The sequence below is a fragment of the Chiloscyllium punctatum genome, chromosome 12 (assembly GCF_047496795.1).
Source record: "Chiloscyllium punctatum isolate Juve2018m chromosome 12, sChiPun1.3, whole genome shotgun sequence".
Lineage (NCBI taxonomy): Eukaryota > Metazoa > Chordata > Chondrichthyes > Orectolobiformes > Hemiscylliidae > Chiloscyllium > Chiloscyllium punctatum.
The window spans coordinates 31,487,938-31,776,295 of record NC_092750.1 but is presented as its reverse complement, the minus strand read 5'-3'; the positions used below and the strand labels follow the sequence as shown (position 1 = coordinate 31,776,295).

General features: G+C 40.0%; 3 protein-coding genes and 1 long non-coding RNA gene across 10 annotated transcripts; 2 read left to right on the top strand and 2 right to left on the bottom strand.

Annotated features, from left to right (window-relative positions):
* The first annotated feature begins 53,467 nt into the window (after nucleotides 1–53,467).
* On the top strand, nucleotides 53,468–77,530 carry LOC140483755 (uncharacterized). Its single transcript, XM_072582277.1, has 4 exons — nucleotides 53,468–53,980; nucleotides 66,729–66,876; nucleotides 69,093–69,254; nucleotides 76,476–77,530. The coding sequence occupies exons 1-4, from the start codon at nucleotides 53,896–53,898 to the stop codon at nucleotides 76,699–76,701; spliced, it is 621 nt and encodes a 206-aa protein (XP_072438378.1). The 5' UTR covers nucleotides 53,468–53,895; the 3' UTR covers nucleotides 76,702–77,530.
* A 7,707-nt stretch (nucleotides 77,531–85,237) lies between these two features.
* Nucleotides 85,238–167,860, top strand: card19 (caspase recruitment domain family, member 19). 7 transcript variants are annotated; one of them, XM_072582270.1, is made up of 9 exons: nucleotides 85,238–85,532; nucleotides 102,930–103,002; nucleotides 131,650–131,786; nucleotides 135,875–136,028; nucleotides 141,035–141,103; nucleotides 142,537–142,608; nucleotides 146,490–146,562; nucleotides 166,785–166,824; nucleotides 167,665–167,860. In XM_072582270.1, the coding sequence occupies exons 2-9, from the start codon at nucleotides 102,936–102,938 to the stop codon at nucleotides 167,755–167,757; spliced, it is 705 nt and encodes a 234-aa protein (XP_072438371.1). In that variant the 5' UTR covers nucleotides 85,238–85,532; nucleotides 102,930–102,935; the 3' UTR covers nucleotides 167,758–167,860. The 7 variants fall into 7 exon arrangements, with proteins under 7 accessions (XP_072438371.1, XP_072438372.1, XP_072438376.1 ...); XM_072582275.1 differs by lacking the exon at nucleotides 85,238–85,532 and adding an exon at nucleotides 127,116–127,233 and having other exon boundaries at nucleotides 102,984–103,002; nucleotides 167,665–167,857; XM_072582273.1 differs by lacking the exons at nucleotides 85,238–85,532; nucleotides 102,930–103,002 and adding exons at nucleotides 119,415–119,502; nucleotides 127,113–127,233 and having other exon boundaries at nucleotides 167,665–167,857.
* A 7,791-nt stretch (nucleotides 167,861–175,651) lies between these two features.
* On the bottom strand, nucleotides 175,652–216,878 carry LOC140483753 (uncharacterized). Its single transcript, XR_011962031.1, has 3 exons — nucleotides 212,260–216,878; nucleotides 187,199–187,279; nucleotides 175,652–176,235 (listed from the first exon to the last, which is right to left on the bottom strand). It is a non-coding gene; the product is annotated as an uncharacterized lncRNA (long non-coding RNA).
* A 1,843-nt stretch (nucleotides 216,879–218,721) lies between these two features.
* Nucleotides 218,722–275,551, bottom strand: ninj1 (ninjurin 1). Its single transcript, XM_072582269.1, has 4 exons — nucleotides 275,336–275,551; nucleotides 234,628–234,853; nucleotides 230,552–230,728; nucleotides 218,722–221,208 (listed from the first exon to the last, which is right to left on the bottom strand). Exons 1-3 carry the CDS (start codon nucleotides 275,402–275,404, stop codon nucleotides 230,568–230,570), a joined length of 456 nt encoding a protein of 151 aa, XP_072438370.1. The 5' UTR covers nucleotides 275,405–275,551; the 3' UTR covers nucleotides 218,722–221,208; nucleotides 230,552–230,567.
* Between the last annotated feature and the right edge of the window lie 12,807 nt (nucleotides 275,552–288,358).

The window sequence follows — 288,358 nt, the reverse complement described above, 5'->3', positions numbered from 1 at the left end:
CTGGTATTTTCATATGCTTTACTTCATTTTTAAAAATCATGATTGTGAATTTTCTTTGGTACTTCATAAGGGAGATAAAAATTGAATTTCTATATACTTCCAGTCTGAATTAAGCTTTACCAATATTCTGCTCATTCATTGTGTTTCAGGACTTACTGTTTAAATTGAAAACAATCTGATTAAAGCAAAAGATGGTTTACTTTCATACCTTCAGATGATGAGGAATGTCTCTCCACAACTATGTTTTAATTTAACGGCAGTTTTGATTCATCTTTTCTCAAGTAGGTCTATAGGGAGCTTGAAACTTCACATCATGGTCCAGATTTTGCATTAAAAAAGATTACACTGGATCAAAATAACCTGCCTTCATTGCATCCAAGTATTTGACAGTCATGCATGGCTAGAAAAAAGCAATCTAATCATTTCATGACTCCTGATGTGAAGTGACACAAATTGCAACTTTGCATGATACATTTAGATGAACTGATCAATTGGAAATCCAGTATACCATTTGCTTGACAAAGGAGGGTATTCAATATATCATCTCTATCAAGGGGATGTTCAGTGGTACCATTCCCAAATCATCTTTAGGAGGTGGTGATGGTCTTTTTCTTGAACTACTGCAGTTCTTGTGCTAAAGGTTTTAGGTAGGGTAATAATTAAGAAACTAATGTTGAAGTAAGAATGTTATGGTTCTTGGATAAAGATGTTCTGATAACGTTTTTACTTTAGTTCTGATTAGTTGCAATAACTTCAAGCCATGCAGCTGCTGCCAAAGTAATCTTGAAGAGTAACTGCAGGGTATCCTGTACATGGTGTATACTGCTGACATATTGTAGGCGTACCTATTAAATGGACTACTTTCTGAGTGCTGTAGCTGCACCCATTCCATCAAGTGGTGAATAGTGTGTGACATTCCTCATATATGAATGCTTATGGAAATCTCCCTGACTCACTGGAGAAATCTCTGTGTAGCTGGATACACATTTCAGATCTAAAAGTTGAATACTTGACAATGTATCCAAAGCTTGATTGAATTCAAGACAATGGCCAGTTAATAATAGATAATTACAAAATAGGCGTTGTGACAAATAAATATTTCACTTACACTTTCACTATAGAGTATACAAAAACAATACCAATATTACCTGGTTGAAGGAAGAGATTAACTTGATGGAATTATCTGCACTAGGGGAGCAGTACTAAGCAAACTGATGGAGCTACAGGTTGCTAAGTCCCTGGCTGCCGATGGACTTTGTCTTCAAGTCTTAAAGGAGGTGAATGATGAGGCAGCAGGTACGTTTGTATTAACTTTACAAAACTTGTTAGAGTCTGGAAATAATCAAATACATCTCTATTGAACAAGGGAGGAAGGCAGATAACTGGAAACTATAGGACAGTTAGCTTAATGTCTGTCATGTAGAAGGTGTTAAAATTAATCAATAAGCAGGTTATAATTGATCAATTGAAAAAAATCAAGGTAATTGGATTGAGTCAATGTAGTTTTTGAAAAGTCAATTTATATTTAACCAATTTATTAGAACTCTTTAAAGGAGTAACATCTGCTATGGATAAAGAGAGCCTCTTGATTCATTTGGAATTCCAGAAGGCTTTGACAAGATTTCACAAAAAAGGTTATTGCACAAAGTGGGAGCTCTTGGTATTGGGGTTAAATATTAGTGTAGGTAGAGGATTGAGAGCTGACAGAAAACAGAGTATATATAAAGGTGACTTTTTTGATTGGCAGTATGTAATGAGTGGGGTCCTGCAGGAATATGTGCTCTGGCCTCAATTTTCTTCACAATCTGCACCAATTATTTATATGAGAGGGTCAAAAGCAAAGTGACTTAATTTGCAGATGATGCAAAGATATACAGGAAATAATGGTGTGGAGCTGACACAACGAGAATTGATTATAGGTAGGTTGAATGAGTGGGCAACAGTTTGGCAGACGGAGCATGATGTGGGGAAAATGTGAGGTTCATTTTGACAGGAAGAATAAAGAAGCAGAGTGCTATTTAAATGGTGAACAACTATAGCATTCCAAGATGCAGATAGACACAGGTTCCCTAGAGTATAAGTCACAAAAATTCAAACATAGATATAGCCACATAAAATTGGAGAGGTAGAAGGCCATTCAGCTGATTGACCCTGTTCCGTTATTCAATACTATCACGGTGATCGTTCAACTTAGTGCCCTGATCCTGCTTCCTCTCCATGCACTTTGATTCCTTTGGCCTTAAGAACTATATCTAACTCTTTCTTGAAAACATTCAATGTTTTGGCTTCAACCCCTTTCTGTGGTAGAGAATATTCACCACTCTCAGTCCAGAGCTTTCTCCTCATTTTAGTCATAAATGGCTTATCCCTTATCCTTAAACTGTGACTTCTAGTTCTGGACTCTCAGTCATCGGAAACATCCTTTCTGTATCTGACCTGCCTACTAAGGGTAGGTCTAGCAAGTAGTCTCTGAGGGTTGTGTGCCATTGCAGCTCTCTGCCTCAAAAGGTGGTTGAAATGGGGTCTTGAACATTCTTAAGATGGGAGATGGATAGATTCTTGATAGGTAATGGAATCAAACATTATCGGGGATAGTTGGGTGGAACACAAATAGACCATGATCTTATTGAATGGGGGAGTGGGCTTGAAAGACCAAATGGGCTATTTCTGCTTGTGGTTTATAAGAATGTAGTTTGGTTGTGCAGGATTGCGTACGGAAAAAGTTAGGGACAGGGCCAGCTAATTTATCAAACTGATCACATTTTGTAAAGGTACAATTTATGGCAGATATAGGCTTAGATTTATATAACACCTTCATGAACACAGGACATCCCAAATCACTTTACAGAGAGGAAAATGTAGCCCATTTCAATACAGCAAGCTCCCACTCACAACAACATGATAATGACCAGAAAATCTGTGTTTGTGATGTTTTAGAAATAAATACAGACTGGAATGTTAGGGATATCACTTCTGTTCCTCTTCGACATAATGCTGGAGGATCCTCCATCTGAAAAGATAGACGCGACTTCAGTTGAAAATCTCTCCTGAAAATTACACTTTTAAATGTGTAGCACTACCTTGGCACTTTGCCATAACTGGAACATTGATTCTTGCCTTTATGTCCTGAAATCAGACTTGAAACGCATGACCTTCTGGCTGAAATGAACATGCTACAACTGTGCCATGACTGACTCGTAATAAAGCTCCTTGTGTTTATCACACTTCCCCAGTTGAGAATAGAATCTCCAGGGGAAGGATTAAAGAAAACCTTCAGACTGATTTAAAGAGAAGAAAATCTCTGGGTAATACTTCTCCAAATACGATCTCCAAAGGTGATCAAAATATCCAGAAGTGTTCAGTGGTCAGGGGACTCAGCCTCCAAAGTCCCATTCAGAAATTGCCCAGCTCCTTTTTACACCTTTCTAATAAATTTCTATTTACAGCACAGTCCAACAATCTATTTCAAGCTAGTTTAATGTTTATGTAACTTGTACACATGCACATTAATCTTTCCTAACCTAATTTTTTTAAATTGGAAGGGGTGATTTATGAATTTTAAATAAGTACTTGCAAACTTTCAAAAAGTTTGCAAGTAGCACCTTTAAAATTGAATGGGCAAATTTAAAAATATATATTGCCAAGACTTTTATCTTCTGAGCAGCAAGAGTTTGACACAATTCGTTGCCAAGGTGGCTGATCTGTTAAATAGTAGCTTGCAGTTATTCTATACAGTTGATTCCAGTAAATTTGGATTTAACTTGTAGCCTATGATGCACAATATCTTTTTTATAGATATTTTTATTAGAAATTTAACATTTTTACAAGTTTACAAAAATAAACAAAACTCTCAAATACAAACATTGATATACAATTAAATCAAATATACAATAGCCAAAATTTAACAAAAGAAAAAAAACCGAAAAAGAAAAAAAACTCAACTTTCTACTAATCTAACCTACAACTAACCAGAGTGTATATTTAAGTCTCTTACATGCTCAGAATGTGTTAACATCAAATGTAATAAAACCTGTATTCGTGCGGGATTCCTCTCCTAAGGGGCCCCGAACCAGCCAGGATTGTAATCTCAATTAAACAAAAGCCCTTGTTAGGATAGCCGAAATATCTGTATTTATGTAATTCAAGAAGGGCTGCCTTATTTTATAAAATAATTCGGTCTTTCGGTGCACCATATTTGTAAGGAAGTCAAGGGGAATACATTCCATAATTAATCTGTGCCAATTTGAAAGTCCAGGGGGCCCTCAGCCACCCAGTTCACCAAAATATTTTTCCTTGCACAGAAAGAGAGAATAGAAAATAATCTCTTCCTGTGCATATCCAGGGAGGGAAAGTTCGAAAAGCCCAAAGGGAGAAATACAGGGTCCACTCTAATTTCTGTTCCTAACATTTCTGTCAGGGTACTTGCTACTTTAGTCCAATATCTACGAATCTTATGACAGGTCCATAGGCAATGTACAAGAGTGCCCACCTCTATTTACATTTGGGACACATTGGAGATGCTCCTGCCTTAAACTTTGCCAATCGATCTGGTGCCATATGGGCCCTGTGAAGTATCTTCAGCTGGATAGCCTGGGTTCTGTTACAGATAGTAATTCTTCTAGCATTTTCCCAAATATCATTCCACGTTTCTAGAGAGATTTCTAGTCCCAAATCCTGATTCCATGTTTTAAGCAGATTGTCCATATCTCCCGATACTTCATCATGTAGTAAATGATAAATAGTGCTGACGGAAGATACCCCCATTGGTCGTAGTATTCTACATTCTCTATCTGATTTATAAAGACTATCTAATAACGTAGTCTTCTTCTGTATATAATCTCGAATTTGGAAGTATCAATAGAGGTCTCCATTAGGTAATCTGAATTTCTGACGCAGCTGTTCAAAAGACATCAGGATCCATCTTTAAATAGGTCCCCTAGACATGAGATACCCCTGGATCTCCAGAGTTTAAAAGTGGCATCTGTAAACCCCGGTTGGAATCCCCATGCTCCCACTATCGGCGCATAGGGGGATGTTTTATGTGAATTACCCTCATTTTGCCGCATTATATTCCAAGCCTTAATTGTGTTTAGTATTATAGGGTTTTTACAGTGATCTGTAATGATTTTCCTCTTGTCTGAAAATAAAAGGTTAATAAGTGGGTATTTTACTTGAGAAGCCTTGATGTCCAACCAGATTGATTGTGGATCAAACAAGACCCAATCAGCTATGTAACTTAATAGGGAACTTAACTGATATTTCCTAAAATCTGGGAAATCCAATCCTCCCCTTACCTGTGGAAGCTGTAGCTTCTTCAGCTTAATGAGGGGCCATCTATGATTCCAGATAAAGGAACCCAACCAGCCACATAATTTACGTAGAGCCATCCTCGGCAGCATCACCGGAAGCATTCTCATAGGGTATAGGAGACGGGGCAGGACATCCATTTTAATTAGTGCTATTCTACCCAGCCCGGAAATTGGAAGGTCTCCCCATCGCTGGAGGCCCTGCCTTATCCTTTCCAGTAAATGCACAAAATTAGCCTTATACATCTGACCAAATACTGGAGTAATAAAAATACCTAAATATAAGAAGCCCTCCAGGGACCACCGAAAGGGAAAAAGGGATCCGTCCACTAAGTGGGGTGTCATAGCAAGGCCACCCATTGGCATCGCCTCCGATTTTGAAAAATTAATTTTATAGCCTGAGAATGCACTAAATGTATTAATAACTTGGATTAGACGAGGTACAGACATCAGAGGATTACTGAGGAATAAAAGAACATCATCTGCATACAGGGTAATTTTATGTTTACCTGTACCAATCCTCTGGGCAGTTATATTAGGATCAGCCTGTATAGCTTCTGCTAGTGGCTCAAGTATTAGCGTAAATAACAATGGCGAGAGAGGACATCCCTGACGGCAGCCCCTACCCACACTGAAGCTATCCGAACCTAATCCATTGGTAACCACAACTGCTTTGGGATCACTATACAATGTTGAGGCCCATTTGGTAAACACCATTCCAACGCCAAACCTTTCCAATGTGTAAAACAAATATGACCATTCAACCCTATCAAATGCCTTTTCCGCGTCTAATGAAACTACGACTGCTGGTATCTTTCCCTGATGACAGGCTTGAATCATATTCAAAACCCTTCTAATGTTATTGGATGATCTACGGCCCTTAATAAACCCCATCTGATCCTCCTTTATAATATGTGGTAGTACCCTTTCTAGTCTCAGTGCTAACGTTTTAGAAAGGATTTTAAAATCTACACTTAGCAAGGATATTGGTCTGTATGACATGCAATCTTCTGGATCCTTCCCTTTTTTAAGGATAAGAGAGATATTTGCCTCTTTCAGCGAAGACGGGAGACAGCCCTGGCTATATGCATAGTTATACATGTCCATAAGTGGACCAGCCAATATTTCTGTAAATTCTTTATAGAATTCAGCTTGAAAACCATCTGGGCCCGGTGCCTTACCGCTCTGAAGTTACCTGATTGCATCAAGTATTTCTTGGACTGTTAGAGGAGCATTTAGGACTGATACCTGTTCCGGAGTTAGGCCCGGAAAGGTCAATTTTTTAAAAAATGACTGCATCCTCCTAGTCCGACCTTCACAATCCTGCGATTTATATAACTCAGAATAAAATTCTCTAAAGATCGCATTAATCTTTTTATGATCATGAGTCAAAATACCCGTACTTTCCTTGATAGATGTAATAGTCTGAGGGGCCTTTTTTTCTTTGCAAGAAATGCTAAATATCTACCCGGTTTGTCGCCATATTCATATAACCTTTGTTTTGCAAATAATATTTCCCTCTTAGCCGTTTGAGTAAGCGTAGTGTTTAGAGCTGTCCTAAGAGCCGTAATCCTTTGCAATTTGATAATAGAAGGTCTATCAGCGTATGCTGTTTCAGCTGCTTTTAAGCGAGCAGAAGCTGTTGTTCTCCCTTCAATTTTTTCTGGGTCACTGAATAGGAAATGATCAAACCTCGCGTGTAAGCTTTGATGGTCTCCCACATCATTGATGGGTTGCTAGCCGTACCTGAATTAATTTCTAAAAAAGTTTTAAGTTCGTGAAAGAAGTATTTTACAAATTTACCATCTTTCATTAGGAAGGGGTCCATACGCCAATGCCGAGGGGATGTCCCATTGTTCCTCGCCTTAGTTTCCATATATACAGCAGCGTGGTCAGAAATTGCTTTACTAACTATTTTACAGGATGATATGGAATTTTAAAAAATCGAGGGGGCAAAAACATATCAATTCTGGTATGGCATTTATGTGGATTGGACATCTCCATACATCTACTAATCCTAATTCTTTGTTCAGATCCACCAATTGGCTAGATCTGGGAGATACTTCTGCAGTACTCTTGGGAATCCTATCTATTTCCGGATCCATAATACAATTAAAGTCTCCCCCTATAATTGTATGACGGGCACCAAAAGCCATCAATTTTGAAAAAGCTTCCGTTATAAATTTAAAAGGGTGTGCCGGGGGGGCAGTACAAATTTAAAATCCCATATTCCTCTCCATTTATGAGGGCTTTGATCAAAATATATCGTCCAGATTCATCTTTTATCTGATTTAGGATTTTGAAAGGGAAATTCTTCCGAACAAGAATAACAACTCCCCTACTTTTTGAGCTAAAAGAAGAAAAAAAGGCCTGATCAAATCCACCCTGTCGTAATTTCAAGTGTCCTTTATCTGACAGTTGTGTCTCCTGCAGGAGAGCTATATCGACTCTTTCTTTCTTAAGATTTGATAATATTTTCTTCCTTTTGACTGACTGGCGAATTACTCCCCTTGACATTCCAGGTGCACCACTTAACCGACTGATCAACCATAATCATCTGGGCAAATCTGAGACCCCTGGGGAGGGTAAACCCTAGCTAGAACATCCCAAGCATAGAGCATATAAAATTTACAAAAATAAAGGCTCTCTAATACAGTCACAACAGTATAATAAAAAACTATTTCTAAATTTAAAAATATAAAACATACCTAAGTGAAGATTTTCCCCCTTGTTCCCAGGGGATGTCACTTCCTCTCCAAAAGTCCATCGTATCCTCTCCAAACCAATGCCCCACCTTTGACCCAATAAAATGAGGAGAATTCAGATATAATACAAAGCTAGAGTTAACAGTGAGCATCCTACCTCCGCCCACATCAACACCTGGATATATTTGGTAATGTTAATACCATATATAAATATATAACTATAAAATTACAACCTCAACAAATAATAATTAAATATAATAATACAAAATAACAGGGGAGAAACAACCCCGCTCCTAAAGACAGAGGTAAAATAGAATAAGGTAACCACCTCCCCCCACAACATTGACCAAACCCCCCAGCTTATTTATATATACATATATATATATATTATACACACACATATATATAAAATATATATATATACACATACACATACCCACATATATACATAAAATAATAAAAGAAAACAACCCCACCCCCACCCCCTCTCCCCACCCCCATAATAATAATATTAAACAGTAAGGTAAGAAAAAAGAAGAAAAAAGGGGAGATATAGACCAAAGTGGGGGGGAAAGGCAAACCAACATCCATTATCTCTTACAGTTTATCTAAGAGAGTCCAAGAATTCCTTAGCCTTTTCTGGTGATCCAAAGTTATACACAGATCCTTCATGGTTAAAGCGTAGTGTCGCTGGGTAGCGTAAGGAGTACTGAATATTTAAGTCCCTTAAACGCTTCTTCGCCTCGTCGAATGCCTTCCTCTTTCGGACCAGAGCTGGGGAAAAGTCCTGGAATAACATGATCTTGGATCCTTTGTAGATCATAGCTTGGGGGTCTTTTCCAAGATTTCTAGAAGCTTCTAGGAGTATCTGCCTCTCCCTATAGCTCTGCAGCAGGAACAGGACCGGGCGAGGCGCTGGTTCGAGCCGGGCCCGCGTATTGCGACCTGGTAGGCCTATTCCACCCTTACCTGGCCTGATCCATTTCCAGATCTAAAAGCTGTGGTAGCCACTGCTCAAGGAACGCTGTAAGCTGGCCTTCCTCTTCCCGTTCGGGAAGGCCCAGCAAACGAATATTTTTTCGACGACCTCGATTAGCGAGGTCGTCAACGTAATTCTCTAAGGTCCGGACTCGCTGTTCGAGAGTCCGGACCTGATCCACGGCCGATTGCGCTGTAGTTTCGAAGGTCGCGGCCTTTAACTCCGCCCCTCCGACTCGGCGCTCCCTTTCCTGGATGTCTCGGTCATGCTTCTGCAGCGCGGCCGAGAGTGAGTCCCATCGATTTCGGGACTCCTCGATAAAGGGGTCGATCTATGTGTCCAGTTTGGAGATCATCTCCACAAGGCTTGTTCCTGTAGGTAAGTCCCCTGGGGCGGCTGTGGACACCTCTGCTTCAGCTGAAGAGGGAGAGGGTGGGGGAGGGGGTCCTGCTTGCTGAGAGCTACCGGCTCCCTTCCCTTTGGTCATTTTTACTAAATATTAGACTATTTAAATGTAATACTAAGCAACTAATTAAATTTAACAGCTATTATGAATGATTTGGTGAGTGTGGTGGGGGTGGGTGACCCACTTTACCCAAGTCTTGGGAAGAGCACTATAGACTTAGACTTTCTGAGTCGCCGCCATCTTGGATCCCCCAATGCACAATATCTAATGGAGTAGCTAACACCCCAGAAACATTCTGATTTTTGTTAATGCTCGGCATTCCATCTATGCCAGGTGTGTACTTTTCTCATAAAGACACAGAGTTAACATAAGCTCAAGATAAGAAATTTTGTCGTACAATTTGAATTTTAGGCAGTCTCAAGAGTGTGGTGCTGGAAAAGCACAGCAGGTCAGGCAGCATCCAACGAGCAGGAGAATTTATGTTTTGGGCATAAGCCTTTCATCAGGAATGAGACTTGTGGGCCGGAGGCTGAGAGATAAATGGGAGGGGGGTGGGGCTGGGGTGGAGATAGCTGAGAATGCAATAGTAGATGAAGGTGAAGAAGAAGGTGATAGGTCGGAGAGGAGGGTGGAGCAGATAGATGGGAAAGGTGATGGACAGGTCAGGAGGGCAATACCGAGTTGGAGGCTTGGGACTGGGATAATGTGGGGGGAGGGGAGATAGGGAAACAGTTGAAATCCACATTGATCCAGTGTGGTTGCAGGGTCCTAAGGCAGAATATGAGGTGTTCTTTCTCCAGGCTGTTGAATTCCTCATTGATCTTGTGTGGTTGCAGGGTCCTAAAGCAGAATAAATTTTAGGCATTCATTTTTCAATCTGCTTTAGTATATGTTTAAATTGGCTAAATCTATAATTCAATTTAGACTTCCAAAAGATAGATGGTGAATTCTATGTATGAGTAATAACTAATGAGGAGAAAACTATAGGGCTATGGGGAATAGAACTAATGGATAATTTTTTTAAAAGGCACTAGGCCAAGTGGCCACCTTCTGTTGTGTAACCAACCTTAGGTCTATGGCTTTTAGAGAAGGCTAACATAGTTCAAGATGAACCTGTACAGTTGAATAACCAATATTAGTTTATTGCACTTGTACACAGCTAATCAGGATGACTTGATAAAATAAATCTTCTTATAATGGAAAAATTAGGGTACTCTTATGTTGTCATGAAACAAAACAATGTTTTGAAAAGAATGTGTATTATGTATCATTTTATATCTGTACCCAATCAGTCAAGGGTTTCGTAGATATAGGTGATGCTTGTGGGGATAAGTAAAAACAATGACTGCAGATGCTGGAAACCAGATTCTGGATTAGTGGTGCTTGAAGAGCACAGCAGTTCAGGCAGCATCCAAGGAGCTAATCCAGAATCTGGTTTCCAGCATCTGCAGACATTGTTTTTACCTCGTTGATTTTAACCCTACTGCGAATCCTCTGCCTTGAAGAAGTTTTCCTCCTCTCTCTACAAGAATCTCAGGGAGTCCCTCTCCCACTGCAACTCCCAGGTCATTTCCTCTGCCCTGAAGCTCTTCAACCATGTTGTGAAACAAACTTGCTACCACAGCCACATTTACCTCCCTGACCTATCACGTTCATCTCCTCCCCCACTCACCCATTGTACTCTATGCTACTTTCTCCCCACCCCCACCCTCCTCTAGCTTATCTCTCCATGCTTCAGGCTCACTGCATTTATTCCTGATGAAGGGCTTTTGCCTGAAACATCGATTTCAAAGCTCCTTGGATGCTGCCTGAACTGCTGTGCTCCTCCAGCACCACTAATCCAGAATTGTGGGGATAAGTAGCCAGCGAATGTCTTGCCAAATGACCTAATTCTTGGATGAGAGCATTCTGATTAATGAAACTCTACAAAAGGCTCAGTGTTAAATTTTGCCAAAAAATAACATACAATATGTATAGTCAACAGTAAGGCCACGAGAAGTGGAAACTTCACAATGTATTAGCTTCTACAACCCCTTATGTTCAGGCCTAGATGACAAGACAGCAATCTCCATTGGCGAGGAGAAGAAAAGGAGATTGAAATACAAAAAAAAGAACTGGGTTGAAGGTATGTATACAAATTACAGAATGGGAGAAGCTGAAAACAAAACCCCTCTTAATAATGAAATGACAAGTGTTCTCTTCTTAAGCAGCAATTTAGGATTAAAGATCAACTCCTTCTACTGCAATTTGCTGGGTTCTGAGGTGATTGCTAAATCCAGTGTGTAATCTATGGACACGGCCACGTGTGGGGCAAGTAGCACTTGGAGGGTCAGATGGTTGAGTGTTAAGAGGTTTCTGTACACTCTCCAATGTCCTCGTTGTGAATTGAAAATGTGATTTGCGTAATAATGATTGAGTGTATAACTTTCTGCTCAACTATATATTAGGCTGCAAACCACAAATCAGATTTGTCAGGATATGAAGAAAAATAAAGATAAAATGCAATAGAATTCACTAGATTAGAGAACCTGTAGCAAAACAATAACACCCAGAATTCTTCAGCTACTTTCTGCAATAATTTATCAACCAGTTCCTCTATGGAAGGACAAGGTTACACAGAGCCTATTTTGATGCTCTTGTAACTTGCATTCATGACCCTGGTTGTCTGTAACCCATCTGATTCAAATAGTGTATCCAGATTGGTAGAATCTAATCCATTTGTACATTTAAAACTTTCAAACACTCTCAATGTTTATCTTTTTGTGAACAAAAAGACCAACTTCTCTCCAAGTCTAAAGTGTGCAATAGTTTGCAAAGTAGTTTACAGCACAATTAAGTGAACAATATTTTTGATCTGAGACCACAAAGCGGAAAAGATGAGAGCAAGATAAGAAGGCTTCAATTGAGCTTTGAAGCAAGTTGCTCTTCTCTCTGTAGAATAAACTCAAAAGGCGTTGCCACTTAAACTTGATCATTTGGTTTCAGTTCCTAGCAAACAATGTGGAACTAGAAAAGGTTATCAGCTCATCAACCTCAGGATGATTGGAATGGAATTTCCCCTCTTCCTCCCATCTCCTGCTGCCTTTGTCCTCAGGCAGCTTTATGCAGGTGTCATTAATAATGTGAGGTTGAAACTCCTCACTACTCCACCACAGGAAAGTTATAGTGGGACTGTTACTGTTACAGCTGAAATGAGGCATGGTAAATAAAGAAGAGCTCCTCCCCTCCTCCCAAAAAAAAAGGGCAGGCACTCTATAGATTTTAAAAAATACATTTTTAAAAAATGGTCTGATATCACTACAGAGAATTTCCCACCACACCCACAACTTGAGTTCACCTTCAACTTAGATCTGGCAGGCAAGAAGGTACTCTTTTTAAACATGGAGATGGAAGGAAACCCCAAATCTTGAAAGGTTGTGAGCATAAACTTCATTTTCTCTTTGGTTCCACCTCTAACCTGTAGATAGCAGCAGAATATTGTGGTCATGATGGGTATGTGATTAAAGGATGATATTTGGGTGTCATGGGGGATGTTTCCTCTATGCACGATGCATAAGTCACCAGAGGGGTGTATCTGCTTGAGGCTGAATAGTGCAGATTGAAGATTGAAAGGATCTTCTGAGTTTTCAGAAAAACCTTTTGAAGTGCTTCCTTTAGTTACCATCTTGAGATTAAGTGGATTAGGGAAGGTTTTTAATCCTGGAAAACAATATGATCTGTGTTGAAGAAAGGATTGAACAGTATTTTTTACCGCAGTTTATTCCATAACTAATTGAAATCAAAATACTTTAACTATAGGATAATCTATAAAATAACTTCAAGTGGAAATAGTGCAGCCTGCTTCGGTGGTGTTCAAATTTAATTACTGTCAAACTAAAAATAAATAATCTGCAGAACCCATAAAACTGTAATGTGCCAGAGTAAAACTAGGACATGAAGAGTATCTGGAGATTCCAGTGCATCTGTAGTTTATTTATAGAGAAGCTATGAAACTGCTGCCCTGAAACTTCTCGGCAATGATTGAAAACCTAACATTTCTCAAAACCCCGCAGCAAGTCGAAGTTATCAGTTTTATCACAATGTTGATAGAATGTGCGGTTTATTTCTGATGACTACTACGTCAGTGGCATCCTTCCTGACTCAACTAAAACTAAACTTCATTCTGCTACTGCAATGCAATCCTGCACAGGATCTTTTGGGAATTTCAGGTATGAATGGTCTGGAATAAACAAAGAACTGTGGATGCTGAAAATGTGATTCAAAAATGGGAAATTGCTGGAGAAACTCTGCAGAATTCCTTCACTGACTCTGGGTCAAAATCTGGAACTCCCTCCCTAACTGCATTGTGGGTTGACCTATACCACAAATACTGCAGTAGTTCAAGAAGTAGATCACACCCACCTTCTCAAGGGCAAGTAGGTATTGGGAAGAATTGTTGGACTAGCCAACAAAGCTCACAAATGAATTTTAAAAATCTGAGACATAACATCCCTACTTTTGGTCTTCAATTCTTCTTGTGATAAAGGATAACACTCAACCAGCTTTTTTAATGATGTAAAAACAATAACTGCAGATGCTGGAAACCAGATTCTGGATTAGTGGTGCTGGAAGAGCACAGCAGTTCAGGCAGCATCCGAGGAGCTTCGAAATCGACGTTTCGGGCAAAAGCCAAACCTGCACACTAATGTACTCATGTGACTCATGTACTGGAACATCTGGATCCCTCTGCATTTTGGAATTCTCCAATTAGATAATACTTTGCTCTTTCATTCTTCCTTTCAAAGTGAAACTGAATGACTGACTTCTATTGGCATTTGTAAGAGTAAGAGATAGCTTTTAATTGGAATAGAGAAGATTCTGAGAGGTTTTGGCAAGGTATATATGAATGGGATGTTTCTTCTGGTGGAAGAATCCAGAACCGGGAGGGCCGCTGTTTAAAAATAAGCAATTGTCCATTTAAGGTAGAATTTAAGGATTTTTTTTTCTTGAGGAATGAGAGTCCTTGGAACTCTCTTCTGCAAAAGGCAGTGTTTGAATATTTTAAGGTAAAGGTAGATAGATTTTTTAAAAGAAAGTTGGTTGAAAGGTTATCTTGAGTAGGCAGGAATGTGGAGAATAAAATTCCTGATGAAGGGCTTATGCCTGAAACAACGATTCTCTTGCTCCTCAGATGCTGCCTGACCTGCTGTGCTTTTCCAGCACCACACTCTCGACTCTGATCTCCAGGATCTGCAGTCCTCACTTCTCCCAGGAATGTGGATAACATCAGGTCAGCCATGATCATACTGCACAGTGGAAGAGGCTCAAAGGGCCAAATGGCTTGCTCATGCTACTGATTTGTATGTTCATATATAGACCCAGCTTTAAGCAAGGCACCAGAAATGATATTGGTGCACATAGCACTATCTAGTCTGCACATTTCTCCTGACTAAGATGTCAGAGCTTTTATCAAAACTAAATTGTCTTCAACTGTAATCTCATGACCACAGTTACCACAATTACCACCAAGCCAGGAGGTTGGTTGAATGAAGAGTGCTTAAGGGTAGGCCAGGAGCAACACCAGATGTACCTAAAAATGAGGTATCAACCTATTGAAGTTATAACACAAGACTACTTGCTTGCCAAACAACACAAACATGTATTAGACAAGGCTCAGCAATCCCACAGCAAATGGATCAAATCCAGGCTTTTCAGTCCTGCCACATCCAGCTATGAGTGGTGGTGAACAATTCAACAGCTCACTGGAGGTGGAGGAGATTCCACAAATATTCCCAGCCTCAATGTTGGGAAGCCCAGCATGTCATACAAACAATATGGCTGAAGCTATTTGCAAGCACCTTCAGTCAGAAGTGCTGAATGGATGATCCATCGCAACCTCCTTCTAAGGTCTGCTAACATCGCAGATGACAACTTTGAACCAATTTGATTCACTCCACTTGATATCAAGGAAGGAGGAAAGTACTGATTATTCCAAGATCTATGAGGCCTGACAACAAGTTCAAGGTGTGGGGTTGGGGGAGATAGGGAGAAGTACAAAAGAGATGTGTGAGGCAAGTTTTTCACACAAATAGTGGTGAGTGCCTGGAACACGCTGCCTGAGGAGGTGGTAGAAGCAGACACATTCAAGAAACACCTGGGCGAATATATGAATAGGAAGGGAATTAAGGGATAGGAATCCTATAAGTGAAGACAGTTTAATGTGGAAAGAAAAAAATGCATTGCTGCAGACTTGGAGGGCTAAAGGGTCTGTTCCTGCACTGTATTGTTCTTTGCTTGTTGAAGATGTGCTTCAGAACTTGCCCTTCCCCTACCCAAACTGGTCCAGTACATCTATCACAGACCTAGGCATTTTACGGCCCGCGGGCCATATCTGGCTCTTTGGTCGTTCCTGTCCGGCCTGCCTGAGGTCAATCTTAAATTAGAACATAAATGAAAAGGTATTTACGCCATGCACGCAATACAACTGTGTTGCTATTATTTTGAACAGGATGCTTTTTTTATTTGCATATGGACGCACATGCGCATGTATGTGTATAACTTCAATAGCTGCGTGAACAGCTCAAAGTAATGCTGCTGCCTAGCCCTCAAAATGTCAGCTCACGCCAAGACAAGTCATGTCATATCCCGCAAAATTGCCAGAAACAGTAAACTGTTTTCTGATGGAGGGTTTATTAAGGAGTGCTTGTTGGACTCTGCAGAACAGAGAAAATGCCCAGAGAAAAAGGAGGCTTTTGAGAATGTGCCCCTCTCCCAGCGCACTGTAACGAGAAGGATTGGGGATATCGCAAGAAAGCTGGAACTTCAGCTGCAGCACAGAGCGGTCAACTTTGACTTTTTTTCCTTGGCTTTGGATGAGAGCTGCGACATGCGTGACACAGCCCAGCTACTCATCTTCGTACGTGGGATAACTACGGACTTTAAAGTCACGGAGGAGCTGGCAGCCATGCAGTCAATGAAAGGAACAACAACTGGTAATGATTTGTTCACGGAGGTAAATGCATGTTTGGACACATTGGGACTAAAATTGGACAAGCTGGCAGGTGTGACAACGGATGGTTGTCCAAATCTAACGGGAAAAAATGTTAAACTCTTAAAGAGAATACAGGATAAAGTGACAGAAATTGACCCTGAACAGAAATTGGTATTTTTGCATTGTGTTATACATCAGGAAGTGTAGTGTAAGTCAGTGTTAAAAATTAACCATGTGGTTGATGTTGTAACTAAAATAGTTAACTTCATCAGGCAGTTTGTTGCACTTTTGGAGGAAAATGAGACTGAACATCGTGACATAGGCTACTACACAGCTGTGAGGTGGCTCAGCTTGGGCAAAATGCTGAAAAGTGTATGGGACCTGAGAGAAGAGATTCAAGATTTCTGTGTGAAGAAAGGGAATGGCATTCCACAGCTTTCAGATGCAGACTGGATTGCAGACCTTGGTTTTGCTGTGGATGTGACTGCACTTATGAATGAACTAAATGTGAAACTGCAGTGCAAGGGCATTTTTGTGCATGAAATGTACAACTTGGTGAAGGCTTTTATGAGCAAGTTGCAGCTTCTTTCAAGCCAAATGGAGGACAACATTCTCACCCACTTGCCAACACGGAAGGAAGCTGAACCTTCAGCTGATCACCTCCACAGGTTACTCACCTATGTTAGAAGCACTGCATGGCGAATTTTCAAGGTGATTTCAAGACCTTAAAATGGTTGAGAATGAAATGCACATGATTTTTCCCCATTTCCATGCAATGTGGAGAATGTACTTAGTGATGTTCAGCTTGAACTCATTGACCTGCAGTCTGACACACTTCTGGCAGAGTACTTTAGGTCAGTCTCACTGCTTGATTTTTACTCTTCCCTCACAGAGGAGAACTTTCTACACATGAGGAGGCATGCTCAGAAGATTCTAGTCCTCTTTGGATCTACCTATATATGCGAACAGACATTCTCAGTGATGAAGTTCAACATATCCAAATCCCGATCCTCTATCACTGATGATCACCTCTCAGCTGTCCTTCGCATATCCACCTCAGACATTCAACCAGATTTCAGTCACTTGTTCAAGCCCAAAACACACTGGATTTTTCTCACTGAACAAGTAAATGAACTGAAAAACATCAAAAGCACTTATTGTTTTTTGTATAGAGTTGTTTGTTGTTTATAATACTGAACAATAATGAAACAACTTTTCATTATTGGTTTGTGAGATTAACATGTTAAAAATAAAATGAAATACTGAAATTATTGTTTTTACTGTTTATTTCTTCTATATTTGACCTCCTCCACAATTTCATATCTTTATTGTAACAGAATATCCTTATTCTTTTGATTATAAGTTTCAGTGCAAAACTATATAATTTAGTACTTTTTACATTGGGAGAAAATTAATACTGAGCAGAATTATGTTCAACTTATTGCTGGTTCGGCCCTCCAACACAACTTAGGTTTCTCAGGTGGAAGAATTAATTGCCCACCTCTAATCTATCATGATGATGTCTATCCAACAATGTGGAAAACATTGCTTTAAATCAATCACTGAATTTATGGAGGAATTTAACAAGCATATGAAGAAAAGAAACATTTCAAAACTTTGGGAGAAAGCAAGGAAAAGTAAATGGAAAAGATAGCTCAAATATGCATCTATCACAGGTAAAAACATTATGAGGTAAATGATCTCTTTCAGTACTGAAGTGTGAATGATTTGTGACCTTTGTCAATTTTCAAAATTGCTGATGAGTTTTGTACCTTCATTGCTTCTGAAGTGCAGTGGCCCAATGCAGTTGATGATTTTTCGGCATCTTTCAGAATCAGGAGTAGGCACCTATTACAAGAATTCACTCAGATAAATTGAGATAAATATTTTGTGACAATAAAATGTTTGTTTCCTATATAAACATCAATACATTAAAAATATTTAGATGAGAGTGAGGAAACGCACTCAAAAGAATCACAGAAGAATAGAGCCCACTAGGAAGCCATTTGGCCCATCCATTCCTGTGTCAGGTATTTGAAAGAGCTATCTAGTGAGACCCATTCTCGTGGTCTTGCCCTATACTATTGCAAATCATCATAACATAAGCAACAATTTATTTCACGTGTCCCCTTTAGCTCTTCTGATGATTACCTTAAATCTGTGACCACTGGTTACCAACTGTGCTGTCACTGAAAATAGTTTCTCCTTACGCACGCCATCAAAATCTGACAACCACCTGATGAAGGACCGGTGCTCCAAAAGCTAGTGCTTCCAATTAAACCTGTTGGACTATAACCTGGTGTTATGTGATTTTTAACCTTGTCCATCAAAATAATTCACGATTTCGAACACCTCTGAAAAATCATGCGTAAACCTTCCCTGCCCCAATGAGAACAATCACATTTTCACTCATTTTATTGATAAAATAAAGTTTTTTATTCCTGATTTATTTCAGAATCTCCTCTGCACACTCCCTAAAGCTTTGACATTACTTCCAGATTTAGTGCCCAGAAATTTTTTTAAAAATTCATTCCTCAGGATATGGGTATCTCTGGCTGAGCCAGTGTTTATTAGCCATCGCCACTTGTCTTTGGGAAGGTGATGGGATACTGTCTTCTGGAACTGCTGCGTTATCGGCACACCCATGGTAATATTAGGGTAGGCATTCCAAGATTTTGATCCAGCAACAGTGAAGGGACAGCAATCTAATTCCAAGTTAAGATGTTGATGCCAATCTTAGAACACCCAGCCTAACAGCACTATACTATTCTCAACTGGATTCTCTCTTGCTGGAGAAAGTTATTGCCTTGCAATTGTGTGGCACAAATGTTACATGCTATTTACCTGCCTATGTCCGAAGGCTGCTCAGGTCTTGTTGCATTTGGACACAGATTGTTTCAGTATCTGAAGAATGATGAATGGTACCAAATATTATGCAATCATTAGTGAATATCCCTTCTTCTGACCTTATGATGGAGGGAAGATCATTAATGAAATAGTTGAAGGTGATTGCTCTAGGACACAATGCTGAGGAACACCTGCAGTGATGTCTTGTGTCTGAGATGATTGGCCTCCAACACCTATTACCATCTTATTTATGCTAGATTTGACTCCACCTAGCAATAGATTTTATCCTGATTTCCAGTTTTATTCAGCGTGTGATGTCAGACTTGACCAAATGGTCTTTAATGCCAAGGGCAGTCAGTCTCACCTTACTTTTGGAGTTGGGCTCTCTTGCCTAGGTTTCAACTAAGACTATAATGAGGAGCTGAGTGGCCCTGGTGAAACTCAAACTGAGTATCCATGATTAGGTTATTATTGAGTAAGTGCTGCTTAATAGCACTGTTGATGACACCTGCCATCACTTTACTGATGAGCATAAGTACATTGATGGGTGGGAAGTGGTCAAGTTGCATTTGTCATGCTGCTTTAGGATAGGACATACTTCCATTTTAAGTACTGTAATACTTTCCATTCTCGAATAAACCTCAAATGAAGTAAATTAATCTCCATTTACACTTTTGGTACAATTCTGAATTTATGCATTTTAGAAAAGATATTCTCTGATCAATGGAAATAATTCTGCATACTTTACAGTATCAAAGCTTTTTGACAATTTGAATACCTCTTAAACCATCCTGTAGTGAATAAAGTCCTAGTTTTAAATCAATTTTTGAATTTATAGGTTCTGCATAAATAGTGACGTAGCAGAGAAAGCAGCTGCCCACTGAATTACACTCCGGTTTGGTTTCCTGAATTTTGAAAGAAAGATTTCCAAAAAGGAGGAAAGAATCTATGTCACAATACAATACCTGCCAGAAAATGAGATTTTCCCAGTCATCCATTACATTAACCATTCAGCTGATTAGCTTATGAATAATTGACAGAATGACCTCTGGAAAGGGCCCACGTTATGTGACAGTTCTCAGTGGATATAATCAGTACGGTAATGATGAGTAGACATCCATGAATCACTTACATAAGTAGTTACCTTGTTAGATTTTATTGGTGCTTGAAATATTTACAGTGAAGTAACAGGATGCAAGTCTCCTCTGCAACTTTCATACAGCATACCTATCATCCATGGTTCAACTTCTGACCATGAGCATGAGCCATGCAAAAATAGCTTTCAAATGAATGAAAAACAATATAAGACATAAATGACTAATCAGTTACAGATTTCACATACCTTTTTTGAGATGTGCAATTTAATTTGGTTATGCTGTAATTTTGCATAAGAGCTTTATTAAATAGGTGAGTGTGAATATAAATACTATATAAATAAATAAAAGCAACTCTTCAGTTTTCCTGTGGTATTTCTCAAGCCAAAAAAAGTTTCTGAAATAAAATAAACACTGAAGCTGGAATTACTTACTTTTAATTTTTATGTAAGAGCATACAGAGTGAAAAGGAAAAAGAAGACTTTTATATTGCTTTAATCATGATTTGAAGACTTTCTAAAATTCCTTCCAGCCAAAATGTTTTATTCAAGTGTACTCCTGCTGTGCTGTAGCAAACATGGCAATCAATATGCACAAAATGAAGTCCCACAAGTAGCAATGAAATGGTCAGTATTTTAGTAGTTTGTTGCAGTGTAAAAATTGCCTTACGTTACAGGAGAACACTCCTGCTGTTCTTCGAAATAATTGCTTTATGTCCATCTGTTTTATGTCTATGAAATGCATGTAGTGTCCAACCATGCAGTCACAATCTTGACCATGCCACTGGTCATTGCAGAAAATGGATTTTCTCTGAACTTGAACTGCAAGTATTCACTATCACTGCTCTTATATGCAATGCTGCTTTTCTTGATTGAGGTGGTGCTGGGAGGAAAGCTGTCAGTAATCATACAGCATTCACAGTCTCCTACCATACTTGCATGACATGACTTGCACGCCATTCATTGGGTAAGGTTCCTATGGCCGAGATCCACATAGAGATGTGTCCTGGCCCTCCTTGCTAATACCCTCCATGTCCCACTGTATGCAGGAACTAAAAATGACAATGCTGCTCCTTTAACAAGGTTATGTTGTCCCTAGTTTTTTTTTCAGAGAGGTTGTAAAAGACAGACTCCGAAAAGTCTAAGCTGAAGTGTTTTAAGGCAAATTTGATGATAGCTAACAGATATTGCCTCAAGCAAAAGGCTTTTAAGTTTAAAAGAAAACACTTGCACAATGAAAGGGGAGTGGCCAGTTCCCCCAGCTCAGCTTTTCTCTGGTTTGGTTTGATTTTAGCACAGTCGAGTTGAAAAGGCTGGTGGAGCCAAAGAAGCAGGTCCATGCTGATCTCTCTCTGACCTCTCTCTTGTAAGACTCTGTGTTTGATTTTACCTTCTGTGACAAAGATTGTTCATGGGGATTGTTGCAAGTATTTGGAAGCATCATTAAGTTGGGACGATTTGTTGCGTTTTTGGATAGGTTAAGTTTTTCTGTATTCTGTTCTCTTTTGCTTGTGTTTCTGTCGGTAATCTTGTAAAATAAATTTTGTTTTGTTTAAAACTAATCAGTTCCATCACTCCCAGAATATCCATGTTATATCTACTTAAAATAACTAGCAAAGTTAGGGTCTGGGCCACTTTCTTGAAATGTTTTGAGGAGGTCTGGCCTGGTCCATAACAGATTGGGGGCTTTTTGTGAAATTTGTTCTGTAGTTTTGATTTGGGATTGAGGTTGTTGGACTCAACAGCAGCAAGTGGTAGGTGTTAGTGTCTTTTGTTCCAGGTGTTGATTTTGGTTGGTTGAAACAGAGCTTGAGATAGCAATGGCTCTTTCAGTCACCAAGAGTTTTCTGGGGTGGAAGAAGTGACTTTGGGCTTTTGCAAAAGACGATTAAGGCCAAGCTGCTGGAATTAGCAGACAAGCTGGGGTTGGACCTGCCTCCTTCTGTGAGGAAAGCTGAGACAATTACAGGAATAGCTTAGCATTTAAATTTGCTCAAAAACCATCAGAATCTTTAGAGCTGGCTAACATTCAAATGAAAATGAAGCAGCTTGAGTTAGAGGCGAAAAAAAACAAGGAATTACAATTAAAAACAGAGAGAGAGAGAAAGAGAGAGAAGAGAGAAAAAGGGAGAGAGAAAGAGGGAGAGAGAGGAAAGGAAGAAGGAGAGGGAGTTCAAATGTCATAAATTGGCACTTAGACAGGAAAGTCAGTTTAAAAGGATGGAGATGAAGGCTGAAGGTAAGCTTAGTGAGGAAAAGGGTAAGGATGAGCAAATCCATGGCAGTCAAATGAGAAGGATATGGTAGCCTTTTTCATCTCATTTGAAAAGGTGGTTAAACCAATGTGGTGGCCAGTTATAATGCGGGTTTTGTTGATCCAAACAAAACTTGTAGGTGGAGCATCACTATCTGAGGAGGTATCTGGAGCATATGAGGAGGTGAAGAAAGCCATCTTAAGTACATATGAGCATGATCCAGATGTTAGCACTGAAGCGCCACAGCACCAGGGACCCGGGTTCAATTCCCGCCTCAGGTGATTGTCTGTGTGGAGTTTGCACATTCTCCCCGTGTCTGTATGGTTTTCCTCTGGTTTCCTCCCACAATCCAAAGATGTGCAGGTCAGGTGAAGTGGTCATGCTAAATTGCCCATAATGTTAAGTGCATTAGACAATAGACAATAGACAATAGACAATAGACAATAGATGCAGGAGTAGGCCATTCTGCCCTTCGAGCCTGCACCGCCATTCAATATGATCATGGCTGATCATTCCTAATCAGTATCCTGTTCCAGCCTTATCTCCATACCCCTTGACTCCACTATCTTTAAGAGCTCTATCCAATTCTTTCTTAAATGAATCCAGAGACTGGGCCTCCACTGCCCTCTGGGGCAGAGCATTCCACACAGCCACCACTCTCTGGGTGAAGTAGTTTCTCCTCATCTCTGTCCTAAATGGTCTACCCCGTATTTTTAAGTTGTGTCCTCTGGTTCGGCACTCCCCCATCAACGGAAATATGTTCCCTCCTGCCAGAGTGTCCAGTCCTTTCATAAGCCTATACGTTTCAATCAGATCCCCTCTCAGTCTTCTAAACTCAAGGGTATACAAGCCCAGTCGCTTCAGTCTTTCCGTGTAAGGCAATCCTGCCATTCCAGGAATTGACCTCGTGAACCTACGCTGCACTCCCTCAATAGCCAGAATGTCTTTCCTCAAATTTGGAGACCAGAACTGTACACAGTACTCCAGGTGTGGTCTCACCAGGGCCCTGTACAGCTGCAGAAGCACCTCTTTGCTTCTATACTCAATCCCTCTTGTTATGAAGGCCAGCATGCTATTAGCCTTCTTCACTACCTGCTGTACCTGCATGCTTGCAGGTACAGCAGGACAAGAACACCCAGATCTCTCTGAACAGCCCCTTTACCTAATTTGATACCATTGAGGTAGTAATCTGCCTTCCTGTTCTTGCCACCAAAGTGGATAACCAGACATTTATCCACATTAAACTGCATCTGCCATGCATCTGCCCACTCACCTAACTTGTCCAGGTCACCCTGTAATCCCCTAACATCCTCATCACATTTCACCCTACCACCTAGCTTTGTGTCATCAGCAAATTTGCTAATGTTATTGCTGATACCATCTTCTATATCATTTACATATATTGTAAAAATCTGCGGTCCCAGCACGGATCCCTGCGGTACCCCACTGGTCACTGCCTGCCATTTCAAAATGGAGCCGTTAATCACTACCCTTTGTTTCCTATTAGCCAACCAATTCTCTATCCAATCTAGTACTTTGCCCCCAATCCCGTGCGCCCTAATTTTACTCACTAACCTCTTGTGTGGGACTTTATCAAAAGCTTTCTGAAAGTCCAGGTACAGTACATCCACTGGATCTCCCTCGTCCATCTTCCAAGTTACATCCTCAAAAAATTCAAGAAGATTAGTCAAGCATGATTTCCCCTTCATAAATCCATGCTGACTCTGTCCTATCCTGTTACTATTATCCAGATTTGCCGTAATTTCATCCTTTATAATAGACTCCAGGATCTTTCCCACCACTGAGGTCAGACTAACTGGTCTATAATTTCCTGCTTTCTCCCGCCCACCCTTCTTAAAAAGTGGCACAACATTAGCCGCCCTCCAATCCTCAGGAACCAACCCCGATTCTATTGAACTCTGGAAAATAATCACCAGCGCATCCACGATTTCCCGAGCCACCTCCTTCAGTACCCTGGGATGCAGGCCATCAGGTCCCGGAGACTTATCAACCTTCAGACCTAACAGTCTCTCCAACACCAAATCCTGGCAAATAGAAATTCCCTTAAGTTCAGGTCCTTCAGCCACTGTTACCTCAGGGAGATTGCTTGTGTCTTCCCCAGTGAACACAGATCTGAAGTACCCATTTAATTCCTTTGCCATTTCTTCGTTCCCAGTAATATATTCCCCTGCTTCTGTCTTCAAGGGCCCAATTTTTGTCCTAACCATTTTTTTGCCTTGGACATACCTAAAAAAGCTTTTACTATCCTCCTTTATATTCTTGGCCAGTTTACCTTCGTACCTCATTTTTTCTCTGCGTATTTCCTTCTTAGTAATCCTCTGTTGTTCTTTAAAAGCTTCCCAGTCCTCCGTTTTCCCGCTTATCTTTGCTAAGTTATACTTTTTCTCTTTTAACCTTATATGTTTCTTTACTTCCCTTGTCAGCCACGGCCGCCCATGTCTCCTCCTGGGATCTTTCTTCCTTTTAGGAATGAACTGATCCTGCATCTTCTGCATTATACACAGAAATATCCGCCATTGTTCCTCCATTAGTAGCCATTAGTCAGGGGTAAATATATGGTAGGGGAATGGGCTACTCTTCGGAGGTCAGTGTGGACTTGTTGGGCTAAAGGGCCTGTTTCCATGCTATAGGGAATCTAATCTAATCTAATCTAAACTAAATGTTTCAGGAATCTAAGAAGGGACCTTGATTAAACCTACCGTGAGTTTGAAAGAATCAAACAAAGTAATTTTGATAGGTTGATAAGAGCATTAAAAATAGAGCAAACCTATAATACTCTTAGAGAGATGATTATTTTGGAAGAGTTGAAAAATTTACTACCTGAGGTAGTGAGAACTCATGTGGAAGAGGAAAGAGTTAAAATGGCAAGATTAGCACCTGAAATGGCCAATGATTTTGAGTTGGTCCATAAATCAAAGTTTAGCTTCCAAAATTAATTTCAATCTGTGAGGGATAGAAATTGGGGAAAAGAGAAATCCTCATGTGGGAAGGCAAAGGTAGATCTCAGTGGAGATTATAAGGATGATTTACCACAGGGTAAAAAGGAAACCTTTGAAAAGGAAAGAGAAGTTAAAAAGCTCTGGTGTTTTCACAACGATAAAGTAGGTAACATGAAATCACAATGTTGGTGGGTTAGGAAAAGCACTGGGAGCCAGATGTAGGAAAACAGGATAAGCCAGTGAATTTTGTCGGAATGGTAGTGGGAAACACAGTGGAGGTTAGAAAGGTGCACCAGAATGTACAATCTGGTCAGGTGTTGGTTAAGGAGGAAGTGAAAGATCTTCTTAAACCATATACTTGTGAAGGTAAAGTTTACTGGCATAGGCCAGGAGCAGCAGATAAAGAGGTTACAATATGGAGAGATACAGGATCCTCCCATTGTGAGATGTTGAAAGATGAGGAGATATGTACTTCTGAAGGACTATTGCCAGAAAAGGAACTGGTAATGGGAATTCACGGTGAGATAAGAAGCACTTAATTATGGAAAGTGAGATTAGAGTCTTCAGTGAAGAGTGGAGAAGCCATGGTAGGAGCACTAGACAAACTCTCAGCTCCAGGAATACAACTTGTCTTTGCTAATGGAATAGCTGGTTCATAGGTAGGAGTGCTGCCTACTGTGGTTGAAAAGCCAGTGAAAACTCAGGCAACTGAACTGTTGCAGGACACATATTCTGGGATTTATCCTGACTGTATGATAATGAGGTCACAAAGTTGCCAGTTGAAACAGGAGATATCAAAGAGTATAGTTAAGGGAGTTGAAGTGGAAATAGCAGAGACCTTGTTTGATCGGATAGTTAACTCGAACCACTGAGAGATAGATGACACAGCAGATATCTTTAGCTCAGATAAATTAACTGGGTTACAGCAGAAAGATGAAAATTTAAAGTACAGCAGTGCCCCCCACCCCACATGCCCATGGGGGATACATTCCAAGACCTACCACGGAAGCCTGAAACCTCAGATAGAAGCAAACTCATTCATTTAAATGAAAAAATTTACCTTCCCAGCAGCTCCCAGGTCCCTGGTTCTGGAATGTTCCCTTTAATATGCTGCAGTAAACCCATAGGTAACTGGAACCACAGAAAACGATTCCACGGATATGGCGATTACCAAAAGACACACACACATAAAAAGAATCTGAATGTATCCCTGAATGTTTTAATCATAAAACTGATGTCTTAATGATGAAATGGAGACCATCACATATTCAGGCAGATGGGAAATGGGCAGAGGTTCATCAAATTGCCTTGCCAGTGGGTTATTGAAAGGAGGTGTTGAGAGTGGCACACAAGGTACCTCTAGGAGTCATTTAGGAGTGAGAAAAACTCAAGCTAAAATACAAAAACATTTTTACCGGCCTGGACTCCACAAGAATGTAGTTGAATTTTGCCAGGCATGTCATAAATGTCAGATAATTGTAAAATCACAGGCGGTAATAAAACCCACACCTTTAATACTTATTCTGGCATTTGAGGAACCTTTTACAAGAGTCTTAATTGATTGCGTAGGACCCCTACTGAAAACAAAAAGTGGGAATCAGTATTTATTAACTAGATTTCCAGAGGTAGTTCCATTTTGCAATATCACAGCTAAGAGAATTGTAGAGGAGTTACTCAAAGTTTTCACCAGATACAGACTACCCACAGAGATACAATCAGATCAAGGGTCAAACTTCACATCAAAGTTATTCAAAGAGGTTATGGACAGCTTAGGTATTAAACAATTCAAATTTACTGTGTATCATCCAGAATCACTGGGAGTGCTCAAAAGGTGGCTTCAGACATTAAAAATCACACAACACCAGGTTATAGTCCGACAGGTTTAATCGAAAGCACACTAGCTTTCGGAGCATCGCTCCTTCATCAGGTGGTAGTGGAGGGCTCAATCCTAACACAGAATTTATAGTAAAAATTTACAGTGTGATTATTGCTATAAATTCTGTGTGTTAGGATTGAGCCCTCCACTATCACCTGATGAAGGAGCGATGCTCCGAAAGCTAGTGTGCTTTCGATTAAACCTGTCGGACTATAACATGGTGTTGTGTGATTTTTAACTTTGTACACCCCAGTCCAAATCAGACATTAAAGACCATGTTGAGGGCTTATAGTCAGGACTATCCAGATGATTGGGATAAGGGAATTCTGTTTGTGCTTTTTGCAATCAGAGATGCACCAAATGAATTGACCATATTCAGCCCATTTGAATTAGCTTTTGGGCATGAAGTGAGAGGACCACTAAAATTGATTATGGAGAAATTGATAAGTCAGAACTCGGGGAGTACATAATTAGACTATGTGTCAAGTTTTCAGGAACGATTAAATAGAATGGGTGAGTTGGCTAGACAGCATATAAAAGTATCACTGCATACAATGAAACAGGAAGCAGATGAGAAATCAAAAATTAGCAATTTTGCTATCGGAGATAAGGTATTAGTGTTACTTCCAGTGATAGGTGAACCTTTAAAAGCAAGGTTTAGTGGACATTATCAAATTAAAGGAGATTGAGTGAGGTGAACTACTTGATAAGGACTCCCAGACAGAAAGCAATCTCACAGAGTATGTCATGTGAGTATGCTCGAAGGGAAGGAAAGGAAAGGAAAGCCAAAGGAGACTGTTCTTGTTACAACACAGAGGGACGAACTAAGTTCACAGGATTCTGAATTGGACATTCCTCAAATTTAATTACACAATGAGGATCTTCCAGAGGAAAATCAAAATGACCTAAAAGATTCATTACTATCAAATGAGGAGATAAATGGAAATAAACTGGGAAGTACAAACCTAATTATGCATGATATAGATATAGAATTAAGCAACAACCTTATAGGCATAACACTGTAAAGTTGACACAGGTTCAAAAGCAGATTGAATGCACGCTCCAAGACAACATAATCGAAGTGAGTTACAGTAACTGGAGCTCACCAAAAGTAATAGTGCCAAAACGAGATGGTATTTATCAATTACATGTGGATTATTGCAAAGTCAATGCAGTTACAAAGACTGACATATATCCGAGTCAGTGTTTGGAAGATTGTGTTGAGAAGGTGGGACAAGCAACTTATATTTCTAAGTTGGACTTGCTCAAAGGATGCTGTCTGGTGTCTGAACTTTGTCAGAAAGAGCAAAGGCAATTTTGACTTTCGTAACGCTGAATGGACTGTATCAGTTTAAAGTCATGCCATTTAGTATGAAAAATGCGCCAGCCAATATTTTAGAGACTTACCTATAAGGTCATTGTCTGATTACCCAAATTTGTCATATATATATAGATGACCTGCTGATTTTTAGTCACACATGGAAGGAACATTTGCAACGCTTATCGGATGTGTTTGATCGACACCAGAAGGAAGGCTTGGTGACTAACCTGGCTAAAGGTGAATGTGCCAAAACCCAAGTCACCTTCCTGGGCCATGTTACTGGACATGGACAAATGGCCTCACGGGATGCAAAAAAAAAGGTAACTGGGGAGTTTCTCATACCATTGATAAAAAGAGCAGTAATGCGGTTCCTGGAACGGATTTTATCAAAACTGAACCAGATTTTAGCAGTGTGGCTGTTCCACTCATTGAACTGCTAAAGAAAGGCAAGAGGTTTCAGTGGACAGTGGGCTGTCAGAAGATATTTGACAGCCTGAAAGCTGTGTTAACTATTGTCCCAGTATTAGCCACGCCTAATTACACAAAGCCATTCAAGGTGGCTATCGATGCAAGTGATGTGGGTGTCAGTCCTGTGCCCTTGCAGAAAGACAATGAGAAAATAGAAAGACCAATTGGGTATTTCCCGAGGAAATTGAACATTCATCAGCAGAAATATTTGACAGATGAGTAGGAGACTTTGAACTTGGTGTAGGTGTTACAACACTTAAATGTTTATGTTACCAGTAACATATCTGAGACAATCATATACAATATTCATAACCCATTGCAGTTTGTGGAGAAATTTAAGGACAAAAATGCCAGACTGTTTAGATGGAGCTTGTTGTTACAGCCATTTAATTTGAAAATTGTGCATGTGGCAGGATGAGGAAATGGGTTTCTTGATGCATCGTTGAGACTTGAATGAGAAACTGAGGTGATTGATGGCAGGAGTCAAAGACTGAAACAGAATGTAGTTGTGTATTTTTGCATGTTTATAGTCAATGGAATGTGTATATATATTGTAGAGTACTAGCAATTTAGGATTAAGGGGTTTTAAATTGAAGCCATCTTTGGATATTGATGGTTCATTGTTTTTTAAGGGGTGAGGTGTGACAATGCTGCTCCTTTAACAAGGTTACATTGTGCTTTTTTTTCAGACTCTGAAAAGTCTAAGTTGAAGGGTTTTAGGGTCAATTTGAGTACAGCTAACAGATACTGCCTCAAGCAAAAGGCTTTTAAGTTAAAAAGAAAGCACTTGTACAATGAAAGGGGAGTGGCCGGTTCTCCCAGCTCAGGCTTTTCTCTGGTTTGGTTTGGTTTTAGCACAGTAGAGTTAAAAAGGCTGCTGCTACCCCAAAGAAGCAGGTCCATGCTGATCTCTCTCTGACCTCTTTCCTGTAAGACCCTGTGTTGATTTTTACATCAAACATAGAACATTACAAAGCAGTACAGGCCCTTCGGCCCTCACTGATCTGTGGAACCAATCTGAAGCCTATCTTTCTTGTGCTATTCCATTTTCATCCATGTGTTTATCCAATGATCATTTAAATGCCCTTAAAGTTTACCTTTTGTGCCACAGGGTGTTTCTCGGGAGTGTTGCAAGTATTTGGAACAGCAATATTAAGTTGGGGTGATCTGTTGGGTTTTTGTAGAGGTTAAGTTATTCTATATTTTGTTTTCTTTTATTTGTGTTTAATTCCGTAATCTTGTAAATAAATTCTGTTTTGTTTAAAAGTAAGTGAGTTGGCCAGCTGCATCACTCCTGGAATACCTATGTTACACCTGCTTAAAACAACTAGCAAAGTTAGGGTCTGGGACACTTTCTTGAAATGTTTTGAGAAGGCCTGGCCTGATCCATAACATAACCTATCATTTGTGAGTGATGAAAATGCTGACTGCTCACCTGACTAAGAATCTGTTCTGATCTCTGCTGGCTTTCCCTAATTAACTGAGATTTTTCAAGGTGATCAGTTACCCTATCATTGATTATAGACTTCAATAATTTCCTCACCACAGATGTTAGGTTGACTGGTCTGTAATTCCTTGATTTCCCTCTGTCACCTTTCTTAAAGTGTGGAATGACATGAACAATTTTGCAATCCAGAGGTACAACTCCTAATCCAGGGAACTCTGAAAGTTTATGGTTAGGGCAATATGCTTTCCCACCTCTGTTTACACACATGGATGGAAACCATCAGCTCATGGGCACTCCTTTGTGAGAGATTGCAGAATTTTGAGATTTGGGTGATCTTGTGCACTAATTGCGAGCCTTTGTAATCAGGCACAGTAGGTAATTAAACAAGCTAATATAATGTTATAGTTTATTGTGAGGGGAAACAAATATGAAAGTAGGAATTGCTGAAACCATACCTGGTGAACTGTGTACAGTATTGTTCACCTTACCAAAGAAAAGATGTAAGTGCATTGGAAGAAGTTCAAAATTGGTTAGCTCAGCAGTATTTCAAAAGGGAAGGTTATCAAATGAGGAAAGGTTAGACAGGTATGACTTGTGTATGATAGAGTACAGAAGAATAGGAGATGACATGGTCAAAACATATAATGTCTTGAGGGGTCTTGACCAGGCGCATATTGGAAGGATTTTTATTTCTTGTGTCACAATCCAGAACTAGAGGTCACTGTTTCAAAATCAGGGCTCACCAATTTTAGACAGAAATGAGAGAAACATTTTTTCTCATCTGGTTGAGTCTTTTGAACTCGTTTTGTCATAAGTCCACGGAAGCAAAGTCCTGAGTATGTTTAAGGCAGCGGTAGATAATTATTGAGGTAAAAACAATAACTGCAGATGCTGGAAACCAGATTCTGGACTAGTGGTGCTGGAAGAGCACAGCAGTTCAGGCAGCATCCAACGAGCAGCGAAATCGACGTTTCGGGCAAAAGCCCTTCATCAGGAATAAAGGCAGTGAGCCTGAAGCGTGGAGAGATAAGCTAGAGGAGAGTGGGGGTGGGGAGAGAGTAGCATAGAGTACAATGGGTGAGTGGGGGAGGAGATGAAGGTGATAGGTCAGGGAAGGGAGGGTAGAGTGGATAGGTGGAAAAGGAGCTAGGCAGGTTGGACAAGTCCGGACAAGTCATGGGGACAGTTACTGAGCTGGAAGTTTGAAACTAGGATGAGGTGGGGGAAGGGGAAATGAGGAAGCTGTTGAAGTCCACATTGATGCCCTGGGGTTGAAGTGTTCCGAGGCGGAAGATGAGGCGTTCTTCCTCCAGGCGTCTGGTGGTGAGGGAGCGGCAGTGAAGGAGGCCCAGGACCACCATGTCCTCGGCAGAGTGGGAGGGGGAGTTGAAATGTTGGGCCACGGGGCGGTTTGATTGATTGTTGCGGGTGTCTTGGAGATGTTCCCTAAAGCGCTCTGCTAGGAGGCGCCCAGTCTCCCCAATGTAGAGGAGACCACATCGGGAGCAACGGATACAATAAATGATATTAGTGGATATGCAGGTGAAACTTTGATGGATGTGGAAGGCTCCTTTAGGGCCTTCGATAGAGGGGTCCTCGGAAGGTGGGCGGGAGTCCTGATTGTGAAAGTAAGCTCGCAGGCGGAGGCGACGGAAGAAGTGTTCGATGTCACGCCGTGTATTAAATTCATTGATGCATGGACAGAGGGGGATGAAGGTGAGTCCTTTGCTGAGGACTGATCGTTCGTCCTCAGTGATTGGGAGGTCTGGAGGGATGGTGAAAACTCGGCAGGGCTGGGAGCTGGGATCTGGTGTGGGTGTGGAGCTGGGAGTGGGGTCAGAGCCAGTACCTGGAGTGGATGTGATGGTGGGGGGGATGGGGGTGGAGGCATGAGCAGGGGTAGTGTTCCCCTCGAGATTCTGGGGGGTGGGGATAGTGACAGTGGGGTCTGTGGGGGGCGTGTCAGCAGAATGCAGGTGAGTGGTGCTGGTGGGGGCGGAAGTGGTGGTGATCATGGCAGTAGGGATGGCAGAAGTCACTGAGCGTGTGGCATCAGCGATGATGCGAGGGCCGGAAGTGGCTGTGGGAGTGGCCATGATGGGGGTGGAAGTGACATCATCACTCAGCTGGGGGTGGTAGCTGCGTCAGCGGCATGGCTAATGGCGTATCCGAGGCCAGGGGAATCTTCTGGAATGTTTGAGGAGCGCTGGTTATGGTGGTGGGTGGATAAAAGTTTGTTGTACTTACAGTTTTTGATGTTTGAGATGGAATTGAAATACTGTTTATTGAGAGTATGAATTCTCCTGAGGATGTAGTACAGAGTGGGTCCTTTGCAATTCTGAGAGACTGTGGCCCTCAGCTGGGGCAGGGCTAACTGTAGAGAGGTTAAGTAATTATTGATGAGCAAGTAAGTACAAGACCATTGAGATTAAGGAGGAACATGCAGTAATCAGAACAGCCATGATGTTGTTGAATTGTAGAGCAGACTCAAGAGGCTGTGTGTGACTTATTCTTGCTCCTAATGTTGTATGTAAAAGTTATGGCAAGTAGTTATTTGTGGTAACTCTAAAGGAAAGCACTGAGTATTGAGTTGTCTATTGAATTTATTAGTGTTAGCTATTTTCTGAAACTACCAGTGACATGGGGGAGAAGATGGCCTAATGATATTATCATTAGAATGTTAATCCAGAGATCCACATAATGTTCTGGGGACCTCACCAAGGCAGATGGTTGAATTTGAATTCAATAAAATTCTGGAATAAAGGTCTGATAATGACCATGATAACATTGTCAATTGTTGGAAAAGCCCATTTGATTCACTAATGCCCTTTAGGGAAGGAAACTCCATCCTTACCTGGTGTCAACCTGATCCTTATCTGGTTACTCCAGACCTACAGCAATGTGGTTGACTCTTAACTGCCCTCTGGGCAATTAGGGATGGGCAATAAATGCTGGCCTAAGCCCTCATCCTGCGAATGATTAAAACTATTGGACTTGCTTAGTGTATACGTGGCAAATGATGTGTAGGTGCCAATATTGGACTGGGATGGGCAAGGTCAGAAGACACACGACACCAGATTATAGTCCAACAGATTTATTTAAAATCACAAGCTTTTTGAGCGCTGCTTTTTCATCAGGTGAAGCTTGTGATTTCAAATAAACCTGTTGGACTATAACCTGGAATCATGAGACTTCTGACCTTATACATGGTACACAAAAGGGGCCCAATGATCCATCATAAAATCCAATTTCAATACAAGCTTCAGTTAGACAAATGACTCTGTTTTTTCTCTGTTCATGATGTTTAGTTCTCCTTGAATCTCCTCCATTAGTTATAGTTTAAATCAAGGCAACCTAACAAGTGCTGAGCAGACAGCTATTGTGGCCATACATCTGTTTCCACTGATTGGGACTTGCAGTATAATTTTATTGCTCAGTAATCTACACTTTTGTAACTGCATTCATTGTGTTTCCCAACAACCTTTTGTGATTGATGCTGAGCAAAAGATCAATGAATGATTGTCTCATTGTCATGAACCTATACTCTACAGCTAAAAACAATTACAATTGACCAGTCATGTTCAAGTGTGCAGTTGACATAATTAGAAATTTAATGCATTGGTGCATTGACAGTATGAATAATGTTCAGGGAATTTCCATTGGATCTTAGAATTGGTTATATTGTTGCATCAAAGATTTATTGAAGCTTTGCTGCAACAACTATGTGCAGTTCTGGTGTCCCTGCAATAGGAATGATGTTGTCAAACTTGAAAGGGTTCAGAAAAGATTTACGAGAATGCTGCCAGGGTTGGAGGGTTTGAGCTATAGGGAGAGGCTGAATAGGCTGGGGCTATTTTCTCTCAAGCATTGGAGGCTGATGGGTGACCTTATAGAGGTTTTTATAATCATGAGGGATGTGGATAGGGTAAATAGACAAAGTCTTTTCCATGGGGTGGGAGTGTCAAAAACTAGAGGCCATAAGTTTAAGGTGATAAGGGAAAGATTTAAAAGGGACATAAAGGGCAACCTTTTCATGCAAAGGGTGTGCATGTATGGAACAAGCTGCCAGAGGAAGTGGTGGAGGCTGGTACATTTACAACATTTAAAAGGCATCTGGATGTGTATATATAGGATAATTGGGAAGGGTTTAGAGAGATATGGGCCAAATGCTGGCAAATGGGACTAGATTCATCTAAGATATTTGGTCAGAATGGATAGTTGGACCAAAGGGTCTGTGCTGTACATCTCTATGACTTTATAACTATACTCATTTTGCAGAATTTTGCATACATGTTATCATTGAACTCTTCCTATCTTAAACAATGGTATTAAAGCAAACCCGATGTTTTCATTTTAAACAGGTATTCATTCACATAGGACAGTCCATTCAATTAAGAAGCATACAGCTTTCCTCTTCGTCATGAGATTTATCAGCAATAAGTACAATTTTACTGCAAATGGTAAGAATATTTACTCTTTATAAGTTAGCATTAACCCAGAAAAGGCCATCAAATTTTATTTCATTAATCTTGTGAAAACTTTTAATTTATTCATCTTCTTCTGAACTAAGTAACCTTTATTTACACCAAACTGTGCAAGATTGAAAAAAAATTATCCTTATTATAAACCATTAGGCACATTAGAGATTATATTGTGGAAATAAGCACCACAAGGGAAAGTATGCTGAAGTGCTGTGGAAAGGCTTGTAAATCAACTTAAACACAACGGAAATTATTTTGAATTGGGCCAGATTAGATGAGCCTCTCAAATGTAGAAAATGTATGATAATAGGCCAGATTTTGCATTAATAGGCCAATGAATGACACCTGCCATTAGTTAGATTTATCTCTTTGCTCTTCACCTCATAGTTCATTATAGTGCATTAATAAAGACAGGGTATCAGGGACCTGAGTGTATAAATTGAGCACCAGTGTGAGCTAAGGATTGGAAAATAAACACAAGAGCTGAGATGGAGTGTGATTAAAGGGGATGAATTCAAAGTCAGGTCTGATACAGAAAGAAAAACAGAAAGAAAGAAAAATTAAATTAACATACAAAGTATGAAAAATGTAATCTTTTAAAATCAGCTTGAAAAGTTTAAACATAACAAAATAAAATATTTAATTTGTAAGAGTTACTTTCAGAACCAGTCAGGTTGATTGCCAATCATTGACACTGCTTGTTAAAAAGATATTTATGCTAGTATAACAAGATCTGATTTGATCACGATTTTAATAAATTTAGGGGGTCCCTTTAAGGTGAAGAAGGGGAGGCTCAGGGCAAGATGTCACTATTGCAAAGAAATAGGTGTAGCAGTACAGCTTAGATACCAATCTTTAGATATTCACATTGAACAGTGCATCTGGCCCTCACCTAAGACTGCTGCACCACTTTCCCATATAAATATTAGTGATTGCAGTCAGACCTGCTTAAATGTTGACAATTTCTGGCCCATTATGTTTAAATTGCTCCAAGTGTAGATAACTGCATAAGTTCAATGTTTAGCCACTAGATTCAAAAACTAAATGGCAGGGTGTTTTAACATCTGGATCACAATGTCAAGAGCAGGCTGTCCAAACATTTGGCTGGTACAACAAGCACTGTGTCCACTTTTGTCGTGCAAAATCGGACAGTTCAGCCAATGCTCAATTTAAGGAAAATAATTTTATGAAATGTTGCATTCATTTCCGGCTGTGTTTTTTAAAATTGTGATTATTGTGCAAGAAGCTGGTACTGCACGTGATACCACCCATGCGCCTTTGACATCCATAACTTTTTTCATCACAGTTTCTCACTTTATATTATCAGAAAGTCACTGACATATTGAAGCATGGTTTCCATTGTTTTTCAATGACCAAACAAACTAATTTTGAAGAGGTAACAAGTTTTGAGAATGCTGAAGGAGCTTTTCTCATATTTCAGGTAAGGGGATAGAATCAGTCACCAAAATCACTATCTTTTCTTTTGTGGTTGCTCCCTTATCTTCATGCAATTCTTAAATACCTATTCTTCCTTTTGAATGCATTTGCCACCTGAGTTAGCGCTGCAATTAAAATAGCCATTGTTAGATTCTGGGCAAAATAGGAGGGAAGCTGAAATAACAGCACAAAGGCCAGAATTCTGTCACCAAATCACTCTTTATTTAAATGTGTACAGTACTCTGGATGTGACCAGCCAGTTTGGAGTCAGTCCTTGAAATCAGGAGACTGTCTGAGTGTCCTGTTCATATCTGTCAGCCAGGGCTCCCTGATTGGCCCAGATTAACAATCCCAATCAAGGATCTTACAGTAAATAAGATCCGCCTGGTTCCCATCACTATAGAAGCCTTTTCAGCAATTTTCGTCACTTATCCATCAACATTCTTGTTGCGTGACTGAGATAAACATTGGATTCCGATAAATGAGTATTATATTGTAAAGTGTTACATTACACAGTTGAATTGTATAGCTACTTTGGTAACCATTGTATAACAATTAGTGTTTTTTAAAATTTAATCAATAATGAGCATTTTGTATTTTCGATATATATGAATTACAAATAACATTTAGAAAATACATTACTCACTGAATTGTGGTAACAAGAAAGTTCAAAAATCATTAAATGTCACTTTAGCCTGCACATTTTACAGGCAATGTACAACCTCTTTTTTCTTGCCTCTTGATGTAAAATATCTTGTTAATTCTCTGTGAGCTTAATGAATCAATATGCTTCAGAGAATTACACCAAATCTAACCTTGTCAATCAGCCATACATTGGAATAGCACAATTATCACATTAAAATCCAGATCATCACATTTGAATTTATCTGGTTAGAACATACAAATCTCTCACAATATCAGCAAAATCTCTCACACATGTCACCTGGCTGCTTGGTTTGCTGCCACAGACAGATTTGGCAATGTTATATAAAGTATTCTCTACATTACGGATGAATACTGTGAATAGCAGGGAACTCAGAAACAGGGGCAAGACAAAGCAGATGTGCAATGTTTGAAGCAAATGTCAAAATGCTAGAAACATTCCGAAGGTCAGGCAGTATCTGCAGAAAGAAAAAAATGTAATATTTGATTATGTGACATTATCTGCAAAATTCGATACAGTACGCATTTAACTTATGAGCCTTTTACAGGTTTGTTTTGTCTCTGTCGATAATAAAATTGTTAAATCCGATTACCTAATTTTTAACAGTTAATTAATGAGCCATATTTTGCTGTAGCAGAGCTTCGATCAGTGTTTTCCATGAACTAAACTTGTCCTTGCAAACTCTGAGCTCAAAAAGCCTTTGATTTCTACCAATTAGATGGAGGAGCTGATATTGGGGTGATATTTGGGTTGACAGTGTACACTGATGGGCAACACAATTTTCTGAAGGATTCTATGAGGGAAAACCGATTTAGAATACCCTGGCCAATTAAGGGTGGCAGGCAGAAAATAATGGCACAAGTTCACATGCTGCACCATTTATAAAGACACATATAAGAACTCAAGAAATTGGAGTAGGAGGAGGCACTTAACCATTTAAGCCTGCTTCAGCATTCAATGAGATCATTGTGGCAAATCCACAAACATCCATTCCATCCACTATTAACATTAATTAGCAACAGCATGCACAATCTACAAGATTCATTGCAGAAATTTGCCAAAGATTCTTTGACAACATCTTCCAAACTGTTTCCACCTAGAAGGACAAGGGCAGCAGATATGTGGGCATACCACCTGCAAGTTCCCCTTCCAGTCACTCACCATTCTTTACTGTCACTGGGTCAAAATCCTGAAATTCCCTCTTTAAGGGCATCGTGGCTCTACTTTCAGCATGTGCACTTCAGCAGTTCAAAAAGACAGCTCACCACCATCTTTTGAAGGGATGGTCAATAAACACTGACCAGCCAGAAATCCTTATGACCCATGAGTGAATTAAAAAAAAACTCTTCCCAATATTGATTTGAAATGGTATAGCATAGAACCGAAGGGAAACACAATTTAACTGTATAAATGATACATTAACTTCTCCACAAACTGTCTCCTCTCAAGAACCTTGTCTTGCCTTCAGTAACTGCTGGGGCAATATTTCTCATCAACAGCACTTCACTTTGGTCCCGATCATCTGTCTTAAAACATGAAAGTCACTTCTTCCACACTCAGCCTGTGGACAGCTTCACAGTATGGCCTCTAGTTCTCTTCCCAAATCAACTATCACTTACTTTGAGTAAGTATGATTGTGAGCCTCAGTGAATGCCACGCAATGTTGGTAAAATTGGAAGGAAGTAGGAAAATACTTGATGAATAACTGTTTTAATCACCTATGTCATCCCTATTGATCTATCCAACTGCCCATATTTAGTGGGATAATGTTGAGAAGCCCACTTTACTAGTCACCCCACATTCAGATTCCAACATCATGAGTTTGGTAAAATTCTGATCAACATTGATGCAAGTGCAAACTGATTACAATTACAACTGATTGCAAAGAGAAGCCCATTCTGGATTAGTGGTGCTGGAAGAGCACAGCAGTTCAGGCAGTTGGTAGGGTGGAAGGTGAGCACCAGGGGCGTTCTGTCCTTGTTACGGTTGGAGGGGTGGGGTCTGAGGGCGGAGGTGCGGGATGTAGACGAGATGCGTTGGAGGGCATCTTTAACCACGTGGGAAGGGAAATTGCGGTCTCTAAAGAAGGAGGCCATCTGGTGTGTTCTGTGGTGGACTCCCCTGGTGCTCATCTTCCACCCTACCAACCTTCGCATAAACCAAATCATCCACCGACATTTCCACCACCTCCAAACAGACCCCTCTACCAGGGATATATTTCCCTCCCCACCCCTTTCCTTTTCCGCAAAGACCGTTCCCTCCACGACTACCTGGTCAGGTCCATGCCCCCAAACAACCCACTCTCCAATCCTGGCACTTTCCCCTGCCACTGCAGGAACTGTAAAACCTGCGCCCACACCTCCTCCCTCACCTCTATCCAAGGCCCTAAAGGAGCCTTCCACATCCATCAAAGTTTTACCTGCACATCCACGAATATCATTTATTGTATCCGTTGCTCCTGATGTGGTCTCCTCTACATTGGGGAGACTGGGCGCCTCCTAGCAGAGCGCTTTAGGGAACATCTCCAAGACACCCGCAACAATCAATCAAACCGCCCCGTGGCCCAACATTTCAACTCCCCCTCCCACTCTGCCGAGGACATGGAGGTCCTGGGCCTCCTTCACCGCCGCTCCCTCACCACCAGACGCCTGGAGGAAGAATGCCTCATCTTCCGCCTCGGAACACTTCAACCCCAGGGCATCAATGTGGACTTCAACAGTTTCCTCATTTGCCCTTCCCCCACCTCACCCTAGTTCTAAACTTCCAGCTCAGTAACTGTCCCCTTGACTTGTCCGGACATGTCCTACCTGCCTATCTTCTTTTCCACCTATCCACTCCACCCTCTCCTCTTTGACCTATCACCTTCATCCCCTCCCCCACTCACCCATTGTACTCTATGCTACTTTCTCCCCACCCCCACCCTCCTCTAGCTTATCTCTCCATGCTTCAGGCTCACTGCCTTTATTCCTGATGAAGGGCTTTTGCCTGAAGCGTCGATTTCAAAGCTACTTGGATGCTGCCTGAACTGCTGTGCTCTTCCAGCACCACTAATCCAGAATCTGGTTTCCAGCATCTGCAGTCATTGTTTTTACCAAAGAGAAGCCCATAACTAACAAGATTTCAGAGGTGGGAAATAAACACAAGAAAAGAACGAGGAACAAGTTGAATCAAAGGGGGTGAATTAAATGTCAAATTAGGTACAGAAAGGGAAATGGGGGAAAGAGGTTGAGATAAGAGGCTGAAAATACAGATTACAAAGCAAAAAGAAGCATTGTTGAGTTTAAAATCTGACATTTTAAAGAAGTTGACTAATAACTTTTCAAAACCTACAGATTGAAGTTGACTAATTACTAACCTGAAATATCTGTGGTGAGTTTAGTTTATACCTACTCCTGAACGCCACGACTTAACGACATTCAATGCAAGCCTATGCCCAGGCAGATACCGAAATGCCAGTTTTTCAATTAAGCTAATTGAACAGTGGCACAACTCAAGCAGAAACATTTGGATATTAATATTCTGCCACACCTGAGGTTGTTGTAACACTTAAACTAAAATAACACCAAGGACCGTTTTTCTGACCAAATTTGTTTCAGGAAATTTTCAGAGATTTCCCTCTGAAACTAGTGTTTCTTTACAATGACATGCTTTGACAGACATTGCAAGAACTTCTCAACATTCTCTTTCATATTGTTACACTTCCACAGATTAAGATTCAAGAAAAATGCGAGTAATATTGAGATATATATGAATTGCTTTAACTGTCATAAGTGTTAATAAATAATTCTTTCAATGCGGCTTGCAGTTGTACTTCATCATGTTTGACCCTAAAATCTTATGCATTATTCAGTACGTTTCATTAGCACTATTGTATTGTATGGCAGTAACATTTTTTTTCTGCTGAATTCATCATCAAGATTGATGCAGAAATAATTCCACACTGTTTGTCTTGTTCCTTTCAAATCTGGCAGTGTGGGAGGATCTGCAATAGTGAAGTCAATGGAGACATCAGTAACCATTCTTTTTGTGTTTGACAGCTTTTGTCAGCGACACAAGGATGCAAGGTTAATGTGAAGTATTTTGCAGTAAGTGAACAGAAGAAATTGCAGTAAATTGAAGAGAAACAAGCTGAATAATCTTTATAAATATAGAACTATGCCATTGCATGAGAGAAACTTTCCATAGATACAAATTTATTGCACTATAGCTTCTACTATACCACACTGAATGGAGTATTTTCAATTTGCAAAGAATGTCAAAAGATCTCAAGTAATATACAATTGAAAATTCAATTCTCCAAATCAACGAGAGATTTTTTGGTGGGTGCTCCTCTGCTGGTAAATGTTACTAATGTTGTTTGAACCATTAGAAATAACCTACCTTGAGAGTGCAAAATTTATTTTGATGGCAGAGTGGTTGCTAACTTGTAACTACTGTTCATTGTTTATTTATTCATGGACCCATTGTTACTCAGAACTGTATTGACCTTTCGCTATGATAAAAGCTATAAATATTCTGCAATTTTAAAGATCAGACGTAATTGATTCATCCAATGCAACAAATGTAGCAATTTGTGTTTCTAATATAAATTTTAAAATATTTTTTCAATGCAGACTTTAGCAAATTCTTAACAATAATTGGAGGAACTGCTATTGGACTGGAGTGGACAAAGTTAAGAATCGCACAATACCAGGTTATAGTCCACCAGATTTATTTAGAGGCATTAGCTTTCAAAGTGCTTTTGAACCACCTCATGAAGAAGCAACACTTTGAAAGCTAGTCCCTCCAAATAAACCTGTTGGACTATAACCTGGTGTCATGTGATTTTTAACTTCATAACAAGAAGTGTGTTTTTTTTCCAATTATATTTTGATTTTCTTAAGTAAATAAAAATGTGAAGTAGATTAAAAACCGAAAGAACTGCAGATGCTATAAATCAGAGACAAAAATAGAAATTGCTGGAAAAACTTGGCATCCGTGGAGAGAAATCAGAGCTGGCCTTTCGGGTCAAGTGAACCCAGTTCTGAGGAAGGGTCACTTGACCTGAAACATTAACTTTGATTTCTCTCTATTGATGCTGCCAGACCTACTGAGCTTTTCCAACAATTTATATTTTTGTCTGTGAAGTAGATTAATCTGGAGAGCAAGAGAAAATGGTTAAAAACCCACATACTGACACAATTGGGTGATGACTTAGCAGCCTTTTGTTAAAAAACATGCAATGGGAAGACAACATCAAATTTATGTTTTGGGAATGGACTTTCATTTTGTCTGAAGTTCAACAAACAAGTCTGATTGTTTATTATATTAGGATTCATTTTGAGGGCTGTTAATTAAATAGTGAAACAATCTAACCTAAATTTGCAAGATAACTGGTGAGAATATATTTAGGATACTGTGAGTTTAGGTAATTGTATATACATTTGAGCCTTACTGTGAAAGGAACTTTGATTGCAGAGGTGATTTCAAAGGATAATTAAGAATCAGTCATATTGCTGAGCGTCCAGGTTAGGCTCTGGATGGACAGCAGATTTCCTTCCCTGAAGGACATTAATGAAACAGATGGGTTCCTAAGGTAATTTGCATGGTCACCATTATTGAGTATCATGATATCATGATGGATCAGAATCCTGAAATACTTACAGAGATACTGAATCTTTTATTCCAACATCTGTTCTTTTTTTTAAAGAGGACTGCTAAAGCCAAAAGATGATGGCAGATGTAAATTTCGTGATTGCCTGTCAGAATCCTAAATGGACTCATGGAACAGCATCACATTGGGCACCATTGTTGGGATTGTGAATGGTGAGGAGGATGTAAAGAGCATCTCGGATGGTTACAAGAAGGTGAGTGAGTGAGCAATTATAGATACAGTATATCATAGATAAGTGTGAAGCTGTCTAGTTTGGTAGGAAAAACAGAATGGCAGAGTCATTAAATGAATATGGATTGGGAAATGTTGATATATAAAGGGACCTGTGTGTCCTTGTGCACCAGTTACTGACAGTAAGCATGCAAGTGGAGGTAGGAATGCAAATGGTATGTTGCCTTCATTGCAGGATGGTTGAATACAGGAACAAGAAATTTTACTGCAGCTGTATACTGGCTAGGTGGAATCATACCTGGAGTGTTGTGTGCTCTTGTGTCTCTTTAAGTAAGAAAAGATATACTTGCCATGGAGGTAGTGCCATAAGTGTTTACCAGACTGACTTCTGGGATGGCAGGTTTACCGTATAGGGAGACATTGGGTCAACTAGGCCTGTATTTACTGGAGTTTAGAAATATGAGAAGGGATCTCACTGAAGCATATAAATATTTTACAGGATTAGACAGACTGGATGCAGCGATGCTGTTTGTTAAAGTGAGGGGGCTCCAGAACAAGGGGGTTATGGTCTCAGGATATGCAATAGGCTATTCCAGACTGGGACAAGGAGAAAGTTCTTCACTCAGAGGGTAGTAAAGCCATGGAATTCTTTACCACAGTAGACTGTGAAGGTCAAGTCACTGAATATATTTAAGAAAGATATACATTTGTGGATGCTAAAGGTGTCGAGGTCGGGGTGGCGGTGGTGGTATGTGGAGAGAGCAGGAGTACATGTTGATATAGAGGATCAGCCATGATAACGTTCAATGTGGAGTGGGCTCAATGGGCCAAATGGTCTATCCTTGTATCTACTTCCTTTGTTTCTATGTCACATTAGAGAGTCAGGGAAACTTCAAACAGAAAGAATAAAAAAGAAGAGATAATGAGAGGCTGACTACCCACCCTCTCTCAGCTGGAAACCATCTCCTGTAAATATATTTATATTTTACTTTTTGAGGAACACACAACAAAAAGAATAAAGACCAAATGCAGCTGCTGGCCCGTGTGTATTAGTGACCTAGCATGCCAGTGTGTGGACTAGTGTGCTATGAAGATCACAGTTTTGCAGTAGTGATTAAATACAGTAAAATAGGAAGAGACACTCTTGCTCTGAGGGCTGCTAGCCAGTTGCCATTGGAAACAACCAGGACAATAGAATTTCAATCAATTTACAAAACAAGAATCTCAAAACTGACTGCTCAACTACCAACATCAGTACTATTGGTACCATCCAAGATAATCACTGCAATGTTCTACTAATGAATCTTCACAAAAGACTCAAAATCTGATCCGTATATCTAGGTCTAGCATTCATCTATTTTGGGACTTGCGTCTTAATCCTAATCTGTGTGTATGAGTGTTGCAATATTATTTCTTCTCACAGTTAATAACTAATGAACTCACTTTTTTGTAATTCAAGAATCCTTGGTTAATTTAGCTCCGTTTAAAACAAACATTAATGTGAGTGTGGGAGAAAGATATCCACAAGGGAAGGGATCCATTTTAAACTACCCTAATCATGACCAACCGAGGAGATGGGTGAATAAAGAAGGGGAGCCATTTCAGTGCTCCTCACTCAGACGCTTAACGATTTGAAACTTCCTATCTGAAACAATAAAACATTGGGGAACTTTGCCTGAGACTAACAGTTTAGTCCATCTTATTCTTTTTTTAAATTATTCTCTCATCTATGGTTATAGTCTGCTTTCTGGGCCAGAGTTTATTGCCCATCCACAATTTGTAACTTCATGCCCAGTCAACTGCTCACTTAACCATTACCGTTGAGACAGGAGATTAATACTGGTTCAAGGAGGAGTGCATGCCAGGAACAGCACCAGGACAATGCCTAAAAATCAGGCTCCAAGTGATCCTAATAATGATGAAGTTACAGCACCAGACTGCATGAATGCAATGCAGTAGACATGCGTAGAGCTGAGCAATCCTACAACCACCTAGTCAGACCAAAGCTCTGCAGTCTTTCTGCATCCAGTCCTAAATGATGGACTACCAAACAATGCAGACACATTTGTAACCATCATCAGCCAAACATGCCAAATGAATGATCCATCCTGGCCTGCTCCTGAGTTCTCCCACATTACAGATCCTATACTCAGCCGATTCAATCTCACTTGATATTAGGAAATAGCTGCAGACACTGCATTCAGCAAAGGGTTTCATCCCTGACAATGTTCAGGCAGCAGTGCTGAAGATTTGTACTCCAGAATGAGCTATAACCCCAAGCAAGCTATTCTGGTAATTTAACATGCTGACATCTACCTTACAATGGGGAAAATTGCCTATCTATGTTGTGTCCAGAAAATGGTCAAATTCACCACAGTATGAATTACCAATCATCAAAATGATTGGTGAATGAAACAAAATAAACTTGACCATACTATCATCAGCTCTTACTCAGCATTAAGCTGTTCACCAATGCCCAGTTTGGGTTTTATTAGGATCATTTGATGGCAAAGCTTACACAGGCAAACGTGAAAGACCATACCGTAGTAGTGTCCTTACCTCTGTATCAGGAGACCCATATTCAATTCCAGAGATGTGTTTTAGCATCTTTGGTCGGGTTAATTTAAAATATCTACAGTTGAGAGTGTGGTGCTGGAAATGCACTGCAGGTCAGGCAGCATCCGAGGAGCAGGAGAGTTGACGTTTTGGGCAAAAAGCCCTTCATCTGGAACCTATCTACAGTCAAGCATGGGCCAAAGAGTTGCAGGTGCTTGATAGGCGGTCAATGAAGTAAACTACTTTGACCTGGATGATGTTGAGATTCCTGAATGTTGTTGGAGCTAAACTCACCCAGATAAATGGAAAGCATTACGTCAAAGGGCTGACTTATACCTTTTGATGGTGCATAGGCATTTGGAGAGTCAGGAGGTGAGTTATTTTCCCAAAAGTCCCAGCTACTGATCTGCTCATGTAATCACAGTGTTTACATGTTTGTTTCAGTTTAGTTTCTGGTCAATGGATGTTGATGGTGGGAGATTGTGAAGATAATGCCATTGAAAATTAAGGAAAGTTAGTTAGATTCTCTCTCTTGATGGAGATCATCATTGTCTAGTGCTTCTGCGGTATCCATGTTACTTGCTACCAATCAGCCTAAGACTTAATGTTGTCCACATCTTGCTATACATGGCCACAAACATCTGCAGTACCTGAATCCCTAGAGAGCAGAAAGAGGCCATTCAGCTTAATGAGTCTGCACCAACCCTCTAAAGAGTATTCTACCCACACGCACCCATCTTAGTCCACTAACCCTGTATTTAACATGGCTAACCCACCTCAACTGCAAATCCCTGGACAGTACGGGACAATTTGGCATGGCCAATCCATCAAACCTGATGTCTTTAGAATCATGTATGGTCTGAACATTGTGCAATCATCAATGAATAACTTCAGTTCTGATCTATGATGCATGGAAGATCATTAATGAATCAATGTTAGAGGGTTAAGCCAAGCATACTAGCTTGAGGAGCTCTTGCAATGAAGTCATGGAATGAGATAATTGGCTCCCATTGTGCTAAGCATGATTCCAACCAGCAAAGAGTTTTCCCTGAGTTCCTATTGACTTCAATCTTGCTCAGAATCTTTCATGCCACATTCAGCCAAATAATGCGGTGATGACAAAGGCAGCCACATTCATCTCAACTGACAAATTCAGTCATTTGATCCACATTTGGATCAAGGCTGTGATATGGAACTGAAACTACGTATTATTGAGCAGATTATTATTTCTTAAGTATGACTTGATAGCACACTTGTGATATTTTGCATCACTTTGATCTTGAGGCTGTGCCCCTGCTCTTAGTCTCTTCTGCTAGTGGAAACATCATCCCTACATCAACTCTATCCAGGCCTCATTAGCCTGTAAATTTCAAACAGATCCCCCTTATTCTTCTAAACTTCATTGAGTACAGATGCAGGGTTCCTGAACTGCAGACCATTGAATGTAGACCATTGAAGCAGTAATTGGCTGGATTGTATTTTCCTGCTTTTTGTGGACAGGACATACCTGGACCATTTACCATACTGCTGGATAAATGCCAGTGTGATAGGTGTATTAAGACAGCCTGGCTAAGGACATGGCTAGCACTGGAGCACAAGTCTTCAGGGCTTGTCTCCCTTAACCCCTCTAGTTTTCAGAACTTCCTGTTTACCAGCTGAGTTTTTCCAGCGATTTCTGCTTTTGTTTCTGATTTACAGCATCTGCAGTTTTTTCAATTTTTACAAGTCATCAAGTTATCTTCATCTGTCACTTAATACAACATGGAATTTATCAAATTGGCTGAAGATTGACATCTATGATCCTGGGGGACCTCAGAAGAGGCTGAGATACATCATTCACTAATACTTCTAGCTGCAAATGCTTAGTCTTATCTTTCGCACTGACATGCTATGTTGCCCCTTCATTCATGACCTCCACCACCACACATGCATAGTGTTAGCAATCCACAAAATGTAGTGTAACAGCTAAGAGCAGAGAAAACAAGAGTAGAGATGTACTGCTGAGGTTGTATAAGGCTTTGAATATTGTGAGCAGTTTTGAGCACTGTGTCGAAGGAAAGAATTGCTGGAGAGGATCTAGAGGAGGTTGACAAGAATGAACCTGAGGATGAAGGTCTTGTCATTTCAGGAGCAGTTCAGGAACCCTGCATCTGTACTCAATGAAGTTTAGAAGGATAAGGGGGATCTGTTTGAAATTTACAGGCTACTGAGGCCTGGATAGAGTTGATGTAGGGATGATGTTTTCACTAGTAGAAGAGACTAAGAGCAGGGGCACAGCCTCAAGATCAAGGGATGACCATTTAGAACTGAGATAAGGGGGAATTTCTTCAACCAAAGTGTAGCAATTCTGTGGAATTCTTTGCCACAGAGGGGTGTGGAGGCCAAGTCATTGATTATACTTAAGACTGAGTTTCTTGATTAGTACGGTGTTCAAGGTTTAAGGAGAGAAGGCAGGAGAATGAGAAATGTATTAGCCACAACCGAATGGCTGAGCAGATTGGGTGGGCTGAATGGTCTAGTTTGTTTCCTACACCTTACCGTCTTATGGTCTAACTCACCAAGCATCTTCTGACTGCACCTTCCAAACTAGGCACCTCAACCACCTCAAAGGTTAAAGGCAGAAAATACATGGAATGCCACCACCTACAGGTGTCCCTCCAAGGCACACAGTATCCTGTATTGGAAATGATAATGCCAACCCTTTACTGTGAGGTCAAAAACCTGGTACTTGCCTCCTCACTGTGCTGTTCAAGAATGCAACTCACCACTAGCAATTTAGGGTGTGTGATAGATGCTTTGCTCAGATCTCATGAACAAATAACAAAGAAAATGTGTTTTACATAAAGTGTAATCTTGATCCTGAATTTTGATGTGATATTTGGTGCATGACTTTCATTTGTATATAAATTTTCAGCCAATACTATGCTATCACTGTTGTACTCACACAACAGCAGCCTGCTTTTCTTCACAAAGAACATTAGAGTTATATTTGTGTTTGAAATCTTGTAACTATCCAGCATGGAAGCTGTCTGCTGATTTTAAAATGATCCTGTTGTCGGTATTCAGTGTTTTTATCTGGGGATCTATATGTGCAATTGTTTGATCTTTCTGACCTGCTGCAGCATTTGACTCAAACAGAGGAACTGGAAGCCATTGTGTAGCTCGTACCACTGAATCGAGTGGTTGTGGTAATAGTAAAAATAGCTGCACAGGAAGGGACAATGATGCTTAGCTCCTGTGGGATGTAGGATCTTCAAGTGACAGATGTTAACTCAGACAAACACCATTTATGTAAAACTAACACAATTAACTTGAGCTCAGAACTTGAGATGGAGTTGGACAGAATCTGAAACTTTTAGGGAACAAGTTTCGAGTCTGGAGATATTAATAAGAATAAGAAATCATTAATCACTGTTCTAGGATATTTTCATCATTCGCATATTGATTGGGAGACAGATGAATTAAACTCTATAATAAACTGAATCCTAAAATTTGTGCGGGGCTCTCTGCTCAAGCAATATGTTTGCTGAATAATCAGTGATGTTGCTAAATTTAGCTATTATTGATGTGAATATATAATGTTACTAATTTCAAAGTAAGTGATCACATTGAGTGTAGTAATTTGAATACATGTAAAGCCTAAATAGAAAAGGGAAGATTTAGTAAAACTAAAACAAGGCATTGTACTGGAGTAGATTTCAGAAGGCTAGGAGGGTGATTTATTAAAGAGCTAGGGAGCTCAGGAAGTCCAAAGTCAGCAACAGCATTGAAATCAATCGACATGGGTAATCCTAATAATCTGGGCTTTCCATATTGCAGATTGTCTGGTTGATCACATCTGCTTTATGTAAATGTAGGCAATGGTGTAAAGTGGTTTAAGAAGGTAGTGGTTCATCAACACCTTCTTGAGGGCACTCGAGGATGGGTAATATATGCTGGCCTAGCCAGTGATACCCATATCCCATCGAAGAATTAAAAATTCAAGCAAAAAGGACAAGCGTATCTTTTAAGGGAAGATTGCCTTCATGGATTTGCCTACATCTAACATTGAATGTATTTGGCTTTTCTCTGCTTCAAAAGTTTCAGATTCCTCCCTGGAAGTTTGATTTTGCGGAGGTGACTAATCACTGTAGCATTATCCTTGTGGATCAGATGGTACTCACAAGAAGTGATTGAGAAAGAGTTTAGGCAGCACGGTGGCTCAGTAGTTAGCACTGCTGCCTCACCGCTCCAGGGACTCTGGTTCAATTCCCACCTCGGGCAACTATCTGTATGGAGTTTGCACATTCTCCCTGTGTCTGCGTGGGTTTCCTCCGGGTGCTCCGGTTTCCTCCCACAGTCCAAAGGTGTGCAGGTTAGGTGAATTGGCCATGCTAAATTGCCTGTAGTGTTAGGTGCAGGGGTAAAATGTAGGGGAATGGGTCTGGATGGGTTGCTGTTCAGAGGGTCGGTGTGAACTTGTTGGGCCAAAAGGCTCGTTTCCACACTGTAGGGAATCTAATCTAAAACATGGAGTTGACAAGATTACCAAATCCTTTGAGCAGGATAACGAACCTCTTTATGAACCATAATGAGTTGCACTGTCTTACATAGTTAATTCATAATTCATATTTGTTGGCGGATTTAAGTTTGGAAGATAGTGATAAAAACTATTTATTTCAAAGCTTATTGAAAAACCTGGAATGGTTTCTTTGAAAGAATTTGTTAAACATTCATTATGGAAATTGGAGATTTTTCTTAACAAAGCTTCCTAAAAATTACTTGACTGGTAATAACTGCTTGCTTTGCTGTCAATCCCTGCTTGAGCTGTTTGAACAGTGATTGGCTTGGAAAGAATGCTTTGGTGTCCACAATTAGCTGGAAGACAAAAATTCCTCTAGGACTGGCTGTTCGGCTGATCTCTCCCATTTCAGAAAAAGAGTTCTCAGTTCAAAATGAAAACTATTTGTTTTTCTGAATGAGTGATTGTAGAAACTTCTCCAAGTTGTAGATCCTGAGCAATCTACAACTGCAAGACTTTGGAGACAAGTGTGGGTGTGTGATTCATGACTTGACTACACATGCCAGGACATCATAATGATAGACTTTGGAACATGCTAAACTTTGCCTTCAAGGATAGCCATTAGCCAAAATGTTTATTTCAGAAAGTCAATTTCTGCTGATGTCGGTTTGTTTTTTCTCTTTTCCTGAAGAATGTGTGTGTTTGTTTGTGATTTGAAGATACTTAGAAGATAAGCAATTACTCTTTGAGATTACTGTGCAAATTAACCACTTTTGCATCTTCACTGAGAACTGTAAGTTTTGGTTTTCATAATTTTCCGCTACTTGCTTTTGTTAAGAAACTTAGCTAATAGATCTTTTATATTTAAAACTTTAAACAGATAAGCTATTTTGGTCATTGAGAAAACATTTTGGTAATTGAGAAAACATTTTTAACTTATGTTGTGTTCTGTGGAATAGTGGGACTAGAACAACAGTGAATTCCTTCAGACTCAGCTGTAACAACTGTCAGCTTTAAAGCTTCAATCAATGCATTATTTCAAGCTTTCGTATGTGAATATGCAGGCTCTCATTGCCTGTTAACACTTGTTCCTCTCTTTACATCCTTCTTAATAGGAAGAATCTACATCTAAAGAAGATACCCTGTAGCTGACATTCCAACCCCCAGCCCCACCACCCCCCCCCCCCCCCCCCCCCCACACCCTACACCCTACACCCTACACAAGATTTATTGTCACACACATATTACAACCCTCTCAGGCAACAGGCTGGAGATTGGAATCTCAGATGGATAGATAGTAAGGTAGAGGAGCCTCTAAGTACACAGGTAAATTATCAGGGACTGGTGGCCAGGCCAGGCCAGCACATAAAAGAGATAAACATAAATTAACATCCATTGCTGACTCTGGAAAGGATAGGCATTCTGAAATCTGGTATCCAATTATGAAAAGGAAAACTGCATGAGGCAAAATAGAGAGCTGCTATTCTCTCTGGTTGATAGGTCTCAGTCATGTGCAAAATTCTCATGCATATTGCAGCAAAACCCTGGACCTACTGAGGCCACCTCAGCCATTTTAGATATGAATCCAACAGTGAGTTAAATGATCTTCCACCTAATGACATGGCTCCACAACCACAACTTATATTTATACAGAATCTTGAATGTAATAATAAAACATTGCAAGGTGCTTCACAGGTGTATTATATAACACAGAGTATATAGAAGATATTCAGTTGGACAAACTTTTCCAAATGAATAGCTTTTTGCATAGTGTTTTTAAGGATAAAAGCTAATTGGAGAGACATGAAGAGGGAATTTCGGATTTTGGGGCCTAGGCAACCAAAGGTTTGGCAATCAAATAGTACAGCAATAATGATTGGGAAGGCACAACAAGTTAGAATTAGAGTGTAGGTATCTTTAAAGGTTGTGAAATTGGAGGAAATAGCAGAAATAGAGAGAGTTAAGGCTACGCAGGGATTTGAAAATGAGAATTTTCAAGTCAGTGCTTTGGTTGACTGGGAGCCAAAATAGGTCAGCAAGAAGGGGTGACAGGAGCGTCAGACTTACTTTGAGTTAAGACACAAGCAATAGTGTTTTGGATGACCTCATGTATGCAGAGGGTGGTAAGTGGAGACCAATCAAGAGTGCAATGGAATAGACCAATCCGGGGGCATGGATGAACTTTACATCGGAATTGCTGGTGGTGTGGCATTTTAAAGGCACGTTAGCTTGGTTAGCATTTGTTCCCAAGTAGTCATGTGCCTGCCATGGTGGAAAAGTTGAATTCTGCTTTAGTATGTTAAATCATAGCTGGGCATTGAATGAATGGAACTTCTTAGTGTCAGAGAGTCATAAAGTCATACAGCATGGAAATAGACCCTTTGGTCCAAACAGACACTGCTTACCATAATTCCAAACAGTACTAGTCCCACCTTGGCTCATATCCCTCCATAGATTTCTTATTCATGTACTTATCGAATTGTCTTTTAAACATCGTAGCTTTACCCACATCCATCACTTCCTCTGGAAGTTCATTCCACATATGAACCACTCTTAACAAAATCTGGTCCTGCATTATCCTGATGGTAATGTAAGTCAATTCAATAGCACCAGGTACTTGATAATAATGCACATTGTTCCAAATTCAAAATGATCCTTCACTTTGGCTATTTTCACTAATTGAGAGCATGTGGTACTGTTTCCCTCTGGCAATTGTCATTCTGTCTGACACAGCTCTTTAAACCACCTTGGTGCACCTCAGCAGCTGAAGCAGTACTGCTAACACTCCCACACAATGTTAACATTACATCCAAGTTTTTTAAAAAGTTGAATCCTCATCATGTTAAGTTGATCATAATTTTTCTGTTATGTTATGGTATAAAGTAAATGCATGATGCAAGCACAAAATGGGAGCACCAAACAACACAGTCTCAGAATTGATAGCATTTGGTTACAGCTTGCAGAAATTGGCCTAAATGGTGCAGTTTTCAGTTCAACACCAGCCTGACAAATGGTCTAGTACCAACTCAGCTTCAAACAGAGAGTGTATATAATGGCAGGGGATTTAGAATTTCATTCGTGAGTTTTAGGCTGAGGATGAATCCTTCATTAAAATGTTTACTGTAAGGATTTGGTGATGAGATCTGCTGCAAGAAACGGTAAACTTCATCGATCGTATCTCTCTTAGCGTTGTGGGGGGTTTTTTTTGGTTTTAAGAAGTGCTGTGTCTTCGCCGGGCCCTTTCTATTGTAAAGCATCAGTGCAGGATTAGGCACGTGGCCATTTTTCAGAGCCGGTGTCATTTGACAGAAAGCATCCTTGTTGCCAATCCTCCTGTGGAGTGGATTTTTTTTTTCAAAACGATGCAAGCGAGAGAGCAGGCTGTCTGCGGAAAGTAAAACATTGCTTCATAGTGAAACCACAGCTCATAGGCTGAGATTAACGAGGAAGTGATGCTGACGATAATGTGTGTGTGTGGTATAACGGCTGTCACGCAACTTTTGGGATTGCTCACTGACTTGACCTAACGGTTCGACTTTCTTGGATTAGTGGTTGTAGAAAACGGGCATACATGGGCCGACTGGGATCAAAGGTGTCCCCGTGAGATCGTGCAGAAACACCGCGAGGGGGGGAGAATCCTTAATCGTCTCCAGGAGTGGACTCGTTAAGGAACAGACTTTGAAAGCTCAAGAAAAAAAAAGGACCAGCCTCAGGTTTCGGCTACAAGAGGCAGAAAAGTGATTCGTCTTAAAACTAATACACGGAGTAATTGAGACAGTTTTTTAAAATAAGTTCGGATATGCAAACCGCCACTGAATCGTCCTTTAATAACTCAGTGATAGGGGTATTCTCAGAAGATGCAAACAGCGTCCAGAACCATAAAGGTGAGGGGGCATTGTGGGGTTTGCATTTTTGAATTGTCTGAATACAGAGATATGCGACTGTGTTTGCTGATGGTGCTGCATTTTTATCGCATGCTTTCCGTTTAGACGCCATTGCAAATACCTGCCTGGAGCCGGTGTATTTGCACAGCGTTAGCTGAGGTAGAAACGTGGTCCCTTAAATCTTCTGGTACACACATCCTGCAGCAAATGATTTTACCCACTGTTATCGGGTGAATTACTCAATCCAGCAGCCGATGCAGACCAGTAAATCTCACTCATTCCCATGTACCTCATTGCCATTTAAGAGCATTTTGAGCATTTCCCATTTCATACACACCCTGCTTTGTCAATCCGAGTTTAACTTTTTAAACCAATTAATTCGTACAGGGGACTTATTGTTTTCCTTTTAAAGGCCACGTGGATTCTGAAAAATACATATTTTGCTGCAAATTGTTGGTCAAGTTAGTTAATTGGAATTTTTGTTTTAAAAAAAGAGAGGAACAGCAATAAAATTAGTGCGTTATCGATGTGTCCAGTTGAGGGATAATTGGGTGACACTGCTTGGGGATAGCTTGGCAGGGGGCAGTATGCTGAGCGCCCCCTCCTGATCAGATGGAGTAACGCTGCAGATGTTGCTCCTCGGACTGTCAATTGGAGAAAGAACAGCGACTTCTTCTCCACATTCCACTTCATACGACCCGCTAGCTCCTTTCTCATGGCAATAGGCTCTGAGCTGTTTTGCTGGAGACTTTGGAATTTTGTGAAGGATAAGCGGGGATATGAGTAAAGCATGATATATGATAGTTTAAGTTCAATGATTTTGAACGCTTTATTTTCCTTCAGAGAAGTAAACTGTTTTAAAACCATGCAGATTGGCGTCTCTTCCGTCTGCTTTTTATTAAAATGCAAATGCAATAGCAATTGTATATATCGTCTCTTTGAACAACTTCATTCTGAGTTTGACTCAATGGAGTAATTGCTTCCTGACGATTATTTTCCCAGATTAGGCAATTTAACACAGAAAGGGAGAAATCATTTGAGATATCATACACTCCCTTGTGTTGGAAAGGCAGTGTGGATGATATTGTATAGTAACGATATTTTGTTTTGAAACAGATATTTCATGCAAATATACAGAACTAAGATCTTCACTTCAGTTTCTTGCATTTAAAAGTGATCAGTTTTAAAATTGATGCATTGGAATCCCAAACCAGCAGAGTGTATCCAGGCTTTAAAACTTGATTATCCTTACGAACTTTGACCCAGACACAATGATAAAACTCAGCAGTATATGTTAAATCTTCATTCAGTTCCATACCACTTGGTTTATTTTTGTCTGCAGATGCTTGAATAGATGGTTTTATCTCTATCTCTAAATACCTTAATTGATCCATTTATTAGAAACAAAAATATTGTGCTCAGCATTGTGTAGGTGCATTTTGGTAAAATTTGGAATATTGGACTATTTTGATGAATTTCTACTTGATAGTTTATTAAAATTTGGTTTTTCAAATGTATGAAATAGCCCAAATTCTTACTGCTATTTCATATTTTTATTCCTTACTCAAAGTATATGTTGTACATGGCATGGTGCTCATGTAAATTACTGATGATCAATTTTACAAATACAGTATGGTTAAAGTGGGCTCAGAAATGACGGAAGACTGGGTGTTTCAATTTGTGACATGTTGGTCAAATTACTTTAAAATAGTAATATTTCTGATTAATTTGAGTTGTTGACCAGCCTGGCAAGCATCAAGCCTTCATGTGACTGTTCAGTTCTGCTGTTTGCAGTCTGGCAAAAATGATCTCATTAAAAATGGCATGTGAGGATCCTTGAGCAATTTGTTTGAAGTGGACTAATAAATTATTTAGCAATGCAATCAAGGTATCATTCTTAGGTTATTGATGCATTGTGATATTTTCAATAAAATTAAAGGTAATACACAAAATACGAGCTATGGAGTTTGGGGTAAAATATTACCCTTGGTAGAAGCTTGATTAATGGACTGAAAACAGAAAGTAAAGATAAATGGGACTTTTTTTTTCAAGTTGACAGGCAGTGACTAGCAGGGTGTTGCAAGGATCAGTACTAAGGCTTTAGCTATTTACAATTTATTTTAATGGCTTAGATCAAGAGACTTAGAGCAATATGCCTATGGTTTCTGGTGATATAAAGTTAGGTGGGAAGGTAAACTATGAGGAGGAGACATAGAAGCTGCAAATGGATGTAAATAGGTTGGGGAGGTGGTGGCATTGTGGTAATGTATTGAATGTTCCACAGGCTTAGGGTGATGTTCCAGGCCAATGAGTTCAAATCAGGGGATGCAATGGTCTAGTAGTATTATCGCAAGACTATTAATCCAGATGCCAAGGTAATGCTGTGAAGAAACATCTCACCATGGCAGAATTTGAATTCAATTAAAATTGAGAGTTTAATGATGACCATTGCTAATTGTTGGAAAAACCCATCTGATTCATTTACTGTAATGTCCTTTAAGGAAAAAATCTGTCATCCTTCCCTGGTCTAGCTTATGCATGACTCCAGACCTTCAACAATGTGGTTGATTCTTAACTATCCTCTGGGCCATTCGGAATTTTTTTAAAAAATCATTCTTATGACGAGGGCATCACTAGCTAAGACAGCATTTATTGCCCATCCCTAATGAATTCATGGTCATAATTAGACTCTTGATTCAAGATGCTTGTTGAATTCAGGTTCCACCATGGAAGGATTTGAACCCAGGCCCCCAGAACATCACCTCTGTCTTTGGAATAACAATAATACCACTAGGCCGTTGCCTCTCCAGATAGACAATACATGCTGGCCTAGCCAGTGATGCCCACATCCAGTGAAATAAAGAGGAAAATGTGAGGCAACAACAAGTTATCAGATGGAACATAATGTGGCTAAGTATGAGGTTATTCACTTTGGCCGAAAGAAGAGCATAGCTGTTCAGAAAATTAACATACAGCTACAACTAGCAGTTAGAAAGGCAAATGACATCCTGACCTTTTACAGTTGTAGAAAGACAGGGTTTTGGTGAGACCATAGCTAGAGTACAGAATTGGTCTCCGTATTAAGGAAAAGATATAATTAAACTGGAGGTAGTGCAACATATGTTCACCAGATGTATTTCCTGTGATAAGAATTGTCCTATATACAAGGTAGAGTAAATTAGACCTATATTCTCTGGAACTTAGGATATTAAGAGGTGATCTCATTCAAACATATAAGATTCAGAAAGGAGGAGAAAGTGAGGACTGCAGATGCTGGAGATCAGAGTCGATAGTGTGGCGTCGGAAAAGCATAGCAAGTCAGGCAGCATCCGAGGAGCTGGAGAATTGACCTTTCAAGCATAAGCACTTCATCAGGAAAGATTCAGAAAGGCCTTGACAGGGGAGATAATGGACAATGCTTTTCCCTCACTAGGCTGTCTAGAACACAGATGCTAAGTAGGGGGAAGGGCATATTCCTGGGATAAGGAACAGATCATTTAAAACTGAAGTGAGAAATTTCTTCACTGTAGGGGTAATAAATCTTTTTAATTCTAGATAGTTGTGGATGCTCTGTTGTTGAATATATTTTAAGCAGATTTTTGCTGTCTCAGGAAATCAAGGGATATGAGATGGAAAAGTGGAGTTAAAGCCAATGATAAGTCATTCTATTAAATGGAAGAACAGGTTCAAGATGCCAAATGGTCTACTCCTGTTTCTTTTTCTTGAAATCTTGTATTTTTTTATGATCTGTCATTGCCAGTTGATATGTAGTTGTGCTTGGCATTGGTACAGTCCTTGTGTGTTGAAGGCTGATGATTGCAGAGTTTATTCTTGGTGCCTGGTAGCAATGTCAGACAGATGTATTTAACTATAAAGTGCTTAAAACTTTCTTTTGTAAATACTGTTGAATGAATGACATAATAGATCACAAAACCAATTCTTCAGTTTATTTTGAAAGGAATTGTAGAAGCTTACCTGGATTTTGCTCAAGCTGAAGTAAACAGCCTTGAACAGTAATTGGGGACATTTCAAAGTAGCACAGAAATGGAAAATGAAGTTCAAACAGTAAAACTTTAAATATACTGGATCATAGTCTGTAACACACATGAGCAACACAGTCGCAGGTAGAGGAGAAGTGAAATAAAGAAGGGACAGAAACCTTTGGTCAATTCAGAAGGAGTTTGGACTGGATGTAGAGAAAATTCCTTTAGTATGGAACTACCTAAATAACTGGCAGAGCTGGATGAATGCCAGTGAAATGGAAGAATAATAAAAAGCAGCATCTTGACACTTGAAGCAAGTGGTTTTGTACAGAATGAAATCAGTCAAGGTCCCAGGTACCGAGAGTATGGACGTAATAAAATGGGTAGAAATAATTAGGGAGAGGAAGAGCACTGCCAAATATTATTCACCCAAGAAAATGTAGAGTGAGAGAACCAGGATGGAATATCCGGGCAAATCATTCATCCCTTCATCAAAAATTCTTACTTAGGTATAGTCTCCAGTTTACCATCCAACCCAAACTCAGAAGTGAATAGTATTCTTAATTGACTTGCAAACCTGGCCAGTGCCACTTAGCTTAGATTGTACTTATACTTCCCTGAAAAACTTCCATTTAGAATATTCATTGCTAATGTGTGAATTATTTAACAATTTTGTAACAAGCTGTCAAAGAAGAAGACAAGGGTTACCGGCCAGGAACAAGCAGGTGGGACTAGTTTAGATTGGGATTATGTTCAGCATGGACTGGTTGGATCGAAGGGTCTGTTTCTGAGCTGAATGACTCTGACAAACAAGTCGTACAGTAATCGCTTATGATTGGTGATACTAAGTGCTTTTTATTTAAAAATAATAGTTTATGATCAATCACCAAATAAAGTCTCCTATTATACCACTAGCTCCTCTTTAACTGGTCTACAGATTGTCAAGTTGTCTAGATCAATAAATATAGATTAATAGATTAATATAAACTAATGTGCTTAATTTTTATTGGACACATTATATAGTTGACAAAATTAATAGCATTAGAAGGTAATCTGTTGGTTTATACGTGCTGGAAGTTAACAATGTTCTAGAATTTATCCAACCTGATATTGAGAAGTTGCACTGTTAGTGGGTTACTTACTTTCCCTGCAGCAAATGGTGTTCACTTCTGGGTGGCAGAGTGATGAACATCCACTTGTGCAGTTATTGACTATTGCTCTTCAATGCTGTGGCCTGGAGTAAATATACCTTATGCAGCGGACCTAGAATTCAAAGCAACTGACTTAAGTTGCAACATTTCTGATCTCTGGAAAACCTGTGTATTTAATTAATGTTCTGGATGTTTTATGTATACAAGCCTTTATGAGAATTCATCTTGAAGTATTCCTTGTGTGAGGTGTATACAATGTTGTGAGTCTGCCTGATTGCTACACTTCTTTGTGTTTGGCAACCTGCACACACACATCAGTTGATTTGCTTTAATGTCTGTTTCATAACTTGTAATATGTTTCACTGTTTAAATAAACTAACCCAGGGTTAAATAAACTAACCCTGACAAGTGATTGATTATTAGACCATTAGCATGACCTTGGTTATAGCCAAAAGGGTGGCAAAGAAAATGTAATTAAGTGTAAGGGCAAGCGTAATTAATGTTTATATTGAGGGCAGTTTAAGTGGAGCATAGACACCACATTTGGACCAAATTGACTATTTCTGCATTGGTAAATTTCATGTAAAATGTACAGTTAAATAAACAATAATACAACTGATCAGAATTCCAGTTGTGAAATTGTATCTACTTGAACAAAAGCATTGAATTTGACTGGAACAGTTGTACTTAATTTGAATGTTGTGTTGCTGGAGTCTCATTAGGATTGCAATTTACTGCACAATGTAGTATTAATTAGACAGACAAAAATGAAGATGGAGATCTTCTATTCTGTGCTAATTTGTTTATCCTCCAATTTTCAACATAGTGGATTACCTACTCTTTAAATATTTACATAATCCAGTCCCCAAAGAATTGTTTGAGTGTGTACAATCAATCCCACTTAAATCTCACACATCTATCCATTTATATATCAGAGCAGAATTTACATTGTGGAAATAGGATGGAAATTGTTACACACATGAACTATGGTCAGCAGAAGCTGAAGGAAAACCTTCTGATCTTTTGATTAGACAATTCCTAACCTTCCACATTCAATATTGATTTCAACAATTTCAGTTTGCAGCCTGTGCCCCCATTTTTTCCAAAGCCAGCAGCTGCTGCTGATATACTGTTTCTATTTACACCTCCTCAAGACCCATTTTTAGTTTCTTTTCTTGTGTCGTTGCCATACATTTTGTCATTTAATCTCTCCTGCCTTTTGTCATTTCACAGACACTTCCTTTTGGCCTTGTTCTCTCCACTCCCCATTTCCTGCCTCTCTATTTGTTTAAATCCTGCTACAACTCTTAATTTATCCACTTTGCTCCTGTTGATGCCGTTTTAGCTGTTGACTATTTCCAAACTTTTACTTATAGCTTCACTAGGTTGTGTCAATAAAAGTTCATTAAATACTTCACCAAAAATCTGACAAATCAGGAATAGTGGTAAGTGAGTCTAATTTTTCAGGAAGTATGTATTTTAAGTTAGAATAGATTAGATTCTCTACAGTGTGGAAACAGGCCCTTCAGCCCAATCAGTCCACACCAATCCTCCAAAGAGTAACCCACCCAGACCCATTTCCCTCTGACTAATGTACCTAACACTATGAGCATTTTAGCATGGCCAATTCGCCTGACCTGCCCTCCTTTGGATCTTTATGAATAATCAAACTTGATCTATTAAACAAGTTGCAGTATTAATTAGTTGGATTACATTGTTTCATTTCATTTGAATTAAGTCTTAATTAATTAGTCTTTTATTTAATTGAACATAATCATTTGCAAAAATATTTTAATTACGTGTGACTTTACTCCAAGGTCAGTTTCATACATTTACATGTTTGAGGTATTGATTTTGGATCTCCAGATTTTTTTCGTTCTTCTGTGGCCAGTTTTTAAGCAAAGGTTCACAGACCATAGAAGGTCTACAAGTGGATTTATGAGATCAATCAGATTTCTATCTAAATGAGGCTTGCCTTGAATGTGTTACAAGCCCAGTGCCTCGAGACTTACCTATCATTTTGATGGATTTGTTACCTTTCCAACATCAGTGTTTCTTATGATGATTACCACTAGCTTTCTTTAGCCTGCTGACACGGTCTTCCTGAAGTTAGCATGAGGTTACCTTAACTGTTTCAATCCAATAGCCCAGTGCAAAGACAAGTTCAATATGTCATTCTATTTTGTTATTTTAAGTTTTCTGTACCTGGGCTATGACATGGAATGTTGTACAGGAATGAAACAATTTCACAAGGGAAGGCACAACTGAACAAAAAAGATCATTGCTTATCTCATATAATCTAATTCTGATTTTTAAAAAAACAGACTTGAAACATTAACTCTGTTCTTTACTCATAAATCCTGCCTGACATTGCTATTTCTAGCATTTTCATTTCAGAACTTGGATGTCTGCAATATGATGCTTTTTATATGTACTTCATTCTGTTAGATCTTAGTCCCTGCTGGGCTGATGCCCAGTAATGTTGTTAGACATTATGGAAATGTATATTGCATATTGAAGCTTACTTTTTAAAGTAAGTTGAAGGCATAGCAAGGAAAATAAATGAAAAGATGAACAAAAGGATTCTCTTTTAAGTTTAGTAGTAAAATGAGGTACGCATTTCTGTGTTTCTATCTCCCTGTACTGTTGAATGAATTCAAAATTGTGGTGGGCGATCAAGAAGAAATGGGCAACAGATGAAAAATCTTTCACACAGTCATGATCAAGAAGGAGTTATAACTTGAGATTCCCAGCATTTGGTTAGAAAACAGCTTTGAGACCAAGTTAACCATTTGAAATATGGTGCAATAGAGGCATATGCTAGAACAGAAAATGGTAAAAAAAAACTGAATTCTAAATGTGGCATTTACATTTCACAATGTAAAGTGCTTTTATCAGCAGACTATCGATGGAGAATAAAAGGAAATTGCAAAAGTATGGTGAGTTCCATTACCACAATGTTCTGCATGACTACAACCCTTTTAAAACCTTTCAGTGCAGTCATTCCTGTAAGAAACGTTGCAACTTATTTCTGTACATCAATGCTCCAAGGATCAATCTAAAATAAATTACTGGATTATCTGCTTTTTTAAGCTCTTTTGAGGGATAATTGTTAATCAAGACACTGCAAGAAATCTCCAAGTCATGCCTCAGTTGTATTAATATGGGCATTGCAGTTTAACAGATTTTCACAGCCAATATTAATCTTTTCAATGCTAGTAGATCATATTTCACTTGTGTTAACTAAAACAGCATTTGTTGGAACTTGGAAATTTTACTGTAAATGGTAGGAGGGCCTGTTCGAGAACATAATAGTTAATGTTTTGAGTTTGATGCTATTCCATAGTTAAAAATGATAAATTAATGAAGTAATTTTGATAGAGGAAAAAGAAAATGTGTAAAAACTATGATCAAAGGGTGAAATTAATCAAGAACCTGAAAGCCTGTTAGAAAAACAAAGCGATAGAAGTTACTGAAGTGACATAATTCATAAAGCTTGAAAAATTAATTTTTAGACTTTACCCTGAAAGATCATGGAAACCAAGAGAATATTTGCCCACTATTGCCAGTACAAATCAGAAGTGTCTCCATGGGGTAAGATGTTGAGAGAACAATGGGTAAGGTGATGATTCTGGTTATTCTGTTTGGGGAGAACCGTTGGAATCTCTGGGAGTGTAATGTATTGTTGATACAGCCCTAGTCATTTTGGTGAATGGCTTTTGGAATAACCTCTGATTTCATAGGTTTTTCTAAGCTACGTTAACAATATTTCAGTTTCAAGTAATTTGGGACAGATACTTAGTTTATGCATATCTCTTGTGACCACAAGGCCAATACTCTGCTGCTATTTCGTCAGCTTTTGTGTATAAGCAAGGAAATGAACCAGTGCAGTGACACCAATTAAATTTCTGTGTTTCTCCAAATACCAATTGATGACGATGGAACTATTACGCAGACAGTGCAGACTGCAGTGAAGAATCATGGAAGTAAAGATAATAAGTCTGCAACTGACAGAGCATTTTCCCCCTTATTCCCATGACTCCAGTTTTGCTAAGACTCATTGATGACATGCTATAAAATGCTACATTGATGTCAAGGGCACTCATTTTCACTTCACTTCTTGGGTTGAGCTCTTTTGGCTATGTTTGGAACAAGGTTGTAATGAAATTGTGAGCTGAGTTGTCCTGGAAGAACCCGAACTGAGCATCAGAATGTAGATTATTGCTGACTAAGTGCCACTAGACAGACGTGTTGATGACGCTGTCTGACACTTGCTTGATGATCAAGAGTAGCTTGCTGGGACATAATTATAAGGACTGGATTTAATCTGCTTTTAGTGGACAGGACAAAGATGGACAATTTTCCATATTGTTGGGTATATGCTGATGTTGTATCTGTAATGGAACAGTTTGGCTTAGGACACAGCTAATTCCAGATCACATCTTCAGCACTATTCAGTACTTTAGTACTGCTGCTGGAATGTTCACCGATTCCAAAGCCTTTGCAGTCTTTGGTGCCACCAACCATTTCTTGATATTATGTGGAATGAATTGAATTGGATTAGGACTGGCATCTATAATGTGGGGGACATTTTGGAGAGGTCAAAATGAAGCATTCACTTGGTACTTCTCAATAAAGATTATTGCAAATGTCTCCGCTTGATCATTGGACACTGATGTGCTGGGCTCCGCTAAGATTGAGGATCTGAACATTTGTGAGTGGTTTAATCATCCACCACCATTCATGATGGATTTAGCAGGACTGCACAGATTGTATCTGATCTGTTGGTTGTGGGATCACTTATCTTTATTCATTGCATGTTGCTTACCCTGTCTGGCATGTGCTGGTTGTGTCTTCCCCAGGTCAGCACCATTGAACAAAATACTGGATTAGTGGTGCTGGAAGAGCACAGCAGTTCATGCTGCCTGAACTGCTGTGCTCTTGCAGCACCACTAATCCAGTATTTGCTTTCCAGCATCTGCAGTCATTGTTTTTACACCATTGAACAAGAGTTGATTACTCAGCTTATTGATAATGGTAGAGTGGGAGATGTGTCGAGCCATGAAATTACAATTTGTTGTTGAGTACAATTCTGCTGATGGCCACCAGTGCCTCATGAGGTCCAATTTTGAGGTGCAGAACTGTTTAAAATTTATCCCATTTAGCATCATAACAATGCAACACAGTACAATGGAGGATTTCCTCAGTATGATAATGGAACTTGGTCCCTGCAAGAACTGTGTGGTGGTCACTCCTATCATTGCTATGGACAGTTACTTAAGTGAAAGATCTATTGGTGAGGAAAATGTCAAGTAAATATTTCCCTCTTGTTAGTTCCCATACCACCTCCTTTGTTATCGACTTTTCATATCACCATAACATCTGTCTTAGGATTCACAGTGTAGAGTTTTGGCCAGAAGCTAAGTTTAATAGATGCCAAATATATTATTACATCCGAAAATATATTGTGCTGATGATTAACCTTTTGTGTTATTAACACCGTCGTGTTAACTGCATTAAAAGTCACATTCTGTGGGTGCTGGAAATCTGAAATAACAGCAGAAAGTGCTGAGGCGTCTGAGCAGGTCTGGTTGCATCTGTGGAGAGAGAAAAACAGTCAGTGGTTCAAGTCTAGTGTGACTCTTTACTATCTGCACTGTGTGGCTACAGAGATGATTGCTGCTTGGCATATAACATTTTCTGATGTATTCTTGTACATTGTAAATTGACGTTTGTTTGTTCATCTCATGATGTTCAGTTCAGTGACTTCCTTCTTCCTGTAATAAATTCACCTAAACCCTGAGAATTGTGGATGAAAAAATGGTGAAATTTGCTGAACAGAAGTTCCAATGAAAATCTTCTTTTGTCTTATTAAAAATGTTTACTGCTCCCAAATATATTTTAGGTATTAAATCCTATGATGACAATTGCCAATTTGACTCTGATCGTATTCTCACAAGCCCTCAATATGAAGTCAGTTCTTGTAATTTTATTGAGGCTGATGCTGTTTCATCGCGTTTTTTAAATGAAGTATTTCTGAAATGTGCCTGGCACAATCCTCTTGGAAAGCCATTGGCACCTCTCATGCATGTACATAAATATGTTCTTAAATGTGTGGAGCTGGGCTTCCGAGAGCAGCAGACAGACCATCCTTATAGTATCTTGAGTCGTTTAATAACTCTTCACTTCATGTAAGAGCATAAATAGGAACAAGAGATAGCCTTGATAGCTGCCCAAACCTGATCTGAAATTCGATAAGATCATTGATGGACTTGTACCTCAAAACCACTTTCCTGCCTTAACCCTATAATCTTTAATTTAGTTATCACTGAGTAGCAAGATTCAAATGTAGAACTGAGTTCTGTGGTTTATTACATCACAATGTTTTTTTTAACTAGTGGTAGGTGGGTCATACTTTCTTGCTGATGTTATATATAGTGTCTTAATGGTCAACATGCTGTCCAGTGTTGGCATAATCCACATGGGAGCTAACAACATCCATCTCCTACCTCTGTGTACCTCTGCATAGCCTGCTCCTATGCTTTTAGATTCTGCCTTCGGTTATCAAGCCTCTTCTTTAAGATCATCTGTTAAAACTGCCTCAGAATCAACAGGTGCAGACTTCAGAAGATAACAAAACATGGAGCTGGTTTAAAGATCCTTATTTTTGAAAGGAAAAATCTGATTGCAAAAGTTGCACTTTCCATTATTCTTGCTCATGATGTGTTTAATAAAGATGGTGCTGACAGATACATGCAGTTTCAAACATTATTTTGAAGGGGTTCAATTGTAAATTTTTCACCTGGACCACTTTTGGACATCGTTTAAGTCTTTCCAGTCTATAGGTCTGATCTACATGTTCACCTGTACATGACTGCGCATGTTATTTGGAAAACAGCAAAATTACATTGGATGCCAAAATTATGCTAATTGATAGACAGGCAGTTTCAATGATTAATATAAATCTTTTGAAAAAGCCGATTAAAAGATCAAAATATCAGACTTGATCAATAACTGGAACAGAATTCAATTGTACTAATGCTAAAAATACAATACTTATCTCAAGCATATGGAGAGAAATTGGACAACATTTTAAAAGTGGAAAATGCAAATTTCCAATGTTGAATTGCACTATCCTGCTCTGTTTCCTTGGAGACCGATAGCAGAAGTTAGTATAATCATTGGTCATTGTGAGCTGATGTGCTTCCTCATGTTATTTCAGTCAGACCCATATCCTGTTTGTCTTCATGGCATGTTTTTATCTGAGCTGTGTTTCACTTCTGAAATTGTTATCTGCTATGAACTGGACTTTCAACCACAAACATTCACACAATTGCTTTATTACAATTTGTTAGTGTCTCTCATCTTTATACATATATATAGTACAAGGAAATTATTTATTTATTGAGTTCTTCCCCAGTTGCCTTCCATTCCATCTTGCAAAATTCTTACTTTAATGTTCACCATTTTAAATTGTGAAGTATTTTCCAGAACTCTCAACAAAGAAATAGAAGTGCATCATCCTTTAATGGTTTGTATTTTGTTTTCTACCTTAAAGATAAATTGGAATTTTATGGAAGGTAACTAAGTAGAAGTATTATTGTTTTATTTCAGCTATTTCAACGTACGAAGACTTTGGTTTTAAACTAGCAGTGATTGCTTCCATTGTCAGCACAGCTGTAATTTTATTGATGAGCGTGGCTTTTTTAACCAATTGTCTGATCAAATGTGTGAAGAAGAGTGAGAGAAGGAAACAACAGAGGTAAGGATGTATTGATGAACAATTGATTAACTGTGATGTTGTAAGGATTATAGTTTCCCTGCTGTGAATTTCTCCCATTTCATCTGTTAGAATAACAGAATCCATTTGGTGTAGAAATTTCACTCATTGAACCCATAATGACCCTCCAAAGAGCATCCCACCCAGACCCAACACCCAACCACATCCCTGTAACTCTGCATTTCGCATGGCCTCTCCAGCTAGCATGCACACTGTGGGCAATTTAGCATGGCCAATCTACCAGTCTGCACATCTTTGGACTGTGGGAGTAAACTAGAGCATACAGAGGAAACGAACGCAGACATAGGAAGAATGTGCAATCTCCACACAGACATTTGTCCAAGGGTGGAATCGAACCTGGGTACCACTGAGCCACCATGCTGCCCTGTTTGTGCCATGTTATTCTGGACTATTAGACAGGTGACCTCAGCATGAGCTTAGACAATGAGTGAGGGCAGACTGGCTGACTGTAGGAAGAACCAAAACCAAGCTTGATCATGCCCATATAAAAGTAGTGCTCATTGGTTAGCCACCAGCAGCAGGAACCCTTCCCACATTCAGCTTCATAACCCAATGTTGACATTAATAACAATACTTCCATTAAGCAATAAGACATAGGAACAGAAGTAGTCAATTCAACCCATTGAGTCTGCACTGTCATTCGACTGAAATAATGCTGATCTGATAATCTTCAACTTAATTTCCCTGCCTTATCCCCATAAATCTTGATTCTCTTACTGATTAAAAATGTGTCTCAGCTTTGAATTTAATTAATGACCCAGTTTTAACAGCCCTCTGTAGTAAAGAATTCCAGATTCACAACTCTGAGAGAAGAAATTTTTCCTTCATTTCTGTATTAAAAGGGCTATCTGAGATTATGCCCTTTGACCCTAGTCTCCCATAAGGTGAGGTAACCTCTTCACATTCCCTCTTCATTAAACAGTAACATCTCATTTGCCTTCATATTCACTTTTGAAGTAACTCCACAGAGGGCGGTATCCTATCACCAAGTCACCCTTTATTTACACATGGACAGCCCTTGACACTGATCCAGCTTCCTCAGAGCCAGCTCTAAGAGTGAACAGAACCTCTGACACCTCTGTTTATTTTTTTTTCACTCATATATTGTGTGTATCTCAGTGCATGGACTCAGTGAAGACACCAGTGTGTCTTATTCAATAAAATTTGATTCAATATTTCTGCTGCGAGGACAAACACCCTGGAACCAGTAACAATCAAAGCCCGATAAAGACAATGCTTATGTGAGAAAAGTGAAGGAGGGGGCACTGGGGATTAAATCAAAATAGAAACTCTGTTTTAAATCTATCAGCCAGGGCTCCCTAATTGGGGCGGTTAATTTGGTCCAATCAGGGATCTCATATTCTGAGGTCCATCGGCTGACTTCATTACAATCACTAGTCTCCTCTCATTCTTCTAAACTTCAACAAACTTACTAAATCTTTTCTCATTAAAAAAATGCCCTCCTAACCCAGGATCAGTTTAGTCAACCTTCTCTGGTCTGCTTTCACGGTGTCCATTGTTACATCAAAGGAGGTCAACTAATTCAGCCTAGACTGGAGATATTACATATTTATTCAAAAGATTCTTGCTTCAGTTTAGACATTTAAATAATGTCTTGTGATGAAACCACATTGACTTACTGTTGGGTTTGGCTTCCCACAGAGTGAGTTAGCAATATATACGGGAACAGCGCAGAAAATTAGCTTTGTGGTAGATGATCAGCAGTGATCGAGAATGGCTGAGTGGTCTACTCTCTTCCCTATGTGTCTAACTTGAGTCAGGTTCTAAAAGGTGAAATTTCATGCACTTTCCTTCAGGAAAGTATGAGTCAAGACAAAAAAAAATCTCTGAATCCTTTTCATTATTTGGCTGCACAACTGAGCCTTCCTCACATTCTTTAATGGCACAAAATTATTTGCAAGTGCAAAAGGTAAGCTTTCAAAAATATGGAGGAAATATCGACAATCTACAAATTTAGAAACTGATGGACTGGAAAAGATCTCCTGCTCCACTTGACTTTATTTCGAATGCCTTCTTCAAATTCTCATTTCCCCCCCACCCAAATTTGTAGTGTTCAGGGGAGAGGTCAAAAACCAAATAAATTTGCAGGTTGTTTGGGGGCAACATATAATTTTGTTTGAAACGTTATTTTGAATATGTTCTGTAATATTTTTCAGACAATTGCAAACCTGGTACCAGATTGAATGTGATGTAATGGAAGGGTCAAGAGACGTTTTCCATGGACACAAAGGCAGAAACAATAACAACAATAAACTCTGGGCTAGTACATTAACAACAGAATTAGGAGTGGATGGTTTGGAGAATATCAGATTTTCCAGGTATTTGTTTTTCTATCTGTGATTGCCAAAGAAGTTGTTGAATGTAAAAGCAACATTACTTTAAGAACATATGTCTTCCTTCAACTTACAGTCAAATAGAAGTCCCTGTTAGTTCAATTGTTGAGTTTATTGCTTGATGTGAATGAAATTAGCCCACAAGAAGCTTTGACCATCCAACATTGGTCACGTGAGAAGGAATTAAAAATTCTTATTCCTTTTTCAGTGATCTTTACTAGACAGTGAGGTGGTTTCAATTGATGTCTCATTTCAAAACTACCACCTCCTGGAGGATAATAAGCCAAATGGAATTATAGAGAAATATGCATCAGTGCTTTCCTTGAATAGAGAGTAAAGTGTATCAAACACCATTCCGCTACTACAAAAGAATGCATACAGATGTTTATAATCATTCCCTGCTACCTTCTATATTTTCTGGGTTTTCCAGAAGCAATAGAGTAAAAACACAGTTGAAGTGAACTGTCATCTTAGCTGCAAAATAGAAAGCCCTGTGCTGTGGAGCTTTGCTCAGTCAGCGAGTTTGATAAGCAATTAAATAGATTACTGTGTAAAAGTGAGGTACTTATACGGAAGTGTGATAGAAGTTAAATGATTTCATATATGATGGGTCACTTATTGAACTCTTCCTTGATGGTCACAGCAGAAACAGGTTTAAAAGTAGCGACTGCTAGCTGTTCCTGCTGGTCCTAAAGAGTTTGTGGCAGTGTGGTATGCCAAATCTCCTGTTGACACTTTTTTTTACTGCCTTTGTCCTTGAATAGAGAGCTAGCTCAAAGGTCAAGTCCAAGTGTTTGCAACAAAAGAATATTTTTCCAAAAAAGGAGTCAGGCTACTCCATTCAAGCCTTAGAATGATGTGAATGACTGCTGTATAACATCACAAGAAAGATCACTTTAATTACTCCTGTACTTGGTTATCTTCAGAGAAATGTAGAATTCAATCTTGGTCAAAATAGTATGAAGCAATTTATTTTCAGTTTCTTTGTGGGATGTGAGTTTTATTGATAAGTAATGCCCATTCCTAATAGCCCTTGTTTTGAAAATGTGAGTGTACTATACCTTTATGAGAGTTAAAAGCTGGCAGTGACAGTAGCAAGTGTTCTCAATAAGGCACAATATTACTTGTGCTCCAGCTACTGGAGTAGCAGGTTGCCTGGAAATGACAAAAAGACAGATTCACATTCGGCCAATTAGTTTAAATTGTTCCCTGAAAAAATACCAATTTCCAATCAAATTTTAATTGAGTATATTGACAGTCTTAAAAGCCAATGACACAATCCGATACTTTGGGGTGTAAGTCCAAGGAAAATTAAACAGTTGGGAAGAGAACTGCCAAGCCCAGCATGTAAACAGACTGCTTAAAAAAAAGTTCTCTTAAAAGATACCTTTTCGATCAGCAACCTGTGACACAGAAATTCCTAAGAAGAAGACGACACAGGAAGATCCAAATAGAAGAACTGAAAGCTGCTTGGTTTTGAGATAAGAAGTGTTGTTTTATAAATCTTAATTTGGAGTTTTATCGGACTAGTATTATAGAAGGGAAGGCAAAAGATAGGTTTGAGTAAGGACTTGTGCGTAGCTGCTAGTTAACTATTCTCTGTTATACTTTAAGAAGTAAAGTTGTTCATTTTTACTTTGAATAGTTCTTGGCCACTCGAATTTTGACAGATTACTGCACGGGATAAATGTTTTCTGCGTTGCTGGTTTTAAATTAAGCAGGAGGGTTTACTCTGTGCTGTAACACCCTTGAGAACATGATTGTGAGCCACCTTCTTGAATCACAATAATCCATGACTACAGTTCCATAACTTTGACCAGTGATGATGAAGACCGTGTTGTAGTTCAAAGTCAACCTGTATATGTGACTTGCAAAGGAATTTGCAGGTAGTGGTGTTCCCATGTATCAGCTGCTAATTTCCTTCTAGGTGATATAGATTTGTGAGGTCCAGTTGAAGGAAGCTTGGTTAGTTGCTGGAATGCATCTTATAAATGATGCACATTATTGCCGTTGTGTGCAGAAGATGAAGGGAGTGAATGTTTAATGTTTATGCTGTCAATTGTGGGTGGCTTGTTCTAATTGTTATGTGTGGTTGGAATTACACTTTTCCAGACAACTGGAGAGTATTCCGTCACACCTCTGACATGCACCTTGTAGATGGAGGACAGGCCAGGAGGGTCAGAAGGTGGGTAATTCACCAGAGAACTCCCAGCTTCTGACCTGCTCTTGTTGGTACAATGTTGAGGATATATTGCTGGTTTACTGAGTTTCTGATCAATGGCAATCTCTCAGAATGTTTATAGTGGGGGATTCAGCTTGTTAATTCCATTGAAAATCAACAAAAGTATTAGTCAGAGGAGATTGTCTTTGTCTTTGCCTGACATGCTAGTGGTGTGAACATTACTTGATACTATTCTGCCTAAACCTGAATGTTTCCCAGATCTTGCAGCATGCAGTCAAGTTCTGCTTCGATATCTGAGGAGTTGCAAATAGTTCTGAATACTACGTAGTCAGCACCAAACATCTCAAATCTGCCTTTTGAAAAATGGAAGGTAATTGATAATGCACCTTAAGATGCCTAGGATACTATCCTGATGATGTCCTGATGCTGAAATAATTGGTTAACAAACAACTACAACCCTTTTCCTTTCATACAAAGACATGACTCCAGTCTGTAGAGCTTTGCCCTGATTACCATTGTCATTAGTCTATAGACAGTAATGATAATGGTTGGAGGTGTGGGGGAGGAGGGGTCAACAAATTTGTCATAATGCATAACCAAGTTGGAAATGGATCAATGACAATAAAAGATCACTGGATATGTATTTCTATGGTCAGTTAGAGATCGGTGGAGAGGATGCATTTTTGGTTTTGTCATATTGAAATTAGTATAGGGTTTAAGTACTTCACGTATGCAACTTGCACAAGCGCTGTTTATTTACCAGTCTAATGTGCAATACATTTGTTTTAACAAACACTTCCTAGACTTTACTGCCACAGCACGAGCTCTGCACGTGCCCTATTCTCCTGGTGATCTGGTGTTTTTGACCAGAAATGAGTATGCAATCAGTCAAACCATCAATCCAATGAAGGATTATTGTTCAGTGTGAAAAATTGCACAATTATCTTTGCTTAACTTCTCGCATTTTAATAAAGTTTAAATTTGCACTGCATGTGTTAAGGGCTAAGCACCAAGTGTCAGTGGCCATCTGCCCTGACAGGTGCTGGGCCACCAAGCCCTCAAGAGCCTTCGGCACTAGCCAACTGATGACTCTGGTAGTGAAGGTGCTGGAGCACATGTCCATGGTATGGTAAGCAGTACAGCAAGATCCTGGCCTGTTAGACATTTTCAGTTGGCAATATTTGGTTCAGAGTGATGATATCAAACTAAGCATTTGCCTCTTTATGAAAAGGAAGTATGAGGTTAAAAAAAATTCTCTAGTGTGTTTTGACTGACTACTAACCCCAGGTTAATGGAACCCTAAATATGACTGTGGAAGGGCCTTATCTGGTGCGTGAAAGTAAGGGAACATCTCTGGGACACTCTCATCAATAAACCCCACGACCCCATGGCCAAACATTTCAACTCCCCCTTCCACTCTGCTGAGGACATGCAAGTCCTGGGCTGCCTCCACCGCCACTCCCTCACCACCCGACGCCTGGAGGAAGAATGCCTCATCTTCCACCTCGGAATCCTTCAACCCCAGGGCATCAATGTGGACTTCACAAGTTTCCTCACCTCCCCTCCCCCACCTTTTCCCCAGTTCCAAACTTCCAGCTCAGTACTGTCCTCATGACCTGTCCCACCTGTCAATCTTCCTTCCCACCTATCCACTCCAACCTCCTCTCCGACCTATCAGCTTTACCCTTTCCTCCATCCACCTATTACACTCTCAACTTCCTTCTCCACAGCCCCACCCATCCCATTTATCTCTCCACCCATGAGGCTTTCAGCCTCATTCCTGATGAAGGGCTCCTGCACGAAACATCGATTTTCCTGCTCCTCGGATGCTGCCTGACATGCTCTGCTTTTCCAGTACCACTCTAATCTTGACTCTTATCTGGTATGCAATAAACCCTGAAAGGAGGATAGACTCTGACAGTAGATGTCAAGCCAACTTGGGCAGTGACAGACTCCTGAACACAGGAACCTAGAAGATGATAACAGACTCCCACACTGGCCAGCTTACAGCAGAATACAAAATACACAAAATTGATGTACTGGCATTTCTGTCACTGGACAATCAGATTTAGGACAACTAAACATTGTGGAAGGTAGATCTTACAGTGTGGAAACAGACCCTTCGGCCCAACAAGTGCACACCGACCCGCCGAAGCACACCCACCCATACCCATTCCCCTACATTTACCCCTGCATCTAACACTACGGACAATTTAGCGTAGCCAATTCACCTAACCTGCACACTTTTGGACTGTGGGAGGAAATCGGAGCACCCAGAGGAAATCCACGCAGACACGGGGAGAATGTGCAGACTCCACACAGTCAGTCGCCTGAGGCGGGGATTGAACCCAGGTCTCTGGCACTGTGAGGCAGCAGTGCTAACCACTGTGCCACCCACCGTGCCGCCCACTGTACAACTCTGCTGGGGTTGGTGCTAAATATGGTATTTGGTTTCAAATGCCTCTAACACTAAGCGTTTTCATGTGTAGAGCTGGTTCATAGCAGCATGGTTGTGATGCACATTGAGCGTGGTGAACTTCACCAAATACAGACACCAACTGCAGAAATCCTTGATGATGCTGTTGAGGAGCTATATGCGATTTTTCAAAGAAATGTCAAACACCATCTCTAAATGTGAGAGATTGACTATAATGAGGGACTTGATGTGAAAATTGGAAGTCAGGCTTTGGCCTGGGTGAATGTAGTTTTAGTGGGGAAAATATTAAAGTCTAGCTAGAGCAAATTAGGGGTCTGGCCATCAGCTGGTATTGGGCCAATGTGGTGGAGACAGAAAGATGCAAAGAGAAACTCTCCCAATTGACAGATAGATTGATTCCCTAAGAACTCCAGTATGTTTGAACAATACTCAGAATGAAAGATGGTTTCACCTAGGAAAAAGGTACTAGCTTGAGAAAGATGCTTAGCTGCCATAAAAGCTGTGTTGAATATAATGTGCCCAAGAAACCCTGGATAACAGCGCAATGCTTGAAACTGATAGAAAGTAGCAGATAGACAAGACAGAGGGACCATCAAAGAGTGCCTTACGAGGAGCTCTGCAAAAAATGAAACATACTTGCAGAACAGTCAAAAGAATTGGGCTAAAAGAAAGGGTGCAGACTGTAGAAGATGAAGATCATAAGGACAACTGAAAGAAGTATGCCGAATATTTCACAACTTTGTCAAAGAAGCATAACTGCTGGCAAGATGTAAAAGCAGGTTGAACAGGAATATAATCTGAAGTTAATTAAGTAAAGGAATAGTGACATCAATACTGCATCCAGTTATATGGTCCATATGCATGTTATACAGACTGTAACTTGGGGAGAGATGGAACCAGAAGCCAGATTTGTGAAGATGAACATCCAATTCAGAAGCTGGACATTAGCAAAGCAACAGTCCTTGATGGTATACTTACTGAACACCTGAAGACCTAGAGCTGTGACTGCTGTCAGAGCCACAAAATAAGTCATGGAGCTGAAATGGAGACATGAAATTTGACCAAATAATTGGCTGGTAATATTGTCAAAAGGTGAAGGTAGCTGAGAGTATCCATATTTACAACAATGAGCTTAATGATAATGTCACAAAAATGCTGCTTGAAATGATCAAAGGCTCTCAGACATCAACACACAAGAAATAACTGAGGAAAAGTTCTGTTTCACCATAGGCAAAGGGATATCAGATGCCATTCAAGTGCTGGACAACATAATTGGAAAGCATGTGAAAAAAAACAACACGAGAAGAAAATCTGAGTGCACTTTGTAGATGATGCACAGGCGCCACATGGTAAACCCTGTGGGAATTTTAAATACAACATCACCTAATCTGGCTCATTCAAAAACTTTACAAATGGATAATGTGTGGTGTGTATATCAGGTGACCAGACAGAGCCATTCAGTTTGGCAAAGGTGTTAGACAAGGACACCTTCTTTCACCACTACATCTCAGGAGAAAAACTCACAAAAGAAGTCAGCTCTGCTGTCCCAGAACATCTTGGAATGACTATTGATAGTCACAACTCTAGAGCAATAGGAATGCTGATGACACTTCTTTGATGGCCATTGATGGATGTAGTGGCTGAAGAGCTGAGCAAGTCAAGTCTGTACTGACAGTGGAGCATCAACAAAAATACGATATACTTAATGAGAATTTATGGTGAGACCAGTGTGACAATTCAGTCCACAACCATTGTGAAGATGGATGTATTTCAATTGCTGGCATTGATGGGACAGAGACACTGAAATCAAAACAAGGTTGCCAATTGCCTGAAGCTCATCTGAATTAACATTAGAAAAAGTAGAATATTGCATTGAATGGGTGCAAGAGCTGTCAGGAAGAGGTTTGCTACTGTTGAAATAGGGCTCTGGTGAAGAGTTATTTGCAGTCAACTGGGAAGTGCAAAGAACCAATTAATTTGCTCACAGGTGAATCAGATTCCCAGCTCATCATGGGCTTTTAGCTGAAGAGAGGAGATGGAAATTGAGAAAATATGACCATGGTCAAAAGCAGGCAAGAGTTTGGTGTTGGTAACGTGCAAAGATAGATCATATTATAGATCATAGATAATATTACTGTGTGTAACAATTTGTATCCTATTTACTTTGAAAAAGAATTTCAAAGCTTACGCAATGGCATATAGTGTAGTGTGGTACAAAGCCATTTAAATAGTCTGATTCTAGTTTAGATCATTGCTGTTCCAGAGTTTCATCCTTAAGGTCAGGATGAAGTTTATGGTACTATACATTTATTCTATCACTTGCAATAATGAGAACAAATATCAGGCAGAATTTAAGCCAACAGGCTTATAGGGCATCCTAATTCGATCTACATCAGGTGAGGACAAGATCAGGGTTGGTAATATTGGCTACTTGCATTGGGAATGTACCAAGCTCATCCATGAACAATGGTTTTGGAAAGTAAAAGTGATGAATTATGTTTGAACATCAAAGAAAATGTTGTTTTGATAATGATTTTATAATCTTGATTGCTGTGAATACTGTTAGCTTTTATTTTATTGACTGCAGGTGGCAAGAGAAGATCACAAATGACTTTGAAATCACAGCAAATTGCAGGGAAAATGGACCCCAGAAATCTTTTCAACCATTGAATCCACAGGTTTCTAGAAAATACGAATTCACCGAGTCAGTGATTTTATTGGATCCACTTACTGACAGGCACATTGTTGAAACTGACAAATCTCATCAATCTCAACATAAATCTGCTCACTATATTCCGAGATATCATCCTTGACACAGGAATCGCTGAATGCCTGTCAATATAATGGTAACTGAGCAGACATGGGTACAGAACATAAATACTTGGAAATGACATGTGCCTTATGACTATGATTAACATATCAGCAGACTTGATTTTATTTAAATTTTATTGAGGAAATGTTTACGTTCAAAGAAAACAATGTTCACCAATGACAATCAGCCATTTCAAGGAACTCACATATCTGTTTGAAGATCATGAATAAACATTGGCTCTGGATTGGTATGAATAATTAACTTCGAATTTCTGTAGTGCAGTTCTTGAAGCATGGCAGTTATTATTTACTCCTCTGTAACCTACATACAATTATTGTATGTCTGGCTTAACGTCTGTTTAATGTACTTGTTAAACTAATCATTTTCATTATTATTCACATTTCTCATACAATTGCAAATTAAGCTAATGAAACCATTACCTCACTAGCTAATTTCAGACCTATCATATTTTAAGATGAAATGCAGCAAGTTTTTGTCACAAGAACGTTTCATCCAGTTATACTACAGCCAAAACAAGATAAATGACAGAATGGCATCATCCAAATCTTCTTGTTGAATTAACATTGGACAACTGCGTACATGACTTTTGATTAGCCTTATAACAAATTAAGACTTGAAAATAACTTCACACCTTGGAGCATACACATATACAGTTACTGTCAAAGTATCTTTGTGACTATTCATTTTGACCATAAGGGTTTCTTGCTATTGAAAAAGATGAGTGTGGGCCAGCTCTGTAAATGTTGAATTGTTGGTCTGCACTGTTTTATTTGTTGAAGCAAGATTAAACTTGATCGTACTAGTATTCAGCTGCACGTGTACAGTAGATTGTTCTAGAATCCCTCAAATATCAACCCTTGATCACATGTTGTTCCATAGCGACCATCATTCAGAGAGTTGGGATCAGTTTCTGCGTTCGTGGTGCTGACGAGCATCATACTCTATGCACGAACTCGTTATGGTCCTTTATCGCCATGTTATCAGGCTACCTGTCTAACTTGGATGAAATATAATCTTCTTCAGCTAAACGTTAGTGAAATCAAAGTTATTGTCTTCGATCCCCTGTGTCAAACTCCACTGTTGATGTCAGTGCCATTTCCTTATCCTCAATCTGTCTCATCTCACAGGCAATTACCTTGAGCTAAGCTCAGTGTCCTGTTTGACTGTGAACTAAGCTTCTGACCTGTTTCTGACCTATGCAAAACTGATGCAGATGGAGATCAATGCAAGCGAGGTTATCCAGTTGGACCAAAAAAGAATCCATCAGGGTATGTTCTAGATATTATGAAGTTAAATACAATGGATGTCCAAAGAGACTTCAGGGTTCAGGTGCATGGATCTTTAAAATGTCACAAACAGATGCAGAAAATAATCAAGAAAGCTAATGGAATGCAGACCTTTATATCAATCTGACTGTAGTAACAGGGATTCAGAAGTTATGCAAAACTCTGGTGAGACCCCAAATGAAGTACTGTGAGCAGACCTGAGCATCACATCTTAGGAAGGATATATTGATCTTGGAGGGACTACAGTGTAGGTTTACAAGAATGACATGAGGACTTCACAGGTTAAGTTATGAGGAGAGATTATTCAAATTAGGCCTGTTTTCTTTAGAATTTAAATGTTTAAGAGATGATTTGATCAAAGCCTTCAAGAAACGAACCGGAAAAGACAGGTTAAATAAAGATAAACCATTTCCGCTGGTTGGGAATTCTAGACTAGAGGGAATAGCCTGAGAATGAGGGTCACTGTGTTCATGAGAGATATTAAGAAGCAGTTCTACAAACAAAGTAGATATTTGGAGCTCTCCTTCACAAATGACAGTGTATGCTGGATCAGTTGTTAATTTTAAATCTGGGAGTAATAATGTTTTGTTAAGCAAAGGTATTAAGGGATATGGTCTTCAAGCAGGTGTATAGTGTTAGGCCATAGAACAGCCATGATTTCATTAAATGGTGGACCAGACTTAAGGGGCTGAATGACTAACTCCTGTTCCTATATTTTGTGTCAGTTACAAAGACTAGCTGCTTCCCTCTCGATAACATTTCCTGATTCTGCATCTATCTCAGCCTCTTTGGTCACTAAAAATTTAATCTGTCGATGTTTCAGTGCTTTCCTGACTGATTTCCCATCCTGAAAATATTTGTAAAAGAAAACACAATTTCCTTACTCCTGAAATAATTTTCCTGCATTTTGAAGTTGCATTTTCTGTAAAAATCTGATTCCATCTCTCTGTTCATGTGAAGTAAAGGTATTGAAATTCTAATTTCAGAGATTCCTTTTAACGGTCAATTGTTTATTTGTTGTTCATGTGACACCTTTTTTCCTCTGTTTCATGTTAATGGTTACAAGAATTCTGATCCAAATACTATGAGATTCCAAAATGAAGTTTTCTCTTGCATTTAAGCTTCCACTTGTGCCACTACTACTGTCTTGTATCCTCTTTAGTCTAACTCTCCTTTAGCTTTCTTTTATCATCTTTCTTAATGTCTGCTTGTCTTTTTGAATTTCTTCTTATTTAGCATATCAATCAGTGTCTTCTTTAGTGTTTAGATTCTCTACAGTGTGGAAACAGGCCCAACCATTCCACACTGACCCTCTGAAGGGTAACCCACCCAGATCCATTTCCCTCTGACTAATGCATCTAACACTGCGGGCAATTTAGCATGGCCAATCCACCTGACCTGCACATCTTTGGACTGTGGGAGGAAACCGGAGCACCCGGAGGAAACCCATGCAGACACTGGGAGAATCACCGGAGGCTGGAATCAAACCTGGGACCCTGATGCTGTGAGGCATCAGTGCTAACCACTGAGCCACTGTGCCACCCATTTATGATTGGTCTAAATCCAATCTTGGCTTTTGTCTTACTTTATTCACTGTCTCTTACACCCAAACACCAAAATGATTAAAGTGAACATGGGCTTTTAATTATTTCTTTAGATTCCAGAATTTGATTTAATTTTAATGATAAGCTACCACAGCTACAAGTGATTTATGTTTTCAGAGAATCATAATACTCAAATATCTATCTCATATCCTGCTGTCATGAGTTGCAATTATCAAAGAAAATTTGCATTTTTACACCCACTTTGATAAATTCAGTTCTAATTTACCCTCAGTGTGCATTGTCTTTCTTTTGGTCTGTTGGCTATTTGGAAGAAGATTGCATCTGTTTTCTGTACTAGTTTTGGTAAACCATATTTTCATAGTGGACACACATTTTAAAATTATCAGCAAGTCAATCCCGTAAGCAACACTGAAGTTGTCTCCTTCAGTTGTTCCTAGAAAAAAATACACCTTAAAGATTATCTTATTTGAAATCAATGTGACATGAAACACTTTAGATAAATATTATAATTTCCTAATTTTGCGATGCTGTTTGAGCTTTTAAAGTCTGTGAATTACGGCAAATGGAAGTGATTAGACATTTTAATCTATCTTGTATTTAGGATCTGATCGAATGAGTTAATAGTGAGGAATTGTCATAATACAAACTTCTCAAAAGTAGTTTTGTTTTGAAAAAAGAAACATTGATAAGACACATGGGGCTGAATGTTCCCAGCTCCTGAATGATTTGGGAATTGATGAGTCAATTAGGAAAATATGACAAGAACGTAAAACTTAGATTCTCAGTCTCAAGGTAATAAAATTCCAATTTTCCATCCAAGGTTTCAACATCTAGTTGAGAATGTCACTAGTGAGTGGGAAAAGGTCTACTTGCATTCATTGGCATCTCAATATTTCCTCATTTCATCTTATTTATATACAAAAACGAGATGCCAAAGGAAGTGATAGAGGTGGCTACAATTACAATATTTAAAAGACATCTGATTGGGTACATGATTAAGAAGGGTTTAGAGGGATATGGGCCAAGTACTGGCAAATGGGACTAGGGTAGGTTGGGATATCTGGTCGGCATGGACAAGATTTTCTGAAGGGTCTATTTTCGTGCTGCATAACTTTATGACTGTATGTCGCTATTTTTCCAAATAACAGAGGGAAACTAGGAGGTGTCAATTCCCACCATGAAAGTGAATGATGATAACTAGCAGATCCAGCTTCTCCAAGCCTCCATCTTAGCAGGCATTTGCGAAACCTAGGGCAAGCTCTATAGGTAGAGACAACCTGCATCCGCTGTCCATAGAGGTTGGCATGTACTAGCCACAACACATCATCATGGCACATTTCTGACTCACTCAATAAATTTCACTAGTTCAAAACTGCAATTTGACGGTCACCAATCCCTTACATTGTAGTGATGCTGCCAGGCCACTTTGCACCTACTTGGATGGTCACAGCATCTTTGTTTTGCGTTTTTTTTTGTACATTGTCACCCCATTCAGAATTTACAGCCTCATGATATCTGTGTTTGTGGCTTGCCTTTTAGTGCAGACACAAAGCCAGGCAGCTTGTCATCTTATCTGTCAAGGGGTGGACAATTTTCTGTATGGCATCATGCTACTTTAACATCATATCTGTACCATGGGGCAGCAATTTATGTGGAATAAAAATGAATGTGCTTCAAACAAATAGACATGTCTCCAAGTCTAAGGAAAGTAGTCCTCAGTCAAGTCTGTTTGAGGGTGCTGAAGGTTCTGTTGTCAGGCAGGGAGGGTCACCACAGTCAGTGAAAAGCATTGTCCAATCTCACCCCAGGAGTTTGGATATGATCAGTTGGGGTATTCAGGGTCAGTTGCTCCATAGCATTACAGTCTAGGGAGTTGAGTCACTAGCAGTCTCACAATTCCAGTGTGACCAGCCCAGGGAGCTGCAGTAAAACAGCAGCAAATCTGCATAGAGATGAGTCAGGTGTCTAGTCCGTCATTGGTCTGGATTGTCCTTCCAATTTGGTTGGAGGGGTGGTGCATGGTCACTCTCCAGTTAGCAGATCTGGACATTGAGAGTCAAGGGGGGATTTTGAGGGGCCATAACAATCGAGGGCGGGTTGGACGGTCAATTGTGGGGCCAGCTTGCTGGGATGCAAAGGGGCAATAGTAATGAAGGGGACAACTCAACATATAGGGGTTGGAGATCATTGAGTGCTGGTAGTCACAGGTGGAGGAGGAGGAGGAGGAGGAGTCGGAGTCAAAGTCAACAACAGTCATCACTACCCCTGCCTCAATGGGAGATTAATGAATAATGATTGTAGAACTAAGCTGTAGTCTTAGGGCTGAGGGGTGCAGTGGGAAGATGAAGACTGAAATAAAAGTGTGGGATTGTATGGATGCTGAACTAATGGGGTTGACAGGAAGTGTAAGGCAGAAAGAAACATGTACGTTGTGTGAGGTCACCTTGATTGAAAGGCTGAGACTGCAAAGAGCATTGTCTGTTGCCTTCAGACCCCATCTGAAACACAAATAGATAATGGAAGTGTTTGATGGCTAACAACATATCAGGATTGGGTAAGGTATGTTTTTCTATTTCTACAATTTGCTTCCACTTGCAAGTGACGTGAAGCCCTTCAAGGGACAGAATAAAGACACTTGTAATCACACAATTCTGCTTGTGAATCCCGTGCAGTGGCCATCTATATCGAATACTAATCCTGGCCATATATAATCTTCACCATGCATTGTTATTACAAGTTAATCATTGTAAATCTGTGTGAAGCAGCAGTAGTCAAAGTTTCACCTGCAGGCCACAATCCAAGACCGTAAAGGCTGCACGTGGGCTGCTTTCCTCTCAGATTGCACAGTAAATGTTTGACAACATGCTGTTATATGCAATGCTGCCTTTCTTGGGTGATGTGTGGAGTGGTGAGACAAGGTTCCAGTCATCCTAATGCATTTACAGTCTCCAAATGTATTTGTGAGGAATACTTTGTGCTGCATACATGGGAGTAAGGACCCCTCTGTCAAAGGTCCATCCCATGACCCTCTTTGTCAGAGTGCTCCCTGTTCCATTGTATTGAGGACTGTGGTAAACTGTCACCTGTTTGAACTACTGACTGCTTAGCATTCTACAAATGTATTAAGACTATGCATTTCCCCGTCCATGCTGCTGCCCAGATAGTAGGCTGTGCTAACATAGCTGGCTTCCTCCAGGTGCAGGGTGATATAGATTGTACATACATTGTAGGCGAAAGTGAGGTCCGCAGATGCTGGAGATTATAGTCAAGATTACCGTGGTGCTGGAATCCTGATGAAGGGCTCCTGCCGGAAACGTTGATTTTCCTGCTCCTTAGGTGCTGCCTGACCTACTGTGCTTTTCCAACACCACTCTAATCTTGACTGTACACACATTGTGTTGAAAGCACCATATCAGAATGTGTCTGACATCATCAATAGAAAAATGTTCCATTCAGTCAATGTACAAGCTGTGGGGGTGCTGGTGTTGGACTGGGTGGAGAACCTCAAACCTCACATAACATTGGGTTATAGTCCAACAGGTTCATTTGAAACCGCAAGCTTTCAGAATCCGCCCCTTCCTCAGGCAGCTTTCGGAACCCCGCCCCTTCCTCAGGCAGCTTTCGGAACCCCGCCCCTTCCTCAGGCAGCTTTCAGAACCCGCCCCTTCCTCAGGCAGCTTTCAGAACCCGCCCCTTCCTCAGGCAGCTAGTGAGATACAATATATCGAACTGTAAGCAGTAAGTCAATGTGGTATTTTATAAATTCCTACATTGGAAATAGAACCAATCTAGCTCCAGGATGAGATACAAAGAGACTTGAAATATGGCCTCACACAGAAAATGCATTGTCTGATCGAAGGTGTTACCTTTATTCTGATAAAAACCTGAAGGTATCTTAGAGCAGGGACTTACACATTAATCAATCAAAACCTGCACCTCCATTCTAATTGATAAAAGAATTCATAGCCATCTAAATTTGTTTACTACATTTGCATAAGTTGTATGTCCCTTTGATCCATTAGTATAAGTTCTGTGTCCGATGTACTGTCTCTCAGTAGCTGCCTGAGGAAGGAGCAGGTGCTCCGAAAGCTTGCGGTTTCAAATGAACCTGTTGGACTATAAGCTGGTGTCATGTGATTTTTGACAATATACAATCTGTAAGGGACTACTTAGTTTTCCTTTTTTAGGGCAGCATGGTGGCCCAGTGGTTAGCACTGCTGCTTCACAGGGTTCCAGGTTTGATTCCAGCCTTGGGTGATTGTCTGTGTGGAGTTTGCACATTCTCCCAGTGTCTGCGTGGGTTTCCTCTGGGTGCTCTGGTTTCCTCCCACAAGTCAAAAGATGTGCAGATGAGGTGAATTGGCCATGCTAAGTTGCCCATAGTGTTAAGTGCATTAGCAAGAGGGAAATGGGACTGGGTGGATTACTCTTCGGAGGGTTGGTGTGGACTTGTTGGGCTGAAGGGCCTGTTTCCACTCTGTAGGAAATCTAATCTAAAACTATAACTGCAATGGAACTCAGTCACTGCTATATAGCTGAAATTCCAGAAGAGTTTGCAACTTTGAAAAATCAAGTGGTGCATATTTTTGCTCGTGCAAGACAATGCTGCTTTTCAAAGCAGTGAGATCATTACTTTCAGATACAATGGCACCATGAGTGTTTGAGTTAAGGAAAAATGATTTGATGATAGCCTACAGATCATTGGAACTGCAGTCTGTAACAGGAGTGTAAGTATAGGGCAGGCAAAGACCTCCAGAGCTGAAAGGTGGAAAACATCCCTGCTCCCTTCACTTGGTGTGAATTAAAAGACAGAGAAACCAAGAAACTTGAAAGGAGGAATTCTAACAGGAAAGGACCCATATTGACCAGATCAACTCTTGAAGTGCAAATGAACATTGATTTACAGAAAACAGCCAGATATTATCGCCAAAATCAGAGACATAATTTAACCCATCCTTGAGATCTGGAACTTCTAAGCTTCAGAATTTTGTTTATCCCATTCTGTGTTTTTCCATCTATAATATTTGTGTCAACAATCTGCCCTTTGACTGTCTTATATATAATGAATATGTGTGTATTTGGGGTTTTCAAGGTGTATTCACCAAAGATCCTTTAGACAGCACCTTTCAAACCCACGGAAAAGAGCAGCAGATACATGGGAACCCTATCATCTGCAAGTTTCCCTTGAAGCCACTCACCTTCCTGACTTGGAAATATATCATTATTCCCTTGCTGTCACTGGATCAAATTCCTGGGACTCCCTCACAGGGAGTTCGCACAGGGATTAAATGATAGTGCTTTCTTTTTCTGGCTTCAGTGGGAATTTGTCATTAAACAAAAGAAGCATGGATAGGGTAAATAGACAGGGTCTTTTCCCCATGGTAGAGGCGTCCAAATCTAAAGGGAAAGGTTTAAGGTGAGAGGAGAAAGTTTTAAGAAGGGCCTAAGGCGAAACTTTTTTAAGCAGAGGGTGGTGCATGTATGGAATGAGTTGCCAGAGGAAGTGGTGGAGGTTGATACAACTACAACATTTAAAAGGCATCTGGATAGATTTATGAATAAGAAGGGGTTAGAATGATATGGGCCAAATGCTGGCAAACGATTTATTTAGGATATCTGGTCAGCATAGACGAGTTAGACTGAAGCGTCTGTTTCCATGCTATATATCCCTATGACACTATGACTCTTTCAATAACTTCTGAGTCATTGTTGCTAAACAGCACAATATGTAGGTCTTTGGAAACATTGTTGAGGATTCAGTTTTCCAATCAAGATTAGCTGAAGTTGTGGAATTATGGAAAGGATAGTTTAGAGTGTACATGTGTTCAAAATTTTAATGGAACAATATCTGCGGTGTTGCTTACGGCGAGTTAGCAGACAAGCTGGTTTTGAACAATAGTAACTTGATGCTTAGCGATGCATTGTATTATCCAGCCACTGATTTACAGTAATTGAGTAAGGTAAGTTCTGTATTGTGGTTCTTGAAATCTGGGAAGTTTTTTGAGTGTCAAACTTTATAATAGCATCTGTTGCTTTGTGAAAATCATTTACAAGTTTTTAAAAAAAACTTTGTCATTCTTTTCCTGATTTTGTTTAAACCTCAGGCCACACATAAAATATATGATGTGCAAAATGTTCCAGATGGGCCCATTGCTCACTGATTGAGAATGCTGCCTTTTTTCTGGTGGTTAGCTGGATGTCTTGGTTTTATAACTCATCCAGTGAGCCATCAGAGCAATCTGTTTCATGGCTTTGAACCATATAAGGGATTTTTCACATCACTCGGTAAGTTCAATGTGCATACAAACAGTCTATTCCAAATGGCAGAAATGCACTAAATAATCTGCTAAATCACAAAGTTTTCTTACAGAACTGTAACCCCTGAAAATAGATCTTTGGTATGATGTGCATGCATACATTTCTAAAACTGCCATTGCAAATTACTAATTGGCTTTACAGGCATGGGGTACAATAGAATTTTGGAAGACGGGGAATAGAAATGTTTTCATTATTTAGTGACTCAGTGGTGAACTTTGCATCAAATTTCAAGATTTTATTTTTTAAATAATCTCATCTTTCTTGGAATGCATGCATTATGTTTTTGAGTAGTGTCTAGATGTCTTGTAAATATTAATTCTTTTTGTCAACAAGAATTTCTGTTTTTGAATAAAAATTCCAATGGAGGTGTTTGTTAAATGGTGGAGTGGCATTTTTCCTGTTTTAGTGCACAAATCTTGGCAGACTCTGTGATGTAATAATATTCATGTAAATCATAATGATGTAACTGATCATCTGACACACATCAGTAAGCGAACAAAAACCAGTCTTAGAATGTGAAGAGGCAAGTCTTTTATGAGGGGACTATATTTGATAATCTCGTATGTACAGATGTAAATAAAAGTGTGTTACATTACATAGGAAGTTGAGAACTTTTCTTTGTAATAAAGAGCAAGCTGCCTCAGGGACACTGTAGATTTCCACAGCCTGAGACACTCCAGACCAATATCTCAATGTGCAAGTGGCAGTATTAGCTTAAAGCACAAGGTAGAGCAGACTTCATGAGCTGACGTTTCCATTGGGCATCAGGCATCTGACTTTGGGACAACTTCTGATGTATGACATCTTTCCCATTCACTCAGTGTGATCTTACAAGAGGCCTGAATTAAGGTCACTTGTACTTTTGCTGTCTGAATAAGGATGCTGGTGGAACAGTGATGTGGAAACCCCAATCGGCAGTTAGCAGTTGTGTACAGCCTGCAGCCCCAGGAGAGGTGAGGGCACCTCAAAATTGAGATGTTCTTGAATGCCAGCAGAGAATTAAAAAGCAAAGGCTGTCCACAGTTTCACTTGTCAGAATGGAGGGGAGACACTTTCAAAAATATTGATGGCTGCAGTGAGAGGAGACTCTGATAGATCCTTCAGCCTTCCCTTGGGGTTGCTTTCACGAAGTTTTCAAGCTAAGCTTTATAAGTACTGCTGCTTAACACCAGGGAAAAAAGACTGAGGGTTCTGGAAATGGACCTTAAACATGACCTTCATTACTTTAATTGGTTGTTCAAATCTCATGCATTGCTGATTCACTTGGTAGCCCTGCCCTGGGAATCTCACCAGCATTAGGAATTGCCCAGATGTTGAATTTTCTTGACTCTATCCATCTCCAAGCCACCTGTATGGGAATAGGAAAATTTCAACAATATATCTTTCATCTTATTTGGTGCCTGTCATTAAACCGGGTACTTTTGTTAGCATTTGTAGTAATTTAATACACGTGACCAGAGGTCAGTTAGCTCAATTAGCTGGATAGCTGGTTTGTAATGCAGAATAATACCAATGGCATAGGTTCAATTCCTGCACTGGCTGAGGTTACTATGAAGGAATTGCCTTTACTCTCTCTCCCCTGACCTGAGGCATGGTGACCCTCAGGTTAAACTACCACCAGTCATCTCTCTCTAACAAAGGACAGCTCGATGGTCTGATAAGACTATAGTGACTTTAACTTAACACAGGACAACCTTTAATAGGTTTATAATCAAATCTAGTTTGACAGTTTTACACAATGAGGGTAGTTCATGACTGCTTCTGTTTCACAGGCAGTTCTTAAGATCTAACATTTTGAGTGGTGGATTGAATGCGAAAAGAACATATGCTATACCCTAACTAAATATGCTATTAGTTTTAATGTATTTAATATTTTAATTTTCTAATTGTACTAAAATAATGAGCATATTTTATTGTTAACTGAATGACTATTCAACTTTAAGTTATGGACCCAGGATAGAGAAAAATAATTACGTAGCACCATGCGACATAATGAATTATACAAAGTTGGAAGATGGGAAATGTCACCTCTGAAAAGCTGAAGGCCAGGGTTGAAAAATGGAGATACACCAATGGTTGCTTTAATTTACAATTTACAACATTTGGGGATTCAGGAGAAAATATTAGTTCAGGAGGTTAAATGACTGAGATAGAATCTATGATGGTAGATTGTGTAATAAGCAACAAGTCAATGGCCTTTTTTTTGCATATTTTCTGATTTTATTAATTAGTGCATTAGGCACAGTACTAATATAGTGATATCTTCATGTGATACTAACACCTGTATAAAATCAAATTTGAAAAATCAAAAACTGGTGCACAATTAATTATTTTCTGTAAAATGGAGGATAAAATTGATTGGAACTTTGGTCTTTTACTTTTGGCTCTGACCTAGCCCAGTCTAATATGGTTAAAGTCTCTCTTTGATGAAAGAAAGGTGACTCACTTTCTTCCCAAAAACCATGACACAGTAACTCGCAAATGCCAAAATTCAATACGAATCATCTTTGTCACTCTAAGATGTGGGAAATAGAACTGGACCGTGGTGAGTTTGAGGTTAAAACACATGATTGCTGGAACTTCAGGATGATGTCATGTTGAAAACTGACTCTAAGGTTGATGCTGTGTGTCTTGAATTAAGTGAAATGTCAGATCGCAATATTCCGCCAAATTGACATCATTAGAGTTAATACTGGATTATCACAACTTCAATAAATGACTGAATATTTATAAAGGCCAACATAGGAAATAATCATGGACTCGTAATGATGAGGTGCTGTTTTATGACTTGTGAATGTAATCAGCCAATTACTATCATGGATTAGTTAAAACAGTGAATAAAGTGTCAGGTTTATGCATAAATATGATTAATTAGTAAATAATACATCAACCATTTAAACATGTGCCTGCGATGTATTATGTTGTACAGTACACCCTTGCGATTTGTCATACAGTCTGTATTAATCTGAAGCTGGCAATATGAAAAAGATTAGAGAAATGTTTCATATGCAAAGAATTAAGTGTGAGAGTATATTCTTAAAATAGACTCGTGTTTGTTAAAAGTAAAATTAATAGAATTTTCATTCCTATTCATTATATCGTATTTAGGATTGGGTGTTTGGAATCTGCACTCACTTCAGACCTTTGTGAGAAACAATTTATCTCATTTTATTTCTTAAATGGATTATCAAGTACTCCCTGACCAGATGTAGAAGTGGCCTAATGTAAATCTCCCTTTACTCTGCCCCATTAATATGTATTAGTCATAACTTCACAAAGGCATCGCTACTGGGCCATTGCAGATTTTCCTACTTCATAGATAAATTAATCTTCCTCTCTAGGTAATATTGGAAATTTAGTAATGAATTATGAGTAACTTTGCGCTGGCATCTGAACATTCCAACATAAGATCACTCTTGCAAGCAGATTTCAGTCCTATCATCATACACTGGTTTCCAATTTGGGTTTTCTTTACTCATGGGACATGGGCATTGCTGGCTGGCCAGTATTTATTGCTCATACTGAGATACCCTAAAACTGAATGGCTTACTAAGCCATTTCAGGCGATAGTTGAGAGTCAACCACATTGCTGTGGGTCTGTCATCAAACGTAGGCCAGACCAGGTGAGGATTGCAGATTTCCTTCCCTGAGGGTCATAAGTGAGCCAGATGTGTTTTTCCTGACACTTGGCAACAGTTTCATGGTCATCAATAGATTATTAATTCCACATACTTTTTTTTCATAAAATTAAATTCAAATTCCCTCCTCATAACTTGACCAATGAAGTCCAGGTGTCAATCTTGTAAATCTACAGTGTATTCCCTCCAAGGCCAATATAGCTCCCCTAATGTGTGGTGCTTAGACCTGCTCACAATACTCCAAGTTATGAGGAGGGGTATTACAAATTAGGCATGTGTACTCTAGAATTTAAAAGATTAAGGTGTGATCTGATTGAAGCTTCCAAGATTGATATAAACAATTTGGATGAGAATTTAAGAGGCATGGCTAAAGTTTGCAGATGAAACCAAAATTGGTAGTGTAGTCAACAGTGAAGAAGATTATCTTAGTTTACAAACAGATCTTGATCAATTGAGCCAATGGGATGAAAGTGACAGATGGAGTTTAATTTGGATAAATGTGAGCTATTACAACCAAGAGCAGGACTTACAGGTTAATGGTAGGGCATTGGGTGATGTTGTCAAACAGAGAGACCCAGGGCTTCAGGTAGACAGGGTGGTGTAGAAGACATTTAGCATGCTTGTCTTCATTGATCAGACCATTGAGTATAGGAGTTGGGATGTTATGTTGTGGTTGTACAGGACATTGGTGAGGCCACTTTTGGAATACTGTGTATAGTTCTGTTGCCCTGCTGTAGGAAGAATTTTAAATTAGAGAGTGTTCAGAAAAGATTTATAAGGATATTGTCAGGACTGGAGGGTTGAGTTACAGGGAGAGGCTGGTGAGAAAGGGACTTTTCTCATTAGAGCATAGGAGATTGAAGGGTCTTCTAGAGGTTTATAAAATCATGCTAGGCATAGATAAGGTGAATAGTAAATGTCTTTTCCATTGGGTGGAGGAGTTCAAAACCAAGGGTCATGTTCTTAGACAAAGACTTAGGGTCAAACCATTCAAGAGTGATGTTAGGGAGCACTCTTACTCACAAAAGGTGATAGATACTTGAAACATTCTTCCACAGATAGCAGTGGATGCTAGATCCGTTGTTAATTTTAAATCTGAAATTTTTTTTATTAAGTAAATGTATCAAGGGATCTGGGCCAAAAGCCACAGATCAGCTGCATTGAATGGCAGAACAGCATTGAGGGGCTAAATTGCTACTCCTCTTCCTGTGACTGCAGATGTATTTGATGAACTTCAAAGGTACTAGGCTTGAGATGATGTGGAGGTGCCAGTGTTGGACTGGGGTGGACAAGGTCAGAGGTCACATGACACCAGGTTATAGTCCAATAGATTTATTTGAAATCACAAGCTTTCTGAGCTTGCTGCTCCATCATCAAATGAGCTTCAGACCAAGGTCATGATTCATATTGGTTCTGCTGAGATGGGCATGCAAGGGGATGGTTTGGAGTATCAGTTTAGGGAATTCAGGAGTTGGTCTAAGATTTATACAATATAGTCAGGAGGCTTGTAATTGTACCTTACTCCTTGGTTCCAAGTGTAACATCAGCTGAAACAGATTAGATTCCAACATGTGATTTGAAAATGCAATAGGAAGAGTTACAACTTTCTCGGACATTAGAATGAGTTCTGCAGCAAGTAGAACCTCTGCTGCTGGGGCTTGGCTTCACTTCAATCAAATCAGTTTCATATTATCAAGAGAGAAGTTTGAAAAGACGTGTGGAGGCTTTATATTTTAAAAAACCAAAACGGCAAATATAGGGGAAGGGTTAGCAACCATTATAAAGTACAACGTGACCTAAAACAAATGGTTGAATGGAGAAGCTTGACACAGAACAGTGAGTAAACATACTTAAGCAGTTAATGATGTTAAAGTAGGGCAGAGAACCAAAGGGAAACATGTATTGAAAAGTATAAATTGTGTGCTATAAATATTGCAATGTTTATTCATGAAAAGCTGTAGGAAAAAAAGAATAAAAGCGAAGTACTAAGGGTGCTGGAGATCTGAAATAAATACAGGAAGTGCTGGAAAATCTCAGCAGGTCTGGCAGCATCTCTAGAGAGAAACATAGTTTACATTTCGAGTCCAGTATGGCTGTTCTTCGGAACTTCAGAAAAACAATGGGATAGTCTGATGGCTGATTAGAATATATTCACTTATCACTGAGTACCATACAAAATCAATGTCACATTGAAAAGGTGCATCCAATAACTTTAAGAAGAGGTATGCATGAAACTGGAATTCGTGCCTCATTGTAATAACTGGCCAGCACTCTTTGTTCTCTTGTTGGGCAGCTCATAAATTTGGGCAGCAAGGATTGTCAGTCTCACTGTTTAAAGGCACTCTGTCTCTGAAGGTGCATCATGAGTACTTCCCTTTTGTAGTTTAAAAGTGGCAAGCAATGATGTGCTGTCTTCTGGTAACCTTTTCAACTCGCGTTGCTTGGAATGTTTCCTACACAGTGACATTGACAGTCACAGGAATATATCCTCCTGCTGGGCTCCAACTATTGCAGTCACAGGTGACCCAATACAGTGAGAACATCTTAGCTGAAGCAGCGACACTGGACATTCTAGTTTTTTTCTCAGGTTGAAGGAGAAGATACTATTACAGAGGACCCACATGCTTCCTGTATCCCACCCTATTTTGGCCTTCTGTAACAGCAGCTGGAACATACTCCTCCAGTATGTTTAAAAGAAAATCCATCAGTTTTGTTGCAATAAAGAGCTGACAGAAAATGCGTGCAAGTTGAACAATAGAAATATTTTTCCAAACAATTACTTCTGTCATGGAAGTCCACAAACTGGTAAAATTTTTAAATTGTTTCAATAGTAAGATGTAAAGAGTAAAATGCAACCCAATGTTTTGATTTGAGAATGACACAAGCTTGTGAATTCCAGAGTGTGTGAGTAATTTCCCTGAGGAGCAGTGAATCATAGAATTACTCTCATAGGTGTCTTTCTTTTGATCTGTTCCCTTAGTGTCTAGAAAATGACTGTGATAATGATTGTGGCTTGTCTGACTAATTCCTGATTATCTGATCAGCAGTGAGGGAGATGGCATCGATTTGATTCTCGTGTAGGATTCAAGATGGACCTTCTTTCCTTGTTCCTTAGAGAAAGTGATCCCAATGAAATTTGAGTCGCTTTTTTTTTGTTCCATGGTGATAATCATTAAGTCATTACATTTCAAACAAAGGAATTCCCTTCAATGTTCTCAGTCATATTTCTTTGACACAGATGCAGTAACCCAACAAAGGTTTAGAAATGTTCTCCTCTCAGGATGCAAACAACAATGGCACAGTGTTATAGAAATGATGAGAATTGTTGGCAGAGACACCCTCAGTGACTTATTTCTGAGTGTACCAATTAGAATGACCACACATTCACTACTGGTCTGTGCAGATTTGATGTGGACCAGCAGTAGCACAACATTTACAATAGATTTCAGCTTCCGACTTGCAGGAAAACAAGGAACATTAGCATATATTGTGGCTTTTGAAAGTTATATATTTTATTATTCATATGATGACATCAGATAAGAATCAGAATTTAACCATGACTTGTCACAATGTGCCAATACTTATGAACAAGGTTCATATTTGAATAATCGCCCATTGAACAAATAGGCAGAAAATGATAGCTCCACTCTAACCCTCAGCATTAATATTTGTCGGTTTGTAATCTTGATTAACAGTCAGGTACAGTGCAAATAGAATGCTGCATTGTTCGAGATACTATCCTTTGACTGAGGAATTAATCCAAGGACTCTGTTGTCTGATTCTTTGGTTCAGACCATGCAGCACATCTTAGGGAACTACTTGGTAAAAGATTAGAGAGTTCCTCTTGGAGTTATTTATTGCTATCAACATAGTCATATTTAGTCAATACATATAGTCATATAGTCAATCCAGTGCAGAAACAGACCCTTCAGTTCAAATCATGTTCAGACGTGTCATGACACAACAAGAAATGAGGAGTTGAATACCAGCCTCCTGCCTGAGAGGTAGGGACACTACTACAACACCACAATAGCCCTAGATTTCCCTTGTAGCTTGGCCAACAGTCAATGCTGTAAACACTACATAGCTGAATTGATTGTTTATCTTCTGGTTGTGTAAGGGATGCTGTAGTGGCAGAACGATTCTCTTTCTTGCTTGCTTAGCAACTGTGACTACATTTCAGAAGCACTTCATTTTGTGAAGCATTTGATTTATTTTAACAAGATAAAGTGCTACTCAGAATTTTAAAAACAGGTAATTTCCTTCTGGAGAGAGAGGGGTAAGAAGATCTCTGAGAAAAAAACGAAACATAAGAATCCTTAATTACCTCAAGCAAAACAATGTCCTTATTTTATATGCTAATTAACCATATTAGACAAGTTACATAATAAGAATCTTTTCACAAATAATATAAATGATTTGGATTCAATACAATGAGCATTTTGATGTGGAAATATCTGTGAATTTAATACATATGCCACTATTGTTATGTAAAGACCTCAGCTGTTTGTGGTCAGCAAAGGAGCCCATGAGTCAATGTTCCCTCAAGTCTTTTTCTTGTCCTGATAAATTCGTGCAGTGTTTAGCCATTTTATATTTCTTTCACAATAATGCCTGTGTGGTAATTTAAAAAGAGTATGGCCATTGCAAGGAGCTAGTTTATATTCTCTTCAATGATTTCAAGAAATTGCTGCATTTGTACTCTTCATACAACTTAACGCTTCACAGAAAGATAAGAGAAGCAGATTCTGGGTAGGGACAGACTAGCAAAGTAGGGCAGCCTCAGTACACACAAACAACACTCGGACTTTAATATGCAGAATCCAAGAAGGCAGAGTAACAAAGGGTTGAATCCATGTAAACAGCACAAGCCATGGAGATAACAGGGCAAACAACCTTAAACCATTTGTCAAGACGAATATTTGGATCGTAATGGATTTTGAAATAGTATAGAAGGTGGAATTAGGTAGATCAGCTTTGATTGGAGAGATTGGCAGAGCAGGTTTGAAGGGTCAAATAGGTTCCTGTTGCTCCTACTGTGCTTTGTCTTTGTGAGCGATGTCAATTGGTAATAGGAAAACAGTAGCTTGGTACATTTGGGATAAAATCATACACACACACACAAAACATCAATTCTTCTGCTGTTCAGATGCTGCCTGACCTGCTGTGCTTTTCTAGTGTCACACTCTCAACACACACAAGTTATGTCTTTTAGCTTTCTTTCTCAGCAGTTGCTAACTTTGCCCTTACTTGGCATGTACCAGCCCCCATGGCTTGTGTTTCCTTTTGGTACACAGGCACTACAGTATTAACTTCTAGGCTGTCAGCCTCTGTGGCTTGCTTTTTAGCACACAAGCAGAGGTGGGTAGTTTAGCACAACTGAACTCTCAAGGGTGTAGATATGTCATTGCATGGCGGTGTGCTATGTCAGTCTCACAGTTACACTGCTATCTGAATGTCAAAGGGGAGCAGTCCTTAGTGGGGTCAAGGCGAGCGTCAGTCAGTCATGCGGTGCCACCAGGTCAGTCAATGGCTCATCTAATTCCAGCCCACTAAATTGGCCATGGTCAGTCAAGGGTTTAGTCCTACCAGAACTCAGGGATCTGGGTCTTTGTAAACCAGGGAGTTGGCTACTATAAGTTCTACAGATCAACTGCAACAAGTCCAGGGATTGTAAGTACATTGCAGAGGATGTTGTAGAGACATCAGTTGGGGACTTGGCCATTCTCAGCTTGTGCTGTCCTCACAAGTCAGTCCAGAGTATGGGCCATGATCAGTTGTAGGGTTTGCGCATTCATGGTCTGGAAGCATAGTCCATGGAGTCCTGGGGAAAGTGGGAAAATCAAGACTGGTGAAGGCTTCATTGGACTAGGTGTTGAGGGAATAATAGAGTGAAAGAGGCAATAAATATGGCAGGATGGAATCTCATGAAACAAGGAGGAGGCCTGTAACTCCTGAATGAGGTATTTTCAGAAGTTACACCATTCTGGTCTCGACCAAAGAGGAGTGTATGGCCATTACTAGTATGGCAATTTGCAAAACTGAGTTTCTGGGCATAAATCTGGAGATGTTGAAATTATATTTCAAAGACACATTATCTAAGAACAAGATATCATAGTGGATCTAAGGAAGACCAGAGCCAGCAGTGAATTTCTTGCATTGAAGAGTATAAATCATGTATTGCATTTTTTAGGCATAGGAATCAAATGGGAAGGTTTATCACCAACTGAGCCAGTCTTATTTAACCCATAATCAAAGACCAGCAATACTACTGAAGTCATGAACTGACTGTAGCTTTTGAAACACTTACACATACATTACTTTATATTGATGTTCTAGCATATTACAAACTAGATTTATTCATTGTAGTAGCTGCAAATGCATCATCCAAAGGTCTAGGAGCAAGTTGATGGAATATGAAGATTGGTCTACTCCATGTTGAGCACTTTGACAGGGGCTGAACAGAAATACCAGAGAGAAAGAAGCATTAACAGTTACACGGCATGTGAAATGTTCCTGGACTTACTCATTAGACTGAAATTTCAGGTCTAGACAGGCCACAAGCTTAGGTAATATCATTGGGACAAACAGAAATCTTAAAATGCCTCTGCACATTCAAAGATGTGAATGTAGGTTGATGATATATGACTACAGATTAGACTATGTTCCATGCATAGCACACATAATGGTAGATAGATTCTTGAGATCAACAGTGAATTGAGCAGAAACATAAGACCTTATTCTTGTTGAAGAAATAGAGTTGCATTCCTTGGCAATAACCAAAACTCAATATTTGTGCTGCTGAACAACCTGGCAGAGTACACCAAGGTCAGATAACCGTATGTAAAGTTGGTTGAAATATAGTTCAGCTGACCCAGTGCTGAAAAAGTATTGTGAGCAGAAACAATACTTGACAGTAATGAATGATTAATTGGTGTACAACTGTAAAATCATCATCACAAAATCAATGTGAAGAGTAATCCTACAGAAATGTCACAGGTGTCATCCAAATATCACAAAGTTCAGAGTAAGACCACAACAATCCATGTGGTGGTGAACAGCATACAGGATCACATCTCATCATGTCAATTGTTTGCCATATGGTTTAAATACATATATACATACAGAGCTAATGATTTCATTAAGATCTCTGGGAAGGCAATGGAAAAGGCTCATAATGGATTTGTTTGTTTTTAAAGGCTGAGGTATTTTGTCGACTATTGTTCAAAATGGAACTAAGTGGCAGGACCTCATTCAGCCATGGCAGAATAAGTCATCAGAGCTTTGAAACCGATCTTTGCAATATACACTTTCCTTGATGAATTAGTATCAGACAATGGATCTCCATTCATGAACAAGGATCTCAGGAAGTTCTATTTAGAGGCAAAGTTAAAAATCACACAACACCAGGTTACAGTCCAACAGGTTTAATTGGAAGCACACTAGCTTTCGGAGCGACGCTCCTTTATCAGGTGAATCACTTGATGAAGGAGCGACGCTCCGAAAGCTAGTGTGCTTCCAATTAAACCTGTTGGACTGTAACCTGGTGTTGTGTGATTTTTAACTTTGTACACCCCAGTCCAACACCGGCATCTCCAAATCATATTTAGAGGCAGGTATCAACCAAGTGATAAGTTCTCCACTCACACAGAGAGGCAGAAAAAGCAGTCAAGACTGTGAAGATCTAACAGTAGAAAGAGCTGCAGGTCTATTCCCAAGAGCTGTGCTTTTATACACTGCCAATTCTGCCAGTTTCTTCAATAAGAAGCTATTTGTTTTGATAAAGAGGTTTCAGTAAATGGGTCCCCATAGTTAAGCCTGGTATAATCAACAGCATACATTATAATTATTATGCATTTCAACTGTAACAGAGAATATTTGCTTCCCTTAGCAAAACCCCGATTAACACTGTTTCTCTGTTTATTCCTATTGATTTACCTAGATTATTTTAGTTTTGGTTTTGCTTAGGGAATCAAAGTGGTTAGGTTGGAGCAGTTTTTGACCTAGGCCATATGAGGTAACTAATCCTTAACTCAGTTTTCCCCAGAATGTGTCTACTTCAAACATACAGTTTAACACAAGTTCCCATTTTTGCAATGACAATGAGGGAACGACACACAAATCGTTAAGTTTGTGGTGACTCTCGCCTCAATTGTCTCAGTATTAATGCCAATTGCTGACTTATTTCAATTCACCTTTCACAGATGACAGGGCTTGATAAGTTCCCACTTGACTAATACTACTCATGCTGGTTTCTTAGAGACAAATACACCAGAAAGATTAGTTAAAGATGCTTTGTTTGAACCTTATATTATTTTAGAACAGGATGCTAATGGTGACATTTTCTTTCACTTGCTTCAGAATTACTGAGCTTTTACAATATGTATTTTATGTACAAATGAGTAGGGCACTGGAGAAGTCAATTACTATTTCACGAGTCATTTATTCCTTTGTATATTAAACAGCATTGACATGTATAGTTATTATACTGCGTTTATTACTCCTGTGATTTCATCATATGAAGCACTTATAAAACTGTGGAAAAGAAAGTGGAATCAAATTTCTGACGATCAAGCCAAAAACTCTCTATGATATTTGACTAGTTATGCACATTGGTTCAAGTTACTGTAATTCAATGTCAGTCAGCTGAACCTTTCTAGTTTAGATTAGCTAAGATTTCATATGGTATACATAGGCAATGATTAGTAAGAAACTGTTTGTCATTGTGTTTATTCATCAAAAGCTGTTGCAGCATGGGATGGAAATAAATGTTGAATGTACGACCTTGAATTTGTTACTACCATTAGATTATCACTGGATTTTGCCTCGGAACCTGTTTGAATGCAGAGCAGCAATCCTGATACAAAAAGTCAAAGTTCCCATGGTGTAACAGAAGTAAGTTTGTGGGTAGGGGTGGGTGGAGTGAATGTTCTGATGATTTGTTTCCAATCAGAATCGAGCTGGAAAAGCAAATAGATCATAGATAATGTGAGGCAGTAATTCTGTGTGCTTCATTAACAGAAAAATGTTTCTTAAAACTTCTTCTGTTCATTAACGTAACAAAGTTGATTGTCCTGATATTGTTATAAAATAATCATGGATCTACTTTTCAGCACTTTGAACCTACAGTTTGAACCTAATGGCATATTTTCACGGTGAGATTTTAATAATTTATAAACTACATCATGCAGGCAGAAGCGAGCTTTATTGCATTTCTAAAGTCACTAAAAACTGCTTAAGTTATTAAGACTAATTAGAAGCTCTTTTACAATATGTTATTTACACATCTGAAAACTAAACAAAGAAACAATTATAGAATGAGGGCTAGAGAATTTTAAAATAGTCTCAGTGGGAAACAGACCATTTAATGTGGAACTGCCAAGTTTTTTACTTGGGGGTTCATGTAAAGTTTACATGAAATGCTGTTATGAATTTGCTTACACTTTAAGTTGTTGATTCTGACAAACTTGGTGTTTTGATGTGAGATTTACCAACGACAATAGGATCAACCCTTTTCAAACCTTTAGATCACAAAGTGGGAACAGAACAGTAAGTGAAATACAACAATGCAAGTCGGATTATGTTAATTAAGCTTTAAGCACTTGTTTGCCAGAGGCAGTGGGTTTTGGTTTCAATATGCCTGACATTGACCAAAGGAGTACAGTTTCCAAAGTGCAAGAGGATTTTCACATCAAACTATTTTTAATCCATGTTTGAATGGTTAATGGAATAAGTCCAAATGTGTCAGTAGTTTGTTTGAGAAGCTGGCTTACCTTTAAAAGAGATTTGTCCTTTCTGTGTACAGTAATTGCTATCGTTCCATATGGTTGAGCTTGTCTCCTGTTCCTGTTCTAATATTCAACTGCTCTATCGCTACACACAATGAATCAATTGATTAAGTCACTCTGATAGAATACCAGTTTTATTGGACATATTTGCAGATGAAATACTGGAATGAACATTCATCTTCAGTGGAGGTTTCAAACAGGTATTATTGGACTGGCTGCCAATCAATTTCTGTTAGAAAGGATAATCTAATTACGTGTAAAACAAGTGGCCAATTGAAAAGTGCCAGTGTTGTGCCCTTAACGAAGGTGAACAGTAAAGAATTGCTATAGTCAATTCAGGTAGATTTTAAAGCGATCAAAATATTGTCTGTACCAATGCTATGTGCATGTATAAATCTCAAAATAGAATTAATAGTGAATCTTCTGAGCAGTAAATAAAGTGAAGCATCATATCTTAGCAAAATGCAGAATTATTGCGTGAAGGTATTTTTTTCACTTGTTGACACTAATGCAATAGGTTAATGAACTTATTGTTGTAAGGCAATGATTTGGGGTTTCAAAGAGAAACTGACAGAAACACAGAATGCAATCCTCAGGCCACAAGTTAAAATGTTGGAAGATCTTGAAACCCCAGAAAATTACTGAATGTGACTTATGAAGCTATCATAAACCAATGAACTAATAACCAACTCATGGTTGCCTAATAAAAACAAATTTAATGTTCTATTCACTGTAAACAGTGGCACTGATTATTGTGGAATGGGGAGGAATTTAATATCACATAATTTTGAAATCAAGCTAACTTGATTTCAAACATTTGGATCCTAGTAAGTCTGAATCTTCATGAATCATTGGAGAATTTTTCACAGTAAGTTGAATGCTGCATTTTTAAAAAGTTTAGAAGTGCTCTGTCATGTAAGTCACAGTGTATTGTTTTTCTATTAACCCCATCAGTGTCTTCCTAAACCATTAGGTCTACAGGTTAATCGGATTTTAATTGTTTTGAGTTGATAATTTTTTAAAGTAGGAAGTAATTACAAATTCCTGGATCAAACTCAATTATTTATTTTGAATTATTTAATAAAATGTGACATCTGGAGTGTGATGGAATACATGGTGCATATAAAAGATTAATCACACTCCTGTGGTATTGCACATAGCCAATCAGAGAACATACCAAAACTGCATAAATAATGCTTTGAAGAAAGCTCCATTCCACAGTGGCTCTCAGTATATGTGATTTCCTGTTACCATCCTTTCTTTGAAAGCCCAGCATGTGTACTTAAATTCTAAGGCACGACTAAGTTATCTGACAGTCCAATCAATCAAGATATTGTTTTCTTCATCAAGCCATCCTTGCTTCTAGCCACATGTATATTTTGTAGCACTTGGTGACATGTAATGTTTATAGAGCTGAACTGGGAACTCGGAGGTTGACAGTTCAAAATTCATTATAGAATCCCCACCCATTATGGTAAGGTGTGAAATTAAAGTAAATTAAATGTGGTAAATCTTTATAAAAGTTGCGGGATTATCATTAAAAAACTCAACAGTGTCCCTATTGTCCTTCAGCAATCGGAACCTTTCATTCTTTTCTTAACTAGTATAGATGAGACTCCATTATGTGATTGGTTATTAACGCTAAATTCACTTAGCAAGCCAATCAGTAGAAAATAGTGATGACAGTAGTAGAGGGAAGGATTAGCCATAATCCAGGCATTGGACGTAACAAGACGTGAGCAGTCCCAGTCCCTTTATAAAATCCTTCTCAATAATATGTAGGGATTTCTGTTCATGTCCAACAGACTATTCTATCAACAGCCTGACAGTGTCATATTTAGCAGCTAACATTTCAGATCTCTCTATCAGTACATACATTCTGTCCTACAGGCAGAATGGACCTACAGGAGTGAAGCCACAATGGTATAGAGTTGAATAGATTTGGACTGAGGGTACTCAATAATATAACAAGATTCTGTTAAGTCTCAGTTTCAGATCAAATAACTACTGCTTGGTCTCAACAGCTGAATGTTTCAATCCCCTCTCTAACATCCTTATTTAATGGGCCTGTTAACTCACATTCATGCAGTATGTTATGAATAATACTAGACTTGCATTCATTCTCTCTCTCAATAGAGAGATACAGACATGATGAATTGTTACGTAAAGAAAGGATCATGACTGCTCATGATCGTGTCTGTGACAGCTTTTCTGAGTCTAGATAACATCTAAACATTTTGGGAATAGCCTCCATGGAGATTCCATGTAAAATTTCTTCAACTCTTCAGAAATCATCACAGAAAAGAACTGTGCCCTCTCTTTTTCTTCACTTGAAAAACTATATAAGTTGCATTGCTTGGCGCATACCATACCAGTCATTTGCTTTATGCAAAATTAAATTCGAATTTGGTTATCCACCAGTAGCTTGGAAAGCTTCCTGACAAAAAGTGACTTTCAGGAACAGCCACCGCATTCCTTGAAGTTCCCTAAATGTCAGCTCATAGCAGATGACATGGCTTCAGTCATTATCTTTGCAATAAGTGGATGAGGTGAAAGCTAGCTTTGACATGTTAATGGTTTAATGACATGGCCTCCAAAGGTGAATTCTTGGGTACTGATAGCAATAATGACAGGGTGAAAGCCAAGGACCTTTCAAGACATGGCAGTGAGATGGTCGAAGACAGCAGGTATGAGCAGGAAAGAGAAGATCATTTGACTGCATGTTGGAGGGGTCAAGAAGTAATTGCAGGGGGAAGAGGGCACTCAGATAGATAGGTGACAGGTGGGAGGAGAGATAGAAGAATAAGCAGAATTAGGGCGAGTGAGAAAAGATTTGAATCCTTTGCCCATTGCAACATGCTTTAAATGTTTCGTTTTCCAATAGTGTGCTGGGATATTTGTTGTTTAAACAATAATATCAGTTTGAATATTTCATATTTTCTCTTTCAGTTGGGTGCTTCCCCAATCAGCTTGTATGGGGAACGCCTAAAGGAAATCCTGTCTCTGCTGAGAGTAAAGCAGCATACTGACTGTTAGCAGAAACATCCCTTAAATCAGTGAAGTGATTTTGTTTTCTTACAAAAGGGTAATTTTATAAATGCTGAAATAACTAACTTGTATTTGTTTTGTAACTAAAGAGGAACACACAATTACATTTTAGAAGATTAGCACTTGGTATTTCATTGTGCTCAGTTTCTTAGAAAATAGCATATCCTCTAGTATTAATTGAATAGATACATTTCTAAAATATTTGAGAATATAAATAGACCTTAAAATCTATATAAAACAGATTGATCTTTCACAATATTTTAACATTGGGAATGACTTTGTATAAATAGCATTCTGAATCTTTATGAAACCTAAGAGTTTGTATTAGATTAATTCTGCACTATGTTCAGATTCCCTTTGTGAAACAACAAAAATGTCAAAATGTTGGTAGGACACAACATCATTCTGAGAAATCTGTGTTTGAATTCTTCACATCCTGTAATGAATGATGTAACTGAATAAAATAGTATAGCAGCCAATGAAAATGCATTTTGTATGAAATATCTGAAATGTTTCCAAAATGAGTAGAATTGAAATATTGAGAAATCTGCTCTTTTATTTCAAGCTGAGGATGAATACCTTGAAGTTGCTGTACTGGAAACTACAAGCTTCATGTCTCCATGAGGAGACATTATTGAGTAAGTACCTTATTTTCAGATGACTACGTCACTTTTAAGTTTTTTGGTTTTACTTAGCATATACTCACCAGATCAGAGTAAATATGTAAGCTAATTGTGAACAGACTACCTCTTTAAATGTATCAATTGGGAATGAAATTGTAGAAGTCAGTACTTTGATTCAAGGTACAAAAGGGTTACTTGCATTGTCTTCATTTTTCTTTCCCAAGAAGAGATTTCCCACCCTAGCTGCTCTATTGATGTTAACTATGGCCAGCTGCCCAAGTGAACCTGGATTAAGGGCTGTCAAAACGCCTGGAAATTATGTTGCTGCCTGGAAAATCTGACAGCACCAGAGCAGGGGACTGTTTGTGAATCCCCATTTCTAAGATGAACTTAATGTTTAAGAAGTGTTATAAAATAAACTGCAAAGAATATTACGTAATAAGGATTAGTTCCTTGAACGACAAATATTTTCATTAAACTTTTCTGTACCATTTATGTGAAGTAATTGGAGAAATTTGTATGTTAGTGCATTTTCACTTGACATTTGAGACCGTCTTTTGGGTGGTGCCAGAGAATATAAATGAATTCAGCAAAGAAAAGTGAAGATCCATAAAAGCCCCTGTGGTATATTTGACTGTTTCCAAAAATAATAGTCAATTGCCTACTTTTTCAAAGAACGATCTAAGTGAGTCTTTTTGCATAATCAGTCTTCATGTTTTCATGGACAATCTGTTCCACACATTACCATCCTTTGTGTAAAGTAATAAAATCCAATTGTCTGCACCTTCCCTCTTCTAAGTTTAAATTCATGTCCCCCGGTTCTAAGGTTTGTGATAAAATGAAGCAGTCTACTTAAGTTTAATGTCTCTATTTCATTAAAAATCTTATTTTCTAGAATAATACATCCATCAAGCCTTTGCTATATTGTGCTGGGCAAAATTACATGTAACACATAAGTTGTGAACATTCTAGTAACTTGCACAAATTTAACATCAATTTTAAAAATAATGTGCTATATCATTTCATAGAGTCATAGAGTCATACAGCACAGAAACAGACCCTTCAGTCCAGCTCATCAATGCCGACCAGACATTCCAAACTGACCCAGTCCCATTTGCTAATATTTGGCCCATATCCCTCTAAACCCTTCCTATCCACATAGTCATCCAGATGCCTTTTAAATGTTGCAATTTTATCCACCTCCACCACTTTTTCTGGCCGCTCGTTCCACGCATGCACCACTCTCTAGGTGAAGACGTTACCACCTCAGGTCCTTTCCCCACTCACGTTAAACCTACGCCCTCTAGTTTTGGAGCCCCCAACCTCGGAAAATGACCTTGGCTATTTGCCTAATCCATACTCCTCATGATTTTATAAACCGCTTTAAGGCCATGCTTCACCCTCCAAAGCTCCAGAGCAAAAAGCCCCAGCCTTTCCGTCTGTCCCTATAATTCAAACCCTCCAGTCCCAGCAACACTCTTGTAAATTTTTTCTGCAACATCTCAAATTTAACATCTTTCCAATAGAAGGGCAACTAGAATTGTATGCAGTATTCTAAACGTAGCCTCACCAATGTCCTATATATGGCCACAACTCCTATACTCAATGTTCTGACCAATGAACGTAAGCCTGTCAAACACCTTTCCTCACCACCCTGTCTTCCTGCAACACCACTTTCAAGGAATTATACACATGCACCTTGCGGTCTCTTTGTTTGGCAGTGCTTCTCAGGGCCCTCCCATTAACTATATAAGTCCTGCCTTGGTTTGCCTTACCAAAATGCAATACTCTACCTTTATCTAAATAAAACTCCATCTGCCACTCCTCATCTAATTAAGGTTCTGTTGTACTCTGAGATAATCTTCTTCATTGCGTCACATATTTTGGTCTCATTTGCAAATTTATTAACCATGCCTCCTATATTCACATCCAAATTATTTATATAAATGACAAAAAGCAGTGGACCCAGCACTGATACTTGTAGCATACCCGCTGGTCACAAGCTTCCAGTTGGAAAAGCAACACTCCACCAACACCCTCTGTCTCTTACCTTCAAGCCAATTTTGTAAACAATTGGCTAGCTCCCCCCGGTTCCCATGTGATCTAACCTTACTAACCTGTCTACCATGGGGAACCTTGTCAAAATCTTTGAAGTCCATGTAGACAACACTGTCTTCATCAATCTTCTTTGTCATCTATTCAAAAACCTCAATCAAGTTAGTGAGACACAACGTCCCATGCACAAATCCATGCTGACTACCTCTAGTCAGTCCTTGCACTTCCAAATGCATGTAAATTGTGTCACTCAGAATCCTCTTCAACAACTTTCCCACCACTGACAAACGGCTCATGGGTCTATCATTCCTTAGCTTTCCTTACAGCCTTTCTTAAATAATGACACCATTTTGGTTACTTTTTCTTAAAATTAGAGTAATCTGTAGGTAGCTCTCACTCAAAATTGTCATTACAATATATAGAAACACTACTATAAGTGAAACAAATTTATGTGAAACCTGGGTTCCTATTGTAGTCATTGTTAAAAGCAGAGCTAGAAATCTGGGTGGAAATCTGGGTAGATTATTGAAGGTGACAGGCCAGGTAAAGACAGCAGTTAATAAATCTTATAGTATCCTAGGCTTTATTAATAGCAATACTAGGTATAAGAGCAGGGAGGAATCAATACACTTGTAAGACCTCAGCTGGAGTATTGTGCACAGTTCTGGGTGCCCACCTTTAGAAGGATATTGACATATTCAAGACAGTGCCGAAGAGATTTACCGAAATGGTCCAATGCTGGAAAGCTGATTTGTGAGATAGATTGAAGAAATCAGGACTGTTCTCCTTGGAGAGATGAAGGTCAAGAGAAAATCTGATAGCCGTTTTCAAAATCAAGATAAGGAGAAACCACTCCAGTTCAAAAAAAAAGATCAAGAAGAGAGGACGGGTTTCAAGTGATTTACAAAAAAGACAAATCTCATGTGAGAAGAAAACATCTTCACAAATGAGTGGTTTGGGTCTGGTATACACCACCTAGAAGTGTGGTGGAGACAGGCTCAATTGAAGTATTTAAGAGGACATTGGATGATTATTTGAACAGACAATGTACAAAGGTGCAGGGAAAGGTAGAAGAATCGCATTAGACCAGTGATGCTCATTTGGAGAGTTGGTGCACACACCATAGGCTGATGGTCTCCTTCTGTTTTCTAACACTCCTGTGATTCCATTAGCTACTGCAGCACTGACCACTGTCACAATCAAATGTTGTAACCTTCATGAACCAGATAAAATGTTATTTTCTAAATCCTTCCCAGAGAACACTGACTTAACTGGAACTTCCCTAGATTGATTGTGTATTCTATCAGATCAAGATTTAGACTGAGAAGGCACAGGTGGTTAACTAAGCTCAGAACACGTCTGTGATTAATATTTCTCTTATTTACAAAACAAAATAAAATTTTGTTGAATACTGCATCTCAAAAACTTTTACTCACTACATTTGTGGCAAAATCTGAATATAAAATCAAATAGCTTAATGACTATAAACTGAAGGTGGACTGAGGCATCAATCGATAACTTTCGAATGGAGGCTTCCATCCTCTCAGAGATTATTACCTATCCAAATTGGCTATCCTTTAGGTTCCCTTTCAGTTAACATCTACAATAATCCATCATTCATATCTCTATGAAGCAATCTGCACTGAGTGTTTCTATACCCCTGTTTATTGTCTATACCACCCACACCTCCCTTAACTCCAACACTGATGCTAAGTTTTATTTTGGCATCCAGTACTGAATAAGCAGAAATTTCCTCCCATTAAATGTTGGGAAGACTGAAGCCATTGTTGTTGGTCCCATTTTAAAATCCATTCCTTAGATACTACCCCTGTCTATCCCTCTCTCTGACAACAGTCTGAGAATAAGCACATCTGTTTGCAGCTTTAGTATCACCTTTCATCCCAAGATGAACTCCAACCTAATATTTATGTCATTACTAATATTGCCACCTCTATAACTTTATATCCTGCCTCAACTATCATTTCTGTACTTTATCATGGAATGAGTGTTGCTGACAAGGCCAGAATATATTGCATTTGCCTAAATTGAGAAGGCGATGGTCGAATGATTGCAGTCCATGTAGTGCAGGTTACAGTCACAGTATATGAGGAAGGGAGTCCTAGGATATTATCCCAGTGACCGTGAACAAATGGGAATATAGTTAGGATGGTGTGTGACTTGGAGGAAAAGCTGCAAGTGGTAGTGTTTAGTCAACTATTCCACATCACACCTTGCAAGTCTCCCACATTCTACATTCCAAAGACCTGAGGTATCCAGCGTTCTGCAGGAGCTGTCATAACTCTCAATAAGACTTGTTCCCCATACGTAGCCTTGTACTCACTGATATACATTTGTGTCTCAAAGAAACAACACTATGATTTTAAAACCTCATCCTTTTTTTAAAATTCTGTAATCTCTTCAAAACTCCCAGATATTTGGCCTTATTCTAATACTGGGCTTTAGTAGCTGTGCCTTCAGTTGCCTGGACTCCAATCTCTGGAATATCCTCCTGATACTTCTCCATCTTGCTTTCCTCCTATAAAACATTGAAAACTGTCCTCTTTGACCAATCTTTGGTCTGCTGAACTAATAACTCTTTATGTGGCTTAGTCCAATACCAAAGAAGAACTGATTAGGTTTTAGCAAAGATTGAAATCCAAGAATTTTTTTTTAAGGATCCTGTAACATTGGGCAATATGGTGAATTGATTGTTTTTAAAGAAAACTGAGTGTTATTAGATTTAGAATGGGGATTGTTCTGGCATATTGTGATTACTTCAGATGCAGCTGTTAAATGCGAGCAGAGATTTCAAATCAAGGTTTTGGATATGGATTGACACAACACCTGCTCAGAGAGACCTTAATAAAAAAAATCCCTTTTTAAGCTTTGTAGTTATGATCTATCAACCATGTAGAAAAATACCTAAAGGAAGAGCAGTGTAATTAAATAACACTGAGATAACATACTCTAGAGGTGATGTGCACTTTACTGAGTGCCTTCTTTACTTTGGAGAAGTGAATGGTGCTTCATATCCTTGTCCTTAGCAATCATTCAATAAAAAGTACAATTACGCACCAAGGAAACACAATGTCACTGGTCATGGATTCTGTAGGTCCTTATGTAGCTGATGAACTCGATCCTAGATCTGCATTTTGACCATACATTTGGCTGGCGGTGTTTCTAGGAGGTGAAATTGGTCCTTGGCCTTGAGATTTTTTCATTTATTTCTTGGCTTCTTTTTCCATTGTTTCTCTTGCGAATAGGTGTTGTCAAAGAATTGACAACATACAGGAGCATTGTCCAAGTCAGTTTCTTCTGAACAAGAGTCTTCCACATGTTGACGTCTATGTTGCATTTCCTGAGAGATGCCATCAGGGAATGTTTGAAACACTTGCTTTGTCCTCTCTCATTCAAGTGCCTTGCTTGAATGGGGTGAAGATGATTTGCTTTGGCAGTTGGATCTCAGATATCTTATGCATGTGGCCAGCCCAGCAGAGTTAGTTTCAGATGATCATGGTCTCAATGCTGGTGCTTTATAGACACTGTTGTTAGTATGTTAGTATGCCTATCTTTCCAGCTGATGCAGAGAATCCATCTCAAACAATGTTGATGGTACTTCTTTGGGGCCTTGGGGTAGTGTCTACATGTAGTCCAAGTTTCAGTGCCATATAGAAGAATTGGAAGAATGTCTACCTTTATAAGCAAGCATCTTGGTATCAGTATGAATCAGTCACAGTTATCAAAGACTCTCAATCTTAGGCGTCCAAAGGTGGTGCTCGCATACCAATGCATATTGAATCTCTGCATCAATGTCAGTCTTAGATGTGAGGTGGTTCCCCAGGTCGGGGAAATGTTCCACTTTTGACAGAATTTCTCTGTTGACCATAATAGAGCAATGGTCTCAAATTTGACCTGGGGCAGGTTGGTAAACTCTCTGACGTTGAGGCCAAGACCAATTCTTTGGTATGCTTCCATAAAGCATAAAGCAAGGTTTGAAGGTTCTCTTCTGAAAGTACAGAGACAATGTTGGTCATTTGCATTCTGAAGTTCCACTGATGAGATTGGTGTCATTTTCTTCTTGGATTTCAACTGGTTGAAGTTGAAAAGATTTCTGTCCATCTGTGGATAATGTCCACATAACTGGGAAGCATATTCTCAACAAGCCAAAGAACATTGGCAATGAAGATGAAGAAAAGGATGGAGGAGATGACACATCCCTGTCTTGACTCAGAGAATTCTGTTATAATCCCATCAGTGAGGACCATCTCTGACATCTTGTCATGGAGGAGATGGAGAATGTGGGTGAATTTCTCTCATGAATGTGTATGCTAGCTGTCTTGCTATAGTCATATGATATCTACATCCGCTGTAGGTGTCTGTGTGTAGTCTGTCGTAGCCACTAAACACATCACTTGTAAAATGGTGTCAGAGTAGTACAGCTGAAAACGTGTGGGTTTTTACAACTATAAGCAAGCTGTAAGCCAACTTCTGGAAGAAACAGCAAGACAAAATTTTCAAAACTTCTGCAAATTTCAACTGTTGGATGAATCACAATGGTTGTTTATTTTCAACTTTGTGCTGCTGCTGTAAACATGAAAAGAAATACGAAACCGAATTGGAATGTTTCCACTTTCTGGAAAAACTATAAAGTAGCAATAGAATGGATTAATAAACCTTAGTCATTTGCAACTTGCAACTTTGCTATCTGGGCCGGTGAAAGAGTTTTATAGGCTGTATTACAGCCTAGATCTCACAGAGGAGAGGACTTTACAGGCTTTGAAGGCATTTAATTCCCAAACTAAACACATGTTCAGTACCAGAACTCAATGAAATGGAGACTAATGATCAGTATGTGACTGCACTGAAACTGGAGAGTTTTGTCAAGTGAAAGATGATCTTAAGAGGATTGTTTTAGGTAGCATGGAACCTATTGTGAGAGCATGTCCACTGGGTGAGGAGAAACTTACTCTCAACAAAGCCATCAATACAGACAGAAACTGTGGACAAATTGGAGTCCCAAGCAAGGGAGGTCGAGCCCTTGTGAGGAGTGCAAGCCCAGTATAGCTAGGTCCTTATGGTAGAACATAGAACATTACAGCACAGTACAGGCCCTTAGGCCCTCAATGCTGCACCGACCTGTGAAATAAACCTGAAGCCCATCTAACCTACACTATTCCATTTTCATCCATATGTCTATCCAATGATGATTTAAATGCCTTTAATGTCGGTGAGTCTACTACTGTTGCAGACAGGCCATTCCACGCCCCTACTACTCTCAGAGTAAAGAAACTACCTCAGACATCTGTCCTATATCTATCACCCCTCAAGTTAAAGCTATGTCCCTTCATGCTAACAATCACCATCCGAGGAAAAAGGCTCTCACTGTTCACCCTATCTAACCCTCTGATTATCTTGTATATCTCAATTAAGTCACCTCTCAACCTTCTTCTCTCGAATGAAAACATTCTCACGTCGCACAGCCTTTCCTCATAAGACCTTCCCTCCATGCCAGGCAACATCCTAGTAAACCTCCTCTGAACCCTTTCCAAAGCTTCCACATTCTTCCCATAATACGATGACCAGGACTGTACAAAATACTCCAAGTGCGGCCGCACCAGAATTTTGTACTGCTGCAGCATGGTACCAAAACTCAATCCCTTTACTAAGAAACGCTAACACACTGTATGCCTTCTTAACAACCCTATTAAGCCGAGTGGCAACTTTCAGGGATCTATGTAAATGGACACTGAGATCTCTCTGCTCATCTACACTACCAAGAATCTTATCATTAGCCTAGTAGTCTTTATTCCTGTTGCTCCTTCCTAAGTGATTCACTTCACACTTTTCTGCATTAAACTCCACTTGCCATGTTTCAGCCCAGCTGTGCAGCTTACCTATGTTCCTCTGTAACCCACAACTTCCTTCAGCACTACCCACAACTCTACTAACCTTAGTGTCATCCACAAATTTACTAACCCATCCCTCAATGCCTTCATTTAAATCATTTATAAAAATTACAATCAGCAGTGGCCCCAAAACAGATCCTTGCAGTACACCAATAGTAACTGAACTCCAGGATGAACATTTCCCATCAATCACCACCTTCTGTCTTCCTTCAGCTCGCCAATTTCTGATCTAAACTGCTAAATCACCCTCAATCCCATGCCTCTGTATTTTGTGCAATAGCCTACAGTGGGGAACCTGATTAAACCCCTTACTGAAATCCATATACACCATATCAACTGCTTTACCCTCATCCACCTGTTTGGTCGCCTTCTCAAAGAACTCAAGAAGGTTTGTGAGGCACAACCTACCCTTCCCAAAACTGTTTTGACTATCCCTCTAATCAAATTATTCCATTCTAGATGATTATAAATCCTATCTCTTATAACCTTTTCCAACACTTTACCCACAACCAAAGTAAGGCTTACAGGTCAAGAATTTCCAGAGTTGTCTCTACTCCCCTTCTTGAACAATGGAATAACATTTGCTATCCTTCAGTCTTCTGGCACGATTCCTGTAGAAAATGGTGACATAATGATCAAAGCCAGAGGCTCGGCAATCTCCTCCCTGGCTTCCCAGAGAATCCTAGGATAAACCCCATCAGGCCCAAGGGACTTAACTATTTTCAAACTTTCCAAAATTGCTAACGCAGTTTTGAGGTCCTTATGAACTTCAATCCCATCTAGTCTAGTAGCCTGTATCTCAGTATTCTCTTCGATAACATTGTGTTTTTCCAGTGTGAATACTGACAGAAAATATCCATTTAGTGCTTCCCCATCTCCTCTGAGTCCATGCACAGCTTCTCATTACTGTCCTTGATTGGCCCTAATCTCACTCGAGAGTGTGTGGTGCTGGAAAAGCACAGCAGGTCATGCAACATCCGAGAAGCAGGAGAATCAATATTTCAGGCAGGTACCCCCAGGAATGAGGTTGGGAGCTTCAGGGGTGGAGAGATAAATGGGAGGGGGAATGGGGCTGGGGAGAAGGTAGCTAAGAGTGCAATAGGTGGATGGTGGTGGGGTAAAGGTGATAGGTCGGAGAGGAGGGTGGAGCGGATAGGTGGGAAGGAAGATTGACAGGTGGGACAGGTCGTGGGGACAGTTCTGAGCTGGAAAGTTGGAACTGGGGTAAGCGGAGTGAGGGGAAGGAAAATGAGGAAACTGGTGAAGACAACATTGATGCCCTGGGGTTGAAGGGTTTCAAGGCAGAAGTTGAGGCGTTCTTCCTTCAGGCGTCAGCTAGTGAGGGAGTGGCAATGGAGGAGGCCCAGGACCTGCATGTCCTCGGCAGAGTGGGAGGGGGAGTTGAAATGTTCGGCCACGGTCCGGTAGGGTTGATTGGAGCAGGTGTCCCAGAGATGCTCCCTGAAGTGCTCACCCACCCACCCACAGCTTCCAACATCACTGATGGGACCATAGCTCGGGAACTGCGCAACACCCAATTCTACCTCCTACCCAAGATCCATAAGCCTGACTACCCCGGCTGACCTATTGTCTCAGCCTGCTCCTGCCCCACCAAATTCAACTCCACCGACCTCGATACTGTCCTATCCCCCTGGCCCAGGAACTCCCCACATACGTTCAGGACACCACCCATGCCTTTCAACTCCTTCAAGACTTTAGTTTCCCCGGCCTCCAATGCCTCATCTTCACCATGGTCATCCAATCCCTCTACACCTCCATTCATCATGACCAGGGCTCAAAGCCCTCCGTTTCTTCTCTCCAGACATCTCCACCAGTACATTTTTATTCATTTGGCTGAACTGGTCCTCACCCTCAATAATTTCTCCTTCCAATCCTCTCACCTCCTCCAGATGAAAGGGGTAGCCACGGGCACTTGCACGGGCCCCAGTTATGCCTGTCTCTTTGTTGACTAGGTAGAACAATTTTTCTTCCTGAGTTACACCAGCATCACTCCCCACCTCTTCCTCCATTACATTGATGACTGCATCGGTGACTCCTCATGCTCCCACGAGGAGGTTGAACAGTTCATCAACTTCACCAAAAATTCCACCCTGACATTAAATTCACCTGGACCATCTCTGACACCTCTGTCCCCTTCCTGGATCTCTCCATCTCCATCAATGATGACTGACTCAACACTGACATTTTTTACAAACCCACTGACTCCCATAGCTACCTGGATTACACCGACTCCCACCCTACCTCCTGCAAAAATACAATCCTGTATTCCCAATTCCTCTGCCTCCGCTGCATCTGCTCCCAGGAGGACCAGTTCCACCACAGAACACAGCAGATGGCCTCCTTCTTTAAAGACCCGTAATTTCCCTTCCCACATGATTGAAGATGCCCACGAAAGCATCTTGTCCACTTCCCGCACCTCCGCCCTTGAACCCCACCCCTCTGCCCTTGAACCCCACCCCTCTAACTGCAACATGGACAGAACCCCCGGTCCTCACCTTCCACGATACCATCCTCCGCATAAATTGCATTATCTGCCGACATTTCTGCCACCTCCAAATGGACCCCACCATCAGGGATATTTCCCTCCCCACCCCTATCCACCTTCTGCAAAGACCGTTCCCTCCGTGACTACCTGGTCAGGTCCATGCCCCCCCCAACAACCCACCCTCCCCTCCTGGTACCTTCCCTTGCCACCACAGGAATTGTAAAACCTGCATCCACACCTCCTCCCTCACCTCTGTCCAAGGCCCCAAAGGAGACTTTCGCATCCATCAAAGTTTCACCTGCACATCCACACGTCATTTATTGTATCCGTTGCTCCTGATGCGGTCTCCTCTACACTGGGGAGACTGGGCACCTTCTCACAGAGCGCTTCAGAGAACATCTACAGGACACTCCATCAATCAATCCCACCGCCCCGGGGCCGAACATTTCAACTCCCCCCCCCCCCACCCCCAACTCTGCTGAGGACATGCAGGTCCTGGGCCTCCTCCATTGCCACTCCCTCACCACCTGGAGGAAGAACGCCTCATCTTCCGCCTCGGGATCCTTCAACTCCAGGGCATTAATGTGGATTTCACCAGTTTTCTCATTTCCCCTCCCCCCACCTTAAACCAGATCCAACCTTCCAGCTCAGCACCGTCCCCTTGACCTGTCCCACCTGTCAATCTTCCTTCCTACCTATCAGCTTCACCCCCACCTCTCAGCTAAATTGTCCGCAGCCCCACCCTCCTCCCATTTATCTCTCCACCCCAGAGGCTTCCAGCCTCATTCCTGATGAAGGGCTCCTGCCCAAAATGTCGATTCTCCTGCTCCTCGGATGCTGCAAGATCTGCTGTGCCATTCCAGCATCACACACTCTTGACTCTGATCGCCAGCATTTGCAATCCTCACTTTCTCCTAATCTTACTCTAGTCATTCTTTTATTCCTGATATAGCTATAGAAAGCCTTAGGGTTTTCCTTGATCCTATATGCCAAAGGCTTCTCATGTCCTCTCCTGGCTCTTCTTATCTCTCTCTTTAGGTCTTTCCTAGCTAACTTGTAACTCTCAAGCACCCTGTGTCTTCACGTCTCATCCTAACATAAGCCTTCTTTTTCCTCTTGACAAGAGCTTCAACTTCTTTAGTAAAAATGGTGTTGAATTGTATCATTGCAGCTCTCATTCCTAAAAGATAGTAAAACAATGTTTAACTTTTAACTTTGTTTTCCTTACTTCTCTGCTTTGTAACTAAGATTTTGTAGCTAGGTACCGTTTTTTTATCTAAGATGGTGCTGTAAATAGTGCTGGACACTTTTCACTGTTCTCAGATAAGTTCATGTGACAATAAACCTAATTCAATTCCAATTCAATAGAGCCTAATAGTGAGAAAACAGGCAAATACTTGCATAATGCTGAAAGACATTCCAGGCTGAATAAGAACAGCAGACTGGGAAAAAGAAAGATTTGCAGAAAAGCCACCAGAAATATTATGACCAAATAGTAGAAAGTAAACATTGAGAAGAACATCACACAAAATGTGTGTTGTTGTGTTACCATAGTCTTACCAGACTACTGGGGCTGCTCTATGATTACAGAGAGAAGCAACTGATGGTGATTTAACCTGAGGACCACCAGACCTCAGGCAAGGGAAGAGGTTGAGAAGGAGAGTCCTTCATGGTAACATTAGCCAGTGCTAGAATTGGCATCACACTGCTCTGTAAACCAACAATCCAGCCAACTGAGCTAAACCAGCTCCCACACAAAAAGTAAAGGAAGAGAATCTAATGTGAGAAAACAGTGCTCTGACTATAAGAAGCTGAATCATTTTAAGTGCCTAGTTAAAAAGAAGTAGAACATGCACCTAAAGATGGCTACTGGAGAGACATCTACCAAAGATTCTGACAAATCCCTCTACAAGATAAATCATCAGGTCTAAGTGGATATATTGTTTTTGGAATGATGACTGCAGAAGGAGAGCATCAAGTGAATGTGATGTGTTGGATATAGATGCTTCATGCAATATCATGAACTTCACAGACTTGCACTAAAGTGGCTCAAGGTGGTGATCCAAAATGAAGCCCTTGAAATTAAGTTTGAGTCTATATAATGGAATGATCCTCAAGCCAAGAGGACAAATGAAGCTGAGAGCCCAATGGAATGGGGGAAAGGAATATATGGAGTTCCAGATGGTAATCAGGAAGCAAGGTTCACTCATCTCAGCTGAAGCAAGCCAAATGTTTGAACTGGTAATCCTAAATGTGCTAGAGGAAATGTGCAGAATTTTACAGCCCGTTAACCCACTAAGTGCTGAACAGATTCTAAAAGATTATAAAGATGTTTTACAAGGATGTATTCATGGTAAATATCATCTTGAAACTGATGAGAATAAGAAACCAATTCTGCATCTGCCAAGGGGAGTTCCAACTGTCCTGCAGGCCAGCCTGAAAGACAATACAGAAGAGCTGGAAAACTAGAGACAAATCAAGAAATTGAACACACTGGCAGACTGTATTTTTTTTTAAAAATTAACCTATTATTTCAATCAACCTGTTGAGAGATGTTATTACACACCTCTGAAGTATGTGGCACTTGGGCTCCTGATCTAGGGATAGGGACACTACTAGTGCACCACAAAAAGGCCCCTCTGCAGATTGTATTAGCTGCAAGGTGAAAATAAAAGAACTTGAGAAATTGAGATGGATTAGATCTCAACAAAGTGTTGAAGAGATCTCACTACATCATGCTAAGGATGGCTACTGGCCTCAGTTTTCTTCCACATATGGATACTATTCAGGGATACAAATGATTGTACATGCCAATTGGCATTTCCATTGTTCATCAATATACACAACATGCAATAAGTCAGTGATCTTCCAGAGTTGGAAGCTGTTGTGGACCTTATAGTACATGCATGTACAGACACAGTGGAAGAAGCCATCACAGATTACAACCAGTATTTGGTATAACCATTACGGAGACCTCACCAGATGAACCTGAAACAGTACCAACTAAAATGTCTGAAAATATCTGAAGTGAAGTGTGTAGGTCACATACTGAGGTCACATACTGAGAGTGAAAAGACTTTGCCTGAATCCTAATAGGGTGTGAGCTGTAGTAGAGTTGCAATGACCTTCAGATGTGAAAGCAGTGCAATAATTTGTTGGATTCAGGAATAATTTAGTAAGTCCTTGTCTAACTTCAGAGTGTGGATTTTTACACAAGCTCACTATTAAGGACATGCAGTGGTATTGGGACATAGAACAAAAGAGCAGCTTTCACTAGTAGCATCAAACAGCCAGTGGTGACAACTCCTTTGCTGAATCATTATGATGTTAGCCACCAAGTCTCCCTGCAGTGTAATGCCAGTGAGACTGTACTTACAGCCATCTTTCTGAGGCAAGGGAAACCACTTATATGTGCATCCAGGGCATTAATGCAAACTAAATGATACTACACTAGAGAAAGTGTCTTTTGGCAATTGTCTTTTCTTTTATTCATTTGTGGGGTGTTGGCTGGCCAGCATTTTTTTTAACTCATCCTTAGTTGCCCTTGAGAAGGTAGTGGTGAGGTGCCTTCCTGAACCATGGCAGTCCATCTGCCATGGGTGACCCACAATGATCACCCACAACAAGCTTTCTTGGACTCTTCATGTGAATGCACTGGTTACAAAGGCCCAACAATGTCTCTTCTTCCTCAGGCAGCTGAGGAAATTTGGCATGATGGCGAATACCCATGGCAATTTTTATAGGTGTGACATCGAGAACATTCTGTCTGGATGTATCACAACCTGGCATGGCAACTGCACCATTCAAGATCGGAGACGGTTACAGAGAGCGGCTAACTTGGCCCAGACATCACAAAGGCCAACCTCCCATCTACAGAATCCATCTACCAGACCCGCTGTCAAAGAAAGGCTGCCAGCATTCTCAAAGATCCATCCCACCCTGGCAATGTTTTTCTACAAACTCTACCATTGGGGAGAAAGTACAGAAGGTACGCACCAGCCGGTTTCATAACAGTTTCTATGCAACGGTTGTTATAATTCTGAATGTACTCACAAACTCTTAACATTCGCTTGTACCTGTGTTTTTGTTTTTGCCACTGATTACCTATTACTTACTATCTGTGCTACTTAATATGTGATCTGCCTGTATTGCTTTCAAGACAAAGCTTTTCACTGTGCCTCAGTACACAAGACAATAAATTCAATTCAATTCATTGCCTTCAACACATGTCTGTATGGGTGCTCTGGTTTCCTCCCACAATCCAATGACATGCATGTTAGATGGATTGCTCTGCTATGTTGCTTTGTAGTGTCCAGGGAAGTGCAGGTTAAGTGGACTGGTCGTGGTAAATGCAAGATTACGGGTATATGGTTGATCTGGATGGGAATCTTTTTGTGGAGGGTTAGTGCAGTCTCAATGGGGCAAATGGCTTCTGTCTGATTCAAGGATAATTGTCAAATCCAGCACAGAGTTACAAAGAAATTCACAGGCCCCTTGTGGTGCAGTGATAGTGTTTTTACCCCAGGTTAGAAGACCACAGTTCAAGTATGACCTGCTTCAGAGGTGTGTAATTACATCTTTGAATGGGTCGGTGAGAAAAAATATCTATAAAGCAATCCTCATGTAGAGAAATACATTTACAAAAGGAATGGAAAATCGTCCAAACCAAACAGTAATGTCAAACTAATCAGTCAATAGGGAAAAGACTATTAAAACCAAAAGTAATATCAGGTATGAGTGACAAGATCAAGATGAAATGACAGAAAGTCACATTTCACTTTGACAAAACTATGAGCACTGGAGATTCAGAATGCAAACATTCAACACTTTCAAAAAGGTCTACCCTCATGGCAAATTGACAGCTGCATTGAGTAGTTACCACTTTGATTGTGTACCAGGTGAATCTTACTAAGTATGGGAGCCCTGGCTGACAGATATAAACAGGGATTTCAGAGACTCCTAACTTCGGGGGACTGATTCTGAGCTGGCTGCAGCCAGTGTACTGTGAATAAAGTTATTTCACGACAGGATGCCAGATTCTGGGCAGTTATTTCAGATCATATGCAGAGAATGTAAATAACCAGATGTGTTATCAAAACCTCAACTAGAAAGTACAAGTAAAAAACATATAAAATAATCACCAGCAATAGCTTTGCAACAACAGTTACCACAACAACAGCACTTTCCACAGGAACAACCACCCCAGAGAAAGAACTCCACTCTTAGAACAAGCAAATATCAGATGAACAGCCCACAACAATTTGCAACATTAAATTACTTTCATGATCTAAGTGCAATGCATGCAATACATATGCAGAGACTGATGAAAAGACTGGAGATGACACACTTTTAATGAATTTTTTGTTACCATGCATAACTTTAGCTTATATAATTTCTAACAGCATTTTTTTTTGCAAAAAGGTTAAATGTTCGGAGGAATGTAATTGTACCGAGAGTCTGCTAACTGGCTCGCTATTGTCATGTTATCTCTACATTTGCAACAAGTGTCTTTTACACACAACTTGTAACATTCATAGTGACCTTTTGTGGTCGCAGTCATAGCTTCCATGTACAATTGAAAGTTATATACCAACTTTATACATTTAACACTTAAGTATCTTGCTATACATTGCTATAGATAGAATTTTGCACCTCGCCTTGCCCTTTTCCTTTAATCTTCTCTCCCTACTATATTGTTTGTTTTCAATCAAACTTCAAAACCACCAGCCACCCCCCACACACTCAAATTGGAATTTGCAGCATTTGCCAGAGTCGCCCTCTCGTCGTTCAGTTTATTAAATATCTTCTTCATTCTAAACTACACATGTTTAATCATGTTTCTGAGCTTTAATCTTCTTAAAACGGTTTGATACTTCTCTCGCTATTGCGAGGTCAGATCCTGTTCTGAGCTCTGACTGAGGGAAGTTTCTTCCGCTGCGGCTGTAACTTGACACTGACCTGGGGCTGTGCCCTGTGTTGGAGGAGAGGGAGAGCGCGGAAGTGTGTGAGCTGGGCGGAGTACAGGATCAAGCAGCAGCGCCATGTCAGGTCAGTGTTCACCGCCCAGTCACGCAGCAATGAGCACGGACAAACTCGAGAGGTTGACACCACGTACCGTCCCTGTATCCAGCTCACCCCGCTGCTGCAGCCAGGGCTTCACTGTCTATTTCCTTTTCATTGTAACTGGTGTTGGGGAGTAGGGAATAGACTTTGCTGTCGTGGCACCGCCTTGTTACTTCCTCATAATCCGAGTGCTTCTCTTTTGTCGGATTTCTGTCTGTTTAAAACTTGTCTTTACAGGATTTGACCGGGCACCACTTGAAGCGTCAGCGGGCACAGCCAGCTAACCTTGACATTGGCAGAGGCGGTGTTCGTCCTGACATTACACGTTAGTCATTCATGTAGCCGCATGCCGTAAAACTACGTATCCAAAGCTTTTTGGAGTCAATGTTCACGTCATTTCCAGTAGCAATTGGATTTCAGTTTAACCAATTGTCTTGTGCTATGATTTTCTATAAATCAAAGGCTTCCATTTGTAATTTTCAGGACCCAAACTGTGAAGCTTTTTAGTCGATGAACTGTTTGTCAGCGCAGTCAATGCTGTGATGTAGGAACAGAGCAGCATATGCACTCCATAAACTCCCACAAACAACAATGTAATAGTAACCAAATGATCAGCTGTTGTGTTGTTGGTGGAAGGATAAATATTGGCCCTACGCCAGGCTGACTCCTGTTGTGTGTAAATTATCACAAGCTGCTGTTAATTTGGTTACTTATTAAAGAATCTCACATGATCAAATACTGAAACAATAATTTAAACTTTATTGCATGTAGCAAACAAAATAAGGCCCCTCATGTAAATAAGTTAAATCTCACAACCCAATTTAAAGGCAGGATTTCGTCAAGATTCCAAACAACTGCGTCTATCTCTGGATATGTCCAGATTCAAGCCTTGTGAAGTGTGGTTTTCCAGAGTTCTGCTGAAGAATCCTGTTGGATTCTTATAGGATTTTCTGTTTTGTTAGGCTTGCAGTGAACAGTGGGTAAAAACAAGGACTGCAGATGCTGGAAACCAGAGTTTAGATTAGAGTGGTGCTGGAAAAGCACAGCAGGTCAGGCAAATTCCGAGGAGCAAGAAAATTGACATTTCGGGCAAAAGCCCTTCATCAGGAATGTGCTTTTCCAGCACCACTCTAATCTAGAGACTTGCAGTGAACAGTTACAGGAATTAAGGGTTCTCGTGAGTAGGCGGGTAAGTGGAGCTGAGTCCACAAAAACATCATCCATGATCTTATTGAATGGTGGAGTAGGCTTGATGGGCCAGATGGTCTACTCCTGCTCCTATTTCTTATAATCTTATGGTGTGACATTATTTATGACACTTCTGAAGTCATCAAGTCTGTTGCTTACTTTCTTATCAGGAGTGAAAGCCAACTGCTCTCAACCTCGCTTCTCTCTTCCTTATTACATTTGGTGTTTGCTATCTGTTCGAAACACAGACTGTCCTGCTATTAAATCCTTAAATTCTTCTGCAGAGCAATCAATTGTCCTTGTGACATTATGGAAACAGCTTTTAAAACAGTTTGTCTATGTAACTTGGAATTTTGCGTGCATTTCTGGTCTCCTTCCTATTGGAAAGATGTTGTGAAACTTGAAAGAGTTCAGAAAAGATTTACAAGGATGTTGCCAGGGTTGGAGGATTTGAGCTATAGGGAGAGGCTGAGCAGGCTGGGGCTGTTTTCCCTGGAATGTAGGAGGCTGATGGGTGACTTTATAGAGGTTTACAAAATCATGAGGGGCATGGATAGGATAAATAGAAATAGTCTTTTCCCTGGGGTCGGGGAGTCCAGAACTAGAGGGCATAGGTTTAGGGTGAGAGGGGAAAGATATAAAAGAGTCCTCCAGGGCAACTTTTTCACACAGAGGGTGGTACATGTATGGAATGAACTGCCAGAGGAAGTGGTGGAAGCTGGTACAATTGCAACATTTAAAAGGCATTTGGATGGGTATATGAATAGGAAGGGTTTGGAGGGATATGGGCCAGGTGCGGGCAGGTGGGATTCGATTGGGTTGGGATATCTGGTCGGCGTGGACGTTTCCATGGTTCTGTTTCCACGCTGTACATCTCTATGAATCTATAACTTCAACTCCTTTCCTCAGGAATGGTAAATTGGCATATTATTTGTAATTCCTTGTCACTTTATCTCAGAGAATAATTTAATCCAGAAAGAGTTATTGCTGATTCTTTCAATACATGATCAATTATTAAAGTTCTGAATTTACAATGTTTCCTTTCAATCCACATTTGAAGACCAGACGTCCAAGAATCTGATCAATTCTGATTACACACACTCCAAATTTGTTCATATCAGGAAATGACAATCTTAATTAAATGCATTCACATGTATAAGCCACATAAATAATGGCATTATTTAATAACATTTTATAACTTTCTGAAATACATTTTATAAATAGGCACAGTGGAAGCTGGGTTTGCTGGCACATTCTCTTATAAGAATGGCATTCTTTTAAACATACAGCTACTCAGTAATTTGTCGTGTTTGCAAAGGTAATCTGGAAAGCATTAAGGTCACAGAAAAACTGGTGAAAGGTACAATTATGTTTTCATGGTATCCAGTGTTTCCACAAACTTGGAGCAGACTCTCAGTCATTGATGTTGAAATGAAATTAGTTTGAACCCATTCAGGGAGAATTTGAGTTGTCTATTCAGTCCTTTGGAAATAGAATTGTGTACTGGACAAGAAGAAGTCTGAATTGTGAACTACAGTTTAAATCAGCTATGAGAGAGACTCATAGCCTATTGCTTGGAATTTGTAGGAGCATATCATCTTGTCCCCATTTGTTATTCTTTTTATCTCTCTACTTAGCTGAAGGTAAAAATGTACTTTTAATTGATGGAAATGTGAATTGAAGGCGTCCAGAGCATCAACAATTTCAGTAAATAACAGGACAAACAGTTTATCTCTTTAACTAATCAGATTAAAGGCTAGTGCAAAGGCAAGAAAAATCAAAAACGGAAAGGGGGGAATTGGAGTTAAATTAGATTTCATGAACAGTGAGATAATAAAAGGAAAACAAAATGTAAAAATGAAACATTTTAGGAACAATATTCTGCCTTCAGGAGAAATACTCTATTGTTTCAGCAGTACTGTTTTTAGGCCAGTGAGGTTATCTGACCCTGTGGAAGTAGAAATGTCACTATTTTAAAAGTCTTTGTACATTGGTAGTCCAATTTAATTGGTTATACCTGACAAATCCCTGAATTCCCTGACCATCACTGAAGATTCCCCTAAGCTCCCATCTTTACAAGGCTAAGTGTTAAATGTCCATCCACATCAGGCACTTTGTAACAGCTGACGTACTACCTGCTGGTCACAAATTGTTGAGTTATTTAAACATTTATAACAGCATGTACACTTGCTGTTATTGTGAAACAATTCTGAATGATTCATTTTTTTATAAACAATTATTTCCCTGTCTTTTCCTTCCCTGATAGAGATTTGAATCCTTGAAGGGGTACAGTTTAATGAATACCACGCCCCTCTGCTACATTCACCCAACATCAGAGCAGCCTGGCACTATGCAACTGAATTTTTTTGTCCCAGAAGTATTTGACATTCAACTTCAAAAGTTTTTTGTTGAAGTTGGAAGTAAGAAACTTGACTTTTACTGCCCTCTGCTTTTTGCATGCAAGTAATGCACCCACTACAAGGAAAATAAATGGAATGAAGATAGTGTGGATTAACTCTGGAGGTCAGCTTGAGTTGTCTGAATTTTCTGTTGTTTCATGTGATTGTTCAGGTTTTGGAAGGTTGAGGTTTGCAACAAGTACTGAACGTAGGAACAGGAGTAAGCCATTTAGCACTTCAAACCTCTTCCCCCATTTAAAGAGATTATAGAACATAGAAAAGTACAGCACAGAACAGGCCCTTCGGCCTATGCTGTTGTGCCGAGGATCATTCCTAATCTAAAATAAAATAACCTAAACTCTGCGCCTCTCAACTCACTGCTATCGAAGTGAATGTCCAGTAGTCGCTTAAATGTCTCTAGTGACTCTGCTTCCACCACCACCACTGCCAACAAATTCCATGCATTCACAACTCTCTGCGTAAAGAACCTACCTCTGACGTCTCCTTTATACCTTCCTCCTAATATGTTAAAACTATGACCCCTCGTGCCAGTCAATCCTGCCCTGGGGAAAAGTCTCTGACTTTTGATTCTATCCATGCCTCTCATTACCTTGTATGCCTCAATCAGGTCACCTCTCTTCCTCCTTCTCTCCAGAGAGAAATGTCTGAGCGTAGTCAACCTCTCTTCATAAAGCAAGTCCTCCAGTCCAGGCAGCATCCTGGTAAACCTTCTTTGCACCCTCTCCAAAGCCTCTGTATCTTTCCTATAGTAGGGCGACCAGAACTGGACACAATATTGCAAGTGTGGTCTCACCACGGTCTTGTAGAGCTGCACCAAAACCTCGCAGCATTTAAACTCAATCCCCCTGTTAATGAAAGCCAAAACCCCATATGCTTTCTTAACAACCTTATCCACTTGGGTGGCAACTTTGAGGGATCTATGCACTTGAAGACCAAGATCCCTCTGTTCTTCCACACTGCCAAGAATCCTGTCTCTAATCTTATATTCAGCAATCAAGTTCGACCTTCCAAAATGCATCACTTTGCATTTAACCAGGTTCTAGACTAGGGTGGTGCTGGAAAAGCACAGCAGTTCAGGCAACATCCGAGGAGCAGGAAAATCGACGTTTTAGGTAAAAGCCCTTCATCAGGAATGGCCCTTCATCTAGGTTGAACTCCATCTGCTATTTCTCAGCCCAGCTCTGCATCCTGTCTATGTCGCACTGCAGCCTGCAATAACCCTCGATACTATCAACGGCACCTCTAACCTTTGCGTATCAGCAAATTTATTAATCCACCCCTCAACCTCCTCATCCAAGTCATTTATAAAAACTACAAAGAGCAGAGGCCCAAGAACAGAGCCCTGCGGGACATCACTCACCACTGACCTCCAGGCAGAATACTTTCCCTCTACAACCACTCTCTGCCTTCTGTCAGCCAACTAATTCTGAATCTAGACAGCTAAATCTCCCTGTATTCCATATCTCCTGACTTTTTGAATGAGCCTACCATGGGGAACCTTATCAAGTGCCTTGCTGAAATCCAGATACACCACATCCACTGCTCAACCTTTGTCAACCTGTTTCGTCACCTCCTCAAAGAACTCAGTAAGATTTGTGAGGTATGACCTGCCCCACACAAAGCCATGCTGACTGCTTTTAATCACACTATGCTTTTCCAAATAATCATAAATCCTATCCCTCAGAATTCTTTCTAAAACCTTGCTGACCACAGATTATAGTTCATCTGTGGTCTAATTCCGTATATTTGTTTTTGGCCCATGTTCTTTACTACCTCTACTTAATAAAAATAAATTACCTCCAATCTAAAACTAACAACTAGTCTCGCATCAGCAGCTATATGTGAACAGCAGAGTTCCAAACATCCACCACCCTTTTTGTGTAGAAGTGCTTCAGATTGTGCTTCATAGTTCGAGAATCTCCTACCAATGGAAATCTGTATAATCTCATAACTTGACCTCTGAAGTTCTGGTAACATTCTTCTAAACTTACATTGTATTCCCTTCAAAACTAATATATCCTTCTGTGAATTGCCCAGATCAGCTCTCATTACTCCAAGTGCTCAACTAGCCTGCATTTGCAAAACTCACCATCTAATGTTCAACATTACATTCCAGGATTGGACAACATTTGCTAAATAATCTTGTGTGCAAATAAAAGGTTGTCTTTTCAGCTCACAATGTAGCACACTTTGTAATGTACTAGAAGCTACATGTGTTCATACATAGGACTCTGTTCTTTACAGATGAAAAGACATGTGCAGACACAACTTTTCTATGCTGAATAAATGATAGCTATTGTCAGGTTCATTTTTGACCTATCAGAGTCAACCATTCTGGGTGAAACTCTTTGGAAAAACAGCTTGACAGTTGCCTAACAGTCATTAGTCAGTGGTGCATTCTCTGTCATAAGTCCTGCCAATCAGAGTCCATTTGCCAACTGAACATCACTATTATACAGTATAAATGTTGTTTTCCCTTTACTTGGGAATTTCCTGTGATTTGTCCTGATGAAAAGCTTCAACAGAATGTTCACTTTTTTCAGCAATATTCAAAATTTACTCATGTTCTACTGTGTTTTGTTTGAAACATGCTACACTTTTCAAAATAACTTGCATTAAAATTTGAGACGCTCTTCGTCTTTAGTGCAAATCTCTTGCTCCTAACATTTCCAATAAGAACAAAGCAGTAAGTGAGGTAAACTGGGAAAAAAAAAGATGGGGACTGGAGAAAAGAGAGGAGGAAAAGATATGGATAATGAATTTGTGGAAGGAGCAGGTTGTTATGGAGATGATCCCCCAATTTCATGTTATGATACTTTGCAGTGTCAAAAACTGAACTGCTACATCCATGAAATTTCCTGTTTTTCTTTTCCTGCATTATTTTCGTCAATCAGGACTGTAATTTGATCTCCAGTGAGGTCTCATCCTGTTCTCTGACAGAGATCTTGGGAATTATGGTATGGTGAGTGGGCTAACATGTGACCCATATTGGCCTCTCTTACAAAAGCAGCTGGATTAAAATTGACTTTGTTGGTTTATTTCTAAAATAATTCTGTGGATGCTGTAAGAGTGGGGAAATGTCAATAACACGCAAATGACTGGAAGTTATTTTGGAACATTGGGTTATTTTAAATGCACACTATATTTAACATCCATTCAACAAGAATCTGTTTTACAATTAAAGCTGTGGCCAGCACCAACAATGCAAAAAAGGACTTACAGCAGCTAAACAGTAAGATGCATGAACAAATGAAACTGAAACATTTAATTTCATTGTAACAATGCTTGTAATGTGATGTCGCCTAATTTATATTGGAGTACCTTTTATCATTAGAATTTTGAATTTTGAGTACTGTAGCAATCAACCTCAAACAAAATCTTGTGTCTAAATTTAATAGATTAAAATCAATCACTAGAAATGTTGTAAATGTTCACATGAGGGAAGCTGATGGCCTAGTGGTATTAATGTTAGATTATTGGTCTAGAGACTCGGGGGAATGTTCTGGGGAGCTGGGTCCTAATCCTGCCATGGCAGATAGAGTTGTATAAGATTATGAGGGACATGGACAGCATGAATAGAAAGCAGATGTTCTCCTCAGTTGAAAAGCCAGTAACAAGGGGACAAAATTTTAAAGTGGAAGGCAGGTGATTTAGAGGGGGTTTGCGGAAAGACCTTTTCACCCAGAAGGTGGTAGGGATCTAGAGTGCACTGCCTGGGAAGGTGGGGAACTTTGCAACCTTTAAAAGTTATTAGATGAGTACTTGAAGTATCATAATATTCAAGACTGTGAGCCTATTGTGGGATAGTGGGACTAATGTAGGCTATGGTATATTTTTGGCAGTACAGACTTGATGGGCTGAAGGGCCTTTTCTGTAGTCTATCATTCTAGGTGTTGGACTGTGAATGTTACCAAGTCATTTCACTTTGAGGGTATAAAAACTAAGTCCAGTCCAACCTTTCCCTAATGTTCTTGTATGTATTTCCAGCAGAAATCACTGGATTACAATCAGGATTCAGAATACTGAACTATTCTCTCAACCCAGAATGTTGACTCCAGTGACACTAACACTGTTGTCATCTTCTTTGGAATGAATTACTTCTGTACAGGTCAGATTTAACCTATTTTGGCTATTCACTGCCTTAAACATATGCTTCATGATCAATATGTGACCTGTGATTTCATTACTCAGATCCACTCATTTTCTCAGCCTCTTGGACTTCTGCACAAAGTTGAAGCATGTATTTCTGCTCACATTACGTAAGGCCATTAGAAATTGATGAGATCTTGCTTGAAAGCTCCGGACCTTTAGTCTATAATTCAAAACCATTACATTCTAAAAGGGCAGAAAGTGTTGTTGTGGTTCTGTTCGCCGAGCTGGGAATTTGTCTTGCAAACGTTTCGTCCCCTGTCTAGGTGACATCCTCAGTGCTTGGGAGCCTCCTGTGAAGCGCTTCTGTGCTGTTTCCTCCGGCATTTATAGTGGCCTGTCTCTGCCGCTTCTGGTTGTCAGTTCCAGCTGTCCGCTGTAGTGGCCGGTATATTGGGTCCAGGTCGATGTGTTTGTTGATAGAGTCAGTGGATGAGTGCCATGCCTCTAGGAATTCCCTGGCTGTTCTCTATTTGGCTTGCCCTAAAATGGTAGTGTTGTCCCAGTCGCATTCATGTTGCTTGTCGTCTGTGTGTGTGGCTACTAAGGATAGCTGGTCGTGTCGTTTCGTGGCTAGCTGGTGTTCATGGATACGGATCGTTAGCTGTCTTCCTGTTTGTCCTATGTAGTGTTTTGTGCAATCCTTGCATGGGATTTTGTACACTACATTGGTTTTGCTCATGTTGGGTATCGGGTCCTTCGTTCTGGTGAGTTGTTGTCTGAGAGTGGCTGTTGGTTTGTGTGCTGTTATGAGTCCAAGTGGTCGCAGTAGTCTGGCTGTCAGTTTGGAAATGCTCCTGATGTATGGTAGTGTGGCTAGTTCTTTGGGTTGCGGCATGTCCTCGTTCCGTTGTCTTTCCCTTAGGCATCTGTTGATGAAATTGCGAGGGTATCCGTTTTTGGCAAATACCTTGTATAGGTGTTCGTCTTCCTCTTTTTGCAGTTCTGGTGTGCTGCAGTGTGTTGTGGCCCTTTTGAATAGTGTCTTGATGCAACTTCGTTTGTGTGTGTTTGGGTGGTTGCTTTCATAGTTTAGGACTTGGTCTGTGTGTGTGGCTTTCCTGTAAACCTTTGTGGTGAATTCTCCGTTCGGTGTTCTCTGTACCATCACGTCTAGGAATGGGAGTTGGTTGTCCTTTACTTCCTCTCTAGTGAATCGGATTCCTGTGAGTGTGATGTTGATGATCTGGTGTGTGTTCTCTATTTCTGCGTTTTTAATTATTACAAAGGTGTCATCCACATATCTGACCCAGAGTTTGGGTTGAATTTGCGGTAAGACTGTTTGTTCTAACTTTTGCATTACTGCTTCTGCTGAGTCCAGAGATCGGTGAGCCCATGGGTGTTCCGTTGATTTGTTCGTATATCTGGTTGTTGAATGTGAAGTGTGTTGTGAGGCACAAGTCCAGTAGTTTAAGTATGCTGTCTTTGTTGATAGGTTCAATGTCCTGTTGTCTGTTATGTCTGTCCAGCAGGTTGGCTATTGTTTCTCTGGCTAGGGTTTTGTTGATAGAGGTGAACAGTGCCATTACATCGAATGAGACCATAGTTTCTTCCTTGTCTATGTGTATATTTCTGATGATGTCCAAGAATTCCTGTGTCGATTGTATAGATTGTCTGGATCCGCTGATCAGGTGTTTCAGTTTCTGCTGTAGTTCTTTAGCCAGTTTATGTGATGGTGTCCCTGATAGTGATACTATGGGTCTGAATGGGATGTCTGGTTTGTGCACTTTGGGTAGTCCATAGAATCTGGGGGTGTTGTTGCTTTCGGGTTTCATTCTTTGTAGGTCAAACCTGGTTATCTGTCCGTTTTTTTGTAGATTCCTCAGTGTGTTGTTTATCCTATTGGTTAGCTGTGGGGTGGGGTCAAACTCCCTCTTTTGGTAGGTGTTGGTATCTGCAAGTAGTTGTTGTGCTTTTTGGATGTACTTTGCTTTGTCCAGGATGACTGTCATTCTGCCTTTGTCTGCTGATTATGTGATATGATTATGTTCTTATTGTTTCTTAGTGATTTTAGTCCTTCCGTCTCCTTGGTGTTGAGGTTATGTGTTTGTCTTTTCCTTGTTATCAGCGGTATGATACTTTGTCTCACTGTTTGTTGTGTCTCTTCTGTCAGTCCATTGTTCCTGAGTGTGCATTCTAGTGCTGCTAGGAAGTCTGCTGTCTTGGCGTCCCTGTGGTTGTAGTTGAGTCCCTTGGCCAGTATTGTTCTTTCCGTGTCTGTGAGCTGTCTGTGGGAGAGGTTTTTAACCCAGGTGTGTGTTGTGGTGTCATCTTCCTTGTGTGTTAGTTTGGCCATTTTTTCTTTTAGTGCTGTTTTTTTGCGATGTGTTGTCCTGTTCTGTCCTATGGTGACGGCCTGTTCTATGGTCCGGGTCCATTCCTGATTGGTGGTTTTTGAAATTAACGATTTTTGGCGCGCAATTTCTTGTCTGTATTTGTGTAGTCTGTTGTGAGCGTCTGTAATCATTACCTGGATCATCCTGAATCCGTTCTGCCTGGCTGTGTCCCTGGCTTGTGGATTGTTGACTGGTGGTCTGTATCTGACACATGGTGGAAGGATTCGATTCTTTCAGCATTCATGCAGGAACCGGAGTTGTTCATATGTGGCGCTTAGGCGGTTGGCACAGGATTCCCATTTCCTGGCTTGTCCTAGAAGACAGCTAACGATCCGTATCCATGAACACCAACTAGCCACGAAACGACACGACCAGCTATCCTTAGTAGCCACACACACAGACGACAAGCAACATGAATTCCACTGGGACAACACTACCATTATAGGGCAAGCCAAACAGAGAACATACAGGGAATTCCTAGAGGCATGGCACTCATCCACAGACTCTATCAACAAACACATCGACCTGGAACCAATATACCGGCCACTACAGCAGACAGCTGGAACTGACAACCGGAAGCGGCAGAGACAGGCCACTATAAATGCCGGAGGAAACAGCACAGAAGCACTTCACAGGAGGCTCCCAATCACTGAGGATGTCACCTAGACAGGGGACGAAACGTTTGCAAGACAAATTCACAGCTCGGCGAACAGGACCACAACAACAAGCACCCGAGCTACAAATCTTCTCCCAAACTTAGGGCAGAAAGTCTTTAATATTCTTGTCCCGGGACTTTCAAACAATGTAATTTTGTATAGTGGCTGTTGTCAGGTGGTAAATTAAAATGGGAGATGTTTAAAAGTGAATACTTTTTTGAAGAGTAGTGCTCAAAATACTGGGAACATTTTCACAAGTGAAATTCATAATGTGACTTGGATTATAAATGGCTGGTGCAGCTTGGCAAGCAGTCAGAGTTTATTTATATCACTGCAGTGCAAGGCAATAATCAGATCATAACTAGTTGTTAACAGTGCAAACCATTTATTGAAAATCTGGAGCTTTTGAATTCTTTTGAAATCCTCATTTTAAATGGTAATGCAAAGTTTAACTGCACAAAACAGTGTTCTCAATAAAATTTAAGTGGCATCTTTGCAGTTAACTTTTATGATAAGCGCAGTTGGTGTCAGAGTGGGAACAGTTAGTAGCCTTTATCAGGTTTGGAGGGAGAATGCCCACAAAGAATTTCAGATTTCAGACTATTGAGTTGCTGATACTGAATTTAATGGTCATATGATTATCCTAAAATCTTAGATATCCTACTATAAACTCGACAGCCATTTGGCCCAACAGGTCCACACCATGCATACCACCCAGACTCACGCTCCCCCAAAAATCACCCTGCATTTCCCATGGCTAATCCATCTTCTTGGACACTATGGGCATTTTAGCATGGCCTAGCCACCGAATCTGCACATCATTGGACTGTGAGAGGAAGAACACACAGACACTGACAGAATGTGTAAACTCCACACAGTAAGTCACCCAAGGCTGGAATTGAAATGGGTCCCTGACGCTATGAGGCAGTCATGCTAACCACTGAGCCACCTAGCTGCTGTAGATTAGATTTGTTATTCAATCTATCTAGGAGCACAGATTCACAAATCATTAAAGGTAGCAGGCATGTTAATATGGCCATATACCTAAACAATGCCAAATAAAAAGTTTGGCTTTATTTCCAATCTCTGTAGCACTTGTTATTTTTATGTAGCAGTGGAATTAATTTTAATTTAATAGGAGTTTCTTTTCTCCTACAAGCTGCAAGGTTAATCCAAGTTGTTTCTTAATCACAATCACTTGGAAAGGGGTTGGGGCAGATGGTGAGAGGCTTATAGTGGATAAACTGCAAGACAACTAAAAATCATTCCATGTCTTCCTATCAGATATCTAGAAGGAAGACAGTAGCAACAACATGCTAAATACGACTCTGATTTGTAAAAGGATATCATACAAGTGCATGCTCGTGTTATGGTATTTTACAGACTACTGCAAGCGATTGGAAAAGGACACACAGTTTCTAACGAATGAAGGAACACTCAGTGAAAAACTGGTGGACAGAATAGTTCTTCATCTGTATAGAATCTATCCCCAAATTCTGAATAATACAGAAGCTGAAATGGTAAGAAAATGTATATTATTGTATTATATTACTGTACTATGTGCTATAACATCCAAGTTTATAGCCCTGTAATTCATTTTGTTATCTTATTGGTAGAAGTATGTTTCAGTTCAGTAATTGTTTAAAGGAGAAAGTGAGGACTGCAGATGCTGGAGATCAGAGTCGAAAAGTGCAGCGCTGGAAAAGCACAGCAGGTCAGGCAACATCCAGGGAGCAGGAGAATTGATGTTTCTGTTTTAAGTCCTTCATCACAAAGGCCCATTCCTGATGAAGGGCTTATGCCTGAAACATTGATTCTCCTGCTCCTCGGATGCTGCCTGACCTGCTGTGATTTTCCAGTGCCGCACTCTTCAACAGTAATTGTTTAAAGTTAATTAGCATTTCAGTGGTACAGTCTGTCATTGTGCTAACCAATTGCAGAGTTTTGCAGGAAAACTAATATGTACAATCCACAGTGACTCTTATATTGTCAGGGATGGCAACGCATGGAGATAAAAGTGGAAGATAAATTAACAGCACACTTTATTTTACCAACTTCTGGCTACTAGTTGAGAGGAAGAGGCTTGGGAATAGTACATGGTGTGAGGAAATGGAGAGGGAGTAATATGTTACAGTGGGAGGCCATTTGGTCTGTGTTCGCAATTCATCTAACACAAAATTGGAATGATCTAATTAAATTTATCATGCTGCCCTTTTGCAAAACCCGTTTATGTATGTGAGTTCTTAAATATATATCTAATTCTGTTTAACTGTGTCATTTTCCTTCTATAGCAAAATGTCCTGTGCTTGAATAACTCTGTGCAAAGAACTCTTCCAATTTCTCCCTTTGTTTTCACGATAATGCTGAGCCCATGCTCCCCATCTTGAACTGAATAAACATTCATTGAGAATGGTTGAAATACACAAAATACTGGAAACACTCAGTAAGTGAGTTGCTATCAGTGGACAAAACAAATTGTTTTAGTGTTTTGAATCCAAGTTTTTAAGTTTAAAACATTCACCTGTTCTCTCTACAAATATTGTTTGATCTGCTAAATGTTTCCATTTTGTCTGAGTTTGCAGTCATTTGCTTTTTAATTTACTGTTGCTCTATGTGTAGAGCTTCTTTAAATACTGTATATGAAAAGGAAGAAAGAGACTAAAGCTAACATAGGTCCCCTAGAAAATAATAATGGGGAACCAAGAAATGGTATAGGAGGATGATAAATATTTTGCATCAGTCTTTATAGTAGAAGATATTACTAGCTTTCCAAAAATTCTAAATAACCAAAGGGCAAAATGAGGAGAAGAAGAATATAATAACTACTCACTACAGAAAAAAATACTAGGGAAACTAATGAGGTTAAAGACTGACTTGTCTCCTGAAACTGATGGGATGCATCCTAGGATATTTTTAAAAAATAGCTGTAGAGATAATGGATGCACTGGTAGTAATCTTCCAAGAATCCTTAGATCCAAAGGATTGGAAAACTGCAAAGGTAACACCCTTAATCGAATAGGAAAGGTTACAGAAACAGGTAAGTTAGCTAAACATCTGTAATTGGGAAAATGTCAGGGTCTGTTATGAGAGATGTAGAGCATTTAGAAGTACACGATATGGTCAAACAGAGTCAGCATGATTTCATGAAGTGGATATTATGCCTAACAAAATTTATTAGTGTTCTTTGAGGAAATAACAAACAGGATAGATAAAGGGAAAGCAATGGATATAATATATTTGGATTTTAAGAACGCATTTGATTAGCTGCCACATGTTAGCTAGTTACAAAGGCAACAGCCCAAAGTCAGCCCAAGTCAGAGACGTAGAATAAGACGGACTTTTTAGAAAGGCAAGCTGTAATTTTAGTGGAGAGCCAGAAATATCACTGCTGGAACCACACTTATTTACAATATATTTTAATGAATTGGAATGGGAAAGTCAACGTACAATAGCTAAGTTTGGGGGTGACGTAAAAATATGTATGAAGGCAGTGCTGAGAATGACACAAATGCGGAAGGATATAGACAGGTTAAGCCCATGGGCAAAAACCTAGCACATGGAATATAATATTGGAAAATGTGAGTTTGTGCATTTTGGCAGGAAAAGTAGGTGCCTGAATAATATTTAAAGAGACAAAGAATACAGAAAGCTACACCACAGAGGTATTTGGGAGTACTCCTGCACAAATCACAAAGAGCCAGCAAAGCATCCAAATTCAGCAGATGGGAAGGAATCTTGGCCTTTATTTCAAAAGGAATGGAATATGAAATTAGGGAAGTTTTACTAAATTATACAAGACAACAGTCAGATCACAGCTGGACTACTGTGAAAAGTTTTGGGCCCCTTACCTATGAAAAGGTATACTGGCATTGGAGGCAGTCCAGCTAAGGTTCACCAATGCTGTACATCTCTATGACTCTATGACTCTATGTGGAAGGACCCCCTCATGAGGACAGGTGAGTAGTTTGACCCGTATTCATTAGAGTTTGAAAGAGGTGGTCTTACTGAAACATACACAATTCTTAGGAGATGTGACGGGTGGATATAGTAAGATTGTGTCTCTGGTTCTAATGAGGGAAACAATCTCATGTAAGGGGTCACTCATTTAAATCAGAAACGAGGAGGAATTTCTTCTCTCAAAAGCTAGTGAATTTGTGAAATTCCTCACTGCAGAGGGCTGTCAAGGCTGGGTCATTTAGTATATTCAAGGCTGTGATAGACAGATTTTTAATTAGCAAGGGATTCGAGGGTTACAGGGAAAAGGCAGGAAAGTAGAATTGAGGATGATCAGATCAGCCATGATCTCATTGAATGGCAGAGCTGACTCAATGGGCTGAATGGCCTGTTGCTGCTCCTAATGATCTTTACAGATTAAATGATTTTGTTTGTTTGTATCCAGCTATGTGAATTTTCATTTTGCAGACACTAAGTCTGAATGATGATCATGTCTTAATTTCAGTAGCCATTCTCAGACCTGAATCAGTCCCCATCTGAACAAAGAACACAATCAAAGTTCACCTGTCCTCCGGCCATTCCATAGATTGTCCATTCCATGCTGATTATTAAAAGTAAAATATTTGTGTTTTTCATAAATTCACATGCAAAAATCATGGGCATAATAGTGTAAGAAACCGCTTTTCAGTAATCTTAAATCAAGTTGTCTGTCAAAGTCTATATTGAGTGATGATAACTGCTTAGAGTTCTGTTCAGTGTTAAGCATGACAGAGGTACCTCTGTTTTCTTACAGATGATAATGGTGCATTTCAGTTCACAGCAGAAGTCTGAGTCATTGTGGCAGCCATCACTTTTAGATCTATGTTGTAGTCTGGGGTTTATGCACAGAGAGAGGGCTGATGCGGCTTACTGCCTGTTATTGATTGCAGATTGATACTACCTGTTTAGCTAAGTTAGAAATATGCATTCCCTAAACAATCACTTCTGGGTTCGGACTCAAATTGTGAGGTTTCATGAGCAAATTACTTAACAATGTAGCAGTTATTTTGCATACAGGAATGTCTCACAAACAGCTTTTGTGTCGCCATAGTCTTACCAGATCATAGGACTGTTCTCTCATTAGAGAGAGATGACTGGTGGCGACTTAACATGAGGACCACCATACTTAAGGTGAGAAGAGAGGTTGGCAAAGAGCTTCCTTCATAGTAACCTCAGCCGGTGACAAGAATTGATGCCACACTGTTGACATCACACTGCTTCGCAAACCAATCGTCACAAACACCAATATAGTAAACACCAAATATCATTTCTTAGGTATTGGTAAGGGGTAGGTATTGGCCAGGACACCAGAGAGAATGCCCCTGTTTTTCCTTGCATAGTACTATAGGAGGTAAGAGATTATATTTGTTTAATGCTGTATTGAAATGTCTAATCACTGCCAATGCAGCAGTTTATTGGCATTTCACGAGAGTATCAGCCAAGCTATATGCTCAAGTCCTTGGGGTAGGATTTGAACCTCTGACTTAATGCGAGAATGCTATTCAGTAAGCCAAGGCTAATGCTGTCAGAATAAATGAGCTGATGTGAACAAAGGTAGTTTATTCCTTATCCTGATGGCAATAATCATGCTAAAGCTTGCATTTTCTTTCAACAGTTCAGAAATGTAAATACTCCAGTGTGCATAAGAATATCGGAGCTCCTCCTTCATCTGCAGAAGAAGAGCAACAGAGCATGTAAGGAATTTTATAATGCTTTGGAGACAAATGATGCACAGATCTACAAAAAATTGCCAAGCAAATACCTGGCCAGTAAGTTTGCAATTTCATGCAAGTACTATATTAAGTAGAGTGTTTTACTTGTCTTACTGGATTTGTTATTATCTTTGTACAAACCTAACTTTTAAAATTAGGTTCAAAATTCATATCATTATCGAAAAGAGTGACACAGCTATATTTTATTAATTAAAACCTTCACTGAAACAAATGACTAAAAGCATTACTGACGAAAGACTATTTCATTTTAGTAATGATTTGGAGATGCCAGTGTTGGACTGAGGTGTACAAAGTTAAAACTCTCACAATATCAGGTTATAGTCCAACAGGTTTAATTGGAAGCACTAGTTTTTGGAGCGCTGCTCCTTTATCAGGTGATTATGGAGTACACAACTGTAAGACACAGAATTAATAGCAAAAGTTTACAGTGCAATGTAACTGAAATTATACGTTGAAAAATACCTTGATTGTTTGTTAAGTCTCTCATCTGTTAGAATCTCCATGATAGTTTCACTTCTTTCATATGTAAATCACAACTTTTTAAAAAAAATTACATTCTCAGGTTAACTTTAACAATTGGTGTCAGCCCAGATATTGTGTTGAAGGTGGTCACCCCCTGTGTTCTGTTGTCTGTGCTATAATGTTTAGACTTATTTTAATCGAAAAAAAAATGAGTTAACAGAGTCTTACATGGATCAATGCAGTTTTTGAGCAAAGTACAATGTAATTCTGCAAGTACAAATTCACCCCACAAATATAGATGTGTGTGTGTGTTTTTGTGGGAGTGTGTGTGTGTGTGTGTGTGTGTAGGAGTGCCTGTGTGTGTGTGTAATGGTAGTCACCTGTAGTGTGACATGAGCCCAAGTTCCTGGTTGAGGCCCTCCCTATGGGTACCGAACTTAGCTATCAGCCTCTGCTCAGCCACTTTTCGCTGCTGCCTGTCCCGAAGTCCGCCTTGGAGGAAGGTAACCCAAAGGTCCAAGGTTGAATGTACAAAGTTAAAAATCACACAACACCCAGGTTATTGTCCAACAGATTTAATTGGAAGCACTATCTTTCGGATTTTGGACCTTCGACCTCAGACCTTCAGGTGATCATCCTCCAAGGCGGACTTCGGGACAGGCAGCAGCGAAAAGTGGCTGAGCAGAGGCTGATAGCTAAGTTCGGTACCCATAGGGAGGGCCTCAACCGGGACCTTGGGCTCATGTCACAATACAGGTGACCACCATTGCACTGTGTGTATATATACATACACACACACACACACACTCCTACATATACACAGGCACACTCACACACACCTATAGACAAACACACTCCCACACTCTCACATGTATCCTCTCACAGACCTCGACTCCTTTACACTCACATATACACTGTCTCTCACACACACATTTAAGGGGTGAATTTGTACTTATGCAGTTACATTGTACTTTGCTTAAAAACTGCATGAATCCATGTAAAATTCTGTTAACTCATTTTTTAGATTAGAATCAGTCTAAACATTATGGCACAGACAACAGCAACAGGGGGCAAACGCCTTCAACACATTATGTGGATTGACACCAATTGTTAAAGTTAACCTGTGAATGTAATTTTTAAAAAAAAAGTGTGATTTACATATGAAAGAAGTGAAACTAACATGGTCATTCTAACAGATGGGAAACTTAAACAATCAGGGTATTTGTTCAATGTATAATTTCAGTTACATCACACTGTAAACTTTTGCTATAAATTCTGTGTCTTACAATTGTGTCCTCTACTATCACCTGATGAAGGAGCGGTGCTCCGAAAGCTAGTACTTCCAATTAAACCTGTTGGACTATAACCTGGTGTCATCATTTTAGTAAGCATCTTATACTTTATACTTAACACACAGCTTAATCTCCACAATGTTACAGACCTTTTCGCTTCCTCTGGATCTCTATTATGCTGCTTTGCTGAATATAATCTTTGTTTTCTGAATGTAAGCTGTGTTTTCAGAGTTTTATAAGCCCATCACCAGCAACAAAGCCTGTTCCAAAGATTATTTTTTCCTCTCTCACACCCCCAGAATTAATCTGCTATCTGTAGAAGGCTGCTGAATGCATATTTTGACTAAAGATGCTCTTCCTCCTGTATTTTTTTGTGGTAACTCACGAAGTCCAGCAGTTTTATTTCTCTGCTGATTGCATAAAACTGCTGTGTCTGGTTGTAATGTTCATTAATTAGAAGGGAAACCTACAACCTGATCTCGAAAATGGCTGCTTCTGCATTCTTTCTCATAGCATCGTGAAACATCTTAAGCTTATATCCAGGTAGAAACACTAATTAGGTTTGGAGGGATATGGGCCAAATGCAGGGCAAATGGGACTAGATTTATCTAGGTAAAAACAATGACTGCAGATGCTGAAAATCAAATACTGGATTAGTGGTGCTGGAAGAGCACAGCAGTTCAGGCAGCATTCAACGAGCAGCGAAATCAACGTTTCGGGCAAAAGCCCTTCATCAGGAATAAAGGCAGTGAGCCTGAAGCATGGAGAGATAAGCTAGAGGAGGGTGGGGGTGGGGAGAGAGTAGCATAGAGTACAATGGGTGAGTGGGGAGGAGATGAAGGTGATAGGTCAAGGAGGAGAGGGTGGAGTGGATAGGTGGAAAAGAAGATAGGCAGGTCGGACAAGTCAAGGAGACAGTAACTGAGCTGGAAGTTTGAAACTAGGATGAGGTGGGGGAAGGGGAAATGAGGAAGCTGTTGAAGTCCACATTGATGCCCTGGGGTTGAAGTGTTCCGAGGTGGAAGATGAGGCGTTCTTCCTCCAGGCGTCTGGTGGTGAGGGAGCGGCGGTGAAGGAGGCCCAGGACCTCCATGTCCTCGGCAGAGTGGGAGGGGGAGTTGAAATGTTGGGCCACGGGGCGGTTTGGTTGATTGGTGCGGGTGTCTCGGAGATGTTCCCTAACGCGCTCTGCTAGGAGGTGCCCAGTCTCCCCAATGTAGAGGAGACCACATCGGGAGCAACGGATACAATAAATGATATTGGTGGATGTGCAGGTAAAACTTTGATGGATGTGGAAGGCTCCTTTAGGGCCTTGGATAGAGGTGAGGGAGGAGGTGTGGGCACAGGTTTTACAGTTCCTGTGGTGGCAGGGGAAAGTGCCAGAATGGGAGGGTGGGTCGTAGGGGGGTGTGGACCTGACCAGGTAGTCACGGAGGGAACGGTCTTTGCGGAAGGCGGAAAGGGGTGGGGAGGGAAATATATCCCTGGTGGTGGGGTCTTTTTGGAGGTGGCGGAAATGTTGGTGGATGATTTGGTTGATGCGAAGGTTTGTAGGGTGGAAGGTGAGCACCAGGGGCGTTCTGTCCTTGTTACGGTTGGAGGGGTGGGGTCTGAGGGCGGAGGTGCGGGATGTGGACGAGATGCGTTGGAGGGCATCTTTAACCACGTGGGAAGGGAAATTGCGGTCTCTAAAGAAGGAGGCCATCTGGTGTGTCCCACGGTGGAACTGGTCCTCCTGGGAGCAGATACGACGGAGACGGAGAAATTGGGAATACGGGATGGCATTTTTGCAACAGATAGGGTGGGAAGAGGTGTAATCCAGGTAGCTATGGGAGTCAGTAATCTCTCCATGCTTCAGGCTCACTGCCTTTATTCCTGATGAAGGGCTTTTGCCCGAAACGTTGATTTCGCTGCTCGTTGGATGCTGCCTGAACTGCTGTGCTCTTCCAGCACCACTAATCCAGTACTAGATTTATCTAGAATATCTGGTTGGCATGGATGAGTTGGGCCAAAGGTTCAGTCTCTGTTGTGTACATCTCTATGATCCTATGGCTCTATCTATCCTATACCAGAATTACTTATGTCTTAGAATGTAAAATTAAACCTGTGGCACAATTGTTTACCATCCAATGCCAAGAATACCTTTCTGGGACCTTAGAGACTCAAAGTCTTATTGCAAACTCTGAGACAGCTGACATTGTCCACCATGCTTGCACACCATACACCTTCCTCTCAGTAAAACAATTTCAGCTTTCCCTAATTTCTAACCATCAAACCACTCAGGCTTACTGTCAGGCAGATCTTAGACCAGGTCATACTACTTGCTTCATTTTGCCCTAAATTTAAGGTTGCACTCCCCATAATATTAATAATCCTATACATTTCATAATTGTAATTAACTTCATGCAAGCTTACTTGAGTTAGTTGTACATCGTGACATTATCTGTATAACACAAGCATCATGGAACACATTGGGGTTATTTTTGAAATACACAGGAATCTGTTAACCACAGTCATTCTCTGGTGACTTAACATCTTTGTGCTACGAATCAGTAAATTATCTTAACCTGAATATAGTTGGAGTCTGTGTTTATTTTCAATCACTTGGGATTCTGGTGCGGTGGCTGTGTCCCTACCTCTGGGACAGAAGTCCAAGTTCAAGTACCACTACCTGCTCCAGATAAATAGAGTCATAGATATACAACATGGACACAGATTCTTTGATCCAACTTGTCTATGCCAACCAGATATCCTATATAAATCTAGTCCCATGTGCCAACATTTGGCCCATATCTGTCTAAACCCTATTTGTATACCCATCCAGATGCCTTTTAAACATTGATAGGGCATAACATCTCAACAGGTTCATTAATAATAGTCTTAATCTAATCCTAATGACTAACTAACTGACCTGAAAGTGAGTTGTTTGCACTCTGCATTGGGTTTAGCTGATTTGAAAGTTGGGCCAACTCTGTAAAAATGTGATCTGCTGGATAAGACTATGCTCCAGATTATGAAAATGAAGATTACTTCATTATCATTTCACTTCTTTGTGGTGTTATCATAATGTAAGTGATCGCCTCTAATTACTTTCCTCCCAATAGGTTTGCCAACAATTTTCTTGTGATGACCAGGTGCCTTGAAAATCTTGCTCGATGTGACTGCTCCAAAATTCATCTTTGGAAATCATAGGGTCTTAATCTGTTCTCAGATACAGTTCTTCAGATTGTGATAATTTATACAATTCAGAAAAATGAAACTAAATATCTGCATTACTTTCTTTCACAGGAACAATAACATCAATGGGAATTAACATGGATACCTACAATAGGGAGAAATACATACTCAATGACAGGGGTAATTTATTTTTAAAATATATTATTTTGAAGCTTGATTTGAAATGTAATAACACAGCATTTATTTTATATGATTACTGTTGTTAATTGGTATTAGTGTTCTGTCAAAATTAATTTTCACAATACTGTAGAGAGAGATCATGAAAATAATTTTTGAGAGCATACATTTTAGAATATGAATACATTATGTAAATTAATGTCTGTTTATACCTCCACTCTTTGAAGAGTTTAATGAGATTACCTGAGAGAGATCATCACTGACTTTTTCATATTCCATCAAAAAACTTGGTGCTTGATTTGATCATTGTCTGATTGTAAATGTATGTGCTACCTATGGTGGTCTGCCTAATTCCATTTCATGTTGCTGGTGAGAAATGTGTTACATGACCAGTTCATCTATATTTCTTATAAAAGTGTAAAGAAGGTGTAAAGGGGTTGACATTAAAGATTTGTCGATACATTAAATTTTTAATTTAGTACATTTTCCTCGCATTGCTGATTATTGTCATTTTGGACTAATGACAGTTGTTGTAATTTAAATTAGATTAGATTCCCTGCAGTGTGGAAATAGGCCCTTAGGCCCAACAAGTCCACACCGACCCCCCGAAGAGTAACCCACCCAGATCCATTTCCCTAACTAATGGACCTAACACTATGGGCAATTTAGCACGGCCAATTCACCTGACCTGCACATCTTTGGATTGTGGGAAGAAACTGGAGCACCTGGAGGAAACCCACGCAGACACGGGGAGAATGTGCAAACTCCACACAGATAGTGGGAATCGAACCTGGGTCCCTGGCGCTATGAGGCAGCAGTGCTAAACACTGAGCTACCGTGCCACCTGAAATATTGTGCACCTTGTCTTAATTATTTTAAAATGTAAAATGTTTAACAAAGGTTAACTGTAACTTATTTTCCTTGACAAAAATGAATGAAGTAACCAGTGTGAGTATAAAGCCACCTTTTCCTGGTGCTTTTTTGAAAGAGAACATTGATTCTGCAATTTGATATGTGTTAAATGCAGAGTGAGTCACATTGGATTTCTGTGGAAATGTCAATTTCTTTGATGATGATTATTCTATCACCTCTGCATTAAAAAATAGGCTACAGATGTAACCAGCTGATTTTCTTTCCTGTTTATTGATCTGACTCATATACAAATCGTTGACCCTTTTGTGTCCATATATATGGTAAAATGGTTCTGGTTCCATTAACTAAAGGCTTAGACTTTTTAAAAAATCTATTTATAATATGTGAGTATTGCTGGCAAGGCCAGCATTTAGTCCATTCTATAAACCTTGGACTTTAAAACTCCCGTTTCTTTTCTTGGGGTTACTTATAATTCATAAATTTAAGAGACCCAAAGATCTAATCTAACATTTGCTCTAAAATCCAAAATAAAATGTGTCATTGAGTGTTGCATTTATTTTCAGGTCCTGTATTTTTTCTGGCTTGTTTTAGTGTGGCAGCAGGATTGGCTTTTCTTCTGTATTACTGTAAAGAAGGTAAGAATGCATAATTAATAAAGGAAGTAACAAATTAAACTGATGTTATAATTCATATCTGCCCCAGGCAAACATAAAACATTCCCCTTTTATTAAGAGGTAACACAGATGTTAGAAAGCTTAAAAGAGTGAATAGGTTTTTGCAGTTGCAGAGTCCTGAAGTTTACTGACTTTAGTTATATGAATGTGACCTCTCCCCCATATCACCTTAATGAAAACTAAGGATTATTCTGCATTTGTGTGCTATGAAGGAAATTCTTAGTTTCACAAAAATGTACTAAGCAATTGTTGCAGAGTTTTTTTTATGTTATCAAACATTAATTAGTGTTCACTATTTGTTTTATCAAAATTGGAACTATCATACGTTGTTGCAGATTCACTTGTAATCTGAAGATGTTAGATTTTAGACTTATGTCCATCGAAATATCAAATTTGATTACTGTGTGTATTTCCATTGCCACTAAAGGGCAATAAATCACATTACAAATGTGAACCATGATGCCCCATATGCGCAAACAGCTTGCATTTTATGGAGCTTTTTACCTGGTGAAAGATGTCATGAAGCTCCCTACAGCAGAAACAGGAAAGGGAAAATGGGAACACAAAAAGAGTGAGGGGTGGAACAGAAAGAATGGTCGAAATAATTGGATATAGATAGTTTTTCTAGCAATGACAGGTTTGGCAAATTTGAAAAATTCAGGAAGGAGTTCTAAAGCACAGCAACAATACAACTAAATGATTAACCAAGAGTGATGGAACTGAGAGAGCAGAAGTTTAAAGTAAATGACTCATTGAGGAACAGCAGTACGTATATACTGAATTGCATGACTTGCTGAGGTATGGTGCAGTGAGTCCATGGAGATTTATGGAAAGGGGGTCAAAGATCTTGAAATCTACATGCTGGGGGTACATGAGGCACTGTAGCTTGACACATTTTCATAACTTGGAGAAAGTGAGGACTACAGATGCTGGAGACCAGATTTGAAAAATGTGGTGCTGGAAAAACACAGCAGGCCAGGCAGCATCTGAGGAGCAGGGGAATCGACGTTTCGGGCATTCCTGAAGAAGGGCTTATGCCCGAAATGTCGATTCTCCTGCTCCTCGGATGCTGCCTGGCTTGCTGTGTTTTTCCGGCACCACATTTTTCAACATTTTCATAACTTGGTGAATGAGTTGCAATTGGAGGCGAATGATTAGAACCATCCAACAAGCAGGCAAACCATTTGGTGATAATTAGCATTTTGGACCAATGGGAAAATGTTTAGATGCTGCAAAGGTAGAATGAAATTGTTGAGGTAATGAATGTGGAGCAGGAAACAAATAGTCATATGTTATTTAAAGTTTCACTGTCATTTGATCAATCAATTGTGATCAGAAGGGGATTAATGGCTGTATTCTCTTTTCACATCTATTTCAGTTCTGCTGTTTAACATAAAAAGTAGAGGAAGAGGTATACCATATTGCCCCTTAGGTCTACTCTTGGTTAGAGACAAAAAACTGCAGATGCTGGAATCCAAGGTAGACAAGCAGGAGGCTGGAAGAACACAGCAAGCCAGGCAGCATTAGGAGGTGGAGAAATCGACATTTCGGGTGTAACCCTTCTTCAGTATCTGCAGTTTCTTTGTCTCTAATTCAGTATAATCACGGCTGACCTTATGTCTGAACTCCATTTTCCTACATGCTCCCTATACCCTTCCAATCTCAAAAAGACCAAAAATTTTTCCCTCACTGCCATAAAAACAAGTCTAATATTCCATTATAATGCTATTTTCAGTTGAAGACTTTAAACCAAAACCCAATTGCTGCCAGTGATTGATGCAAAAGATCCCGTGGCACTATTTTACTGTGTATCAGGGAAGTCATCACTTGTGTACTGGCAAATAGTTATCCCTCAATCTGACACAAAAACAGACTACCTGCTCATTATCACATTGACGTTTGGGCTTTTCCCCTGATAAGTTTCCTAAGTTGCAAAAGTGAGTACTCTTCAAAAAAAAACTTCATTGGCTGTGAAATGCTTTGAGACACCTGGTAGTCATGAAAAGCACTAAATAAATGGAAGTCAGTCCAATTGTTTTAAATATAAATTCAGTGAGGGAACATCTACAGCTCTCCAGGGTAGAGAATTCCAAAGATTCACAACAATTTGAGTGAAGAAGTAACTTTTTGTCTCAGCCCTAACTGATTGACTTCTCAGTCTAGATTAGAGTGGTGCTGGAAAAGCACAGCAGGTCAGGCAGCATCCGAAGAGCAGGAAAATCGATGTTTTGGGCAAAAGCCCTTCATCAGGAATGAGGCAGGGAGCCTCCGGGGTGAAGAGATAAACGGGATGGGGGGTTGGGGCTGGAGAGAAGGTAGCCAAGAGTACAATAGGTGGATGGAGATGGGGAAAGATTGGAGAGGCGGGTGGAGCGGAGAGGTTGGAAGGAAGTTTGGCAAGTAGGACAGGTCATGAGGATGGTGCAGAGCTGGAAGGTTGGAACTGGGGTGAGGTGGGGGGAGGAGAAGTGAGGAAACTGGTGAAGTCCACATTGATGCCCTGGGGTTGAAGTGTTCCGAGGCGGAAGATGAGAGGGATTCAATAACGAGAGGTCATATGTTCAAGGTGAGAGGTTTAAGGTTTAAGGGGGATACCCACAGAAAGTACTTTACACAGAGGGTGGTAGGTGCCTGGAACATGTTGCCAGCAGAGGAAGAAGAGGCAGGCACAGTAGATTTATTCAAGGTGCATCTGGACAGATGCATGAGTAGATGGGAGCAGAGGGATATGGATGCTTAGGATTTGGGCTATAGGTTTACTAAGTGGATTTGGATCAGCTCAGGCTTGGAGGATGGAAGGGTCTGTTCCTGAGCTGTAAGTTTTCTTTATTCGTTCTTTGTTCTCATAACACCACGTCAAATCTTCATTATATAGATTGAACCTCTCAGTCATTTTTACAATACTTTTTGTTTAATATCCAGAGATGCAAGCCATCAAATTAAGTTAAAATGTGACAAATATATTTGGTGAGGTTATGTGAACTAAGTTTATTCAATTGATTATTTAGGTACATCATATAGTTCAACTCAAGTCAAAGATTATTGACCTTAATGTGATTTGACAATAGTAGTTTTTCTGTTAAAAGATGTGATACAGCTAAATCTTAATCAATTGAAGGTGTTCAGAATTAGACATTAATTAGGCACATAAGAAAATGCCTTTCTGTAATTTATCTCATGGCTGCTTATGAACTGATTTTTTTTTAGAATTTGCATCCCTACAATGTGGAAACATGTCCTTTATCCCAACAAGACTACACCGACCCTCCAAAGAGTAACCCCCCCCCCAGACCCATTCTCCTACCCTATATTTGCCCCTGACTATGTATTCCTGATGAAGGGCTTTTGCCCAAAACGTCAATTTTACTGCTCCTCAGATGCTGCCTGAACTGCTGTGCTTTTCCAGCACCACTAATCCAAACTTTAGTATGGCCAGTATACCTAACCTGCACGTTTTGTTGGATTGTGGAAGGAAACGGGAGCACCTAGAGGAAACGCACATAAACACACGGAGAATGTGCAAACTCCATAGAGACAGTCACCCGAGGGTGGAATCAAACTCGAGTCCCTGGTGCTGTGATGCAGCAGCGCTAACCATGAGCCACCCCACTGATCAGTGTTTAGTGATCTGATCGAACTGATTATGGATCAGTTAGTTCAGATCACTAATCACAGGTCACTAACTGATATGGATCAGTTTCTGCTGGTCCTAATGACCTACAGAAAAAGAGCAACAATGTACTGAGTCACAAAATTAATACTTAAACGTTAGCAGGTAGACTAGCTGTTTCTATACTTGAGATTGATCTTGCGTAGTAATGTATTTTCAATTCTGTCTGCAGATATTAAAGTTGAAAATACTGCGAAGAAGATCATAGGTTTCTCTTCTCTTGGTGTTGGAAGACGAGCTAGAAGGTACTTGTTAGCATACATTGAAGACCAGTCAAAGAGGAACTAATGAAAGGGCAGCAGTTCAGTAACTAGCCTGCCTTGTCAACAAATGACTGCGAATACATGTCCTTTCATCTTAAAGGATGGTTCTTCTATAAAATCCAAAGCCAGCTATGTTTATCTATTTGTATTCCAAGTAAATTGCTTCCCGGAAATATTACTACTTCCTTTCAGTACTGATAGACTGTAAACCTCCAATAGGGTATTGATATGATCTGCAATATCAAGAAAAGCATGTGGAATTGACTTCCTCTTCCCTTACAATGCTGGCAGCTAATATGCAAAAACAGGGATTCAGCTATCCATCCTATTTTACTGGCAATACTGTAATTGTAAGCTTTAAGCCAACCATATTTGAAAAGTTTACTGGCTCTCAACAGGGGGGAGAAAAAATAGGTTCATAAATATGTAATGAATGTTGTATCTTGTTGAACACTTGTGAAATTGCTCTCGATTAATTGAAAAACTGCAGCTATACCCACACTACAAGTGTACTGACAGGACTATTTAAAGAAACAGTAGAGGCTGTAGTGATACTGTTTGCTTGCATCGTAATGGATGAAATTGAGACAGCAGAGCTACATACAAACCCAACAAATAGCTGAAGTTGCTTCCTGTTGCTGTAGCTTCTTTTTACTCTCAGAAAATGTTAATTCATTGGAAAAGAAGAAAGCCTTTTGTATGACCAGTGTTCTTTTTTTAACAAATGAAAAAGACCAAATTCACAATTGTTGCAGTTACAGTGCGGCTGTGAGAAACCTATGTGGAGTAACTACCTGATATATGCTTCCATGAATACTGCCAAAGATTGTTAAGCTGCACTTTTAGCACAGGCAAAAGAAAAGCTGGCACTTTGCCAGTGATTGAATGCTGTATGCTAATAGCATTAGATATTCTAATTTCTTGGTGAGGAGATGCAAAATAAGCACCATATAAATACAGCAATGAGAGACCTTAATTGAATGCCTGATGAATGGAAATAAAGATAAATATATATTCAAATTAGGAGCAAAAGTAATAATGAATATTAATAATAACAAATGCCATTTAGAATTTAGTCTCTGAAGTCTGGCAAAGTGACACTGACCTACTCATGCAATATCTGGCTTGATTTTGTGCCTGGTAAAGCCATTCACTTGAATCTGGGTAGAAATAAATAGTTTAAAAGAAGCAGTTTTCTAACTATTAGAACATATCTGACCATGTGATACTTGATCCATTCGTAAGGCCCCGTTCATTTTAATGTTGAAGTCGTTTTGTTGCTAATCTTAGTTTTAGAAAATAACTAAACCTCATCTGACACTGGTTCTCACTGCTTGTAACTTTCAGCATTATTTCTCATCATGGCAGCTACTACATCTACTGGCATTCTACAGTGAATTGTTTATAAAATGTTGTATTGCAGAAAAGCTGGCTTATAACTAACATTTTTTAAAACCATCAGTTTCCAGTTTATCAGCACCGTGAACCTTGGCATTGTTGGAAAAGAATTGCAGTTTTATTATTACAAAACTGAAAGGTGCTGGTGGTTTACTGCTGAGAAAATATTACTGATTATTTTTGTAATTGAAAGATTGGGAGCTAATAGATATTCTATCTGATGTTTTTCATTAAGCCATTTCCCCCATTACTTGAACAGGTCAGGAAGCAAGAAACTGAGATTTATATTTTCAGTGACTTGAGCAACTAACATTCATTTATTAACAAATAATTTAGTACTTCAAACTGCAGCTGAAAATCTCATTATGTTGTTGCAATTAAATGTAGGATACTTAGATTTTGACTGCTCAACAGTAGTCATGTAATTGGCATACTAAACATATCAAACGTTAAGCATTCTCAGGGCATAATCATAGACAATAGACAATAGGTGCAGGAGTAGGCCATTCTGCCCTTCGAGCCTACACCGCCATTCAATATGATCATGGCTGATCATTCCTAATCAGTATCCTCTTCCTGCCTTATCTCCATAACCCTTGATTCCACTATCTTTGAGAGCTCTATCCAACTCTTTCTTAAATAAATCCAGAGACTGGGCCTCCACTGCCCTCTGGGGCAGAGCATTCCACACAGCCACCACTCTCTGGGTGAAGAAGTTTCTCCTCATCTCTGTCCTAAATGGTCTACCCCGTATTTTTAAGCTGTGTCCTCTGATTCGGCACTCACCCATCAGCGGAAATATGTTTCCTGCTGCCAGAGTGTCCAATCTTTTCATAATCTTATATGTCTCAATCAGATCCCCTCTCAGTCTTCTAAACTCAAGGGTATACAAGCCCAGTCGCTTCAGTCTTTCAGTGTAAGGTAATTCCACCATTCCAGGAATTAACCTCGTGAACCTATGCTGCACTCCCTCAATAGACAGAATGTCTTTCCTCAAATTTGGAGACCAGAACTGCACACAGTACTCCAGGTGTGGTCTCACCAGGGCCCTGTACAGCTGCAGAAGCACCTCTTTGCTTCTATACTCAATTCCTCTTGTTATGAAGGCCAGCATGCTATTAGCCTTCTTCACTACCTGCTGTACCTGCATGCTTGCCTTCATTGACTGATGTACAAGAACACCCAGATCTCTCTGTACTGCCCCTTTACCTAAATTGATTCCATTGAGGTAGTAATCTGCCTTCCTGTTCTTGCCACCAAAATGGATAACCAGACATTTATTCACATTAAACTGCATCTGCCATGCATCTGCCCACTCACCTAACTTGTCCAGGTAACCCTGTAATCTCCTAACATCCTCATCACATTTCACCCTACCACCCAGCTTTGAATCATCAGCAAATTTGCTAATGTTATTGCTGATACCACCTTCTATATCATTAACATATATTGTAAAAAGCTGCGGTCCCAGCACGGATCCCTGCGGTACCCCACTGGTCACTGCCTGCCATTCCGAAAAGGAGCCGTTTATCACTACTCTTTGTTTCCTGTCAGCCAACTAATTTTCAATCCAATCTAGTACTTTGCCCCCAATACCATGCGCCCTAATTTTGCTCACTAACCTCCTTTATCAAAAGCTTTCTGAAAGTCCAGGTACACTGCATCTACTGGATCTCCCTCGTCCATCTTCAGAGTTACATCCTCGAAAAATTTAAGAAGATTAGTCAAGCGTGATTTCCCCTTCATAAATCCATGCTGACTCTGTCCTATCCTGTTACTACTATCCAGATGTGCCGTAATTTCATCCTTTATAATAGCCTCCAGCATCTTTCCCACCTCTGAGGTCAGACTAACTGGTCTATGATTTCCTGCTTTCTCTCTCCCACTTTCTTAAAAAGTGGTATCACATTAGCCACCCTCCAATCCCCAGGAACCGACCCTGAATCTATCGAACTCTGGAAAATAATCACCAACGCATCCACGATTTCCCGAGCCACCTCCTTCAGTACCCTGGGATGTAGACCATCAGGCCCCGGAGACTTATCAACCTTCAGACCTAACAGTCTCTCCAACACCAAATCCTGGCAAATATAAATTCCCTTCAGTTCAGGTCCTTCAGCCACTGTTACCTCAGGGAGATTGCTTGTGTCTTCCCCAGTGAACACAGATCTGAAGTACTTATTTAATTCTTCTGCCATTTCTTTGTTCCCCGTAATATATTCCCCTGTTTCTGTCTTCAAGGGCCCTATTTTAGTCCTAACCATTTTTTTGCCTTGCACATACCTAAAAAAGCTTTTACTATTCTCCTTTATATTATTGGCCAGTTTACCTTCGTACCTCATTTTTCCTCTGTGTATTTCCTTCTTAGTAATCCTCTGTTGCTCTTCAAAAGCTTCCCAGTCCTCAGTTTTCCCACTTATCTTTGCTATGTTATACTTTTTCTCTTTTAACTTTATACGTTTCTTAACTTCCCTCGTCAGCCAAGGCCGCCCATGCAACCTCCTGGGATCTTTCTTCCTTTTTGGAATGAACTGCTCCTGCAACTTCTGCATTATACACAGAAATATCCGCCATTGTTCCTCCACGGTCATCCCTGCTAAGGTATTGCACCATTGAACTTTGGCCAGCTCCTCCCTCATAGCTCCATAGTTCCCTTTATTCAACTGAAAAATTGTCACTTCCGACTGTACCTTCCCTCTCAAATTGCAGATTGAAGCTTAATGTATTATGGTCACTACTTCCCAATGGCTCCTTCACTTCGAGGTCTCTGACCAAGTCTGGTTCGTTACACAATACCAGATCCAGAATTGCCTTCTCCCTGGTCGGCTCCAGCACCAGCTGCTCTAAGAATCCATCTCTGAGGCACTCCACAAAGTCTCTTTCTTGAGGTCCAATACCATCCTGATTCTCCCAGTCTACCTGCATGTTTAAATCCCCCATAACAACTGTAGTAACATCTTTGCGACAGGCCAATTTCAGCTCCTGATTCAACTTACATCTGACATCCAGACTACTGTTTGGGGGCCTGTAGATGACTCCCAAGAAGGTCTTTTTACCTTTAGTATTTCGCAGCTCTATCCACACTGACTCTACATCCCCTGACTCTAGGTCCCCCCGCGCAAGGGACTGAATATCCTCCCTTACCAACAAGGCCACCCCACCCCCTCTGCCCGTCAGTCTGTCCTTATGATAGCACGTGTAGCCTTGAATATTCATTTCTCAGGCCCTGTCCACTTGAAGCCACGTCTCAGTTATCCCCACAATATCGTGTCTGCCAATTTCCAAAAGAGCCTCAAGCTCATCCATCTTATGTCTAATGCATTCATGTATAGCATTTTTAATTTGTTACTGCTCTCACCCTTCCCATCAGCCCCTATTTCACTCAACCTTACAGCATGATCCCTTTCTGAGTTTTCTGCCTCCTTGATACAGTTGTCTTTCTTGATTTCTCTTGTTCTAACTTTCCCTTCAATTTCCTTTTTAAACATCCAGTTTGACCCCTCCCCCCGCTACTTAGTTTAAATGTAGCGGTGTTGCAGTAGAAAACCTGCCTGCCAGAATGCTGGTCCCTAACCTATTAAGGTCTCTCTTGTAGAATTTATGTTTACCACAAAATATACCTCAGTGATCCAAGAACTTAAATCCTTGCTTCCTGCACCAGTTCCCCAACCACACGTTCAAGTCCATTGTCTCCCTGTTTCTGGCCTCTCCAGCCCGAGGAACTGGAAGCAAACCGGAGATAACCACCTTGGACGTCCTGCTTTTCAGCCTTCTTCCTAGTTCTCCGAAGTCCTGCTGTAGTATGTTCCTCCTCTTCTTCCCGACATCATTTGTGCCAACATGTACCACCACCTCTGGCTCTTCACCCTCGTCCTTGAGGATTTCCTGCACTCTGTCCGTGATGTCTTTCACCCTGGCACCAGGAAGGCAACACACTATCCTTAAATCCCGTCACATCCCATCAAGGATCATTTCACATCCCATCCTTAAATCATAATTTGTTCTCAAATAAAACAACCTAATTTTAAGTGATGACAGGGTTAGAAATATTTCCTTTGTGGTACCAGCAATTTCATGTAGGTACTACACAGGTAAGAATTTGTTTGGAAAATCAAGAGTTTTAACTTGACTAACATCCTAATCAAGGATATGGTTACACTACAGTCTCACTCTGAGTGTAAGGCAAAAGAATCTTTGATTCCTGGCCTTTGTGATTTCAGGGAATTTATGTTGTACCACTGATCATTTTGAGAAAGGGAGCTATGCTGTTAGTAAACACTTCACCAGACTCTGATTTCTCTTGGAACACAGTTCTTGACTTGAATGAGAGTTACATATCAGGAAGCAGAAAAAATAAACCTAAAGCTTGTGTTTGCTATCCTGTGCATAATTATTTCTTACTATATGTGGTTTAACATGTTTAATGTTGAAATTGGTTCCTTCTTGACATAACTTCTTTGTGATTTATTGTGTTATAAGGCCTTGGAAATAGGATGCTGTCTTTAAAAATTGCTGCCTCTGAGGTAGAAGAAAATCCCATTGACTCATCATTAAACGTTAAGATTGGTGAAACAAAGTGGATCACAGAGCATCAATAAGGCAGTAAATTTATTATGAAAACAAGAGCACTGTGAAATAGAAGGGTCATGCTTAATAATGAATAATGGCGAATATAGGAATGGAACAAGGCAGGAATTGAGCAGAGTTGCAAGGTTGGATACCTGTCCAGCAACATGAATAACAGAATCTGGAAAGAAATCCAGCAGCATTGGAAAATTAATTTCACTAGCATTAAGCAAGACATGACACACCAGTCATGAACCTGTCAGTTTAACATATTCAGTGCTATCTATCTTGCTCTGCGCTCCCAAGTGTCTTTTTCAGCAGCATTCCACCATAACACAAGTGCTGTTGCAGTAACATAGATACAAATCTCTAGAGTTCCTTACGTTTCATCTCGGCCTATGCCAACTGACATGTTTGCAACAGAAAGACTTTAATACAACTCCTCTGCTTATGTTGACTTCTCAAGCTTGAAGGATGCATTATGATCAAATAGTTCCTGGCTGATTGCGATATCAAAGAGCTTTCTCTGTTCCTGGTGCATATTCACTCCAGACTAGCTGCATCCTTCTTTCTCCTGTTCTGTCTCTTTTTCTTTTTTTCATTTTCTTTATCTTCTGACATTGTGGGGAAGCCAGAGTGATGTGGGCTAGTTGTCAGCTGCACTGATGGCGTTGCCCAGAGTGAGGACTCTTTGCTGCAGTGGCCTGGAGCGTGGACCTAGCGGGTCTTTGTCTGCAATGGTGTCAGTGCCTAGAGCAGGGAGTCTTGGTGGGGGGTTGTTGTGGTGGAGGCAGTGCCTGGAATAGAGATTCATGCCTGTACCCAGAGCAGGGATTTCTTGGCACCCAGGAGCTGTGTTTGAAAACCCCTTGCACAGAAGATGAACTCTATTTATGTAATTTCTTTTTATTCTTTTTGTAACTCAAAATGGCACTACATTGTGGCGACAAAACACTTTTCACTCTCTTTCCAGATATATGTAACAATAGACAACTCTATATCATTGCTTGTACTGTGCAATGATGAAAAATCAAATTGCCATCTGGAGTCTCATATATATAATCTTCAGTTAGTTGGCAGTTAATGGTGGGACAAGGAAGAGCAAGGAACTGTGAGCCACTTCCTCATGGAGCAAGCTGCCTTTATTGGTTCTAATTAGTTAGTTGCAGAACAACATTGTTAGTGTGCAGGTAATTTACTTTAATTCTCAGCTCAGGAATTGTGGCATAGGTTTTAACTACTGAAAGAGGAAATCAACTTTCCCTCATTACTCTTGACGAGGCTGTGTTTTTTTTTAATTCATTCACAGGATGAGGGTGTTGCACTTATTGCCCATCCCTAATTGCCCAGAGGGCAGTTATGAGTCAATTACATTGATGTGGATCTGGAGTCACATGTAGGCCAGACCGGGTAAAGATGACAGATTTCTTCCTGAAAAGGACATTCGTGAATTGACAATGGATTCACAGTCGTCATCAGACTCTTACTTCCAGATTTTACTGAGTTCAACTTTCACCATCTGAGTTCAACTTAGACAGTACAGCCGCCAAGTTGATGGCCCAGTGCAATTTGGTAGCTCTGAGCAACACAACTTCTGATGGTCTGGGGCCAGCCTGGCAAGGAAAAAATATGTTTGACAGAATCTCAGAGCTACAGCCAGATGTACAACTAGGTTTATAGTCACACTGTGGGTCTTAGCAAAACATTATACCATTTGGAGTTCGATTAGATTCCCTGCAGTATGGAAACAGGCCCTTTGGTCCAACAAGTCCATACTGACCCTCCGAAGAGTAGCCTTCTCAGACTCATTCCCCTATCCTACATTTACCCCTGACTAATGCACCTAGCACTATGAGCAATTTAGCATGGCCAATTCACCTGACCTGCACATCTTTGGATTGTGCAAGGAAACTGGAGCACCTGGAGAAAACTCATGCGGACACGGGGAGAATGTGCAAATTCCGCACAGTCGCCCAAGGTGGGGATCGAACCTGGGCCCCTGGTGCTGCGAGGGCAGTTCTAACCATGCTGCCCCAGTGGTTTCATAAATCACTAAGTTATAACATTAATTGGTAGGACTATAAAAAGTGCATACAAAATGTTCTGATTCATTGTTATCAAAATTGAATACAAAAGCAGAAAGGTAATGTTAAAGTGATTTCATTGGATTATACCTGAAGAGTTGTGTGGAATTCAGCTCTCTATATCACAGAAAAGATTTTGAAGCAATGGAAAAATAAAAAAAAAGATATTTGAGGAAGTTGCTAGAATTAAGGGAATGCAACTGAAAGGTTTGAGCAGACTGGGGCTCTTTTCTTTGGAAGAGAGAAGCCCTGATAGTGACCTTTCAAGTTATTGAAAGGATTCAATAGGATGAGTGTAGTGGAAAAGTTCCACTTGTGGCAGAATCCAGAATATGAGATCATGAACATAAGATAGCCACTGGCAAATAATAAAAGGATTCTTTGCACAGTGTTTGCTGATAATGTGGAATGGTTGAAACAAGTAGCTTGGCATTTAAGTAGCGGCTTGATGCATGACTTGGGGAGAAGGAAATAGAAGGACCAGGGGAAAAGCTATGAACAGATAATTGGAAGGGAGGACAGTCATGTGTCGGTTAAGGATCAGCATGGACCCCAGTTGGGCCGAATAGCCTGTTTGAGTGCTGAGACTCTTTGGGCTGCATTTTCAAATACCGTCAGGATAGGAACGGATATGTCTTCTGCGCTGCCTTTAAAGCCTTGACAATGTTGTGAAAGTACGGTGTTCGGAATTGATCACAAACTTCCAGCTGAGGCTGAACTATTGTGGATGTTGTTATCATTTCATATCATACTAATGATCTTACAGTGTTGGAAATTTGCAGCTGGTACATTTGTGTAGAAATAACTTAGTCCACGCACTAAACAGTTCAAGAGGGCCATATGAGGGTAAACTGAATTACTATCTGATACCTAATAGTAAGACAAATTAGTTACTCTGGTGGTTTCTTCACAGATGGAAGGAGACCTTTTTAAAAAAAAATTATACAATGAGGGCCTCACTGACAGGGTCAGTATTTATTGCCTATCTCTAACTGTCTTTTAGAAGATGATCCTGAATTGCTGCAGTACTTGTGGAGTGGGTACTCCACTGTGCTATTAAGAAAGGAGTTCCAGGATTTTGACCCAGCAACAGCGGAGGTACAGTGATAATAGTTTTAAGTCAGGATGCTTTGTCTAGCATGCAAGAGAATTTGTAGAATTTCCCATACACCTGTTGCCCTTGTCTTTCTAGATGGTAGAGGTTGCAGGTTCGGTAAGTGTTGTCAAAGGAGCCCTGGTGAGGTGCTGCAGTACATCACATGGATGATGTGTATTACTGCCTCTGTGCGTCAGTAGTGGAGGGAGTGAATGTTTAAGGTGGTGAATGGGGTACCATTCAAGCAGACTGCTTTATCCTGAATTGTATCAAACTTCTTGATTGTTGTTGGAGCTGCACTCGTGCAAACAATTGGGAGTCTTCCATCACTTTCCTGACTTGTGCCTTGGAGATGGCAGACAGGCTTTGATGAATCAGGATTTGAGCTGGTATTAATAGAAGCCTAAAAATAATTTGTTTCCATGCTCTTCCAAAAGTGCCACAATGCAGCACATGGAGAATAAACTAGAAAGGAAATATACATTGTTTTGTGTGGACTTTCTAGTCATAATTATCCATTAGCATTACATTTTCGATCATTAGAAATGTCCCACTATATTTTCCCTTTATAAGCCACAACTTTGGATTTTGCTGCTACTTAATTGCATTAGGTTACAATCATACTCTGTAGTATTTAGCAGTTGATTCATGATATTTTGCAGTGCTATTATAGGTATTAGGTGTATAATGACTTGTTTGTAATTTCTAATGCTTTTCATTCCAAAGATGCAAAGAGCCAAAAGCACGCACATTCTAAAACTGTTACTGATTTGTCATTTTGATGGTTAGATGCAAGTTGCATTTCCAACTTGAGAGTTTTAATTTTTGTGAAAGGATCACAGTTGTGATGGATTTCATTCATTTCAAATTTGTGACTAGAATTGTGAAACACGTTTCTTCAAAAACTATATTAATGGAGAGAATTTAGCTGTAACATTTTTAAAACTCATTTTTGTATGAGCATTTCTAACAACGCCAGTATTTGTCAGTCTATGATTGCTGTTTAGAAGATGGTGGTAAGCCTCTTTCTCTCTACGCACACTCTCTTGCTGGTTTGCAGAATTAAATGAAAAATACGATCCGATTATTCTGTGCTGTTTTGTTGTAAATTAATCTGCCTTCAATAAACTTTAAGCTTTTTTTTAACATTATCTTTATGCATCTGAAAGCCAGTTGTATGCATTATGAAGAAGAATCATTTGATGTTAGTTACAAAATTTAGCAATTGAAACTTGTGTAATGCTTCCATATTTCTCATAATATTTATCACAAAGAACTGTAAAACTGAAATGCAGGGGTTTTTTTTGGTCCTTTGTGTATTTAACTATATAACACATCAAAACAGATCACATTTCTGTAATTCCAAATAGACAATCACTTTTTTAACTGGTAGTCATTGACCCTATAGCATAGCATCAAAAGTTGATGTTTTAGCACTGTATCTATCCATCTATTCTTCGGCATGTAAATAATTTAGAAACTGTGTGATGGAAATGAACACTAAAACACTCAACTAAATGCTGCAGTTGTCCATTCATTATTTATTTGTATCTTTCTTGTTGCTTTTCCTTTGAACACTTGGTCAATATTTTCCCTGTCCTATGCCAATGTTATTTGTGCCACATGTTACATGGTGCATGGTCTAGCACAGGGATTCCCAAATTGGTGGATAGGATGCCAAGTGGGGTCACGAGCTGAGATTTTGGGTCCTAGGCTCTGAGGCAAGAATTGCCACCATGGTACTCTGATCAAGCTCTCACTCCCCCCCCTCCTCTGCTCTCCCAGTTCCCACTGAGAGATTGAGACAAGTTTCAAGCCTTGTCATGGGGTCACAATGGGTCAACGTTTGGTAGACGCTGGTCTAGGATAACCTGGAAAAGATGAAATGAAATTCAAGGTTTGAGCATCCAGATTTGCACTGCTTTAGTTTATTTCTGCTTGTCATATTCTTGACCAAATATTGCTGATACCTTCTGCTGAATTGAATGACCTGCACCTCTTTCAATGTGGTAATTGCTGGTATGCTTTTGAGTTGGTTTATTCATTTGTTTTGTATTATTTTCTTTGTGTACTCATGTATATCATATTGAATGGGTTGAAATGTAACAATAAAAAGCCTTTTTAAAAGAAAGATAAATGGTTTCACGTGTATTGATTCTCCTTTTAGCTTTCTTTGCTCCAAAGAAAACATTTCTAATGTATTCAGTCTATCCCTGTGACATTTCTCATCTCTGGAACTACTTTTGTAAACATCTTCTAAACTCTCTGTTATGTGTTCATTTCTTTCATATAATGTGGTGCCCAGAACCGCATACATTACACCCCCAGCTGAGGTCTAAAAGGTGTCCTGTACAACTTCTTTGCTGTTGCATTCTGCAGTCTTATCAATAAAACCCAGGATGTTGTCTTTCCACCCTTTCTGCCACCTTCATGATCCATGCACTTATATACCCAGGTTTCTCTGTTCTTGCATTCTGTTAAGAATTGTATCCCTTATTTTGTATTGTCAATGTTTGCCCTGTCAAAATGCATTACCTCACATTTCTTTATATTGAACTTCATCTGTGTGCTATCTGCCCACTCCACCAAGTTGTCAATTACCTTTTCTAAGTTCTACACTGTCTTCCTCCGAGTTTACATGGTTTATGCCCTTCTCTGGTTTGTATTTCTTATGCACTTCAGTTTTACCTTAATCCCATATTTTTGTTCCAATCGTTTCTTTTGCTTGTTGGAAAATGTAGTGGTCTGTACTTACTATTTGCTCAAGTGTTTAGCGTTCTTGATGATGTCACTGTTATTGGATGCCTGGAGACCCCAAATTGGCATCAATTTCATACTGACATGGACAGTAGAGAAAATTGTGACACCAATCCTGTAAATCATCATGAAAAGCTTTTTAATGAGGTTATCCAACAATTAAATTAAGCTAATTTTTCTAAACCAGTAGAAGCTTACAGCTTCAAGGATATTGGCCACTTTTTTGCCTCCCCTAAGTTAATGCTGACAGTAAAAAATAATTTCATCGTTCCATCCTGTTAGATGTTTCTCTCGATATTGAGTTAGATATTTTATAAAGAACTTCTCAGAAGTGTCCCTTCAAGGCATTTTAGGAAGAATTTGAAATGGAAACAATATAGCGGTGTTGGTAGTTAAACTTCCCATTTTGAACAATGATGATGATGATGAATGCTCCCAGATATGGTAATATGAATCTCTGTGCCTCCAAAGAGGATCCTGAAAGCATTGACTGGAATGTATATGGTGTATCAGTTCTAATAGTTGGCTCTTATAACTCAAATCTTTTTTCTAATAGTCAATGCATTGTTTTCTTCTACAAGAATCTCTCTGAAGGTTGTAACTTATGCACAGGTGAACAACTTTCAGTAAACAATAATTCAGTTTAGGAAGTGACAATTAGACCTATTCAGAAATAAATGTACAGGCACAAAGCTTAAATAATAGTAAGTTGGTATATCACTGTTTCACTTAACTCTCAAAATATGTTATAGCAAGAAAATAGTTTGAAATTATTAACAGTTCCCTGAAGTATTATTTTTAGTTTTTCAGAATCCATAATGCAAAACTTGTGAAATTAAATATTTGCTGTATTGTATAGCCTTAGCTGCTGTTTTACCTGACAAAGCAGAGATCTGATGAATGAGTCTTGATGCTGGACAAAGATTTGACCCTTATGTGCTTTAAAGTCTGACTGAGATATAGAGACTAAAACAATAACCTTCACAGACATGAATATCTCCCAAGCAAAGGTATGTCTGTAGCATGAAAACTGCCTGAGAAATTAGCTCATTTCAGCAATTCAGCAGGAGAGGGTGAAGCAGGTGAATTTAGTAGCCAAGCGTAAGGAGGGGAAAATTGGCCAGGCTTCCATCCCTCTCCTGATTATTATCACATGATGACTCATCTTTGGCAAAGGGTCAACTGACACTCAGAGCCTGCTGAGCTGTACTTAAGTAAGGAATCAATACGATTGAAAAAAAGGAAATTTGCTGATCAAGGAAAAGAAAGTAAGTATGTAAAATGAGCAGCAGATCTGGTCAACAGAAACTTTTCAGATGTTCATTTATTATGTATGTAACCTCAAATTGCAACATTTGCTTATCTAGAATCTTACAGCTGATTGATAAACATTTGCTGTCCTGGGATAACCATTCAATGACTGCATACAAAATGTTTCATTTATCTGTGTTAGCATCTGTCACTTTTGATAAACCCAAAGCACTTGAAGTGGGGAGTGAGGGACAAGAAACATTTGAAAGGACAAATATGTTAGTTCCATATTCAATAATTCTATGAATTCCATATTAAATGTTAACTAAATGAGTAAATTTTGTGTCTTAGGAAGGAACTGATACACTGGCTACAGAGACAGACTGACCTTGGACTTGGAAAATCTTGGTGTGGAAAAGCATTAGTAGCATTTTCAGCCAAACTGTTCAACTTAGAAAATGTCAATGACAATGTAGCCTTCGTGACAGAAATCTTGAGAGACTGTCAAGAGATAATACTTTCTTCAAAATGTAAACAGTAATTACATTAATAATTTAAATTAAAACAAATCAATTATTTTGCTTGTGTTTTTATGTGTTAAAGAGGAAATGCGAAGTCATGTTAGAGTCTTTCAAGGATTTCATCATTATTTTTATCTTGTTTGCTTTGCTCTATTGCTCCAACTATGTAAAACTTTCTTTTTGAAAGAATTCCACTCAACTCTCTAGATTTAGAGGACGGCAGAATAGGACTCCTGTGCTGGAGTTCACCTGCTCTGACTGCTTTTCTTTTTCTTTTCTTCACCTCTCTTGTCTTTTGTTTACTTACTTACCTAGTCCTGAGCTTGGACGCGGTGGCAGTGGCGAGAACCCAGTGTGTGTGGACCTTGAGCAGTCTCGAGCTGGGCCCGGGGTGTGGGGCCTCAGGCAGTTCTACAATGGACCACGAGTGGGCTCAGTATGGAAGAGAATGAGCCCAGCACGAACCTCGTGTGAGCCCCTACTTACCTTTCTAGAGCAAGCACAGGACCTGGAATCGGCAGCTGCTACGTTGGCAGAGTCGAGGTTGGCCCAGCAGCAAAAGATGGCGCCCGGGATCAACCATTTTGTTGTTGGCACTGGCAGCAGTTGAAGGGCATCACAGCAACATCGATGATGTGGGCCCAGGGACGAGAGACATGATTGATGTTGGTCGGTCCGGCGAGACTGCAGCGAGGCAGTGGCAGAGGAGTATCGGCCCAGCGGCAAAGATGGCATCTGAGGATCGGCAATTTCTATGTTGTTTGGGTCTGGTCTAGTTGGCGGCGAAGCAGCAGAGGGATGGCGGCACAGGTATCATTGATGTGATTTGTTGGCTCAGGATTGATGGACTCTTGACCAACTATAATTTTCTTTTTCCTTATTCTTAAATCATTCAAAATAGCACTGTATCATGGGTGACAAATGAAAGTTTTTCACTGTAAAATGCAGGTGACAATAAAATCAAAATCAAATTTAGGCAGAAAACAAATCACATAATTGAATAATTTCAGACCTAATGAGATATATTTTAACTAAATATGTTAGGACTAAGAATCTCCAGTTATTCAAAGCTAAAACTAGGTAAGATATTGAAAGGTGGTTGTTTTCCCAGAGAATATGGGCTATCTAAAGCAGACTGCTGATGTTTCTGGGAATGCTGATTGGTAGAATTTCCTCACATGAACTGAACCAGTTTCTGATTGAGGCTTCATATAAGAGGTAGGTGCGATATAACACTAATTATGGCCAACGTGGATGGATTCTCAGACAAGCAGGTAGCACATTTTATAACCCTTTAATTGGTCTGGGTTTTTAATTTTGTTTTACATTTTCCAGGAGATTATTTGTCTTTTGGGTGAAGCAGGGAGTATATATATGACATCACAGAAACACTAAATGAACCAGTTTATCATGTCCTATTTACCAGTGATCCTTGAGTCACAACAGTGCAAAAAGGTGGCATTTAATCTATTATATCTATGCCTGCTCTCTGTAGAACAATACATTAAGTCTTATTCCCTATCCTATTCCCTAACTGTGCAAGTTTATTTTTTCCAAGTGCCTATTCAATTTTATTTTGGAATTGTTATACATCTTCTACCACCCTCGTAGACACTGCATTCCCAGTCATGATCACTCACTGATTAAACATGTTCTTTCTCACATCCTCTACACATTAGAACCTAAAGCCTTAAATCAGTGACCTCTAGTGCCATTACCATCAGCCAAAAGGAATATCTTTTTCTACCTTATCTAAACGTGTCATAGTCTTGTAACCCATTATCAGTCTCCATTGACCTAATTTGCTCCAAGGAAACCAACACTAGCTTCTCCAATGTGACTTTGTAGCTAAATTGCTCAGACCTGGAAACAGTCTGAAAAATCTCCTCTGTACTCTTTCCAAGACCTTGACATCCTGGTGATGACCAGAACTGGGAATGATACACTAGTTATGACCACTAGCTTTATTTATTAACATTCAGCATAGTTTCCCTGCTTCAGTACTATCAATATAGTTAAATACTCTATTCTAATTTCCTTAAAATTCAATTTTTGAATATAAATAAATTTTACTTTTCAGCACTTTGACAGTTTTTTTTGGCAGTTCCTATCTATTAATTTATTTGCATAATCCATGTATGTGTATAATCTTTTAAGAAACTAACACAATCAAATGTTAAATGGGCCCTGAATTCAAAATGTGAAATTGCAGTATTATAAGTGTGCTGATATTGTAAATGTTGCACATCCATTGGAGAAAATCAAAGTAAAAGAAAGAGCTGCTGTGTATAATGTTTCATTAAATGCAATACTCTAAATCAATCTTTGAATCATAAAAAGCTCCCCTGTGCTTATTACTCCTAACCTTGACCTGGTAACATTTTAAAAACGTAATTATTTAAGGTTTGACAGTACTGGCACAGGAACAATTCATTTCCTACTTGAGCCTTGGTATAAATCATGGGCTCAAAAGGGATTTATGTGTTGTTACACTGCAACAACAGAATTACAACATTGACTACTGGTATGGTAATTACAATACTGTTGCTTTATCCTGCATTCAACTTAGTGTAATGTGTTTTGAGTGTTCTTGTAATTTAAGTGCCAATATATAATTGAGGTAGTTGCAATCAATGTTTTAAATGGAGAAAGTGTGTTTTGAGTTCCATGCTATCACCTTTGTTACCTCAGTCTGCCAGTTTTAATGTAAGGTTACTCACAGCTGAAACAAAGATGGGGAGGATTCCACTGATAGTTGTCAGTTCCAGCTATTGATTTTAGTAGTACAACCAGCATTTCTTCTAACATTTCTTTTTGCTGCGTGGACCTCAGATGTATCTGCACTCCGATTGCCATGCACAAAAGCTCAAGAATTACTTGATGACTCCACGGTTTGGAGGGAATGTTGTTTATGACCAAGGCGCTGGAGGACTGTATCATTGCTCTCGTCCCAGTACTCAGTGGATCACAACAGAAAATTAGAAATACTTCTGGTGACCAAGACAACCAATTAAATATTTATATCATCTTTTAAATAATCTATTCATCAAGTTTCATAAGAAACACAATTATTATCAATACAAAACTTCTGCCTTCAGGTCCTAGGCACTCCTACTAGTGAAACAAGTGGAAATGTCTTCTCCATATCCATTCGATCCAGGTCTCTCGGTATTTGGAAAGTTTCAATCAGATGCCCTGGACCCTCGTGCACCCCAATCTTTCTAAACTCTGTCAATCACAGACCCAGAGTCCTCAACTGCTCCTCACCTGACAAGTCCTTCATCTTTGGAATCATCCTTGTAACCTCCTCTTGTCTCCCTCCAAGGTCAGCACATCCTTCCTTAGATGCAGGTCCCAAAACTGCTCACAATATTCCAAGTGCAATCTGATCAGAGCCTTATACACCCTCAGTAGTGCATCTCTGCCCTTATAGTCTAGCCCCATTGAAATGAAAGCTGATGTTGCATTTGCCTTCCTAACTGCCAACTGAACTTGCATATTAATCTTAACAGAGTCCTAAACTAGAACTTCCTTTGTGCTTTAAATTTCTAAACCTTTCCCTAATTTAGAAATTAGTCTATGACTCTATTCCTCCTGCCAAAGTGCTTAAACTCACACTTTCTAACATTCCATTGTTATGGAACAGCCTAAGCCTCCTCAAAACATGCTAAGGAGATAGTCTAACTTTTTCTTATTTTCAAGGTGTCAGGCATTGCATTCTAGATGCAATTTGATTGGTCAAACTATCAGCCTTGAAGCAAAACACACTTTATTCATAAAATACATACAAAATTTAAAAAATTGACTTAACTGTAACTCTATCAAAATTATTAACAAAATAATAAACAACTCATTAACTGTTCCAGTAATAGTAACACCTCATTATTACACCCTTGACAAAGGCAAATTCGGTAAAATAGATTGTCCCACCTGCAATACTAGCATCAGGAAGAGAGAGGAATAAGAGCTTCCACATCCAGCTTCAAGATGTCAGCAACTGTTGAAAACTAAACTAAAAGTCCTGGTTCTTTGAAAATTTGACCCGGCCCACTCAGGCTGCTTCTATTTTGCCAACTTTTAAGAAAAAAAACCCAAGACCTTAAACCTGTTTATTGGCTTGAAGCAGACCACTGTCCACCTCTGCCTCACCCGCTCTTCATTTTAAAAAAAAAGCCAAGACAAAATACACCGCTTAGTGACATTGTATAATCACAGTATTCCACCTGCCATTTCTTTGTTTACTTTCCTAGCCTGTCTACGTCTTTCTACAGTTTGTCAGCTTCCTCAACACTATCTTTGTCATATTCAAACTTAGGAACAATGCCCTCAGTTCCTTCGTCCAGATTGTGTTAATGTATAACATGAATAGTTATGGTCCATCGCTGACCCCTGCAGAATTCCACAAGACTGGTTACCATCCTGAACAAGACCCTCTTTCTCCCATTCTCTGCCTTCTATTCATGTCAGTAGTTTGGCCTTAACACCAGAGGCTCTTACCTTATCCAACAGCCTCCTGAGCAGCACCGCACCCACCCACCCCCCCAATCAAAGGCCTTCTGGAAATCCAAATAGATCACATCTGCCACCTCTCTTGTTTAACTGGCTTGTTACTTTCTCAAAAAAATTCTAATTGAATTGTCAGGCATGACCTCTCCCGATGAAGCCATGTTAACTCAGCCCTATTTTACAACGCAATCCTGAAGTACTCTGCAATATCATTGTTTTTAAAGGACTATAAAGTCTTACCAATGTCAAGGTCAGGCTAACTAGCCTATTGTTTCCTATCTTCTGCCTAACTCCCTTTCTTAAACAGAGGTGATCAACAAAAAACATGTTTTGTCCTTTAGGACCCTCCCTGACTCCAGTGATTGCTGAAAGATCACCACAATGCCTCTACAATCTCCGCAGCTATCTTTTTCAGAGCTCTGGAGTGTGGTACATCTGAGTCCAGGGACCTATCCACCTTCAGACCTTTCAGCTTCTTCAGCATCTTCTCCTTAGTGATGGCCGCTATGCTCACCTCTGCACTTTGACTCCCTTGAAGTTGCTAGTGTCTTCCACTGTGAAAACTGATGCAAAGTACCTATTCAGTTTCTCTGTCATTTTTGTTCCCCATTACTTCTGCCCCAATGTCATTTTCCACCAGTCCAATATCCACGCTTGCCTCTCTCTTACCATTTACGTATCTTAAAAGAAGACTGACAGAGGTTTTTTTACGTTACTAGCTAGCTTATCCCCTTGTATTTCATCTTGTCTTCCTTACGATTGTTTAAGTGTCCTCACCTGGTTTTTAAAGGCTGCCCCCCCTATCCCCTGGCTTCCCACTAATCTTCATCACACTGTATGCATTTTCTTTTGCGTTTTATGCTCCCCTAACTTCCCTTAACAGCAAACGATTGCCTTGTCCTCCCTTTAGTATGTTTTTTCTTCCTTGGGATGAAGTTCTGCTGTGCCTCCCGAATTACGCCCAGAAACTCGTGCCATTGCATCTCCACTGTCTTCTTCGCAATCCCCTTCCAATCAATGCTGGCCAGCTCCTTTCTTATGTCTTTGCAGTTACCTTTACTTATTGTAAGGCCATTACATCAGATTCCAGCTTCCTCTCAAACTGCAGGTGAAATCTGTAATACTGATGTCACCAACCCCTATGGGGTTCCTTCATCAAGTCTGCCTCATTACACCACAAACTCCAGAACTATCTACAAGCTGCACCAAAAAAACATATTGTAGACATGCCACAAATTCCTTTCCGTTTGAATTTTCCAATGTACCTGCATATTAAAGTCCGCCATGACTATGAAATAGTGCCTTTCTTACATGGCAATTCTTGTCTCTTGACTTTTTTCCTTTGCAGTTCCTCAACTCTACCCACACAGATTTTGTGCCTACATCACTGCTTGCTTTTATTTAATTTCATTTCTTGGCAACCCCACCCCCTCTTGTCCATCTGCCTGTCCTCCTGATACGATGCATATTCTTGGGATATTTAGTTCCCAGCACTAATGTCCTTGCAGCCACATTTCTGTGATACACATTCCCATCCATTATCTGGTTCTTCACAGACTTTTCTCCAACTAGGTTAGACAAAACAAGAACCTCCCACAGCTGTCTCTTTCAACCAACTCCAGCAGGGTCCACTACAAAAACAAGCAGTTATCACTAGTCATGTGATTTCTAGAAAGTTTTGTTTAAAACACATCTCCAATGTCAACAGTGAACTCTTAATTACATCTTTCAAAGGAACCACTATAGTATTTCCACAAAACTTGAAATCAATTCCATTTTCCATATTCATCAAAAGCCATCCAAACAAATATTTAATATAAAGTGTCTTTGTTACAATAGTTGGCATAATTTGAAGATGCATTTTAAGCTTCAGTTTTTGTTTGGTCCAGGAGAAAATGAAATGGGAGATTCCAGCAAGCCCTACAGTGCTATGACAGATTTGGAGCGAGGCTTGGATAAATACTGTGGTTTTAACAAAGCATCTGGCTCGGTTGCCTTTCTGAACCGGTTTTCTTGATTTTGCAGGCTGCAGGAAATGGCAATGTCTAGTGGCAAGTTATTAATGGTAAGAATAAACTGAGTTTCCTGATTACAACAATTCTAGATGATATTAAGTAGCTTTCCTTCTCAACTGTCCTTCCATTTATTAAAAGAAAGGCAACTTGGTAGCAAGAATATTGAAAAGCAGGCATTTCAGATGAAGGAAGTTCTCCAATTTTTCCGAAAAAAATCGCTTTCAGTATGTTGACTTAATTGGGAATGGACGAAAATACCAGCATTCCTAGTTGCTCAAGGGGTTAATTTTGGGCTTCCTACCTGAAGAGTTATAGCCTGTTGCAGTAGTCTTTGGAGAGATGTAGTTTGCAGATAGCTTTATGGCCGTCCACTGCAGACTGGAATCACATAATCACAGAAAAGGGACAGGTTGCTTTCTCAAAGGATATTAGTGAACCAGTTGCGTTTGATGATAACATAATCATTACTTTACTTGCACCAAAGGTTTATTTGAGAAGTTTTACAATTAATGTCAAATTTTGAAACTGCCATTACGTGATTTTGGACTGCAGTTTTCTATGTGATTTGCAGACCAATGACTAGATCAGTAGCAATCAATGCACAAACATTTGTGCAGAGAAAAACATCACTGATTTATATTTGGAAATATTATAATATTCATTTGACTAACTGATCTGCAGCTGTTTATATATTATTCCTCCGAAGCAAAAATAATGATAAAAATTAATTAGCCATGGATCACTTTGATATGGCCTGAATGTATGAACGTTGTTAAGTAAATGCAAATTATTTCTTAATTTTTTCAGTCAATTCACAGAATCAAATATTACCATGTTATATGGCAATTCTAGGTATTTTCACTAATAAACCTGTGATTTTGTTATTGCAGATATCAAGAGCAGGGTGGCACTTGGGATACTACTGTACCAGTGCACCACAAGAGTCTTCTTATGCTGCAGTTCTTCCACAGTCTTGGAGCTGACCCCAATCCTGGAGGTGAGAGCCCCGCAGTAGGAAACTGTAATGGTTTGGATGGCTCAAAATATCACAACATGAACGTCGGCGATTGGGTCTCATGCAGTTTTAATACACAGTTTAGATGCTTTTATCTCCCGTTTGACCTCCTGAGCATTTTCAAAATTTACCTGGAGTTAATTTAAAATGTTGAGAAATCATTTAAGTACGTATATGACATGAATTCTAATAAATAAAATGTAACTTTCTGTGCAAAATGATTTTTGGGGGGAAAAAAAATTAAAAAACAGAATCCCTTGCAATTCCTCAGTTGGTGGCGCAAGAGAGAATTTTCTGCCGCTGGAAATTGCTTTAAATCTGAGCCGATGCTTGTGTTTTCCGGATGTCATTCCCCCCCCCCCCCCCGTCACACACAGACAGAGGATTGGTCTGTGGCTGCTGTCTGGACAGTCTGACTGCCAAGCGAAAAGCAGGAAGTAGCAGAAATTCATGAGAGGCTGTGAAATTACTGCAGGGTAAGATGTGTTTCATGTTTCTGTACATGGCAGCAAAAGGGCCGGCTCAGTACGATGTTTGTCAGGAAACTAGGCAACATATTTAAAACCGATAAAAGGTTAGATAGTGTATTTATGCTGCTAGTTTGATGCTTGTACTGTGTTAAATATGACTCGGATACTAGTTGTTGTGAGCATACGATCTGACTACCTTGAAACGGCCTCTTTCTCTGCGTTGTACCAAACCCTGAGTATTTAGGTAGAACGCCAGTAATTGGTGTCCTGAAAATATATCGTGTGTGATAACCGACACTTGAGAAAAACAGCACTGACACACATGGTACTGTATAGCATTACAATAGCAACACCCAGTCAGAGTATCTAAATGCAACAGCAATCCTGAATTCATAAGAAATAGGGGCTGGGCCATTGGGCGTATCAAACATGCTTCACCAGTTAATACGATAATGCAAATTTGATTACGATCTTAATGTCACTTTCTTACCCTTTCCCCAGAACAGTTAACTCCCTTATTGGTCAAAATAAAATCGAAATTATTCAGTCTTGAATACATTCAATGACCCACTCTGCGGATGAGAATACCAACCCCTAACCCTGATTCTGTTTGCGGCTAATTAGTGAATCCTCTTTCTATGCTAATGGGTCACCCCTAACAGAACATATTCTTATCTTCTATATATGTCTATTGAATGCCTCTTGGAAATTCAGATGCACTACATATACTGGAGTTCCACAGGGATCAGTACTGAGTCTCAATTATTTATGCAAAACAAAGAACTGGAGATCTGAAATAAAAACAGAAATTGCTGCTGAAACTCAGCAAGTCTGACAGCATTTGTGGCAAGAAAGCAGAATTAATGTTTTGAGTCTGGTGACTCTATCAAAACTGATAGCAGCTAGGAAAAAAATAGTATTGATGCTGAAGACAGGCTTGAGGGGAAGGGAGCAAATAAGTCGAGATAGAGCCCCGAAGTAGGAAACCATTACAGGGAAGCTGAATAGGTGATCATGAGAGTGGAGGGAAGCAGTGAATGAGTAGTCTGTGCTGAAAGCAAATTGTGTAATGTGACAATCAGCCTAAGAGTGGGTGACAATGGGTTGGCTGTGCTAAAGTCAGGACTGGGGGTGTATGGGTGATCTCAAGGATCTGTGGAGGGCCCTGATCAACATTTGCTTTCAAGTGGCCTCCCCTGCTCATTGAATCTCCTGCTTCACAACTCTGTCCTGCGCACTGCCTCCCAACCTGTCCACCTCCGCCCCACTCACCAACTCCCCACCTCCTTCTGTGACAATACTATGGTTTTAGGAGGTATATTCTGTCTCTTTTTTGTGTGTGAAGATAGTTTGAGACAGATGTGCAAAGCAGTGTGTTCAAAGTTAATAAAATAAACAGCTTGTGTTGCCTTAGGGTTTTTTAAAAGTTGGAACAATTAATGGGTGGAGTCAGGCTCCCACAGACCAGGGCTTTAGTTTAGCTTTTGGTAGTTGTTAGAGTTTTGCAACTACTATACATCTCTCCCTGCTACAGCAAAACACTTGTGTTTTCTCTGTCAGTCAGAATTTTCTCTGGATGTTTATTCCTCCTTGACTGGAGAAGCATTGCATGTGAGGCAATCTATTTTACTAAATTTGCTTTTGCCAAAGCTGTGTTTATGGGATGTTACTATATTGGAACGGTTGCTGTTCAATAATTAAATAATCTGTGATTCTATTAAGTTTTCCAATAGAGAAAAAGTTAGAGCAATTCTTTCTTTTGTTTTATTTTAACTGTAGTGTAAAAATAAAGCTGAGTAGCGCAAACAATTGAATTGCATCTGGAACACAGCACCTTATATTTGCCTTTAAGTGCAATAAAAGTTAGGGTCTAGGCCATCTCTTTGATACATCTGAAGGGAGTTTGGTCTAGGCCATAACATTTCCCACTCGCCATCTCTCCACCTACTCAATCCTTCCCACCTCTTCCCTACGCACTGCCTCCCCATCTCCCACACCTTGCCCCTACTCCATCCTCCTTCCATCTCACCTTCTTCATCCTCCTTCCATCTCACCTTCTTCATCCTCCTTCCATCTCACCTTCTCCATCCTCCCTCCATCTCCCCTATTCCATCCTCCCTCCATCTCCCCTATTCTATCCTCCCTCCATCTCCCCGACTCCATCCGCCTCCCCTCTCCCCGACTCCATCCGCCTCCCCTCTCCCCGACTCCATCCGCCTCCCCTCTCCCCGACTCCATCCGCCTCCCCTCTCCCCTCCCCTGCACCCTCCTCCCCATCTGCTTTGCCTCTCCCATCCCCTGCTCCCCCATCCACCTCGCCTCTTCCCTCCCCTGCTCCCCCATCCACCTCCCCTCTCCCCTCCCCTCTTCCCCCCATCCACCTCGCCTCTCCCCTCCCCTCTTCCCCCCATCCACCTCGCCTCTCCCCTCCCCTGCTCCCCCCATCCACCTCGCCTCTCCCCTCCCCTACTCTCCCCACCCATCCACCTCGCCTCTCCCCTCCCCGCTCCCTCCTCCCCATCTGCTTCGCCTCTCCCCTCCCCTGCTCCCCCCATTCACCTCGCCTGTCCCCTCCCTTACTCCCCCCACCCATCCACCTCGCCTCTCCCCTCGCCTCTCCCCTCCCCTGGTCCCCCCATTCACCTTGCCTGTCCCCTCCCTTACTCCCCCCACCCATCCACCTCACCTCTCCCCTCTCCTGCTCCCTCCTCCCCATCCGCTTCGCCTCTCCCCTCCCCTGCTTCCCCCATTCACCTCACCTCTCCCCTCCCCACTCCCGCCTCTCCCCTCCCCTGCTCCCCCATCCGCCTCTCCTCTCCCCTCCCCGCTCCCTCCTCCCCATCTGCTTCGCCTCTCCCCACCCCTGCTCCCCCATCCACCTCGCCTCTCCCCTCCCCTGCTCCCCCCATTCACCTCGCCTGTCCCCTCCCTTACTCCCCCCACCCATCCACCTCACCTCTCCCCTCTCCTGCTCCCTCCTCCCCATCCGCTTCGCCTCTCCCCTCCCCTGCTTCCCCCATTCACCTCACCTCTCCCCTCCCCACTCCCGCCTCTCCCCTCCCCTGCTCCCCCATCCGCCTCGCCTCTCCCCTCCCCACTCCCTCCTCCACATCCGCCTCACCTCTCCCGTCCCCTGCTCCCTTCTCCACATCCGCCTCACCTCTCCCGTCCCCTGCTCCCTTCTCCCCATCTCTGTAGGAATCAAACAGAAAGCAACAGCATATTTTCTTTTTAATTAATTTTAATTTTGAATCTGTTTCACTTACTGGTATAGGAATTTAGGCCTACCCAGTATCCTATGACTGTGATCCCTAGTCTGGACTCCCTCACCATCAGGCGCATCCTTCTTGTGTTTATCCTGTTTAGTCCCGGCAGAGTTTTATCGACTTCTGTGAGATCCCTCTCATAAACCCCTGTGAATATAATCTTAACCAATCCAGTCTCTCTTCATCCATTAGACTTGCCATCCCAGGAATAAGGAAAAAAAATGACTGCAGATGCTGGAAACCAGATTCTGGATTAGTGGTGCTGGAAAAGCAGCATCCGAGGAGCAGTAAAATCGATGTTTTGGGCAAAAGCCCTTCGTCAGGAATAAAGGCAGAGAGCCTGAAGGGTGGAGAGATAAGCTAGAGGAGGGTGGGGGTGGGGAGAAACTGGCATAGAGTACAATAAGTGAGTGGGGGAGGGGATGAAGGTGATAGGTCAAGGAGGAGCGTGGAGTGGATAGGTGGAAAAGAAGATAGGCAGGTAGGACAAGTCATGGGGACAGTGCTGAGCTGGAAGTTTGGAACTAGGGTGAGGTGGGGGAAGGGGAAATGAAGAAACTGTTGAAGTCTACATTGATGCCCTAAAATTGAAGTAAGGAATAAGTCTGGTAAAGCTTTGTTGCACTCTCTCCATAGCCAGAACATTGTTCCTTAGATAAGGAAACTGAAACTGCAAACAGTCCTCCAGGTATGGTCTCACCAAGAACCCTGTACAATTGCAGTAAGATGTCCCTGCTCCTGTAGTTGATTCCTCTTGCTATGAAAGCCAACATACCATTTGCTGCATTCACCATGTGCTGCACCTGCATACTTGTTTTCTTTTTCCTTCTTAAGATAGTCTGGTTCCGTTAACTATCCGCTAATCCAGAGGAATTGTTCCAGAGTCAACAGAATTAGAATTTTAATTTTACAGGGTATAATGCTTTAATGTAATTTTGTTTTGAGAAAGCTCATACAGACATTATTCACAATTTTAACATTGGTTGTAATGGAGGGATCTAATCACTTAATGTTGATGTTAGACTTTTCAGAACTGAAACATTATGCAAAATCTAAATGTCCTTGCCTTCTGAAGGAAATTCGAAAACTAAGCCTGTAATCTCTGTAGTGCAGGTATCTAAAAGGGTGATTTGATTGATTTTCTTTCAGTATTTTGAAAGGAGTTGTGGAGGGGATAGAACTTGATTTTGTGGGCTCAGCAGAAGTATTTCCACTGTTTTCCTGGACTGTTGTTTGAGCAGTCTCTGAAGGGCACTGTTTACACACAGCCCTATTGCACCTGAAATTGTCAATCAAATTGCTAATATTAGAATAAGGACAAAGAACAATACAGAACAAGGCCCCTCGGCCCTCCAAGCCTGCTCCATCACATTTTGCCTTTCTGTACTAAAACTATCTTCACTTACAGGATCCATATCCCTCTATTCTCTTTCTAATCATGGATTTGTCCAGGTAATTCTTGAATGCTGCTAATGTGTCTGCTTCTACCACCTCTGGCAACACATTCCAGGTACGCGCCACACATCTCTTTTAAACTTCCCCATCTCTTGCATCTTGAACCTGTGTCCCCTAGTAATTGACCACTCCACATTGGGAAAAAGCCTAATTCGTTCCACTCTATACATGCCGTTGACAATCTTACAAACTTCTATTAGATTGTCTCTCAACCTCCTGCATATCAGTGAAAACAAACCCAGTCAGCCAATCTTTCTTCATCGATAAATAGATCTCTACAGAGCGGAAAGAGTCCATTCAGTCGATCGGGTCTGCACCAACCCTCCAAAGTGCATCCTACCCAGGCCCACACTTTATTCCTGTAACCCTGCATTTCCCATTGACTAATTGACCTACCCTACACATCCCTGGACACTGGACAATTTACAATGACCAATCCACTAAATCTGCACATCTTTGAACTATAGGTAGAAATTGGAGCATCTGACAGAAACCCACACGGACATGGAGTACATGCAAGCTCCACACAGATAGTCACAAAAGGCAGGAATCCAGTCTGGGTGACTGGTATCAGAGGCAGAAGTGCTAATGAGTAAGCCACTGTGCCACCCTGTATTACTGGCAATGAACCCTGAATGACAAACTTAAACCAACCCTGTCTGTCCTAGGAAGGTAGGATGGTTGCTTGCCCATTTAATGGTCTACATTAGATGCCCTTCACAATCAGCTGAATATTCAGTGTGCACTCCTAATATTTGTTGTGGACTGCTCATTCTTCTTGGCTTGAACTGGGAAACCACAGATGAGTCACCCCAATTGTGTCAGAACTTGCTGGAAGAACTTTTTATATTACAGTGAGGGTGGAATAAAAATGAAAGTACAAATTTTAATATTTGTTGCATTCAAATGCTATGATAATGAGAGGAAGTGAGGAAATGTTTCTTGACATATAATTTAATATGTTTTTATAAACGGCTGCCAGATCTTAGCTGTGGAATATGTTTTACATATGATCTGACACTAATTAACAGAAAGTATCTTAACAAAATAGAGTCATTAAGTCAAAGAGAATACAGTACAGAAGAGATGTTTCAGTCCAACTCATTTGTGCTAACCAGATGTCTCAATATCATCTAGTCCCATTTGACATGCCTCTAAATCCTCTGATCTTACACCCATTCCAAAACCTTTTAATTGTATCTGCTTCCAACACTTCCTCTGGCAGATTGTTCCATACATGCAGCAATCTCTGCGTGAAAAAGTTAACCCTCTGGCCCTTTTTGAACAGGTTGTGAATGGAAAATATTTTATAATGGACCTCGTATAATCACATGACACTTAGAGTCATAGAGATGTATAGCACGGAAGCAGACCCTTCCGTTCAACTCATCCATGCCGACTACCCGGCCCATATCCCTCCAAACCCTTCCTATTCATATATCCATCCAAATGCCTCTTAAATATTGCAATTGTACTAGCCTCCACCACGCCCTCTGGCAGCTCATTCCATACACTTACCACCCTCTGTGTGAAAAAGTTGCCCCTTAGGTCTCTTTCATATCTTTTCCCTCTCACCCTAAACCTATGCCCTCTAGTTCTGGACTCCTCCACCCCAGGGAAGAGACTTTGTCTATTTACACTATCCATGCCCCTCATGATTTTATAAACCTCTATAAGGTTGCCGTCTCAGCCTCCAACACTCCAGGCAAAACCTATTCAACCTCTCCCTATAGCTCGCCCTGGCAACATCCTTGTAAATCTTTTCTGAACTCTTCCAAGTTTCAGAACATCCTTCCAGTAGGAAGGAGACCAGGATGCACACAATATTCCAGAAGTGGCCTAACCAATGTCTTGTATAGCTGCAACATGACCTCCCAACTCCTGTACTCAATACTCTGCCCAATAAAGAAAAGCATACAAAACGCCTTCTTCACTTTCCTATCTACCTGCGACTCCACTTTCAAGAAGTATGAACCTGAACTCCAAGGTATCTTTGTTCAGCAACACTCCCTAGGACCTTACCATTTAGTGTATAAGTCCTGCTAGGATTTGCTTTCCCAAAATGCAACATCTCACATTTATCTGAATTAAACTCCATCTGCCACTTCTCTGCCCATTGGCCCATCTGATCAAGATCCCATTGTAATCTGAGGTAACCTTCTTTGCTGTCCACTACACCTCTAATTTTGGTGCCATCTGCAAACTTACTAACTATACTTCTTAAGCATCCTTCATCAGATTAGGAATTTAAAATAATTGAATGTACAGGTATGAATTTTTTTGTTTCTGTTGCAGGAAAGAGCTGCAAAGATGCTCTGAAAAATGGTAGGCTATATTTTACAAATGGAGGAGATCTCTTGTTAAAGCAGATTATTATTTATTTGACAAAACAGAGCCTCCTGTTCTGAACAGTGGAGAATATGACAGGTGAAGATACATCAATTTTGTATTCTTTTTGTCCATCTTGTTTTATTGTTCAGATTTTTTGTGTTATTGCACTATATGTACAAGTGAATATAAACTCCACTGAAAACTCATACTGCAGATGAATTATTACATTAAACAACTTGAAATAAAATATATTTAAAAGACATTTATTGTTTTGAGTTTGATTTATTGTTGTCACATGTATAGAGAAACAATAAAAAGCATTGTTTTGCATGCTATACAAACAGATTGTACTGTACAAAGTGCATCAGTGTAGCAGGACAGAGTGTAGAATATAGTGTTATGGCTGCAGAGAAGGTGCAGAGGAAGAGATCAAAATTAGCATTTGAGCTAATTCAAAAGTCTGATAACTGCGGGGAAAAAACTGTTCTTGAATCTCTTTGTACATGTATTCAAACTTACATCTTCTGCCTGACGGAAGAAAGTAGAAGAGAGTTTAACTGGGGTAGGAGGTGCCCTTAATTATGTTGGTTGCTTTCCTGAGGCAGTACTGGGAAGAATGGGATGAGTCAATAGATGGAAGGCTGGTTTCCTTAATGGACTGGGCTGTGTTCACAACCCTCTGTAGTTTCTTATGGTCTTGGACAGATCAACTCCTGTACCACGCTGTGATGCATCCAGATAGGATGCTTTCTATGGCGCATCTGTAAGAAATGATAACAGTCTTGTGGACATGCTGAATTTTCTTGGCCTACGAGGGAGGTAGAGGCGTTGTTGTGCTTTCTTGACCATCGTATTGGTATGGGTGGACCGTTGGTGATCATCACTCCCAGCAATTTGATGCTCTCGACCATCTCCGTCTTGGTACTGTTGATGCCAAAATTGTTTTAGATAGTTAAAGTTGAGTGCTATTTCACAAGTCATTATTTCCTGTGTTGTAACCTTTGAAGGAGCCCAATGGAGTCCAGTTGTGTGTCTCATCTTATTTGTGTACTCAAAAGTTATGCTCAGCTCCATCTGCATGACAACTAAACTATTGAAAATTTAATAAATTGTTCTGATGAATATTTAAACAGAAACATTGTGATATTTCTTCATTGAATGAAATCCAACTCAATATAATCAAATTTTGGATTATGAATAAAGGGGAATATTTGCAGGCACTCAATTTATTACTTGTGAAATAACTCAATTCCAAGGCAATTGTTCACCATGCAAGCTTGGATGCTGAATAGGGCACATCAAATCCACCATACAGGCTACTGACTACCCTGTATAGATAACTCCTTCCTGTGTATCACACAAATTCACCAAATGCCCTTGCATTGTCACTTTTGGTCCTGAAATGTGCCCGTACTATCATAGATTTTAGAAGGGTAAGATATCTCAAATGCTTGAGCAATTGTGTCGTGCTGTAGTGCAGTAGTAACTCAAGTGGTATTCACCATTAATAGGATGCTGCTGTCAAGCCAAAAGGACATTCTGCCTATTACAAATTAGTCATGTGGCTTGTGAATTTCTCTGCTAATGTGTGATGCCAGGTGTATAGACTATATGTCCCAAAGACGGCAGATCATATTAAACAACATTTCCCTTCTGCTCTTCACAACAAGGTAGTATCAACTGTCCTAAATCAGCCTACACTTGCAAAGCTCTCAACATAGTGTCCAATGTTAGATGTGATTCTGCAGTTGCATAACGTTTCCTGAATAATCCTGAATGTACAATAATTTACAGGGACAATCAAGTTAGGAATGTCGGTCAGGCTTGCACTTATACATAATAGAAGCTACACATACTAATACACATGTCCCTGTTTTTTTACAAACAAAAGGAACATATACATGCATGGCACCTGTTAAAACTTAACTGAATAAGTGCCATTTGCTGATTAATCTTAAAAGGCACTGCTTTGTTTAATTAGAGTTGGTATGAAATCTAAGCAAAGTCTGGCAGTTCAGTCCATCATTAACTGTTGCATGATCCATGGCAATGCCTCCACCTGTCAGAGCCCACTTGCCATCTATCAGTCTTCTCTTGTACTGTATGAATGTTTATGCTTTATTGGTATTCCTGTGATTTATGTTGATAAGTGTAAGACCAAAACTTCAACAAAATGAGATTTTCAGCAATGCTCTAATTCTGAACTATCCACTTTTTTTATTCTATTGATAAATAATCTGTCAAGTTTCCATTGTATTTTAACAGTTACAAAACTGTAAAATGGAAAGGCACAATCGCACAGCCACTCTTCTTGATTTTTTTCTTTGTCACAAAAAGGTGAAGAAAGCTGTAATAATTTCTATACAGCATTAAAACTGTATGATTCATATCTGTGCCAACAGCTTCCAAGCCGAAGAAAGACCAGTAAATCCCTTAATAGTAGAGAAGTAGTCATTTATTTTTAATGCATTCTTTGTGGCTGTGATTTATTGTGGTATTGTTATCTGTTATATTTGAAAATTGTGGGGATTGAAAATAAATTATTTATTGCTCGTTCAATGTCATTGCAGATAATAAGATTAATTATGCCAATTAGCAGAAATCGAAAAAAAATGTTAACCTTCACAAAGAAGGTACTAGAGTTTGTACTTTTTTTGGAAGTTTGTAACTTCATTGTAGTTTGACATAATGTCTACACATTTCTAATAACCATGCTGATTACTCCTTTGCTTTGTCTATTTTGTCAAAAAGGATATGGTAGACTCTCTCATAGGTTTTTCAGTCTGTCGCATCAATTCATAATTGGGATTTCCACAAAGCATGCATTAGAACATTGCCTTAATGCCGATTTTCAGTGCAAAAAGTAAATTCACAATTAAATAATTTGTGCCATTTGTTGTGCCTTGTCTTTCATAGATCCTTTTATGCATTGATTCCTCTGCCCACAATTTTAAACCCATGCATTAGCGTGGTCCTTCCTCCTGTAGAGGACAAGAGGATCCTGCATCTATACAAGTTCTAAACTTAAATTTATGCTCAAAATGTTAGGAGCAGTGGGACCATATACCATCATATTTTTGTGCTTCATACTGATATTTTTGTTAGATTTCTGTCACTCAGATTTACTGTATGCTTTTTTGCATCCTCTCTTATTTATGAAAAAATTATGTAAAAAATTTAGAGTTTCCATAATTGGATTTCTTAAATGTGCTCTGCATAACGTACATAAGGGAGTGTTTGACAGTGCCTTAATTTAATTTTAATACATAGAAATGGATTTAAACAAGGAGAATGCTGTGAGTCATATGGTTTCCTTCAAACCACAAGAGTTTCCACTGAGTTTTAAATTCTGGCGTATGTTAGTGGGATTGGTAGAAAGATTTAGCTAACCAACCAGCCAGCAAGTTCAATGTGAAAACTGTTATAAAGTTTGGCTTAACTTACTGGTATTGCTGTTTTGAAAAATTCCAAGTCATTTTGTCATGTTCATAAGATGTAGGAGCAAAAGTAGGCTATTCGGCCCATTCAACCTGTTCTGCCAGTCAATGAGATGATGGCTGATCCAATAATGTTCATGTTTCCTGCCCTTTCCCCAAAGCCTATGTCAGCCTTAGGTATACTTAACATTCCAGCCTCGATAGCCATCTACAATAAATTCCACTAGCCTCTAAGACAACAAGTTCTTCCTCATCTCTGAAGATTATTGCCTGTAGTTCTAAACTCTCCCACAAAGAGAAGCAATCTTTCCATTTCTAATTTATGAAGCTCCCTAAGATTTTTGCATGTTTTGCATATTTGCATGGCATTAGTCAAATCTTGATGCTTTTATAGGCTGTCTTATTTTATGAATTGCTGCCTAATTGACTCTTAATTAGTTACATAGCATTACATTCATTGCTCCAGTTATGGGCACAGCACCTTTGGATTACTCATCATTTTAATACTTTAACATTACTTTAGAAGGAGTTGGTGGCAGAATGGTAATGTCACTGGACAAGTAATCCATGCTGCAGGATATGGTTTCAAATCCTATCATGGCAGCTGGTGGAATTTAAACTTCAGTAAATCATTCTGAAATTGAAAATAATTCTTAGTAATTTTAACCATGAAACTGACATGCACTATCGCAAAAACTTACCTGCTTCCCTCAGGGAAGGAAATCTGCAGTCATTACTTGATCTGACCAACATGGCACTCCAGACCCATGTGGTTGATTCTCAATTACCCTTGTAGATAACCTAGCAAGCCAATCACTTCAGGGATAATTAGGGATTGGCAACAAATGCTGGCCTTGCTGGAGATAGTCGCATCTTATGAAAGAATACAAAAGGCACATTGTCGCAGGCCTATATCCAATTATTTTTCAAAATCTATTATTGTATCAAATATGAGGGAAGCAGGTAAGTTTTTGCGATAGTGCATTTCAGTTTCATGGTTAAAATTACTAAGAATTATTTTCTTATGCCCTTCTTAAGCCCTTCTTATGCCCGAAACGTCAATTCTCCTGCTCCTCGGATGCTGCCTGGCCTGCTTCGCTTTTCCAGCACCCTAATTAAAACATAGTCCAAATACAGGCGGACTAGGTTTTTGATCAGTTTGATCACTGGATCAAAGGCAGACAGAATGAAAAATTGCTACCCCAATTCCATGTAGGTGGGTATAACTGGTAGGAGAAATGCAATATGGACTAAACATTGTCATGTACAAGTTCCAGAAGAAAGAAAATGGAATTTCTGGTGGCATGGGAAGGCTGAATGGGTGTTGCAGGTGGCAAGCAAATGTTTCCAATTTTCCATGATTTCTGAATTCCATACAGTAGTAGGAATCTGGAAAGCTTTCATGATTACCTATCTACCTCCGTGTTGACTTGACCCAGGAGCTTCCAGCTGTCAAATTGAGAAACTTGAAGAAGCATTGTTGTAAAACTTTAGAGAGTGGATAGCATGTAAGAAATTAATGAATGAATTCCCTGGCGGCCCATGCATCAGGAAAATTTCCAGGCCTCAGGTTCTGCAGCACCTCCTCATCTCACCAGTTCTAACCTGTTAATGGTCATAATATTGCATTTCTCTCGGATTCCATTATTCTGTAGCCCAACATTCCTCGAATGCACCTCCCCCACTATGCCAACAACCTGCTACTCATCACACTAAACATGCATGGACCAATCTACAGTGCAAAATTAAGACCACATTGGGTATATATTTGGATTTTTTCTCAGCTGAATGATTCATGTTTGCACAGGATACACTGGCTGATCTGCTGGGAAAGTTATTAACAAGTATCCAAATATTATGAGTGCTAATATTTCCATCCTTAGAGTTTTGTAAAATGATAAATAAGGTTTTCCTGTTTATAAATTCCAGAACTATTTCTTTTTCTTTCCAACTGTGCATCCACATTTCCAAGAATTTTCCCATGAACTCCTTTCTGACCACAGAAAATATTGGGTTTCATGTCTACTTAATACAGGCCAACTGGTGCTTTGTTGCTTTTGAATTTCTTTTTGTATAGACAAGATTGTCCAAAAAAAACCATGCTGTTAACCAATGTTCTCTACATTTTGGATCCTGTCTCTCTGCACTACAGTTTGGTACAAAGTTTGGTTAAAGCAAAGTGCTGTTGGTGGGTATTGTGCCAGTTTGGCCACACTTATTTATATCAGATATGACAGACCTACCATGGCAGACAGGTAAGTATGTCATTGCATTGAATTAACAGAAGTCATATATTTTTTGATTGAGCAAAGTTCTTTCTGTTTAATTAGAATCTTTGTGAAAATGCTTGGCCTGATCACTAAACAAACATTAGTGCCTCTTACTTCATAACCATAGAGGGGAAAATAAAAATAAAATACTTGAGAACAAAGTAGGACTAGTTTAGTTTGGGGTTATGCTCAGCACGGACTGGTTGGACCAAATGGTCTGTGTGACTGTTATGGCACAAAATGTGGTAAGCCGCATTTTTATCAGGATGAGGACATGATTGGACTTTTTTTTTGTTGGTTATGTGAGATAAGAACAATTTACACAAGTGCTGTGTGAAACACACACCATACTTGTGAACATTAAGATTTGTTTTTCAACCGAGCTCAATGGTCAATGGAATCTGGATTGGGTGGTGGCTCAGTTTGAAATATTAGTTAATATTATGTGTTCAGCAAGAACAGATGAATTTGCACTTGCATCTCTTCCCACACAATTTGTTGTCAGGAGTCCCAAGACAGAAATCAAGCACTAATAAATTTTTACTTTGCACTTTTAGAGTTGCTTTGTATGAGTAAAGCAAAGAATATATTTTGCAGAGTTAAAATGTTTTTATTTGGACCAGTTAATGTATATTTTCCTAATATTTCTTTTGATTATAGTTATGAAATCTTTTTACTCCACAGTTCTTAAACTATGGCCATGATTTGCATCTCTGGATTACTGACCTGCTAAATGGATCGGTGAATAAGATTGGTGCTTGTGGTTTCTTCTGTGCTGCCTACAAGATGTTGAATCCACTGGGACACATGAAATTACCAAGCACTATAAAAGAAGTAATCATTTTACAAGCTAAAACATGAGAACTTCTGAACAGTCTCATTTTCTAGCTCAGTTCAGTTCAAATTAACTTAAGATCCAAATAAAGATATACTATGTTGTCAGAGATCAAATATTTTAATAAGAAAATTAATATCTGTCTCCTAATGTTTAAAGTCAATTTGAGAAAAGAGTGAATGACTTAGATGTGCAGGAAGTGATCTTTAACATTGGTCCATAATTGTCACTGAGTTGATAAAGCTCCCGATGTGGAATCCATTTTGAAGTTTTGAACTCATCTAATTGCTATTGGTGGGTCACAAAGAACAAATGGGTGCTGATCCATCTCACCTCTTCTGGGAGGGTAGTAAATTTTACTTCAGTTCAATGCTCAAGACTTTGTACAGATGGATAGAATGTATGTTCTCTTTCCATTTGTACGGCAAAATTGTTATGCAACACTGTTGAGTTTGTATATTCAAATAGCCTGTTTCAGGCAATTAGGTTGCTTGTTTATTTACAGGAAAAATTGAAAAATTTTATTGGAAAAGATTTGGGAGACCCATATTTCAAAACAAAAGGACACTGTGTAAAGAAATAGATTATATGATGGTTGAAACAATATTTTAGAGTATAAAGAACACACGTATCCTGACACAGATACAAATTCAGATCATTTTCTCTGTTTGGCAAAAATTAAGTTGAAAATAAAATTCCAAAAAAAAGAAACATATGCGATCATTTATGGTCTGGTCCTGTGTGGATTGGGAAAAGGGGTTAGGTCAGGTCTGGTGGGGGTCAGTCCAGTGGGCGAGGTTGATGCCAGGGTGTGAGGGGAGGGTCGTTTTCAGCCTGGCATTAGGGGGAGGGACTTGGCTGCAATGGTTTAGTTGAGGCATGGTTGGATGGAGGAGTGCTGTCAGATCTGCTCTTGAAATCTGAGATCTCCTGATGAAGATTTTATGCTCGAAACATCAACTCTCCTACTCCTTGGATGCTGCCTGACCGGCTGTACTTTTCCAGCATCACACTCTTCAGCTCGGACCTCCAGCTTCTGCAGTCCTCACTTTCTCCTATGTATTTAATAGTCTAGCCTTTACTGAGTAACTAGATTACTCAATTTCACCTGAACCATCTCAAGCCTCTGATTTAAATGGGGACTTTCAAAGGGTCCCGGGTGTGGCGGAATTGCCCAGCAGAATATTCAATTTTCTTGAAAATCTTTTGGAGTCTGCTATGATGAGGATCCCATAGGTTCCCCATTAAGAACGCCCACAAGTTTGGAATAATGACTGGCCAGCAGAAATTCCAGACCAATATTCCAAGAATGAAATGTAATATCGGGGTACCATTTGGAGGTAAGAATGTAATAAACTTGTGGTACGCTGACGACCTGCAGTATCAGAAGAAACCCTTCAAAATATCATGTAATATCATGTAATATCTCGAAGTTTAGAATAGGAGTTGAATGAGATCACCAAAATGACAAAAAGGATAGTTTTTGAAAGGAGTGTAGATTGAACTGAATGGTGTCACACTGGAACAAGTAGATCTGTCTATTTAGAAAAATAATAACAGAAGATGGGGGGTGTCATGTAGAGGTTAAAAGGAGGATAGAGGTAGCCAGAAGTAGTATTGTGAAAAAATCTGTAACAGGAAAACTCAAGCTTGTAACAAGGAAAAAAGACCAATGAGTCATTACATACTTTCTATTTTCCAATACCCTTTGAAACCTGGGCAACAAATAAAGATCTGTGGAGGGAATAGAAAGCTTTAAAATGTGGATGCTGAGATGGATGTTAGAAAGTCCATATATGGACAAAGAAATACATAGAGGCATTGAAAACTGCAAGAGCAAAAAGAACTCTTGAGTCACATCCAAAAAAGTACATATCAGAATACAGCTAATTGTTCAGAGCTGAAACGTTTCAGAGGTCTCTTCTAGACAGAGGAGGGGAGGCAGCAAAATGAAGGGTCAACCTGGGCATACAGTAGTTGGACCATGCATGTTTCAGTGTGATTTCAAAGTAACTCCAGAGTGTGTGTGAAGGTAGCAGCTGAGCATGGCCTATCGTGATCTCCTGGAAGGAGTAGCTACGAATAGCATCAGTGTTTAAAAAATCGATCCCATAGTAACCGATATTTTACTAAGGAAAAATTAGAATCATTAAAAATTGAAGTAGTTTTAACGATGGCTTCTACTGCAAGATAATCACTTCCAGGTGACTGATCTCCAGAACCTGTTTATTGTGCATTGATTTATAGGTGAGTTGACACAAGTGTCTACTGTTTTCATACCAGCTTAATCTTTCTTTCTGCTGCTTTGAAACTAGAAGTCTTAAGTTCTCCAAGAGTACTCAGTTTTAAGAGTTGCCATTGTATTAACAGCAGTAATGTTATCCTTACTGATGGCTCTAGATTATCATTGTAAGTCTTTTGCATTATCTCTTAAATAATTTTGTGAACTTAAGCAGCTTTTTTTTTAATTTGGCAATTTTTTTCTGCCTCATAGCAACTAAAATGACTGTTGAATTCTCATTTCTAAATCATTAATAAAAGCCGTTGATTCATCTTATTATGTGTGTAGAAAGTCCCCAGATTTTTTATAAACGTCATGTCCTAACAATTGCTCCATTTACAAAAGTGAGGCTGTTATGTGAACTATATATATCTGATGAATGACTAACATTCTATGCATAAAAATGCAATTTGTTTGAAAAGTTGTGATGGAATTGTAATTTATGATTAAATTGCTAATATGTTAGGAACCAGAAATATTAGCCTACCAGCTGCTTAAATGTAGGGAAGTGCTATTACTGAGGCTTTATGACAGAAATTTTTATCTAAGTTCGGCAATAAAACATCTTTCTTGCTATTTGTTCTCAAAGGAGACCTAGTTACAAGGCATTAATTGTTTTCTCCATTACAATGATCATGTGCTTTCATGAAATAATCCAACATCTAAACATTCTGAGTAAGTTTTCAACAGATGAGGTTGCTTCCTTAATACTTAGAAGCTTACAGAAGGAAAATGAGTTGGAACAATTTGAGATTTTGGTTTCTTAATAACAAAATCTCTGTTTTTTCAGGACATCTGGGGGCTATGCATTGGATCCCATCCAAATTCCTTGCATCAAAATCATTCATGCACTTTGATTGATATCTGTGCTATTCCAGCATTCTGTACGATACACTACAGAGAAATGATCACTTTGGCAACTTGGAGTATAAATTAGGAACTATGGTGTGCAAGACTTTTAAGCAAAAAATTGGAAAAATTTGACTTAACGTTTTCCTAATGCTCAGTGACTATTTCACTATCGGATAAATAGAATTTGAAATTATAGTAGTCCCCACTTGGCCCATAGTCAGTTGCTGGCACACATTGCTGGCAAGATACATTAAGACATGAGGCAGAAGTAGGCTTTTTGGTCCATCAAGTCTTCTGTGCTATTCGATGAGAACATGCATGAACATAGGCCAAATTTAAATAACTCAATGTAAGGGATGTGACTGCCCCGAGAGCACAGTGTACAAGTAACTTGCCCCCTCCCTGATATGGCACAATGTCTGCAGCTTGGCCCAACTTCCTCAACTCAGAGCCAATGTTCCTTAAGCTGCAAACACTTGCTACTCACCTTTGTGTCCAGAAACACCCTCATGCTGTAGCAGCAACTCATCACTCATCCTGACATATCATATTGTATTTTATTTAATTTATTAATTACTCTAGAGTTCCTACTTTATACACATAATTGTTTTTAGCACCTTTTATTCTTAACAAACAATACTCTCCACGTAGATTATTTTGGCACTCATCTCCAAGGGTGTTGGAGGTCATTGTTTGGAATCTCATTACTCAGAATTGACCCAAACAATGTTGATTAATTAGCTTGAATTAATTTGATAACTGTTCTGCTGTTTGGGGCTCAACACCAATTGGGACATGGGGCTAAATTTCACTTTTTCTGGCTATGTGTGAGCTTTATTGAATTTCATGATGGGTTTCTTTCCATGAGCCTTAGCAATGTTCTCACTCCATCTACCTAAACTCACCTCATTAACTACCTACTATAGTCCTATTGCACTCCTGTTACCTGATTCTAGCCCCATTTCACCACTCCCCATACCCTCAAACCACATGCCACGGCCTGGATATCATGCAATGGACTGGCATCCCTGGCAGCAGCACCATATTTTAAAGGCCAATGTGTACTCAGAGAAGCACTGTTAGTCCAAAGCTGCCCCCTCAGTGTTCCTGATATTTGTTCCATGATGTGACAGAAGGGAAGATTACCAGAAAACATAGCAACGTCATGGCATTGCAGCAGTACTCTGAACCTCTAGCTGAGGGGTAAAACATCAAAAGCATCCAGATAGGTTCAAGTGAGTCAGCACAAGGAGAGCTGGCAAACTGTCTAGAGAACGACCCTGGTCAAGAACATGAACTGTGTGAGTATCCCTGAATGCAAGAGTGTCCTTCCTGGACTGTTACAATGATAGCTACCTTTACAGCCCAAGGTGCAGCTTTGAATTACAGAAGCAACCTGTAACTGAATTGAGATGTGTCATGAGGGTACTTAAAAGTTAGCACATGTCAAGATATCAATGTCCCTGGATGGGGGTGTCCACAGAACATGAACCATATCGCCATAAGTCCAACCATGGATATCCTTTGTAGCAACTGGCGAGATGAAGTACCCATTATGAATTCCATGTCAGGAATTCTCAGTGTCCAGTTTACTCTTGGTATGATAGAAAGCTTCATATTAATGAGGCAAGAAGTGCTATTAATAAGGTAATTAACACCAAATAATCCCCCTTAATGGGCAACTCACCAATGTCTAGCAGGAATCTCACTTCAATGGCTGGAAGTTATTTAAAGGATGCAGTGAGTTGATCCTGTTGTCGAGACAGGTCTGTGGAATTTTTGCATGATTCTGACAGATTTCTCACCATAATCCCCATCTTTCAGACCACTATAAGATTCCACCCATTTTCTCAAACAATGCTTAACCTCTTACCACCTGGGCGTAGAAAGTTTATTTTATGTTGACTCATATACCACACTGTATTAAGTGCTTTTTATGCAGTTTGGAGAGACACAGTTTCAGTGTATTTAAGATTGAGCACTTGTTTTTTATTCAACAGCAACAGTAGCTATGATTGCTTTGTTTTTTTAAACATTTTTTAACATTTTACCATAATGTTGTTTAAATTTAACTGTCTTAATATGCAAGTTCAAACCAGATTTTCATTTCAGTAACTGTTACATTGCATTAACTCTTGGCTTTTTTAAATAATAAAAAATAATGCAAACACTTTTCAGTCATCTGCCAATAGAAGAAAGCTGGATTTCTTACCCAAAGCTCAGGTGATAATTCAGATGTCCTTAAACTTTGGCTCCCATTTTAAACCTCTGCATCTCTTTTTGTATTGGTGTGCTGTGAAGCAGAATAAAGGTTTGAGATGAAATATTAATGAGTATCTTGTTGCTCATTTTTTGCACCAGCAGATGGTGCAATTCATCCTGTGACCCAGGAAGAGGAATCAACTTGTGACACTACCTCAGACCAGTGTCCATAAGACATAGGAGCGGAAGTAAGGCCATTCGGCCCATCGAGTCCACTCCGCCATTCAATCATGGCTGATGGGCATTTCAACTCCACTTACCCGCATTCTCCCCGTAGCCCTTAATTCCTTGTGACATCAAGGAATTGTGTCCTGCTATGTTTCTAACTTGTGGTCATTGAGAGTATATTTACATCTATTTTTTGATATGACAATCAGTAATTTTTGTCAGTGGACAAAAGATCCACTGGATTTGAAAAGGAAGAAAATCCATTTTTATCCATGACTTATGAATATGCAAAAATAAAAAATATTGGCCAATCAAAGGTTAAATATAAAAACTGTTTTAACAGTAGATTGGCTAATACCTGTTACTTGTAAATATTTAGAACAATTAAATAGTAAAAACATATTCATATTCTTCCTGAATGATGTTTCCACCATTTCTTACTACCCTTTCATTCGGAATCAAACAAATTTTGGAAAAATATAATTACCACAGAGTGAATGCAATAAAGTTCACCAGACTTGTTCTCGGGATGGTGGGAGCGTATATGAAGAGAGATTAGGCAAACTGAGCCTGCATTTTCTAGAGTTTCAAAGAATGAGAGGCGATTTCATTAAAACTTACAATCTATTTAAAAGGATCAACAGGGTGGCATGGTGGCTCAGTGGTTAGCACTGCTGTCGCACAGTGCCAGGGATCCAGGTTTGATTCCAGCCTTGGTTGACTGTCTGTGTGGAGTTTGCACATTCTCACCATGTCTGTGTGGGTTTCCTCCAGGTATTCTGGTTTCCTCACACAATCCAAAGAGATGCGCCAGTTGGGTGAATTGGCCATGCTAAATTGCCCATAGTTTTCAGAGATGTCTCGGTTAGGTACATAAGTCAGGGGTAAATGTAGGATAATAGGGTAGGGGATTGGCTCTGGGTGGGTTATTCTTCGGAGGGTTGGTGTGGACTTGGGCCAAAGAGCCTGTTTCCACACTGTAGTGATTCTATGATCAACAGGGTAGATGTTGGTTAAAATGTTTCCCCCGTTGGTGGGGAGTCCAGAAACAGGAGGCAAAATTTAAAAATAATTGTATGTTATTTAGACCAGAACTGTGGTCTGAGTTATCCTGCTGTTCCACAGGCTGGCATTTAACAGTACCTTGTTGTTAGACTCAACATCGAAACTGACTCAGCATGAAATTGTCTTACATACCTACTAAACATGATTAAACAAATAAATATATTTTTCAACTGTAAAAACTGACAATTATTGCCAAGGAAATTCTGTGACCCTGAAAATTAGCATTTACTGGAGTGGAGTATCATTCCTTGAGAAGTTCATGAGGATTTGAGATTTTTTTAATAACATTCTATTAACTTTCTTAATTACTAATAGACCTGCATATTTACCTTTGGTGATTCATGTACTTGAATAGCCAAATTATTTGCAATCTTTCATAATTTAGATAATATAATTCTCTTTTTATTCTTTCTCCTAAAATGGGCAATCTCACAATTTTCTACATTCTATTCCATTTCCCAGAGTTTTTGCCCAAGCACTTAAACAATCACCATCCCCTTGTGGATTCCTTATGCCCCCTTTCACAACTTACATTCTTACCTATCTTTGTGTCAACAGCAATGAACAAACCATACCTACTGGTCCTTTCATCCAAATTGTAAAAGGTTGAGGCTCCAGCCACATTTGTGCCACACCACTCATTGCATCATGCTAACCAGAAAATAATCCATTTATGCCTAATCTCTGAATCCAGTTAGCTAACTAATCTATCCAATATATTATGCCTTATATCATCAGCTTTTATTTTCAGCATTAACCTTTAACAAATGACTTTTAGTTATCTAGATACAAGACATCCATAGGCTCCACTTTATCCACAGCTCCTGTTACTTCTTCCAAAGAACTCCAATAAATTGGTTTAATGTGATTTTAATTTCTTAAAGCCCTGAGACTGAGTGCCTGGAATTTTTTCTAGATGCCCCGCTATAATGCCTTTAATGATAGCTCCTAATATTTTTCCTATTACAGTTGTAAACTAATGAGCATGGAGTTTCTGCTTCCTGTTTCCCTTTTTTGAATAGATGAATTGCATTTCCAATTTTCCTTTCCTAAATCTAGCGAATTTTGGGAATGCAAGATCAACACATCCAATATCTCACTAGCCATTTATTTTAAAATCCTAGGATGCAACTCATCAGCATTTGTCAGCCTGTAGTTCCAATAACTTACTTTATGTCACTTCCCTGGTGAAGACCATTGCAAAATACTTATTCCAGACATCTGCCTTTGTTACTATCTATAATTAATTCCTTAGACTTATTTCTTCAGGACCAACACTCACTTTGTTCACTCTTTCTAAAATAAAACTGTAGAAATGCTTGCCATCTGTTTTTATACTTCCAACTAGCTTTCTATTGTACTCTGATCTTACCTTATTAATCATTTCATCATTTTTACTCTTTCTTATTTTCTGTCCAATCTTCTGACCTATCACTAATCTTTGTGTAATTATGTGCCTTTTTTATAAGTTTTATATTATCTTTAAATTTTCAGTTAATCACAGGTGGTGATCCACCCATTTCTGCTTTTACATACTGCTTTTCTGAATCCAAGTCATAATTCCCCATTGTGCTAATAACAACATTAACTCAGACCCCTCTTTACCACCATGTTTTCCTTGGTCCCTCATCTTCCAAAATATCATATGTCCTTTAATATTCAGATCCCAATCTATTCGATCAAACTCATTTGTATTTACACTATCATTTCATTTGTTTTGAATGCTACATGTATTCAAATGCAAAGCCTGTAGTTTTATCTTTTTTGTTATTACATCTGTAACTCTTAAGCCTTTTTGCTGATTCATTCTCAGATCTGCACTCACTGTCCTTTGTCTGTTGTCTGTTTATAATATCACAAATTAATACCTTCCTCTTTTATTTTCCTTCTGTTCTTTGATCTATTGCCTAATTTCTCAAGCTGAAAATGCAGAACCTCCTTTGTCCCGTCTGAATTCATAATACCTATGTGAACCACAATGACTGGATCCTCCTCCGCCCACTGGAAATTCCTCTTCATCCGAGAGCAGATATCCTGAATCATGGCACCGGAGCAGCACAGTTATCTGGACTCACACTGCTGTAGAAAACAGTGTCAATTCCCCTCACTATATTATCCGATATGAGTATTACATTCATTTCTACTTGACTAGCTTCCTGTTCTGCAGTACCATTGTCAGCTATTCCAATCTGCAATGCCCATTCTCATGCAAATCAATAGAAAGAATCTAAAAGCTGTTGGACTATTGAAAATGTCAAGGCTCCTCCACTCCCACCCCCAAACACTTTTAACTGCTTCACTCACAGTTGCACATTCTTGGCTGTGACCACTGACCAAATGAAAAGACCCTATTCCAAGAAATCTAACTGTCTCCTGGAGTAAAATATCTAGGTAACTTTTGCCCTCTCTGATATGCAGCAGGATCTGCAACTTGGCCTCAGCTCCTAACCTCTGAATCAGGGTTCCTACAGCCACAGACATTCATTGCAGATGTATTTGCACTTGTAGCACCTAGCCTGCCTTGCCATTCATATTACATGTAACAAAGACACTCCATTTTTAGCTTTGCTTGGAGGACTTTTGGAAAAATTGTTGGATGTGATTTTTTAACTTAAGGAATATCTGGCATCCATAGATTCCTACAGTGTGGAAGCGGGCCATTCGGCCCATACCAACCCTCTGGATGGACCTAACCAGGTCCACCCCCCTACCTGTAATACTGCATTTCCCATGGCTAATCCACATAGCCTGCACAATCTTGGACACTATGGGGCAATTTAACATGTCCAATCTGCCTAACCTGCACATCATTGTGACTATGAGAGGAAACTTGAGCACCCAGAGAAAATCCACTCAAACATGGGGAGAATGTGCAAACTCCACTCAGGCAGTCTCCCAAGGGTGGACTTGAACCCAGGTACCTGCTGCTGTGAGGTAGCAGTGCTGATCACTGAGCCACCATGTCATCCATAAAGGAATGGGTTCCTTAAATAAGGTAATTTAAGATTTCCTGTGGACATTGGAGGGCTTTTTAAAACAAGATTTCCTGTAAATCACAGGACTGGTGATATCTGCTTGTTTTGCTATAAACCCCCCACTGGGGCTGTTTTTCAACAGTGATTGGTTTGGGAAGGTTGTTTTATCTACTTTAGTTACAGGGAAGCATTTTAAGATCAAGCTGAGCTGGAGGAGAGTTTGGCAAGAACAAACTGCTCAGCAGATCTCTATCATTTGTGAAAAGAAAACCATCCTTTTGAATCTTGGGTTAAAAAGAAACTGAGCTTTTGAATGAGTGATGAAGAAACATCTCAAGATTATATTTCCTGAGTAAAGCTGTGTCTGCAAGATTTCAGAGGCTTGGCCAGATGCGCTAGAACATTACAGCAACAAAGTCTGGAACATCCTATGCTTTGTCCTTTTGCCTGTAAGAATAATTCAATAGCCATTGTTAAAATATGAAAGCCAAGCTATGCTGACAAATCTTATTTTTACTTCTTTTCCTGATCAGAGTGCATGCGTTTTGGGAGTATTTAAAGGAATAAGCATTTAAAGTTTTATATTACTAACTGGGTATGTTAACAAATCATTGCATCTTTAATGAATAAATGTTGTTTACAAACTATTACTTGTGTTTTTAAGAAATGTATTTATTAGAAATATAGAAAATACGAGCAGGAGTAGGCCATTTAGTCTTTTAAGCCCATCTGCCATTCATTACGATCATGACTGATCATCCAACTCAATAGCTGTTCCTGCTTTTAGCCCATATCCTTTGATCCCTTCAGCCCAAGTGTTTATCTGACTCCTTCTTGAAATCATAACAAGTTTTGTCCTCAAGAGCTTACTGTGGTAGTGAATTTCACAGGCTCAGCATTCCCTGGGTGAAAGAATTTCTCCTCATCTCAGTCCTAAATAGTTTAGACTGCAATCCCCAGTCTAGACTCCCCCATCATTGGTAACATTCTTCCTACGAGGTAAAAATAATGACTGCAGATGCTGGAAACCAGATTCTGGATTAGTGGTGCTGGAAGAGCACAGTAGTTCAGGCAGCATCCAAGGAGCAGCGAAATCGACGTTTCGGGCAAAAGCCCTTCATCAGGAATAAAGGCAGAGAGCCTGAAGTGCGGAGAGATAAGCTAGAGGAGGGTGGGGGTGGGGAGAAAGTAGCATAAAGTACTCTATGCTTGGACATGTTAAATTGCCCCATAGTATCCAAGATTGTGCGGGATATGTGGATTAGCCATGGGAAATGCAGTATTACAGGTAGGGGGGTGGACCTGGGTAGGTCCATCCAGAGGGTTGGTGTGGACCTGATGGGCTGAATGGCCCGCTTCCACACTGTAGGAATCTATGGATGCCAGATATTCCTTAAATTTAAAAATCATATTCCACAATTTTTCCAAAAGTCCTCCAAGCAAAGCTAAAAATGGACTGTCTTTGTTACATATAATATGAATGGCAAGGCAGGCTAGGTGCTACAAGTGCAAATACATCTGCAATGAATGTCTGTGGCTGTAGGAACCCTGATTCAGAGGTTAGGAGCTGAGGCCAAGTTGCAGCAAAACGTCGATTTCGCTGCTCCTTGGATGCTGCCTGAACTGCTGTGCTCTTCCAGCACTAGTAATCCAGAACATTCTTCCTACATCCACCTTTGTCTCGTCTTGTTAGAATTTTTAAGTTTCTATGAGATCCTCCCTCATTCTTCTGAATTCCAGTGAATGTAATCCTAACCAATTCTTCTCAATGTCAGTCTGCCATCTCAGGATAAGCACTTGCATGCTTATCTTCAATAGTTGGTGTTCAAAGCCACCTGGGTCTTATTATACATTCCCCTCTCTTAATTTATAACTATTCAGATAATAATCTGCCTTTATAGTTAATAATTCTACTTTGCAACCAATACCTTTTATAACAAAATAGATTTTAAAACCACTTAATAAAACCTTACAGTTATTAATAAATTATCTTTATTTTGAATGGGAAATGAGCAAAATATTGTCCAACTAATCACTTGTTTCTTTTATCTAATGCCGAACATTTGAATCTTTTCTCTCAGTGATTGCTCATGTTAGAGTCCGAACCCCAGCTTCTTGTTATGGGTGTCTGCCACTCTCTTGCATTGTTTTGAGTCTCCCCTGTTCCCTTGCATTATTCTGTCATGCTGCTTTTCACCTCTGATGCTCTCTAAAATTGCAAGTCTTCCCTGCTGTCATGCTTTATTTTAAACCTCAAAGGAGGAGGTTTATGCAGTATCATTAGAGCACGTGTTAACAAAGAGACATAGTGAGTTCCCTATTTCAGCCCTGCCACATTGAAAGTCCTGCTCTTATAGGGTGGAAGAGGTAGCTAGGTCCACCATTTTAAACTTGCTAGCTCACATGTCCAAAGCAGCATTATAAGAGGCTTGCAAGCTAGTTCTTTGTACAGTTAACTCTTCTACAATGCAATAGTTGCATTCTTGAGCAACCCTGTGTCATAGAAAAATCTTGCGTTAGAGATAGTGCTTAAAGTGTCAGTGATATAATTGCTTTAGAGCTAACATGTTTTAAAAGTTGTGCTTTAGAAACAGTGTCCCCAATTTGTCAACCATGTTACAGCGAATTAGCGTTAATGAAACGCGTGTTGTAGCAGAACGATCTGTATGTTCCTTTGCCCAGGGATGGCATGTGCTATTGCAAGAAACAAAATTTGTGATGTTCTCTCAAAATAGGCAGTCAGCACTTCAAAACAAACATTTATTAATGTAAGAAGACAAATAAATTCACAAGGTAGTGTTCTGATAATACAGTTACAACAACTATGATCTTATATGTGCATGTGAATCTACCTTTTCAGAATTTGCTATCTTGTATATGTTGGTTTCTGCTGGAAACAGTTGGAATGCCTTCGGGTGGATTGACTGTCACTAACCTTCTGCCTGGTATCAGCCTAAGCTACTGATACAATGTGGGGAAGAATGCCCGCATGAACACTTTTGCAGAAGTAAGTTCTACTGTGATAATAGGTTTTCTTGCATAATATTTAGAGGCTTTGCTGCTTTGGACATCTGAGCTAGCAAGTTTAAAATGGTGGGCCTAGCTACCTCTTCCACCCTGTAAGAGCAGGGTTTTTCAGATGTGCAGCATGGAAACAGACCCTTCGGTCCAACTTGTCCATGCCGACCAGATATCCCAACCGAATCTAGTCCCACTTGCCAGCACCTGGCCCATGTCCCTCCAAACCCTTCCTATTCATATACCCATCCAGATGCCTTTTAAATATTGCAATTGTACTAGCCTCCACCACTTTCTCTGGCAGCTCATTCCATACGTGTACCACCCTCTGCGTGAAAAAGTTGCCCCGTAGGTCTCTTTTATATCTTTCCCCTCTCACCCTAAACCTATGCCCTCTAGTTCTGGACTTCCCCCATCCCAGGGAGAATACCTTGTCTATTTACCCTATCCACGCCCATCATAATTTTGTAAACCTCTATAAGATCACCCCTCAGCCTCCGATGCTCCAGGGAAAACAGCCCTAGCCTATTCAACCTCTCCCAAAAGCTCAAATCCTCCAACCCTGGCAACATCCTTGTAAATCTTTTCTGAACGCTTTCAAGTTTCACAATATTCTTCCATTGGAAGGAGACTAGAATTGCACGCAATATTCCAACAGTAGCCTAACCAATGTCTTGTACAGCCGCAATATGACCTCCCAACTCCTGTACTCAATACTCTGACCAATAAAGGAAAACACACCAAATGCCTTCTTCACTATCCTATCTACCTGAGACTCCACTTTCAAGGAGCTTTTAAACCTGCACTCCAAGGTCTCTTTGTTCAGCAACACTCCCGAGGACCTTACCATTAAGTGTATAAGTCCCGCTAATATTTGCTTTCCCAAAATGCAGCACATCACATTTATCTAAATTAAACTCCATCTGCCACCTCTCAGCCCATTGGCCCATCTGATCAAAATGCCGTTGTAATCTGAGGTAACCTTCTTCGCAGTCCATTACACCTCCAATTTTGGTATCATCTGCAAACATACTAACTATACCTCTTATGCTCACATCCAAATCATTTATATAAATGATGAAAAGTAGTGGACCCAGAACCAATCCTTGTGACACTCCACTGGTCACAGGCCTCCAGTCTGAAAAACCAGTCTCCACCACCATCCTCTGTCTTCTACCTTTGCACCAGTTCTGTATCCAATGGTGAGTTCTCCCTGTATTCCATGAGATCTAACCTTGCTCACCAATCTCCCATGGGGAACCTTGTCAAATGCCTTACTGAAGTCCATATAGATCACATCTACTGCTCTGCCCTCATAAATCCTCTTTGTTACTTCTTCAAAAAAAACTCTATCAAGTTTGTGAAACATGATTTCCCACACATAAAACAATGTTGACTATTCCTAATCGGTCCTTGCCTTTCCAAATACATGTACATCCTGTCCCTCAGGATTCCCTCCAATAATTTGCCCACCACCTACGTCAGGCTCACTGGTCTATAGTTCCCTGGCTTGTCCTTACCACCCTCCTTAAAACGTGACACCACGTTTGCCAACCTCCAGTCTTTCAACACCTACTGCAAGAAATACGGAGGTATGGCATTGAGGGTGAGTTGGAGGTTTAGATTAGGAATTGGCTGGCTCGAAGAAAACAGAGGGTAGTAGTTGATGGTAAAGGTTCATCTTGGAGTGCAGTTACTAGCGGTGTTCCGCAAGGATCTGTTTTGGGACCATTGCTTTTTGTCATTTTTATAAATGACCTGGAGGAGGGGCTAGAAGGTTGGGTGAGCAAGTTTGCGGATGATACGAAAGTCGGTGGAGTTGTTGACAGTGAGGAAGGATGTGTCAGGTTACAGCAGGATATAGATAAGCTGCAGAGCTGGGCAGAAAGGTGGCAAATGGAGTTCATTGCGGGTAAGTGTGAAGTGATTCACTTTGGTATGAGTAATGAAAAGATGGGGTACTGGGCTAATGGTCAGATACTTGGTAGTGTGGATGAGCAGAGGGATCTTGGTGTCCATGTACACAGATCTCTGAAAGCTGCCACCCAGGTAAATAGTGCGGTGAAGAAGGCATATGGCGTACTTGCTTTTATTGGTAGAGGAATTGAGTTCCAGAGTCCTGAGGTCATCTTGCAGTTGTATAAGACTCTGGTGCGGCCACATCTGGAGTATTGTGTGCAGTTTTGGTCACCATACTATAGGAAGGATGTGGAGGCACTGGAATGGGTGCAGAGGAGGTTTACTAGGATGTTGCCTGGTATGGTAGGAAGATCGTATGAGGAAAGGCTGAGGCACTTGGGGCTGTTTTCATTGGAGAAAAGAAGGTTTAGGGGTGACTTGATAGAGGTATACAAGATGATTAGGGTTGACCATGAGAACCTTTTTCCACGTATGGAGTCAGCTATTACAAGGGGGCATAGCTTTAAATTAAGGGGTGGTAGGTATAGGACAGATGTTAGGGGTAGATTCTTTACTCAGCGAGTCGTGAGTTCATGGAATGCCCTACCAGTAGCAGTGGTGGACTCTCCCTCTTTATGGGCATTTAAACGGGCGTTGGATAGGCATATGGAGGATAGTGGGCTAGTGTAGGTTAGGTGGGCTTGGATCATCGCAACATCGAGGGCCGAAGGGCCTGCACTGCGCTGTATTTTTCTATGTTCTATGTTCTATGTTCTCACCTGTGACTATCAATGATACAAATATCTCAGCAAGAGGCCCAGCAATCACTTCTCTAGCTTCCCACAGCATTCTAGGGTAGACCTGATCAGGTCCTGAGGTTTTATCCACTTTTATACATTTCATGAAATCCAGCACTTCCTCCTCTGTAATATGGACATTTTTCAAGATGTCACCATCTATTTCCCTGCATTCTATATCTTGCATGTCCTTTTCCACAGTAAATACTGATTCTAAGTCCTCGCTTAGTATTCCCCTCATCTCCTGCGGCTACACACAAAGGCTGCCTTGCTGATCTTTGAGGGGCCCTATTCCCTCCCTCATTACCCTTTAGTCCTTAACGTATTTGTAAAAACCCTTTGGATTCTCCTTAACTCTATTTGCCAAAGCTATCTCATGTCCCCTTTTTGCCCTCCCGATTTCCCTCTTAAGTGGACTCCTACTTCCTTTATGGTCTTCTAAGGATTCACTTGATCTATCCTGTCTTTACTTGCCATATGCTTCCTTTTTCTTAATCAAACCCTCAATTTCTTTAGGAGAAAGTGAGGACTGCAGATGCTGGAGATCAGAGCTGAAAAATGTGTTGCTGGAAAAGCGCAGCAGGTCAGGCAGCATCAATGGAGCAGGAGAATTGATGTTTCGGGCATAAGCCCTTCTTCAGGAATACCCTGAAGAAGGGCTTATGCCCGAAACCTCGATTCTCCTGCTCCTTTGATGCTGCTTGACCTGCTGCGCTTTTCCAGCAACACATTTTTCACCTCAATTTCTTTAGTCATCCAGCATTCCCTGTACCTACCAACCTATTTAACAGATAATTACATTACATCTGAGATACATTTTTTTTGTGAGACCACCAGGTTCAATGTAAACATGCATTACCAGTTTAACACTGACGACAGCCAGTGAAGCACCCTCTATGAACATATATAGAATTCAAGGGCACAAAGAAAATGTTAGCTCATTCTAGAAAAACCCTTTATCCTGATAATATCCTTGTGATAACAGTTCCCTCTTTCAGATACGAACAGCCTTATACAGCAAACTGCAGTTTATAGATTTTATCAAAAATATTCTTGGTTAAATTGTTCTTAATATTATTTAGTTTTGCCTGCTAATGAATTTATTTTTTTAAAAATACCTCCTTGGACCTGGTTCTTATGTCTGAATGAACCACCTAAAATTGCACAATCAAAAGCATCCTTTTTAATTCTGTATTGCTCAGAGAGTAAAATTTATGCTGTGCTCATTGTGTGAAATATGCCCTGAGGATTGGAAAATATTTTAATTCCAATCCATTGAGTTTAATCATGTCAAATTGAGATTTGGAAGAGTTTACATGAGGTAAGGGGTCATCAGTGACCTATTTTGCAAGTACTGGATGCCCACATCTGTGTTGGGCTTTCTTGTAGTTTTGGCTAAGCCATTGGTAGAACTCTATGCTTTCGAGCCAGTTGGAGTTGTGTGGAATGGAGCAGGATGTAATCTGCTTCTCTTAGAGACCTGTACCTGGGAATAAGTTTAACCATGGCAGGAGAGCAACAAGAAGTGGTTATGGATCAGCTCCTTCAATGCTATAAACTGTGCTTTGTTTTCATTTCCATTGAGGCTTTGGCTCCTGATCATGAAACAGAATTGAAAGCAGAAATTCCAACCCGCATTGAGAATTGACATGTTGGGATGGGGGTGAGTTTTTGACTTTGTTGCAATTAGCCCATTCAGAATGGATTACTTAATCATTATGGAATCCAATCAAATTATTTTTGTCCTAGTAGCAGAGGTGAAAATCATCTTCCTAAAGTTTCTGCTTTTCTGGATGTCAGTAACATTTTCCCCATCATGTGGGTGCATGATACTGAATAACTGCAGGAAAAAAGAAGCAGATTGGAAAAAGCAAGCCTTAAGGACACTGCCCTGATACCTCAAACCCTGACAACTGGATTTGAGTTGGAATGTTAATTCCATGCTGTTGACTAGCTCAGGCCATCAATTTACTTTGTCTCAGTGTAATGCAGAAAGAGGCCATTCGGCCCATCAGGTCAGCTCCCCACAGAATAATCTGGTCAATCTCACTCCTCCACTTAATCCCCTAATTTGGCAAGTTTATTTCCTTCAAATGCCATGCAATTTCCTTCTGAAACCATTGATTGGTTCCACTTCCATCATCCTCAAGGACTTGGCGTTCCATGTCATTACCACTCACTGCATTTAAAAAAGAAATTTCTCACAATACCCATGCATCTCCTGCCAGAGATCTTAAATGTAACCTCTTGACCTTCTCTTATTATCTAATGGGAAGAATTTTCTGCTTCTTTATCTAATCCTGTCGTAATCGTGTACACCTGTATTTCATCTTGCCTCAATCTCTTCTGCTCTAAGAAGAACAATCCCAGCCTTTCCAACCTAACTTTGAAACTAAACTATGTGCACCCTGGAACCACTCTGATAAATGTCCTCTGCACCCTCACAATACATCTCCACATCATTCCGGAAGTGGTGTACTGGACACTGGCTCTCTATGTGGCCTAACCAGAGCATATACATGAAAGACTGCTCTATCTGTCAGTATATTGCTTTGTAAGACTACTTGGAGCCACATGGGAAAAATTATTATACCTCAGTGATAAATATAATCTAATTACGTTTCTATTCTGTTCAGTTACTCATCACAGTGCTCTGGAATACTTGCTTTAAATATGAGATTTGTAAGTTTGCAGCTGTTGATATCTTTATGCTAAAAGCCCAGGTCATAGTCTAAGATATCTCATACAGCCTAGACACAATCACTGCCATTGTACAGACTTCTATTTCACTGGAAGGAATGAGTCAAATGTACCAAAATACTCTGAGGCTGTCTCCAGGTAATATTTTTGTTTCTAGTTTATTATTGATTTCTTTGAGATCACTTTAAAGCATTTCTCCAATTATAATACCATTGAACTTTCTGACACAACAAATCTTTGGGTCCCCTTCCATGTTTCAATGTGACTTTAAGTTGCAGCATGAGAAGAATGTCAAGTTTCAAATGAACACTTTTTAAAATGTCAATTCCCTGTAGCTGTTAGAGCTATTGGTGCTTTATCATGAGTTAAGAGGCGTCTTCTCTGGGGTCTGTTGGAATTTTGTTATGTGACACAGATGGCTCAAGATTTGTAATTCCATTACATCAGACTCCGAAGCACTTGTTATTTATTCATTGATTCCTACAATAAGGCATCTTTATAAAATTCAAACTGACAGAACACAACTTATCTTAATAATAGTAATCATCGGTAGCCAAAAAAGTTCACGTCAATCTGAAAGTAGGAAAATCATATTTTTTAAAAAGTGTGTGAATTATGTTGAGAAAATTCACTTCTAGTAATATGCAGGGTGTGTCACAGTAACACTGAAGAGTTCTGTTAGACCTGCTGGTTCAGTAAATACCAGTCTGACCAAACAGTTAGGGCTGTCGTGCCAATTTTTGAACAGACCAATATTAATATCGACATCAGACAGAAGGTTTCCTAAGAACAGCTAATACTGAGCACATTCTAACCAGATGTAACAGACATTAGCATTGACATGCAAACTGGAATCAGGTTCATTGGTTGCAGTTAGGAATTTTGTTTACCAAGTATACTTTTTCTGCTTGTACTCATTTAGGAATGCCAGAGTTGTCTTTGAAAGCCAGCAGTCTCTAGATTAGAGTGGTGCTGGAAAAGCACAGCAGGTCAGGCAGCATCCGAGGAGCAGGAAAATCAACATTTTGGGCAAAAGCCCTTCATCAGGAAAAGAGGTAGGGTGCCTGCAGAGTGGAGAGAACTCTTCAGTGTTACTGTGACACACCCTGCATATTACTAGAAGTGAATTTTCTCAACATAATTCACACACTTTTTAAAAAAATATGATTTTCCTACTTTCAGATTGACGTGAACTTTTTTGGCTACCCATGGTTACTGTTATTAAGATAAGTTGTGTTCTGTCAGTTTGAATTTTATAAAGATGCCTTATTGTAGGAATCAATGAATAAATAACAAGTGCTTCGAAGTCTGATGTAATGGAATTACAAATCATGAGCCATCTGTGTCACATAACAAAATTCCAACAGACCCCAGAGAAGATGCCTCTTAACTCATGATAAAGCACCAATAGCTCTAACAGCTACAGGGAATTGACATTTTAAAAAGTGTTCATTTGAAACTTGACATTCTTCTCATGCTGCAACTTAAAGTCACATTGAAACATGGAAGGGGACCCATAGATTTGTTGTGTCAGAAAGTTCAATGGTATTACGATTAGAGAAATGCTTTAAAGTGATCTCAAAGAAATCAATAATAAACTAGAAACAAAAATATTACCTGGAGACAGCCTCAGAGTATTTTGGTACATTTGACTCATTCCTTCCAGTGAAATAGAAGTCTATACAATGGCAATGATTGTGTCTAGGCTGTATGAGATATCTTAGACTATGACCTGGGCTTTTGAAAGCCAGCAGCACAAAATTCATGATGGGCATCAAGATTACAGGGAATTATTTGATTCTTTTCATAACACACTTAATATTTGTTTAACAATGATCGATTTTTATCTGTTTTTATATTAGTTCATCAGCTGTGAGCATTTCTTATTCATCCTCATTGCTCTGGAGAACATGATGATGGGCCACATTTTTAAACTGCTGCATGTCCATGTGGTGCATATACAGCGCGATTAGGATTTTGACCTAGCAACAGTGGACAAATGGTGATATCATCTAATCCAAAGTTAAAATGATGTGTGGCTTGGAGTGAAACTTGAAGGTGGTGATACTCCCATTCCTCTGCTGTCCTTCTCTTTCTAGTTGTTAAATGTTTTGGGTTTGAAAAGTCAAAAGTGGCTTGACAAATTGCTGCAGTGCATCCTGTAGCTGGTACACACTGCTATCGCAATGAACAAGTAACAGAGGGAATGAATGTTTAAGGTGGTGAATAGGTGGCTTAGTCTTGGCTGGCATCCATCTTCCTTGAAAATCGTTAAAGTTACACTCATTTAGGTCAATGGAGAGTATTCTATCATACTCCTGACTCATGCCTTGTAGATAGGATTTAGAAAGTCAGCAGATGAGTTATTTATTACAAACTTCTGAGCTTCTAGCTTGCTGTTTTTGCCAGAGTGTTTATATGAATAGTTCGGTTCTGTTTCTGGTCAAAGGTAACCCTCCAAAACGTTATGACTTGGAGGTGCCAGTGTTGGACTGGGTTGGACAAAGTTAAAAATCACACAACACCAGGTTATAGTTGAACTGGTTTATTTGGAAGCCCTAACGTTTGGAGTGCTGCTCCTTCATCAGGTGGTTGCTGAAGTTAAGATCATGCTCACAGAATTTATAGCCGAGAGTATGGTGCTGGAAAAGCACAGCAGGTCAGGCAGCATCCGAGGAGCAGGAGAATCGACGTTTTAGGCAAAAGCCCTTCATCAGGAAGGGCTTTTGCCTGAAATGTCCTTTCTCCCGCTCCTCAGATGCTGCCTGACCTGCTGCACTTTTCCAGCACTACATGTTTTGACTCTAATCTCAATGGCAATGATTGTCTCTAGGCTGTATGCAGTCGTCACTTTCGTCTCACAGAATTTGTGGCCAAAGGAGTCCGGTGTCATGGAGATGTGATACAGTAAACAATCTTAGATTAAGACTTTCATCTTTTATAATGGGATATGCTGGTTTGAAATCCCAAATCTTCTTTTAAATTACACTCTCAAGAAATGTTAGAGAGCTACCTGGTATGATTGATTTCTCACTAAGGTGTCACAGCCAAGGTCATTGATTCGCATTTGTTGAAAGTTGTAAATGCAAACCAATTTATGATGCAGTTTATTATGCCAGTGCATCCCTTGTTATGGACTAGGCCAGACCACTCAAAACATTCTTAAGCAGGCAGCCCCAGACATAACTTTGCAATTTGTTTCAGTAAGTGTACAGTGAACATTACCTGGTGTAAGTTAGCGAAGTTGACTACCAGGTTTTAAAACAGACAAAACGTTATTCACAAAATTACACAATGAAACACAAAGAACACAATAAAGAGCCCCTACAGAACTCAGTCTATCCAAACTAGACTTAAATTATGCTGTTTCAAATATACACAGCAGTCCCAAGAAGCAAACCCCCTTAAAACACAGTAAAAAAAAGGAACAGATGCTTACAGGTTGGAGTTAGAAAGACAGAAAGACAGAGAAGGGTTCCACACAGCTCACTGTTGAACTCCCTACTCATTCTGGGCGGAACTATTCCGCTAGAGAGCTGACCACTCCCCTTCCATTATACAGGTCACTTCTAACCACTTTAGACCACTTTGACCTGAAGTCTCATCTGTTTATATATAAACAAAAGGCCTCTCAAAATCCTTTTCATCTCTGTACCAAACTAGTCTAATTGTAGCCCGGCCTGTTTATGAACCCTCTGAAAAAAAATCAAGGACACAGTATCCTTGAGTAAAGGAACAACTTTTAGAAAAAGGGACCAGCTTTGTGACACCCCTCAGGAAAGGCAGTTGAAATTTCCAATTTTCATATTTTCAATCAAGTGAATGACTCTACTTATTGATTCATGGATTTGAGCATGACTGTGTATTTGTGCCTGAAACCTGGTGACTACAGCTGTTAACATTATTCACTCCCTGTCAAATAAAACATTGAAACTCGGACATAGACATATTTTGGTGTTATTTAATACTTGTATGCAAGTTGTGAGAGATCATGGAAATGAAAATAGAAATCAATTTCAAAATCCCAAATAATATGATATTGATTTTTTTTAAATTTCAGTTAGTTGTCATTTATATGTTAAATTTATGTAATTGACATTTAAGGGCACTCTGTATAGGGCTGGTAAATGGGTAAATATATCTACATGGGGTAGCAAGCACAAATTGGATGCTAATCAGCTTAAACACATAAATCAAAAGTACAATGAAAGAACAAAGTACTGTAAATACCAGACATTGAACATTTTAATAGAATTCTTCTTTAATGCTGAAGAAGTGAAAAGGTGAGCAACACATTGATAGAATCAGGAAAAAAGGGAAGGAGAGCGGGGTGAAAATTCATTCAGGGAAATAATGGGTTGAATGACTTGTAGATTGTTACAAAATTCATGTGAAAAGTACAGAACATTAAAGAAAGCAAATTATACCAATTCACGCACAAAAGAAAAGGAAATGAAGAAATTGAAAGAACTCAATATGAAACTAGAAATTCACAACAAATGCAAGAATTCACCAAAACAGTCAAAACCTTGAAAGGTATGGGTTTCGTAATCTCTCTCCTTCTCCTCAGAAATATTTTCCCACCAAAGTTCTAATCAAGAACATCAAGCCATCTTCCCAGCCACAGCATCCCTCACAGCATAGAAAGAGGAAATAACTAAAGTTTAAGTCAGATCACAACAGGGGCTAAAGAGTGCAAGGAAAAGGATGTGATACTCATTGTAATCATTAGCGTTGGCTCAAAATAGACTTTGGAGTTGGTGGTGTGGTATGATACTTGTACATAGCCAGTGCTACATTGTTAGGCGACTTAAGCCTTCTTCAGATTCTGGTCGCATTTGAATTCCACTGCAGTTTTCCAGTTTTCAAGGGCCAAAGATCACCTGGAAACTGCATTGAGCCAGCAGCCAGTTGGCACCAATTGGAGTAGGCAGAACCCATTTTTGGCATGCACAACTTGTTTTGTAGGACTCAGAGATGGATCAGTAAGAAGATTGGACAATATCTGTTACAAATGAACAAATTATATAATGTATGTGGTCTCCCATCTGGTTAAGTATGATCCTGATTGGTTTAGAGCTCACACTTTAAGTCCCTTCTCGTTTTGACTTAGAGCTGCCTAGAAATACTTTCATCCATATCTTTCAAGACCCATTGTTTGCTTATGTCCTTTGAGTTACAACTTTTTCAGGGAACATTGATCTGAGTTTCATGACCTTAGTCATGGCAACAATTTGCGTAACTCTCGTGTTGTGGAGAGTTGGGCTGATGGTTAGAAGTCTGTCAGGATTGAACTCTTAACAGTTTGATTGCAAAATTTCATCAAAACATGTTCCTGGTGAGATGGGAAAGATATATGTCACTTTTTTAACCTTCTGTATTTTGAGCATCTTATAAATTTATTTCATTTCAATTAACAAGCTGAGCACCTTGAGTGTGTCTCTGGTTCTCTGTACAGTATACAGTCGTACTATGATATCTATCAAAACCAATTGTGGGGATTTCAACAAGGGATTCATCCACACCCAGTACTTCTTCAAGCTTCCTACTGCTTGCTATTGCAAATGATAGTAGAATGACTGCATGTCTCTTTTGAGTTCCAAGTGCTGCCACAGCAGCAACTACTTAAAGCGAGCTTGCAATATTTAAAGCTTGCACTAAACTTAAAGAATGCACCTCTGAAAGGAGAATTGCATTTAGACCGGAGCAACCCTGGGAATAGTCTTGGATGAGATCAACTTGTAAGAAGAGTGATTGTTGAGCAAACATATACCAGTGTCTCCTACAAGGCACTGAAAGGTCTTGTTGCATGAAATGAACAGAAGAAAAGAGGTGGTCTGATGATAGGAGGCTAGAACACCCTTCAGCCAAACTTTGTAAAGGCCGGGGGTGGGGGGTGGAATAGATTGCCGTTACTGCCAAGCAGTTCGGTGCTGTGGATTTGATACAATGCAGGAAGAAGTTGAATGACCTCATTTGGGAGCTCAAGGTCAGTGAAAGCATTCTCTTGCTGTATCCTGATAAATAAAGTATGAGTCTCCCATTCATACCTTCAAACCTCACATACTTAACACTATTGTAAGCTTTCTACTCACAGGTAGCAGACAGCATACACTGCCAACAAACAGCAGAAAACTAGCCATCAGGATATATGAACATCAACTAGCCACAAAACAACATGACCCATTCTTACTAGTACCCTTACATATGGATGAGGAAGGACACCACTTCGACTGGGACAACACATCCATCCTAGGACAAACCAAACAGAGATACGCGCAAGAATTCCTAGAAGCATGGCATTCCAACTGGAACTCTATCAACAAACACATTGACTTGGATTCCATTTACCACCTCCTGAGGAAAAAGAACAGGAAATGACATCACCATAGAAAATGATGGTACCACAGGAAATGACATCACCAACCCAAGGAAACTCAAAAATATAAACAGAAAGTGGGCTACATCACCAGTGTTTCATTTAGAGGCTCACTGAAGATGTTACCTTGTATGGTGATGAAAAGTCTGAAAATGAATCTTCCAGCTCAGTGAGCAAACATACATCCAGACAGTCAACAGTCTGGTGCTGGATAAGCACAGCAGGTCAGGCAGCATCCGAGGAGCAGGAGAATCGATGTTTCGGGCAAAACCCTTCGTTAGCAATGTCATTGACAATTAACCAATTTACTGGAGGAGGAAGAGGCTCCACACATACTCCCATCCTCAGTGACAGAAGAGCCCGGCATATTAATGTAAAAGATAAGGCTAAAGCATTCGCAGTACTCGCCGGGTAAAAGTGCTGAGTGGATGATTTATTTGGTCCCCAACATTAGAGATAGCCGTCTTCAGCCAATTCGATTCACTCTATGTGATATCAAGAAACAGTTGGAGGCAATTGATACTGCAAGGACAATGGGTCCTAACAACAGTTCAGCAATAATACTGAAGATTTGTGCTCAAGAAATTGTCATCCCTCTAGCCAAGCTGTTCCAATACAATTACAACACTGGTCGTAAGGGAAGAGGACGAAACTGGGCCAAGGCCAATTATATCAAAATTAGGCATGAGCTGGGAGATGTAGATTGGACACAGCTATTTGAAGGGAAGTCTGCATTTGATATGTGGGAAGCTTTCAAAGATAGGTTAAAGATAGTGCAAGATAGGTATGTCCCGTTGAAAGCAAAGAATAGGAAAGGCAAGATTCCATGTTGTACATCTCTATGATTCTATGACAGGAGAAATTGTATGACTAGCCAAGAGGAAAAGGGAAGCGTACATAAGGTCCAGGCAGCTAAGCACAGCATGGGCCCTGGAGGAGTATCAGAAGAGTAGGACCAGTCTTAAACAAGGAATCAAGCGGGCTAAAAGGGGTCATGAAATAGCTTTAGCGAGCAGAATTAAGGAGAATCCCAAAGACTTTTATTCTTATATAAGAAGCAAGTGGGTAACTAGAGAAAGGATTGGTACACTAAAGGATAATGAAGGAAGGCTGTGTGTTGAACCTGAGAGAATGGATGAGATTCTGAATGATTACTTTGCATCAGTGTTCACTGAGGAGAGGGACATGGTGAATGTTGAGATTAGAGAAAGAAGTTTGATTAGTCTGGATCACGTTGAGGTAAGTAGGGAAGATGTGTTGGGTAGGCTAGAGGTTATTAAGGTGGACAAATCTCCAGGACCAGATGGGATCTATCCAAGGTGTTGAGGGAGGCAAGAGAGGAAATAGCTGGGACCTTGACAGATATCTTTGTGGCATGCTTAAATACAGGTGAGGTACCAGAGGACTGGAGAGTTGCTCATTTTGACCCCCTGTACAAGAAAGGTAGTAGGTATTTCTGTGCTAACAACTAGAAGAGTGTCAGTTAGCTTAGTTGGCTGGATAGCTAGCCTGCAATGCATAGTGATGTCAACTGTGTGAGATTAATTTCTACACTGGCTAAGGTTACCATGAAGAACTCCTTCTCAACCTTTCTCATTACTGAAGTGTGGTGACCCTCAAATTAAACTACCACCAACTAGTGAGAGAGCAGCCATGTGGTTTGGTGAGAGTATGGCAACTTTACTATCAAATGACTATTTAGAGTCATAGAATCATAGAGATGTACAGCACGGAAACAGATCCTTTGGTCCAAACCGTCCATGCTGACCAGATATCTTAACCTAATCTAGTTCTATTTGCCAGCACTTGGCCCATATCCTTCCAAATCCTTCCTAGATGCCTTTTAAATGTTGTAATTGTACCAGCCGCCTCCACCACTTCCTCCAGCAGCTCATTCCATATACGCACCGCACTCTGCATGAAAAAGTTGCCTCTTAGGTCCCTTTTCTATCCTTCCCCTTTCACCCTAAACCTATGCCCTCTAGTTCTGGACTCCTCCACCCCAGGGAAAGGACTTTGTATATTTATCCTATCCATACCCCTCATAATTTTGTAAACCTCTATGAGGTCACCCCTCAGCCTCCAATGCTCTAGGGAAAACAGCTCCAGCTGATTCAGCCTCTCACAATAGCTCAAACTCTCCAACCCTTGGTAACATCCTTGTAAATCTTTTCTGAACACTTTCAAGTTTCACAATTTCCTTCCGTTGGAAGGATACCAGAATTGCATGCAATATTCCTACAGTGGCCTAACCACACAATGCCTATACTCAATGCTCTGATCAATAAAGGAGAGCCTACCAAATGCTTTCTTCACTATCCAATCTACCTGCAACTCTACTTTTAAGGAGATATGAACCTGCACTCCAAGGTCTCTTTGTTCAGCAACAGTCCCTAGGGCGTTACCATTAAGTGTTTAAGTCCTACCAAGATTTGCTTTCCCAAAATACAGCACCTCGCATTTATCTGAATTAAACTTCCACTTCTCAGCCCATTGGCCCATCTGATCACGATTCCATTGTAATCTGAGGTAACCTTCTTCACTGTCCACTACACTTTCAATTTTTGTGTCATCTGCAAACTTACTAGATATGGGTGGCCCGGTGGCACAGTGGTTAGCACTGCTGCCTCACAGCACCAGAGACCAGGGTTCAATTCCCGTCTCAGGCGACTGTCTGTGTGGAGTTTGCACATTCTCCCCGTGTCTGTGTGGGTTGCCTCCAGGTACTCTGGTTTCCTCCCACAATCCAAAAATGTGCAGGTCAGGTGAATTGGCCATGCTAAATTGCCCGTAGTGTTAGGTGTAGGGGAATGGGTCTGGGTGGGTTACGCTTCGGCGGGTCAGTGTGGACATCTTGGGCCGGAGAGCCTGTTTCCACACTGTAGGTAATCTAAATATTTTGAGCAAAATATGTCTGTGCAAACAGGGCTTCAATCCATTTGGGTGATGAACTGAGTAGTGTTGGAAATGTCACGATTTAGAAAAGTATTCACAGCTGACTCTTCTTTGAGGCAGCAGGTCTGCCTGTCTCAGACAACAGAATTCAGTATACGCCTCTTAGTGAAACTCCGATGTCATATATATTCTTCCTCACTGAGGCAAGAGTGGGTATGGTCTCCTAATAAGACCCCCACTTTCCTTCTTCCTCCATCATTAGTGTAGCATGTTCATTTTGCACTGTCTGAGCTCATTCTCCATGCCATGCTGCCAGCCAAGAAGGATGTAATATTGCAGCACCCACACCTACAAGCAAATGGTTTGAGCAGGACTTTTGCTGTGGTGAAGGATGGAGTTTTTACATCCCAAAATGACACAGTGGTAATGTCACTGGACTAAGCAATCCAAAATCCCAGGTCAATATTTTGGGGGACAAGGTTTTGCATCCCACCACTGGGGATGGGTGAAATTTGAACTTGATAAAATCTGGAACAAAGAGCAAGCCTAATGATGACCATCACTGTTATAAAAACCCATCTAGTTCACTAAAGTCCTTTTAGGGAAGAAAGACTGTTGTCCTCACTTCCAAATGTCTCTAGATCCACAGCAATGTGGGTGATTCCTAACTTAGTGGTCCACATCATAGAAACGGGAATGGCGAACCTGCTGTGCCATTCATTAAGATCTTAGCCAGTCTGTGGACTAATTCCATATGCCTGCCTTGGGCTCATACTCCTTCATATCTTTGCTTAATAAAAAATTGTCTATCTCAGTTTAAAGTTAACAATTAAATTAGCATTGGCTGCTGTTTGAAGAAGAGTCCCAAACCTCCACCACTCTTTGTGTGAAGTGCTTTTTAACATCTCACCAGAATGGCCTGGCCCTACTTCTTAGGCTGTACTCTCTGGTTCTAGACTCTTCAATCAGTGGAAATATTTTATCTTTATTTACCCTGGCTTTCCTTGATTAGAGCACCGTTTAACCTTCTAAATTCAAGACAATAAAAGCCTAATTTGTCAAAACTCTCCTCATTACTTAACCACTGAAGCCCAGGTGTCACCCTTGGAAACCTCTGTTGGAACTCCTTCCAGGGCCAAAATGTCCTTTCTAAGGTATGGTGCCCAAATCTGCTCACAACACTCTAAGTGGGGTCTAACTAGGGTTCTGTATAACTCCATCCCTGTACTCCAGCCCTCTGAGGTTTAAAGGCCAGCATTCCATTAGTCTTCTTGACTATTTTCTGCACCTGTTTATGGCATTTAAAGAGTTATGCACCTGAACCTCCAAATCTCATCGGGCATCCATTGTATTTAACTCTGTGTCTTCTAAAAAAATGCCCTGATCTATCCTTTTTTATTCTGAAATGCATAATATTATACTGGGTTATACTGAAATACATCTGCCACAGCTTTGCCCAATCACCTTATCTATCAATATCCTGTCGTAATTTTATTCTGTTATCAACCCTGTTGTCTACAATGCTGCCAAATTTTGTGTTGTCAGCAAATTTGGATATTTGACTTTTTATGCCAATATCCAAGTCATTAATGAAAATTGTGAATAACTGAGGTTCTAACAGATCCCCATGGGACACCACTATTCTCTTCCTGCAAATTTGAGTACTTCCCCATCATTCCAACTCTGTTTCCTGCCACTCAATCAATTTTCTATTCATGTCAGTAATTTGCCATCATTTCCATAGGCTTCCACGGTAGCTAATAGTCTCTTGTGTGGGACTTTATCAAAAGCTTTCTGGAAGTCCAAATAAACAACATCCATTGACCAACCTCTATCCACCACCTCACCACCTCTTCTAAAAAACTCTAAGGTTTGTCAAGCATGACTTGCCCTTCCTGAATCCACCTGACTCTCCCCATTTAACTGAAATTGTTTGAGGTATCAATTACCCTAACTTGAATTATAGACGCCAACAAATTTCCCACCATAGACGTCAGGTTTACTGGTCTATAATTCCTTGGTTTCTCTCTGTCACCCTTCTTAAAGAGTGGAGTGACATGAGCAATTTTCCAATCCAGAGGTACAACTCCTAGAATTAGGGAGCTCTGAAAGATTGCAGTTAAAGCATAGGCAGTATGCTCTGCCACCTCCGTTAACACCCATGGATGGAAACCATTAGGTTCTGGACAATGATCACTCTTCAGTTCCTTTAATTTTCCCATTATTGATAATTTATTACAGCTAATTTTACTTCAACCCTGTCCCCAATCCTCTTTTAATTTCTTTAGGACCTCCAGCAAGCTCTGAACACTGAAACAAAATAATCAGTCAGCATGTCTGCCATTTCTCCGTGGCCACAGACAATATCCCCACTCTCAGCTTTCAGTGGGCCAATAGTATTCTTAACCAGCTGCTTTCCCTTTATGTAACTGTAAAATCTTCTCTTTTCGTCTTTTATATCCCCTGCACGTTTCCTTTTATAATCTTTTGTAGCTGCATTCACAGCCCATGAATGAATTAAAACAAAACCCACATCACTTCCTGTGGACTTTGCTAACATTAACTGAGAGAATAAACTACCAACTCTTTGACTAATTTTGTAATGCCTAATAGAAATTAGTGAAGAATTAACGTGCAAGTGGTTGTTGGGCCTTCTCTGGCACTGGCTGGTGAATGTATGTTCAGTGATGTGTGAGGTTAAGAGTGGGTTAGCTGGAGGCAAGACCAAATGTATTACTAGTATAACAATCTGCCTACTCTACATTTTGTTATAAGCAAATCAGGAGGGGTAAATGGACTCTTATTATGTGCTGTACCTGAAGTAGCTAGAGCAGAGTTTGAATTTAAAATAGAATTAGTTTAGTGTAAGAAATAAGCCAACTGGGACCTTGAAGTTGACAACAGCCAGTTTTATCTCAAAATGTACTCAGGTAAAAATGCAGAAATCATTAACCAAAGGTTTCAAATGTACAAACACACCCAATTACTCACTAATGAAAGAAACAATGCCCACTCCCACTCATACATGTAAAACACGAAGGCAAAACTGCAGACTATCAGATTTTAAAACTTAGCAAAGCAACAAGTATTATACAGTGAATATCCAGAGGCCTACTTGTAGCTGAAGGACTTTTCCTGTAGTCTCTACTGGTACAGTACTGGAGTTTCTCACCAAAACAGTCACTCTGCAGTGTGGCTGGGGTCAATTCTCTTGTTCCCTTGGAGATGGTAGAGCTGATTCAGAATTCTCTTTCAAGAGCTCTCAGATTGCAGCAATGAAGACTTCTGGAAGATCTTAAAATCACAATCACAACGAGCCAAGTTTTAATGAGAGATCTCAGAAAAAGAGATTGAGGGAAAAAGATATTGCTCCTTTTATCTCTGAATGTTGCTCTCTGAATGTTGCTTCAAAAACAGTTCATTTTTCACACCCAAGAGCTGGTCATATCATCTTTCTCTGAAAACTCTGTAGAATGCCTCTGATTGAAAACAAATTGTCATAGGTTCATGCAGCACGGAAACAAGACCCTTAGGTCAAATTCATCCAAGTTTCTCAAATCAAACTAGTCCCACTTGTCTACGTTTGGTCCATATCCCTCTAAACCTTTCCTATTCATGTATCTATCCAAATGTCTTTTAAATCTTGTTACTGTATTCTACAACGTCCTCTGGAACTGATCTCTTCTGGAAAAGTTGTCCCTCAGGTGCATGTTACATCTTTCTCCTCTCACTTCAAAAATATGCCCCTCTGTTTTGAACTCCCCCACCCTAGAGAAAAGACCTTTGATATTCATCTTATCTCTGCCCCTCACAATTTTATAAATATCTGTAAGGTCACCCCTCAACCTTCCTAAGCTCCAATGAATAAAAGTCCCAGCCTATCTTTATAACTCAAACCCTGCAGTCCTGGCAACATTCCTGTAAATCCTTTGAACCCTCTCCAATTTAATAATGTCCTTCCTATAGCAGGACAACCAGAACTGTACACAGTCCTCCAAAAGTGGCCTCCCCAACATCTTTTACAACTTTAACATGGCGTCCCAATTCCTGTACTTTAAGTTTAGAGCAATGAATGCAAGCATGTTAAATGCCATCTTAATCACGGCTACCTGTGACATAACTTTCAAAGATTAGGTTCCTGGACTCCTAGGTGTCTCTGTTTGACAACACTACCCAGGGCCCTATCATTAAATGTATAAGTCCTGCCATTATTTGTTTTTACCAAAATGCAATGCCTTGCATTTATCCAAAGTAAACTCCACCTTCATGAATGCAACATTTAGCTGTTGTAGACCAATGTCCTTTGTTTTGAAAAGTTATTTTCAAAAATTTCATATCCATCTGATAATATTCATTATAAATTAATATTTTAGGTTACACACCTTCATAACAATATATCAGTATGTGTTTCCAGTGCCCATGCTAATGAACTACCTAAGATGGGATCTACCAGAGTCCACACAAAATGGGCACCATGGGTGCCATTGCAGACCTAAAATAACACACATCGCACCAAATATATGACTACTTTATGCCTAAATGTTGCAACTAATTCATTAAAACTAGGATCAATGTGAGGTTTGACATTTTCTCCATGGATATTGAGACCAATCTCTGCCTGCCTAAATTCTATCAATTTGGTCCAGATCATGAATCAACACTAGAACCTCTCAATATATGGTTTGGTAACACACTTACCCACTTTCCTTTTCAGTTATTTGATGATATTGCATTGCAAATCTTAGTTGCAGTTGATGGGAAAACAAGACAACACGTTATGAAAAGCAAATCAACAGAGCAATCACTCAATATACATTGACTGACAGTGCAGTAAGGAAGGTTTAAAAAAGAATGGCTTGTCTTTTAAAACTATTTAGATTGTGCGAGTAAGGAATGATAACTTGTTTTAAATGCTGGTGAAACAGAGTGAACATGTCAAACAAAACTGAATGATACATGTGGAAAATGGAAGAAAATGTGACATCCCATTTGCCCCTCATTGTAATTTTGATTATGCAGTGTCATACATGCAGATAAAGAGAATGGTGTCTTGGGGAATTGACAATTATATTGCCTGTATTACACTTTAGGGAGTGAGCATGCAAATGCTGCTTGGCTGTGAAGTACAAAATATAGTTCACTGAACATACTCCTTGTACTATGTAAAACATTTTGGAAAGTTATCGTCTAAGTCTCACAAAACTGACAGGAATCAATCTTACAGCAATTAAACTGTGAACATAACAGTAAGACTCAGCTCTAAAATTAACACATCTCAGGCAAGTTTCTTTTCCCTCTCATAGTATATTGGAGCAGACTCTTAGTCATAACATTTAATGTGATGAATATTTAAAAAAACTGAATGCGTTTTGTGGTAAGAATGGGTTTTCAGGACTAAAATAAACATGAATAGAAATGATTAAATGTTTGCAAAAAAAGTTTAATTTAATATAATCAATAGAAGTTGAGTGATATTGGTCTCTTCTGGTTAGGCTCCCAGCATTCTACCTCATCTGACACAACCACATACAATTAAAGACATTACACAGAGACAGGGCTTTGTGTAAGCCTAATACAGATTGGATGAATGAGGTGAACATTCATTTTTAAACAAGCTGCCTGAGTGAGTGAATACAAAAAATGATCATGCAATATTTAAGGAAAGAAATGCCTCAAGGGGCTGGAGACTAGGATATGAGTGGCTGGCCTTTGGTATCTATTCACTGGTAACAGAACTCAATAGGTGAAAGCAATTGACTGAGTAGTTATGAGGTGTCCACTAGCCACCAGAGTTAAAGAATATAAGCAGGCTGCCAAGGAGGGAAAACCACATTGAACAGCAAGAAGAATTTCTGAGGTGAATCCATGTTCTATAACATCATCAGTACAGCACCTTGGCCAACTTGAGAGCCAACTGGAAAAGAGGTGTTATAAAGACCAAAAGGTTCACCTGATCCATTCAGTAAATGGTAAACTGTCCTTACTGTTAACATTTTAATATCAACTATGTCTATTCAAATTGTGTACTGTCACGTCTCAATAAACTGCTATTTCTCAGCACTTTTGAGTTATCAGTGATGCTTGATCAAATCTAACATTATCTGTGAACTGTTAAAGCATTATTGCTGAGTAATACAGTAAAGCATAGTACAGCAGAATTTCTCACAGGTACTGTGCAGTTCTATTTGATTTAACTTTGGGAGAAATAGGCCAAACTATTATGCATGGAACAGACTAAGAGGGATGCAGATTTTTTTTTTAAATTTCTTTCCGAAAATGTGAGATTATGCGTTTTGGCAGGAAGAATAGCAGACCCAAATAAATGGAGAAAGATGGCAAAAGCTACAGCACTGAGATTTGGGAGTCATTGTGCATAAATCTCAAAAAGCTAGCAAAGAAGTTCAACAAGTAGTACAAAAGGCAAATGGAATGTTGCCCTTTACTTCAAAGAGAATGTAGTATAAAAAGACGCAAGTTTTGCTAAAATTATGCAGGCCAGTAGTCAGACTACAGTTAGAATACTGTGAACAATTTTGGTCCACCTATTTAAGGAAAGATATGCTAGCATTAAAGGAGGTTGAGGGAAGGTTCACTAGACTGGTACCAGGTCTGTCTTATGAGGAGAGGTTGAGTAGTTTGAGCCTGTATGCATTGTAGTTTGGAAGAATGAGAGGCAACCTTATTGAAACATAAGATTCTTTAGTGACTCTCGTAAGACAATCAAACAGAGTTTAGGATTATCAGTCAGCCATATTCTCAATGAACAGTGAACACAGTTGATGGGGCCGAATGGCCTACTTCTGCTCTTTTGTTTTATGGTCTTTACAAGTCCTTGATGTTTGTGTGTCACTTAATATGGTGCTGAAGCTTAATAATGAGAAAACAGGTTAAAATAAAACTCACATTCCAAACCAAAATGGAGAAGTAGACCTTAGATGCAAAAAATGGACAGACATTTGTAGAAGTATTTTAATTGTAAAGTGCAATATTTTATAACGAATACATTTAAGTTACCACATGGAATAAAAGCCAAGATGCTTACAATGTTGATAGCTGCTATATACCTTGGCACCAGGTGAATCCTTCATTAATCACATTTTATTTTTAAACTTCTGAAGTTTAGGTTTGTTAGGCGAGCACTCCTTGAAAATGTAAGCTTGTTTGGAAAGATACATCAATATTTCACCAACAAAGCTTTGAGCTAACATTTGCTGAATGTGAGTCAATCTGGCTCAGCCTGATGCATATGATGAAGCTGAATGCTGGTCCATCTTTGGGAGAACAGCTATCATAAAACAAGGCAATACAGGTATAGACAGGGTCAGTGCAGGAAGCTCATTCCTGATGACCAGGGGAATCCAGAACCAGCATCAAAGTCTAGGAATATTGGGTAAGCTTTATCTTCCCTCCCTCCATTCAATGGGATTCTGAGAAATAACTAGTTATCAGCAGCAACTTGGACATTCCCATCTATAGAGTCCATCAAAATCTCCCAACTTGCCACATGCCTCTATAAAATTCCATTTGGTATGAACTGAACTTTTTGAACTCTGCAATACTGATGAAACCTGGAGGAAAGTTTTGGCAGTGAACACCATCTGACACAAACACATTCTGGATTAGAGAGTGGTGGTGGTAAAGCACAGCAGTTCAGGCAGCGTCCAAGGAGCAGGAAAATCAACATTTCGGGCAAAAGCCCTTCATTAGGAGGGCTTTTGCCCGAAATGTTGATTTTCCTGCTCCTCGGATGCTGCTTGAACTGCTGTGCTTTTCCAGCACCACTCTAATCCAGAATCTGGCTTCCAGCATCTGCAGTCATTGTTTTTACTTCGTTGACACAAACATATTGCCTCAATGCCAACATCTCAACAATCAGGCTCAGTGCCCTTCTGGAGAATGTGGACAACTCTCAACAGAAGACAAATTAAACATGGCTGATGTGGCCACTGGGTTACAAGTAGCACTGGGCAATAACAACTGAATCCCTAATGAAGCAACTAATAATGTCTTTTCCCTGACTCAAGTTTAAAGGTAACATTCTAGAGTTACACTTGCTCTCCAACAAGTCTTTGGACTGGTTAAATAACTTAACACTGAAACTAATGAGAGCTTCTGCTCCTAAAGCCATGCAAAAGAAGGAAGAAAATCCCAGAAAGATCTTCCAGCCAACAAGTCAACATCAACACACCATTCCTTTCATGAATTTCTTAGTTTACACCATGCAAAACTTTTGATGTCTTGTTCTGTAAATCCCATTATTGCTTCACTATATAAAAATCTGCTCAATGAGAAATTCTAATGTAAAAATTGATACATATTTAGAACAGACCTACATGAAACTCAATAGTTGTTCAAAAAATCTAGATGTTCAAATTATAAAGAAAAGACTCTGAATATTAAGGTCTCTCTATTTAATAATGCACTGTGCTCCTGCTCAATATAAATTGATATATAGTGGTAGAAAATACAGTCAAAATGTTTTAATATTTGTTTTCATTTCTAATATTGGTAAACACTATATATTAAAATACAAGGATGTAATTTATAATCCATCCTTTGTTCAATTAACACAAAACTAACATGAAAACAAAGGAAGTAAGAGTAGCTTAATATTGTACTCATGATTCACAGTGCCATGGCCATTGTTCGACATTCAATTTGTAGCTGACAACTGGGTTCGACCCACATTATTTTAGTTGTTCTGATCTCAGTAGCCAGACTCTGAGACAGAGAACATCCTATCACTTGTGACTATATTATTAATTTAATGATTTTAGTTATACAGTCATACAGCATAGAAACGGAGCTGTCAGTCCGAAACAAACGTGCTGACCGGACATTCCATTCTGACCTCGTCTCATTTGCCAGCATTTGGCCCATACCCCTCCAAAACCTTCCTATTTATGTCACGATCCAGATGCCTCTTAAATGTTGTATCTGCCTCCACCACTTCCTCTGGAAGCTTATTCCGTACTTGCACCACCCTCTGTGTGAAAAAGTTACATTTCAGGTCTTTTTTAAATCTTTCCCCTCTCACTTTAAATCTATGTCCTCTAGTTTTGGACTCCCTCGCCGTAGGGAAAAGACCTTGGCTATTCACCCTATCTATGTCCCTCATGATTCTATAAACCTCAACAAGGTCACCCCTCAGTCTCCACTCCATGGAAAAATGCCCCAGCCTATTCAGCCTCTCCTTTTCCCTCAAACCATCCATTATCAGTAACATGTTTGTAAATCTTTTCTGCACCTTCTCAAATTTAACAATATCCTTTCTACAGAAGATTGTAAATGAGATGAATTTTTTTTGACACCTTTTGGATGAGATCAGGTGGAACTTACTATTTGCACATACTGGAATTAATTGCTGGTCATTTACTTATAGTGGAAGAGATAATGTAGCTTGTTATTTAGAACTGAAAATGTGTTGCTGGAAAAGCACAGCAGGTCAGGCAGCATCCAAGGAACAGGAGAATCAACGTTTCAGGCATAAGCCCTTCTTCAGGAATGAGCCCTCATTCCTGAAGAAGGGCTTATGCCCGAAACATTGATTCTCCTGTTCCTTGGATGCTGCCTGACCTGCTGTGCTTTTCCAGCAACACATTTTCAGCTCTGATCTCCAGCATCTGCAGTCCTTACTTTCTCCTTGTTATTTAAAACCCAAGGGATTTCATTTTAATCTTGGGTAGGAAAGTATTTTGGGAACAAATTTCCTCCAGGATTTGTGAACTTGGTGTCAAGACCAAAATTGGTAACAAGGCTGTGTTGCAATTTTCTAGGAGCAGCCTCCTAGCTCATCAAATGTGGATAGGTGCCCATTGGTGCAGGGCCTGTAAAGAGCAGGCAGCTCCTGGGTTTTAGCAGCTCCACTGAGGGAAGTGGGTGCTGCTGATGAACAGCAGGGACAGGGAGGGTGCCTCAAAATGGAGCAAGCCCAGCTGGCCTCTACATCAGTCAGTACATGTCCAGCAAACGGTTCAGAGAAGAGCAGATGAATCTTCATTGGCAGAGGCTGACCACAAATGCAGCTTCTCATAATAGTTAGCCCCTTGTTGAGTCCTGTGTCTCCTATAGGCGGGTGTCTTTGAGGCTGGAGGCCTTCACATACTCTTAATATGGTCAACAAGACTGTGGCAATGAGAAGTCACCACAACAGAGGGAGAGTAATACAAAACAGGCAAATGACAGAGAAAATAAATGTCCTCATATAAATAGGACACATTTTGCTCTAATGGACTATATTTGACCTTAAATACTTAATCCTGCTTCAGTCTCCATTGATTTGGTCAGCTGCTTGTATATTTCCAGCATATTTTGTTTTTATTGCAGATTTCCAATATTTCTGGTATTTTGCTTTTCAAATACTTTCTATATTTAAGAATGTTCGTGCATTAATCTAGAAAAGCAAGTACACTGCAGTTTGTATGTATTTTTAAAATGTGATTCAAAATAAATATTTTATGTATTAATGTACCTCAACTGGAGGAATGTGTTCATTGTCAGTCAAAACAGAAAATGCTGAAAATATTGAGCATAACCTGCAACACCTGTGGAGCCAGAAGTAAATTTAACATTCCAAATCCAAGATCTTTCATCTAAGAATCCATTATTTTGTTTGCTTATGTCATGTAATGATAATTCTCTGATGTTACCTAAGGGTAAGAAGTGATAGAGAAAAAGTCTTGCCCATTTTGAACCAGCTGTAGTCTGGGAAATTGTCAACCAGCAAGCTGATGAACAGAAGGGTACACTAGAAAAGCTAACTCATTTCTTCCTCTCACGAAATATTCTTGGTCAATTTTACGTTTTGCTCTTCTCATGAACTTTTATATCTTTGGCTTACAAATCAGTTAATGTGAATTCACCAGAGTGTGTTCATTTCCATTTTAGCAGTTTAGTCCATCCAGATTTTGGCCGTCAATTTACCATGAAACAGTGGAACTTAGTCAAGCCTGATGCTATGCTCATCCAACATCCACACCATGCATTTTCACCAGAGGTCACTGATTATGATGAGAAGCAGATACGAAAGTAAGCGATGCAAACGTGTTCATCACGGTGAAGGATCATAAAGCACAGTTAGAGCGAAGTGTAACCTGGACAAAACACAGGCAAAAATACAGAGGGAAGAATTCAAAATGGGGGAAGAGAGCGAAATAAAATATTAAAGGTGTGGTGCAGAGGAAGAAACAAACGGAGAACTAAATGTAAAGAAAACATCATGAGAGGAATGGAAAAATAGATAGAGGAATCCTAAGATTTACAGTTGCATTTTAGAGATATGTGAAGATACACAAGCGAGCATGATCAAAAAGCACAGCTACATCAACAAATCATTTTAGCACTTTGGAATCAAAAATAGAGTGTACAATTGTAGCAACATTCCTCTAAAAAAAGTAAAATATTTTCCATTCTCAATAAAGACTTACAATTCTAAAATACAACATTTCAAATGTTTCACATTGTGCAGAAAAGTTCAAAAAGTATACAGGTTGTCCAATTGGACTTTTCAAAGGTCATGCTCCTATTGGTAACTTTACAAGCATTCCATTATTACTGTCTTAATCTTGCACCTACAATCTGATGCTAAGTTTACTGTTGTTATTACTGAAATGTTCCATAAACTGGTTGGTTGTTATAACATGTTTAAGCATTTCTGGTCTATTTCATAACTGTCTTTGTATCTATAAGCTCTAATTTTAAAATAATATATCTACTTTTAAAGATGTGCTTGTTTACATTTACTATTTGCAACAAAACATATTTTGCTGAATTTCGAAGTGTCACTTATTTCAGATATGCACAATATTGTTCATCAATTGTATTGGTAGAAAGAAAGGCTGTATTTTACAAAACTGTAATGCCCTAGGTACACTTCAAATACTGATGCATGACTCTTTATTCAGTGGAAACATATAAGTTGTATTTCCCTATGCAGACAGCCACATGTTAAGAGAGGTATTTTAAAAGGCCTGCCTTTTAAAAGCTCTCTTGTTAATTTTGCGCCTGTGCCAGTGATGCATGAGATCTTGAGATTCCTTTGTAGCTCAGAAAGTTCCATTACAAGCTGGAAAAGATTTTAAAAAAAGGAAATTACCATTTAGAATGGCTAATTCCAACACAACAGCATTTAAAATGGGACATTATATGACAGATTTATATGAAGAGTAACCTGGTAGTGTTAATCATATAGAATTATTTTCACATTCAGAAATAACAGATTAAAAATTCCTGAGATGCTGTTTCTGGATTCCGTCTAAGACTGATCCGTGACAAGATGTGTTTTAGCAATTGTGGTTTGGCCAAGCCTGTTCTAGCAAGAATAACATCTTGTATTAGCAGAATTTAATCTTCGGAAAACAAGAAGGCAAAAGAAATAATTCTATTCACAATCAATCCCACTGGAGACTGACTCAATATTAAAAGAGACAGTTGGAGGGTCATTTCTTTTAGTGACTTTTCAATAGGAATTTTGCAATAACACAAGGCTAATTCCAGAAATGATCAGAACTTGGACAACACCAGTAACAGTCCCACAGGTTATTTGAAACCACAAGCTTTCAAAGTGTTGCCCCTTTGTTAGGTTAACTATAACTATAGTTGGACTATAACCTGGTACCATCTGACCTTGTCCATGCCAGTCCAATACCAGCACCTCCACATCCAGAAATGATGTGGTGATGCTCTCAAGCTCCTGTAAATTTCGACATGGCACCATTGTGGAAGCAGCTGCTCCACATATAATTCAAGAAGCAGACCACCACCGTCCGCACCCCTACCTCAATCTCACAGGAAACAGTATGGATAATAAATACTGGGCCTAACAATGAGAATTCATCCTGATACTGAATTAAAATAAGTTCCCCAGAAAGTGATCTACTCTGATACGGACAGAATACTGCAATTTCTGTGCAATCTTTCTCTGTGCGTTTTCAAATTCTTTTTAAATTTAATTTTAACCTATTAAGCTTTTCATTCTCTTCCTTTCCTTCCTGTAGCTAATTCTTCTGCTTCCTGTTTGGTCGTTACATCTTGGATGAAGTGAAATCATTGAAGCATTTCATTTAGAAACTGAAGCTCAAAGAAAGTGCTGATAATTCATATTATGCCTAAAATGAAACATTATAAGATTAAACCACTGTATGAAATGAATGCATATTTACAATAAACTTTTAAACCTTAAATGATGAGAGTTCCATTTGGAATGCTCACTTATCTTTTAGACTTAATTGTTCTGAAGGATCAAATTTGAATTACTGGTAATGTCAAGATGGACATTGAAGCTAATTTGGTTGTTGTTATACTGGATATTTTTACCAATAACAAAGCTGAACTTGCACAATATAACCAAACACATATAACTAAAGAACCTTCTGCCTTTTTAAACGGTCAGAGGGACATGGATAATTTTCATGTCAAGTATCTTATTCTTGTGAATGTGCTTTGGTCCTGTGGACAACTTTTGGGAAACTATTCTATAAACGCATAACAGTTATGGGGAATGTTTACTTGTATATGGTTGGAAATCAAGATCTTTTTTCCACACCAAATATAGGAAGTTGTATAATTATCCCAATTTTTTTAGCATGACTCGGTATTAGAATGACTCCTTCAAGCTGACAGCCAAAAGGACAAGCACTTTATAGAATGTGAACTTATGCCATGAAAAAAGAGGGGAACATGAGGTTTACTGGAAAACTTTTGATCTAAATGTTTCTTAATATAAAGTATTTTGGGAAACCTGACACAGCTTTTGACATGTGACATATTTGCAACTTCTGCTTCTTTAATATCTGGAAACCCCTACTGTGATTTAACTATTTGACCTATTTTAGCTACTTGGAACAATGCAGAAAAGCAACTGACTATTTTATTACTGTTGACTACAGTAATAACAGCTTGGTCCAATTAAATAATATTCCAGTACATATCTATCCTCCTAAATTCACAAGATACTTGTCTTCTAAAAAAGAGCTGAGTCCCAGCATTCCCTAACTTACATAAGACCATAAGGCATAGGAGCAGAAGTAGGCCACTTGGCCCATTGAATTCACTTCACATTCAATGAGAGCAGTAATGATCTGATAATCCGCAACTCCATTTTCCTGCTTTACCCCATAAGCTTTCCTTAATGATTCAAAGTCTGCCTATCTCGTGCATAATATACTTAGCAACCCAGCCTCAATAGCCCTCTGTGATAAAGAATTTCACAAATTCACCACTTTCTGAGAAAATATTTCTCCACACCCGTGTCTTAAGACCAATTGATTGAACCGATCCTCTTAAGAAAATCCCTCTGTACCCAGGATCGGCCGAGTGATTTGACTGCATCCAGTGACAGAATATCTTTCCTCAGAAAAGGGATCCAAAACTGCTTACAGTAGTCTGGGTGTTGTATGACTAGTGTCCTGTGTAGTTTTAAAATGATTTATTTTTATATTCCATTCCCCTTAAAATAAAGGCTAACTTTCCACTTGTCTTCCTTGTTACACATTGAACTTGGATGCTAACTTTTTGTGATGCACTTGAACTCCCGAATCTCTCTGTGCTGCACTTCTCTGCAGTTTTTTCCAATTTAACAAATACTTAGTTCTTCTATTATTCCTACCCAAAGTGTATTAACCTCACGTTTTCCCATATTTGTACTCTATCTGCCAAGTTTTTTTCCCATTCAGTTAACCTGTCTATATCCCTCTGCAGACTGCATTTATCATCCTCACTACTCACCTTCCAAACTGCTTTTATGTCACCTACAGACACATAGTACATTCACTTCCTTCATCTAAGTTATTATAAATAATTATTGCCCCAACACTGATCCCTGTGGCACTGCACTAGTCACAGGTTATGAACATAAAAGAACATAATAATTAGGAGCAGGAGTAGGCCATCTGGCCCTTCGAGCCTGCTCCGCCATTTAATAAGATCACAGCTGATCTTTTCGTGGACTCAGCTCCACTTACGCGTGCTCTTACTGTATCCCTTAATCCATTTATTGTTCAAAAGAAAACGATCTTAACTTTAAAAACACTTACTGAAATAGTATCAACTACTTCACTGGGCAAGGAATTCCATAGATTTACGACTCTCTGGGTGAAGAAGTTCCTTCTCAATTCAACCCGAAATCTGCTCTCTCTAATCTTGAGATTATGTCCTCTTCTCTTAGTTTCACCTGCCAGTGGAAACATCCTCTCTGCTTCTATATTATCTATTCCCTTCATAATTGTATATGTTTCTATAAGATATCCCCTCATTCTTCTGTGTTCTAGTGAATATAATCTCAATCTACTCAGTCTCTCCTCATAAGCCAACCCCCTCAACTCTGGAATCAACCTAGTGAACCTCCTCTGCATCCCCTCCAATATATCCTTTCTCAAATAAGGAGACCAAGACTGCACACGGTACCCCAAATGTGGCCTCACCAGCATCCTGTACAGCTGTAACATTACCTCTCTGCTTTTGCACTCAACCCCTTTAGCAATAAAGGACAACGTTCCATTTGCCTTCCTAATTACTTGTTGTAACCTGCAGACCAACCTTCTGTGATTCATGCACAAGGACACCCAGATCTCTCTGCTGAGCAGCATGTTGCAACCTTTTAGCATTCAAGTAATAATCCTTTTTATTGATATTTCTATCAAAATGGATGATTTCACATTTATTTACATTGTATCCCATCTGCCAGACCTTTATCCACTCACTTAAAGTATCTGTATTCCTCTGCAAAATTTTCCACTTTGCTTTGCCACTCATCTTAGTGTCACTTGCAAACTTTGACACATTACACGTGATCCCCAACTCCAAATTATCTCTGTAAATTGTGAATAATTGCAGTCCCAACACTGATCCCTGAGGCACACCACTAGTCAACGATTGCCAGCCAAAAAGCACTCATTTATTCCCACTCTTTGTTTCCTGTTAGTCAACTAATCCTCTATCCATGATAATACTTTACCAGTAATGCCATGCAGCTTTATCTTATGCAGCAGCCTCTTGTGTGGCAATTTGTCAAAGGCTGTTTGGAAATCTAGGTACATCACATCCACTGGGTCCCTGTTGTCCACCTTGCTCCTAATGTCATCATAGAATTCCAAAAGATTAGTTAAGCATGACCTGCCCTTCATGAACCCATGCTGCATCTGTACAATGGGACAATTTCTATTCTATTTCTTCCTTGATAATAGACACAAGTATCTTTCCCACTACAGAGATTAAGCTCACTGGTCTACAATTCCTCATCTTTTGTCTATCTCCCTTTTTAAACAGTGTCATCACATTTGCTGTTTTCCAATCTGCTGGGACTGCCCCAGAGTTAAGCGAATTTTGGGAAATTACCACCAGTGCACTTGCTATTTCTCCCGCCATCTCTTTTATTGTCCTGGGGTGCATTCCATCAGGACCAGGAGACCTGTCTATCCTGAGTTTGATTAGCTTGCCCAACATTATCTCTTCCGTAATAACGATTGTTTCCAGGTCCTCATTTACCTTCGTTTCTTTGTCAATTACTGGCATGTTATTAGTATCCTTCACTGTAAAGACCAATATAAAATACCTGTTCAATGCTTTGGCCATTTCATCATATCCTATAACTAAATGTCCCTTCTCATCCTCTAAAGGACCAACATTTACTTTAGTCACTCTTCATCGTTTTATATATTTATAGAAACTTTTTCTATCTGTCTTTATATTCTATGCTAGTTTTTTTTCTCATTTTCTATCTTACTTTTCTTTATAGCTTTTTGTGGCTTTCTGTTGACCTTTAACATTTTCAATCTTCTAGTTTCATGCTGTTTTTGGCCACTTTGTATGCCTTCCCTTTCAATTTGATAGCCTCCCTTGTTTCCTTAGACACCCATGGCAGATTACACCTTTTCTTACAGTCCTTGCTTTTCATTGGAATATACTTTTGCTGAGCACTTTGAAAAATTGTTTTGCAAGTCCTCCACTGCTCACCAACTTTCCCATCATAACATCTTTGTTTCAGGTCTACTTTAGCCAAGTCCTCATTCTATTGTAATCTCCCTTGTTTAAGCACAGGACCCCGGAATTGGATTTTATCTTCACACCTCTCCATCTGTATTCTAAATTCAACTATTCTGTGATCGCTCCTTCCAAGACGATCCTTAATTATCAGGTTGTTAATTATTTCTGTCTCATTACACGGGACCAGATCTAGGATAGCCTCCTCTCTCATCAGTTCCATTACATACTGTTCAAGAAAGCTTTCATAGATATACTCAACAAACTCCTCCTCAAGACTATCCTAACTGAGCTGGTTCGACCAATTGACATGTTAGTTAAAATCCCCCAGGATAACTGCTGTACTATTTTTTACACACATTAATTATTTCTTTGTTTATTGCCCACCCCAATGTGATGTTATTATTTGGTGGCCTATAGACTACAGGGGTGGCAAGGTGGCACAGTGGTTAACAGTGCTGCCTCACAGCACTAGGGACCCAGGTTCGATTCCAGCCCCAGGCCACTGTGTGGAGTTTGCATGTTCTCCCAGTGTCTGCGTGGGTTTCCTCTGGGTGCTCCGGTTTCCTCCCACAATCCAAAGATCTGCAGGTTAGGTGAATTGGCCATGCTAAATTGCTTATCACTATATACTCACCGATAGTGATAGGTGCATTAGTCAGAGGGAAATGGGTCTGAGTGTGTTATTCTTCAGTGTGTCGGTGTGGACTTGAAGGGCCTGTTTCCACACTGTCGGGAATCTAATCTAATCTACACCTATCAGTGACATTTTCTTCTTAGAATTTCTGACTTCCACCCAAATGGATTCAACCTTATTCTCCATAAAAGCTATATCATCTCTCAGCACCGCCATGATGTCGTCCTTGAAAATCAGAGCTACACCATTACCTTCCTGTCTGTCCTTCTTAACAGTCTGATACCACTGGATATTTAATTCCTAGTTGTGACCATCCTGTAATCATATCTCCGTAATGGCTACTAAATCATGTTCATTTGTGTTGTTAACTCATCAACCTTGTTACGAATGCTACAAGCATTCAGGTAGAGTGCTCTTATGCTTGATTTCTTACCCTTATGATTTCCAATATCTCTAATAGTATCTCCTGAGTTATCCTTGCTTCTTTTGTAATCTGCCTTGAACATAAACCATCCTGCTCACATGCTAACCTGCTGCTTACCATTTTATTTACCATCATATTTCCTGTCGTTTTACCTTTCCCATCCGCCCCAACTCACTGGTTTAAAGTACTAGTGATCACCCTCTGAAAATGTCCTCTTTATTCCAATTCTGTCTTCTCTACCCAATCTTCTAACCATGCTAATAAACCATCTCAACCCACCACAGGGTATTGTCATATTGATGAACCTTATGAGGGGTACCTTATTAAATGCTTTTTGAAAATCCAAATATATTACATCCACTGCTTCCTCTTGATATACCCTGTTGTTATCCTCTCAAAGAATTCTAATAAGTTTTGTAAGACATGATGCTCCCTTTGTGGAGCCGTGCTGACCTTGTCTGCCTGCAGCGTATTTTTCTAAATGTTCTCCTATTACATCCTTTAAAATTGGCTCTAACATTTTCCATATGACAGATGATAAACTAACGGGCTTATATTTACTTATTTTTGTCTTCCTCTTTTTTTTAAATAATGGTGTTACTTTAGGAGATTTCCAATGGCGTTGGACTTTTCCAGAATGTAAAGATTCTTGGAAGATTACCACCACAACGTTCACTTTCTCTGTAGCTACTTCCTTTAAAATCATAGGATGTGGCTCATCAGGTCCAGGAGACTTTTAAGGCTTGAGTCCCATTAGTTTCTTCAGTACTTCAGCAGTGATAGCTAATGTGTTGGTTTCCTCCCACTTTAGCCTTTTGTAGTTTGAAGATTGATGCAAAGTATTTGTTCATCTTTTCTGCCATTTCCTGGCTCCCCATTATTACTTCCCAGCCTCAGTCTTTAAAGGGCTTACAGTCACAACTGTCTCTCTCTTTCTCTCTCTCTTCTATTTCATACATTTAAAGAAGCTCTTACTACCCATATTTATGTTACTTGCTAGTTTTCTTTCAGTTGTTTTTTTCTCTCCCTTTCATTTGGTCAGATGATTATCTCCAGATATAACTGTTGTTACAATTGAGGTTATTAAGATTATGATGTTTAGGACTTGGAGCTGTCTTTACATTCATTGTAAATGATGGGTGTCGTCAGATCTATTCTGAATTCTACCTGTCAGTAAGCCTATATGGTTTAATTGTTAGAGATCAATGGAAAGCTTTGATTGTTTTAATAAATAGGTACAAGAGATTTCTGCTCGTAGACAATAACATCAGTTTGTAATGAGCAGACCCTGAGTCTCCCACAAAGTGTGGTTGGTAAAGTCACCGTAGACCCATAGGGCTGGTCCCTCATTAGAGATGACTGGTGGTGGTTTAACATGAGGTCACTACACCTCAGGCGAGAGGAGAAGTTGAGAAAGAAAGCCCTTTATGATAACCTCAGTCGGTGCAGGGATTGAGCCCATGTTGTTGCCGTCACTCTGCATTGCATATTGCCATCTAGCCACTGAGCTGGAGATGGTATAAGGAATTGCTCTGTAAAATGTTCATTTGCTTGTGAGGTGAAAGGGAGGTGGGATCAAATATAGGTAATTAGCTGCTCTCCCTGGATGAAATATTAATGTAGTTTATGTTGCCACGGAAGGGTGGAATCATATCTTATAGCAACTGTCTGCTTATTCCTTAATTAGATTGGAGAACAGCTCTCTCAATTTTGGTACAGGCCCAGGGTATTAGTATGGAGGACTTGCAGAGTCGATAGGGCTACATGCTATTGTCATGTCCACTCGGTCATGGTGACTACTTGACAGTGGGTGGTTAGCCTAGTTTCATTCCTTTAAATCAGACTCTGTAGCAATTTTAAATAACTAAGTGGAATGCAGGGCATTTCAAAGGGCAGTTAAAAATTAACCACTTTTCTTTTAATGTTGACTATGTGTTGACTGCCCCACTCCTGAAGGTTGAATCTCAGCAGCAGCATTTCATATTTCTCTCTTGAACTCTTACCTTTACAGCTCTTTGTTTCTTTTCCATTTGCTGGATTTGAGCTTCCATCTACACTTTTTTTTTGTTTTGTTCCTTCTATGATACCAAATAGAATTCCTATCCTTTAGAGGTATAACTTGGTATTAGATTATGTTAAATTCTTTTAAGTACCTCCCCCGATAATCTGTAACTTTACCCACTCACAGATTTGCCCAGGTTAATATGAACAACCTCTTATTAATGTCACTAAAGTTAACCTTACCTAACGATAAAGTCTTTTTTACTTTCCCTTCTAAACATGGTGTTAACCTTGAACAAATCATAATTCCAATTTCAGCAATATACATCAGGTATTATCTAAATTCATTATCAAATTGAATATGGCCTGCCCTCTAGATGATTCTAGGACCTAATGTGTCAGAAAAGTATCCAAAACACACAAAACATTCACTAACTTTATGACATGCTCGATGCTGATCCCAGTCCATATGAAAGGAAAATAGTCTCCCATTAAAACTACCCTTCTTTTGCTATGTTTATCTAATTTTTGCATTTGTACAAGCTACCACTTCACAGCTACATCAGGTGGCCTATGCACTTTGCAGTCTTACTTTTTTTTTCCGATTTTATTGTTCTACCAAAAAGACCACACCGCACGCTTATATATTGTTTACACTCTCTCTTCCTGAGGAAGTGATTTTATTCTTAATCAGTATGGTTACTTCACAAATCCAACTATTTCTCTGATCTTCCCTGTAATCCTTAAAATCTACCAAATGTAAGTCCTAGTCCTGGCCAGCTTGTAACCATACCTCAGTAATTGGTAACCTGTCATACCCTCCTTTCAATTTGTTTGTTCCAGAAAATGTTTGTTTGGCACATACATTCAAACCTGTGCTCCTGTTCTAATTTGCTTCTTTCTCTCTCTCGGTTTAATTAGTTTACATATTTCAGTCTCCCCTTCATTTTCTGCTTTTAAATTACAATTTCTGTTATTCTACTCATTTCTCTTTATTTGCTTTCAAATTGTTATCCATAATTTTACCCCTGAGCCTTATCCCCATTTATGAGGTTAAATTCCTTGTGAGCATCCCTTTAGCTTGGATCCTTGTCCCAGTCCTATTCAGTTTGAGCTGTAAATACCAGTTCCTTCCCGATCAGACTGCAGCCAATGACCCATGAAATGGAACCCCTACTTCCCACATGACTCCTTGAGCTACATGCTCAATCCTCAATCTTTTTATTTCTATGCCAGGTTGCAACTGATTTACCTGACAATCCAGAGATAATCCAGTAATAGATCTAACTCAATACAATCAGACACCAAGTTCTTCAATGGCTTTGCATGAGATACAGAAGGGAAAGGTGAGCAATGATGTGGAATTACCTTGTTTTGTAGATTGCTAAAGATGTTGTGGAGCTGTCTCGTAAGAAGGAGGCCGTTGTACTCCAAAAGCTGTGATGAAAATATTCACAATGACAATTATGAACACGAGGCCTGTGGTGATATTGTTGAGAACGTCCAGCTTGGCTTGTTTGTTACGGTCATTCAGATCATACTTGACTGAAAAGAAGAACAAGAATTGTGTTGGGCAATTGCAATTGAAAGCTCTACATTCATAATATCAAGGCAAAAATGCCAAGCCATCAATTATCATTGACATTCATTATGGATATCATGAATCAGGCATCTAATTTTCAAATTGAGTTTCCATTTTTTGCATTCAAATCTGAGCGTTTTTAGTCTCCCTGAAATGTTTTATCATACTACAAAGGAATGGCAGATGGAGTTTAACTTAGGTAAATGCCAGGTGTTGCATATTGGTAAGACAAACGAAGGCAGGACATATAGTAATTGCTAGAGTGGTGGAGAGTGATGTTGAACAAAGAGATTTAGGGGTGTAGGTGCATAATTCCTTGAAAGTAGAGTCACAGCTAGATAGGGTGGTGAAGAAGGCATTTGGCATACTTGCCTTCATTGGTCAGTGCATTGAGTACAGGAGTTAGGAGATCATCTTGTACAGGACATTGGTGAGGCCACTTTCAGAATACTGCATTCAATTCTAGTTGATGTTGTATAGGAAGTACATTGTTAAAGTTGAGGGGGTGCAGAAAAAATTTACAATGATCTTGTTGGGACTGGAGGATTCGAACAAGAGGGAGAGGCTGAATAGGCTGGGACATTTTTCCTTGGAATGTCAGAGGCCGAGGAGTGACCTTGTAGTGGTTTATAAAATCATGTGGGGTCTGAAAAGGGTGAATAGCCAAGGTCTTTTTCCACAATGTAGGAGGGTACAAAACTAGAGAACATAGGTTTAAGGTGAGAGTGGAAAATTTAAAAAGGACCTAAGGAGTAATTTTTCATACAGACAGTAGTGCTTGTATGAAATATGCTGCCAGAGGAAATGGTGGATGTAGGTACAACTGCAATATTTAAAAGGTATCTGGATGGGTATATGAATAGGAAGGGTTTAGAGGGATATGGGCCAAATGCTGGCAAATGGGACGACATTAGATTGGGATGTCCAGTTGGCATGGACAAGTTGGACTGAAGGGTCTGTTTTCGTGCTGTATGACTCTATCATGCTGACTGGATTACAGTGTTTACAAAGGCTGCTCACTGATATGAAGCTATTAGGTGTTTCCCACATTTATTTTGAGATAATTTTGTCATATAAGCAACAATGAATATGGTGTGATAATAAATACAAATCCTTCAAATATTCATCTGACTTATCACCAATCCAGGGAGAGCTTCTCATCAGACCATCCTGTTCTGGGTCACATTAATACCGTTCAGGATGAAAGCTCAATGAAATGAAAGTCTGCCACATTGCTTTGTTTTCCTAAATTATCACATCTCACAAATTGTCAAATGATGGTATTATGATCAGATTTCACAGCAGTCATGTTTATACACTTCACATTATTTTATCCTTTGCCTAATGTCCCATCTCACCCAATAAATTCACCATAAAGGAGCCAATAATAATAAAGATCAAATTATTATTGGAAACACTCAACACTGGATCAACTAAACACCATTCAAGAGTATGAATGCCAAGCAGTAAACTGATTTTTACTCAAAGACTGCCCTATTCTTGGTAAGGAATTAACTGATGGTAATGAATATGTATTAATTAAAATATAGCTCCCAATCATAGCTCCCAAATAGTTTTAACAGCATGATATTTTTCATTTTGAGGCCACAGCTCCCTGGAAAGTATTTTGTCCTCTCTGCAGTTGTATCGTGTTTTTAGGTCTAAAAGGTTGTTGGACTAATTTCACAATGTGAAGTGGGTTTTATATTTCAATTCGATCATTCAAGTTGCATTCAATCTCTGGTCACTGTTAAAGTTCGAGCTAAATTGAGTAACCTTCCCCCAAATCCCAGGTTTGTGGAGGGTTGCAACTTACACTGCATTGCCCTTGCCCCATAAAATTATATCCACTCAGTGGCTCCCAAAACCACAGCAGAGATCAGGAATAAAGCAATGCCTTGTGTTGGTTCCTGATCCTAATCTCTGAAACTGTGGTATTTTATTTACTTCATTAATAAAAAATTACTGTTGCTTCAAAGCAGACTGAGCACAACACTACAGCCTTATAGACATAGCATCAGCACCCAGTTCCCCTAACCAGATGGAAATAATACCGACATTATGGTAAATGGGTGCATGAAAACATATTTTCCCATGTTTTGCTTTTAATACATCAAGTACTTGGATAAAGTACAGGCTGTGATTGTACTGGTGGTGGAGTTCATGCATTTGCAACTGTATTTATAATGACTGCACTTTGCTTTCAGATTATTCAGAATAGAGTAACTCAGTCTTTCATATTGACTGAATTCACAATACAGTTTCTGGCATTTCCAAGCAGCCACCAATTTATTCTTATTATTTTCATTAACTTTATCATGCAACCATCATCAATAAAATTATTTAGTTCCTATTCAAGTGAATTGAGATTTCTCTGGGTGGCCGAGTGAGTAATGGCCATAAACTCTGCAGACCGGAAGACCAATTCTGAGCTGATCTCCACCACGATACAGCTACTGGATTCAGTACTCAGGGATTCAAAAGGAAAATAACTCAGACAGGATTCTGTTTCCAATTCCTATTTAGTTTTCTATCATGGGATGTGGACATTTGTTGCCCCTCTCTAACTGCCCTTGAATTAAGTGACACCATTTCAGATAACTGCAAAATGTCAACGACATTGCTGTGGGTCTGGAGTCACATATGACAGCAGATTCCCTTCCTAGAATCTATAAACTAGATAGATTTTTTTACAACAATCAACAACAGTTGCTATGGAGAGATTTGAATGCACAACCTCCTTCTCTCCACTCCAGGCATTTGCCTGGGCCTCTGGATTACCAATCCAGTGACATTACCTCCACACTGCTATCTCCCTGTTGGTATTGGGAGCGCTATTGAGTGAACAGGCAAAGTCCAGTAGTGACCTCTCCATGGTCAAACATCATACCAGGACTCTGTGCCCAGTTAGCCTAGGGCCTGAACAGCTAGGTCTAAAGCAGCCAAAACTGACAGGACTTAGTAGAGTAATTAAGTAAGAATTGAGAGTTTTATTGTGAAAGATCAGGGTTTTACAGAATATTTGGCCATATAGTCCCTTTGTGGCTTTCATATATTTGCAAGCTGACTCTGACCTATTTGTTTGTTTCACAAATACAGCACCAGAGTAAAACAAGTTTACATAGAAACCAGTCAAAGTGCAGGACAACATCTCACTGAGATGAACAGGCATCCTTGCACTTTTTGTATCTTTGTGCTCTTCCCTGAGGAATTTATAATGGCAATGGAAGGATCCAAAAACTGACAGGTTGTAGCGTGAATGTGACTTGGCTCTTCTACGGTCATGAAAATCTTTTAGACTAGCTTTTGGAATGGTTAGTCCTGTATGACCAAAGATTTCATTAACTTGCCTAAGCCATGCATTGGGAATGGACAGAGGTGGTGGGGGAAAGCAAGCATGAACTTTTCTCTTATTGTTCACGCGGTATTTAGAGCCAGAGCTGTAGGCTTCACTCAGAAGAACTGTTGGAAATAGGATTTCAATCCTGTACCTTCTGAGTCTGAGGCAGGATCGCTATCATTGAGTTAAGTAACTTGAGAGAAGAAAATTTGAGAAGGGTTGAAAGTTTGAATGCTTTAGAATTTCACAGCATAGCTTCAAAAGAAGCTAATTTATACTAAATTGTAACCAAGTAAATATTTGATTGGAAGTTCTTGGTAAATATGCTGTTTCTTTTATTTTACAAATATGTTTAAAATATATTTCACACATTTCTGTAATTTCTCTTGTACCATTATTCTATACCGCAAATCAATATGCTAAAAATATACATGGATTACTAATAACAGACAACTGATCTGTTCATTCACATTGACAATGTAAAAATGTAATAATCTTACCATAATTCAATATTTAACTTACCAATGAATATCAATAAGATACCCACTATTAACTGAAATAGAAGTGAGAGGCTAATGAGAATGATAAGTGGTACATAGTAGTTGAAGTTAGGCCCTTGATCGACCACTGCTTTGAGCTGGGATGCATTGGCCATCAGCAAGGCAATATCCAGCATGCTTTCTGCTGCACTCTTCTTGTTGGCATAGTGATTGAAGTTGATGGATTGTCTTCGCCTCCTGGTCGGATTCTGTTGTGAGAAAAATATGTTGAGATCAAAATTAGGTCTATGGCGGCACAGAGAAAACTTCACCTTTCATGTTGTTTGATTATAACTCCCAAAAGGTCTGATTGTTTCTTAACTATGATGCAGCTTTTCTCTGCAGAATATTATCCAAAAAAAAATACAGTCTATGATTCAGATTTGTGCAATGGACACCCAAGGGTCATTACTTCTGAAGTTCTAAATCATTTTCTAAAGCAATTTTTATTAGTCTGAAATGACAAACTGTACGTGCCAGTAAGACAGTAACAGCGACAACTTGTATTTCTGTTGCAACTTCAAAAAGGTAAATATCCAAAAGAGTTTTGCACGACCATTATCAAAAGGAATTCAAAACTTGTTATACAACCACCACATTTTAGAAGATTTACAATTCCAATCTAAAAATAAATCCTGATATCATATTTGACATCAAACTTTTCCATCATATTTTCATATTTATAATGGAAACTGTCTATGCACATTTGTCACATCATTTTTTATAGATATTTTTATTAGAAATTTAACATTTTTACAAGTTTACAAAAATAAACAAAACTCTCAAGTACAAACATTGATATACAATTAAATCTTAAATATATAGTAACCAAAATTTAACAAAAGAAAAATACCGAGAAAAAAAACAAAACTCAACTAACTACTAATCTAACCTACAACTAACCAGAGTGTATATTTAAGTCTCTTACATTATTCAAATAAGAGAAAGAGAAAAAAAACAAAAAAAAACCAATGGATAACATAGAAATTGGGTAGTGAGATACATGCTCGGAACGTGTTAATATCAAATATAACAAAACCCGTATTTGTGCGGGATTCCTCTCCCAAGGGGCCCCGGACCAGCCAGGTTCGTAATCTCAATTATATAAAAGCCCTTGTTAGGATAGCCAAAATATCTGTATTCAAGAAGGGCTGCCATATTTTATAAAATAATTCGGTCTTTCAGTGCACCATATTTGTAAGGAAGTCAAGGGGAATACATTCCATAATTAATCTGTGCCAATTTGAAAGTCCAGGGGGGCCCTCAGCCACCCAGTTTACCAAAATATTTTTCCTTGCACAGAAAGAATAGAAAATAGTCTCTTCCCGTGCATATCCAGGGAGGGCAAGTTCGAAAAGCCCAAAAGGAAAGATACAGGGTTCACTTTAATTTCTGTTCCTAAAATTTCTGTCAGGGTACTTGCTACTTTAGTCCAGTATCTATGGATCTTATGACGGGTCCATCGACAATGTACAAGAGTGCCCACCTCTATTTTACATTTGGGACACATTGGAGATGCTCTTGCCTTAAATTTTGCAAATCGATCCGGTGCTATATGGGCCCTATGAAGTATCTTCAGCTGGATAGCCTGAGTTCTGTTACAGACAGTGATTCTTCTGGCGTTTTCCCAAATGTCATTCCACGTTTCTGTAGAGATTTCTAGTCCCAAATCCTGATCCCATGTTTTAAGCAGATTGTCCATATCTCCCGATACTTCATCATGTAGTAAATGATAAATAGTACTGATGGAAGATGCCCCCATTGGTTGTAGTACTTTACATTCTCTATCTGATTTATAAAGACTATCTAATAACGTAGTCTTCTTCTGTATATAATCTCGAATTTGGAAGTATCGATAGAGATCTCAATTAGGTGATCCGAATTTCTGACGCAGCTGTTCAAAAGACATCAGGACCCCATCTTTAAATAGGTCCCCTAGACATGAGATACCCCTGGATCTCCAGAGTTTAAAAGTGGCATCTGTAAACCCCGGTTGGAATCCCCATGCTCCCACTATCGGCGCATAGGGGGATGTTTTATGTGAGTTGCCCTCATTTTGCCGCATTATATTCCAAGCTTTAATTGTGTTTAGTATTATAGAGTCTTTACAGTGATCCGTAATGATTTTCCTCTTGTCTGAAAATAAGAGGTTAATAAGTGGGCATTTTACTTGAGAAGCCTCGACGCCCAGCCAGATTGATTGCGGATCAGACAAGACCCAATCAGCTATGTAACTTAATAGGGAACTTAACTGATATTTCCTAAAAGGGGAAGTCCAATCCTCCCCTTGCCTGTGGCAGCTGTAGCTTCTTCAGCTTAATGAGGGGCCATCTATGATTCCAGATAAAGGAACCCAACCAACCATACAATTTATGTAGTGCCAGCCTCGGCAGCATCACCGGAAGCATTCTCATAGGGTATAGGAGACGGGGCAGGACATCCATTTTAACTAGTGCTATTCTACCCAGCCAGGAAATTGGAAGGTCTCTGCATCACTGGAGGTCCTGCCTTATCCTTTCCAGTAAAATGCACAAAGTTAGCCTTGTATAAATGACCAAATACTGGGGTAATAAAAATGCTTAAATATAAGAAACCCTCCGGGGACCAATGAAAGGGAAAATGGGATCCGTCCACTAAGTGGGGTATCATAGCAAGGCCACCCATTGGCATAGCCTCCGATTTTGAGAAATTAATTTTATAGCCTGAGAATGCGCTAAATGTATTAATAACTTGGATTAAGCGAGGTACGGACATCAGAGGATTACTGAGGAATAGAAGAACATCATCTACATACAGGGTAATTTTATGTTTACCTGTACCAATCCTCAGGGCAGTTATATTAGGATCAGCCCGTATAGCTTCTGCTAGTGGTTCAATTATTAGTGTAAATAACAATGGCGAGAGAGGACATCCCTGACGGCAGTCCCTACCAACACTGAAGCTATCCGAGCCTAATCCATTGGTAACCACAACTGCTTTGGGATCACTATACAATGTTGAGACCCATTTGGTAAACACCTTTCCAACGCCAAACCTTTCCAATGTGTAAAACAAATATGACCATTCAACCCTATCGAATGCCTTTTCCGCGTCTAATGAAACTACTACTCCTGGTATCTTTCCCTGATGAGAGGCTTGAATCATATTCAAAATCCTTCTAATATTATTGGATGATCTACGGCCCTTAATTAATCCCATCTGATCCTCCTTTATGATATGTGGCAATACCCTTTCTAGTCTCAATGCTAACGTTTTAGAGAGGATTTTAAAATCTACATTTAGCAAGGATATTCGTCTGTATGACACACAATCTTCTGGATCCTTTCCTTTTTTAAGGATAAGAGAGATATTTGCCTCTTTCAGCGAAGGCGGGAGACAGTCCTGGCTATATGCATAGTTATACATGTCCATAAGTGGACCAGCCAATATTTCTGTAAATTCTTTAAAGAATTCAGCTTGAAAACCATCTGGGTCAGGTGCCTTACCGCTCTGAAGTTGCCTGATTGAGTCAAGTATTTCTTGGACTATATGGGGAGCATTTAAGACCAATACCTGTTCCGGAGTTAGGCCCGGAAAGGTCAAGTTTTTTAAAAATGAGTGCATCCTCCTAGTTCTGTCTTCACAATCCTCGATTTATATAACTCAGAATAAAATTCTCTAAAGATTGCATTAATCTTTTTATGATCATGAGTCAAAATACCCGTACTTTCCTTGATGGACATGATAGTTTGAGGGGCCTTTTTTATCTTTGCAAGAAATGTTAAGTATCTACCCGGTTTGTCGCCAAATTCATATAACCTTTGTTTTGCAAATAATATTTCTCTCTTAGCCATTTGGGTAAGCGTAGTGTTTAGAGCTGTCCTAAGAGCCGTAATCCTTTGCAATTTGATAATAGAAGGTCTATCAGCGAATGCTGTTTCAGCTGCTTTTAAGTGAGCTTCGAGTAGATGCTGTTGTTCTCCCTTTGATTTTTTTCTGGGTCGCTGAGTAGGAGATTATCAAACCTCGCGTGTAAGCTTTGATGGTCTCCCACATCATTGATGGGTTGCTAGCCATACATAAATTAGTTTCTAAAAAAAGTTTTTAATTCTTGAAAGAAGTACTTTACAAATTTACTATCTTTCATTAGGAAAGGGTCCGTACACCAATGCCAAGGGGATGTCCCATTGTTCCTCGCCTTGATTTCCATATATACAGCAGCATGGTCGGAAATTACTATACTACCTATTTTACAGGATGATATGGAATTTTTAAAAATCGAGGGGGCAAAGAACATATCAATTCTGGTATGGCATTTATGTGGATTGGAGTAAAAAGAAAAATCTCTGCCCTGTGGATGAAGACATCTCCATACATCTACTAATCCTAATTCTTTGTTCAGATCCACCAAGTGGCTAGATCTGGGAGATACTCCTATCTATTTCCTATCCATAATACAATTAAAGTCTCCCCCTATAAGTGTATGACGGGCACCAATTTTGAGAAGGCTTCCGTTATAAATTTAAAGGGGTGTGCCAGGGGGCAGTACAAATTTAAAATCCCATATTCCTCTCCATTTATAAGGGCTTTAATCAGAATATATCGTCCAGATTCATCTTTTATCTGATTTAGGATTTTGAAAGGGAAATTCTTCTAAATAAGAATAACAACTCCCCTATTTTTTGAGCTAAAAGAAGAAAAAAAGGCCTGATCAAATCCATCCTGTCGTAATTTCAAGTGTTCCTTATCCAACAGGTGTGTCTCCTGTAGGAGAGCTATATCGACTCTTTCTTTCTTGAGATTTGATAATATTTTCTTCCTTTTGACTGGTGAATTACTCCCCTTGACATTCCAGGTGCACCACTTAACCGACTGATCAACCATAATCATCCGGGCAAATCCGAGACCCCTAGGGAGAGGAAACCCTATCCAGAACATCCCGAGCATAGAGAATATAAAATTCACAAAAATAAAGGCTCTCTAATACACTCACAACAGGATAACAAAAAACTATTTCTAAATAATAAAAAAAAATAAAACGTATTTAAATGGAAATTTTCCCCCTTGTTCCCAGGAGGTGTCACTTCCTTTCCAAAGGTCCATCGTATCCTCTCCCAACCAATGCCCCACCCTTGACCCAGGCGCTCCTCAATAGGATGAGGAGAATTCAGATATTCTACAAAGCTAGAGTTAACAGTGAGCACCCTACCCCCCAAACCCCCCCCCCCCCCACCCACACCAACACCTGGATATATTTGGTAATGTTAATACCATGTATAAACATATATAACTATAAAATTACAACCTCAACAAATAATAATTAAATATAATAATACAAAATAAAAAGGGAAAACAACCCTGCTCCTACAGACAGAGGTACAATAGAATAAGGTAACCACCTCCCCCCACCAACATTAACTAAACCCCTCGGCTTATATATATATATATATATATATATATACACACACATACATACATATACATACACACATGCATACATAGAATAATAAAAAAAAACCCAAGGGGGGGGAGAAAATCGTTAAATAGAGAACAAATAAATAAATCCTTCTCCCTACCCCCAAGATAATATTAAACAGTAAGGTAAGAAGAAAGAAAAAGTGGGGGGGATATAAACCGGAGTGGGGAGAAGGCAAACCAACATCCATTATCTCTTGCAGTTTATCTAAGAGAGTCCAAAAATTCCTTAGCTTTTTCCAGCGATCCGAAGTTATACACAGATCCTTCATGGTTAAAGCGTAGCGTTGCTGGGTAGCGTAAGGAGTACTGAATATTTAAGTCCCTTAAACACTTCTTCGCCTCATCGAATGCCTTCCTCTTTCAGACCAGAGCTGGGGAAAAGTCCTGGGATAACATGATCTTGGATCCTTTATAGATCATGGCTTGGGAATCTTTTCCAAGATTTCTAGAGACTTCTAGGAGTATCTGCCTCTCCTTATAACTCTGCAGCTGGAACAGGACCGGGCGGGGACGCTGGTTCGAGCCGGGCCCGCGTATTGCGACCCGGTAGGCCCATTCCACCCTTACCTGGCCTGATCCAGCCTCCAGATTTAAAAGCTGTGGCAGCCACTGCTCAAGAAACACTGTAAGCTGGCCTTCCTCTTCCCGTTCGGGAAGGCCAAGCAAACGAATATTTTTTCAACGACCGCGATTATCGAGGTCATCAATATGATTCTCTAAGTTCTCGCTGTTCGAGAGTCCGGACCTGATCCACGGCTGATTGCGCTGTAGTTTCAGAGGTCGCGGCCTTTAGCTCCACCCCTCTGACTCGGCACTCGATTTCTTTAATGTCTCAGTCGTGCTTTTGCAGCGTGGCCAAGAGTGAGTCCCATCGGCTTCGGGATTCTTCAATTAAAGCGTCGATCTTCGCAACCAGTTTAGAGGTGATTTCCACAAGGCTCGTTAAGTCCCTCGGGGCGGCTGTGGACGCCTCTGCTGCAGCTGGAGAGGGTGGGGGAGGGGTTCCTGCTTGCTGAGAACTGCGGACTCCCTTCCCTTTAGTCATTTTTACTAAAGATTAGATTGTTTAAATTTAATAATAAGCAACTAATTAAATTAAACAGCTATTTTAAATGATTTGGTGAGTGTGGTGGGGGTGGGTGGCCCACTTTGCCCAAGTCTTGGGAGGAGCACTATAGACTCAGACTTGCTGGGTCGCCGCCATCTTGGATCCCCATTTGTCACATCATAATTATGCCATCCCATCAGTTCTAGTTCAGTGGCACTTCAATTTTGCATCTCTCCTCTGCATGTACTACTGAGAACTCTGGTAATTTGTGCACAAAACCAATAGTACTGCTCTAGTTCCCAAACTGCTGACAAATACTACAATATAAAATCAAAACATATGCAAAAGTAATCACAGTGTAGGACTTTAAAATGGAGATTGAATTCTATCTGCTTTTACTGGTGCAATTATTCTCCACATTTTATTACAGTTTCATCAGTAGAGTACAGTTGGTCTTTGCTATCCCTGAGCAAGCTCACAAGAGAGCATTTGTTAAGATATTTTATGATTTACAATAGAATTACTTAATCCCTCATTTTTTAGATGTCTAGGATTTATATCTTTTGAACTAAAGAGTTTTTCAATTTATTTACATTTTCTAATTAAATTCCATGTCACACACATGCTTACAATTTTTCATAATTTTTCAATTAATGGAAAAAGATAATTTTAATTAATGTTATAATAGAGTAAATTTTAAGCATGATGACTGAAATCCTTTTAATCCATTATCATGGAAATATTTGATACTCTCAGGTATGAAAGGAAATCAACCTGAAGTGCTAACTTGGTTTCTCTTTTCACAGATGCTGCCTGACCTATTAATATATCTGGAACTTTCTATATATTATCAAGGACTTTTCCTTGATTTTAATATACTTAACCGTGAGTTATTGGTGACTAGACGAATAACCCCTCTTAAATTGTGTTTGTTCAGCACAGCATATTAAACTAAATATGGTAATATTTCTATTACAAAAACAGCAAATCAAATGCATCTAACATTTGTTATGAAAAAATACAATGATCGCTCCAACCATCTTACTGAGGGCCAAATCATCTCCTTACATGCATAAGGTCGAAATCTTTGGCAGTACAACAAATTGTTGACAAAATATTTTGTTATCTTTTGAGTACTGAACTGAAGTATTAGTTTGTCTTGGTCTGAGATCAGAAAACATTGAGAATCTTTGAGAATACATTATGTCATAATTAGAGAAGATGAAGGGCTTGTCATATGGGGAGCGGTTCAGGACTCTGGGTCTGTACTCGGTGAAGTTTAGAAGGCTAAATGGGGATCTGATTGAAACTTACAGAATACTGACAAGCCTGGAAAGAGTGGACATGGAGAATATACTTCCAGTGGGAGGAGAAATTAGGAACCAAGGGCAAGCTTCACAGTGAGAGAATGACTATTCAGAACGGAGATGAAGAGGAATTTCTTCAGCTAGAAGGTGGTCAATCTGTGGATTTCGTTGGCAGAGATGGCTGTGGAGGCAAACCATTGACTGTATTTAAGAGAGATAGATAGAGTCTTGATTGTTAAAGAGATCAAGGACTACAGGGAGAAGACAGGAGAATTGAAGATGGCAGAACAGCACAGTAGATAGTGTTTGGACACTTTAGCCAGGCTGGCTACATCCTTTTCTCTGTATCCTTTTTCTTTTGCTTTCATTTTCTTAATTTTCTGACGTTGTGGGGAAGTCGGAGCAGCATAGTGGGTGTTGGCTGTGGGATGGAGGGGCCTGGAGTGAGACTACTGGCTGTGGTCGACCCAGAGCGTGGACTCTGAGTTTCAGTGGGTCTTCAGCTAGTACAAGAGCTGGGATCATTGGCTGCAGTAGGCTTGAAGTATGAACTCGGAATTTCGATGGGTCTTCAGCTATGGGACCAGAGCCTCCAAGCCCTCCGTTTTTTCCTCTCCAGATGTCCCCAACAGTACCCTTCCACTGACACTCTCATTTGTTTGGCCGAACTGGTCCTCACCCTTAACAATTTCTCCTTTGAATCCTCCCACTTCCTCCAGACCAAAGGGGTAGCCATGGGCACATATATGGACCCCAGCTTTGCCTGTCTCTTTGTTGGCTACATAGAACAGTTGATCTTCCGTAATTACACCGGCACCACTCCCCACCTCTTCCTCCATTACATTGATGACTGCATTGGCGCCACCACGTGCTCTCGGGAGGAGGTTGAGCAATTCATCAACTTCACCAACACATTCCACCCTCACCTTAAATTTACCTGGACCATCTCCAACACCTCCCTCCCCTTCCTAGACCTCTCCAACTCCATTAATGACGACCGACTTGACACTGACATTTTTACAAACCCACCGACTCCCACAGCTACCTGGATTACACCTCTTCCCACCCTACCTCTTGCAAAAATGCCATCCCGTATTCCCAATTCCTCCGCCTCCGCCGTATCTGCTCCCAGGAGAACCAGTTCCACCACAGACCACACCAGATGGCCTCCTTCTTTAGAGACTGCAATTTCCCTTCCCACATGGTTAAAGATGCCCTCCAACGCATCTCGTCCACATCCTGCACCTCCCCCCTCAGACCCCACCCCTCCAACCGTAACAAGAACAGAACGCCCCTGGTGCTCACCTTCCACCCTACCAACCTTCGCATAAACCAAATCATCTGCCGACATTTCCGCCATCTCCAAAAAGATCCCACCACCAGCGATATATTTCCCTCCCCATCCCTTTCCACCTTCCGCAAAGACCGTTCCCTCCGTGATTACCTGGTCAGGTCCACGCGCCCCTACAACCCACCCTCCCATCCTGGCACCTTCCCCTGCCACCGCAGGAACTGTAAAACCTGAGCCCACACCTCCTCCCTCACCTCTATCCAAGGCCCTAAAGGAGCCTTCCATATCCATCAAAATTTTACCTGCATATCCACTAATATCATTTATTGTATTTGCTGCTCCTGATGCGGTCTCCTCTACATTGGGGAGACTGGGCGCCTCCTAGCAGAGCGCTTTAGGGAACATCTCCGGGACACCCGCACCAATCAACCACACCGCCCCATGGCCCAATATTTCAACTCCCCCTCCCACTCTGCCGAGGACATGGAGGTCCTGGGCCTCCTTCACCGCCACTCCCTCACCACCAGACGCCTGGAGAAATAAAAGTAAGATTTTTACATCCATATTTTCCAATGTGTTTACAAGTTAACATAAACAATTTTCAAAAGCAATGCTATTGGTCCAAATTGCCAAAGTATGCCTGTCAGCAAGTACTAACAACATCAACTTGCAGTTCAACATAATAAAACATCCAAAATGCTTTACAGGATGTTATCAAGCAAAGTGAACCACATAAGGGATATTAGAACAGATAACCAATAACTTGGTCAAACAGATAAGTTTTAAGAAGTAACTTATAGAAGGAAATGGAAGTCCAGTAGGATAATTCAACCAGATCCCTCATAAATCCAAAGTCAGTTAGAGTAAATCAGGGCAGAATTATTTTGTTTCCTGTGTGTGGATGTGATTATGCGCATTAATGACTTAGAATTTAACGTTATACTGCATATAATTAGTGAGGTACAGATTGTCCTGAAAAATTCTTGAACTAAGGGTTGCTCCCTGGATTCTGTCACTAGCGGCTAAGGAGAAATGTGTATTGAAAAGCTTATTAACTGTGTTCCGCAGTACTTTGGTTATATCTACTTACAACTTCTGCTCTGATCTTATTATACTATCGGAGCTTGTTTGACTATCTCTACCATTCTGCACTTCTATGATATCATTCTTTTGGCAGAGTTACAAGAGAACGGCTGACTTTTTATTCAGCAGTGAGGTCAGTTATACATATTGAAAATACAGTCAGCGAACAGTAAATAGTCAGTTTATTGCTGTATATGAGATATATTTGTGGTAATTGGCATAAAAGAATACCAGCAACATAATGATTGCAATAAAGTGTGTGGAAGCTTTAATGCATGAATTAAAATGTAAACTGTGAGGAAAATTACAAGTTTTGGTGAAAATTGTTTCTATTCCTCCATCATTTATTTTCTGATGCTTTGTATGCCATACAAAGGATAGAATGACACGTTCCAAAGTGGGTTGCTGGAGTGTCAATAAGATTCTCAATAAAACTTTTAATGAAATTTCCCCTCGGGGGAAATGTCCGTTATTTGTCATAGTTTCACTCAACTTTAAATTATGATTTGTCACAGAAGTAAAAATATATCACCAAATGCTAACTGAAATTTTGTCTCAAGGTATATCAAGGTAGACAGGTATTACTGAATTTACACTGCAGTTCCTTACATTAAACTTTGTGGGATAGAAAATTTTGGGACTGTTCTATTCTACCTTGTATGAAGGCATATTCATCTGAATTAAGAACATACACAATCTTTTTTTCATTTAACTCCACCCTCCACTTTGGAAGAGACAGTCAATGCACTGAACGTAACCATGCAGTGTATATATCGCAATGAGCCAAACAAGAAATTCCACTAAGACCAATGCCTATCTTGTCCCAAACTGTCCTTGGTGGTGAGGGCGAGCTACTATCTTGATGTTGGGCAGTTAAACCCACATTGCTATGCCAAATGGAATTCTAGGATTTTGACCGAGCAATAATGAAAGGAATATAGTTCCAAGTCAGGATGGTGTGTGACTGACTGAGAACTTTCAGGTGGTGCTTACCAAATCCTCAGTTACATGTGTCCAAAGCAGTAAGTTCAATACAAGTAACAATTTGGGTGCACAGAATTCACTGTCAGCACAGTAAACCTTTCAGAACCTTAAAAAATGCATTTTTTTCTTTCAAATAATACATGAAATTCATTTAAAATAATTAAAACCATAAGACACAACAATAAAGCAGGGTAGCTTTTTTTCCTGGGAACTGAAAACTTTGTGTTGCTGTTTCCAGAGCCGTATATATTTTGGATTGTCCTTAACTTGAGTGAGCGTTTAAATAAATGATTAAAAACAAACCATTCTGACTGTCAATAATGGGCAGAATTTTCCATATTGTTTTAAAGTGTGGAAGTGAGTGTGTTCAAGTGGTGACGAACAAACAACACCAATGGCAAGATAATACACCTGATAACTCTCCAGTCATCTTATTGACAGCTGACAGAGTGAGATATTGACTTAGTTTGTTCACTGCAAAAGCTCTTCAAAAGGATGCTTACTTTGAAGAAGTTCTCTGCCGCCCTCAGGTGTGCACACAGTGAGTCCCTTTCTCACTGCCACAACGCTGTGACCTCCTCAGCCTCCCAGCTCTTTGTCCGTACGATGTCGCAAACTCGCTACTTCAGCCACATGGCTTTACCAACCAGGTCGTACCCTCTGCCTGACTTCACCTATGCCAACTTCATCATCCTGCCCCGCCATCCCCTTTATCTGCAGCTTCCCCTTCACCCACCCCTTACTGGTCACTGAGGTTATCTCATCCAGCCACAAGGGTTACACTTGAAATGTGACTTTGCCATCTCTTGCTCCTGCCTGGCTTGCTGTGTTCTTCCAGGCTCCTGCCTGTCTACTCTCTCAGTTATCACTAGCCTCAACACTGGTGATGTGGGTCGCCAGAACTACTGGTCAATCAGAGGCCAGCAGACTCTGGGCCCTAAAGTCCAGTTGAGGCTGACTCGTCTGGAGTCCAATAGTGAGGCAGATCTTATTTCAAGCGAAAAATATATATGCAAATAATTCTACTGTAAAAGTAAATCAAGGATTTGGACAACTTAGTATGATGTACTTATTTCCAGGCCATTTTCTATACTCATAAATTTGTAAAAAATTGGTTTTACAAATGAAAGCCAGGTTATTGGAAGGAAACTAGAGTCCAAAATCCAGTTTGAACTGATTTCCATCCCATCTATTATTGGAATGAGTTTTCACGTCTTGGTCAGAGGAAGTTGGGACCATGTTATATCGCGGACTGTTAATTTGGGCTAGACCGTGCCACTTTCCTGTTTGGAAAAGGAAAAAGTTCCAAAGTGTAGGGCTGATGGCATAAAAATTGACAGGACAAATAAGTGAAAGCGAAGACATAGAAATAAAGTCTTGTAACTAACCATGACCTCCCTAATACAGGTCATTCTGCTATAATGCATGTTTCATTAATGCAAATTCGCTGTAACACGATTGACAAATTATGGACACTGTTTCTATATCATGAACATTTAAAGTGCGTATTGGTTATAATGAAATTCTGGTCCCGATAATTTAAATGTTGCTACTATTACATGATTTTCTTATAAAACTGGGTTGCACAAGAACAGAACTATCGCGTTATAGCAGAACCGACTGCATATAAAATTTGCGCAATGTAGATTGCCTGACTGAATTTTGATGAGCCTGCAAACTGTTATGGGTGACAGTTTATTTCGTAGAAATGAATAGGAAAAATGATTTGAATTTGTGTTGAAGCCATGGAAAGACTGACACAAGTGGGAACTCCCTACTGGTCACTGAGGTTATCTCATCCGGCCACAAGACAAACAAAGAAGGTCATTCAAGTTGTTTATCAAAATTTAACTTCAGGAATATGTCCAGTATGACCACAAATAGAAACTATTATTCCAGTGAAATAACAACCAATGTATTGCACAATGACATAGCAGCCTGTTTAGTGGCAAATCTAATGGAGATATGTTAATTGGAATCATTTCCTTCCTGGACATGTCAGGAAAGGGAAACAATGGGTTGAGCTGGCTCTGAATAGAAACTCACCCCCCAGCAATTAAATGCTGGCTGATAAGGGCCACTATGGACTTTCTTGATATGTCATTAGTTAAGTCCTCAAGTCAATTAACGGTGGCTTATGGGACTCTACTTGCCACATACCTGCCTTCCCAGTAGTTTTTCAACTAATGAAGGGCAATGAAAGAAACTGATGAGGGAGCAAGTCTTCCACCTGACCTTGTCTTCAACTCCCCATAACACTATTTCTTGCACTCCCTCTGAATAGTCCAAGGCAAGAGGGTAAAAATGACTTATCTTGTCCCTTTCCAGGATCCGTTGAGAAGTAGGCCTCAATTGGTGGCCTTTAGGAACCAGAGTCTACTGGCCTCTGAATGACCAGAAGTTCTGGTCACTCTGTTCACCAGGATTGAGTGATAGCATGAGACACTTACTCTTACTCATTTGTCAGTTGTCTATGAGATGACTGTGGGTTATCAGGTGAGTAACATTGTCAGTGGGTTGGTATGTTAGTCTCCACTGAACACACTCACTTCCACACTTTAAACAACATGGGAAACTCCTGCGACTCTTATTGACAGTCAGAATTAATTTTTTTTTTAAATCATGTTTTTAAATGCTGGTTCAAGTTAAAGCCAATTCAAAATATCTACAACTCTGAAAGCAGCGACACTTCTCAGTTCCCAGAAAATAACTGTTCAACTTTACTGTTGTCTCTTCTAGTTTTTATAAGGGCCTTCTTCAGGAATGAGGAGATTGTGCCAAGCAAGCTAAGATAAAAGGTAGGGAGGAGGGCCTTGGGGGAGGGGTGTTGGAAATGTGATAGGTGGAAGGAGGTTAAGGTAAGGATGATAGGCCGCAGTGGGGGTGGGGGCGGAGAGGTCAGGAAGAAGATTGCAAGTTAGGAAGGTGGTGCTGAGTTCAAGGGTTGGAACTGAGACAAGGTGGGGGGGGAGGGGAAATGAGGAAACTGGAGAAATCTGAGTTCATCCCTTGTGGTTGGAGGGTTCCTAGGCTCATGCCCGAAACGTCGATTCTCCTGCTCTTTGGATGCTGCCTGACCTGCTGCGCTTTTCCAGCAACACATTTTCATGCTGGACATATCAAACCCCACATCTCATGAACAATTTAATAGAAAACATGAATTCCTATTTTCTTGTAACTTTCTGCAATTTGTTAAGGTATTTTTGATAGAAGTTTTTACTCTTTATATAAAAGGGATAAGGACATTCAAGAATGAGTCAAGCTAAATCAGTTTAAATTGAAAAACTAATTCTCGAGTCCAGAGTTTTCATCAATATAACATACTATTAAAGTGCTCTATATGACAAGCACTCTAGCTAACATATATTAGACATTCACTTTTCTTTCTTGGATTTGGGTGGAGTGTCACTGGATTCAAGGCATTGGTTCTCTCCACAGGTGCTGCCAGACCTGCTGGGACTTTCCAGCAATTTCTGTTTTTGTTTCTGATTCCCAGCATCTGCACTTCTTTCGGTTTTTTTAAAAAAAGACTGCATCATTTAACAAAAGGTAAAAATGTGTTCAGTAAAGCTCAAAGTAATTAGATACAATGAGTCCTAACTCCAAACTGAGAGCAACATTCCTTTCTGCACTTTTTGGCAGTTTAATTTTCCAAAACAGTTATGAAATGAGTTTACATATTAGTGATATATTAAAGCAGTTGGCGTCCACATTAGATTAAATGCCCTACAGTGTAGAAACAGGCTCTTTGGCCCAACAAGTCCACACAGACCCTCTGAAGAGTACCCACCCAGTCCCATTTCCCTTTGACCAATGCACCTAACACTAGGGGCAATTTTAGCCAGGCCAATTTACCTAACCTGCACATCTTTGGACTGTGGGTGAAAACCAGAGCACTCAGAAGAAACCCACACAGATACAGGGAGAATATGCAAACTCCACACAGACAGTCACCCAAGGCTGGAGTTGAACCTAGGACCCTGATGCTGTGAGGCTGCAGTGCTAATCACTGAGCCACCGTACCACCCACATTAGTCATAAACTGGTTCAGAAAACCTACAATCATCTCACATATAACTCAGAGTAAACAGAGAGAGAAGGCCTTCATCTTATTTATCTTGACTAAGTTCAAAATCACATTTTCAGATATTAAACTGTAGTGTACAAATCCACCTGGTCACCTGTCCATTCTGAATTGAATATTTGGGCCAATTCTGCTGTTTCCCAGTTTAAGGGATGAAGAAATACAGACAATATGTGGCCAAGAAAAGTGTGAGGGGATACACTTCCTTTCCCTCCTCCCTCAATGGGTTGTGTTTCTGTTCCAGGTTAAATTTTTGTCCAAGCTTTCTTTCTTTGTCTTTCTGAATGAAAGAAACTGCATGAGTTTAAATAACTTCAGCCCTCAGTGGACATAAGCCTGGGTGGTCCATTTGATATTTTCACTGGATCCATAAAATGAAAAAAAGTTCTATTCCATAGTACTCAAATCCCTCATCTCTCATCTTAAAACAACTGATGACAATTCTAGAATATAGTCACTCTTGTGTATCCATCTGTTCTGTTATAATGGAAGCTATGCACTCAGGACTTTTGCTGTGAAATTTATATCTTTTTGATTTATGCATTCACTTTCTTAAGAATTCTGAACGTTCAGACTCTCTTCAGCAAGTATCTTGTGGTTTCTGTCAGCAACAGGCCCAAAAGAAATTAGGTCACTTCAAATTCTAACGCTACCATGAATATTTTATTCAAGTTACCTCCTGTTACCTTCTACTATGTTTCTGTTATATTCAGAGACTTGTAATTTAAATAAAGCAAATATTAACAACGGTCGAAACATTATGTGGAAGGTTCTCTTCATTTGACTGCCAAAGATGGAAACAATCCCAGGCTTCAGTGTGGTCAAATTGTTTATAAGCAAGTTACATAGGCCCCTTGAAGGGCAAAGAATATTATGCTCATTCTGTAGCTACTTATTCCAGTACAGACAAAAGTTAATAAAAGCTGTAAGCAGAGGAACACTTTATTTATTGGTATAAAATAACACCTCCCCAAAATATAAAATAAAATCTGAGACATATACAAAGAGAGAGTAAACAAGTTTGAGGCATTGAAAAGTTGTTTTAAAGCAGTGTTTGCCTCAGAATGAAATGTTATCATAGACAAATGTCGTAAAGCTTTAGAAGAGAGAGACAAGTAGTGAGAAACAGCAGAAAGATTACAGCAGAAAGATTACAGATGAAAGATGAGCAGGCAGAATTTCACCAAGACAAAGATCCACTATTTTTCCATGAATAACGCTCTGGGAGATCAACTGTTTGAATAAAATATAACAGTAAGAGTCATGTTTTATAGGCAGCAGAACCTCATTCAATAGCACACTGTGATGAGTAGTCACATTTAGGAAACTTTACACTGGCTGTAGTTGGAAGCTCAATATGACTTGGGTGAAATTGTACTGAAATAGCCACAAACATGTAACAGATCTTACAATACAACATCTATCCCAGCAACCCTTCATTCTCAGCTATTGGTTAAACCCCTGTGCACATTTCAAAACAAAAGAAATAAAGCAAATAACTCTGGCCCTTTTCTGTGAATAATACTGAGCTGAAGCTGTAGCAGCTCTTTTGATATATATGACTTAACTGAAGCATTTCTTTATATTTTAAAAAGAGTCTTGCCAAATTTCTGCTGTGATTTCAGGGTAATTTTGGCAGAAAATAAACTTTTAAGTTAATTCATTTATATGACTTTAGATTGTACTGAATCCAGAAACAAGGTTTTCTGGACACCATGGAACAGGGTTACAGAATTTTATTGCTTAGATCGCTAAACATTGAGGGCTATCAGAGGGCTTTTCCCAAAATATCATGATTTGAGGGTGGAGGCGTCTGTCTGTCTCTCTTTGAAAATCCACCCACAACCTCCCATTACACAACCTTTTTTTTATAGTTCTGATGGGAACAGAAACAGTAAGCTACTCAACTTCACTTATGAACATACAAACAAAAGAGAATATTTGGCTGCTCAAACCTAGTTCACCATTTGATAAGGTAGAGGCTGATCTGATTGTGACCTGAACTCCACATTCCTGCTGATCTCCAATAAACTTTGTGACCCCCTTAATCAAGAATGTATCCACTGTGATGTAAACTGTGTGATAAACATCAGCAATCACTCACTGACAAATATGATTTTCCATCTAGGTTCTGAGGATCCTTGTCTGGCAGATGAGCACTCGGTCCTAGAGTCACATCTCTGACCACATATTTGGAAGTTGTTTCTGGGAGGTGGAATTGTTCCTTAGCCCTGAGCTCTTTGGCATTCCTTTCTTTGGTTCCTTTTCCATACTTGTGTCCCTTCATATGGGAGCTTCCTCCAAGTCAGTTTATTCTGAATTAGGGTCTCCCACTGTGTTGACGTCTATGTTGCATTTCTTGAGGGAGGCCTTCAGGGAAGCTTTGAAATGTTTCCTTTATCCTCCTCTCATTCAAGTGCCTTCCTTGAGCTGGTGAAGATTTGCTTTAGCAGTAGGAACTCTGATAACCTAGCACGTGCCTGGCACAGGGGAGGTGGTGTCAGGTGATCAAGGTTGAGATGCTGGTACCATTGGCTGCTTCAAGGATGGTAATGTTAATACACCTCCCAGCTGATGTGGTGAATCTGTCTCATGTGGAGGTACTTCTCTAGGTATTGAGGGGGCATCTATACATAGTCCAAGGTTCAGAGCCATGCAGAAGAGTTAGAAGGATGGCTGCCTTATTCACAAGGATCTTAGAAACAACACAGATGTCATGGACATTGTAGACTTTCATCCTTAAGAATCCTAAGGCAATTTGTAGATTGGATGTGATGTTGAATCTCTACATCAATGTCAGCCTGAATAGCTGATATATGTACACAGGTAGCTTCCTATGTAAGGGAAATGTTCCAAGTTTGGATGCATTTCTTCCCTGATGCCAATGGAGGGATGGACTGGAATTTGACCTTAAATGAGTTGGTAAAGAACTTGAGTCATCTTGAGGTTGAGGCTGAAACCAATTCTTTGGTATGCTTCTGTGAAGGCATTAAATGAGGCTATGATATATATTTAACATCATTTATTGTAAATTTGGAGTTCTGGTTTTAGAGTTAGTAATCTGTGGGTCTTCTATGTGTCTGTAGTTAGAAATTAACTTGTAATTATTTCTGTAGCCAATGTGATTTACTTGTAAACAGTTTTAACACCCAGCTTTAGAGTCAATACATTTTTGTGTATCTTTTTGTTTATCTTAGATTGCTTTGCAAACCAGCAAGGTAACTAATGAAGCAAGGCTTGTTGGCAATTTTGGTAACTTTTTTTTGAGCTTAAGGGAAAACCTCATAGTTTAGAGTGGAAGACTTTTGGTTTTAGATTTACTGAGTTTTGTGCAGTCCTGTGGAGTTTTTGGAATAGGATGGCTACATAAACCTGTGCTCCTGAGAAGGGAAGGATATATAGTGAACCCGGTTACTTTAGAGTGGACAGTTAGTACTGATCTCTAGACAGCAGTGTTAGTATAAAACCCAGAAGAGGTTACTTAAAGCTGAGTAGATTTAAGCTCAGGTGTATAATAACTCCAGGAAGAAGCCACCTGCAATTCTAGTCTAAACGTGGAAGTCACAGCTGTTGCAAACATCCCTACTTTTACAGTTCATTGCCCTTGCAATAAGCAATAACATTTCAAAGTTTATGAGAAGTTTTATAGCTCGAGTGCTCGTTGTTGTGGTTCTGTTCGCCGAGCTGGGAATTTGTGTTGCAGACATTTCGTCCCCTGTCTAGGTGACATCCTCAGTGCTTGGGAGCCTCCTGTGAAGTGCTTCTGTGTTGTTTCCTCTGGCATTTATAGTGGTTTGTCTCTGCCGCTTCCGGTTGTCAGTTCCAGCTGTCCACTGCAGTGGCTGGTATATTGGGTCCAGGTCGATGTGTTTGTTAATTGAATCTGTGGATGAGTGCCACGCCTCTAGGAATTCCCTGGCTGTGCTCTGTTTGACTTGTCCTATAATAGTAGTGTTGTCCCAGTCAAACTCATGTTGCTTGTCATCTGCGTGTGTGGCTACTAAAGATAGCTGGTCGTGTCATTTTGTGGCTAGTTGGTGTTCATACATACGGATCGTTAGCTGTCTTCCTGTTTGTCCTATGTAGTGTTTTGCGCAGTCCTTGCACGGGACATTGTACACTACGTTGGTTTTGCTCATGGTGGGTATCAGGTCCTTTGTCCTGGTGAGTTGTTGCTGAGAGTGTCTGTTGGTTTGTGTGCTGTTATGAGTCCGAGTGATCGTAGTAGTCTGGCTGTCAGTTCAGAAATGTTCTTGATGTATGGTAACGTGGCTAGTCCTTTGGGTTGTGGCATGTCCTCATTCCATTGTCTTTCCCTTAGGCATCTGTTGATGAAATTGCAGGGGTATCCGTTTTTGGCGAATACCTTGTAGAGGTGTTCTTCCTTTTTTGCAGTTCAGGTGTGCTGCAGTGTGTTGTGGCCCTTTTGAACAGTGTCTTGATGCAACTTCTTTTGTGTGTGTTGGGGTGTTGCTTTCGTAGTTCAGGACTTGATCTGTGTGTGTGGCTTTCCTGTGTACCTTTGTGGTGAATTCTCCGGGGATGTCACCTAGATAGGGGACAAAATGTCTGCAACACAAATTCCCAGCTCGGCGAACAGAACCACAACAGCAATAATATTTGATTTGTCTTCTTAAATAACTTGCTGCATCTGCATGCTTACTTTTTATGATTCACATATTGGACACCCAGATTAATCTGTATGTCAGAGATTCATAATTTTGCTCCATTTAAATAACATACTTCCAGACAATCTCATCACTATTTTCTGGAAATAACCCCATCAAGTCACAATATACTCACCCAAAGTGGGCAAACATATGTTAACAACAGTCAAATGCAGGAAATATAACCTCTTGCAACATTTTCTGCAAGTTGCAATTTTCAAAAGCTAAGCATAAGGGGTGTCCATTCAGTTATTGGTGCTTAGGAATTGGTGGTTGAGACCTCAGGGCCATAAAGTCTGTGAAATGCAGATCCCATTAGGGACAAAGGAAAAATGTATATGGCCTATATGCCAGCCTAGCTAAGGACTGGCATAGCAAATCTTTTCATTCAGTCTTCTTAGCACATGGAATTGATGCCTGGCTAGAAATATGCTCAACAGTGAGGGACGCAACATCTCCAGTGTGGGCAGAACACTTACCCCCCCTCTAAGAACTACACTCTAAACAAGGTGAAGTATTTCCCTCCTACAAATTGCAGTGTGACCATTCTAAAATGTATAAGATATGATGTTCTGGAACTAGATCTTTAATTTTAGGATAAATTAAGGAGTTCATGTAATTTGAAATCTGCTTGACAGTAATTCTGGTTGGTTTGATTGGTGCAGAACAATGAAATACTCAGATTGTTTTACTAGAAAGAAAGTGTAAAGTAATTATATTAGGAAGCAATGACAGCTCAGTTCACAACTTCATCTTTCAAAGTGTCAGAGATATGCTGAAGGTATTGGATTGTAGACAGTTGTGCTTTATTTTGTCTACCTACTTCAAAGATGATAGAGTTGGAGTCAAGAATAGATAGTCAGTATGTCTATGTGGAAGCAAGGTTAATGTCCTTCACATTACTATGGGGGAAGATTCCAGAGAAAACTATTTTGAGATTATGTGACAACCTTTCTTACAAGTCAATGAATCTCTCAAGTGGACAACAATTCTGTGTGGTAAAAACAATGACTGCAGATGCTGAAAACCAAATATTGGATTAGTGGTGCTGGAAGAGCACAGCAGTTCAGGCAGCATCCAACGAGCAGCGAAATCGATGTTTCGGGCAAAAGCCCTTCATCAGGAGAACATGTTTTACTTACAATTTTCCTAGCTGGATTCAGGGGGAAGACAGACTCTATTCAAAGTGATGCATTCTGTAGCCATCTAAGAATTCTGAGATTAATCTGGCACATCTGTAAGGAGCTCACTGAAACTGAGGAGAGCTCTGCAAATACCCACCAAAAGTTACTACACAGAGAAAGTAGGGGATTCAGGAACTTATTGTTGGAAGAAACTGTGGAGTGTTTGCCAATTCCATGGGGAGTCCAACATGTGTTAAGTATACAAGGGAAACATTCTTTTTTGTCATTTACATTGCCAAAAAAAAAGAAAATAGCATCTGGTTAAAGCACATGTAGTAATTTGTCAAGTACAAGTTTCAGAATTCTAAATCTTCTTGTCATCCTTTTCAAATATTTATTGGAATATATCTTTAAACATAAGAAACCTCTATAGAAATTGTAAGAGATCTTTTTGGATGTTCCTGTTTTATCACTATACAAATTCCATTAATGCAGAAATAAGAGAACAGAAGTCTGTCTAACTGTATAAAAACTTTATAATGAGTTGGAATGAACCACTGCCATGATCAGTGAATTCAGTCACTGAGAAACATGATCATTGTTTTCTACAAAGCAAAGCTGACAAGGAAGTAATTTTCAACTTCAAAATGTGTCAGTCAGTCAGACAGAATGGTTATTTCTGATGATACTTGGTTTTATCTCTTTATAAGCCTTGTTATTGCAACTGATGTTCTATTTTAAACGTTTATCCCCGTGGAGATGCTAATATAGTACTCATATCGAGCACCTTGAACTGATGTAGTTACCCAGCTGATTTGCATAGAAACCCTATGTCAGCTCATCTTCTGGAAGAAAGCAAATTTACCACCCAATGTCAATATAACCAACAAGGAATAAATGTTTCTTGATAGACTGGAAAGAATATTTATTTCAAGACCTGTATTTGTTTCAGATCTCCAGCATCTACAGATTTTTTTGTTTTATATAAGTGCAAGTTAACCATTCTTTCTTTGATAGAGGTAAACTTGCAAAGACAGCAGAAAATCTTGGTTTTCTCAAAAGAATTGAAGGAACTGATTAAGCAATTTCCTTTCCATAAAAATGTACATATTTGGCAAACATGAAAGCAAATTACAGGGAGAGTTTCCTTTTTGTCATTGGTGGTGCTTTCCAAATTCTTTCCATGTTAATGGAACCTTCTAAATTTTCAGAAAAAATAATTATCAGTGTCGGGAAAAATCCAACTATCCCCCCCTAATATAACCAAAGTAAATATGCTCTGCTGAGACTGAATTGGAATGATGTGCACGTTTTAACAAAACTGCCAAGCAGTGGTATACTGTAACTGGATACTTCCCAATTCCTCTTCAAGAGAGTTCATTTAAGTTCACCAAGTATTCTCTTATCTGACTTGGTGTCTGCAAACTGTAAAAATTACTTTCCAAATGATGCTCACAGCAAAAAAGGCCCTGTCTATCAGGAGTGCAAGGCAGTAAAATGAAGCATTGCTCCCCACATTTCTTCATCTATTCATTTCAATCATGAGGATCTCCCCTGTAATGTCTATTAGGGCAGGTAAATTCTCCTCTGAGAATGCCATTCTGTAAAATTAGCTGGGTGGTTAAACTTTCCTTACAGTTTTTAAAAAAAATAGAAACCCCATAGTGTAAAAACAGGCCATTTGGCCCAATAAGTCCATTCAACCCTCTGAACAGCATCCCCAGGCTCAGCCCCCATCCTATTCTTTTATCCTCTATGCTAAAGCACCTAACCTACACATCCCTGGCCAATCCACCTAACTTGCACATCTTTGGACTGTGGGAGGAAACCAGAGCACCAGACGGAAACCCACGCAGACACAGAGGCAACATGCAAACTCCACAGAGACAGTCACCTGAGGCTGGAATTGAACCCGGGTCCCTAGCAAAGGCAGCACTGAGCCATTGTTGTAGGACATGAATCACACAGCAGATGACCTACTCCAGATTTATATCAGAACATCTCTACTCACTAACTTTCTTCATCATTTATACCATTCCTGGGGTACACCAACTGAAAAATCATCTAGCTTGTTCCTTCTCTGTGCAAAAGACCACTACATATATGGCAGCATGATGGCTCAGTGGTTAGCATGCTGCTTCATAGCACCAGGGACCCAGGTTCAATTCCAGCCTTCAGTAACTGTATGGAGTTTGCATCAACTCCCTTTATCTGCATCGGTTTCCTTTAGCTGCTCTGATTTTCTTCCACAGTCCAAAGATGAGCAATTTAGGTGGATTGGCCATGCTGAAGTTGTCCAAATTGTTCAGTGCTAGGTGGATTAGCTATTGTAAGTGCAAGATCATGGGGATGCAGTCAGGGTCTAGATAGGAGGCCCTTAAAAAGGTTGTTGTAACCTTAATTGTACCCCATCTGTACTGTAGGAATTCTATGATTCTATAACTACATCCATTCTAAACAATTTCAGGTATTGCAGAAAACAAAGTCACTTTGCTGGTGTGTTATTTTAATTTCATTTTCTCTTAACACTTTTCACTTTTTTCATTTTTAAAAATTAAATAATATAATTTGTTACATTACAAAATGAGAAGTTTTCAAAATTTCTCTTTTGTGCTCTGTACAGACATCCTCAAGCTTAAATGTTTCTAATGTCAATAAAAGAGGGATGAAGGAAGATGGTAATTTTTAAAGAAAAATTTGCCTGGTGATCCCTGTTCTTTTTATTCCTTTTTTTCACATCCATTTGTTTTTATATTGGATCATATGGATTTCTTAGAATTGCTAAGTGTTCAGTGAGAGTATCTAAACAATGTGAAGTGATCAATGTAGCTAAGAAAATACCAGGATATATCATCAGAGTGTGAGACTACATGTTTTGTTCTGCAATTAAACCTTGTGTAAATCATTAGTGAATCTCCTGTGGTGAATACGGTGCAATATTTGGCACCCTCCCTTCAAAGAGAACATTGATATGTTTGGGAAGGCTCAAAGAAAATTATAACAGAGTTTAAACCTGGGAATAACAAATTGTTGTAAATTAGGATTAGGCTGTACGGGCGCAAGTGGCAAAGCAAATGAGAAAAGATTGAAGTTCAACGTAATTATAAATGATGGTTAATGTAATTGATAGCCAATTTCTGGAGTTTTGTTTAATTTATATTGGGCAAGTCATGAAATAACATTTTGCCATGCAAGACCAAAGTATGATCTACATTCATAATTCCTGTACAACTGAAATTTTATCTGGAGTTTGAATTCAAGCCATAATTAAGTCATGTTAACCTAAAATGTTAGCAATTATATATGTCTCTACTGAGATGATTAGCAACAAATTAAATTCAGGCATTGTGAATTAGTTCACTGAATTACTGAGTGTATTTGCATTCCGTCAACAACCGGCATTAATCATTAACATTGGCAAACGTCCAAGGCACTTCACATAGTATAAACAAACAAAATTAACACTGAGGCAAAGAAGGAGACCATAAATCAGATGACCATGTATTTGGCTAAAGAGAAAAAATGCTGGTGATCAGGCCAGGCAATTTGTATAAGAAGAGAATAGAGTTAATATTTCAGGTTGTGGACTTCTCAAGTGCTGGTCAGTTATTACCATCTGTTTTAGTTGCTTGGTTATATCTAGGATTGGGTTTTATTAAGACAGCAGAAACTTAGACTGTAGATATATGTTACTTCTTATTGAACATTATGAACCTTGAGCAGGAAAAAGGCTTTACATGAGACATCCAAATAAAATCACCTCCCAAACGTTCTGGTTATCATGTGGTCTTAGATCATTGATGATGCTGACTATTCTATTTACACTTAACATTAACCCCTTTACAGATGTGACCTGAAAAGCTAACTTTTTGTTTTTCTCTCTGCAGATGCTGCTTGGCCTGCTCCATAATTCTAGCATTATCTGTTTTTATTTTAGATTTTCAGCATCCATAACAGTTTGTCTTTGTACTTGGTTGAAGAGGAAGCTTTTAAGTGATGTCTTAAAGGAGGGAGAGCAAAGTGTTTGGAATGGGAATTAAGGAGCATTTGAATGAGACAGCTGAAGAAATGGCCACAAACAATGGCCAGTGATGGAACAAAATGGAGTTTTGGACAGTGTAGGGCTTGAGGAGGATATGAGTGAGGAGGAAGTGAATCATTGAGAGAGAGGTCATGGAGGGGTTTCAAAATGAGGATGAGAAAGGAGAACTTCAAAATCAACAGTTTGCAATAATTCAGTGTCTTTAACATTGCAAAATATCTTGGAGTGTTTCATTGACCATAATCTGATAGCATTTGACAAAGAATCACATACTGGAAGGTGACAGCCTTGTGGTATTATCACTACACTGTTAATCCAGAGACATACTTAACTTTCTCGAGACCTGGGTTCAAATCTTGCCATGGTAGATGGTGGAATTTGACTCCGATTAAAAAAAAATCTGGAACTATGAATCTAATAATGACCATCAATTCATTGATAATTTTTGGAAAACCCCATTGTGTTCACTAATGTCTTTTAGGAAAGGGAAATACCATCCTTACTTGGTCTGGTCTACATGTGACTCCAGACCCACAGCACTATAGGTCCTAACTGGGAAATTAGGGATGGGCAATAAATGCTGGTCCAGCCAGTGATGCCCACATCCTGTGAATGAAGTAAAAGAAAGGGAACCCAGGGTTTAGAGAGGGGGTGGAACTGAAGGAAATCAGTATTAGTAAACAAAATGGTGCTTGGGAACTTAATAGGTGAAAGGCTGACAAATCACCAGGGACTAATAATCTACATCCTAGAGTAACTAAAGGATATGGACCTGAAGATATTCAATGTATTGGATCTGTGGGAGTACATTGGAGGGTAGCAAATGTAACACCATTATTTAAAAAGGAAGAGAAAAGGTAGAGATTTACATGCCAATTAGCCTCACACCAGTAGTGGGGAAAATGCTGGAGTCGTCTACTTTAAAAGATGTGAATACACAACAAGCATTAATGGGTTTGGACAAAGCATGTGTTTATAAAAGACAAATTATGCATGTAACAATGTGAACAGATAATAGAGAACCAGTAGATGTGTGATGTATTTGGATGTTCATAGGTCCTTCATAAAAGATTAGTGGAAAAGTTAAAGGACATGGGATGGGGGTAATACATTGGAAAGGATTAATAATTGATTAACACACGGGAGTGGGAATAAAGGTCTTTTTCCATATGTCAGGTTTTGACTCGTGGGTACCTTAAGGATCAGTGCTTGGGCCCCAGATATTCAAAATTCACATATAACCTGGATGAGGGAATCAAATGCAACATTTCAAAATTTGCTGATGACACATAACTGGGCAGGATTGAGAGTTGTAAGGAGGAGGAAAGGAGGCTTCAAGGTGATTTACACAAGCTGAGTGAGTGGACAAATGCTTGCAGACACAATACAATATTGTTCAATGTGAAGTTATACATTTGTGTGTGATGAAAATATTATTTAAGTGGTCATATATTGTGAAGTGTGGATATACTAAAGGATGTGGATGTCCTTGTACACCAGTCAATGAAAGTAGACAGGCAGGTGCAGCAAGCAATTAGGAAGACAAGTAGTTTATTGCTCTTATTGCAAAGGAATTTGACATCAGCAGTAAGGATGTCTTACTGGAGTTATACAGGACCTTGGTGAGACCATATCTGGAGGATTGTGTACAGTACTCCCTACCTAAAAAGGATATACTTGCCATAAAGAGAGTATAGCAGAGGTTCATGAAACAGAAACTGGGACGGCAGGACTGTCCTATGAGGAAAGGTTGATTCAGCTGGGCCTGTATTCACCAGTCTTTAGAAGAATGAGAGAGGATTTGATTTACAAGGTATAAGCTTCTAATAGGGATGGACATACAGAATACAAGGAGTATGCTTCTCCTGGTATGCAGGTCTAGAACCAGGGATACAAACTCAGGATATGGGGTTGACCATTTAGGACTGAGGTAAGGAAATATTTCTTCACTCAAAAGGTAGTGAACCTGTGGAGTTCTAAAGCTATGGAGGCCAAGCCACTAAATGTATTCAAGAAAGACAGACACATTTCTAGATTTTGAAGACAATGAGGATCAGCCATGATCCTACTGAATGATGGAACAGAGAAAGGGCCAAATAGCCTATTCCTGCTGCTGGATTTCTTTTCTATAAGGAGATTATTGGGTGGGTGACTTAAATTTTAGTAAACAGGTATGTTTTGGAATATCTTACAGGGAGAAAAGGTGAGAGGCAAAAAGCTTTAGAAAGGGATTTGAGGTTAAGGCCCTGGTTGTCACAGATGAGTTGAAAACAAATCAGAGGCCAGAATGAGAGAAACACAGAGGTCTTGGTGAGCTATACGGTGTGAAGAGTTTATAGAGATGGGAATAGATCTAGCTCTGGAGGAACTTAATAACAGGGATAAGAATGCTAAATTTGTGACAATGCCAGAACCAGAGCCAAAGTACAGAGGTAATAGGTAATCAAAACATCGAGCAAAGTAGGAAAAACAGCACCTGCTTGAAACCTTCCAAGGATGAAAAATCAGAGGCTGGCCAGGACAACTTTGGAATACAGCTGAAAATATAAAGGTTTTTTGTCTTGCATTTATAAAGACGATTTACAAGAATACCAATGCAAAGGGAAAACAACATTTACAGTATAAAACAACTTTGACAACAGTACCTCTTTACAGCATTACTCAAGTTCTGCACTAGGAAATCACTATTTAACATTGGAGTAGTTTAAGCTGGAGGTAACAAAAGATAACATAAGAGTTTAAACAACACTTTAGGTAAGGCAGAGGTACAGACTGTGGTATCATAGGTAGAGGAAGACAGTCTTTGTCATGGACAAAATATGCTCAGCTCTGGGTCATATAAGACAGCAAAACTGTGAGCAATTTAGTTTAACTTGAGACTGTGGTCAATGAGAACGACAGAATTTGTGGCTAGGGAATGGAGTTTGTGGTGGCGAGTGAAGGAAATGCCTTTGGTCTTCCTAAACTGGAGAAAATTCTGACTCACCCGAGTTTGAGCATTGGGCAAGCAACACAGAGGCGGTGGAAACATTGAGAATTATTGTGTAGAGGCAAAACTAGACTGCACTGGCATGGATATGGAACTTGACTTTGTATCTGCACATGTTACTAAGGACATTGGAGGGGGCCAAGCTCAAATAAACTCCAGAGGTAACCATGCAGAATTGGAAGGTACAGGAGGTATTGACACATCACACTACCCTCATCTCAACAGTGACATTAAGGATATTGAGCCTCTGGTTAAGATAAAAAGGAGGCATATGTTAAGTATAGACACCTGGGATCAAGTGAATCTCTTGAAGAGTAAAAGGGATGTAAGGGCATTAAAAGAGAAATCAGGAGGGCGAAAAGGGGATATGAGATAGCTTTTGCAGAGAAGCTAAAGGGTAATCCAAAGAGATTTTACAAATACATTAAGAACAAAAATGCAACTAGGGAGAGAACAGGGCCCCTTAAAGGTCAACAAAGTCATCTATGTGTGAAACCACAGGATATGGGAGAGATACTAAATGAATATTTTGCTTCAGTATTTACTGTGGAAAAAGACATGAAGGCGAGGGAACTTGGAGAAATAAATATTGATGTCTTGAAAACAGTCCACATTACAGAAGTGGAGATGCTTGAGGTCTTTAAAAAGATAGTTAGATAAATTGCTGGGACCTGATCAAGTGTATCCCATGACATTGTGGGAAGCTAGAGTGGAAATTGTGGGGGCCCTAGCAGAGATATTTGTATCAAATACAGCCACAGGTAAGGTGCCGGAGGACTGGAAGGTGGTTAATATTGTGCTTTAATTTAAGAAAGGCTGAAAGGAGAAGCATGGGAATGATAGACTGGTGAATCTGACATGAGTAGTGGGTATGTTGTTGCAGGGGATTCTGAGAGATGGGATTTACATGCATTTGGAGAGGAAAGGACTGACTGACACTACACACACACAGATTCTATCAGCATGTTTCTGTGCTTGGAAATCATGACTCACAAATTTGACTGAGTTTTTGAGGATGTGACCAAAACGATAGATGAAGGCAGAGTGGTAGATATGGTCTGCATGGATTTTAGTGAAGCTTTTGACAAGGTTCCACATAGTAGTGTGGTTAGTAAAGTTAGATCACAGGATGAGCTTGCCAATTGGATACAAAATTGACTTAACAGTAGCAGACAGAGGACGGTGGTGGAAGTTTGATTTTTGGGACTGGAGGCCTATGACCAGCAGTGTTCCACAGTAATCCACGCTGGGTCCACTATTGTTTGTTATTTATATGAATGATTTGGATGAGAATTTAGAAGGCATGGTTAGTAAATTTATGTATGAAGTGTAGTGGACAGGGAAGAAGGTTTTATAATTGGGTCCTGATAAGTCACCGTACAACAATTTTAGCAGCAAATATTGTGGTGATCTGTAGTGCAAAGATATATTTTGTCTCGGGGCATATTTTGCTAAATATCAACACTTGCCAGTGAATAGGAAGATGTTGAAAATTATTTCATGCAGACATGTGAAACTGTTCACATTATCAAATAATCTTTTGAACTGGTAGGATTATTACAGTTGATAAAATAATGTTGTTGTCCTCTTAAAAAGCTATCCTGGATGCATTTTAAGAATTCTGCTCCTTCCAAACCTTTCACATTATGACTACGGTAGTTAATGCTCCCATCTTGTATGTGGCAGGTACTCATGCGACTCAGCCAACGTTGTCGATCTCATACACTGCAGGCAAGGATGCCCTGATGCATGGTACCTCGGTGAAACCAAGCAGAGGCTATGGCAATGGATGAATGGATACCACACAACAATCAACAGACAGGAGTGTTCCCTTCCAGTCAGGGAACACTTCAGCGGTCTCGGACACTTGGCCTCAGACTTCGGGTGACCATCCTCCAAGGCAGACTTCAGGACAGGCAACAACACAAAGTGACTGAACTAAAGCTGATAGCCAACTTTGGTTCCCATGGAGGTGGCCTCAACTGGGACCTTGGGTTCATGTCACACTACAGGTGACTCCACTCCACTACACACACACAGATTCTATCTCACACACAAGCTGTCCCTCATATGCTCACAGATATGCTCCCATACTCACACACCATCCTCTCAAATACACCTCCCTTTCCACTCACACATACACACAGTCTCTCACAGACACTTATAACCACCACCCCTCCTACACACACATACCCACATGCACACGCACACACATAAGTTTGGGGGGTGAATTTGTACTTGCAGAATTACATTTTATTTTGCTCAAAAACTGCACGAATCCATGTAAGATTCTGTAAATCCACTTTTTGGATTAGAAGCAGTCTAAACATTGTGACACAGACAGTCTCACACTGAGCAACTCATACCTTAAATGCATTATCTAGGCCGACATGACACCAATTGTTAAAGATCACTTGAGAATGTAATTTTTAAAAAGTTCTGCGATTTACATATGAAAGACCTGAAACCAACATGTTCATTCCAAAAGATGAGAGACTTAACAAACAATCCAGGTCTTTTTCAATATATCATTTCAGTTGCATCACACTGTAAACTTTTGCTATAAATTCTGTGTCGTACGATCTTATACTCCACAACCAGCTGATGAAGGAGCAGCGCTCCGAAGGCTAGTGCTGTCAAATAAACCTATTGGACTATAACCTGGTGTTGCGAGATTTTTAACTTTTTAGTTAATGCTGGGGAAATTGAAATGCCATACTATCACTACCCTATTAATTTTCCACTTTCCTAAAATTTGCCTATGTGCCTATTTTCCTATTTCTCTCAGGGGCCTAGAGTACATTCCCAGCAATGTGACTGCACCTTTTTGATTTTTACGTTCTATCTACATGGTTTTATTTGAGCAGCTTTCGAGGACATCATCCTTTCTTATGCTGTGATAAATTCCCTGATCAAAACTGTTACACCAACTCCTCTTTTACCTCCTTCCGAGTCTCAGGTGAAGACCCTGTATCCTGGAATATTGCACTGCCAATCCTGTTCCTCTCTCAACAATGTCTCAGAGGCAGCAATGCTATCTTACCTCCATGGTTTCATTTGTGTCAATGTGTTCTCTCCCTTTAGGTGCAGCCTCAGTGGTGGTCACATTAAGCACTGATGCTGCTGAGGTTGCTGGCTTGCTCTGATTGGACTGACAACTCTTAGAGGGCTGGTCACCACCCTTAAGAATGTAAGAAAATGGAACAGGAAGTAGGCCATTCAGCCCTTCCAAGACAATTCCACAATTCAATGCGATCACGGTGATCACAGAATTACAGAATTATTATAGCCCAGAATGAGGCCATTCAACCCATTTTGAATACACTTGCCCATATCCCTGCACACCCTTTCTATTCATATAATCATCCAATGCCCTCTTGAATATCTCAGTCTCCACTGCATTTCTAGTCAGCATTACTTCAGCAATTGAAGATCTTTTTTTCGCACATCACCTTTGCTTCATTTGAACATCACTTTAAATCTTCAAAATTCAACACTTCCCAGCTTGTCAGTATTTCTGTATTTCTACTTTTCCTACCAACATGGATAATCTCATATTTATTCATATTATATGTCCATTTGCCAAATTTTTGCACACCAACTTAACTTCTTTAAAACCCTTTGAGAAACCATTGTATCCTCTACACGACGCAACTCATAATTCTGCTTTGTTTTGTGTCATCTGCAAACATGTTACATTCAACCAAAAAGTTTTATCCATAGTATTCACAATGCCATGCACATTTCTTGTTATTTTAATTGACATCAATGATTATGGTTGGCTGAATACTCATGTTTCACCTTGCTGCATTGGATCACATTCCACCTAAATTGGTGAGATGAAAGATTATGCTAACTATTAACTCTCTGGGTTTGATGTAACTTTGTGCAATGATAGCACAAGTCCTCCTGGACACATGCCACAGGACAAATGACATGAAAAATTAACATGAGCACAGGAATGGTTAGTCTCTGAAGATGTCTAAAATGTACAATGCTTCATTCCCATCATTACAATCCCTCAACCTACATGTCATCCAAACTTTTGGTACCTTTTTGAGTTATTATAGAGTCATAGGGTCATAGAGATGTACAGAGCTGAAAATGTGTTGCTGGAAAAGCGCAGCAGGTCAGGCAGCATCCAAGGAGCAGGAGAATCGACGTTTCGGGCATCAGCTCTTCTTCAGGAATGAGGAAAGTGTGTCCAGCAGGCTAAGATAAAAGGTAAGGAGGAGGGACTTGGGGGAGGGGTGCTGGGAATGCGATAGGTGGAGGGAGGTCAAGGTGAGGGTGATAGGCCAGAGTGGGGTGGGGGCGGAGAGGTCAGGAAGAAGATTGCAGGTTAAGAAGGCGGTGCTGAGTTCGAGGGATTTGACTGAGACAAGGTGGGGGTAGGGGAAATGAGGAAACTGGAGAAATCTGACTTCATCCCTTGTGGTTGAAGGGTTCCCAGGCGGAAGATGAGGCGCTCTTCCTCCAACCGTTGTGTTGCCACGGTCTGGCGATGGAGGAGTCCAAGGACCTGCATGTCCTTGGTGGAGTGGGAGGGGGAGTTGAAGTGTTGAGCCACGGGGTGGTTGGGTTGGTTGGTCCGAGTGTCCCAGAGGTGTTCTCTGAAACGTTCCGCAAGTAGGCGGCCTGTCTCCCCAATATAGAGGAGGCCACATCGGGTGCAGCGGATGCAATAGATGATGTGTGTGGAGGTGCAGGTGAATTTGTGGTGGATATGGAAGTGTCCCTTGGGGCCTTGGAGGGAGGTAAGGGGGGAGGTGTGGGCGCAAGTTTTGCATTTCTTGCGGTTGCAGGGGAAGGTGCCGGGAGTGGAGGTTGGGTTGGTGGGGAGTGTGGACCTGACGAGGGAGTCACGGAGGGAGTGGTCTTTTCGGAACGCTGATAGGGGAGGGGAGGGAAATATGTCCCTGGTGGTGGGGTCCGTTTGGAGGTGGCGGAAATGACGGCAGATGATACGCTGGACATGGAGGTTGGTGGGGTGGTAGGTGAGGACCAGTGGGGTTCTGTCCTGGTGGCAGTTGGAGGGGCGGGGCTCAAGGGCGGAGGAGCGGGAAGTGGAAGACATGCGATGGAGGGCATCGTCGACTATGTCTGGGGGGGAAATTGCGGTCCTTGAAGAAGGAGGCCATCTGTGTTGTACGGTTTTGGAACTGGTCCTCCTGGGAGTAGATGCGGCAGAGACGAAGGAATTGGGAATATGGGATGGCGTTTTTACAGGGGGCAGGGTGGGAGGAGGTGTAGTCTAGGTAGCTGTGGGAGTCGGTCGGTTTATAGTAAATGTCCGTGTCGATTCGGTCACCCAAGATGTAAATGGAAAGGTCTAGGAAGGGGAGGGAGGAGTCTGAGACGGTCCAGGTGAATTTGAGGTCGGGGTGGAAAATGTTGGTAAAGTGGATGAACTGTTCAACCTCCTTGTGGGAGCACAAGGCAGCGCCGATACAGTCATCGATGTAGCGGAGGAAAAGGTGGGTGGTGGGGCCAGTGTAGTTGCGGAAGATGGACTGTTCCACATATCCTACGAAGAGGCAGGCATAGCTGGGGCCCATGTGGGTGCCCATGGCTACGCCTTTGGTTTGGAGGAAGAGGATTGGAAAGAGAAGTTGTTCAGGGTGAGGACCAGTTCAGTCAGTCGAAGGAGGGTGTCAGTGGAAGGGTACTGGTTGGTACGGCAGGAAAGGAAGAAGCGGAGGGCTTTGAGTCCTTCATGATTGGGGACGGAGGTGTACAGGGACTGGATGTCCATGGTGAAGATAAGGCATTGGGGACCGGGGAAGCGAAAATCATGGAGGAGGTGGAGGGCGTGGGTGGTGTCCCGAACGTAGGTGGGGAGTTCTTGGACTAAGGGGGACAGGACCGTGTCGAGGTATACAGAGATGAGTTCAGTGGGGCAGGAGCAGGCTGAGACAATGGGTCGGCCGGGGCAGTCAGGTTTGTGGATTTTGGGCAGGAGGTAGAAACGGGTGGTGCAGGGTTGTGGGACTATGAGATTGGAGGCGGTGGATGGGAGATCCCCTGAGGTGATGAGGTTCTGGATGGTCTGGGAGATGATGGTTTGGTGGTGGGAGGTGGGGTCATGGTCAAGGGGGCAGTAGGAGGAGGTGTCTGCGAGCTGGTGTTTAGCCTCAGCGGTGTAAAGGTCGGTGCGCCATAGAGATGTACAGCATGGAAACAGACCCTTCTGTCCAACCTGTCCATGCTGACCAGATATCCCAACCCAATCTAGTCCTACCTGCCAGCACCCGGCCCATATCCCTCCAAACCCTTCCTATTCATATACCCATCCAAATGCCTCTTAAATGTTGCAATTGTACCAGCCTCCATCACTTCCTCTGGCAGCTCATTCCTTACACGTACCACCCTCTGCGTGAAAAAGTTGCCCCTTAGGTCTCTTTTATATCTTTCCCCTCTCACCCTAAACCTATGCCCTCTGGTTCTGGACTCCCCGACCCCAGGGAAAAGACTTTGTCCATTTATCCTATCTGTGCCCCTCATAATTTTGTAAACCTCTATAAGGTTACCCCTCAGCCTCCGACGCTCCAGGGAAAACAGTCCCAGCCTATTCAGCCTCTCCCTGTAGCTCAGATCCTCCAACCCTGGCAACATCCTTGTAAATCTTTTCTGAACTCTTTCAAATTTCACAACATCTTTGCGATAGGAAGGAGACCAGAATTGCATGCAATATTCCAACAGTGGCCTAACCAATGTCCTGTACAGCCGCAACAAGACCTCCCAACTCCTGTACTCAATACTCTGACCAATAAAGGAAAGCGTACCAAACGCCTTCTTCACTATCCTATCTACCTGCGACTCCACTTTCAAGGAGCTATGAACCTGCACTCCAAGGTCACTTTGTTCAGCAACACTCCCTAGGACCTTACCATTAAGTGTATAAGTCCTGCTAAGATTTGCTTTCCCAAAATGCAGCGCCTCACATTTATCTGAATTAAACTCCATCTGCCACTTCTCAGCCCTTGGTCCATCTAGTCCAGATCCTGTTGTAATCTGAGGTAACCCTCTTCACTGTCCACTACACCTCCAGTTTTGGTGTCATCTGCAAATTTACTAACTGCTCTTATACTAATAACTCTTATGCTCGCATCCAAATCATTTATGTAAATGACAAAAAGTAGAGGGCCCAGCACCAAGCCTTGTGGCATTCCACTGGTCACAGGCCTCCAGTCTGAAAAACAACCCTCCACCACCACCCTCTGTCTTCTACCTTTGAGCCAGTTCTGTATCCAAATGGCTAGTTCTCCCTGTATTCCATGAGATCTAATCTTGCTAATCAGTCTCCCATGGGGAACCTTGTCAAACGCCTTACTGAAGTCCATATAGGTCACATCTACTGCTCTGCCCTCATAAATCTTCTTTGTTACTTCTTCAAAAAACTCAATCAAGTTTGTGAGACATAATTTCCCATGCACAAAGCCATATTGACTATCCCGAATCGGTCCTTGCCTTTCCAAATACATGTACATCCTGTCCCTCAGGATTCCCTCCAACAACTTGCCCACCACCGAGGTCAGGCTCACCGGTCTATAGTTCCCTGGTTTGTCTTTACCATCCTTCTTAAACAGAAATATAAAATATTTCTCCTTTTGCTCTCCGTGTGTATTCATTGAAGTTTTCTATTTTTCCTCTTTTTAAAACTTCAAGTAATGTAATAGATACTTCTTGTATTATAAAGGTTTGAGTAATAATATTGAGATCTTTGTTTACTATATAATTTTTAACAATGTCCCCTTTACATCAATGCAAAATTTGTACATTAATAGGTTTACGTTTCATCACTTGACTATCAGTATTATTCAGTTGCAGTTTGTAGGAGAATTAAATGCTACCTTGTATTAGCAATACTGTCTTTAACTTGGAACATGTGTTCAACTCCAGCTCTGACTCAAGGGAATGAAGGTCACATGTCTTTCCTTGGCAATGGGATCTTATCCAATTATGCTATCCACAGCTTAGTAAAGCACAGTTGTAGGCATACCAGATATTCATACCATACCCATTTAATCTGTTAATAACATGAAGCGGATTTTAGTAGATTTTTTTCTCTTCCAAGTCTGGATTATATCTGTAGTTCTTGAACAAGTCATCTGAAATACATTAAACATCATTTGTTCCATCATATTCTCTGTCTCCCTCATTGTCTTTAAAACCATGGCTTTGATTATCCTTCTCACTTGCTGAAACGTATCTCTTGTACTTCCTACTCAATGATCATGCATTGTTTAATTACGGTCCTTCTTGCCATCTTTGGTTCCATCTTATCCAGGCTAGATCACTTTTCAGCCCATTAAAATTAGTTCTCTTTTAGTGTCAATGGTTTACATTAAATTGTTCCTTGCTTTTCTCCATTACTAACCTAAATCGAACCATGTGATGATTGTTCTGATTCAAGAGATGCCCCACAAACATTTGGTCCCTCTCAATCATCAGCATCATATCCAGCAATGCTTTTTTCAAGTTGGGCTGAGAAGCAAAGTTCTCCTGAGCATGTTACAAAACATCTTTCATGCGTAGCAACATTATTTACCATACTTTCTTTACAAACTTGCATTCTAAATCTGCATTTGTCTCTTTTGTTGTACTTTTTAGTTTGCCTTGTTTAATCAGGTCCCAGTCCAGTTGAGGTTCAACCAGTCCCTTTTGAAGAGGGACCTCATATCCCAAAACTGGTTCCAAAGCCACATATCTGAAGTCGTCCCTCCGAATAACATACCTCAAATCACACATTGATTCTCCTTAACTTTCTATCTCTGCTTTCGCTATCATGATTGGGCCTGCTTTTTAAACTTCCACTCTAGCTCCTGAAAGTCTGATTATAGAACCTCAGTACCTGCCTTTGTTATTGGTATCACAACTGCTGGTTCAATCCTATTGCCGTTCTGAATGTGGCGTCCTTTGTCTTGGCAATGTTAGAAATGCAGGTTCCTTTAAGGGTAGACCACGATAGCTTCAGAGTTAATTGAGTGTAGATGATGCTCATTGGAGTCTACTTAACAGCAGGGTCTCCAGAGCTCATTGAGATTGCATTGCATTACTTCCCCCTCCAAACTATTTTGAACTGTCCTCCCTCTTTTCTAACCCTTCCTTCTGTTATTGTTGCACTGTCCCCTGTGGGCACTGATTGTTAACTGGTCTTTTAATTGGAGAAATGGGTGATTTAGTGGTGGTTTATAAAGAAAAAGAAATAGGTTTCTGTGATGAGATGGTAGCATAGTGGTGATATAGGTAGACTACTGAACCACAGGACTAGATTAATTCTCCAGATACATGACTTCAAAGCTCACCATGGTAACCTTGATATTATCATACCATAAAAGAGCTGGGTATATCCACAGTATGAAACTGGCTTCTGTCCAAGGAAACGGTGGAAAATAGTAGTTTTGCTGAACTCTAGGTTAATGATAAAACAGTTGTTAAGTCACAGAAATCCATCTTTGCCTGGTTTAGTACATGGATAACTTCCTGTTAAACATGATAGCACAGGATTAAACTTGATCTCTTCAGGTAGGCAGCAGGTAATCTCTGTTTATAAGGCAAGGCTACTGGCAGCTTTTATGGGGAAGTCACATGTTAGGATCATGAACCACAATTAGTTACAGATCTTTTTGGAATTGGAAACATTAAATAGTGGAAGAACATGTTGGAAATGTGAAATTGGGTCATTTCTCTAGCCAACAAGAAGCAAAGTATGGTTTTGGATTTTCTTTACCAGGAAGGAGTGTGAAATAACTTCATAAAGGCTGGTACCCCATCACCAAGTCACCCTTTATTTGCATGTGGACAGACTTTGACACTGATCCAGCTTCCTCAGTGCCAGTTCTTGGATTGAACAAGATCTCTGACACTCCCGTTTTTATCTCTCAGCCAGGCCTTGTGGGTCAATCAGGGAATTTATATTCCATGAGGTCGACCTCGTTACAATCACTACAGAATAAGATTAGGAATAAAGTATGTTTGGAATTGGATGTAACTAATTGAGGTATAGAGTCATAGACATGTACAGCATGGAAACAGACCCTTCAGTCCAACCCGTCCATGCCGAACAGATATCCCAACTCAATCTAGTCCCACCTGCCAGGTGGGATTACTGACTCCAACTCAAGTTATGGACAGAATTTACAAAAAAAATGACTCATTGGAAACCTACAAGGCAATTTCAATATTTGGTAAGTTTATGAAGGTGTACAAACAGTCAGTGTAGGAATATATCATAGATTTTGAGATGTTTATAAAAAAAAAGAAATTCAATCTAGAAATTCTGGAGTCTATACTTTGCATTCAAACTTTGAGATTGTGTCACAAATCTTGCATTCAAACTTTTGGTTTTGACAGATGGTGGAAATTCTGTAGTGAGGCAGAGAATGGAGGACTCCCTGATTACTGACTCTCAGAGTCAAATTGGGGCTAGGCACAAGTGCTTGTCAAAGAAAGAACTGCTGAAAGATGTTTTGAAGGATTCATAATGTCCATCGACATGCATGCAAAGATTCAAATCATTTACATTTATAAATCACTCAAAAAATATAATATCATGTGTTAGGATGCAAGATAAAGTGATCTAAAACAGTAGCGAATCATTTAGTTATAGTCTAAAGTAAAATTGCCTTAGTGTTGGACTATACCATAGGATTGCTCTTTCATTCGAAAGAGTACACTGGTGGTAGTTTGACCTGCGGGTCACCATGCCTGAGGCGAAGGGATAGATTGATAAGGAGAGTCCTTCATGGTAGCCTTAGCTGGTGCAGGAAAACAGCCACATAGTTGGCATCACTCTGCTTTGTAAACCAGCTATCCAAACAACTGAGCTAACCAATCACTAAAGGGAATAAGGGAATTGGCCTTCCTGACTGTTTGGATAATGTGACTCTTACTAATACAATAGAGATTAACTGCACACTGAAATGGCTTGCCCTTTTTTAAGAAAGTGGCAATTAGGGTTTGACAAATAACCAGTGTCACACATAGCCGAAAATGTGTTGCTGGAAAAACGCAGCAGGTCAGGCAGCATCCAAGGAGCAGGAGAATCGACGTTTTGGGCATGAGCCCTTCTTCATGCTCCTGCTCCTTGGATGCTGCCTGACCTGCTACGCTTTTCCAGCAACACATTTTCGGCTCTGATCTCCAGCATCTGCAGTCCTCACTTTCTCCTCAGTGTCACACATAGCCAATAAATGAATCAGACAGATACAAAAGCAAAATACTGCAAATGGTGGAAATAGGAAACAAAAACAAAAAATCTTGGAAGGTCATCTCAACCTCCAACAATAGCTCTATTATCTCTATAGATGCTGCCTGACTTGCTTAGAATTTCAGTGATTTTTATTTATGTTTATGTTTTTAAAACAGAAAATGGTCTCACTTCAGGAATGGAAAACTGCTGTCTTTACCCAGTCTGACCTCACAAACCACTGTTATAACTAGAGGATGGATAATAAATGCCAATTTGCCAATGCCACCTACATACTGTGTATGCCTGAAAATGAAAGTCCACAAACTAGCCAGGTTACACGGAGATCGTGACACCTGTCGTCCACAAATGAAATCCGAATGCCTCCGACCGCAGAATATGGGCTGCCCAAATAAAAGTTCTGCGAACCGTTCGAATTTCTCAGAATTTATAAATCACACAACGCCTGCTTATAATCCAACATGTTTATTTCGGGAGCGCTGCTCCTTCATCAGGTGGCTGTGGAGCAGGCACATAAGACAATTTATTTAGATATAAACTCTGTCTTTATGGTCCTGCTCCACAACCAACTGATGAAGGAGCAAAAGGTAAAAACAATGACTCCAGATGCTGGAAACCAGATTCTGGATTAGTGGAGGAGCAGTGCTCCGAAAGTTAGTGCTTCCAAATAAACCTGTTGGGCTATAACCTGATGATGTGTGATTTTTAACTTTATCCACCCAGTCCAACACCGGCTCCTCCACATCAGAATTCAGATATCCCCACGTCTAACATTATCTGACATTTGACATACATTGAACTACGGTACACGTTATTATTGAGATGCCTCTCATCCCAGCTATAAAGTAATATAGGATAATAAATAGTAGTGGCGAAAACTCTACTCTGCTTTTGAAGAAGTGTTTACATTTATCATTTATCGACTAATGTCTAAAACTTCAGATGAAATGAACAAGAAACAGAAATGTATTTGGCAAAGTTGTTTTCTTCCATTTATTCGGAACCAGGAGTACGATCAATTCTTATTTCAGATATCTGTCTTTAAGCCCGTTATCTGGGAAAACACTCCCTAATGTCAACCGATTGCAACATCTCTGGGCCATCCTTAAATTTCAAATGAAATATTTTATGGACGCGTTCATTTTGAGTTATTATGTACAATGTTTACACTCCCTGAAGCTGTTTCTATAATCTCCATGTTACAATAGAACGGTAGGAAAATCGGGCCTAATGCTCAGAGCTAAACATGTCCACCTTTGGCCAGGAGCAGTGAGTGGTGAGGCCAGTGGGATGGTTTGGGGTTCGCTCTGAACTCTAGCGTCGCCCGCACTGTCCACAAAGCGGATTCTCTGCCTCTGTGTGTGTGTGTAACTGCAGCCACTCAGTGACAAAGCCGTCCCTACCTCTCCCACATCCCCAGCTCTGCCGCCGTTCCTCGGATCGCCGTTCAGCTCGATGCTTTCGGACTCCATCGCTTTGACCCTGTTTCTTTATTCTCTCCACAATCGAAGAACTGTTATACCGAGTGCGGGGAAAGGCTGAGGGCCGAGCGCCGGCTCTGTAACCTCTCTGGCGCTCACACAGGGATGAGGGCGTCCCCGCTGTAACTGGGCTAGAAAGCAGTGAAAGCCAAACACCATCGGAAACTCCACCTAGTGGGCTCATGTCATTCAGTCTGCTGCTGACGCTCAACTCATGAGGGCTCAGAGAAAGCCTCAGTCTGCATTTTAACAAGGCATGGGACTTTCCAAACAATGAAGGCTTTTTAAAAATGTAATTTTAAAAAGGCGCTCAGACGTCCGATTGTCCCGATAAGTGCTATATCAAAGGCAAACCTTCCTTGTATAAAGATTAGTTTCTTCAGTCCGAGAAAATACAACTCATTCACATTCATTCTTCTGCTTGACCTGTTTGCAGGGATTGAAGCTGGGAAATAAACTGGAGGATCACACTCTATGGCGTTAAAGTGAGCGAGTTTGAAATCTCAAGGGGCATGGCCATTCCTGCCTTCCATTAGTGAAGGGCTCATGCACAGGATTACAGAGCGGAGGAACGATAGGTTTCTCGGCCATGCTGGCCTGCAGTTAAAACCGCTGGTCACAGAAGCACAGGATCCCCTAAAACACTCATGAGGGAGCTAGTGGGAAACCAAGCCATATTGCCCATTGACATTGAAAATAGGAAGGTCTTAAGCATTTCACGGGAGAGACCGGGAGATGTGGAGAAATAAATAGAGGAACAGCTCCTGGACACATCATTAGGATAACAGAACATTCCTCAGTCAGGTTCATTATGGCACAGAAAGAGACCATTCTGCCCACTGAAACCACGCTCGTTCCATGCAGCGCAGGGTAAGAGTTCAAGTTCTCTCTCACATCCGCCTGGTGAGCAAGTTTGCTAAAACAGCAACCGACGAATTTCAAAAAAGAAATCGAAAGCAATAAAAAAGTAATTTAAATAAAGGATTAATTATTAGAAATAGATACTTAAAAGTATCAAGCAGCAGAGCTAACGAACAAAACCGCTTTGCCATCTCCATTAAGAGGCCGCACTAAACAGACAAATTAATCCATTGTCCTGATCAGCGAAAGATGCAAGTTAGGACCAATACGCGGAGCCACATTGTTTTTAACTAACAATGTCCTTGTGTTTACTTCTGGCGTTAGCCTCAGCAAAATTCATGTGAGAATTGGGATTGGAAGCTTGTTTGTCCTCATTCAGGGAGTTCCCCCACTTTAAGCCTTAACTATTCATAGAATCGAATGGAACCATAGAATCCCTAAAGTGTGGAAGCAGGCCATTGGACCCATCAAGCCCACAGCTCCCCTCTAAAGAGCATCCCGCCCAGACCCACCCCATCCCTGGGACCCTGCATTTGCTATGGCTAACCCACCTAACCTGCACATCTTGGGACTTTGGGAGGAAACTGGAGAAATCTACATAGATGTAGGGAGAATGTGCAAACTCCACACAAGGGTGGAATCAAACCTGGATCCCTAGTGCTGTAAGGCAGCAGTGCTAATCACTGAGCCACCATGCTGCCTCTTATGGATAGATTATTAGGGAGGAGGAAGTGGGGAAGGCTTGGTAGATGAGCAGTTCACTTAGTCTCAGGATTCACATGCACATACTCTCTCCCCCATTTCTTTCTATCTCCCTTATCCCCAAACATTAATTCCTTTTCACACAAATACTATCACTCCCTCGGATTCATGATCCCTCCCACTTCATCCCATACACACTCCCTCTCCTCAGTCTTCCTCCCTTTCTCCAAAATATTTGTTGATTTTTTTTCCCCCTTGATTTCTGTTTATAAAATCATATGCACCAATTAACCTGCCTGTAGCTATTAGGAATGACCTTATAATCTTTCCTGAACAATTGTGCTATGTTTACCAATTTCCAATCCTCTGGTACATATAGTTAGGGAAGGTTCTGATTATCTCAACCCCGACTTGCCTTAATTACCTGGGATATAAGCCATCAGGACTAAGTCTTTTCAGTACATGCTGGTGATCAATTTTCATCCCATCCATTACCTCTGTCATTTCCATCTCTACCAATATTTTATCAATTTCATCTTCTTTATTAAACACTAATACAAGACATTCTGGACTATTTGATCCTTCCCCCATATCCCTAAACATACATCACCATATAGTCCTCAGCAACTCTACATCACCTGTTTAGACTTCACCTGCATATAGAGGATTTTTGGGTTATCTTTTATGATCATTGCATTCCATCCTCATATTATGTGGTTGACAGTCTTATTGTGCTCTTCACTTCCATTGTCAACTTGATATATTTGGCTTGGATCTTGTTGCAAGAATTCACCTGACATACATCCTACATTTTTTTTGTTATATTCTTTGTCACTCTCATCATTCAAGGAGCACTGGCTTTGGTTCGTCTGGTTTTTCCTCTTGTTGGTATGTACCTAGCCTCTACCTCAAACCATCTTCTTTTTAAAGATTAGACATCACTCTAGTTATTCCTCTCAAACTCTGATTCCACTTTACCCTGGCTAGATCCCTTTTCACCCCATTGAAATCAGCTGTCTTCCAATTTAGATGGTCAATTTTTGGTTGTTTCCAGCTGCTCTCCATTATTAATTTAATCCTAATGATACAATAATCATTCATATTCAAATATTCTCCTCCACTTGGCTCACTTCATTCTCAGCACAAGATCTGGCAAGTTTCCTTCCGACTAAATATCACTCCTCCTGCTGGACAGTTAGTGTTATTGAATGTTATATCCTCCTAATTTAGATATATTAACAAAGGAAATAGATTTTCTTCAAATTGACTTCATCTTGCAGAGAAAGCCAATGAGTAGAAATTAATTAAATCTACTCACTACTTGAAGCTTCCTCAGCACTGAAAGCATTGAACACTCTCCACATTTGCTATCTACAAAATCAAGAAGCCTCTGAAAGGGAATTATTTATAACATTACTGTTTTTCCTTTTTCAATGTTAAGGATGAGAACCTGGGAAGTGATGATTTGTAATGAGGATCTGAGTTCAAATTCACCCCAAAATAGTGAAGTCAACATAAGCCGCCTCTGTCTAAAATATGGAAATTAATTACAATTGGACACAGCCAAAAACCTGTTCACACATTCCCAAGCCAAAGCCAAGCTTTTGTAGAATCTTATAGTTGTTTATTGCATTTAAAATTGACCACGTTTCAGAAGAATACATCTTCAAAATCCAAAGCCAATTTCAGTCTAGAAAATTCCAGTTGAAGCAGTAACTACAGACTTTTGGAGGTAGAGTATAACATTTTCACTACCCTTATATTAGAAATGATATTAATCATTTCAAATGATTTGTCCTTATCTACTCTATTATATCATTATCATTCTAAATACCTTAATTTTTAATCTATGGGAATAGAAGCAATGTTTCTGGATCCATCCTCAGTACAGTATGGATTCAAAAGTCTATCTGGGTTTAAAAGATTAAATAAGGAGAATGGATTTTGATAGCCAATGCATCTTTCCTGAGGCTCAATGTCCCTGGTGAAATGTAAAAAAAAGACTGAAACTGAAATACAAAAGAAAAAGCCACAACTAAATGTAACAAAAACAAACAAAAAAGCAAAAGGAAAACCAATTAAACTTGTAAGTGGACAACTTTTAAATGTTCTGAATGTAGGTCCATTAGAATGAATGAGTTTGGTAATTCATCCTGGCAAACTTTTTCTGCAAACATCTAGTGGGATCAAAGCTGATCTGTATATCTAACCTGTCCGCCTGCCTTGTCTTTTTATACATTTGTGCCCTTGGCTAACAAAGATGTATCAATCTTGCTCTTAAAATAATTAAATGAGCAAACATCTCTTGCTTTTGAAGGTGGAGAGTGTACCCTTCCATCACTTTTTGCATGAAGTTTCTCTCCAGTGACTTGGCCCTGATTTTATGTTTATGTCTCCTTATCCTGGGCTCCTCCACCAGAAGAGAAAAGGCTGATTTCTAACTACACTATGCATTCCTTTCAACATTCAAAAAACATCAATTAAAATAGCACTTACATTTCAGTAGCCTGATTTATTTAACATTTTCAACCAAACAGTCAGTTTTTGCGCTGTGTGACTCTATGCCTCTATAGCCTTTGGAACCCAGCTAGTTCAGTCCAAGATGGTGGTGGAGTAGGGCTCCTGTGTCAGAGCTTGTCTACTCTGACCACATTTTTTCCTTTGTCTTTTTTTCTCCTCCTTTTTCTTTTTTGTTAGTTACTTAACTTGTCCTGAGCTTGGACAGCAATGGTCGTGGTGAGAGCCCAGCACATGGACCTCAAGCGAGCCCAAGGCATGGACCTTGAGTGGGCCCAGGACGCAGAATCCGAGTGTGCCCAGGTCAGGGGCCTCGAGTGGGCCCAGGACATGGACCTCAAGTGGGCCCTGGGTGCAGATCTTGAGCAGGCCCAGGGCATGGACCTTAAGCAGGGTCAGGGCATAGACCTTGGGCAGGCCCAGGGCATGGACATCGAGCGGGCCCAGTGCATGGATCTTGAACAAACTCAGGGCACACCTTGAGCAGGCCCAAGGCATGGATATTGAGTGGGTCCATCATATGGATCTCAAGTGGGCCCAGGGCGTAGACCTCGAGCAAGCCCAGGGCAAGGACCTCAAGCAGGTCCAGGTCATGGACCTCAAGCAGGCTCAGGGCATGGACCTTGAGCGAGCCCAGGGTGCGGACCTCATGTGGGCCCAGGGTGCAAACCCTGAGTGGACCCAGGGCGCAGAAGTCAAGTGAGCTCACGGCACAGATCTCAACCGGATCCAGGGCACGTAACACGAGCGAGCCCAGGGCACGGACCTCGAGTGGTTTCGAACTAGACCAAAGCTGTGGACCTTGAGCGGGTCCAGCATGGAGAAGAGTGAGCCCCTACTTACTTCTCCAGAGCAAACACAGGACCTGGAATTTGCTGCTGCTGCACTGGCAGAGGCGACATCAACAAGGTAGGTCCAACAGCAAAGGATGGTGCACGAGGATCGGAGATTTTCATTTTGGTTGGGTCCGGTGTAGATGGCAGCAAATGGTGGTAGACAGATGGTTGCGCAGGCAGCATTTCGCTGATGATCTGGCTCAGGATTGACGAACTGTTGTCAAGCTATATCTTTCTTTTTATTTCCTTATTCTTAAATTATTCAAAATGGAACCATTTTGTGGCGAGAAGTGAAAGCTTTCCACTCTAGTTTATTGTATTCTTACGGGAAAATACACTTGATAACATAATCAAAAGTCAAAATCAAAGGTAGTATTCTGTGAATTTGTGTTGCACTTGTTCTAAAGCCACTATATTCTTTTGAAAATCCAGTATCTCAAGTTGCTGTTGTACTCCAGATGAGGATTTTCTATAGTCATTGTGAAGCTCCCTCCACTTTATATTCAGTTCCTCTAGTTGTAAAAGTGAACACTTAATTACACTTTGATCATGTTTTTAACATAATTATTACACTTTAGTAATTTGTACTTAGATCCCTAAATATGTTTGGACATCCACTCTTCCTAACTTTACATTATTTGATAACTATTCTGATCCATCAATTTTGATCCAAAAAGGATGACCTTGCCCTTAAATTTCCTTAAATCCATCTACCATAGTTTACCATCTCACCTAATCTATAAATGTCTCTTTAGAATGCTCTGTTTCCAAAGACACTACTTATTATGCTGCCAATCATCAGCAAGTTTGGATATATGGCTCTCTATTCCAGTTAATAATTATTGTGAAGGGTTTTAGATCCAAGCACAATTTTTTTATGGGGCACATTAGTCACTTCCTTTCAATTCTACTATGTAACCATTATCTGTACTCGTTCACCTCTTCTGTCTAACCGATCTCCTATCTAGTAATTTGCCTTCAATTCCATAAATTATTGATTTGTAGCTAACAGTCTCTTCAATGGAATGTTACTGAATATCTTCTGAGAAAGTATATAAGCCACAGTGGTAGGTATTCTCTTTTCTCATGTTTTAGTTATTTCCTCAAAATGTTCAGTTCTGTTTGTGAGACTTAATGTTTTGTTACAAATCGATGTTGTCTCTCTCCAGCCAGCTCACATTTCAGTCACTTTATTCTTAATTATAGATTTCAGTAATATCCCACAGTATTAGATTAACAGGTCTATAATTTATTGGTTACTGTCTCTCAGCTGTTTTAAACAACACAGTTACAAAGCTCTCATGTTCCTTAGATCACCACTATTCTTTACACCTTATGTGCATTTCCTGTAGGTTCATATTATTTCATTTGCAGTGACTGCATTTCACTTCTCTGTTGTAGCAATTATTGGAAGGTACAATATAGAAGAGAACATTGCATAATTTTAAACTTTGTTTTGAATCTCTCACAAGACTTGCATACTGGCTAGTCTCCTGGTTCCTCCAAAATTGCTTGTTGTTACTTGTAAAACATGCCATTTTGTAAAACCAACTATTATGTTTCAGATCTGTTTCTACTTTGAGATGTTTTTGTGACTTGCTTGTGTTTTTTTTTCTAACTGCTGCCTCTGCTGCTTTGGCCAGACAGTTGATTTTGTTACTGTATCAAATCAGAATCTGTTGTTTTTTAAGCAGTTTGTATTGAACTGGAAAATTTTGACTAAGAGTAAGGACTAATGTTAATAGAAACACGTTTCTAACATGAAACTGATGTCCTAAAGATGTATCTTTATGAATTCTTCCTACACTTGATGGTGTCTCCATATTGTGATCCAAACTAAAGATTTCTACAACTCTGAATGAGAGTCTCATGGTAGAACATAGAAATTTGCAGTGAGTTTAAGTAATTTGTAAAAAAAAATGCTGAAGAAGCAAGAGTGAGGCACTCTCTGAACAAGAGTAGGGAGTATCTCTCAGGGTTAAAGTGAAAGTTAGACATCACAGCATATTCCTGTTTGGTCCTTGTTTGTATAGGGTAATGGCTGGGAAGGGTGTGTTACAGACAAGTGAGTATTCCGGACATGGTTATTGCTGTGGAATGTTTCTGTGTGACAGTCTGTCTGTTGGTTCAGTCTGGTACAGGGTTTATTTACTGTCATGGGACAGCTGGATGTGATACGGTGGGAGTCGCAGTATCATGGACAAAGGTTTTATGGTCTCATAAGGATGGTTACAGAAAATTAGGGTGCATTTGGCTGTGAGAATCAGGGTCAACAGGTTCATTGGGATCTTGGTAATTAGCGACTTAAGGAGCAAGAATAGGGGATCAAATATAAAAGTTGACAGGATTGGCAGAATTGGGTGGAGAGAGAGAGACAGGTGGGTGGATGGTGGTTCAAGGGTAATGACTGGGAGGAATGGTGAAATGATATGGGTAAAGGGTTAAATGGAGATTAGATTAGATTTTTTATTTTATTAGATTACTTACAGTATGGAAACAGGCCCTTCGGCCCAACAAGTCCACACCGACCCGCAAACCACCCAGACCCATTCCCCTACATTTACCCTTGCCCCTAACACTACGGGCAATTTAGCATAGCCAATTCACCTAACCTGCACATGTTTGGACTGTGGGAGGAAACTGGAGCACCCGGAGGAAACCCACGCAGACACAGGGAGAATGTGCAAACTCCACACAGTCAGTCGCCTGAGGTGGGAATTGAACCCAGGTCTCTAGCGCCATGAGGCAGCAGTGCTAACCACTGTGCCACCATGCCGCCCACCTTGGTGATTGACAGGGAGTTATGGATGATATTGCTCCTGACTGTAAAAGTGGAGAACACCATATTCCTGTAAGAATGCTGCACTCACAGGTGCTGGTGAAATGACAGTGGGAAGAGGATGTTTTTTTGAGTGGGTGGAATTAATGCTTAGGATTTTTGGTGAAATAGAATGGCATCTGTTAATCATGAGTCTATTGTGAACAATACGCAGCTGAGCCATGCCAAGTGAACCAGCATTGCTTCAGGACTCATGGCATCACATTCTAATGAGATACCATGAGGTTTTGGAGTTACAATACATTGTGGACTGATTGGCATCTTGTGATATCTGTCTCATCATAGTTTTCACAGCAATGGATACCACCACAGAGGAAGGGAGAGCGATATTGAGGAGCCTCGGTGGAGGAGGGAAACAGTCTCCAGGGCTAGAACATCAGCAATCCCAGCTGGACGCCCATGCCAGGCAAGGAAAATGTTGTTGTGGTGGTGCTAGTGTAGTCTAGTAGTATATAGAGTGGGTTTAATGTCAGGACTATTGTGCCAAGTCAAGCTGTCAATAGTTTTGCTACTACCTCGTTAAAGGGAAGTTAAGTATTTTGCTTGGGGAGGCGCACTGACATGTGTTAAATGCCCCAGGCAATACTCAATGTCCCACACACTTTATGAATTTTAGAATTAGCTTTACTGTCACATGTACTCAAATAAATACAGTGAAAAGTGTATAAGTTGCCATTTACAATGCCATCTTGGTGCAAAGTCCCTAGGTACAGCTTCTTCGGTTATGGTTCTTAGAAAAATGGGGAAGTTAAAAAGTCCAGCAATGTAGATTTTAGGAATAGATTATAAAATAGAAAAAAAAATCAGCACAACCATTTTCCAATGCAGTCCACACTGGCACTTATCCTCCCATCCACCCCAGCCTTGACTCTAAACTGCCCTGGGCTTCACCTCAGGGTTCACAAGGCCCTAGATCACCTCAAGACCAGAAGTCCATGCTGAGGCCTTGGCGTGCAGAGAGACTGCCATTGGAAGATTACCACATTGGGCCAAGAGACCACCATGCTGCCTGAGAGACCACCATGTTGGGCTGAGAGATCGCCATGCTGGGCCAAGAGACCGCCACACTGGGCTGAGATACCACCACTCTGGCTGAGAGATTCCACCATTCTGATCTAAGAGATGACTATGATGGGCTGAGAGACCAGCAGCTGGGCTGAGAAACTGCCACGTTGGGCCAAGAGACCACTACGCTGGGCCAAGAGACTTCGACATTGGGCTGAGAGACCACAAAACTAGGACAGCAGGCCTTCAATCCGGGCTGCTACGCTAGACCAAAAGTATGTCTCTTCGGGTCTGATTGGAGGCCAGGAGTTTGGAGGCCAAGAGTTCTGAGGCCGTGAGATCAGAGGTTAGGAGATTGGATGTCAGTGGTTTGGAGTCCCGAGGCTGAGAGGTTGGAGGCTGCAAGGCACCAAGGCCATGAGGTTGGAGGCCGTGGGTCTGAGGCCAGTAAGCCAGGAAGGAAGAAAGGCAGAATGAAAAGACCAAAATGAAAGAAAACGGAAAACAGAGAAAAGGAATGCATGGAATGGCTGAGCTCCAGCTGAAGTATCCTATTCTGCTACGATCTTTCATCATTTCATGCAGAGAGGCCAGACAGAAGGGACCACACAGGGGTATATCAGAGTGGATAGGAGGCTAAATAAGATTAAAATGTTCTAGAGCTCAGCCACAGTGGCATGGAGCAGGTTTCAAGGGGGAAATCTCAAAGAGAGGGGGTAACTATGCATCAGTGCAGTGTATTCATAGATCTCTAGAAAGTGGCGCCAATCTGGTCCAAAACAATGTTATCCTTCTTCTGGCTTTCTTGTAGGTGAGGAAGAATCAGCATGAGTAGGAAGAGAGACAGCAACAGCAGGCACAGGCAACAGACCAGCCCATGGATACACAAGATCCCACACAATCATGGGCCACAATAACAAGGTAACCAGAGTGGGAATCTAGCAGATTCAGCTTACCACTTGTTCCAAACAACTTCTATATTGAAAACCAGACAACAAAATCTTGGACATGCTCCATGGGCACCATCACGTACTGTACACCCATGTCCACAGACCTCAGCATTCAAAAGGTGTCAGCCTCTAAGAACACTCATGGCATATCTCTGACCCACTTACAGGATGCTTCAGCAACTATCGTTGAAATGCTGCAGTGTACTCAGGGACATGCACTGAGCTCATGCTCTGGACCAGGCTGTGTCACCTGTAACTTTGCTTGCTGTCATATAGCTTACTCACTCTGAACTTACCTGGACGCTCACAGAGGTAAGTCTTGCATTGGCTTGCCTTTTTGCACTTTGCCCTCTTAACAAAAGATGCCAGGTTCATATTTCTGCTGTCGTGCCTTAACATTTAGCACAAGCACAAAGCTAGGAAGCTTGTCATAGTTGTCAGCAGATCTCAGTCAAGTCCTGTGTGATAGTCTTTGCTGAAGAGGTCACTGTAAGTCAAGGGCAGTCTCCTGCTTGGGGCAATAAGTGTCAGGGTGCCCTCCTTTTAAAGGTGAGAAGCCAAATGATGGGCAGCACATCACCTATTTTGACCAGCATTTCCTCGAATTGTCTTTCTGGCTGTGGAGGCCTTTGATGTCCTACTGCAGCAGTGAATTCTGTAATTAGAATGGGGTGTGTGAAAGTGAATGTGGAAGATGTTGCAGGCAGTAATGAGAGTGATAGAACATGAGCTTCACTGGGAGGTGGGTACAGGGCAGAGATAGAGTGAGTGAAGATGGTGGACCTAACCTTGGCAGAGTAGAGAAGGACATTAACCTCTTTCCCACAGTGCTCTACATTCTCCCTGAAGGCTGAGACTGCTTTAATCAGGATGGCAACCTGGGACCAGGTTGGCATGGTTTGGTGACATGGCCTCCACTGCTGGTTCTGGGAGAAGAGGAAATCCTGCCTGTGCAAAACCCCATCCAGAAGGACCTGCAGAACCCTGCCCACAAGGTTGGCACCAGATTCCCCCTTTCTGACAGACTGGGGCAAGCAACCACGGCCATGTACGGCTGACCCAAATGACAGTTCTTGCCTAGGTACATTTTGGGCTTTTAAAAACAATGCAGGTTCAAGAGCTGCCAGTGAATTCTAAGATACTGCTAAGTGGTGAATTGGTGTGGGAATGATTCATGGTAACATGGGATGGAAATCGGACTTGAGAGATGCGTGGTAGGCAATCAATGAGGCAAGTTTGGTAAGATACAAAGCAAGAATTTGCTAGGCCAAGCAGTGCAAATACCTCCAAAAATCTCAACGCAACTTGGTGGCACAGTGGCTCAGTGGTTAGCACTGCTGCCTCACAGCGCCAGGGTCCCGGGTTCAAATCCAGACTTGGGCCACTGTCTGTGTAGAGTTTGCACATTCTCACTGTGTCTGCATGGGTTTCCTCCCACAGTCCAAAGATGTGCAGATCAGGTGAATTGGCCATGCTAAATTGTCCATAGTGTTAGGTGCATTAGTCAGCGGGAAATGGGTCTGGGTCGGTGTGGACTTGTTGGGTCGAAGGGCCTGTTTCCACACTGCAGGGAATCTAATCTAACTGGGGCAGCACGGTGGCTCAGTGGTTAGCACTGTTGCCTCACAGCATCAGGGACCCAGGTTCGATTCCAGCCTTGGGGGAGAGAGCCTGTGTGGAGTTTGCACGTTCTCCCTGTCTCTGCGTGGCTCCCACAATCCAAAGATGTGCAGATCAGGTGAATTGGCCATGCTAAATAGCCCCATAGTGTTAGATGCATTAGTCAGCAGGAAATGGGTCTGGGTGGGTTACTTTTCAGAGGGTCGGTGTGGACTTGTTAAGCGGAAGGGCCTGTTTCCACATTGTAGGGAATCTAATCTAAACTTGGACTTGACCAAAGAAAATAAGAATCAGCCTCTGACAAATTCTTTTAACATCAGTTTTGAAACCTGGCTGGAGAGTGAAAGGGATTTTGCATTATTGATTTTTGTTTATGTTGGATTTTTTGTGATCCAGCATGGTAAGTAAATAGAGCCTCAAAGGATTTATAATGAGTTGTAGTAGTTGTCTTTTTAAACTTGTTGGAAATGCCCATAGCTGAGAGAGAGATAGACTTTTAGCTTCACTTTAGTCCTGTGAATTCTTTGGAACAGGATGGTAGTCTAGAACAGTGCTCCTGCAAAGGGAAGGCCAGATGTAATGAATTAGATCACCTTGGAGCAAAGAAATAGTACTTGTCACAGATCAAAATTGTTGCTATGTAAAATCCTGAAGAGGTTACTTAAAGCTGAGTGCAGTGAAACTCAGATGTGTAGTATCTCCAGGAATATCTTATTGTAGTTTCAGTATAAAAGTTGAAGTCATAAGTGATTGAAACCTACTGAGGGGTTAGGTAGAGGGACCTCTGGTGTAAATATTACATGAGTGCTACTTTGGGAACAGTACAAGGGAGGTAATTTGGATGCAATAGGATGTTGTGAAACTTGAAAAGGTTCAGAAAAGATTTTTGAGAATGTTGCCAGGGTTGGAGGGTTTGAGCTATAGGGAGAGGCTGAATAGGCTGGGGTGGTTTTCCCTGGAGCATCGGAGGCTGAGGGGTGACCTTATAGAGGTTTATAAAATCATGAGGGGCATGGATAGGGTAAATAGACAAAGTCTTTTTCCCAGGCTGGGGAAGTCCAAAACTAGAGGGCATAGGTTTAAGGTGAGAGGGGAAAGATTTAAAAGGGTCCTAAGTGCGACGTTTTCATGCAGAGGGTGGTGAGTGTATAGAATGAGCTGCCAGAGGACATGGTACAATGCATTCATTCTGAAATGTCTTAACTGTGTTGTATTCTAATTTTAAAAGAATCTGTTTGCTTTGTTAGCTTCTCATGAAATTGTGCCTTACCTGGAATAAAACAGTACAAATACAGCACCTACTGATATCTTGCCCAAGTTATCATTTTAAATATCGAGTCCCAGACAGCATGTGTTCACAGTGTTTAACTAAATGGACACAGTATTCAGTGTACTACCCCCTTAATCAATTTCCACATGAGGGATTTTTCCAGTAAGAGCAATGCAATAGCAAGGAGGAGTGGGAATCATGATCAATTTTTCCTTTCCTGGTATGTAAAAATTCTTACTCTAGCCAAGGATAAGAATTTGGACCTTCCTATGTGTATGACCAATACAAGAGCACGAAATTAATTTAAATACTGAGCCATTGTAATCACATTTTCTGGAAATCTTA

Excerpts from the sequence above, each read along its gene's own strand:
- LOC140483755 (XM_072582277.1), top strand. The coding sequence starts at position 53,896 with ATGCAAACCGCCACTGAATCGTCCTTTAATAACTCAGTGATAGGGGTA. Across the intron at positions 53,981-66,728 it reads CAGCGTCCAGAACCATAAAG|CTATTTCAACGTACGAAGAC; the intron begins GTGAGGGGGCAT and ends GTTTTATTTCAG. Across the intron at positions 69,255-76,475 it reads GAGAATATCAGATTTTCCAG|GTGGCAAGAGAAGATCACAA; the intron begins GTATTTGTTTTT and ends TATTGACTGCAG.
- ninj1 (XM_072582269.1), bottom strand. The coding sequence starts at position 275,404 with ATGGAGTCCGAAAGCATCGAGCTGAACGGCGATCCGAGGAACGGCGGC. Across the intron at positions 234,854-275,335 it reads GAGCTGGGGATGTGGGAGAG|AATCCGACCAGGAGGCGAAG; the intron begins GTAGGGACGGCT and ends TTCTCACAACAG. Across the intron at positions 230,729-234,627 it reads TATCTTATTGATATTCATTG|TCAAGTATGATCTGAATGAC; the intron begins GTAAGTTAAATA and ends TCTTCTTTTCAG.
- card19 (XM_072582270.1), top strand. The coding sequence starts at position 102,936 with ATGAATACCTTGAAGTTGCTGTACTGGAAACTACAAGCTTCATGTCTC. Across the intron at positions 141,104-142,536 it reads ATACATACTCAATGACAGGG|GTCCTGTATTTTTTCTGGCT; the intron begins GTAATTTATTTT and ends ATTTATTTTCAG. Across the intron at positions 146,563-166,784 it reads GTTGGAAGACGAGCTAGAAG|GCTGCAGGAAATGGCAATGT; the intron begins GTACTTGTTAGC and ends TTGATTTTGCAG.